Consider the following 288,358-nt stretch of genomic DNA (forward strand, 5'->3'; position numbering starts at 1 on the left):
AACGGAAAATACTCCGGTCATAAAGGGGTTAAATGTAAAATATGAATTAAGTGTCACTTCTAATTTTTATCAGGTGGAAAAATCTGTCAGCTGGTAAGTCTGTATATACAGTTAGGTCCATATATATTTGGACAGAGATAACATTTTTCTAATTTTGGTTCTAGACATTACCACAATGAATTCTAAACAAAACAATTCAGATGCAGTTGAAGTTCAGACTTTCAGCTTTCATTTGAGGGTATCTACATTTAAATTGGATGAAGGGTTTAGGAGTTTCAGCTCCTTAACATGTGCCACCCTGTTTTTAAAGGGACCAAAAGTAATTGGACAATTGACTCCAAGGCTATTTCATGGACAGGTGTGGGCAATCCCTTTGTTATGTCATTCTCAATTAAGCAGATAAAAGGCCTGGAGTTGATTTGAGGTGTGGTGCTTGCATTTGGAAGGTTCTGATGTGAAGTAAACATGCGGTCAAAGGAGCTCTCCATGCAGGTGAAACAAGCCATCCTTAAGCTGCAAAAACAGAAAAAACCCATCCGAGAAATTGTTACAATATTAGGAGTGGCAAAATCTACAGTTTGGTATATCCTGAAAAAGAAAGAAAGCACTGGTGAACTCATCAATGCAAAAAGACCTGGGCGCCCACGGAAGACAACAGTGGTGGATGATCACAAAATAATCTCCATGGTGAAGAGAAACCCCTTCACAACAGCCAACCAAGTGAACAACACTCTCCAGGAGGTAGGCGTATCAATATCCAAATCTACCATAAAGAGAAGACTGCATGAAAGTAAATACAGAGGGTTCACTGCACGGTGCAAGCCACTCATAAACATCAAGAATAAAAAGGCTAGACTGGACTTTGCTTAAAAACATCTAAAAAAGCCAGCACAGTTCTGGAAGAACATTCTTTGGACAGACGAAACCAAGATCAACCTCTACCAGAATGATGGAAAGAGAAAAGTATGGCGAAGGCGTGGTACAGCTCATGATCCAAAGCATACCACATCATCTGTAAAACACAGCGGAGGCAGTGTGATGGCTTGGGCATGCATGGCTGCCAGTGGCACTGTCACTAGTGTTTATTGATGATGTGACACAGGACAGAAGCAGCCGAATGAATTCTGATGTAGTCAGAGCCATACTGTGTGCTCAGATCCAGCCAAATGCAGCCAAACTGATTGGTCGTCATTTCATACTACAGATGGACAATGACCCAAAACATAAAGCCAAAGTAACCCAGGAGTTTATTAAAGCAAAGAAGTGGAATATTCTTGAATGGCCAAGTCCGTCACCTGATCTCAACGCAATTGAGCATGCATTTCACTTGTTAAAGACTAAACTTCAGACAGAAAGGCCCACAAACAAACAGCAACTGAAAACCACCACAGTGAAGGCCTGGCAGAGCATCAAAAAGGAGGAAACGCAGCGTCTGGTGATGTCCATGAGTTCAAGACTTCAGGCAGTCATTGCCAACAAAGGGTTTTCAACCAAGTACTAGAAATGAACATTTTATTTACAATTATTTAATCTGTCCAATTACTTTTGGTCCCTTTAAAAACAGGGTGGCACATGTAAAGGAGCTGAAACTCCTAAACCCTTTATCCAGTTTTAATGTGGATACCCTCAAATGAAAGCTGAAAGTCTGAACTTCAACTAAATCTGAATTGTTTTGTTTAAAATTCATTGTGGTAATGTCTAGAACCAAAATTAGAAAAATGTTGTCTCTGTCCAAAAATATATGGACCTAACTGTATGGTTTTAATTTATCGGGATCTTGGCAAGTGACTGCATTTTTAATGTCTTTATTGTGTTCTTGGACACGTATTTTGAAAGGTCTTGTAGTCATGCCTACATAAATGAGGCCACAAAGACAACTGGCGTGACATACAACTGCTTCAGTGTTACATGTAATGTGGTAGACATTCTTGAAAGTTTTATCCTTTTTGCAGTTGAGAAATTCTGTGGTTCTGGAAATGTATTTACAGGCAGAACATCGCGGCGCTTTGACCTTGAGAGTGAGACATCCCATGAAAAGACCCCAAAAAGAAGAATGTGTTTGCCAACTGCAAGGAGGCTGAAGTTTTCTCCTATTAATTATTATAAGAGATGGTCTGGTAAGTTTGTTTAAGGTCCCTATCGGTTAAAACGGTTCGTTTTAATTGCTGACCTCTGTGCGTTGTAAAGATTTGTCAGTCCTTAAAGTGGAGTAATAGTGTGACACCATTGTTCTCAGCAGCGATCTGGGAGTCAGATTCTTACAGGGGTCTTCCTCATGCTGTTCTCCTTTTATTCAGCACTTTTTACATCCATTTCAACATATTCACTGCACCGCAGAACTCCTTGTAGTGTCTCCCGGAAAAATGCTACGATTTTCCGATTGACTCCATTATACTCGTTACTCTAAACAAGCATCCAAGTATTAGGAATTTCTGGGTTCGATAATGAGCAAATGAGCATGCAAGCATTTTAGTACTTACAGATTTCTGACACTGGGCACTAGGGATGAGTGTTTGCGTCCTTGGTCATGGGTCTAACAGCAGGACGATGACCTCAAATGTACCGTATTTTTTGGATTATAAAATGTGCCTTTTTACACCCAAGTTTTGGGGAGTGCGCCTTATAATCCGAATGTAGCTTAACGGGAGGAAGGCACGTGTCTATGGTGAAGCTGCATCCTAGGAGGCAGGGCCGCTGCTGCAGGAGTAGGGCAATGCTGCGGGCCCCAAGCTGGGAGGAGCGGGTGTTTGGTGGTGCGAGGATGAGGCGGGCCCCGGGTGCGGATTGAGATCTCGGGAGACAAGATCTTTGTGCTGAGATTTCAATTTGCACATGCGCCGCTTCCGGGCTGCAATTTTCCCTGAAATTCACCGATTGGAAAACCATGGGAAGTGCAGGGGCATTGGTGACATTTTATGAAAGCCTAGGGCCTGTTGCATTCTCGTACCACCGAACACCCCCTCATCCCTGCCTGGGGCACGCAGCATCGCCCAATCCTGCTGCCGCAAGCTTCCCGCAGTAACGACCTTGCCTCCTGGGACCACACTCCACTGCAGCTGCCTCCCCCCGGTAAGCTACTGTAAAATTAACTATAAAACGCACCACCATTTTATTAAAAAAATAATTTCTTCCTCAAAATGTGGGGTGTGTTTTTTTTTTTTTTTTGGGGTGCATACAAAGCCATCCACAACCTGTCTCCTCCATACATCTGTGATCTAGTCTCCCGGTACTTACCTGCACGCAACTTTCAACCCTCACGTGATCATGTTCTCTACGCTCCTATTATCTCCTCTTCCCACAATCGCATACAAGATTTCTCCCGTGCATCCCCCTACTCTGGAACTCTCTTCCTCAACATATCAGACTCTCGCCTACTGTGGAAATCTTCAAAAGGAACCTGAAGGACCCACCTCTTCCAACAAGCCTACAATCTGCAGTAACCCTTGCTCCACCATACCATTGCATGACCAGCTCTACCCTCACCTACTATATACTCACCCATCCTTTGTAGCTTGTGAGCCTTCGCGGGCTGGGTCCTCTCTCCTCTTGTATCGGTCGCTGACGTGTATTGTTCAAGATTATTGTAATCTGTGTTTGCTACGTATACTACCTTTTTAACATGTAAAGCACCATAGAATAAATAGCACTATAATAAATAATACTTATTTCACCCACTGTATGTATGTATGTATATACACAGTGGGGAAAATAAATATTTGATACAGTGCCAATTTTGCAAGTTTTCCATTTTACAAAGAATGGAGAGGTCTGTAATTTTTATCATAGTTACACTTCAACTGTGAGAGAGAGTTTTAAAAAAAAAAAAAAAAAATCCAGAAAATCACAGCCTTAATCTTTGGTAAAGAAACCTTTGTTTGCAATTACAGAGGTCGGACGTTTCTTCTCCAGATCTTTCAGGTTCCGGGGCTGTCGTTGGGCAACATTGAGTTTCAGCTCACTCCAAAGATTTTCTATTGTGTTCTGGTCTGGAGACTGGCTAAGCCACTCCAGGACCTTGAAATGCTTCTTGGTCATGTGGTCAGACAGCCAGGGCAACTGTCTCCCATGCCTTCTCTGCATCATCCAGTTGGTCGGTCAGTGGCGAACTTCAAATGGTCCTGGTCATGTGCTGGCGTGAGCAGGGGGACCTTGTGTGCCCTGCAGGATTTTAATCATTGACGACGTAGTGTGTTATTAAGAATAATGTTTGAGACTGTGGTCCCAGCTCTCTTCAGGTCATTGACCAGGTCCTCCCATTTAGTTCTTGGCTGATTCCTGACATTTCTCATCCTTTCTCCACGAGGCGAGATGTTGCATGGAGTCCCAGATGGAGGAAGATGGACAGTCCTCTTGTGTTTCTTCTGTAGCACCCTGAGGACTCGGCTGCTACAGGGGTATTACACCTCAAGCCAGAGGTGTGGTATTCCACTCCCGGGTAAGGATGGAGTGTGGAACTGAGCTCAGTAAGCTGCATACACTACATACATCCCATTTCCGGGGGACAGAACTACGGTACTCCCACCAGATATATGTGCAGGTATGACAGCGTCTGTCCCTGGCTGGAGTGGGAGGGGGGGTGGAACATCCCAGTAGTGTAGGGGCAGATAGGGGGAGCAGTCTGGGTAAAGCTAGGAGCTCATTGGGTGCTGGTCACCTGAGCTCACACATAGAGGGAGTATATAAGGTGGGCACCATCTTAGAACAGGGTCTTTGTAGAGTCAGAGGAGCAGAGCAGAGAAGCTCAGCCAGGAGGGCTGACAGGGAGCTGTGGCTCCGGCTGGGCCCAGCTCCAGAGCAGAGCCTGCAGAAGGAGAGAGAGAGGAGTGAGAAGGACCCAGAGGGGAAAGAAGAAGGAACCCCAAGATCCCAGAATAAGGACAGAAGGGTGAAGGGTTGGCGGACCAGGGTACCGGAACCCAAGCTGGCAGAGGCCAAAGCACACCTTAGCCAGGAACCGGAGGTCGTGGTCAAGATTTGCCACGACCCTCACCAAATCCACTAGAAAGGCACACCAAGTATAGGGTCAGGGAATCCAGAAGAGGTGCAACCAACAAGAGACCCGAGGGAGCCGGACATAAGTGGATCCCTGGTGGGAACGGCCAGTAGAAAGGGAAAGTCAGAAAGGAGCTCAGGACCACGCTCCAGAATTGCTTGGGGGTTGGCCGAGTCTAGGACCTGGTGGACGCAGCACGGCTCGGGTGGTCACTCAAGGCCAGAGTGACCAAAAGAACATCAGTAAGTAAAAACCCTGAACTTCATCTCCCGACTCTGAGTCTTCTTACTGCACCGTCACAACCCCCATCATCTACACCTGCTGCCCTGAGGCCATACCCCTCCCGTTGGGGGTTATACCATCATTGCTGCACACACACCACCGGCCTCAGCGGACTGCTCTGCAGCGGCAGCTTCAAAGCCGCACTCAACGGGTGGCGTAGTCTACAATCAAAGTAACATCTACTGCTTTAGACGGCCACTTAGTTTGACACCCTGGGCACGGACCGGGTCACTGCCACAAGGACTACTACCCCCATCCAGATCCGGCTCCGGGTATCCCCTGAAACATGGCCCAGGGGGCGCGTCACTTCCATACTTTAATAATTGTGCCAACAGTTGTTGCCTGCTCGCCAAGCTACTTGCCTATTGTCCTGTAGCCCATCTCAGCCTTGTGCTGGTCTACAGTTTTGTCCCTGGTGTCCTTAGATTGCTCTTTAGTCTTGGCCATGGTGAAGAGGTTGGAGTGTGATTGAGTGTGGACAGGTGTTTATATACAGGTAATGAGTTTAAACAGGTGCAATGAATATAGGTAGTGAGTGCAGAATAGGAGGGCTTCTTAAAGACAAACTTACAGGTCTGTGAGAGCCAGAATTCTGGTTGGTAGGTGATCACATACTTATTTCATGCCATAAAATCCAATTTAATTATTTTAGAATCATAAGTTTGATTTTTTTTTTAATATTTTTTTATTTTTAGATTCTGTCACTCAGTTGAAGTGTACCTAAGATAAAAATTACAGACCTCTCCATTCTTTGTAGGTGGGCAAAGTTGAAAAATCGGTAGTGAATCAAATACATATTTTTCCCCACTCTATATAGACATCGCTCTCTCGTGTGTGTATAGATGGATGCATACATGCTTGCATTCATACATACAGCGGGTGTAATAAGTAATGAACACATCACCAATTTTCTAAGTAACATCCAGCACAAAAGATTCTGGTATGAGACTTAACACAGGAAGACTTCTCATCTCCACTCTGACACTGAATAAGACAACTGATCTCCTTTTTACCTGCTGTACCACTCCCTAGGGTGGGGATACGTGAGCAGCCAGTCTCGCCCATCTCTCACTTTTCGTAAACTTGGCACTTACACTCCCTATTAACTTTCTCTGCATTTTATGTGCGGGAGCCTGCTTTTTTTGTTAACATCACCGAGGCTACCAACCTTGATAAAACATATCTCTCCTCGAGGATATGTCCATCGCAGAGGGCGACTGCACCCCCAACTAACTTGTGGGTGCAGCAATGGCTTTGCTTTAGTGGCTGGCTCTGGTTTGTGTTCTGTCTAGTCATCGTGGGCCACTTCCAAGACCTGGACTAAAGGGAGAGATCCGTCCTACTAACTTCCTACAGATCTCTCCAAAAATAAAATCCCATGTCAGGTTTTCCTAAATCTGACTTGGTCAAATAGCTTGACCCAGCTCACACTCACTCTTATTTTGAGCTGTAACCGCAGCTTTAACTATAATTACTCTGCTCTCCAGCAGGTTCAATATGTTTCTATGCACATTCTGGGGGGCACATAATGATCCGATAACCCTCGTATAGGATTCCCCTCACTATATATTTAATAATATTGTGAGGGGAATCCTATATATAAGCGTTTACATAGACACACACACACACACTCTTTGTACATGTACACTCTAGCCTTTTTATTTTTCCGATGGTGAAGCTAAATGGGGATTGTATTTTGCGGGATGAGATGACTTTTTCAAGTGTAGAGCTGATGATGGCGCATCAAAGAGCAATTTTTTTTATTTTGCCAAATACAAAAAAAGCTACATGTGAAACTATTACAGGTCTTTAACATCATATAATATACAAAAAAGTTGTAGTGGGTCAAAACGTAGTTCTTTTGTAATAGAATAAAAAAAAAAGCTTTTAGCTATGCTATCACCGCGTTTGGACACTGTCTAGCATTTCTATACTTGTATTGCTACTAAGTGGGTTTCTTTGCTTTCTGAGTTTGCATCCCTCTGATGGAGTGCTGCAGGCCATACCTTCCATTATATAAAACTATAAAGTAGTCTCCAACAAAAGTAATAAATAAGGTCTCTGCAAAAATATGAAACCAAGGAGAGTTTCTTCAAGATCACCTAACTTATGTTTAAATGGCCAGGATAATGAGGCTAACTATAGGGGTTAGTGGAAAAACAGAAAAAGGGACTGAATGATTCTAAAAATACAAAGTTTATACATAAAATTGCATAATATACAATATTGCACAACATGGGGGAAGAACGGCTAGAAATTGATAGGGCGTGCTCCCCTCAATTGAGGAAAGTCAACATCTCCCTAAAACCGAGGCAAAACAACTTCTAACTGTGCTCCAATAATATAAAATTGATTTACACTTTGATGATATGAGGATATTAGGTTCATGCATAAATTGCTGCAAATTAAAAGAATTCAAAAGCACTAAAATCAAAGCAACAAACTGCATGTGTAGCGCCCCGGGGGTTCGGTCACTACAGGGGTATTGCACCTCTGCCAGAGGTGTGGTATTCCACTCCCAGGTAAGGATGGAGTATGGACCAGGGCTCAGTTAGCTGCATACAGCACACTCACCCCATTTCCGAGGGACAGTTCAACGGTGCTCCCATTAGACATAAATGCAGGCACGACAGACCATGTCCCTGGCTGGAGGGGGGAGGAATACCCAGTGATGTAGGAGCAGATAGGGGTTGGGTCCTGAGTGTAGATAGGAGCCCATTGGTTGCTGGTCACCTGGGCTCATGTTCTAGGGGAAGGTATATAAGGTGGGCACCATCTTAGTTCTGGGTCAGTTCAGAGAAGAAGGAGAGAAGTTGAGTTCAGCCAGAGAGGGCTGACGGGAAGCTGTGGCTCGGTCTGGGCCCAGCTCCATGAGGCAGGCCTAGGGTGAAGGCCGGGAATGGAAAAGAACAAGAACAGCAAGGAACAAGAACAGAAAGGAACAGACACAGCAAGGAACAGCAGGGAAAGAGAGAGAGAAGAACAGAAGGGCTCAGGAACAAGAAGGCAGAAGGGACCCCAAGAACCCACGAGAATACAGGGTGAAGGGTCAGGCAGATTAAGGGTACCGGATCCCAAGTTGGTGGAGGAGAAACAACCCTCAGCCAAAGACCGGAGGTCGTGATCATTTATTGGTACGACACCTCATTAAACCTGCTAGGAAGGCGCCATATAGAACAGCGGGGAACGGGATCCACGTTTACCCACACAAGTTCGCGGCAGCTGGACAAAAGTGGGTCACTGGTGAGGCAGGCCAGAGAAAGGATAGAAGGGGGGGGTCCTGGGCCATGCTCCTGAACTGCCTGGGGGTTGACCGAGCCCCTCACCTGGTGGACACCGCACGGCTTGGGTGGTCACTACCTGTACAGAAGTGACCCGGAGAATCTGAACTGTGAGTAAAAGGCATTGGACTGTAGTACGTTGTCTGTGTACTGTTTCGCTCCTCCAGCACTAACTGCACTGGGACTCCCTGCACCATCACCCCCACCATCCACTACACTGCCCTGGGGCTGCACTCTTCCCGTGGGTAGTTGCACTACCTCAGCTGCATACACAATCAGCCTCAGCGATCTGTCTTTCAGCGGCGGTTCATAATAGCTGCAATCCACGGGTGGCGTAGTCGGACTTTACCTAAAGGACATAGTAGACTACCACTGGTCTGACCACCCTGAGCCATGGGACCGGGCCGCCACTACTACTCCCAGCGTTACACTGAAGCCCGGTTCCGAGTGCCCCAAGGCCCAGGGGCGAGTCACATGAGCAACAATGAATGAACTTTCAGTATTACAACATCAATAGGCACAATAATTAATATGCACATATAACACCATGTAACGGGTTCGGGAGGCGGAACCTCTGAGCTACTATACAAGGGGGCGGCCCTTGTAAGGGAGCGGGTGGCAGTCTCTGGGTGAACGGACAGGGAGTTACGGCAAGTGATCAGGGCAGTCTCTGGGTAAGGGGTAGGTACGACCTGTGATGGCAGAGCCTCCGGATAGGCTAGCAGGCAGATGGTGGATGTGTGCTCCCAGGTGAGCAAGCGAGAGTCTCTGGAATAGCAGGTGGTCACGGCACGTGACGGCGGAGCCTCCGGGCTGGCAGGCAGGTAGGTAACGGAGAAGCGCTCGCAGGTGAGCGGGCGAGAGTCTCTGGAATAGCTGGTGGTCACCGCACGTGACAACGGGACCTCTGGGCTGGCAAGCAGGCAGGTAACGGAGATGCGCTCCCAGGTGAGCGGGCAAGAGTCTCTGAGATAGCTGGTGGTCACAGCACGTGACAACGGAGCCTCCGGGCTGGCAAGCAGGCAGGTAACGGAGAAGCGCTCCCAGGTGAGCGGGCAAGCTGGTCCATAGACAGACTGACCGGAGTAGTAAGGCAGACCGTCGGACCTCAGGCAAGCAGGCAGGTAGCTGGTATGCGCTCCCAGGTGAGCGGGCAGGCTGGTCCTTAGACAGACTGACAGGAGTAGTAAGGCAGACCGTCGGACCTCAGACTGGCAGGCAGGTAACGAGTATTCAGACAGGAATCAGGTAGGTAACTGGCAGGTAACTGGCAGGTAACTGGCAACGGGACCTGAGGGCTGAAGCACAGGTGAGACACAGGTGCAAACAACATTGCTCGGGCACCTCCATTTTGGAGGAGGTGCCTTATATATGATGAAGTCCTCCGGCCATTGGCCGGGGACTCTTTAGGGCGGCGCGCGCGGCCCCTTTAAGAGGAGGGGAGCGCGCGCGCGCGCGCCCTAAGCACAGGGGCCGGGAAGGAGCGCGCGCTGAGAGCAGAGCAGGAGGAGGACGCCGGGACGGAGCGCGCGCTGACAGCAGAGCGGGGAGAGGACGCCGGGCACGGAGCAGAGCGGTGAGGGGAGCAGCGTCCCTGCCTAGCAGAGGGCAGGGACGCCAGCGCTACAGTACCCCCCCCTTTAGGCCCCCCCTTTTTTAGGCCAGACAGAAATTTAGCTAGGATGAGAGGGGCATGGATGTTCTCCCGGGGCTCCCACGTTCTCTCCTCAGGACCAAACCCCTTCCAATCTACCAGGAAAAAGGTCTTTCCTCTTACCCTTTTGGTGGCAAGAATGTTCTCTACCTCAAACTCGTCCTCAGCAGAAACCGGAGCAGGAGGCGTACCTGTAGACTTGGAAAAAGAGTTAAGCACCACAGGTTTGAGGAGAGATACATGGAAGGAGTTAGGGATCCGTAAGTTGGCCGGGAGTTTCAATTTATAGGCCACCGGGTTGATCTGACTGATGACCTCCAGTGGGCCGATGAACCGAGGCCCTAACTTATAGGAAGGGATCTTGAGCCGGACATATTTGGACGAGAGCCAGACTTTATCCCCAGGGCGGAATTGAGGAGGGTCCAGACGTTTTTTGTCAGCGTGTCTTTTCATACGCTCGGATGACAGAAGGAGTGCGGACCGGGTACTCTCCCATATGGAGGAAAATTTGTTAACAAGAGATTCCGCAGCCGGATTGTCCACCGAGGTGGAGACGGGAAACGGGATCCGAGGATGCTGACCGTAGACTACAAAAAACGGGGATTTGGAGGAAGACTCGCTCTCGTGATTGTTGTACGAGAATTCGGCCCATGGCAGGAGATCCACCCAGTCAGAATGGTGGGCATTAACGAAGTGCCGGAGGTAACTGGTCAGGTTCTGATTGATCCGCTCCACTTGACCATTAGACTGTGGGTGGTAAGCGGAGGAGAAGTCCAGAGTGACGTCCAGCAATTTACAAGTGGCTCTCCAGAAACGGGAAGTGAACTGTACTCCTCGATCCGACACGATGTGACGGGGCAGGCCATGAAGACGGAAGATGTGGCGGATAAAGTCTTTAGCCAGCTCGGGTGCAGACGGAAGACCTGGCAGTGGAATGAAGTGAGCCATCTTGGAAAAGCGGTCAGCGACCACCCAAATGACCGTACAACCGGCAGAGACGGGCAGATCAGTTATGAAGTCCATCGCTATATGCTGCCAAGGGGCAGCAGGTACTGGCAGAGGTAGGAGGCGGCCGGCCGGCAGGTGTCTCGGAACTTTGTTGCGGGCGCAGGACACACAGGCAGAAACCAAGTCTATTACATCCTTGTGCAGGTTAGGCCACCAGTAGTGCCGGGTAATAAGCTGGAGGGTCTTTTTCTGACCGGCGTGGCCAGCTAGTTTAGACGAATGACCCCAGTGTAGGATCTTCTCCCGATCAGGTACTGGTACGAACGTCTTACCAGGAGGAAGACTATTTAGACTCACGGGAGCCACCTGCATTACTCTGACGGGATCGATGATGTGTTTCGGATCCTCCTCGAGATCAGACACCAGAAAGGATCGAGACAAGGCGTCCGCCTTGACGTTTTTGTCAGCCGGGCGAAAATGAAGGACAAAATCAAAACGAGCAAAAAACAAGGACCACCGGGCTTGGCGCGGGTTAAGTCTCTGGGCATGCTGGAGGTAAGCCAAGTTCTTGTGGTCAGTGTAAATTATTACCGGGTGAAGAGCCCCCTCGAGCAGGTAACGCCACTCCTCCAATGCCAGTTTGATGGCCAATAACTCTCGGTCTCCTATGGAATAGTTGCGCTCCGAGGAGGAGAAGAGTTTTGAGAAGAAGCCACAAGTTACCATCCTCCCGGAAGATGATTTTTGAGTAAGTACTGCTCCGGCTCCAGAGGAGGAGGCGTCAACTTCCAGGAAGAACTGCTTGTTGCCATCTGGGCGATGCAGCACCGGGGCGGAAGAGAAGGCCTGTTTAAGGGAAAGAAAGGCCTCCTCTGCTTCGGGTGGCCACTCTTTGGGATTAGTACCTTTTACGGGTGAGCGCAGAAATTGGGGCCGTCCGGGAAGAGAAGTGTGGTATGAAGAGGCGGTAGTAGTTGGCGAAGCCCAGGAATCGCTGAATGGCCTTCAACCCCTCCGGTCGGGGCCATTTCTCGATGGCAGACAGTTTCTCAGCATCCATTTGTAGGCCGGTCTGAGAGATAATGTAGCCCAGAAACGGAAGCGAGGTCTGCTCAAAGAGGCACTTCTCAAATTTAGCGTAGAGATGGTTCTGCCTTAGCCTGAGCAGGACCTGACGAACGTCCCTCCGGTGAGTCTGGAGATCCGGAGAGAAGACCAAGATGTCGTCCAGGTACACCACTACGCAGGAGTAGAGAAGGTCCCGGAAGATGTCATTGACCAACTCTTGAAAGACGGCAGGAGCATTACAGAGACCAAAGGGCATTACCAGGTATTCATAGTGGCCGTCCCGGGTGTTGAATGCCGTCTTCCATTCATCCCCCTGACGAATACGAACCAGGTTGTACGCCCCACGAAGGTCCAGTTTGGTGAAGATCCTAGCCCCCCTCAGACGATCAAATAATTCTGGAATGAGCGGAAGGGGGTACTTATTCTTCACCGTGATCAGGTTTAGGCCTCTATAGTCTATACAGGGACGGAGAGAGCCGTCCTTCTTTTTGACGAAAAAGAAGCCTGCTCCCGCCGGGGAGGTAGATTTCCGGATGAATCCTCTGGCCAGATTCTCCTCAATATATTCGGACATAGACCGGGTCTCAGCAGCGGATAAAGGATAGATACGCCCACGGGGAGGAGTAGTACCGGGTAGCAGATCGATGGGACAGTCGTATGGTCTATGGGGTGGTAATGTCTCTGCCTCCTTTTTATTAAAGACATCTGCATAAGACCAATAAGGAATCGGAAGTCCAGGTAGATTAGCTGGGGTAGGAGAGGGACGGACGGGATGGACGGGAACCAGGCAGGTTTTATGACAGTCTTGTCCCCAGCGAAGGACCTCTCCGGTTTGCCAGTCTAGCACGGGTGCATGTCTCTGGAGCCAGGGCAGACCTAGCAAGAGGGCGTGAGAGAGTCCAGGCAGAACATGAAAGGAGATACTTTCAGAATGCAGCATTCCCACATGCACCCTGCAGGATTCGGTGATGAGTTGAATGGGGCGAGGTAAGAGGCCCCCATCCACGGCAGCGACAGACAAGGGTACAGCCAGAGGTTTGGTGGGGATGCGGTATTTCTCAACCAGGGACTGTGAAATAAGGTTCCCGGCTGCTCCAGAGTCAAGTTGGGCTAGTTCGAAATAACGGTTCTCCCCGTAGATGATCGAAACTGACAACAGCAGGGATGGAGAGGATTTGTTCTTGTCTAGGTGGACCTCTCTGAGCGAACCTAGACACAGGCGTTTCCCGACCTCTCCGGGCAGGCACGGATCCGGTGCTCCTTACTGCCACAGTAGAAGCAGCTCCCCTCTGCACGGCGTGAGTCCTGACGGGTTTTGACCATCTTGGTCTGGTCGACCTGCATAGGCTCAGGAGAATGTACCTGGGGAGAGACGGAGGGAATGACGGGTTTCTGGAAAGTAGGAGCTAAACGTGAAATCCTTCTCTCACGGGTGACCTCTTTGGCACGCTCCTGGAACCGTAGGTCAATCCGGGTGGCCAGGGTTATTAGATCATCGAGAGAGGTAGGAATGTCCCGACCAGCAAGTTCATCTTTAATACGACCGGACAGACCCTCCCAGAAGACGGATACCAGAGCGTCGTTATCCCAGGCCAGCTCCGAGGCAAGGGTGCGGAACCGTATGGCATATTGGCCCACGGTGAGACCCTCCTGACGGAGGCGTAGCAGAGAGGATGCGGATGAGGTCTTCCGTCCGGGTTCGTCGAAGACTTTCCGGAAAGCCGAGAGAAAAGCAGGCAAGTTGGACACCAGGGGGTCTCCTCTCTCCCATAGAGGATTTAGCCAGGCCAGGGCCTCCCCGGTGAGATGGGACATGATAAAGGCAATTTTGGCCCGGTCGGAATTAAACTGATGGGACAAAAGTTCAAAGTGCAGGGTGCACTGATTTATGAAGCCCCGAGCCTGGGCGGAGTCGCCTCCGAAGCGAGGAGGTGCAGACAGCCGGGGGCCGGGATAGGTTACCATGGTATTAGTGGGTAGCGGAGCTGCCAGGTTGCGAGTCATGGTACTGGCAGTGGTTGCAGGTGGTGCAGTCAGAGTGTCCAAGCGAGTATTGACATTCCGCAGGTGACCCAGGATGGACTCCTGTTGGGACCTTTGACGGGACAGTTCATGACACAGGTCCGTGAGCGAGGGAGCTTGGGTGCCACCGGGTTCCATGGCCCGAGCAAACTGTAACGGGTTCGGGAGGCGGAACCTCTGAGCTACTATACAAGGGGGCGGCCCTTGTAAGGGAGCGGGTGGCAGTCTCTGGGTGAACGGACAGGGAGTTACGGCAAGTGATCAGGGCAGTCTCTGGGTAAGGGGTAGGTACGACCTGTGATGGCAGAGCCTCCGGATAGGCTAGCAGGCAGATGGTGGATGTGTGCTCCCAGGTGAGCAAGCGAGAGTCTCTGGAATAGCAGGTGGTCACGGCACGTGACGGCGGAGCCTCCGGGCTGGCAGGCAGGTAGGTAACGGAGAAGCGCTCGCAGGTGAGCGGGCGAGAGTCTCTGGAATAGCTGGTGGTCACCGCACGTGACAACGGGACCTCTGGGCTGGCAAGCAGGCAGGTAACGGAGATGCGCTCCCAGGTGAGCGGGCAAGAGTCTCTGAGATAGCTGGTGGTCACAGCACGTGACAACGGAGCCTCCGGGCTGGCAAGCAGGCAGGTAACGGAGAAGCGCTCCCAGGTGAGCGGGCAAGCTGGTCCATAGACAGACTGACCGGAGTAGTAAGGCAGACCGTCGGACCTCAGGCAAGCAGGCAGGTAGCTGGTATGCGCTCCCAGGTGAGCGGGCAGGCTGGTCCTTAGACAGACTGACAGGAGTAGTAAGGCAGACCGTCGGACCTCAGACTGGCAGGCAGGTAACGAGTATTCAGACAGGAATCAGGTAGGTAACTGGCAGGTAACTGGCAGGTAACTGGCAACGGGACCTGAGGGCTGAAGCACAGGTGAGACACAGGTGCAAACAACATTGCTCGGGCACCTCCATTTTGGAGGAGGTGCCTTATATATGATGAAGTCCTCCGGCCATTGGCCGGGGACTCTTTAGGGCGGCGCGCGCGGCCCCTTTAAGAGGAGGGGAGCGCGCGCGCGCGCGCCCTAAGCACAGGGGCCGGGAAGGAGCGCGCGCTGAGAGCAGAGCAGGAGGAGGACGCCGGGACGGAGCGCGCGCTGACAGCAGAGCGGGGAGAGGACGCCGGGCACGGAGCAGAGCGGTGAGGGGAGCAGCGTCCCTGCCTAGCAGAGGGCAGGGACGCCAGCGCTACACACCATAGTAGAAAATATAATAAAATAGCCTGAAGCATGAATTTTGTCATGGATATCACAGCCTGGGAAAGTCACACATCTTTGGCGTGAACAGCTCTCTGCTATCCCCTTTTGTCCTGACAATTACACAATTGGCTAACGATTAACGGAATAGCCTGCAGGCTTTCTCCACTAATGGGTCGCTTATTTGCAAACAGTGTGCGTATGGTGTATATACACCCCCCGATTCCTGCACATGAAGTATGTATATACCCCCGTACGGTCACTGTGAACTCCACGATAACCCAAGAAAGTATTAGCTGCCACCACCAGTCGTGTTTTATACAGGTTCACTAGAGGCCTGGTAGATAGCGTATGGCTTAGAGGCGTGATTTACAGAGCAAAAGGAACAGAACTATTACATTTTATAATAATTCCAAAACAAGTGTTTATAAAAAAATATACAAGATTTTACAAAGGGGACAAAATATTACAGCATATACCATTACGGAAAATAAGTGATTAACAAAAGAACTTACTAAGTCACTCACAGAGATGAGTCAACTTGGTGGATGGAAGCAATCCGCTGAAAACGTCTGGTTAAAGGTATCAAGCCTATACCGAAATGTACCTTCCTTAGCATTGAATACACATCATAATTTGCCTTGATCTTTTATGAGCACCTGAGTTAAACCCACACACTTCCCCTGGGCTGGGTTGTGGGCTGTCCTCAGCCCTTCAGGATTTTATGACAATCCCAACTTATGCAATAACTCCTCTTCAGAGATCGCCGCCATATTTTTTATTTGGATTTTACCGTTGCGCAGAGGCCAAACATGACATGGCTGGTTTCGGTTACCTGTCAATTATCGATTTTGTGGCTTATAGGCAGGTGTTAGTTTTGAGAAAACATGCATATTCTTCCCTTATTCGCCCTGAAGATGGAAATGTCTGTCCCATTACGATCGGATTTATGCCAACTCCAATATTCCATATTTTCTTTCTGAGCCATATGTCTGGGCCCAATGTATAGCATTTCCCTTGCAGGAAACCACAGGGTCAAGATGCATTTCCTTGGGTCAATACCCCTTCCACTTTGCTTAGTCTGTGTAAACACATAAACCCTTTTGTTGTCCAACTCTGAAAAGACTTCTCCGGTCTCAATTACTTATATATTTTATAGATCCAAGACTTTCACAAAAGACATCCTCATTTGTACTGCAGGGGTCCTTTCCTTCAAAAGGAGATGTTTGTGTAATGAAGATTGCTACTAGCCAGCTCTTGTCCTGCAAATCTGTGTGACAGAGGAGCGGGGAGGGATGGGGGAGGTTAATGTGGCTGCAGAGATATTACAGTTATATTAAAAAGTTTGGGCACCCCTATTAATCTTAAGCTTAATGCTTTATAAAAATTGGTGTTTTTGCAACAGATATTTCAGTTTGATATATGTAATAACTGTTGGACACAGTGATGTTTCTGCCTTGAAATGAGGTTTATTGTACTAACAGAAAATGTGCAATCTGCATTCAAACAAAATTTGACAGGTGCATAAGTATGGGCACCCTTATCATTTTCTTGTTTAAAATACTCCTACCTACTTTTTACTGACTTAGTAAAGCACTTTTTTTGGTTTTGTAACCTCATTGAGCTTTGAACTTCTTAGCCAGGTGTATGCAATCATGAGAAAAGCTACTTAAAGTGGCCACTTGCAAGTTGTTCTCCTGTTTGAATCTCCTCTGAAGAGTGGCATCATGGGCTCCTCAAAACAACTGTCAAATGATCTGAAAACAAAGATTATTCAACATAGTTGTTCAGGGGAAGGATACAAAAAGCGGTCTCAGAGATTTAACCTGTCAGTTTGCACTGTGAGGAACATAGTAAGGAAATGGAAGAACACAGGGACAGTTCTTGTTAAGGCAAGAAGTGGCAGGCCGAGAAAAACATCAGCAAGGCAGAGAAGAAGAATGGTGAGATCAGTCAAGGACAATCCTCAGACCACCTCCAGAGAGCTGCAGCATCAACTTGCTGCAGATGGTGTCACTGTGCATCGGTCAACTATACAACGCACTTTGCACAAGGAGAAGCTGTATGGAAGAGTCATGCGAAAGAAGCCGTTTCTGCAAGCACGCCACAGAGTCGGCTGAGGTATGCAAAAGCACATTTGGAGAAGCCAATTTCTTTTTGGAAGAAGGTCCTGTGGACTGATGAAACCAAGATTGAGTTGTTTGGTCATACAAAAAGGCGTTATGCATGGCGGCAAAAAAACACAGCATTCCAAGAAAAACACTTGCTACCCACAGTAAAATTTGGTGGAGGTTCCATCATGCTTTGGGGCTGTGTGGCCAATGCCGGCACCGGGAATCTTGTTAAAGTTGAGGGACGCATGGATTCCACTCAGTATCAGCAGATTCTTGACAATAATGTTCAAGAATCAGTGACAAAGTTGAAGTTACACAGGGGATGGATCTTTCAGCAAGACAGTGATCCAAAACACCGCTCCAAATCTACTCAGGCACTCATGCAGAGGAACAATTACAATATTCTGGAATGGCCATCCCAGTCCCCAGACCTGAATATCATTGAACATCTGCGGGATCATTTGAAGAGGGCTGTCCATGCTCGGTGACCATCAAACTTAACTGAACTGGAATTGTTTTGTAAAGATGAATGGTCAAAAATACCTTCATCCAGGAAATCATTAAAAGCTACAGGAAGCGACTAGAGGTTGTTATTTTTGCAAAAGGAGGATCTACTAAATATTAATGTCACTTTTCTGGTGAGGTGCCCATACTTATGCACCTGTCAAATTTTGTTTGAATGCAGATTGCACATTTTCTGTTAGTACAATAAACCTCATTTCAAGGCAGAAACATTACTGTGTCCAACAGTTATTACATATATCAAACTGAAATAGCTGTTGCAAAAACACCAATTTTTATAAAACATTAAGCTTAAGATTAATAGGGGTGCCCGAACTTTTTCATATGACTGTATTTTCTATGATACCTCCTCCTTTTTGAGGTAGCGTTGGGGGCTGATTTACAGATCGTCCCTCAAGCCTACCTTAAGGCCCACCCTTCCTACCCTCTCCTTTTGGTATTTGTATATGGGCATCTCCAGGGGGGTTACGGAGCACCATCAGACATGTCTGAGACTCCTGTCTAAAGGTAGCCAGAAGTAACGGTGAGGCCTCCACCTCACAGTAATCCTCCAGGGACTGTTCTGGGCCAGTCACTGACCTAGTTATCCTGCTGGATGATGAGGGTCCAGAAGGCAGTGTGTTACCTGCATTCTGGGCTCTCGGGCCACGGGTGACAGCCCTAGGTAGGCGGTCTTTCCCGGTGCACCCAACTTTCCCACCACCCTGACTGACTGTGAATACTAGGTTCCTGCTTCTGTGACAGGCTGTGGGACACACCTTCCCACCACCCTGACAGACTATGGGTACAATTTTCCCATCATTCTGACAGGCTATGGGTACCTCTTTCCCATCATCCTAATAGACGGTAGGACACATTTCCCTCACTCTGCTCAGTTGTGTGACCTACCTTGCCACCCCATGGACAGGCTGGGAATAAAACTAGAAGACCTTCCCTACCCTCCTTTTACCAAAAGAGCCATGCTAATCATGGGGTAGCTACCACCGGACATGTCATCGTGACAATGGTCAGCTGCACGGGACCACTTGCTTCATGGTTTCTGTGCCTGCTTCCATCGCCCTAAGCATTTTATGTTGGCGCTTTTTAAGGGATCCTTGGCAACATCACCCCACAGCGTGACACAACTGAGTCCCCTTTGACCACAGAACACATTTTCATTATGCATCATACTCACATTCACATTATCAACTTTTGAACTGCATGACATATCAGATCTGTCAGGAAGGTATTGGGCAACCAACTGTCCCAGATCAGTTCCCAATAACACATTTGTGGGGAGATTCCTGGACACCCCCACTTCCCTTATCCCCATGTTAACACTCTCAAACCAGCTATGTGCCCATGATGCAGAAATGCTGCAGATTTTTTCCTGAGCGTTTCTGCATTTCCCTGGCAGAAAAAAAACGCATGCGGATTTTACATGCGTTTTTTCTGCCAAGTAGAAGCGTAAGTGAAGCATTTTGAACATGCGATTTCGCATACGGGTTGTCAAGCTCTTTTCCAAACGATTTTAGCATCACTTGGAAAAGTGCTTGACAACTTGGTCACACTATATATAAATCCATGCAACCGGCATGGATTTATATAGTGTGACCAAGTTACGATGCTGCAAGTGTAGCATCAATAGTAAAAATAAATAAATAAAAAAACAAACAAAAAAAAAAACCCATTATACTCGCCTACAGATGGCCCCCGGTCTACTCAGCGATGCGTCCGGTATCTTTGGCGGCTCCTGGTGCTCTAAAAAGGACCCTCCATGGCGTCATTTAGTCATGTGATGGTCACGCTACCATCACCTGACTGCTGATGTCAGCGGTCGCGTGACCGTCACATGACTAAATGACGTCACCGAAGGTCATTGCAGACCACCACCTGAAGCCAAGGATACAGCAGCGCCGATGATCAGAGGAGTCCGGGGGGGGCGTCAGAAAGGTGAGTATAAGGTTATTTTTTTTATTTTAATTCTTTAACTACAGGTACTAAGATACCAGAGTCTGGAAGAGAGTCTCCTCTTCTACAGACCCGGGTACAATCCGCGCATTGAACCGCATAATATCCACATGTGCACATGTAGTCATGCTGATGGTATGCGGTCCAATGCAAATCAATGGCGGCTAAAACGCCGCGATTCTGTAAAATTAGTGGCAGTGCTGGGTATTTTTCCGCAATGATAATCCGCAGCGGAAATTTCCCCAGCATGTGCACAGCAGATTATCATTGGGGAACATTGCAGACCTTCTACCAAGCATTTTTTAATCATTTCCAGGGCGGAATTGCCGCTGCAGAAACGCTTAAATGCATAGTGGGCACACAGCCGAAGGGTCTTTCCAGGCATAAGCGTTTCTGGTATCACAAGCTCAGGGTGGATGAGGGTACGTTCTGTGCCGGTATCCTTAAGCCCAACAGTAACGGTGTCGCCCACAGTAACCAGTTGCAAATTCTTATGAGCCCTCCAAACCGCACCACCTACGAAAAAGAATAGCTACTCTAGGCCCCTGGGCCACAGGTGTGGGGTTCATCTTCTGCCTCTCCAGGCAGTATCCTTATACTGCTGGTTATACCAGGGCTCTCCAAACGTAGCCATCATTGATCAAACACAAGATAGGACAGAAAAACAAGAGCAGGGGAGAGGTGTAACTGCTACACGTACAGTATGGTCACAGATAAAACATATTAAAGGGATAAATGTCATAAATGAACCTTGCCTAGTGACCTAATCAGGCCAGGCAAAGGAGAGCACAGAAAGTGGCGCACAGGCACCTCGACGTTCATTTCACCGCAGATGGGAACTATTTATTTGCTGAAAGTAAATTCTGCGGTAAATGTAGAAGGGTGGGAGGACACCATATGCCAATCATTACATGTAACACTAGTAAGCGGGTGCTAAATCCTGTACTGACGTAAATTCTGCAGCAAATTGGCACGCTCATCATGATGCCCCGCACTTCATGATGGCGCGTGCCATGCATAATGAGAGAGCAGACAGTCATCTCACCCATCTCCACGGCAATGCAACAGTAACCAGCGCCACCACGAGGACAGGACCGCGCATGTGTGGCGTGTCTGTGCTTATGCTGAAATTGAATGTGGCAGCAAAACGACGTGCCCACGTCATGATGGGAGGGACACTCCACGGCACACGCCACGCATGATGGGAGGCAGGAGCACGTCGTCATGCCCATCACCATGGCAACGCAACAACAACCTGCGCCACCAGGGGGACAGGACAGTGCATGTCCGCAGCGCGTCTATGCCGAACCTACAATGCTCGGAAGGTTGCAGCTGAGTGAATGTTATACTGCAGCTAATTAAAGTGCAAGTGACCAAGGTAATATGAAGATACCAAAATTAATAAGAGGAAGAGTATATGCTGTAATATACAATAGCATGGTACATGAAAAAATGAGACGTTAATGTCATATGAAAAAAAGGTGATGAGGTGACAGGAAGGAAGAACAAAAAATTAGAAAACTGCATAGACCAAAGAATATTATAAAAAATATTCAATATACAATAAAATTAAAGTCCAAGGTCTAAACACAAAAAAATCAGTGCAGCAGTATCCAAGATTTAGTAAGATGCAGAGTGTCGATGTCTATAGTTCCACAGAGCATCGATATGCAGAGCAGAACCATGAGAGAGAAAAAATCTGTAACAATACAGTAAAATAACAAATCACATTATAGAGAATAATCACCTTGATGAAAGATTAATATATACGAAAAATTAAAAATAAGACCCATACATTAAAAATTGGCACAATTCACAAGAAAGATTTGAAACTCACTGCTTCATTTAAGCCTTCAGGTGCTACGGGATTAAGGATGGTGATCCAGCGTGTCTCTATTTGATGAAGTTTACATCACCGCCCCTAATTCCCAAGGAAACATGGTCATTGCCACGTGCTGAAAACCCTCTAGGATTACCATTATGGGCTTCTATCCTAGGGATGTTTTTAATTTATCAGGATCCGGGCAAGTGACTGCATTTTTAATTTCCTTAATGTGTTCTTGGACACACATTTTGTAAGGTTTTGTAGTCATACCTACATAAATGAGGCCACAAGGACAGCTGGTGTGACATACAACTGCTTTAGTGTTACATGTAATGTGGTAGACAATCTTAAAAATGTTATCCCTTTTCGAGATTAAATATTCTGTGGTTCTGGAAATGTATTTACAGAAAGGAGATCGAAACAGAGTAGTGCGGAAACCCTCTGGGATAATGTCATCGGCAAGCGGTTTCCACCCCGATACAAGAGGTTGTTTGGTAAGTTGTTTTTGAATGTCCCTGTCAGTTAAAACAATGGACAAATGTGTAGACAAAATATTTTTAATTGCTGACCACTGTGCATTGAATGTAGTGATGAACCCAGGATTTGTGTCAGATAATGTGTTTTTGTTCTTTTTAGAATTAACAAGAAGAGTTTGGCAGTGCTTTTTTTGCTCTAAAAAGGCCTTTTCTAATATCGCAATTCTTAGTTATTATGTTGAATGTACGCATCAGGTCCTCAGATTGCTCAATATAAGTTTGATCATTAGAGCAAATCCGATGAGCTCTCAAAAGGCGTAGGTGGTGTTTTATGAAAAATATTCACGGGGATGGTACCATCAGATGATTTAGTGGTAAGAAAGTCAACCTGTAGTTGACTGTACATCCAAGTAAGTTTAATATTTAGGTCATTTGTGTTAAGGTGAACCAAAAACTAGTCCAACTGCGATGTGGAGTCCTGTCAAAGCATAACTGGACCATAAGACCACAGCATCATGTCCAGGTGTGTTAAGTGCAGTTTAACTCCCCCCACAGCCGCAGGAAAAATTAGCATATGAGGATGCACAAGACTCCCCCATAGCTGTACCCTGGAGCTGTAGGAAGTGATGGTCCTTAAAGGGTTATTATCTCCAAGATCCTATACCAGTATGTAGTAGGTATAACAATATTGGCAAATATCTCTAATTAGAAATGTAGTATACTTTTTTTGATTCGCTATGTCTTTCCTGATGTTCAAGGCATTGCAGGACCTTGAATATCAATGGTTGCATCCACCGATGAAGTGACAGCTAGTTGCTAGCGGTCATAACCATGGATACCTAAGGTCCTGCACATGAGGAAAGACATAAAAAAACTACTACATTTCTAATTGGAGGTATTTGCCAATATGTATTATTATTAATAAAAAAAAAATCATATTAAACCTGCTACACATTGAGATAAAATCTTGGAAACAGAAATACCCCTTATTAAGCACAAAATAATGTTGGGTGAAAATAAAATGTAGCAATGATGGAATGAAATCCAAATCCAAGTGAGTCATACCCAAAATATATGTGACTGCTTTTAATCCAAGATCAAGCCACATGTCATTTTCCAGGATAATACCATCAAGTCTCCCAAGAACATCTGTGGTGTCCTAATGAATGAAGGGAGTGTCTCGACACATTTCTGCAAATAAAAATCAACAAATTTACAGATTGGTTCACACAGACCCTGTGACGAATGGCACCAGAGAAATCCTGCAGAATCCCACTGCTGCCACCACTTGTGAAGGATCCACACCTCGCCACCCGCCTGACGTCAGTTATGTCAGACGGAGCACATGATACGGATCTGCCCTTTGCACCAACGTGACGTTCCGCACCCCTTCGGGGACGCGTTAGGTCAGATTGATAAAGTTCTATACAGACATCCCCTGTCCACACAGGTACAGTAAAGCACCAGGAGTGAGTAGAGGTGGCACACTCAGTCACTGACGTGGCACCAGACTCGCTCACACCCCTGAAAGGCTGAGAGGCCCCTTGACTAGCCCATGTGAAGCAGAACCTTGTCGACCTGTTAGAGCTGCCACCAGTTCCTATTAAATATAATTTCCGCTTGGACTGGGGGATTAGATCGGTCCAGGAACCAGACCCAGTAGAGTGTTGGGTTGACCGAACAACGAATGTAATGATTCGTGGATCGAGCTAAAAGAGCAGCCCTAGGTTAAATTTTATTTTTAATCGCCTTAAGGGCACACTAGACAATTCAACATATACATAAGGGTTATACATAATGGTCCGGGATGCAAACACAATAGTAGTGATAGAAAAGACATAAGCAAATAGTCAGTTACTGGTCAGATGAAAGGCCTGGCTTGCGGGGGAGGGGCGGCCACATGGGAGGCTTGAGGTTTTTTTGATCACTACAGTGTTAGTTTTTTTTCAATTCATTAATTCCCTTTTTATGCATGGATAAAAGATTATCCTTATACCGCTTTGAGGTGGGAAAGATCTTCCTTCACCACTTTAACAAATATCTCCACCTGTCGGCAGGCAGACAAGGGCGGGAAGGTTTGTGAGCAACAGTACAAATGCATGGCAGGGAGGTGACAACTGACTGGTCATGTTAAGTAGGCAGAGATTCAAGGTCTCTGAGGGAATGAATTTCTGTTTCAATAATAAAGGGGGCTAAATTGGGACTAAAGTACTTCTTAAGAATTTGAAGGCGAACAGTTCCAGATCCTTAAACGCCATAAAGAAAATGTCGTAACACTCCACTGGTGAAAAAGAAAGGCCTCTCTAGAGAGCACTAATATTTGTGATTTAGATAAGACTTGTTGAGACAAGTTGATTACCTTTTAGGTTTTCTTTACTTTCTTGTCTCTGAAATTGTGTGTATGACTTTTTCTCTTTGTGACTGTTGGACTCATGAAACAAATTTACTTGATCTGCCTGCTCTGCTGGCTTGAACCGCTTGCCTAAAAAATGACAACCACATTCCTCCTCAGATGTACTAGACACTGATTGAGAACGAGATCTAAATTGAGTATTTTTCTGACACCCAACGGTCTATATTCTTGGACGGATAATCTCCAAGATCTCATAGGTATTTTTAGTTTGTGTTTCATATCTGATTCCCACTTGGAAAAATCTTCCTCCAAGGATTGATCAAAAGTCTTACGCTTATCAATTGAAAGAGTTTGTTGAATTGATCTCTTATAATCTCTCAGTTTCCTTTTGTCTGTGCCAATAAGCAATTCTAGAACGGTCCATGAACGCTATTACATGTGGGAGGAAGCACTTCTAAAAATGTGGAATCATCCAAACCTAGGGTAGGATAAAGTTGACTGCGTAATCCTCTGGGTATGATCTTTTTGCAAATAATTTTCAAGGCGTCCTTGTTGCACCACACCTTGGCCCTTTTCTTAAGAAGTTCTCTAATTTTCAGTTTCAAGTCTTTAATATCTCTGCCTATTGATCAGTAGTCGACTTCTCACCAAGTAAAACCCCGAGTTGAGTGACCCAGGTTTTGTCACGTTTCTTAGTCCATGTATCCTGTGGAAGAATCTGCAGATACTGATGTAATTGAACCACATAAACCTATAAAGTAGTCTCCCACCGAAAGTAATAAGGTCCCTGCAAAACAATATGAAATCAAGGAGAGGTTCTACAAGACTACCTAGCACATGTTTAAATGGCTAGGATAATGAGGCTAATGAAAGGGGTTAGTGGAAAAACAGCAAGAGGGACCGAATATGATCAAAAATACAAAGTTTATTACATAGAATTTCAAAATACACAATATTGCCGAACATGAGGTAAGGGAGAAGCACGGATAAAATAGGTAGGTAAATTTTCCATTAAAAATGAGGTTTTTATGTAAAAACTAAAGAAACCTACAGATAATTAGTATTGTCACATCCAGAACAACCTGAGCAATAGAACTGTCAAATAATTTATCCCATACTGTGAACACCTTAAAAAATAGAAACTCTCAAAGTGTTGTTTTTAGTCATACAGCTAGACAAGAAAGGCAGGAAAATCGATCGATAAGTTGTATGCACACTAAAATAATAAAATTAAATGGCAATTTGGTCCATAGAGATCAGGCCCTCACTGAGCTGTCAGCACAAAATTAAAGTATATGGCGATAACAAAACGAAAACATGTTTTTCAAAACCGGTTTATATTCTATTGCGCAACAAAAGAAAAAGTCCATAAATCTGTTAACCGATTAAATGCTGCTGTTAAACTTCACTACGGCAGGAATAAAAGTAAAAGAAAATGTAGTTTGTGATGCCAGAATGCACTGTGCTAACTTCTGTTTCCTGGTGTGATGTTGTTGTGCACCCGATTGTCCAGAAAAGCAGAGAGGCCGATAGGCTATTGATAAGCTTTACTTGTCGCATACAAGCACAGGTAAATCCAGACAGATGATGATTCAGCAGTGTTTCAATGCAGCAAGCACAGTTACTTTCCAGTATAGTAATGCAGATACATGAATGGTACAGTGATTCCTGAGTACCAGCTTCTGCTTATATACACAGTCTATCACACAGCTAATTGCAGCTGAGGCTGTGGTCTCTGATATACGCAGGAGCTCTGAGCTTCCAACCTGCTCCTTCAGCTTTCAGGCAAGGACAACACTCACAAATCTCTGTCTCTCTGGGTGCTAAGCCCAGGACCTGGTCATGTGGAGTAACCAGGTGACCTTATTGCCATATATGGAAAGCAGGGCTGATTTGTTAACTCTTAATCTCCTGATGGCAGAACATAATAATTACATCACTTTATGCATATATAAACCACTTCTATGTACTGGATCCTCATGTACATTATCAGCAAAGGGGAAAATGAACATTGTGCAAACATAATGATGGAGCTGCTAGCTCTGCTACATGTTAAAGTCACATACACAACCGCTTTGGGGCATTACATATTCACCCACTTGAAATACATCTGGAACTTCTTACTGTGTTTTAGAACAACCTATAGGAGAAACACACATGACATGGCAGCAGTGAAATGAGTCCATGAGTCTCTGTATAAATGCTGTAACCTGAAACAAATATAACATCATTCAAAAGTCTTTGAAGGCACGTAGCTTGAACGTTGCATAAAACTGAAGAAAATTAAGAACATGGGGGCTGTTGTATCTCAGTCTCTTGTAGCCCCAAATAAATTACATAGAGCAAAACATTAACTCAGTCATTTAAGGTATCTTGCTGGCACACGGCCTTTGGTCTCTCTCTGATGTTCTCAATGAGTCACTTTTGATACCTGATAAGGGCTCATCCTCAAGGGATTCGGAGTCAATATATTAAGTGGGGGGTAACTGAGAGTCATCAAGTTCAGACTGTGGGTAGACAGGTTGTGGGATGGACCACTGCAAGCAGGGACCAAATGGCCATACAACAGAAAATACTTTACCTTTTGGAGCGGTTGCTGACCTTTTGTCTGGGAATACCTGATCTGGAACTGCATTCTCCACAGGATTCTTCCTGGAATCAGCTCTGAAGTCATCCAGGGAATGGTTGGCAATGTCATCTCCGCTGTAATCTCTGGAGGGATCTTGGACGTCATCTGTCAGGCAAAGCTTCTGCTTTGTGCGGTGCACTAACTTGGTTATCTCTTAATTCTCTCGAGATATTGTAGATTTCTACTCCAGGCAGAGGTATTCCTCGAACAAAGTATGGGCAAGTTTCCCTCTTCTCATCTAGTTTGCTGGTGTGATGATTCTTTTAAGCTAAACTAGATCTCCCTTTCAAGGGTTTTTCTTTTGCATTTATGTTGTAGTTCTCTTTTTATTTCTGACTAATGACTTTCATTTTCTCTTCAACAATGACATTAGCTGCTTCTAGTCATCGGTGATGCTCTGTGACCCAATCAGTTTGTGGTAGAGGGTTGACTGTCTTTGGAACTTGCACTTCCAAGGCAACATCTACTTGATGTCTTCCTTGTCTACCAAACATCAGGTAATAATGTGTGTACCCAGTGGAACAATGGACATTGTTATTGTTTAAAAGGGTTGTTGACTACTTTTACATTGATGCCCTATCTGTAGGATCGGGCATCAATGTATGATCGGCCGTGGGCCCCGCACCCAGCACGCCCGCTGATCAGCTGTTATCGGTGCAGGTGGCGGTGGTCGCCGTCCGGAAGTCCTTAACTTCCGGTGCCTGGCTGTCTAACACTGGTGACTGCCACGGGGTACTGCACATTCACCTCCCATTCAGTTGAAGGTCCGGTTGTGACAATTCCACTTTTCAGGCACCATGTACTGTTGTGGTGGCCCTTCTTTCTTAGGGAGAACTTTTAAATGGACAGTAAATGGTCTTCACATTGCCAGTGAGATTCAAATTAAAATACTTCATCGATAAAGGGAGAGAGACAAAATACATACGACATGCATTGTCAGCAGGTAGAATCTTGTGTGGCAGCTAAGACTCACCACATTTATTAGCTAGACAAAACGGAACTACAATTGTTACATACAACTGAATAGGAAACCGAAATAGACTATCAGTGATAACACCCTTCCCTTGGCCCAACGTAAAACCTTTTTGTCAGGGAATTCACAGGAAACCAGTATCTTGGTCAGACATTCCATGATGCAAGTTTTAAGCGGAGACTACAGCCATAGAATAGATATATAATTGTTTTTCTAAATAAAAATGAAGCCAGATATAAAATATTAACCATAACAGAGGGATGGGCCGGTGTCTTTGCCGAATAGGTGGGTGTGAACCAGTGGGAATGGTGTGTCCTCTATGACTTCCACTTTCCCAAAGTCCATAGATTTTTTACTGAAGGCTTGATGGTGTTATTTCACAGCCTTCATAACTCCACTCCTCCACTCATCTCGTATGTTTTTATCTCCCACATGGACCTCTTTCCACCATGGGATTTCAGGAGTTTTCATGGGACTAACCTCTGTCTGGGCACCTGGTTGACAGTTCAGCGCCTCTTGACTCAGGTATACTGGACCGACACTCTTGACAGCTTGGCAACAGTGTGGTACTTTCCCAATTTCACCCGTTGATCACTAAGATTCAGCAGATGAATAGGGACTCTTCCCCCCCCCCCCCCCCCCCCCCCGGTTACTGTAGCTAGACTTCGGGCTGTCAGAACGGCCACTTCACCATTCGGCGGGATTGGTTCTACTAGGACATCATAGCATCATAGTCTTGACCTCGTGGACCTATTTGTGTTTTACACCAAGCCATCACTTAGCTTAACTGTTGGCACTCTCGTTCGATGTGGCCACTTCTCCGGCACTTCCTGCAGCTAGGTTTTCCTCAAATGTCAAACTGAGCCGTAGGCCATCTTCCTGGGTTGTCATAGCCACTTTCTCTGGAGCCATAGCACCATCTGTCTCTGTGGAACCAGGAGTCTTCAGGTTGCCGATAACTGCTGCTTTAAATCTTTTAGCGCCTCACACACCACTGTCAGTCTCTTGGTGAGTTCTAACACTTGCTCACACAGGTCATCTGCAGCATCAAGGGTTTGTACTTGAACACAATTGGTAACCGTTTCTTTGAGGCCAGTTGGTGGTGCTAATTCAGGTTTAAGGAAAGCACTCATTTGGTTCTTAGGCTGGTTATATGTGCCACTGTAAGCAGGAACTTGGCTGGAATCTGCTTCTATTCCCACAACTCTAATGGCCATCTCCTTGAAATCTAAGAATGAGCTGTCTAGGGTTCTGCAGGAACAGTATTCTCAGTTGAGTTTTGATACTCTGTCCTTGCCCCCTCTACAAACTGGTTCCTTAAAGTGTGATCTGCATTCATCACATCATGAGGTTCCACCTGATGTATAGCATACAGTGCTTCTTGCAAGCAAAGAGCAAAATCTCTGAGTGACTCAACAAGCTGCTGTTTTCTGCCAAAGAACTGCATTTTTAATTCTGGGACAGTTCTGATATCAAAAGTGGCACTCAGTCTCTCAAATATTTGTTCAACAGTTCTTTTATCCATATGGGGCCAGGACTTCACCTCCCTTAGAGCTGATCCACTCAATTGCCCAATTAATATCCCCACTGTCTGCTCTGTGGACACTAGATAAAGTCTAAACATAGACTGCATATTTTCTCTAAAGTCTCTTAGTTCATGGGCGTCCCCTTTATGGTTTGGGAGCCACGGTGCTCCAAAATAATACGGCATAGTTAAAAGCATTGTGTGGGCCATGCTGTAAGCTCCTGTATTGCTGGACAGATCACACTCTCTTATCCTCAGACATTTTGTACAGTCTATTCTAGTCAGGTGCTGGTACAGTTTGCATACCCTCTTCCAGGGGTGCTGTGCCATTAATTTTGGCTATGATCTGGTTTTATATTGCTGCACTGTAATCCTGTATATGAGGCAGGACTTCCTCTTCCTTGGCGCCCTGTGCTGCAATTGGCTGAGGCACGATGAAGAAGACAGGACTTTCTTCTGATGCTGTGCTTGTCCTCACGGGGGCCATTAACACGGGTACAGTTCTATAAGCTGTAACGGGTCTGGGAGGCGGAACCTCTGAGCAACTATACAAGGGGGCGGCCCTTGTAAGGAAGCGGGTGGTGACCAGGGGAGACGGGCAGGTAGTCACAACAGGTGACCGGGACAGTCTCTGGGTGAACGGGCAGGTGGTCACAGCAAGTGACCGGGGCAGTCTCTGGGTGAACGGGCAGGAGGTCACAGCAAGTGACCGGGACAGTCTCTGGGTATAGGGTAAGTACGACCTGTGACGGCTGAGCCTCCAGGTAGGCTAGCAGGCGGATGGCAGATGAGTGCTCCCAGGTGAGCAGGCGAGAGTCTCTGGGTAAGCGGGTGGTCACAGCATGTGACGACGGAGCCTCCAGGTAGGCTAACAGGCGGATGCAGATGAGTGCTCCCAGGTGAGCAGGCGACATTCTCTGGATAAGCAGGTGGTCACAGCATGTGACGGCGGAGCCTCCAGGTAGGCTAACTGGCAGGTAGCAGATGAGCGCTCCCAGGTGAGCGGGCAACCTGGTCCACAGACAGACTGACAGGTGTTGGAAGGCAGACCGTCGGACCTCAGGCTAGCAAGCAGGTAAGCCGATAACAGGCAGGAATCAGGCAGCAACACTGGCAGGTAACTGGCAACGGGACCTGAGGGCTGAAGCAGAGTAGTGAACAGTGCAACAACATTGCTCGGGCACCTCCATTTTGGAGGAAGTGCCTTATATATGGTGAAGTCCTCCGGCCATTGGCCGGGGACTCCTTAGGACGGCGCGCGCGGCCCCTTTAAGAGGGAGGAAGCGCGCGCGCCCTAAGCACCGTGGCCGGGAAGGAGCGCGCGCTGCCAGCAGAGCGGGAGGAGGACGCCGGACCCGGAGCGGAGAGGTGAGGGGAACAGCGTCCCTGCCTAGCAGGGGGCAGGGACGCCGACGCTACATAAGCTCTACAGTCACAATGGCTAGAGTTTCCTGCGCACCTTTAATTTAGTAGGCTCATGTTCGTGACGCCAGAAGATTGTAGTGCCAGTGATGCACTGCTCTGCCATAGATCACGCACCATGTGGTGTGCGGACGTTACCACTTCACTACGGCAGAAATAAAAGTAAAAGAAAATGTAGTTTGCGATGCCAGGGTGCACTGTATTAACTTCTGTTTCCTGGTGTAATGTTATGTCGTGCGCCCGATTGTCCAGAAAAGCAGAGGCCAATAGTCTATTGATAAGCTTTACTTGTCGCATACAAGCACAGGTAAATCCAGACAGCCGATGATTCAGCAGAGTTTCAATTCCAATGCAGCAAGCAGTTCCTTCCAGTCCAGTAATGCAGATACATACATGGTGCAGTGATTCCTGAGGACCAGCTTCTGCTTCTGTGCGCAGTCTATCACACAGCTGATTGCAGCTGCGGCTGTGGTCTCTGATATACACAGGAGCTCTTAGCTTCCTACCTGCTCCTTTAGCTTTCACAGGCAAAGACAACACACAAAATGTCTTAAGATAGTAACATAGTTTGTAAAGCCGAATAAAGACTTGCGTCCATCAAGTTCGACCTGTTAGTTCTGTAATTGCTAAAGTTGATCCAGAGGAGGGCAAAAACCCCAAATGATTTAGCCAATCTTCATCTGAGGAAAAATTCCCTCCCGACTCTGAAACCAGCAGTCAGAATAATTCCCTGTATCAACTTACTATTTTATTCTATTTTTAAGTATATGCTGAAATCTGCCTGGTATCTAGAAATGCATCCAGTCCCCGCTTGAACTGGTTTAGTGAATCCGACATTACCGTCTCCTCACTCAGTGAATTCCATATTCTCACTGCTCTTACCGTAAAGAACCCCTTCCTATGCTGGTGCTGGAACCTTTTCTCTTCCAGTCTTAGTGAATGCCCTCTTGTTACCGTAATATCCCTCCTTTTGAACAAATCCCTGGCAATGTCTCTATACTGTCCCCTAACATATTTGCACACATTTATTATATCCCCCCTCAACCTTCTCTTTTCTAGGCTGAATAGTCCTAGTTTTGCCAACCTCTCTGGGTATTGCAGTCCCTCCATTCCCTTTATTAATTTTGTTGCCCTCCTTTGAACCTTTTCAAGCTCGTTTATATCCTTTCTATATATTGGGGCCCATAACTGAGCACAGTATTCCAAGTGTGGTCTGACCAGTGCTTTGTACAGTGGAAGAACAATGTTCTCATCCTTTGCAGCTATACCTCTTCTGATACATCCCATTACCCTGTTTGCCCTTACAGCAGCTGCCTGACTTTGGGCACTCCAATTTAGATTGCTATCCATTAAGATGCCCAAGTCCTTCTCCATCTCTGAATGCCCCAATGATTTCCCATTCAGTGAGTACTGGTGACTTCCATTTTTCCTTCCCATATGTATGACCTTACATTTCTCCTCATTAAACCTCATTTGCCATTTAATGCTCCACCTACCCAGTTTATCCAAATCCCTCTGTAGGTCTGCACTATCCTCTTTTGTATTAATTGTTTTACATAACTTTGTGTCATCTGCAAATATAGATATTTTACTATTTAACCCGTTGACTGTCGTTAATAAAGATATTAAATAACATTGGGCCTAGTACAGACCCCTGTGGTACCCCACTAGTGACGCTTACCCAATCTGAGTATATTCCATTTATAACCACCCTCTGCCTTCTATCCTTTAGCCAGTTAGCTACCCACTTGCAAACATTTTCCCCCAGCCCCATCATTCTCATTTTGTATACCAACCTATTATGTGGCACGCTATCGAACGCTTTTGAGAAGTCGAGATACACGACATCCACTGGTTCCCCCTGATCTAATCGAGAGCTAACCTCCTCGTAGAAGTCAATCAGGTTTGTTTGGCAGGAGCGATTCCTCATGAATCCATGTTGGTTCGGAGTTAATAGATTATTAGCATCAAGATGCTCCATAATTGCCTCATTAATAAAGCCTTCAAAAATTTTGCCCACAACGGACGTCAGACTCACCGGACGATAGTTTCCGGCGTCATTTTTTGCTCCCTTTTTGAATATTGGCACTACATTCGCCTGTCGCCAATCAAGTGGTACAGACCCAGTCTCAACAGAGTCCTTAAATATAAGATATAACGGTCTGTCTATCACATTACTTAGTTCCCTTAGTACCCGTGGGTGTATGCCATCAGGTCCTGGTGATTTGTTTATTTTAATGTTACTGAGGCGTTTCTGTACCCCAACTTGGGTTAGATTTGTCATACTTAGTGGAGGATTAAGCTTGTCACTTCTCATTTCACCTGTTAGTTCTTTTTCCTTTGTGAAAGTTATGAAAAAAATGTATTTAATAGATTAGCTTTATCCTCATCTTTCTCTATGATTTTGCCTTCATCACTTTTTATCGGTCCAATATTATTCGATTTAATCCTTTTACTATTTATATGCATAAAGAACAGTTTGGGATTTGATCTACTTTCCTTAGCAATACGTCTGTTTCCTCCTTTGCTATTTTTATTTGTTTTTTGCAGGTTCTCGTTTTTTCCTTGTAACACATTAGTGCCTCCTTACTGTTTTCCTGTTTTAATCTCTTGAATGCCTCTTTTTTGCTACTTAACGCCCCTTTTACATTCTTGTTCAACCATATTGGTTTCCTCTTATTTCTGGCCCTTTTATTCCCATACGGTATATACCTCTCACACTGAGTATTCAGAATTCTTTTGAAGGTTTCCCATTTACTATTAGTATTCCTTTGATTAAGAACTTTGTCCCAGTCTATAAGTTGAAGGTTTTCTATCAGCTGATCAAACTTCGCCCTCCTAAAGTTTAATGTTTTAGTTGTTCCCTTATTGATAACCCTACTGAAGGGCATTTTGAAATTGATAATATTATGATCGCTATTACCTAGGTGCCCCCCTATCTGTACCTCAGTTATTCTATCAGGCCTATTAGTCAATATTAAGTCCAACACGGCCTTCCCTCTCGTTGGTTCCTGCACTAGTTTTGGAGAGATAATTATCTTTTATATTTGTCAAGAACCTTTTTCCTTTCTGAGATCTACAGGTTTCTGTTTCCCAGTCAATATCCGGGTAGTTGAAATCCCCCATTATAATCACTTCATTATGTTTTGCTACTTTGTCTATTTGTCCTAATAGCAGATTCTCATTAATAATAATAATAATAATAATAATAATAATAGTTTATTTTTATAGCGCCAACATATTCCGCCGCACTTTACAAATTTTAGGGGGGACTTATACAGACAATACAGAATAAGCATATCTCATATCGAAAGGAGTGAGATATTCTCATTCTCCTCTGTTATATTGGGTGGCTTATAGCAGATCCCCAGTACTATTTTATTATTATTTTTGGTTCCCTCTATCTCTACCCACATGGACTCTACCCCCTCATATCCCTCTCCTATATCTTCCCTTAGTCTGGGCTTTAGACATGACTTTACATATAAGCAGACTCCTCCGCCTTTCCCCTGTTTCCGGTCCTTTCTAAATAAACTATAATCTAATAAATTTACCGCCCAGTCATAGCTATCGTCTAGCCAAGTCTCTGTTATACCTACGATGTCATACCTCTCCTCCGATATAAGCGCCCGCAGCTCATCCGCCTTATTGGTCAGGCTTCTTGCGTTGGTCATCATGCAAGATAAAATTTTGGGGTTATTTAGCATCCTACTCTTCTCTAACGATCTAACTGTGCTATACCCACCCTCCTCTCCACCCTCATTATATTCACTTCTCCCCTTCCCCCTTGCTTGCCTCACATCCCACCTATTTCCTTGGTCCCCCCCCCCTTCTCTAGTTTAAATACGCCTTCAACCAATTAGCCATCTTCTTCCCCAGCACGGCTGCACCCTCCCCATTGAGGTGCAGCCCGTCCCTACGGTAGAGCCTGTAGCCGACCGCGAAGTCGGCCCAGTTCTCCATGAACCCAAACCCTTCTGCCTTACACCAACTCTTTAGCCACTTATTCACCTCCCTAACCTCCCGTTGGCGCTCCTGTGTGGCTCGCGGGATTGGTAGTATTTCTGAGAAAACTACCTTGTAGGTCCTTGCCCTAAGCTTCCTACCTAGATCCCTGAAATCATTTTTAAGGACCCTCCATCTACCACTCACTTTGTCATTGGTGCCAATGTGGACCATGACCGCTGGGTCTTTGCCAGCCCCTCCCAGTAACCTGTCAACCCGATCCGCGATGTGCCGGACTCTAGCGCCAGGGAGGCAGCACACCGTTCGGCGATCCCGGTCTTTGTGACAGATTGCCCTGTCTGTCCCCCTAATAATAGTCACCCACTACCAGGACCTGTCTAGCCTGCCCTACACTCCCCCCCTCTCCCCCTCATTACTGGAGCATGCACTCCCCTGGCGGTCAGAGGACCCGTCGTGCTCCAATAATGCCAGTTCTGAACCAGCCTTCCTATACTTCTTCCCTCTATCCCTTCTAACTGTTACCCAGCTCCCTGCCTGTTCAGCCTGCACTTCCCCACTATGCTCCACCCCCAGTGTTGACCCATTGAGTGTCTGCTCGGTGAGCAGCAAACTCCGTTCCATGTTGTCGATGCTCCTCAGTACTGCTATCTGAGCACTTAGATCCAGGATTTGGGCTTCCAAGTGCACGATATGCTCACAGCTCTCGCAGCAGTATGGATCCTTGAGCGGTAGCTCACGGAATGCATACATTTCGCAAGATGTACACTGCACGGCTCCGGCCAACATGGACGCCATTCTAAATATGGGGATACAGTCAGTACATATGTACAAGTTCAAAACACAATTATTTATATATAGGTGTATGGACGGGGATCAATTAGGGATGTGCAAGTGTATCGATTAGATATCGGCGCGGGATCAGTTAAGTATGGACGGGGGATCAATTAAGTATCAATTAAGTATGGACGGGGGAATCAGCTGAGTGGGTCAGGTGGATTAATTAAGTATGGACGGTGTGTCAATTAACTATGGACTGGGATCAATAAATATGGACTGGGGAAATAATTAATTGGACTAGGGAATCAATCAATTAATTATGGACAGGAGGTTCATTAAATATGGATGGGGGATAAAGCAAATAGATAGGTATGGATGTTGTGTCAATTAACTAAGGACTGGGGATCAATAAGTATCAATAATATCAATAAATATGGACTGGGGAAATAATTAATTGTGGACTGGGGAATCAATTAATTATGGACAGGGGGTTAATTAAATATGGTGGGGGATAAGGCAGATGGATAGGGACTGGGGATCAGTAAAAGTCTCTCTGGGTGTGAAGCCCAGGACCTGGTCATGTGGTCTAACCATGTGACCTTATTACTGATTCGGGTACTCTTAATCCCCTGATAGCAGGACATAAGTACATCACTATATGCATTTATAAATCTACATCTATGTACTGGATCCTCATGTACATTATCTGTAGGGGAAAATGAACATTGTGCAAACATGAGCTAGCTGCTAGCACTGCTAGATCTTAAAGGCACATACACAAGAGCTTTGGGGCATTACACACTGGCTTGGGGACATGTCATTCTTTGTGCCCATCAGTGACACGATCGGATAGCACTCGCTCCAATGTTAAACCATGGCTGTGTTTATCGAATGGTGCGCACTAAAACTAGTCTATGGGTGCATGCAAAACCTCCGACTGCACTTGGGTGTCATCCGAGTGAAGTCCGATATACACCGACTCACAGAATGGAGAAAGTACTCCATCTTCTCCGCACCTGTGACCCGATTCTCGCATACGAGAGTATCTGGTCACAGTAAAATGACACTCTGCTCACTCTCATAGCAGAGTTTGAGCCGAGCATCATTGGCACATAGCTTCTGATTGAGAGAATCATCGGATGATGTACTCTAGTATGAACATACCCTTCAAGATATTGTAGAATAGATATGGAGTACTTGAATATCTCAATCATATCTTTGACGGTTCGGCCTTCCAACGGAAAATCATACAGAATAAGCTAAGTTACACAATAGTCATCGTTGCTTGCCTATTTCTATTTAGTGAGATGGGTTAATAAAAGGCTAGGTTTAAAAACCATATAGAAGATGCAGCCCCAGAATCCCTTCTCCTTGAGTAAAATCCATGCAGCAGACCAGATCATGAGGGCTTGCCTGAGGATCATGCTCGGGCGGAGAGTTGTGGAGGTCCTTGTAGAGGAGCAAACCAGCACATGTAGTGGATGAGAGATCTTTGGGCTGTAGGGACTGACTATTTCCACGGAGGCTCTCAACGAAACCCCAACAACATAGACGATGAAGTTTGTCCATCCAGTAGTATAGTTTAGGAGATGGCAGTGCAGCCTCTCCTCGCTGCCATATAAGCGGTGACTAAGGGGTTTGGTCTATCAAACATATTACTGTTGTTTAGATATAGATATCACATCATCCAGAAAGATCTGACCTGTTAAATTGTCAGTGTTTAATTACTACAATGAACACTGTAAAAAAACACGGTAAAATCAGTGTTTTTTCATAAAGTGGAATAAAACGCAATGCAAAACTAAATGATTTTTTATTATGGTTTTAGCGTGCAATCCGTAAAACATAAAAAACCTTTGGAAACCTGGTATTTCTGTAATTGTACTGATGTAAAAAATTAAGATGTCTCATCACTTTTACTGCATTGTGAACCACATGAAAAATAAAGTAATTATTGAACAGCTGTTTTTATTCATTCTGGCGCACATTCATGAATCAAAATCAAAGAACAAAAAAATTATGTATCCCAAAATAGTACCAATATAAACGTCAACTCATCCCACAAAATCAAGTCTTCATTGAGCTCTCATGTTTGATTTAATAGTACAGATATACCGAAGCTCTCAAACCATGGCGATGCAAAAAAATTACTACTTGTAAAAAATGTAGTGTATAGGCCTCATAACACAATAAAAACTATTTTATATCTGGTATCTCTGTAATAGTATAAACCAGCATAAAATTATTGTCCTGAACTGCTGTGCATTTTTTTATGTTGCATCCCAATAATCTGTATAAAGCTCAGTTAATTTTTCTTGTTCTCTACGCTGAGCATTTAGATTGGGATTTATGTATGAATTTAAAAAAAAAAACCCTGAATCAGACAACCTCAAAAGTATTCACTGTAATGAATTAGATCGTGTCATCATGGACTCCATCTTTCCAGGCAATGTTCCATCTTTAAGATTATTCACAAAAGTTCAGTCAACCATAGTTGTGTGGCAGAGACCACAGTTTTGTGAAATTGAGGCCATCGTTATGGCAATTTTAAAAACAATATATGCTAAAAATGACCAGACAATATACAGTGATGGAAATAAGTATCTGATCCCTTGCTGTTTTTGTAAGTTTGCCCACTGGCAAAGACATGAACAGTCTATAATTTTAAGGGTAGGTTTAATTTTAGCATTGAGAGATAGAATATCCCCAAAAAATCAAGAAAATCACTTTGTATAAATTGGATACATTTATTTGCATTTTGTAGTGAGCAATAAGTGTTTGATTCCTCTGGCAAACAGCACTTAATACTTGTTGGCAAGCACAGCAGTCAGATGTTTTTTGTAGTTGATGATGAGGGTTGCGCACATGTCAGGAGGAATTTTGGTCCACTCCTTTGCAGATCATCTCTAAATCATTTAGATTTTGAGGCTATCGCTTGGCAACTCGGAGGTTCAACTCCTTACATAAGTTTTCTATGGGATTAAGGTCTGGAGACTTGGCTAGGCCGCTCCATCACCTTTAATGTGATTTTCTTGATTTTTTTTGAATATTCTATCTCTCAATGTTAAAATGAACCTACCCTTAGAATTATAGACTGTTCATGTCTTTGTCAGTGGGCAAACTTACAAAAACAGAGAGGGATCAAATAATTCTTTCCTTCACTGTAATTCATGAGTCAGCACAATTACAGCAATACCATCAATGAAATGTAGCTTGCCGACACCAGGAACACTCATACAGCCCCAGATAAGGATACTGTAGGCACCATGCCTTTTTCTAAATAAGGCTGGACTTTCTATCACAAGCTCCCACGATGTTCTTCAGGTCCTGCTGTTCTCCTCCTGTCGCCACGCTGCATGAACCAAGAAGGTACTAGCAGTGAAGATTCCTCACTCTGATAATCTGTCCTGATTTGGTCTAACCTTCTCTCTGGGTGTACTGTGTATTTTCCACCTCCGTGTTTCCTGCTTTGATTGGACAGCATCGCTGAGGTTAAAGTACAAGCCCCCTGTGAAGAAAAAGTGTCTGAATGGAAAATTTTGATAAAAACATAATAAATCCAATTCTGGGTAGCGAGAAGGGAAATTATAAAATGGAAAAAGACATGTTGTTCAGCTTTTCAGCCCCTATCTCAGAATGTTGCTAAGTTAACCCCTGAGCCTGTTTTCACCTTCCTGTCAAACTCTGATAACTGCATTTAACATGCACGCGTCATGAGACCCACACATCGGCGCCCGTGTAACATGACCGCAGGTCATCGATGGGTTGGCAAAACGATCGGGAGTCTGAAGGGGACACCTGTGGTTGTCAAAGCCGATCTGCTATGAGCGCCGCCCACCAGTCAGCGTGCATAGCAGATGAGCACTTTTGTTACGTAGCAGGGCTGAAAACCTGCTATATGTAACACAGGCGATCAGAAGATCGCAGCTTCTAGTCTGCCATGGAGACTATTGAAGCCCATGTACAGTAAAAAAAAAAGTTTTTAAAAATATTAAAGAAATATCTAAAAGTTCAAATCACCCCCTCCCCTTTCGCCCATTCAAAATAAAACAATTAAGTAATCAAAAATACACACATTTGTTATAGCCATGTTCAGAATCGCCCAATCTATTAATGTAAAAAAATAATTAATCTGATTGGTAAATGGCATAACGAGAAAAAAATCCAAATTACAGAATTACGTTTTTTTTGGGTTGTTGCAACATTGCATTAAAATACAATAACGGGTGATCAAAACATTGTATCTACCCCAAAATGGTATCAATAAAAACGTCAGCTCGGCATGCAAAAAATAAGCCCTCACGCAGCCGCAGATCATGAAAAATGGAGACACTACAGGTCTCGGAAAATGGCACACTTTTTTTTTTTTATACAATTTGAGGCTTTTTTTCCACCACTTAAATAAAATAGACCCTATACATGTTTGGTATCTATGAACTTGAAATGATCTGGGGAATCAAAATAATAGGTCAGTTTTAGCATTTAGTGAACATGGTAAAAAAAAAATTGTGGAATTGCACTCTTTTTGCAATTTCACCACCCTTGTTTTCCAGTACACAATATGGTAAAACCAATGGTGTCGTTCAAAATTACAACTCGTCAAACAAAAACAGCCTTCATATGGCCATATTGACGGAAAAATAAAAGTTATGGCTCTGGGAAGAAGAGGAGCAAAAAAACAAAAACGAAAAAACTGAAAAACCAAAGATGGTAAAGGGGTTAAGAGGCCTTTGTGACAGGTTATTCCCAAAAGTGACACAATTTTAAAAACTACACACCTCAAAATGCTAAAACCCACATTCAAGAAGTTTTTTAACCTTTCAGGTGCTTCACGGGAGTTAAAGAAATGTGGAAGAAAAAATGAAAATGTAACTTTTTCCCACAAAAATGATGCTTTAACCCCAAATTTTGGTCACGGGCGCAAATCAACAGAAGAATTTGTTGTGCAATTTCTCCTCAGTACGCCTATGCCCCATATATGGTGGACAATTACTGTTTGGGCACAGGGCTTGCAAGGGAAGGAGAGCGATTTGACTTTTTCAATGCAAAATTGGCTGGAATGGATAGCGGAAGCCATGTCACATTTGCAGAGCCTCTGATGTGCCTAAACAGTGGAAACCCCCCACAAAAGGAGCCATGACCAAGTATTGAGTGCATTTACTGAACATACATTTCAGTAGGCCAACATTTCGGATTTTAAAAACATTTTTCAAGCTGTTAATTAGAATACTTTATAACTGAGATAATGATTTTGTGTTTTCATTGGCTGTAAGCCATAATCATCAACAATAACAAAAAATATACACTTGAAATAGATCACCCTGTCTGTAATGATAATAGGAGTTTCATATTTTGTATTGAAGAACTGAAATAATTTAAATTTTTGATTATATTCTAGTTTTGTGAGAAGCACCTGTAGATCTATTTGTACACAGTTCACCCTGACTAATAAGTATTATCTTTCATTTTTCCAGATTCCTCGGATTCTGAGGAGGAAACTTACTTCAGGTATCCATTGTATATCATCTTTTCATGTTCCTTGTCCCTGCTTTGTGGCAGTCAGTTTTGACCTTTCTGGCAGCCCCATTTTTCAAGTGTTGAGCTGACAGTGTCCAAGCCGGGGGATGGCGCATCAAAAAGCATTTTTTTTTATTCTGTCAAATGCAAAAAAGCTATGTTTCATCCTATTACAGGTCTTTAAGAGCATATAATATATGAAAAGTTGTAATAGGTCGAAACATGGCTTTTTTGTTGTTGTTTTTAATAGAAAAAAATTGCTTTTTGATACGCTATCACCGGGTTTGGACACTGTCTAGCATTTCTATACTTGTATTGCTACTAAGTGGGGTTCCTTGGTTTTGGACTTTGCATCCCTCTGATGGAGTGCTGCAGGCCGTACCTTCCATTATATAAACCTATAAAGTAGTCTCCAACAAAAGTAATAAATAAGGTCACTGCAAAAACAATATGAAACCAAGGAGACTTTCTTCAAGATCACCTAACTTATGTTTAAATGGCCAGGATAATGAGGCTATTTAAAGTGGTTAGTGGAAAAACAGCAAGAGGGGCTGAATATGATAAAAAAAAATAAAAGTTTATTACATAATTCATAATATACAATATTGCACAACATAAGGTAAGTGAGAATAACGGATAAAAATAGAGGGAGTGGCCCCCTCAATTGAGAAAAGTCAACATCTCCCTAAAACAGAGGCAAAACAACCTCTCTAACTGTGCTCCAATAAAATGAATTGATTAACACCTTGATGATATGAGGATATTAGGTTCACATAGCTACAAATTAGAACCATTCAAAAGCACTAAAGTCAAAGCAACAAACTGCATGAGCAATAATGAATGAACATTTAGTGTTAAAACATCCATAGGCAAAATTAATAGGCACGTAAGACACCATAGCCAAAAATATAGTAAATGGGACAGCACAGTGGCTCAATGGTTAGCACTTGCAGCCTTGCAAGGACAACATCTGCAAGGAATTTGTATGTTCTCCCTGTGTTTTGGTGAGGTTCCTCCCACACGCTAAAGACAAATTGATAGGGAATTTAGATTGTGAGCCCCAATGAGGATCATGTCTGTAAATTGTCTGAATTGTAAAGCGCTGCGAAATATGTTGGCGCTATATAAATACATTTTTTATTATCATTAGCCCAAAGCATGAATTTTGTCAAGGATATCACAGCCCGGAAAAGTTACACAGATCCGCCCTCTGTTATCTTTGGAGCAAACAGCTCTTGCAGCCCCCTATCGTCTGGACAATTGCACAATTTGCAGACGATTGAAGAGACCGCAGGCTGTCTTTACTAATAGGCCAGTTATTGGGAAACAGTGAGTGTATGGTATATACACCTCCGATTCCAGCGCATGACATGTACAGTGAAGCAAATAAATAATCCTTTGATCCTTTGCTGTTTTTGTACGTTTGCCCACTGACAAAGACATGAACAGTCTATAATTTTAAGGGTAGTTTAATTTTAACATTTAACTTAATACTTGGTGGCAAAACCCTTGTTGTCAAGCACAGCAGTCAGACATTTTTTTGTAGTTGATTATGAGGGTTGCGCACATGTCAGGAGGAATTTTGGTGCACTCCTCTTTGCAGATCATCTCTAAATCATTAAGATTTTGAGGCTGTCGCTTTGCAACTCGGAGCTGCAACTCCCTCCATACGTTTTCTATGGGATTAAGGTCTGGAGACTGGCTAGGCCACTCCTCGACCTTAATGTGCTTCTTTTTGAGCCACTCCTTTTTTCCTTGGCTGTATGTTTTGGGTCATTGTCTTGCTGGAAGACCCGGCCATGACCCATTTTTAATGTCCTGGCGGAGGGAAGGAGGTTGTCACTCAGGATTTTACTGTACATGGCTCCATCCATTCTCCCATTTATGCAGTGAAGTAGTCCTGTGCCCTTAGCAGAGAACCACCCCCAAAACAATGTTTCCACCTCCATGCTTGACAATGGGGACAGTGTTTTTTAGGTCATAGGCAGCATTCCTCTTCCTTCAAACACAGTGAGTTGAGTTAATGCCAAAGAGCTCAATTTTTGTCTCGTCTGACCACAGCACCTTCTCCCAATAGCTCACAGAATCACCCAGGTGTTCATTGGCAAACTTCAGACAGGCCTGCACATGTGCCTTCTTGAGCAGGGGGACCTTGCGGACACTGCAGAATTTTAAACCTTTAAGGCTAAATGTGTTACCAATGGTTTTCTTGGTGACTGTGGTCCCAGCTGCCTTGAGTTCATTAACAAGTTCCCCCCGTGTAGTTTTAGGCTGATCTGTCACCTTCCTCATGATCAAGGTGAGATTTTGCATGGTGCCCCGTCAATCGATGTCGATTGACAGTCATTTTGTATTTCTTCCATTTTCTTACTATTGCACCAACAGTTGTCTCCTTCTCACCCAGCATCTTACTTATGGTTTTGTAGCCCATTCCAGCTTTGTGCAGGTCTATGATCTTGTCCCTGACATCCTTAGACAGCTCTTTGGTCTTGCCCATGTTGCAGAGGTTAGAATCTGACTGATTAATTGAGTCTGTGGACAGGAGTCTTTTATACAGGTGACTATTTAAGACAGCTGTCTTTAATGTAGGTAACGAGTTGATTAGGAGCATCTAACAGGTCTGTAGGAGCCAGAACTCATAATGATTTGTAGGGGATCAAATACTTATTTCTCACTGCAAAATGTAAATAAATTTATCTAATTTATACAATGTGATTCTCTTGACTTTTTTTTTGTTGAAAATCTATCTCTATCTCTCAATGCTAAAATTAACCTACCCTTAAAATTATAGACTGTTCATGTCTGTCAGTGGGCAAACTTACAAAAAAAAAGGGCTCAAATAATTATTTCCTTCATTGTATATACCCCCCTGTACGGTCATTGCGAACTCCACGATAACCCGAGAAAGATTATTAGCTGCCACCACCAGTTGTGTTTTATACAGGCGTGACATTGCCGAGTCCTCCATGACCACAGAACACATTTTCATTATGCATCTTGCTCACATCCACATTATCAACTTTTGAAATGCATGACATATCTGATGTGGGAGGGTTGTCTTGAAGGTATTGGGCAACCAGCCGTCCCAGATCAGATCCCAATAACACATTTGTTGGGAGATTCCTGGACACCCCTACTTCCCTTCTCCTCCTCCCCGCACTACAGTCCCGGAAAACATGGGTCATCGGTAAGGGACGGCAAACACCCCCAATCCCTGTGACAGTCAGGGTCTTCCCAGGGATGAATTCTTCTGGTAGCACAAACTCGGGTGGATGAGGGTAGTTTTTGCGCCGGTGTCCTTAAGCTCAACAGTAACAGTGTTTCCCACACGGTAACCGGTTGCAAATTCTCACAGGCCCTCTCAACCACCCCACCCACAAAAACAATAGTAAAACCCCACACATGAGGCCCCATGGCCTAGTGCATTTTCTGCCTTTCCGGGCTGACGAGGCTGATGTGACCAGATCGGTCACATGTATACCACCGCCAGGAGTCAGATGCAATCTGGATTGTGGAAGATGGGGCAGAATCCTGTGAGGGCAGTCTGGCAGGGTCACTGGGGATGGTAGTTGGCTTACCCCTTTTCCAGCTGGCGACTGCTCACTTCCACACTTCAAGCGTATGGTTGGCCTCATAGGCATCTGCAATTTCTGCTGCTTTAGCAGCCTGCTGTCACTCTGGGTATGGTGGGAACCCAGCGTATAAGAGGAATAAGGGAGGGTTCCCTACAAGGGAAAGTGGGTGTGCAGACCCCTAAACAGCTCAAACAAACCCTTACTCCCCTATGGACCCTATATAGGTTCTTCACCTATCGCCAAGCAGGAAACCTGGCCCTAGCTGAGCCTAAAGCTAGGTCCTAGGGAGGGGGAGTGGTAAGCACTAATCAACCCCACTGCAAACTAAAGTACACACAAAGGAAGCAAACAAGGGAATCCACTTAGCTTCAAGACTACACAAGAGGAAAGACTGCAAATATCCACAAAGGAACGCCAAAAAGATTCTAGCAGACTACTAGAATTTCAGGAGTATTGTCCCAGATAAAACATATTAAAGGGATAACGGTGATAAATGAACCTTACTTGGTGCCATGTTCAGGCAATGATGCCAGGTAAAGGGAGCACAAAAGGTGGCACTCGGGCAGCTCGACGCACATTTCACCGCACTGGGCGTGGCTAGACTTAAAATATGTGAACCATTTATGTGCTGGAAGTACATTCTACAGCTGAGGCGCAACGACGTGGGCCGATGCACTCCGCACAATGGGGGAGAGGACACTGTTATCTCACCCATCACCACAGCAATGCAACAGCAACCCGTGCCACCACGAGGACAGGACACCAATGTGCACAGCATGTCTGTGCTGAAATGGGTTGTGACAGCAAAAAGGCTTTCACAGGTCATGATGGCCAACCCGCTCACTGCGCATGATGGGAGGGAAGACAGCGTCATCACCACGGCAATACAACATTTGACAGACCACTGAGGAAGCTTAAGCGAAATGGGTGTCGGGGCTGCAGGCACAGCTGGTCACACAGGTGAAAGTATGGGTAAGTGGGTCCTATGCATGTGCTCATACTGATCATTGTTTTTCCCCAAGTGGATTGAAGTACCTTGTGTGTGTGTGTACTCCCTCGAGTCATGGGCTGTACAGTGGGGAAAAAAAGTATTTAGACAGCCACCAATTGTGCAAGTTCTCCCACTTAAAAAGATGAGAGGCCTGTAATTGACATCATGGGTAGACCTCAACTATGAGCGACAAAATGAGAAATCCTGAAAATCATATTGTCTGATTTGGAAAGAAATTTTTTTCCAATTTTGGTGGAAAATAATATTGGGTCAATTACAAAAGTTCATCTCAGTACTTTGTTATATATCCTTTGTTGGCAATGACACAGGTCAAACGTTTTCTGTAAGTCTTCACAAGGTTGGCACACACTGTTGCTGGTATGTTGGTCCATTCATCCATGCAGATCTCCTCTATAGCAGTGATGTTTTGGGGCTATCGCTGGGCAACAGACTTCCAACTCCCTCCAAAAGTTTTCTATAGGGTTTATATCTGGAGACTGGCTAGGCCAATCCAGGACCTTGAAATGCTTCTTACGAAGCCACTCCTTTGTTGCCCTGGCGGTGTGCTTGGAACATTGTTATGCAGAAAGACCCAACCACGTTTCATCTTCAATGCCCTTGCTGATGGAAGGAGGTTTGCACTCAAAATTTCACGATACATTGCCCCATTCATTCTTTCATTTACATGGAACAGTCGTCCTGGTCCCTTGGCAAAGAAACAGCCCCAAAGCATGATGTTGCCACCCCCATGCTTCACAGTAGGTATGGTGTTCTTTGGATGCAACTCGGCATTCTTTCTCCTCCAAACACGCTGAGTTGTGTTTCTACCAAACAGTTCTACTTTGGTTTCATCTGACCATGTGACATTCTCCCAGTGCTCTTCTGGATCATCCAAAAGCTCTCAAGCAAACTTCAGACGGACCCGGACGTGTAATGGCTTAAGCAGGGGGACACGTCTGGCACTGCATTATCTGTGTCCCTGTCAGCGTAGTGTGTTACTGATGGTAGCCTGTATAACGTTGGTCACAGCTCTCAGCAGGTCATTCACTAGGTCCCCCAATGTGATTCTGGGATTTTCGCTCACCGTTCTTGAGATCATTTTAACCCCACGTGGGTGAGATCTTGTGTGGAGCCCCAGATCGAGGGAGATTATCAGTGGTTTTGTATGTCTTCTTTTTTCTAATTATTGCTCCCACAGTTGATTTCTTCACACCAAGCTGCTTTCCTATTGCAGACTCAGTCTTCTCAGCCTGGTGCAGGGCTACAATTTTGTTTCTGGTGTCCTTCGACAGCTCTTTGGTCTCCACCATGGTGGAGTTTGGAGTGTGACTGTTTGAGGTTGCGGACAGGTGTCTTTTATACTGATAACAAGTTCAAACAGGTGCCAGTACTACAGGTAATGAGTGGAGGACAGAGGAGCCTCTTAAAGAAGTTGTTACAGGTCTATGAGAGCCAGAAATCTTGCTTGTTTGTAATTGTATAACAAAATGTGTGTAATTGCAAAAATTTTCTGGGAGAAATACCAAATTTTCTGGAAGAATTTCAAGGGGGCCAATGCGCTGTATATAACAGTGGGTGAAATAAGTTTTAAACATCTCTCAATTTTCTAAGTATATATATTTCTAAAGCTGCTATTGACATGAAATTCTCACCAGCCCATCTAATCCACAGTGTCAAAGAAATCAAACCATGGATGTCTATAAAATGGGTTGTGAAATGATGCAGTCAAAAAAAGAAAAAGGTCTAAAAAGCCATGGAAAGTCATGACACCAGCTGAAATCAATCAGTAATTAGAAAGCAATCCTGCCACTTAGTGGAAAATGTCAGCTGGTTCAACTGATGGCCTATGAAAATGTTTCTCATTACCAAGGTGCCACACAAACATTTCATGATGGGTAAAACCAGTGAGCTGCCTCCAAAACATTTGCAACCTTAACGTTGCAAAACATACTGATGACATTGGTTACAGAAGAATTTCCAAGTGAGCAGTGTTGGGGCCATAATCCGGAAGTGGAAAGACCATCATTTCACAATAAACTGTCCACTACCAAGTTCTGTCAACAAGATTTCAGACAAAAAAGTGAAAAGAATCAGAAGTTGTCCAAGACCTAAGGACAACCTGTGGAGCGCTATAGAAAGACCTAGAATCAGCAGGTACAATTGTTTAAAAACAAAAAACAAACCTATGAAATGCACTCAACCACCATGGCCTGTATGCATGCTCACCACACAACACTCCATTGCTGAACAAAAAAAAAATGTTTAAAGTTTCCTTAACATTTAGACAAGCCTGTGAAATACTGGGAAAATAGTCTGGTCAGATGAGACCAAAATTGAAACTTTTGAATGACAAAATGCACTGCATATCACCCCCAAAACACCATACCAACAGTGAAGTTTGCAGATGGGAACATCCTGGTGTGGATTTTTTTTCAGCATGGTACTGGCAAACTTCATGTAACTGAAGGAAGGATGAATGGACAAATGTACCGGGACATTCTTGAAAAAAAATCTGCTGCCATCTACTAGGATGATTAAGCTGAAATGAGGGTGCGCATTTCAGCAAGACAAAGATCCCAAACACACAGCCAAGGCACTCCATTGGTTTCAGAGAAGAAAATAAAGTTGCCAGAATGGCCCAGCCTATGACCTGACCTAAATATTATAGAAAATGTATGGAAAATTTATGGAAAGAACCAATGCTCAGAGTTCAAACCCTGAAGGGTTCCTTGGGCTCCTTCTATGAACAGTTGTTGTGTGGATGAATGCACTAAAATCATACCTGAGCAGTGCATGTGATTTAGTTTCTCCATTCATGATGCATCTTGAAGCAGTCATCACCAACAAAGGCTTTTATACAAAGTATTAATTAAATGTCTGTAAGCCTGTGTAATTTCTCATTATTGCACACGGCCTAATTTATGGACGTCTATGGCTTGATTTCTTTGCCTGTGTTGTCTGGATGGCCAGTTACTGCCATCTGATGAAAATTTTAGGTTAGTAGCCGCTTTAGAAATTCTTGACATGTTCAATACTTCACCCACTGTATGTACTGTATGTATATACACAGTGGGGAATTAAGTATTTGATACTATGCCAATTTTGCAAATTTTCCCACCTACAAAGAATGGAGATGTCTGTAATTTTTATTGTAGTTACACTTGAACTGTAAGACAATATATATATATTTTTTTTTAAGAATCCAGAAAATATTAATCTTTAGCACAGAAAACTTTGTTTGCAATTACAGAGGTGAGACGTTTCTTGTAGTTGACCAAGTTTGCACACAATGCAGCAGGGATTTTGGCCCACTCCTCCATACACATCTTCTGCAGATCTTAGGTTTCGGGGCTATCTCTGTTTATCCCAGCCCCACCCTCTGTCCCGGAAAACTGCCAAGCAGGGAGAAGCTGGACTGAGATGCCTCTCCTTGTCGCTTTCCCTGGGATCTCCTGAGTGTCCCACTTCTCTGGGAACTTCGGGCAGAATAGAGAGCCTTCTCAAACCCGTTCGGGCCTAGAGAGGGAGAGAATTTCATCCCCAGCCCTTGGCTAAGACCTGGCACAAGCCAGGAGAAGAAAGAGTCGACCATCGTCAGGGGCAACAGCGCTGCAACCGAAACTCTAGGGCCACCGCAGTCTCCGGTGAATCCTAGGCTCCCCGATGTTCAGGAAACCCTGGGTATGGAGATGAGCGGTACCTAACCATCTGGCTCTAATCTGGGGAACGGTCTTGCTCCACTACAGCCCTTAAAATCAGGGCATAATATAAATAAAGTAATGCAGGACTGTAATGGCATCGGAAACTGCAGATGGTGACACTGACAAGAAGTCATCCTCTGCAGTGGATACATTAAACAAGGCAGATTCATCAGCAAACATTTAAAGGAGACACACTCCTATTGCCAAAAGACCTAAGGAAGAAAATCCATTCACAAGACCCTAACTTTAATATACCATATCCTGCAAGTTCTAAATTACGATCCTTGTCTTCTAAAAAGTCCCCTGGATTTATTGTAACCTGTTCATTGAAGGATGGTTCAAGCAATGAAATCTAATGTTCTAATGTTGGACATTGCCTTTATTCAAAAACGACAAATTTAAAGACCGTAACACCACATGCCTCAGACCATGAATGGGAAGGACCTATACATTTATCAACGTCATCTAGCAGTCCATCAAGTAGTCCCAACAAGCAAAGATTTAGATGTAACCTTGATCGCTCTCCTGTGACAAAACCACTAGATCCCTATACTCATCCCTTGCTCAAACTGGGAGGATCCATGGGCTAAACTTAATCCAATTAAAGGTGTAGCTGTCACTCAAGACTATTTGGCAAACGCACTTAAAGCAAGGAGAAACAATGCAGTTAAACCTGGAGAGACCATTTGATTGGATGCAAATCTCTGTTGAGAACATAAGTACACAATGGAGGATTTTGGAGCTAGAATTGACCATTTGAAGCATCCAGTGCTGATGTACTTGATTAACAAAAGGATTTAAGAAGAGAACTGTTATTTCGAAGAACAAAAATTGCAGACTTGGAAAACCGGATCAGAAGAAATAACAACATTAAATTGATGGGCATCTCCGAAAATGTCAAACTCTGATCTCCCTCCTTTTGTCCAAGGTCTTCTAAAAGCAACACTTCTGGATCTTCCCCCTGAAAAATCTGCCATAGACAGAATACACAGAATCCCAAGACCCAATAATATGTTCACAGATACGCCGAGAAATGTCATCTTGAGATTTCATCACATCCGGACCAAAGAAAAGCTGACTGACTACACTCGAGAGAGAGGCATAAATTACCAGCGCCAATCCAGGATATAAAAGTATTCTCAGACTTTTAAAAAAGATACTGTTAACATATTCAAGTCCTTTGGAGAGATCACAGCATTCTTTTAGGAGAGAGGGAATATCATCCCAATTCATTCTCCACAGGAGGCGAGAGACTTTCTAAGTCACATTGGCAAGGAAGCTCCACCATTATTTCACAGAAGAAATTCTACACCCAAACATTAAGGCCTTTGGCCAGCCCTACAGAAATGTGGATGCCCTATTCATTTTTCTTTAACATCTTCATTTTCTTTTTACATTTTTGATCATGTTCTTATAACATATTTGACTTCTCACATTACCAGCCCCATCTATTCCCAACCTGCACAAACTCCTCATCCTGCTGATACCTCAATACTGTGCCTCTGCTACCGTATGTGTCCCTATTACTGCTCCTGCTGCGTGGTATAAAAGCAGGGATCCAAAGGGAAGTATAATAAAGGATTTTTTTTTTATAAATAAATAGTAAAAAATCCTTTATTGTACTTCCATTTGGATATGCATTGCCTACCAGCAACACGGATAAACCACATTTGGCTCCTTTTTTTTTTTTCTCACACTCTAAATTTGACAGAACAGCACAGCAAATCCTCTCATTTGCACACCCAATTACTAGATCTCTGGATTGAACAAAGGCTAGTTTCACACGTCCGCATATCCCCGGTACCGGAAGAACCATTATCGGAGATATCCATGTCAGAGTGTATCGCACGTGTGGCAACCGTGTGCCGCATCAGGGTCACATGTACTGGTGCCTGGGAATCGGCGCTACAGTTAGTGCTGTCCCCAAACACCAGTGCTGAACACTGCCCTCATCATCGTTCCCTGCCGGCGCTGTTATCAGCACCAGCAGGGACAGTGATGAGGGCAGTGGTAGTCTGCTCCCCATGTCCCCACCTGTAAAAACAAGAATAAAATAATAAAATCCATGTACTCTCTTGTCCTAGGTGTCCCCCACTTTATCCATGCAACTGCTTCCGAGGAGAATGAGCAGCTCCGGAGCTGCAGCTCAGAAGCTGTGTCCTGTCACTCGCTGTCACAGCACAGCTCCGGAACCACTTATTCTCCCCAGCTCCTCGGCAGCAGTGGTCGCATGGATACGCCGGGGGAGACACCTAGGACAGGTGAGTACATGGATTTTATTATTTAATTCTTATTTTTACAGGTCTGGACACTGTGGGAGCAGACTATCCCTACCCTAATCACTGTCCCTGTTGGTGTGGATCGCAGCTCCAGCAGGGAACCATGATGAATGCAGTGTTCAGCACCGGTGCTTGGGAACAGCGCTAACATGTCATCCTTGTGGTATTTTTTGCGGACCGTGTATACGCAAAAAAACTGATTTGTCTCCATGTGGAGCACACGGACACACGATCCGTGAAAACACAATGAGATGTGTACAGACCCATTCATTTGAATGGGTCTGCTTGTGTCAGTGTCTCCGGTATGTGTGGAAACTGTCACCACTCATACCGGAGATACTGACATGTGAAAGAACCCTAAAAGTCATCCTAGCAATAAACTTGGACAAAACTATGGAAAATATAAAATCCAACTACTACATGTCTAATAAGAAGCCTATTACACTTATGTTGAGTAGAATTAAAGCCCGACAGACTAAAACTAGAATCCTACTAATCAAAAGGAAAGACTGTCATAACTGTATCCATCCAAAAGAAATGGCTAATACATTCATGGATTTCTACAATGCGTTATACAACCTTTAAAAATGACAAATCCACTTCACAACCCACGGCCGATAGAATAGATACATGTTTTTCAACAAATTCAGCTCCCTAAACTCTCATCAGAACAAATCTTATTTAAATTAAACCCTCCTCCATAGAAGCAATTAGCAACACTATAAAAAAAAACTGAAGAAAGGTAAATCCCCTGAACCAGATGGGTTTAACAATGCATATTATACGACTCTCTCTAACCTTCATACTTCACCGCTATCAAACCTTTTCAACAGCTTCTTGGTCTTGGGCTTTATTCCGGAGGATGATTATCAACATAATCAAGTTTTTAAAAAAAGGCCTTCTCTACTTCTTTCCCTAGACATGGAGAAACCTTTTCACAGAATTCACTGGGAATTTCTACAGAAGACCCTAGAACAGTTTAACTTTAATGGCCCAATTCTAAAAGCAATATTAGCATTATACACTAATCCGTCTGCTAGAGTGGTCTCCAATAATCATACATCTGATGTTTTCAAAATCTCTAATGGGACCAGACACTTTTCCCTCTTCTTTTCCTTCGTTATGCGACCATTCGCTGAAAACATTAGGAACAACCGTTTAACTCCTTTACAACCCAAGGTGGTTTGCACGTTAATGACCAGGCCAATTTTTACAATTCTGACCACGGTCATTTTATGAGGGAATTACTCTGGAACGCTTCAACGGATCCCCCTGATTCTGAGATTGTTTTTTTGTGACATATTGTACTTCATGATTGTGGTAAAATTTCTTCGATATCACTTGCGTTTTATTTGTGAAAAAAACGGAAATTTGGCGAAAATTTTGCAATTTTCAAAATTTGAATTTTCATGCCCTTAAATCAGAGAGATATGTACCACAAAATAGTTAATAAATAACATTTCCCACATGTCTACTTTACATCAGCACAATTTTGGAGCCAAATTTTTTTTTTATTGGGGAGCTATAAGGGTTGAAAATTGACCAGCGATTTCTCATTTTTCCAACAAAATTTAAAAAACCATTTTTTTAGGGACCACATCATATTTGAAGTCACTTTGAGGGGTCTTTATGACACAAAATACCCAAAAGTGACACCATTCTAGAAACTACACCCCTCAAGGTGCTCAAAACCACATTCAAGAACTTTATTTAACCCTTCAGGTGCTTCACAGGAAGTTTTGGAATGTGGAAGAAAAAAATGAACATTTAACTTTTTTCACAAAAATGTTACTTTAGACCCAATTTTTTTTTATTTTCGCAGGGTTATCAGGAAAAAATGGACCCCAGTGGGGAACAACCACTGTTTGAGCGCAAGGAAGGGTTCGGAAGGGAAGGAACACCATTTGACTTTTTGAATGTAAAATTTGAATAATTAGCGGACGCCATGTCGTGTTTGGGGAGCTCCCGCTGTGCCTAAACAGTGGAAATTCCCCACAAGTGACACCATTTTGGAAACTAGACCCCTCCGTGAACTTATTTAGATGTGTGGTGAGCACCTTAAACCCCCAGGTGCTTCACAGAAGTTTATAACAATGAGCCGTGAAAATAAAAAAAATCTAACTTTTTCCACAAAAATTATGTTTTAGCCCCAATTTTTTTATTTTCACAAGAGTAAGAGGAGAACATGGACCGCAAAAACTTTGTGCAATTTCTCCTGAGTATGCCAATACCCCATATGTGGGGAAAATACAGTGTTTGGGCGCACGGCAGAGTTCAGAAGGGAAGGAGCACTGTGTGACTTTTTGAACGCAAAATCATCTGGAATCGAGAGCGGACGCCATGTTGTGTTTGGAGAGCCCCTGATGTGCCTAAATAGTGGAAACCCCCCACAAGTGACCCCATTTTGGAAACTACACGCCTCAAGGATTTTATCAAGGGGTATAGTGAACATTTTAAACCCAGAGGTACGACACAGAATTTGATAACATTAGGTCATCATATTGAATAAGTTGTCATTAGTCTTGAGCGCAAGTGCTTGCTACTTGAGTTTGCATCGAGTACTCAGGTATGCACCATGTATCAAGGGTGCTCGAGTGACATGCTCAAGTCCCCGACCGCATGTTTCACGGTCATTAGGCACCCCAAAAAAACATGCGGGGATTGCTCGTGCATGACAGTCAATCCCCGCGAGGTTTTTTGGCCGCGAAGCGTATGGGGTAGAGGCTCGAGCATGTCACTCGAGCACCCACGATACTTAATGCATACCAAAGCACCCGATGCATACTCAAATAATGAGCACTTGTGTAGCACCCTGAGGATTCGGCTGCTACAGGAGTATTGCACCTCAATCCAGAGGTGTGATATTCCACTCCCGGGTAAGGATGGAGTGTGGGACTGAGCTCAGATAGACTGCATGCACTACATACATCCCATTTCCGAGGGGCAGGCCGACGGTACTCCCACTTAGAAATGTGCAGGTACGACCGTGTCTGTCCCTGGCTGGAGTGGGAGGGGGTTGGTACATCCCTGTAGTGTAGGGGCAGATAGGGGGGCGCAGTCTGGGTAGTGTTAGGAGCTCATTGGGTGCTGGTCACCTGAGCTCACACATAGAGGGATATATAAGGTGGGAACCAACTAGGATCAGGGTCAGTTGTAGAGGAGCCTGTCAGATGCAGAGAACAAGTCGGCAGAGAGGAGGAGCTGAAGGAAAGAGCAGCCCTGGAGAGAGAGAGAGTGGAGCAGAGAAGGATCCAGAGGGGGAAAATAGAAGGGACCCAAGAACCCAAATCAGAGCACCGGGTGAGGAGTCAGCACAAGGGTACCGGAACCCAAGCTGGTGGGGGCAAAAACATCCCCAGCCAGAGACCGGAGGCTGTGGGCAGCATCTGCCACAGCCACCCACCATATCCACCCCGAAGGCATACCACATGAAGGGTCAGGGAACCTAAGGCCAAGGGTCGCCCAACAGAAGGCCCGAGGGAGCTGGACCTAGGTGGATCACTGGTGGGGACGGCGGAGGAAAGGACAGAGAGAGAGCTCAGGGCCACGCTCCGGACTTGTTTGGGGGTTGGCCGGATCCAGGACCTGGTGGACGCAGCACGGCTCGGGTGGTCACTCGGAGCTGGAGTGACCAGGAACATCAGCAGTGAGTAAAATACCCTAAACTGCACAACCCGACTCTGTCATTAATTTGCCGTCTGCATTGCACCACCACAACCCCCATCCTCTACACCTGTCCCCTCTGAGGCTATACCCCTCCCGTTGGGGGTTATCCTACCAAGCTGCACCACACCATCAGCCTCAGTGGACCCTGCTGCAGCGGCGGCCACCGTGACCGCAACACAACGGGTGGCGTAGTCGACATGAAGAACTTTACAACATCTGTAGGACTGCCACATAACACTGAGTTTGACACCCTGGGCACGGGCCGGGTCACAGCCGCTCGGAGACTACAACCCCCATCTGATCCGGTGCCGGGTATTCCCCTCAAAAGGAATATGTCCCAGGGGGCGCGTCACTTGCGCTCAACACTAGTTTCCATATCGTCGTCTTTTTTATTTTTTATTTTATTTTGGGAAAAAAAAAAAAAAAACCTAACCCTAGCACAACCCCAACCCCAGCCCTAGCGTTTATTTTTTACGCCGGTCCTAGTGCGGTATAAGTGATTAGATGACTATTCTTCGGGTCGGTGCGACTACAGAGATACCAGAATCATATCGGGTTTTTATGATTGACAGCTGTCACACACTAAAAGACGCATTTTTTTGTAAAATCTAGTTTTTGCATCGCCATATTTTGAGAGCTATAATTTTTCCATATTTTGTCCGACAGTCATGTGACGGCTTGTTTTTTGCGAGATGAGTTGACTTTTTTATTGGTGCAATTTTCAGGCACGTGACATTTTTTGATCTTTCTATTCCGATTTTTGGGAGGCAGAATAAACAAAAACCAACAATTCAGGAATTGTGTTTTTACATTTTTTTATTCTGCTCTGCGTGTGGTAAAATTGATAAGGTAGCTTTATTCTTCGGGTCGGTACATTTACAGCGGTACCACATTTATATTGTTTTTCTATGTTTTGGCGCTTTTACACAATGAAAGCTATTTTATAGAAAAAATTATTTTTTTGCATCGCTTTATTCTGAGAGCTATAACTTTTTGATTTTTCGGATGATGGAGCTGTATGGTGGCTTGATTTTTGCGGGACAAGATGGTACCATTTTTATTTAGATTTGTCTTTTTGATCGCGTGTTATTCCATTTTTTGTTTGGTAGTATGATGATAAAGCTTTGCATTTAGTGTTTTTTTTTTTTTTTTTTACAGTGTTCACTGAAGGGGTTAACTAGCGGGACAATTTTATAGGTCAGGTCATTCCGGACGTGGCAATACTAAATATGTGTACTTTTTATTGTTTTGTTTTTTTTTCCATAATATTTTTTGATGGATACATTATATTTTTATTTTTGGTGGGGATTTTTTGTTTAACTTTCTGACAGTTTTTTTATTTTTATACTTTGCCCCACTATGGGACTTTCACTTTTTTTATTTTGATCGCCTGCATAGCACAGGAATGGAGCACCATCCCTGTGCTATACAGGCTGTCAGCCCTGCACAGTGAGAAGATAGTTTGGTCATACACTGCGCATGACCAAAAAATCTTCCTGCTGTCTGGTGACCCGGATGTTGTCATGACGACATCGGGTCATCATGGCAACATCCGGGAAGCCGTGGCAGACAGCGCTGGAGGCCGGAAGAGGAGGTGAGTATTGCGATCACCTCCCCTTAGCCACCGCAATGCTGCGATCGACTTTGATCGCAGCATTGCGGGGGTTAATGTGCAGGACGGCTCCCTACACATAGTACCGGGTGTCAGCTGTGACAATCAGCTGACACCCGGTGGCGATCGCACCCGCACAGCCTGTGTGCGCGTGCGATCGCCAAGACGTATTAATACGGGTCAGGCTCTTAAAGCCCAGGGCACAGACGCGTATTAATACGTCATGGGCTTTAAAGGGGTTAATTAAAGATATAGCTACGCATATTAGGAGTTGGCTTATTTGCAGATGATGTAATTCTATCTGTGACTGACCCCTAAGGGAAATATCCAAGATAATAGAATAGACCAGAATATCCCATATTGGAATACAAGTTACCAGAGATCCAGACAGATTGCTAGAATTAAACTTGAAAAATACTCTGACACTTTTACAAATAGACCTGTCCAACATATCCAAGCATGAACTTTCATGGTTAGGAAGAATAGTAACATACAAGATGTTGTACTTCCCAACCTCTTGTATGTATTTGGAACAATTCCTTTTTTACCTAGCAACGTATAGATCTCTAGATTTCAAGCACAACTTTCTAGGTTCGTGTGGAAAAATAAAAACCCCACAGTTGCCAACAAAACACTCCAAAGAAAGAAACTAAACTAGGAGTACCAAATATATCTAGTTATCATCTGGCATCCTTGATAATAACAAAGTTTTCATTGGATTACCCCAAACTCAACATCCAGTTGGTCACTATTGGAAAAATCAATAAACATGAATATTTCTTTAAAAAGTCTCATTCTAGCCCATTTACTAGACAATAATCTTCCCCTTCCAAAATCCCAGACTATGGTCGCTTCAATACACGCTTGGAAATCACTATTTAAATCACTAAATCTGTCCCCATCCGGATTCTTAAAAAGCATACCAATTGAAGTCTTGGAAATAATCATCTCCCATCTCAAACTAAAACCCTGGAAAGAGAAGGGTATTAAATATACAGTGGGTACGGAAAGTATTCAGACCCCTTTAAATTTTTCACTCTGTTTCATTGAAGCCATTTAGTAAATTCTAAAATGTTGTTTTTTTTTTTCTCATTAAATTACACTCTGCACCCCATCTTGACTGAAAAAAAAACAGAAATGTAGAAATTTTTGAAAATTTATTAAAAGAGAAAAACTGAAATATCACATGGTCATAAGTATTCAGACCCTTTGCTCAGTATTGAGTAGAAGCATCCTTTTGAGCTAGCAAAGCCATGAGTCGTCTTGGGAATGATGCAATAAGTTTTTCACACCTGGATTTGGGGGTCCTCTGCCATTCTTCCTTGCAGATCCTCTTCAGTTCCATCAGGTTGGATGATGAACCTTGGTGGACAGCCATTTTCAGGTCTCTCCAGAGATGCTCAATTGGGTTTAGGTCGGAGCTCTGGCTGGGTCTGTCAAGAATGGTGACAGTTGTCCTGAAGCCACTCCTTTTGTTATTTTAGCTGTATGCTTGGGGTCATTGTGGTGTTGGAAGGTGAGCCTTCAGCCAAGTCGTCTGAGGTCCAGAGCACTCTTTTATAAAAAGTAATTTTTGGGTATGCACTAATTCGGGAAAAGCTCTCTGTGAAGGGAGTGGAAGGTGGTGATCTGTGGCCATCCTCTGTTGTGAATGGTGGTTGCATATAAAGGTGTTATAATTCTGAATGTAATGATAATCAGACTGCTGGAAAGTCATCTGTACAGAACAGGAAATCCAGTATTATGCTTGGTGAAGTGTGAAAATTGCAATATTTCATTTTTTTTTAAATAAATATGGTAATATGGAAAATAAAAATAAAATAATTTGTCTTCAATATCAATGATTTATTGAATCCTTATCATAATAATGATCTAGACGTTGACTTTTGTAATTAAGTCCTAGTGGAAATCTCTTGATTAATTGGAAAATTCATATTCCTTCTCTTTAATTAAAATATCTCAAGTCTTCTCCTTTTATTAGACATTTTAAAAGGGTTGTTAGGATGATTTCATAAAAATACTAAGCAATACTTCACTGATCCTCTACCACCCCCACCCCACTGTGTTGGCATACATCAGGCTTATGTCTGAGTTTGGAATATCAATGCTGATAATAGACAGGTAGAGCATCATTTCATAAACAAATGGGCTTGTGTAAAGTGCTGAATCCTTTTTTTTTTTACCATGTTGCTTTGAGTTTACCTGTGGCTTGATGTTCACCAAGCTGTCCATGTAACCTCATTTTTAGGAGTGTGGTGAAAAAAGCTTTTTGGTCTAACTTAATTCTCTTCAAAAAACATTATAGTATCTTTGTTACACAATTAGACTTGTAAAGACTTGGTTATAAGAGCCAAGAGTATTTATTTATTGAAACATCTTTATTTTTCTGTCAACAGTTTCTCAAAAAAACGCCGCAGCGTCTTGGACCAAGAGCAATCTGCAAATAAGCTATAAGCATTTATCCCATCATACAGACTGCAAGCACTCACCTCTCCTTTGGAGTGTCAGAAGACTTCCCCGGACTGTTGCTGCATTAAATCACCAAGGTCAGAGACTCTTCTCGTACCTATATCTGCTTCATCCTGCAGCAGAAGCACTAGCTTAAACACATCGGACAGCCGCGATCCCAACAACAAGATAACTCTTCAGCAGGACAGTGACGGGGCTCAGTATCATTACTGACAGCACAGACGACAATGCACAAGTATGCATCTTTCATATAAGTAGTATGTTTTACCTACCAAGATGACCAGTGTGGAACTAATGTGATCCTTTCCTTTATGAAATTTTACAATATAATGGCAGATAGCAGTACTCCAGATAAAAAAAGGAATTGTGGTCTTCACAGATTAATTAAATCAGAGGTAGTTTACAGCGCCTGACCAGTGTTGCTATATCACAGCATGAAAGGTAAAGAATTACCATATTTTTTGGACTATAAGATGCACTTTTTTCTTCCAAAATTTTGGAGGAAAGTGGGGAGTGCATCTTATAGTCCGAATATATGTATACTATTGCTGTGGATGGTGGAGAGTGTGGGGGGAGTGGCAGCGGGGGATGAGCAGGGCACAGGAGGCAGAAGCCGCCTGCTGCAGCCTACATTGTGCCCACTAATAAAGAAAATGAATATTCACTGTATACCAGGATGAGGGGTGCTTTTCATACCAGGATGGGGGATTGGGGTGCCATGCATACCAGGATGGGGATGAGAGCCACGTATAACCTGATGAGGGGGCCATATATACCAGGATGGGGGATTGGGGTGCCATGCATACCAGGATGGGGATGAGAGCCACGTATAACCTGATGAGGGGGATATTAACAAAATTGGGGGACATTACCCCTATAAGAGTGTCAGCAACAGGCCCAATCCCCCTTAACAGTCCATCATGACCACATTTTTTGCTTAAATTTTTTTTCTATTTTCCTACTCTAAAACATAGGTGCGTCTTATGGTCGGTGCGTCTTATAGAACGAAAAATACAGTAGTTCTCAAGAATGTGTTTCTTCCTTCAAAACTGATCAGGCTAACCCTACTGTAAGGAGGAAAAAAAATATGTATGTGTGTATATAGATAGATGGATGGATGGATAGAGAGAGAGATATATGGATAGATAGATAGAGAGAGAGATATATGGATAGATAGATATATGTATAGATAGTATGTAGTAAATTATAACATATAATTATAATATATAATATATGTTCACTGATCCTCTCATAAAGATAATCTTGATTGGCTCTGATTTGCACGTGTCCTGCAATCTACTTGATTGACAGGTCTCTTCTGAGTGTACATAGAGTCCTTTCATGGAGCATGACTGGGAAAAGCCAGCCGGGAGAGGCATCGGCGTTGCATAGAAAATACACATGGTTTTATTTGTGCCGGCAGTCTGATTCGTTCTGCCCATGATTAAGGCAGCATAAATTGGTTAACAGGTTCCCTTTAATGATTCCCTTGCAGTCTACATACATTACTGTATACAGCAACTATGTTTGTCCATTCTTATTTAATGAGGTTCTTAAACTGCATTATTTAGACAGCATGAAAATAAGCAAGTTTGTAATTGACTTGCTTTTTCTATCTTTTATAGTGTAAAGTATAGTGTACCATTAAAATCTACTTATGTCAAGAATTTTATCTCTGAAACTTTATCTTACGACTAGTTGCCACGGTCAGGTGGTATATAAATAGTGACTTGCCTATACACCACATGTCTGTGGGATCTGGGTAAAGATTAAGCAGGATCACATTACAGTGAAAAATGTAAGAATGTGATTCTTAACATGTATAACATTCCTTCCTACTCCACACAGGGCCTTGCATGTTCTAAAGGAAATAAAGGAGAGCTTAGTTGAGAAAGATATTTGCAATTGCCACATGGGAGTAGAGAGAGACTTTGAAAGTTGCAAAACAAAGTGGTGTATTATTTATTAATGTAGTGCCAATAATTCCATGGTGCTTTACATGTGATAAGGAATATACATGGCAAACAACAAGCACAATAATTTGTACAAAAACGAGTCACTGACTGGTACAGGAGGAGAGAGGACCCTGCCCGCGAGGGCTCACAATCTATAAGGGATGGGTGAGGATACAGTAGGTGAGGGTAGAGCTGGTTGTGCAGTGGGTATGGTATTACAGTAGAATCTCATGTCCAGCCAATGAAACAAAATTATACTAGTAACTTGCATTACTAGGGAGGGCTGGGAGACATAGATTTCACTGGGGAGCATAGACATCAATTGAGAGTGCTGGGGTGTATAGACATCACTAGGAATGGCTGAATTCATAGAAATCACTGGAGAAGGCTAGGAGCATAGACATCGCTAGGAAGGGCAGGGGGGCATAGACATCACTGTTGTGAGCTGGGGGCATAGATATCACTGGGGAGACTGGATGCACATACATTACTGGGGGAGGGCAGGGGGCATATAAATTACTGAATGAGGGCTGGTGGGCATACACATCACTGGGGTGAGATAGGGGGCATAGACATCATTGTGTAGGGCTGGGAGGCATAGACATCACTGAGGTGAGCTTGGGGTCATAGACATCAGTGTGTAGGGCTGGGAGGCATATACAGTGGCTTGGAAAAGTATTCTCCCCCACCCTTAGCTTTTCAACAGTTTTGTTGCATAGCAACCTGTGCTTAAAATATTTTTGTAATCCAATTTGTCAGCACTAAATAGTCTAAGTTGGTAAAGTGAGAAAAATAAAGGCATAAATAAAATTTATGGAACCAAATAACTCAATATTGGCATGTGCATTTGTAAGCACTACGGATGAGCAAGCGTGCTCGACACTGCACTGTGCTCGCCCCAGCATCTCATTGCTCAGTGCTCGCCCGAGCATCTCACTGCTTGAGGTGCTCAGCAAGTATTTCTGGGATGCTTGGGTGGGAGCTTAGGTCACCTCCCTGCATGTTTGATGCTCTTTAGAGAGCCAATGAACATGCAGGAATTGTCTGCCACTCACTGTAATGTTGCAGCCATCTTGCGGGGGCATTACAGTGATTGGCTGGCCATATAGCGTCATCTGGTCTATATAAGACCTGGTGATCCTAGGCTCGTCACAGTCTACCCTTCAGACAGGCACAGTAGGGAGAGGTACTACTGTGTGAGGGACAGAATTGGCAGTGTAATGGTTAGATACATATTCATTTGAGCTATCAGTCCTTCTGAGGACTATTCCATCTGCATATATAAATCATGGTGATGGAAGTTAAACAGGCAGAAATTGTGTACACTATACATCACTATAGGGTCCATTGCACGTTCTGGCTGCTGCTGCTGCTGCCTGGGCTGTTTTTGCTCTTAATCCTGATTATTTTCTTAAAAAGTAATAGTCTATCATTGTGCTGCTCCAGATCTTTTCCAAAATCAGACATGATCCCATATTACTGCTGTACAAATCCAGCAATTTGTAGGCACCGTGCAAAATATTATCCTCCTTTTACAGTTTAGCAGTGTGGCGGTGAAGCTATTCACATGTGGTCGTTGCCAATAATGGTAAACTACAAGTTCGGTATTTAAAACCGTAGGTGTCCGTCAGACGTGTTACATTTTACTGTGGTACAAATCCAGCAATTTGTAGGGACCGTGCAAAATTATTGTCCTCCATTTAAAATGGGCAAGGGACTGGGAAGTGGACGTGATGGTGCTTGCAGAGGCCGAGGCCATGAGCAAGCTGAAATTATGCCACAACAAGCACCCACATCTTATCGCCCGACCTTCCTGTCCCAATTACTAGGGGACTGCAGCACACCACTATTGAACCCAGAGCAATGTCAGAAGGTTGTTGGTTGGATAGCAGATAATGGTTGCAGTCACTGTGCCACCACCACCCTTTCTCCACACTGTCAAGTCTCAGTAGCCGTGAGTCTGGACTGCATTTTCCTCACCCTGATCCCACACTTGTACACCCCGATACATTTATAGATTCGGACCTCTTGACCGGCTAGCTTCAAGCGGGGTAAGTGGAGAACGCATGTTGCGATGCCCAAATATTTGAGCAGCCAACAGTCACACGAAGGCAACTGTGGAAAAGTGCAATTACTGTCGCAAGAGGTGGATGATGATGAGACACAATTGCCAGAAAGTCATGAAGGTGGACCAGGGTGTGGAAGTGGAAGACTAGGTGGTGGACAATGAAGTCACTTACCCAACCTGGCAAGGTAACATGCAGAGCGAGGACAGCAGCAGCCAGGGGGAGGGAGGCGTAGCACCACAACAGGTAGGAAGAAGCAGTGTGGTGGCCACAGATGCAAGGCGGGCAACTGTTCCCCGGAACACCAACATGATGGAAGTTGCCAGTACAACCGTTAGGTCTTCCCAAGTCTAGTTGTTTTTTAAAGACTGTGCAGATAACCCCAAAAAGACAATTTGCAACATCTACAAGGCCAGAATCAGCAGGGTTAGCAAAACTAGCAGTCTGACCACCACCAGCCTTCTCAGGCATATGACAGCAAAGTACTCCACTCGGTGGGCCGAACGCCATGGTCCAGAAACAGTGTCTGTGGGTGACACCACTGCTTGTTCCGCTGTTGTGCGTGCACGCCAATCCCCGGTCAATGGCACATGCGAAGATGCCTTCCGCCCTGCACCTGTCATTGCCCACTCGCAATTACCACCATCAGCAACCACGTCCTTGTCCCAGCACAGAGTTAAGTTGTCCCTACTCCAGTTCTTGGAACGCAGGCGCAAATATGCAGCCAACGCCCCACAGGCCACACTACTAAACTCATACATTTCTTGAATGCTTGTGCTCAAAATGTTGCCTTTTAGGCTTGTGGAGACGGAACCTTTCTGCAGCCAGCTGCCACTATTCCCTCTGGTGTGCCGTCCTCGCATTACACATGCATGTGTCCCAGAACATTAGCCTTGCCCTCAACAGCACAGTTACTGGGAAGGTCCACCTAACCACGGACATATGGACAAGTTCTTGTGGGCAGGGACGGTACATCTCACTGACGGCACACTGGGTTAATCTAGTGGAAGCCGGGTCCCAGTCTGACCTTGGGATGGAACACATCCTCCCGACGCCGAGGATTGCTGGCCGTGGGTCAATTAAGGATACCCCCACATTCTACAGCTCCTGCACCACCTCCTCCTTTTCAGCCTCCATCTCTGAAATGACCACATCAGTCAGAAGCTGGAAGTACTGCCTCAGTCAAGCTGCAACAGGCTGTGCTGAAGCTAATATGCTTAGGTGACAACCCGCACACCACTGAAGAGTTGTTGACAGCTTTAAAAGAGCAGGCAGATCTGTGTCTGTCACCGCTGAACCTACAGCCAGGCATGGTTGTGTGTGACAATGGCCAGAACCTGGTGGCGGCTCTGAAGCGAGGCAAGCTCACACATGCACCATGCCTGGCCCATGTGCTCAACCTAGTGGTTCAGCGCTTTCTCAAAACCTACCCTGATCGGCTTGTCAAATCGCGTGTGTGCTCATCTTAGAAAGTCGGCTACAGCTTCCGCTGCACTTTCCGTGCTTCAGCTGCATTTTCAGCTTCCAGCTCACCGACTGGTGTGCGATGTCACCATGTTTTGGAACTCAGCGTTGCATACGTTGAGAAGGATTCAGGTCAGCCTCTGCACATACGAGCTCAGGAGTGAGCATGGATGTCTGACATATGTGCCGTCCTCCAAAACTTTGAGCTCTCCACCAAGATGGCGAGTGGCGATGACGCCGTAATTAGCGTCTTCCCTGTCTTCTGAAATGATCGCTGCTCACAATTAAAGGGGAGGCATTGCAGGCGGAGTACGATGAGATGGAGCAAGGAACCATACAGGTTGATTCCACACTGTCCAGCCTCCTCTCATTCCAGCTTGGATTAGGTGAGAATGAGAAGGAGGAAGAACAGGAGCTAGTTTCCTGTGCTATAGATGGTACTATCCACACAACTGTCATACAGTCTGTTCAGTGTAAATGGCCTGAGGAGGAGAGCATGGTCAGTTGTCCTCTTGGTGAGGACGCGGAAGTATTGCCTGTTAGCAGTTTGGCACACATGGCTGATTTTGTTACGCTGCCTTTCCCGTGACCGTCGCGTTCTCAAAATTTTGGGTGACAGTCTTTACTGGTTGTTGACACTTCTAGACCCATGCTTCAAGGAGAACTTTCTGACTCTTATTCCCGCGCAGGACAGGCCTAATAAAATGGGGCAGTACGAGTAGGCCCTTGTTGCTGAATTATTGAAAAAATTCACATCTGAAAACGCTGGCGGAAGAGGTCATAGTTCATTGGACAACCAAGGAGTATAGGCAAGAGAGACACAAATGCAATCCAGCACAAGCAGGGGAACACTGTCAAAGGTCTGGGAGAATTTTCTCAGACCCTCCCATCGCACAGGCCCTGATGCGTGGGGTTCTCTCACAAGGAGGGATAATTTTACAAAGATGCTGAAGGAGTACCTTGCCGACCGTCCCAACGTCTTCCGTGATTCCTCTGTGCCTTAGAATTATTGCGTATCCAAGCTGGTCATGTGGCATGAGCTGGTTCTCTACGCCTTGGAGGTCATGGCCTGCCCTGCCGCTAGAGTTTTGTCAGAGGAGGTTTTTAGTGCCGCTGGGGGCTTCATAACTGCATTCCACCTGTAGACTGAAAATGCTGACGCTTATACAAATGAACAAGTGCTGGATTGGGCCAGACTTTTCAACACCGCCAAATGATAGCAGCGGAACATAAACTGAAATCGAGTGTCTTTTTTTTTTAGTTTTGTTCCCATGCACCTCTTCACACCCAAACATGAGTATATGCTTCCTGATTTTGTCTATTTTCTGTTCTCCTAGTCCTCCTTCTCATTGTCCACCATCATATTATCAGGGTGACCGTGATGCAACACCCACATAATTTTTTAAAGTTGTTTATGCCCGTGGGGAATTTTTTTCAGAGGCCTACCGCTAACATTCAGTATGATATACAGTATGTTAATGTATACCCTCCAGGAGTAAATTTTTACAATGCACTTAGTGAATGGGCATTAACAGTAAAGGAGAGCCACTCCTTAACAATGGTAACAATTTTTTGAAGGAGGACCTCCTCTACATCTCTTCAAAGGGGTATTGGAGTGCGTTCTAATTTTGAACAGCCCTTGAACTTGCTGCATATACAGTAACGGCATAAGAGACCCACTCCTACATTATGTGTTGCAGTACCAGTTGGCTCTTGTTACAGAATTCTTTTAAAAATCCCATCTGACAACGCAGGCGGCAGAGGTCTGTGTCCTAGACAACCAAGGAGTACAGGAAAGGGAGAAACAAAGCAGATGCAGCACAGGCAGGGGAATGCTGTCAATGGTCTGGTAGTTTTCTCAGACCCTCCCAGCGCCCAGGCCCTGATGCGCGGGTTACGCTGACATGGAGGGAAAAGTTTTGGAAGATGCTGAACAGGGCTGTAGAGTCGGTAAGCCAAACCTCCAATTCCTCAGTTTCCATGACAACGACTCAGACTCCACTACTCCGACTCCACAGCCCTGATGCTGAAGGACTACCTTGGCGACCGTGCCCAGGATTCCTCTGTGCCTTTACAACTATTGGGTATCCAAGCTGAACACGTGGCATTAACTGTTTCTTTACATCTTGAAGGTCCTGGCCGATAGCATTTTTTCAGAGATGGTTTTTAGGGTCACCGGGGGTATTATAACATATACACAATAACAGTATAGGAGACCCACTCCTTAATAATCAAGAGACCAATTTAAATTGATTCTATATTCTACAATTACCTCTCATCTGAAATTCGTTTATGGGTGACCTATCGCAGTATGAATAGCGTATTACACCAATCCAGCCAGGTATTATTGCCTTATACTGCATACTACAGCAAAAAAAAAAATCTTTTCTATTCCCTGTTGATACTACTCTTACCTTGCACCTATCTCTATTGTAAACACAGCTATCGCCTGCTGGAGATGTGTTTTTTCATGTTAGTCGAATACATCTCTTCCACAGTTCATTACTTGATATTCTCCATGCACTGTTGATCTCTAATTAGAAGATGATGATGAAAGCAGACAGGGTTGCTTGTGTTCCTTCAGTTTGGTGGTACAACGTACCAAAAAAAAAAAAACCTCTTTGGAGCTGGCTAAATTCTATTTTCTATTGTACTATATTACCTCTCTTATCTGAGATTCGTGTATGTGTGACCTATAGCAGTTGGGATAGTATCTTACAGGCATCTAGTCAGGGATTATTGTATTATACTCCATGCTGAAAAAAAAAATATTTTCCCTATTGACACCTTTGTTGGCTGCTTTTGAAATAGGGATAGGTGCTAGATTGTATTATCAGCTGAAAATGAGTGTTCGTTCTGTATGTGTCTGATCATGTCTCACAGACAACATGGGCAGATAAGGTAGTAAAATGTTAAAATTACATTTACCGGTGAATGTATTTTTCACCGTTGAAAGCCATGCAAAAGTGCAAAAAGTCATCAAGCGCTACATGTGAACATAGCCCAAGGTGTGGAGGATAATTTTTGTTTTTTGTTATTTATTTTGCCTTGTATACAAGTCATTAGCCTGGAAACTATGTTCCTTTAAAATTTTTCCCAGGCAAATCCATTTTGGTTTCATTTTTGTATGTTTAATTGTGAGCCTGTAAAAGTGGCGTAATACTCTGACAACATTGTTCACAGCAGTGACCTGGGAGTCAGATGGTTCCAGGGGTCTTCCCCATGCTGTTCCTATGTCATTTCAGCACTGTTCCCATCAATTTTGGTAATTATTACGCCCCCTGCAGACCTCCCCTTGCCGGAAAAATGCTCGATTCCATTAACTTACATTGGGCTCGTTGCTGGAGTCGAGCACCCGAGCATTCCAATTTGCTTGACCCGAACAACGAGCACCCGAGTATTTTAGTGCTTTTAGTGCTCGCTCATCACTAGTAATCACTCCTTTTGCTATAAATCCCTTACAAATTTCTGATGCAAGCAATTGCCTTTTATAAGTCACATGCTTAGTGAAAGGAAGCCCATTGGTGTGCAATCTAAGTGTCATATGCTGTGTCGTGAAATGCACACCTTTTATAAAAGGCAACAGAGGTCACAACAACATTAAGCAAGAGGAACCACTAACCAAACACCATGAAGACCAAGGAGATCTCCAAACAATAAAGGGACAAAGTTGTTGAGAAGTACAAGTCATGGTTGGGTTGTAAAAAAAAAATAAATAAATAAATAAAAATCCAAATCTCTAGTGACCCCCGGATCACAATCAAATCCATGATCATCAAATAGAAAAAAACATATTCAAACAAACCTGCCAAGAGAGGGCCACCCTAAAAAACTTATAGCCCGGGCAATGAGGACATTAATCAGAGAGGCAGCACTGAGACCAAAGGTAACCCGAAAGGAGCAGCAGAGTTCCCTATCAGAGACTGCAGTATCTGTCCATACGACCACAATAAGCCGTACACTCCATAGAGGTGGGCTTTATGGCAGAAAATGGCCTTTTCTATGTTTTTTCCACTTGATGATAATGGATTTGTTTGTACTCCGAAGGTCATCAAAGACTGTACACAGGTGCACTTCCTTTCACTTGACATGTTACTTACCAAGGTAAGTGTTTGCATCACAAATTTTTAGGGGCTTAATCGCGAAAGGGGTTAATACAAATGGAAAGAACATGATATCACAACAAACCTGCCAAGAGAGGGCCACCCCCAAAAACTCTTAACCCGGGCAACGAGGGCATTAATCAAAGAGGCAGCACAGAGACCAAATTTAACCCTGAAGGAGCTGCAGAGTTCCCTATCAGAGACTGGAGTGTCTGTCCATACGACCACAATAAGCCGTACACTCCATAAAGGTGGTCTTTATGGCAGAAGTGACAGAAAATGGCCTTTACTTACACACACAAATTGTATGGCTCATTTTGAGTTTTCCAAATGTATAGAGGAAGGTGCTGTAGTCAGATGAGACCAAACTTGAACTTTTTGGCCAACAAGATAAACACTATGTCGGCAAGACAAACCAGCACAGATCATTATCCCAAGAACACCATCCCCACAGTGAAATATGGTGTTGGCAGCATCATGCTGTGGGGATGTATTTCGGAAGCAGGGACCTGGAAAATATTCCAAGTCAAGGGGAAGATGGATGGCGTGAAATACAGGGATATTCTTGAGCAAAGCCTGTTTGTCAGTGATTTGAGACTGGGAGGGAGATCCACCTTCAAAAAGGCAATGAGCAAAACCATACCGCTAAAGCAACACTCGAGTAGATTAAGGGAAAATGTGTAAATGTTTTAAAGCAGCTTAGTCAAAGCCCAGACCTTAAACCAATTGAAAATCTGTAGTCTGACTTGAAACATGCTGTTCACCAGAGGAAACCATCTAACTTGAAAGAGGTGGACAGTTTTGCCTTGAAGAATGGGCAAAAATCTCAGTGGCCAGATGTGGAAAGCTCATAATCTTATCTAAAGCGATTTGCAGCTGTAATTGCCACAAAAGGAGGCACTACAAAGTACTGACTTTAGGGAGGTGAATAAGCACACTGAAGTTTACAATGATTTTGTCCTGTTTGTTTGCTTCACAATAGAAAAGAAATATTCACAGTTGTAGGCATGTTTTTTATATGAACTGATGAAAACCCTCAAACGAACCAGAGAAATTCCATGCTAAGAGTTAGCAAAAGATGAAAAATTCCAAGGAGGGGGAATACTTTTTCAAGCCACTGTACATCACTGGAGAAGTCTGGGGTGGGGCATTTAAATCAATGGGGTGAGCTTGGGGGCATAGGCATCATTGGGGTGAGCTTGGGAGCATAGGCATCACTGGGTTCAGCTTGGGGGCAATAACATCACTGGGGTGAGCTTGGGGGCATAGACATCTCTGGAGAGGGATGGGGGGGCATTTACATCACTGGGGTGAGCTTGGGGACATTAACATCACTCTGGAAGGCTGGGGGCCATATAGTGGCTTGTAAAAGTATTCACGCCCAATGGCATTTTCCGCGTGTTGCTACCTAATTTTTTGCTTTTTTTAGCGTTTGCATCAGTTCATGTCAAGAATATGCCTACAACTGTGAACATTGGGATTTCTTTTTGTCAAGCTAAAAACATATTAAACAAAACTGAAAACTTTGGTGTGCATAACTATTCACCCTCCCTAAAGTGAGTACTTTGTAGAGACTCCTTTAGCAGTAATTACAGCTGCAAATCGCTTTGGATAAGACTGAGCTTTCCACATTTGGCCATAGGGATGTTTGCCTATTCCTCTAGGGAAAACAGATCCAGCTCCTTCAAGTTAAATGGTTTCCTCTGGTGAACAGCATTTTTCAAGTCAGACTATAAATTCTCAATTGGTTTAAGGTCTGGGCATTGAATAGGCTGCTTAAAAACATTTACACATTTCCCCTTAATCCACTAGTGTTGCTTTAGCAGTATGCTTTGGCTCATAGTCTTGTCAATTTTTGTGAACCTCCATCCCAGTCTCAAATCACCAAGAGCCTGAAACAGGTTTTGCTCAAGTATATCCCTTTATTTCGCACAATCCATTTTCCCCTTGACTCAGATAATTTTTCCTGTCCCTGCTGCCAAAAAACATCCCCACAGCATGATGCTGCCACTACCATGTTTCACTTTGGAGAATGGTGTTTTTGGGGTGATCAGCGGTGTTATTTTTGTGCCAGACATAGTGTTTACCTTGGTGGCCAAAAAGTTATATTTTGGTCTTCTCTTTCCATAGCATCTTCCTCTATACATTTGAGTATTCTCTCATGTCTTTTGACAAACTCAAAATGAGCCTTACAATTTTTGTGTGTAAGTAACTGTTTTTTTCTGGCCACTCTTCCTTTAAAGATCACCTCATATGGCTTATTGTCGTTGTATGGACAGATACTCTAGTCTCTGCTTGCGAACTCTGCAGCTCCTTCAGGGTTACCTTTTGGTCTCTGTGCTGCCTCTCTGATTAATGCCCCCCTCACCCGGGCTGAGAGTTTTGGTGGGCAGCCCTCTTAGCAGGTTAATTTTGGCACCATGTTCTTTCCATTTGATGATAATGGATTTGTTTGTGCTCCGGCGGTCATTTCAAAGATTGGGATATTTTTTTTTTGTTTTCATATTGTTTTATTTGAAAAGGAACAATAAATTCGGTGACAATTGCCCCACGCAGGGGGAGTATAATACTATTCATGTCCATTTGTCCCTTCACTTTTTACATTTTTACAGTAACGCATCAACAAATACAAATAAGACTCCAGACTCAACAAGGGAAAGGGAGGGAATGGATATCCAGAGGCAACCATGTCAATCACATTTCCTAAATCTCATTGTCCACCTTTAATTTGTTACAGATGGATAGGCAAACTCAAAGTGACCCTAATGACACATAATATGATGTCCATTAATTAAGCCCACCAAGCTGATATGATCCAATTATGCCCATCTTTATATACAAACTCCATATCAAGGGGAAATGCGCAGGGCTGCAGCTAGCTGTGTGTCCGTGTGAAAATCTATCCAGGGGGTCCAGGTGTCGAAGTATGTTATCAGGCTGTCAGTTCTTGTGGCTTCTATTCTTTCATGTAACATTATTGTATTAATTCTGTTTTTTACTTCCAAAAGGGATAATGTTGTTGTTTTCCATTTGGATGCTATATGGATCCTCGTCGCCATGGTGATATAATTAAGGAGTTTAAAAGAAGTGTTAGAGATTCCAGAAGGTTTATCTCCTAGTAGCAAAACTGTCGAAGATATCTGGACAGATGTCCCAAGCAGTCTCGTGATCAAATCTCCAATATCTTTCCACAAGGCTTGCACTTTGGAACACGTCCACCAGATATGTTTCATGTCTCCCTGGGCATGACATCCTCTGAAACATTTTTCCGAGACCCCCGGGTAGATTGTGTACAGTCTAGTTGGCACATAGTATGTTCTGTGTAGTAGTTTTATTGAAGTTTCTGTCAATGAAGTTTGATTGCTACCCTTTGAAATTGTGTCACAACAGCATTGCCATCTTTGGGGGGTCATTGTTACATTGAGGTCTGTTTCCCAGTTTAGCATGAATTTTTGTTTTCTATTATGTGTTGGGGTGTTAAATATAGAATATAAGTGTGAGATGATTCCCCTACCGAACGGGTCGTAAATACATTTTTGTTCAAAACTCGTTGGATGTGAGAGAATTTTCTTTGGGACTTGTCTTCCTACAAAATGTAGTACCTGGTTGGTGTGCATTGCTTCTCTATATGGAGGGGTGTGTGTGTCTATGAATTCCTGTCTAGTGATCAGTTTATAGGATGGGCAAAATTCCTTCAAACTTATAAGCCTCTTTAGCTTCCACCATTGGAACGCTTGTGGCTCTAATCCAGGGGGGAACATCGGATTATTAAGTATCCTCAGCAACGGGGAGGGTTGAGATTGTAGATGGAACTTAAATCTTACTTTCCTCCAGATGCTCAGAGAGTGGAATGAAAATGGGGAAAATATAGTCACATTTTTAGGTAAGTTGCCCACTGACCACAGGAGCCCTGGGAGTGAGTATGGCTCCAAAAGTGAAGACTCAATTCCTACCCATCTGGGCACATCAGATTGAGCAGACACATCTGACAGCTGTGCCACTTGAGCTGCTTTGTAGTATAAGGAAAAGTTTGGCAGCGACAATCCTCCCAGGCTCCTGTGTAAAAACCTAGTTTTCTGAGCGATTCTGGACCGCTTGTTGTTCCATATGAATTTATCGATCAGCGAATGTATCATGGAAAAGGTCCTATGAGGTATATTTATAGGGATGGTTCTAAAGAGGTAAAGAAATTTCGGGCGTGTGACCATTTTGATTGCGTGTACTCTACCTAACCAAGAAAGTGACGGGGTGGACCATTTATTTAGGTCCGCTTTAAAACTTTGTATAAGAGTGGCGTAGTTCCATTTATAAAGTGTACCCTTTTCTTTTGTGAGGTTAATTCCCAAATATGTAATGTAGTGTTCTTTTTTAGTAAAGCCAAAGTTTGAGGTAATTTGTTCTTTCTGTGTTTGGGTCATATTGATGAATAGTGCTTTGGATTTCTCTATATTGATTTTGAGTCCTGAGATTTTTTCAAACGATTTGAGGAGGGAAAATAAATTGGGCAGGGATATTAAAGGCTGGGTAATGGATAGGAGAAGGTCATCTGCAAATAGACTCACCTTGTATTCATCGTTGGAGAGCTTAAAACCACTTATGTCAGGGTGGCCTCGGATTGCTTCAGCCAGGGGTTCCATCGCCAGTGCAAATAGCGCAGGAGAAAGTGGACAGCCTTGGCGTGTACCTCTGCATATATTTATAGGGGTCGGTTTGGTTGTTGGGAGTTTAAGATAAGCGAAGGGTTTATCATAAAGCAATGCTATGGAGTCGATGAACGAGCGGGGGAATGCATACTTACTCAAAATGTTGAAAAGATAGGGCCAGGATATCGAATCAAACGCTTTTTCAATATCTAAAGCGCGCATCATTAGTGGTGTCTTTTTCGTTGTTGCAGCATGTATAATATTTAGGTTACGCCTAATATTGTCTGGTGCTTGCCTAGTGGGGATAAAACCTACCTGATCTCTATGGATTAGAGATGGCAAAAGTTTGTTTAATCGTCTGGTGATGATAGATATATAAATCTTAAGGTCAATGTTAAGTAGGGATATTGGTCTATAATTTTTGATCATGAGGGGGTCTCGTTTGGGTATTACCGTAACTTGAGCAGTATAAAATTCTGTCGGCATTTGTTCACCTAAAAGTAAGGCATTAGAGTATTTTTTGATGTGTGGGAGAAGGGTGTCAATATATTTTATATAGTACATGGCTGTCAGCCCATCGGGTCCTGGAGCCTTCCCTTTCTTAAGCTGTTTTATCACCATAGTGATTTCCTCATCCGTTATCTCAGATTGCAAAACTTTACTTGTATTATTGTCAATTTTGGGGAGGTGTATTGTTTGTAGGAAGGACTCTATCTGGTTTTGAGGCAAGGGTTGGGGCTTTGAATATAGTTGTTGATCGAAAGAATGAAATATGGCATAAATTTTGTCATGGTGTGATGTTACGCTACCTGAGGTATCTTTTATTGAGAATACTGTGTTTAGTACTTCTTTTTTTACGGAGTTGTCTAGCTATTAGCTTACTGGGTTTGTTCGCTTGTTTATAGAAGTATGGTTTTGTCCATTTCATAGCCTTCTCCGTTTTTGTAGTTAAAAGGGCATTTAATTGTAGTTTCGTGTCTAGGATACGTTTTATTAGATATTTCGATGTTTGCGATTGGTTCGCTATTTCATATCTAGCTAGTTGGGTTTCTAAATTCCTTTGTATTTGGGATCTTTCTTTTTTTCTATGAGCCGCCAATTTAATTAGTGTTCCTGTTATGTATTTTTTGTGAGCCAGCCAAATGGTTCCAGGGCTAATGTCTTCCGTACAATTTGTAGAAAAAGAAGTATCCAGGTCTTCCTTAATTTGAGCTGCTATTATTGGGTCTGTAAGGATAGCCTCATTTAGTCTCCAAGAGAAATGCCGTGTTGTTGGAGTATTAAGTTTGAAAACCATTAAAACCGCATCATGATCTGACCAGGAGGAAGGGATATGTCTAGAGTATAACATTGTTGGTAACGTACATGAGTTTGTTAGGATCAGGTCAATCCTAGAGTAGGTTTCATGCACTGGGGAGAAGAACGTATACCCTCTGTTAGAGCTATTGGATTCTCTCCAGGTATCAGTTAGTTGGTTGGATTTAATAAGGTAATTGATCCTTTTAAGTTCTATTTTGGATAAATCCGCTCTGCCAATGGCGGAGCTGTCCAGGCTAGGGTTTAAGGTCAGATTAAAATCCCTGCACCATATTAAATGTTTGAAGGTGAAGTTATTGAGCTTAGTAAGAATCATTTGGAATAATGAAAGCTGTTGACCAGCTGGGGTGTAGCTATTAATTAGACATGGGTCTAAGCCCTGCAATGTTCCCATTAGGATAATAAAACGGCCCTCTGGGTCAACTAGGGTATCGCTCAGTTGGAAAGGTAAGCTATTTTTAAGGAATATTGCCACTCCTCTATTTTTTTTGTCATTAGTTGCCAAATAAACCCTATTGTATGCAGAATTAAAATATGAAGGAAATGACGTCTTTGAAAAATGGGTTTCTTGGAGGCAGATAATATCAGGATTATGCATAGCATAGTCAATGAATGCCTTTCTTCGTTTTGACGGGGAATTAAATCCCCGGACATTATGCGATAAGACCCTACACATGGTTATGGTGTTGGGGGTGTAGAGTGGGTTACCTATTACATATCGCCTTATATTCAATGTTTGTGTCGGTGGTTCCAAATTGGCATGGTATATCAGGAAAGGATCTGTGGACATGGTCGGAGAATCTGGATCATAGGAAAAAAAATACATATAAAGGGTGAATAAGACAAAAAATAACATAAATACAAGTTGGGAGATTAACCCAAACAGGTTGGTAACATAGAGGTTCCTAACACATTTGGAATTCCTCCTCATTACCATGGTGGGCAACATACAGTATCCCGGGTCGCCTAACACAGCTAAATATATGGAAATTCACCGTAAACAGGTGAAAAAAAATAAATAAATCTAATATGCGCCTTTATGATGTATCCGTCCTCCCAAATCATATACATGTGTTTTCACATGTATATACCACATATGAACCTTCTTTCTTTTTTTTTTTTTCTAACAATTTTTATTAATAAAGGCCTATGTGGTGTAATTACTAGGGTCAGAGGTATATCATAAGAGTAAAACTGTCCCATTTCTGGGTTGTAGGTACACGTTACCTGTTAAATCTCAATAAACAAAAAGAGCATAGTCCAACACCTTTAAAAGGAGACCTATGTAACTTCTCAAGTTCCAAAACCCATCTCAGACTCGAGGGCATAAGAAACCATAGAAGGTCTCTGTAATTTAAGTTCAGGTCGTTGATACTCTGGTCTGTTGTCTCCTTCTTATGTTGGCTTCGGTCCATTCTTTCACTGGACGGGATAAACGTTGGTTTGGAACGGAGTCATCTGGGAGCTGGATACCTGCTTTTCTGAGAGCGGCTCTCCCCTCTTCCAGGGACCATATAACATAAGATGCACCTTTATAAAGAAATGATAGCGCAAATGGAAAGCCCCATCTGTATCTTATATTTGCATCCTGTAGGGCCAAGGTGATGGGTCGGACAGACCTTCTCCTGAAAAGTGTGGCTGGGGAGATATCAGCAAAAAGGTGGACGCTATCTGGGACTCCTGGGAGATCTGGGTGTTCTCGTGCTGCAGTCAAGATGAGATCTCTTATATCCTCGTGATGTAATTTGAGAACTACGTCTCTTGGGATATCTTCTGACCTTGGTTTCCCTAGGGCTTTGTGTATCCTTGTTATACGTAGCAGAGCTGGGTCTGTGTCAGGCAGGAGTGCAGTAAATAGGTCCATAACAGTTTCTTTCAAGGAAGTAAATCTTTCTGGCAATCCTTTTATTCTTATGTTTCCTCTCCTGGACCTATTCTCCAGATCCTCATATTTAAGATCTAATAAAGCAAGTTGATCTGCATGGCTTTTAATGTGAGCCTGATCTTCCTCTAGAGCCCCAGCTGCATCCTCCATTTTTTTTTTCCCCAAGTCCCAGGTCCTCTGCTCTATCTCTTGTAATTGAGCAGAAAAGTTATCTACAGCAGTTTTTAATTCAGTTCTGAAGGTCTCTTGCAGCTGCTTCAGTAAATACTCAGTTGATATCACTGAGCCTGCTGGGACGTGCTGGGGGGAAGAGTGTCAGAGTCCTGCTGTAAGGCTGAGGACACCGCGGCCATTGTTGGTTTCCCGCCCGCCTGCTGTGCTGATTAGAGATCAGTGATAGAACGGGACCTTGCTGGTGTGCTGCCTCCTTTCTTAGGCATTCTGCCTCCTTTCTTAGGCATTCTGCCTTCCCCGCACTTAGCTGTTATCTTTCAGGGCTTTGGTAACTTAAATACCTGCTGAGACGCTGTAAAGTGCTGTGTTCAGCGATGCCAGGACAGGAGCTCAGGCAGACATGTCCTCTTACTCCGAGGTCCACGCATGCGCCCCGCTGGGATATTTTTTTTTATAACCCAACCTGGATTTGTACGCCTTAACAACTTTGTCCCTGAATTGTTTGGAGATCTCCTTGGTCTTAATGGTGTTTGGTTAGTGGTGCCTCTTGCCTAATTTTTCAGCTTCTGTGGCCTTACTGAAAAGGTGTGCATATACTGACAGACCATGTGGCCGTAAGACTGTACACAGGTGCACTTCCTTTCACTTGACATGTTACTTACCAAGGTAAGTGTTTGCATCACAAATTTTTAGGGGCTTAATCGTGAAAGGGGTTAATAAAAATGGAAAGAACATGATATCACAACAAACCTGCCAAGAGAGGGCCACCCCCAAAAACTCTTAACCTGGGCAATGAGGGCATTAATCAAAGAGGCAGCACAGAGACCAAAAGTAACCCTGAAGGAGCTGCAGAGTTCCCTATCAGAGACTGGAGTATCTGTCCATACGACCACAATAAGCCGTACACTCCATAGAGGTGGTCTTTATGGCAGAATGGGGAGAGAATATCCTTTACTTACACACACAAATTGTATGGCATGTTTTGAGTTTTCCAAAAGACATGGGAGACTCCCCAAATATGTGGAGGAAGGTGATGTAGTCAGATGAGATCAAAATTGAACTTTTTTGCCATCAAGGTAAATACTATGTCGGGAAGACAAATCATCACAGCTCATCACCCCAAGAACACCATCCCCACAGTGAAACATGGTGGTGACAGCATCATGCTGTGGGGATGTTTTTCAGCAGCAAGGACAGGGAAAATGGTCCAAGTCGAGGGGAAGATGTATGGTGCGAAATACAGGGATGTTCTTGAGCAAAACCTTTTTCAGGCTGTTGGTGATTTGAGACTGGGATTGAGGTTCACAGACAATGACAAGACAATGAGCAAAAGCATACTGCTAAAGCAACAGTCGAGTGGATTAAGGGGAAACGTGTAAATGTTTTAAGGCAATCTAGTCAGAGCCCAGACCTTAAACCAATTGAGAATGTGTAGTCTGACTTGAAACATGCTGTTCACCATAGGAAACAATCTAACTTGAAGCAGGTGGAGCAGTTTTGCCTTGAGGAATGGGCAAAAATCTCAGTGGCCAGATGTGGAAAGCTCAGAGATTCTTATCCAAAGCAATTTGCAGCTATAATTGCTGCAAAAGGAGGCTCTACAAAGTACTGACTTTAGGGAGGTAAATAAGGACAAAATTATTGAAAACATCAGTGTGCTATTTGTTGTTTGCTTCACAATAAAAAGAAATGTTCACATTCGTAGGCATGTTCCTTACATTAACTGATGAAAACGATCAAAAGAACCAGAGAAATTCCATGCTGTGAGGTAGCAAAATATGAAAAATTCCAAGGAAGGGGAATATTTTTGCAAGCCACTTTACATCACTGGGGTGTGGTGGGAGGCATAGACATCACTGGGGGCATAGACCTCACTGAGGAGGGCTGGGGGGCATATAAATCATTGCGGTGAGCTTGGGTGCATTGACCTTGCTGGGGGGCATACAGTGGCTTGCAAAATTATTCATGCCCATGGTATTTTTCATGTTTTGCTACCTTAAAACCTGGAATTTCAAGTTTTGGGGTTTTTTGAGTTTGCATCAGTTCTTGTCAAGAATATGCCTACAACTGTGAACACTTGGATTTCTTTTTATTGTTAAGCATAATACAATTGAAATAAAATAACTGAAAACTTCAGTGTTTAGAACTATTCAACCCCTTAAAGTGAGTACTTTGTACAGCCGTCTTTTGCAGTAATTACAGCTGCAAATCACTTTAGTTAAGACTCTATGAGCTTTCCACATTTCACCATTGGGATTTTTTCCCATTCCTCAAGGCAAAATTGCTTCAGCTCCTTCAAGTTAAATGGTTTCCTCTGGTGAACAGCATTTTTCAAGTCAGACTACAGATTCTCAATTGGTTTAAGGTCTGGGCTTTGATTATGCTGCTTCAAAACATTTACACGTTTCTCCTTAATCCACTCGACTGTTGCTTTAGCAGTATGCTTTAGCTCATTGTCTTGTCATTGTCTGTGAACCTCCATCCCAGTCTCAAATCACCAACAACCTGAAACAGGCTGTTAGGATCATTCAGCCATGGAGGGTCCTTGCTGGAGTCGGGGTATCCCCGTAACAAGAAATACACAGACACGTAGTGTATAATCAAGTACTGGGAAGCCCCTGAGCGCGCCTGCCTCTATTGGAGCTGTCCCTTTTATTTATACTAATAATCTTAGTTTGTTGTCATACATGCGCAGTAAAATGCCTTTGTTCTACAAGCAGCGAAATAATGATACATTACAGTGGAATGTTGATAAGAAAGTTTCATAAAAAGTGTTAATTCATAGCAGTAGAAGGTCGCTGAGACAGCTAAAAACAAGTTACAATCTAGTTTCTGGGCGTCAGTCCAAATGTCCAGATAAGGGTAGAATTACTTCATCTGTGTCATCGTAGTCTTGCGTGAAGCATCACTCCCATCATCCTCTCAGTCCCCCCTTTGATTCTTCCTTATGGACTTTTGGTAGAAAACCTGGTCCGGGAGTTCTTTTCTTTCATATTCTTGAGTCCGTGTTACAAAGCTTATTTATGCATATTAAAATAATTTTTAATCCTATTTTAAACACTACATATATGACTACTATAATTAGCACAATCTGTAATATACCTTGCAGAATTCCAGCCACCCAACCTCCAATACCCTTAAACCAGTTCTTTGGGTTGAGAAAGGAGAAGGTGTCTGACCACCAGCTATCTTTATTTTGGTCATTGTGTCTGTCATATTCATCCCGTAATCGTTGTATATCTGCCAGCTTGAACCTCATACTCATTGTACTGTTTGGATCTATGTAATGACAACAGGTTGGACCAATAATTTGACACATTCCTCCCTGGGCCGCAGTTAGATAGTCTAACACTACAGTATGTTGATTAGTAACAATTATAAGTTGATTTTGTACAGCTATACTAGTATTAAGTATATCCATAATATCCCATATCTGATCATCTAGATAGTCGGTGGCCTGAACTAATTTATCCCACATCTGCATCAACATTGGATACACAAAGAAAGTGCTGAATATTTTATTAGGAATTCCCATTTGGACCACATGTGGCCTACCTGAAGGTCTAGGCGAGTTGTCGGCTGCTCTTTTGTATAGTGTGTGTTTAGGTACTGCTTGCATATCTACCTGCTGATTCTGAACTATAAATGTGGCCGGTGTTAAGCGTCCTAGAGTACATGTACCTTTTATTCCTACTGGGAGCCATTTGTATGCTCCATTTCCACAAATCCAGAAGGTTCCTTCAGGCAGATCCCATATTGCAGAGTGTTGGAGCACCAACCTATGTACCAAATCTAAAAATTTAGATACATTCTGAAGTATACACCAAGGGGGTTTTTGACCTAATGGACTACAGTATCCTGCATCTGGATTTTCACAAGTCGGTGTACCTGGGTCATATGCACTTGACTCATTACATAATATATTACCTGGTATTTTTGAACATGTATCATTGTTTCCATCGGGGAATAATTGTGAATATTTCCAACCATTATTGTGTATGTATTTTTCTACTATATCAGGTTTAAAAGGTTGAGAAGAAGATATTGTGCTACTAAAACTGAGTTGTATATTTTTTGTAGGAATTAACCCTAAGTCTGTTAGTCCCGTCTTATTTCTAGGAACCCATACACCTCCTTTAAACGCTAAATATTGTAAGTTGTTTATTTTTCCGGTCATATTACCTTGCCACCAGGGAAATCCCACCCACCCCACAACTGGGATGGCAACAGTGGTGTTCCATAATCTAGAATTAACGGTTTGGTTATTTGCTAATTTGTCTGAGCAATTAGTCCATGTAAACACTTCCTCAGGGGTCATGGGTATGGCCAGGAAGGGTATGCTCGTGGCTGATATCGGAGAATGCGTACAAATCCAACAGTCTGCTATTTTCTGTCCGCCATTGAGCAGCCCATTTACCAATGTCTCATGATGTTTTATAAATTTATTACCTGCAGGTTTTGGGGAACTTAGTTTATCCCACAGGTCTCCCTGATCTATCGTTATAGCTAACACAAGTACAATCACCACTATTTCTTTTTGCAATGGCTTGCATGTACCCATGCTGATTTTCCTTCCAATTTTACTGCAGTTGGAGTTGTCAATAACACCTGATATGGACCCTCAAATCTGGGTTCTAGCGTTCTTCTGTTATGTCTTTTTACGTAGACTTCGTCTCCTGGTTGCAGCTTGTGCGTTCCCTCAATGGAATCTGGATCTGGAATGGAAGAGAACACTAAAGAGTGTATTTTAGACACATGCTTACATAAATTTTGCACATAAGCAGTTAAGCTTTCAGTTTCTAACATTAAAGTCTGTGGGAAATACAATCCTGTATTGGCAACTCTACCAAACAATATTTCATGGGGGGTGAGTTTGCTCTTTCCCTGGGGGGTGTTTCTGACTGAATACAATGCTATTGGGAGACACTCAGTCCATGGTTTCTGTGTTTCTGCCATGGCTTTCTGTATTTTTAACTTAAGTGTTCCATTCATTCTCTCAACCTTACCAGAACTCTGTGGGTGGTAAGGGGTGTGTAGTTCACTTTTTATACACAACATTTTCATTACATTCTGAAAGATCTCTCCAGTAAAATGTGTACCTCTATCTGACTCGATCACTTCTGGGATACCATAACGGGGTACCAGTTCATGTGCTATTTTTACTGCAGTGACTTTAGCCGTGGCTGTATGAACTGGATAAGCCTCTGGCCACCCCGAAAACATGTCCACACATACCAGTACATACTCATAGTGTCCATGCTTAGGCATCTGGATGTAATCGATCTGAAGTCTCTGGAACGGATATAGTGGTCTTACATGGTGCTTCTGGGGGGTCTTAACAGTCTGTCCTGGATTGTGGGCTAAACAGATTTCACAAGAACCACATTTTGCTCGAGCTACCTGGCCGAACCCTGGGGCTAACCACTTCTGTCTGACCCTCTGTATCATACCGTTTGCAGACACATGTGTAGGTCCGTGGGCTTCACTGACCACAACAGGGTACCATGCTCGGGGGAGACAAAGCTCATCTCCTTTTTTCCATAGTCCTTCTTTTTCTTCTGCCCCCTGTTTCTGCCACTCTTCTTTTTCTTCTCTACTCACCTGTTGGTGGGCTTCTTTGAGCCGTGTAATTAAGTCAAATTCTGATACTGCACTAATAGTGTGGTCAGTTGTCAGAGGTTTTACTGCAGCTCGCTTAGCAGCCTTGTCGGCTCGGTCATTACCCCTAGCTATCTCGGTGTCAAGTCTTACATGTGCAGGTACTTTTATTACTGCTACTTGTTTGGTTGAGGCAGCTGATTCTAGGATTTGTCTAATCATTTGTCCATATTTTACTGGTTGACCTGAAGCTGTCATGTAACCTCTAGCTCTCCATATACATCCAAAATCATGTACAATACCATATGCATATCAGTAAAAAATATTAGCGTTTTTTTTTTCTTTTGCTAACTGTAATGCTCGTATTAGAGCTAATAGTTCAGCTTCCTGGGCTGAACAGCTGGCCTGCATTGGCTCAGCTTCAATAACATCATGATCTGATACAATGGCATAACCTGTATGAAAGTTACCAGTTTCATCTGCATACCTACTACCATCTATATACATATGTAGGTCTGGATTGTCAAGAGGGGTGTCCTGTACATTAGGTAGCCCTTGTGTTTCTTGTTCTATACACTGTAAACAATCATGTATTATATTGTCTTGTTCGTGGTATTGTAAAAAATTTTCATCTTCGTCTTCCTGACCTCCTTCCACTCCCCCCTTTGTCTCTAGTGGTAACAGAGTGGCTAAATTTAGAGACAATATGCGGCGAAAAGTGAGGTTTGGTGGCATTAGTAAGGAGCATTGTAATCTAAGATGTCTAGCCATTGAAATGTGTTTTGGCAATACCTGATTCAGTATGCCATGTACATCATGTGTAGTTTGTACTATTAAGGCATGGTCTAGTACTATTTCTGAGGCTTTTTCTACCAAAAGAGAGACGGCTGCTACTACTCTGACACATGATGGTGCAGCTTTGGTAACATTATCTAATTGAGCAGAATAGTATGCGACAGGTCTTTGTTTATTTTCATGTTTCTGTGTTAGTACTCCTGTAGCATGATTAGACATTTCCGCAGCCATTGGAATGGTTTGGCGTAGTCTGGGATTCCCAAGGCCGGGGCTGACATGAGACCTTTCTTGAGGTCTTGAAAGGCTATGAGCGCTGATTCAGTTAACTGGAAAGGCTCGATTTTTAAACAATCATATAGAGGTTGCATAAGCTGACTAGCATGTATAACCCATTGTCTGCAGTGTGATACTATTCCCAAAAATGCTCTTAATGTTTTGTAGTTCTTGGGAGGAACAAGATCTCTAATGATTTTTAGTCTGTCGGCGGTGAGGTGCCGAATACCTTGTGAAATGCAGTGTCCTAGAAATACTACCGTAGTCATACAAAGTTGTACTTTTTTCTTGTTAACTTTACAGCCCATGTCTGCTAGAAATTTTAACAACCTTATTGTGTTGCTGTTTGCGGACTCTTGAGCAGGGGCACATAACAATAGGTCATCAACATATTGAAGAATTACAACCTCATCCGTAGGTTTGAAATTTTGAAGAACTGATCTCATAGCTTCTGAGTACAAGGTAGGTGAATGTATCATACCCTGTGGTAATCTTGTCCATGCTAATTGTCTATTCTTAAATGTAAATGCAAACAGTTTGTAACAGTCTGGGTGTAATGGTACTGAAAAAAATGCATTTGATAAGTCTATGACAGAAAATACTCGTGCTGTTGCTGGGATCTGTGATAGCAACGTGTGTGGATTTGGCACAACAGGAGTAATAGGTTCCAAAATTTTATTTATCTCTCTTAAATCATGTACCATCCGGTACCTAGCAGCTGACCCCTCAGTAGATTTCTTTTTTTACAGGGTACAACGGTGTATTGGCTGGTGACTTTACTTCTATCAGTACTCCAGTTTTTAGATAATCTTTTATCTGTTCTCCTATGGCGTGTTCTTGTTGGGCACTAATAGGATACTGTCTCAATTGGGGTAGTGTCACACCTGGAACAGGAGTGACTTTTACAGGAGCTATTGGCATTAGTCCTACATCGGTGTCATGTTGTGCCCATAATTTTTCTGGTACCTCAGAAAGATCTAAAATAATTTGGGTAGGGGCAGGATCTTTCTCATCCTCTAAGGCTTGGACTTTTACAATGTTTTCTAGAGACTCTTGGTCATCAGGCACCAAAATTTGGACTCTACCATCCTTTGTCTCTTATCACTCCTGCTTTTCTAGCCCGAATGTCCTCCCATAGTTTTCTGTTAAACCTGTCATGCCTTGCTACCTGAAAAGTTTTGCAAACTTTCCCTAAATTCTTAGTTGCTTCTACACCACACCTTTCTTTCACGATAGTATAGACATCTTGTTCATCATTTGTGGTCTTAGTCTGTTTGTTGCCCATTTTTCCTGACTATTCTTACCTTAGGAGGCTTTTTGGGTTAGATAAAATATATTCTATATTTTACCTTTCCTCGTTACCTATTCTGTCCTAAGGAGCCAGTATCTGAAACAGTTTGTGGTCTTAGTCTGTTTGTTGCCCATTTTTCCTGACTATTCCTACCTTAGGAGGCTTTTTGGGTTAGATAAAATATATTCTATATTTTACCTTTCCTCGTTACCTATTCTGTCCTAAGGAGCCAGTATCTGAAACGGTTTCTCTGGACCGTTTTGTCTGAAGTGTAGAGTAATTCTAGCACACATATATATGGCAACAAGGGCAAGACCAACAATACATAAAATGAACCATACAGTCTCCATTATATATCGTGTCCCTGGAGTATTATCATTACTTCCATGGGCTCATTCTGTCAATCTCTTATCCGTCAAAAAGGAGGACAAAGGTTCGGGAGTTAAGCGTGAGCGAAGGTTTCCCCGAAAGGACACAACCTTATGACTCAGTTAGGCAATCTCCGTAATACTTATGTCATCTACCTTAGTGCGGCTTATGAGGCTATTCCCGACATCCACATCTCTTTCATACCATCCGTTTCATAACCTTCTCTGACCTCTCCTTCGGCAGATCCTACAGTATATACATGAATGACCCGAGCTATAGGTATCCTTCTCTACTAGTTCCTCAATCCCAACACAAGATATGCATGAAATTTACGGACTATCGCAGAGCAGATGTAAGAGAACTAACAGTGTCTCTTACCTGGCCAGGTTTGTCATCTGCTGTTCCGATGTCCCAATCTCAGCGGTTACTCGTGCCGGTCGATGAACTTGAAGGAATACGCAGACCTCGGGTCCCTGTTTCGGGCGCCAGGAAATGTTAGGATCATTCAGCCATGGAGGGTCCTTGTTGGAGTCGGGGTATCCCCGTAACAAGAAATACACAGACACGTAGTGTATAATCAAGTACTGGGAAGCCCCTGAGCGTGCCTGCCTCTATTGGAGCTGTCCCTTTTATTTATACTAATAATCTTAGTTTGTTGTCATACATGCGCAGTAAAATGCCTTTGTTCTACAAGCAGCGAAATAATGATACATTACAGTGGAATGTTGATAAGAAAGTTTCATAAAAAGTGTTAATTCATAGCAGTAGAAGGTCGCTGAGACAGCTAAAAACAATTTACAATCTAGTTTCTGGGCGTCAGTCCAAATGTCCAGATAAGGGTAGAATTACTTCATCTGTGTCATCGTAGTCTTGCGTGAAGCATCACTCCCATCATCCTCTCAAGGCTTTGCTCAAGAACATCCCTGTATTTTGCACCATTCATCTTCCCGTTGACTCTGACCATTTTTCCTGTCCCTGCTGCCGAAAAACATCCCCACAGCATGATGCTGCCACCTCCATGTTTCACTTTGCGGAATGGTGTTCTTGGAGTGATGAGCTGTGTTGGTTTGGCTACAAACATGTCGTTTACTTTAGTGGCCGAAAAGTTACATTTTGGTTTCATCTGTAAACAGCTCCTTCCCCCATATATTTGAGTATTCTCCCATGTCTTTTGGCAAACTTAAAATGAGCCTTACAATTTTTGTTTGTAAGTAAAGGTTTTTTCTCTGGCCACTCTTCCATAAAGGCTACCTCATTCGGCTTATTGTGGTCGTATGAACAAATATTCCAGTCTCTGCTTGCGAACTCTGCAGCTCCTTCAGGGTTACTTTTGGTCTCTGTGCTGCCTTCCTGATTAATAGCCTCATCGCCCGGGCTGAGCGTTTTGGTGGGCAGCCCTCTTAGCAGGTTTGTTTTAGTACCATGTTTTTTCCATTTGATGATAATGGATTTGATTGTGCTCCAGGGGTCATCAGAGATTGGGATTATTTTTTTTTATAACCCAACCCTGACTTGTACGTATCAACAGCTTTGTCCCTGAATTGTTTAGAGATCTCCTTGGTCTTCATGGTGCTTTTTGGAGAGTGGTGTCTCTTGCTTAATAATGTTGCAGCCTCTCTGCCCTTACAGAAAAGGTGTGCATATACTGACAGACAATGTGACACTTAGATTGCACACAGGTGGACTCCCTTTCACTTAGCATGTGACTTCTGAAAGTAATTGCTTGCACCATAAATTTTTAGGAGCTTAATCGCAAAAGGGGTGAATACAGTGGCGTACCGCCAATGGCGGCAGACCACGCCACTGCTATGGGGCCCGTGGCCGGAGGGGGCCCGTGAGGGCCCCAAGCAGCGTGGGAACGAGGAGGATAGGTGAGTAGGAGGTTGCGGCGGCAGAGGAGCGGGTTGCGCAGTGGAGGAGCGGTGCGCATGCAGTAGCCGGCTGCTGCAGCCACCACGTGTCCCCGCTGCTAAAGGGACATGAATATTCCCTCTTCTCCACTCCCATGGGTGTGGAGAAGACGGAATATTCATTCTCTTTCGTAGCGGGCACGGAGGAGTGCTGAGCCGCATCTCCTGCTGTCAGTGCAGAGGAGTGAATGTGCCGGCAGCAGCTCACCTCAGATTCTGAGAGCGCGCGCTGCTCAGATGCCGACATGAGCTGCAGCAGACAGGACGCAGAGGTGAGGAAGGAAGGTGAGTATAAGTGTTTATTGTTTTGTGTGCAGTAATTGGGGGGTTGAGGAGGCCACACATACCAGGAATGGGGGATTGAGGAGGCCACACATACCAGGATTGGGGGATTGAGGGGGCCACACATACCAGGATTGGGGGATTGAGGAGGCCACACATACCAGGATTGGGGGATTGAGGAGGCCACACATACCAGGATTTGGGGATTGAGGAGGCCACACATACCAGGATTGGGGGATTGAGGGGGCCACACATACCAGGATTGGGGGATTGAGGAGGCCACACATACCAGGATTTGGGGATTGAGGAGGCCACACATACCAGGATTTGGGGATTGAGGAGGCCACACATACCAGGATTTTGGGGATTGAGGAGGCCACACATACCAGGATTTTGGGGATTGAGGAGGCCACACATACCAGGATTTTGGGGATTGAGGAGGCCACACATACCAGGATTTTGGGGATTGAGGAGGCCACACATACCAGGATTTTGGGGATTGAGGAGGCCACACATACCAGGATTTTGGGGATTGAGGAGGCCACACATACCAGGATTTTGGGGATTGAGGAGGCCACACATACCAGGATTTTGGGGATTGAGGAGGCCACACATACCAGGATTTTGGGGATTGAGGAGGCCACACATACCAGGATTTTGGGGATTGAGGAGGCCACACATACCAGGATTTTGGGGATTGAGGAGGCCACACATACCAGGATTTTGGGGATTGAGGAGGCCACACATACCAGGATTTTGGGGATTGAGGAGGCCACACATACCAGGATTTTGGGGATTGAGGAGGCCACACATACCAGGATTTTGGGGATTGAGGAGGCCACACATACCAGGATTTTGGGGATTGAGGAGGCCACACATACCAGGATTGGGAAATTTACCAGTAGCTGCTGCATTTCCCACTCTAGGCTTATACTCAAGTCAATAGGTTTTCCCATTTTTATGTGGTAAAATTAGGGGCCTCGGCTTATATTCTAGTCGGCTTATTTAAAATATATGGTATTTTAAAATCAGTGAGTACATGGTGCCCATAATATTGCAAGACTGTGGCGTGCATTATACTATATGGGGGCTGCATTTTACCCTATGGGGTGTGTTATATACTGTATGGAGGACTATGGGGAGTGCATTATATTCTATGGAGGACCATGGGAAGTTCATTATACTATATGGAGGATTTTGGGGGGCGCATTATACTATATGGAGGTTTATGGGGGGAGCATTATACTATATGGAGGATTATGGGGGCGCATTTTACTATATGGAAGGCTATGTGGGGCCATTATAATATTTTGAGGGCTATGTGGGGGGCCATTATACTGTATGAAAGCAATTATACAGTGTGAATTTTTCTGTGTGGTCATTATACTGTTTGGAGGGCTGTGTGGGGGCCATTATACTGTTTGGAGGGCTGTGTGGGGCAATGAGTGTATGGAGGGCTCTGTGGGGTTCACAGTTGGGGGATTATACTGTGTTAGGGTCACCATACTTTGCCGTGGGAGTTGAAGTGGGGTACACTAGTGTCATTATACTGTGCATGTGGAGGAATGCACCATAGGGGTATCATACGGTTTGGGGGGGGCACTTTTGTTGGCATCATACTTTATGGAGGCAATGAAGGAGGAATCTACGACTTCAGAAGGAGGTAAATTACTATGTTAAGGCTGGAAAGTTATGAGATCTGCTCTTCTGTGACACTGACAAATATTTATTTTTTTGTAGGGGGGGGGGCCCAATTAGAAGTCATAGGGCCCCATAGCAGAAGCTCTATGTACGCCCCTGGGTGAATACAAATGGAAAGAACATGATATCACAATAAACCTGCCATCCGAGGGTCACCCCCAAAAATTCTTAGCCTGGGCAATGAGGGCATTAATCAGAGAGGCAGCACAGAGACCAAAGGTAACCCTGAAGTAGCAGCTGAGTTCCCGAGCAGAGCCTGAAGTATATGTCTGTACAACCAGAATAAGCCATACACTCCAGAGGTGGCCTTTATTGCAGAATGGGTAGAGAATAGCCTTTACTTACACACGCAAAATTGTACAGCTTATTTGAGTTTTCCAAAAGACATGGGAGACTCGCTAAATGTGTGGAGGAAGATGCAGTCAGATGAGACTAAAATAAAACTTTTTGCCCACCAAGGTAAATACTACGTTGACAAGACAAACCAACACCACTCATCACCCCAAGAACACCATCCCCACAGTTAAACATGGTGGTGTCAACATCATGCTGTGGGGATGTTTTTCAGCAGCAAGGACAGGGAAAATGGTCCAAGTCGAGGGGAAGATGGATGGTGTGAAATACAGGGATGTTCTTGAGCAAAACTTTTTTCAGGCTGTTGGTGATTTGAGACTGGGATTGAGGTTCATAGACGATGACAAAACAATGAGCCAAAGCACACTGCTAAAGCAATACTCAACTAGATTAAGGGGAAACGTGTAAATGTCTTAAAGCAGCTTAGTCAAAGCCCAGGCTTTAAACCTATTGAAAATATGTAGTCGGACTTGAAACATGTTGTTCACCAGAGGAAACCTTCTAACTTGAAGGAGGTGTAGCAGTTTGACCTTGAGGAATGGGCAAAAATCTGTGGCAAGATGTGTTAAGCTCATAGTTGTTAGAACCCTCCTGTTAGTTTTTGCTATCTTGTGTTTTGCGGTCACGTGACCATCTGCCTATATATTCCAGCTCCGCCCTTCTGGCTTTGCTCGACTTCAGTGTTTGACTGTCTTTCTAGCCACGTGCTTCTGTGCCCATCTGTCAGTTCGCTTGGTCCTCTGGGACCTCTAGTACTTTTTGTCAGTTTGTCTTTTGTGCTCTGCAACAACTTCTGTTTAGGAGATGTCCCATTTTTGTCCCAGTCCTTAGTTCATTTAGGGACCCCTCCCTTAATTCTATAGGTCTTCTTTCAGACTAGCCGAGGACTAAGGCGGGTCTGTTCACAAGGAACAGGCAGCCCGCTACATCGTAGGGATTTAGCTTAGTCTTACTGTAGGGACAGCTTTCCCCCATCTTTCCTTAGTACATGTTGCAGATCATAACAATAGTCTTATTCAAAGCGATTTGCAGCTGTAATTGCCGCAAAAGGAGGCTCGACAAAGTACTGACTTTAGGGAGGTGAATAAGCACACTGACGTTTTCAATTATTTTGTCCGATTTGTTGTTTGTTTCACAGTAAAAAGAAAAGAAATATTCACAGTTCTAGTCATGTTTTTTTTTACATGAACTGATGAAAACCCTCAAAAGAACCAGAGAAATTCTATGCTATGAGGTAGCAAAAGATGAAAAATTCCAAGGAGGGGGAATACTTCTGCAAGCCACTTTACATCCCTGGGGAGCGCTGGGGGGCATTGCCATCACTGGGGGGAGCTTGGGGGCATATCCACCATGGAGGGGGGGGGCATAGCCACCATGGAGGGGGGGGGGCATAGCCATCACTGGGGGGGGCATAGCCATCACTGGGGGGGGGCATAGCCATCACTGGGGGGGGGGCATAGCCATCACTGGGGGGGGGCATAGCCATCACTGGGGGGGGGCATAGCCATCACTGGGGGGGGGGCATAGCCATCACTGGGGGGGGGGGCATAGCCATCACTGGGGGGGGGGCATAGCCATCACTGGGGGGGGGGGCATAGCCATCACTGGGGGGGGGGGCATAGCCATCACTGGGGGGGGGGGGCATAGCCATCACTGGGGGGGGGGGCATAGCCATCACTGGGGGGGGGGGCATAGCCATCACTGGGGGGGGGGGCATAGCCATCACTGGGGGGGGGCATAGCCATCACTGGGGGGGGCTGGGGGGCATTAACCTCACTGGGGAGCATACGGTGGCTTGCAAAAGTATTCACGCCCCTTAGCATTTTTCTTGTCTTGCTACCTTAAAACCTGGAATTTCAAGTTTTGAGAGTCTGCATCAGTTCTTGTCAAAAATATGCCTACAACTGTGAAAATTTGGATATCTTTTTGTCAAGCAAAAAACAAATGAAATAAAATAACTGAAAACTTCAGTGTTTACAACTATTCACCCCCCTAAAGTGAGTACTTTGTAGAGCCGCCTCTTGCAGTAATTACAGCTGCAAATCACTTTAGTTAAGACTCGATGAGCTTTCCACATTTGGCCATTGGGATTTTTGCCCATTCCTCGAGGCAAAACTGCTCCAGCTCCTTCAAGTTAAATGATTTCCTCTGGTGAACAGCATTTTTCAAGTTAGTCTACAGATTCTCAATTGGTTTTAGGTCTTGGCTCTGACTAGGCTGCTTCAAAACATTTACATGTTTCCCCTTAATCCACTCGACTGTGCCTTTAGCAGTATTCTTTGGCTCATTGTCTTGTCATTGCCTGTGAACCTCCATCTCGGTCTCAAATCACCAACTACCGGAAACAGGCTTTGCTCAAGAACATCCCTGTATTTTGCACCATCCATATACCCCTCGACTTGGACCATTTTTCCTGTCCCTGTTGCTGAGAATCATCCCCACAGGATGATGCTGCTACCACCATGTTTCACTTTGGGAAATGGTGTTTTTGTAGTGATCAGCTGTGTTGGTTTGGCGCCAGACATAGCGTTTACCTTGGTGGCCAAAAAGTTACATTTGGGTCTTATCTTTCCATAGCATCTAACGCTCTACATTTTGGGTATTCTCCCATGTCTTTTGACAAACTCAAAATTTGCTTGACCATTTTTGTGTGTAAGTAAAGGCTATTCTCTACCATAAAGGCCACCACTATGGAGTGTACGGCTTATTATGGTTGTATTAATAGATATCCCTGTCTCTGCTTGCAAACTCTGCAGCTCCTTCAGGGTTACTTTTGGTCTCTGTGCTGCCTCTGATTAATGCCCTCTTTGAGTGGGCTGACAGTTTTGGTGGGCAGCCCTCTTAGCAGGTTTGTTTTGGTACCATGTTCTTTCCATTTGATGATGATTGATTGATTGGGTCATGAGAGATTTGGATATTTTTTTATAATCCAACTCTTACTTGTACTTCTCAACAGAGTTGTCCCTGACTTGTTTGGAGATCTCCTTGGTCTTTATGGTGTGGTTTGGTTAGTGGTACCTCTGTGGCCTTACTGAAAATGTGTGTGACGCGCCCCCTGGGCCTGTGCTGGGAACTCGGAACCGGGCCTGTTGTAGGATGCTGGGGGTTGTAGTCTCCGTGTGGCGGTGACCCGGTCCGTGGCTCAGGGTGGTCAAACCAGTGGCAGTCTATTTGTATTGTAATTGTCCGACTACGCCACCCGTGGATTGCGGTCAGTGGGGACCGCCGCTGCGCTGCCGACCGCTGAGGCTGATGTTGTTTGCGCAGCCGAGTATGGAATAACTCCCCACGGGAGAAGTATTGCCTCAGGGCAGCTAATGTGAGATGATGGGAGTGATGGTGCGAGCATCCCGGTACTAATGGTGCTGGTGCGGCGATGAAACAGAGACGTGCGGTTGCAGTTTCCAATGCTTTACTCACAGTTGTTATTCGTGTCAATGCTGCAGGCGATGACTGCCCAAGCCGTGCTGCGTCTACCAGGCAAGGGGCTCGACCAACTCCCAGGCAATTCCAGAGCGTGGCACAGGGCTCCCTTCTCTTCTTTTCTCTGGCCGTCCCCACCAGTGACCCACCTTTGTCCAGCTTCCTCGGGCCCTCTGTTGGTGAAACCTATCTCCGGTTTCCCTGACCCTATGCGGTATGCTTTCCTGGTGGATGTAGTGAGGGGTCGCACCAAGATGTGGTCACAACCTCCGGTTTTGGCTGAGGATTAGTCGCCTCCACCAATTTGGGTTCTGGTACCCTGCTCTGCCAACCCTTCACCCTGTATCTCCTGGGCATATGGGGTTCCTTCTTTACTCGCGTCTCTGGGCCTTTCTCTGTGTTCCTTGCTTCCTTTCTCCTCTGTTCCAGTTCCTTTCTTACTTTCCTTTCTGTTCCTTCTCCTTTCTATCTCTCTCAGGCCCCGGCCTCCTGACAAAGCCTGCCTGCGGAGCAGAGCCCATGCAGCAGCTCTGCTCCCTGTCAGCCCTCTCTGGCTGAACTCCTCTCTTCTTCTCCTCCTGACTGAACTGAACTGAACTGAACTCTAAGATGGTGCCCACCTTTTATACCTCCTTCTGACACCCGAGCCCAGGTGACTTGCAACCAATGGGCTCCTACCTATGCCCAAAAACCCACCCCTATCTGCTCCTACACCACTGGGTATTCCACCCCCTGCCCCACTCCAGCCAGGGACAGATGCTGTCGTGCCTGCACTTCTGTCTAGTGGGAGCACCGTTGAGCTGTCCCTCGGAAATGGGGTGTGTGTGGTGCATGCAGACTACCGAGTCCTGGTCCACACTCCATCCTTACCCGGGAGTGGAATACCACACCTCTGGTCTGAGGTGCAATACCCCTGTAGCAGCCGAGCCCTCGAGGTGCTACATTCCCCCCTGGTAAATCACAGCACGTCCTCTGGCTGGAAAAGAGCAAAACAATTTAAAACATACAAATTTTTTTAAAGTGCCGTCGCATATAAGATATTAACCAAAAACTCATCCCTTTATGGGAGGTACTCTTTTCTTAGAACGTTACTGGCATAAAACATTATAAAATACTTTTGCTAATGCCACCGGAACTCTTTTTGCATAAACACCATATAAAACTTTGGCATTACTATTTTAGCAGCATATAAAACTTCTCGCATTAAGGCATTTTCAAATAAAACATTTTCAAAGCATATTCTTGGATACCGGCCGCCGTGCAACTTGCGACCGGTTGCTCCTCCTTAAGGTGCAACAGTCCATTTGATTCCGAGGTAGACGTTGCAGTTTCGTATAAAACCAGTAGGGGGCGCTTTAAGAAGCGCAACTATTTACAGGGGTGGCCGCTCTCAGTCCTCGGCCAGTGGGAAAGGGGGAATGGCTGCTCACAGTCCTCAGCCTGGTTAGGGATTAGGGGCACACAGGTAACAGTTCCACAGCAATAAACAGTTCTCTGTACCCATACGGGTAACTATGTACAGTTTGTGTACCATCACCTTTCAGTGGCGATGTCCTCCTGATGCTCGTTCCTCATAGCCTTCAGATTCGTCCGGATCCTCAGGGTAGTCCATGTCTGGGCAGTACCGCAGCTCCTCCTCTGTTAGACGGTGGAAATGGAGGGCATACAGTCCCTTTGCGCCTGGGGAGTTCAGGCCTTGCGACCGGGCCTGGAGAGGGCCGCCATTGATGACGCCCGGGATCAGAGGGTGCGACTTTGGGCCTAGGCGCGGGCTGGTGGTGGCAGCGACTAGGGCTGGAGGGCTCGGCAACAGGGCTTGTTGCGGGGTCTGGAGCAGGTCGGTGTTTACAGCGCCCGGGATCGGCGGCTCCACCAGGGGGCCCGGGAGCAGGCTGACGCTGGCAGCGTCCGGGACAGGGAGACTCCTCTTACCTGCTCCCGCGACCGCTCCTGCATCACGCGTCTTCTCCTGGCGCTGGTCGGGGCCCGCGACGGCTGGGGCACTGCCGATGCTGGGCAGCTTGGTCTGCTGCCGGTCCGCCATCTTGCTCTCCGTTCCTGGTGTCCTCCTCCCCCCTGGTGGACCGTGGCCTACCCTGCGATGATCTTCCTCCGTAGGCCGCGGCTCCGCAGTCGATCGTCGGGGTTGAGGACCTGGCGTCGCGCTCCGATGACGTCAGCGTCGCTCTTCCTCCCTTCCAGGACCTTGCGCAGCGTCAGAGCGTGGGGCGGAGCGTGGTGCGGAGCTTCGGATCTCGCGCGCTTTCGGCGTCCACGCCCCTCTTCTTCCCGTGCGGCGTCCCGAAGATGGCGTCCGAAGGCGGGAAGCAGCTGCGGATGGCGGGAAGAAGGCAGAAGATGGCGGGAAACGGTCCAAGATGGCGTCTGATGGCGGGAAACGACTCCGGACGGCGGGAAACTTCACCACAGGTAAGTTCAAAAGTCTTTTTCAGGCACGCAGTACCCGGTGGTTGCGGGCACGAAATCCTGCCGACTACGCCAAAAGTTGACTCGCCCCCTGGGCCTGTGCTGGGAACTCGGAACCGGGCCTGTTGTAGGATGCTGGGGGTTGTAGTCTCCGTGTGGCGGTGACCCGGTCCGTGGCTCAGGGTGGTCAAACCAGTGGCAGTCTATTTGTATTGTAATTGTCCGACTACGCCACCCGTGGATTGCGGTCAGTGGGGACCGCCGCTGCGCTGCCGACCGCTGAGGCTGATGTTGTTTGCGCAGCCGAGTACGGAATAACTCCCCACGGGAGAAGTATTGCCTCAGGGCAGCTAATGTGAGATGATGGGAGTGATGGTGCGAGCGTCCCGGTACTAATGGTGCTGGTGCGGCGATGAAACACAGAGACGTGCGGTTGCAGTTTCCAATGCTTTACTCACAGTTGTTATTCGTGTCAATGCTGCAGGCGATGACTGCCCAAGCCGTGCTGCGTCCACCAGGCAAGGGGCTTGACCAACTCCCAGGCAATTCCAGAGCGTGGCACAGGGCTCCCTTCTCTTCCTTTCTCTGGCCGTCCCCACCAGTGACCCACCTTTGTCCAGCTTCCTCGGGCCCTCTGTTGGTGAAACCTATCTCCAGTTTCCCTTACCCTATGCGGTATGCTTTCCTGGTGGATGTAGTGAGGGGTCGCACCAAGATGTGGTCACAACCTCCGGTTTTGGCTGAGGATTAGTCGCCTCCACCAATTTGGGTTCCGGTACCCTGCTCTGCCAACCCTTCACCCTGTATCTCCTGGGCATATGGGGTTCCTTCTTTACTCGCGTCTCTGGGCTTTTCTCTGTGTTCCTTGCTTCCTTTCTCCTCTGTTCCAGTTCCTTTCTTACTTTCCTTTCTGTTCCTTCTCCTTTCTATCTCTCTCAGGCCCCGGCCTCCTGACAAAGCCTGCCTGCGGAGCAGAGCCCATGCAGCAGCTCTGCTCCCTGTCAGCCCTCTCTGGCTGAACTCCTCTCTTCTTCTCCTCCTGACTGAACTGAACTGAACTGAACTCTAAGATGGTGCCCACCTTTTATACCTCCTTCTGACACCCGAGCCCAGGTGACTTGCAACCAATGGGCTCCTACCTATGCCCAGAAACCCACCCCTATCTGCTCCTACACCACTGGGTATTCCACCCCCCGCCCCACTCCAGCCAGGGACAGATGCTGTCGTGCCTGCACTTCTGTCCAGTGGGAGCACCGTTGAGCTGTCCCTCGGAAATGGGGTGTGTGTGGTGCATGCAGCCTACCGAGTCCTGGTCCACACTCCATCCTTACCCGGGAGTGGAATACCAAACCTCTGGTCTGAGGTGCAATACCCCTGTAGCAGCCGAGCCCTCGGGGTGCTACATGTGCATATACGGACAATGTGACACGTAAATTGCGCACAGGTGGACGTCCTTTCACTTAGCATATGACTTATGAAAGTAATTGCTTAAAACAGAAATTTTTAGGGGTTTAATTGCAAAAGGGGTTAATACAAATGGAAAGAACATGATATCACAACAAACCTGCCAAGAGAGGGCCACCCCCAAAAACTCTTAACCCGGGCAATGAGGGCATTAATCAGAGAGGCAGCACAGAGACCAAAGGTAACCCTGAAGGAGCTGCAGAGTTCCCCATCAGAGACTGGAGTGTCTGTCCATACAACCACAATAAGCCGTACACTCCATAGAGGTGGTCTTTTATGGCAGAAGTGACAGAAAATGGCCTTTACTTACACACACAAATTGTATGGCTCATTTTGAGTTTTCCAAATGTATAGAGGAAGGTGCTGTAGTCAGATGAGACCAAACTTGAACTTTTTGGCCAGCAAGATAAACACTATGTCGGCAAGACAAACCAGCACAGCTCATTATCCCAAGAACACCATCCCCACAGTGAAATATGGTGTTGGCAGCATCATGCTGTGGGGATGTATTTCGGAAGAAGGGACCTGGAAAATATTCCAAGTCAAGGGGAAGATGGATGGCGCGAAATACTAGGATATTCTTGAGCAAAGCCTGTTTGTCAGTGATTTGAGACTGGGAGGGAGGTCCACCTTCAAAAAGGCAATGAGCCAAGCCATACCGCTAAAGCAACACTCGAGTAGATTAAGGGAAAATGTGTAAATGTTTTAAAGCAGCTTAGTCAATGCCCAGACCTTAAATCAATTGAAAATCTGTAGTCTGACTTGAAACATGCTGTTCACCAGGGGAAACCATCTAACTTGAAAGAGGTGGAGCAGTTTTGCCTTGAAGAATGGGCAAAAATCTCAGTGGCCAGATGTGGAAAGCTCATAATCTTATCTAAAGCGATTTGCAGCTGTAATTGCCACAAAAGGAGGCACTACAAAGTACTGACTTTAGGGAGGTGAATAAGCACACTGAAGTTTACAATCATTTTGTCCTGTTTGTTTGCTTCACAATAGAAAAGAAATATTCACAGTTGTAGGCATGTTTTTTATATGAACTGATGAAAACCCTCAAACGAACCAGAGAAATTCCATGCTAAGAGTTAGCAAAAGATGAAAAATTCCAAGGAGGGGGAATACTTTTTCAAGCCACTGTACTTCACTGGAGAAGTCTGCGGGGGGCATTTAAATCAATGGGGTGAGCTTGGGGGCATAGGCATCATTGGGGTGAGCTTGGGAGCATAGGCATCACTGGGTTCAGCTTGGGGGCAATAACATCACTGGGGTGAGCTTGGGGGCATAAACATCTCTGGAGAGGGATGGGGGGGCATTTACATCACTGGGGGTGTGCTTGGGGACATTAACATCACTCTGGAAGGCTGGGGGGCATATAGTGGCTTGTAAAAGTATTCACGCCCAATGGCATTTTCCGCGTGTTGCTACCTAATTTTTTGCTTTTTTTAGCGTTTGCATCAGTTCATGTCAAGAATATGCCTACAACTGTGAACATTGGGATTTCTTTTTGTCAAGCTAAAAACATATTAAACAAAACTGAAAACTTTTGGTGTGCATAACTATTCACCCCCCTAAAGTGAGTACTTTGTAGAGACTCCTTTAGCAGCAATTACAGCTGAAAATTGCTTTGGATAAGACTTAGATTTCCACATTTGGCCATAGGGATGTTTGCCTATTCCTCTAGGGAAAACAGATCCAGCTCCTTCAAGTTAAATGGTTTCCTCTGGTGAACAGCATTTTTCAAGTCAGACTATAAATTCTCAATTGGTTTAAGGTCTGGGCATTGAATAGGCTGCTTAAAAACATTTACACATTTCCCCTTAATCCACTAGTGTTGCTTTAGCAGTATGCTTTGGCTCATAGTCTTGTCAATTTTTGTGAACCTCCATCCCAGTCTCAAATCACCAAGAGCCTGAAACAGGTTTTGCTCAAGTATATCCCTTTATTTCGCACAATCCATTTTCCCCTTGACTCAGATAATTTTTCCTGTCCCTGCTGCCAAAAAACATCCCCACAGCATGATGCTGCCACTACCATGTTTCACTTTGGGGAATGGTGATTTGGGGTGATCAGCGGTGTTATTTTTGTGCCAGACATAGTGTTTACCTTGGTGGCCAAAAAGTTATATTTTGGTCTTCTCTTTCAATAGCATCTTCCTCTATACATGTGTGTGTCTATGAATTCCTGTCTAGTGATCAGTTTATAGGATGGGCAAAATTCCTTCAAACTTATAAGCCTCTTTAGCTTCCACCATTGGAACGCTTGTGGTTCTAATCCAGGCGGGAACATCGGATTAAGTATCCTCAGCAACGGGGAGGGTTGAGATTGTAGATGGAACTTAAATCTTACTTTCCTCCAGATGCTCATGAAAATGTGGAAAATATAGTCACATTTTTAGGTAACTTGCCCACTGACCACAGGAGCCCTGGGAGTGAGTATGGCTCCAAAAGTGAAGACTCAATTCCTACCCATCTGGGCACATCAGATTGAGCAGACACATCTGACAGCTGTGCCACTTGAGCTGCTTTGTAGTATAAGGAAAAGTTTGGCAGCGACACTCCTCCCAGGCTCCTGTGTAAAAACCTAGTTTTCTGAGCGATTCTGGACCGCTTGTTGTTCCATATGAATTTATCTATCAGCGAATGTATCATGGAAAAGGTCCTATGAGGTATATTTATAGGGATGGTTCTAAAGAGGTAAAGAAATTTCGGGCATGTGGCCATTTTGATTGCGTGTACTCTACCTAACCAAGAAAGTGACGGGGTGGACCATTTATTTAGGTCAGCTTTAAAACTTTGTATAAGAGTGGCGTAGTTCCATTTATAAAGTGTACTCTTTTCTTTCTTGAGGTTAATTCCCAAATATGTAATGTAGTGTTCTTTTTTAGTAAAGCCAAAGTTTGAGGTAATTTGTTCTTTCTGTGTTTGGGTCATATTGATGAATAGTGCTTTGGATTTCTCTATATTGATTTTGAGTCCTGAGATTTTTTCAAACGATTTGAGGAGGGAAAATAAATTGGGCAGGGATATTAAAGGCTGGGTAATGGATAGGAGAAGGTCATCTGCAAATAGACTCACCTTGTATTCATCGTTGGAGAGCTTAAAACCACTTATGTCAGGGTGGCCTCGGATTGCTTCAGCCAGGGGTTCCATCGCCAGTGCAAATAGCGCAAGAGAAAGTGGACAGCCTTGGCGTGTACCTCTGCATATATTTATAGGGGTCGGTTTGGTTGTTGGGAGTTTAAGATGAGCGAAGGGTTTATCATAAAGCAATGCTATGGAGTCGATGAACGAGCGGGGGAATGCATACTTACTCAAAATGTTGAAAAGATAGGGCCAGGATATCGAATCAAACGCTTTTTCAATATCTAAAGCGCGCATCATTAGTGGTGTCTTTTTCGTTGTTGCAGCATGTATAATATTTAGGTTACGCCTAATATTGTCTGGTGCTTGCCTAGTGGGGATAAAACCTACCTGATCTCTATGGATTAGAGATGGCAAAAGTTTGTTTAATCGTCTGGTGATGATAGATAGATATATAAATCTTAAGGTCAATGTTAAGTAGGGATATTGGTCTATAATTTTTGATCATGAGGGGGTCTCGTTTGGGTATTACCGTAACTTGAGCAGTATAAAATTCTGTCGGCATTTGTTCACCTAAAAGTAAGGCATTAGATTATTTTTTGATGTGTGGGAGAAGGGTGTCAATATATTTTATATAGTACATGGCTGTCAGCCCATCGGGTCCTGGAGCCTTCCCTTTCTTAAGCTGTTTTATCACCATAGTGATTTCCTCATCCGTTATCTCAGATTGCAAAACTTTACCTGTATTATTGTCAATTTTGGGGAGGTGTATTGTTTGTAGGAAGGACTCTATCTGGTTTTGAGGCAAGGGTTGGGGCTTTGAATATACTTGTTGATCGAAAGAATGAAATATGGCATAAATTTTGTCATGGTGTGATGTTACGCTACCTGAGGTATCTTTTATTGAGAATACTGTGTTTAGTACTTCTTTTTTTACGGAGTTGTCTAGCTATTAGCTTACTGGGTTTGTTCGCTTGTTTATAGAAGTATGGTTTTGTCCATTTCATAGCCTTCTCCGTTTTTGTAGTTAAAAGGGCATTTAATTGTAGTTTCGTGTCTAGGATGCGTTTTATTAGATATTTTGATGTTTGCGATTGGTTCACTATTTCATATCTGGCTAGTTGGGTTTCTAAATTCCTTTGTATTTGGGATCTTTCTTTTTTTCTATGAGCCGCCAATTTAATTAGTGTTCCTGTTATGTATATTTTGTGAGCCAGCCAAATGGTTCCAGGGCTAATGTCTTCCGTACAATTTGTAGAAAAATAAGTATCCAGGTCTTCCTTAATTTGAGCTGCTATCATTGGGTCTGTAAGGATAGCCTCATTTAGTCTCCAAGAGAAAAGCCGTGTTGTTGGAGTATTAAGTTTGAAAACCATTAAAACCGCATCATGATCTGACCAGGAGGAAGGGATATGTCTAGAGTATAACATTGTTGGTAACGTACATGAGTTTGTTAGGATCAGGTCAATCCTAGAGTAGGTTTTATGCACTGGGGAGAAGAACGTATACCCTCTGTTAGAGCTATTGGATTCTCTCCAGGTATCAGTTAGTTGGTTGGATTTAATAAGGTAATTGATCCTTTTAAGTTCTATTTTGGATAAATCCGCTCTGCCAATGGCGGAGCTGTCCAGGCTAGGGTTTAAGGTCAGATTAAAATCCCTGCACCATATTAAATGTTTGAAGGTGAAGTTATTGAGCTTAGTAAGAATCATTTGGAATAATGAAAGCTGTTGACCAGCTGGGGTGTAGCTATTAATTAGACATAGGTCTAAGCCCTACAATGTTCCCATTAGGATAATAAAACGGCCCTCTGGGTCAACTAGGGTATCGCTCAGTTGGAAAGGTAAGCTATTTTTAAGGAATATTGCCACTCCTCTATTTTTTTTGTCATTAGTTGCCAAATAAACCCTATTGTATGCAGAATTAAAATATGAAGGAAATGAAGTGTTTGAAAAATGGTTTTCTTGGAGGCAGATAATATCAGGATTATGCTTAGCATAGTCAATGAATGCCTTTCTTCGTTTTGACGGGGAATTAAAAAAAAAAAATCTAATATGCGCCTTTATGATTTATCCGTCCTCCCAAATCATATACATGTGTTTTCTCATGTATATACCACATATGAACCTTCTTTCTTCTTTTTTTTTTTTTTTTCTAACAATTTTTATTAATAAATGCCTATGTGGTATAATTACTAGGGTCAGAGGGATATCATAAGAGTAAAACTGTCCCATTTCTGGGTTGTAGGCACACGTTACCTGTTAAATCTCAATAAACAGAAAGAGCATAGGCCAACACCTTAAAAGGAGACCTATGTAATTTCTCAAGTTCCAAAACCCATCTCAGACTCGAGGGCATAAGAAACCATAGAAGGTCTCTGTAATTTAAGTTCAGGTCGTTGATAAGCTGGTCTGTTGTCTCCTTCTTATGTTGGCTTCGGTCCATTCTTTCACTGGACGGGATAAACGTTGGTTTGGAACGGAGTCATCTGGGAGCTGGATACCTGCTTTTCTGAGAGCGGCTCTCCCCTCTTCCAGGGACCATATAACATAAGATGCACCTTTATAAAGAAATGATAGCGCAAATGGAAAGCCCCATCTGTATCTTATATTTGCATCCTGTAGGGCCAAAGTGATGGGTCGGACAGACCTTCTCCTGAAAAGTGTGACTGGGGAGATGTCAGCAAAAAGGTGGACACTATCTGGGACTCCTGGGAGATCCGGGTGTTCTCGTGCTGCAGTCAAGATGAGATCTCTTATATCCTCGTGATGTAATTTGAGAACTACGTCTCTTGGGATATCTTCTGACCTTGGTTTCCCTAGGGCTCTGTGTATCCTTGTTATACGTAGCAGAGCTGGGTCTGTGTCAGGCAGGAGTGCAGTAAATAGGTCCATAACAGTTTCTTTCAAGGAAGTAAATCTTTCTGGCAATCCTTTTATTCTTATGTTTCCTCTCCTGGACCTATTCTCCAGATCCTCATATTTAAGATCTAATAAAGCAAGTTGATCTGCATGGCTTTTAATGTGAGCCTGATCTTCCTCTAGAGCCCCAGCTGCATCCTCCATTTTTTTTTCCAAGTCCCAGGTCCTCTGCTCTATCTCTTGTAATTGAGCAGAAAAGTTATCTACAGCAGTTTTTAATTCAGTTCTGAAGGTCTCTTGCAGCTGCTTCAGTAAATACTCAGTTGATATCACTGAGCCTGCTGGGACGTGCTGGGGGGAAGAGTGTCAGAGTCCTGCTGTAAGGCTGAGGACACCGCGGCCATTGTTGGTTTCCCGCCCGCCTGCTGTGCTGATTAGAGATCAGTGATAGAACGGGACCTTGCTGGTGTGCTGACTCCTTTCTTAAGCCCCCGTCTCACATAGCGATATCGCTAGCGAGATCGCTGCTGAGTCACGGTTTTGGTGACTCACCAGCGACCTCGCCAGCGATGTCGCTATGTGTGACACTTTGCAACGATCAGGCCCCTGCTGTGAGGTCGCTGATCGCTGCAAAGTGTCCTCGACCATTTTTTGGTCGTTGGCCTCCCGCTGGCCAGCACACATCGCTGTGTGTGACCAGCGGGACCAACGATCTGGCTGGTAACTATGGTAAACATCGGGTTACTAGGGGCACGCGCGCACTTAGTAACCCGCTGTTTACCATGGATACTACTCTGCTACGGTGCGCGGAGGCTCCCGCGCACCGTAGCAGAGTGGTATCCATGGTAAACAGCGGGTTACTAGGGGCACACGCGCACTTAGTAACCCGCTGTTTACCATGGATACTACTCTGCTACGGTGCGCGGAGGCTCCCGCGCACCGTAGCAGAGTGGTATCCATGGTAAACAGCGGGTTACTAGGGGCACACGCGCACTTAGTAACCCGATGTTTACCATAGTTACCAGCCTGCTCCTGCTTAAGCAGCAGGCTGGTAACGGGAGCAGGACATCGTGGAACGATTCTTTCCACGATATCGCTGCTCCCCTGATCGCTGGTGAACCTGCCTGTTTGACAGCTCACCAGCGATGTATTAGCGATGCAGCAACGATCCCTGACAGGTCGTATCGTTGTCAGGATCGCTGCTGCATCGCTTAGTGTGACGGGGCCTTTAGGCATTCTGCCTTCCCCGCACTTAGCTGTTATCTTTCAGGGATTTGGTAACTTAAATACCTGCTGAGACGCTGTAAAGTGCTGTGTTCAGCGATGCCAGGACAGGAGCTCAGGCAGACATGTCCTCTTACTCCAAGGTCCACGCATGCGCCCCGCTGGGATATTTTTTTTTATAACCCAACCTGGATTTGTATGCCTTAACAACTTTGTCCCTGAATTGTTTGGAGATCTCCTTGGTCTTAATGGTGTTTGGTTAGTGGCGCCTCTTGCTTAATTTTTCAGCTTCTGTGGCCTTACTGAAAAGGTGTGCACAGGTGCACTTCCTTTCACTTGACATGTTACTTACCAAGGTAAGTGTTTGCATCACAAATTTTTAGGGGCTTAATCGCGAAAGGGGTTAATAAAAATGGAAAGAACATGATATCACAACAAACCTGCCAAGAGAGGGCCACCCCCAAAAACTCTTAACCTGGGCAATGAGGGCATTAATCAAAGAGGCAGCACAGAGACCAAAGGTAACCCTGAAGGAGCTGCAGAGTTCCCTATCAGAGACTGGAGTATCTGTCCATATGACCACAATAAGCCGTACACTCCAGTGGTGGCCTTTATTGCAGAATGGGCAGAAAATAGCTTTTACTTACACACGCAAAATTGTACAGCTTATTTGAGTTTTCCAAAAGACGTGGGAGACTCCCTAAATGTATGGAGGAAGATGCAGTCAGATGAGACTAAAATAAAACTTTTTGCCCAACAAGGGAAATACTATGTTGACAACACAAACAAACACCACTCATCACCCCAAGAACACCTTCCCCACCGTTAAACATGGTGGTGTCAACATCCTGCTGTGGGGATGTTTTTCAGCAGCAAGGACAGGGAAAATGGTCCAAGTCGAGGGGAAGATGGATGGTGTGAAATACAGGGATATTCTTGAGCAAAACTTTTTTCAGGCTGTTGGTGATTTGAGACTGGGATGGAGGTTCATAGATGATGACAAAACAATGAGCCAAAGCACACTGCTAAAGCAATACTCAACTAGATTAAGGGGAAACATGTAAATGTCTTAAAGCAGCTTAGTCAAAGCCCAGGCTTTAAACCAATTGAAAATCTGTAGTCTGACTTGAAACATTCTGTTCTCTAGAGGAAACCTTCTATCTTGAAGGAGGTGTAGCAGTTTGACCTTGAGGAATGGGCAAAAATCTGTGGCAAGATGTGTTAAGCTCATAGTTGTTAGAACCCTCCTGTTAGTTTTTGCTATCTTGTGTTTTGCGGTCACGTGACCATTTGCCTATATATTCCAGCTCCGCCCTTCTGGCTTTGCTCGACTTCAGTGTTTGACTGTCTTTCTAGCCACGTGCTTCTGTGCCCATCTGTCAGTTCGCTTGGTCCTCTGGGACCTCTAGTACTTTTTGTCAGTTTGTCTTTTGTGCTCTGCAACAACTTCTGTTTAGGAGATGTCCCATTTTTGTCCCAGTCCTTAGTTCATTTAGGGACCCCTCCCTTAATTCTATAGGTCTTCTTTCAGACTAGCCGAGGACTAAGGCGGGTCTGTTCACAAGGAACAGGCAGCCCGCTACATCGTAGGGATTTAGCTTAGTCTTACTGTAGGGACAGCTTTCCCCCATCTTTCCTTAGTACATGTTGCAGATCATAACAATAGTCTTATTCAAAGCGATTTGCAGCTGTAATTGCCGCAAAAGGAGGCTCGACAAAGTACTGACTTTAGGGAGGTGAATAAGCACACTGACGTTTTCAATTATTTTGTCCGATTTGTTGTTTTTCACAGTAAAAAGAAAAGAAATATTCACAGTTCTAGGCATGTTTTTTTTTACATGAACTGATGAAAGCCCTCAAAAGAACCAGAGAAATTCTATGCTATGAGGTAGCAAAAGATGAAAAATGCCAAGGAGGGGGAATACTTCTGCAAGCCACTTTACATCCCTGGGGAGTGCTGGGGGGCATTGCCATCACTGGGGGGAGCTTGGGGGCATAGCCATCACGGGGGGGGGGCATAGCCATCACGGGGGGGGGGCATAGCCATCACGGGGGGGGGCATAGCCATCACGGGGGGGGGGCATAGCCATCACGGGGGGGGCATAGCCATCACGGGGGGGGGGCATAGCCATCACTGGGGGGCATAGACATCACTGGGGAGGGCTGGAGGGCATTAACCTCACTGGGGAGCATACGTTGGCTTGCAAAAGTATTCACGCCCCTTGGCATTTTTCTTGTCTTGCTACCTTAAAACCTGGAATTTCAAGTTTTGAGAGTTTGCATCAGTTCTTGTCAAAAATATGCCTACAACTGTGAAAATTTGGATATCTTTTTGTCAAGCAAAAAACAAATGAAATAAAATAACTGAAAACTTCAGTGTTTACAACTATTCACCCCCCTAAAGTGAGTACTTTGTAGAGCCGCCTCTTGCAGTAATTACAGCTGCAAATCACTTTAGTTAAGACTCGATGAGCTTTCCACATTTGGCCATTGGGATTTTTGCCCATTCCTCGAGGCAAAACTGCTCCAGCTCCTTCAAGTTAAATGGTTTCCTCTAGTGAACAGCATTTTTCAAGTTAGTCTACAGATTCTCAATTGGTTTTAGGTCTTGGCTCTGACTAGGCTGCTTCAAAACATTTACATGTTTCCCCTTAATCCACTCGACTGTGCCTTTAGCAGTATTCTTTGGCTCATTGTCTTGTCATTGCCTGTGAACCTCCATCTCGGTCTCAAATCACCAACAACCGGAAACAAGCTTTGCTCAAGAACATCCCTGTATTTTGCACCATCCATATACCCCTCGACTTGGACCATTTTTCCTGTCCCTGTTGCTGAGAAACATCCCCACAGGATGATGCTGCTACCACCATGTTTCACTTTGGGAAATGGTGTTCTTGTAGTGATCAGCTGTGTTGGTTTGGCGCCAGACATAGCGTTTACCTTGGTGGCCAAAAAGTTACATTTGGGTCTTATCTTTCCATAGCATCTAACTCTCTACATTTTGAGTATTCTCCCATGTCTTTTGACAAACTCAAAATTCACTTGACCATTTTTGTGTGTAAGTAAAGGCTATTCTCTGCCATAAAGGCCACCACTATGGAGTGTACGGCTTATTATGGTTGTATTAATAGATATCCCAGTCTCTGCTTGCGAACTCTGCAGCTCCTTCAGGGTTACTTTTGGTCTCTGTGCTGCCTCTGATTAATGTCCTCTTTGAGTGGGCTGATAGTTTTTGTGGGCAGCCCTCTTAGCAGGTTTGTTTTGGTACCATGTTCTTTCCATTTGATGATGATTTGATTTGATGATTGATTGATTGGGTCATCAGAGATTTGGATATTTTTTTTATAATCCAACTCTTACTTGTACTTCTCAACAGAGTTGTCCCTGACTTGTTTGGAGATCTCCTTGGTCTTTATGGTGTGGTTTGGTTAGTGGTACCTCTGTGACCTTACTGAAAATGTGTGCATATACTTACAGACAATGTGACATGTAAATTGCGCACAGGTGGACTTCCTTTCACTTAGCATGTGACTTATGAAAGTAATTGCTTAAAACAGAAATTTTTAGGGGTTTAATCGCAAAAGGGGTGAATACAAGTGGACAGAACACAATATCACAACAAACTTGCCAAGAGAAAGCCACCCCCAAAAACTCCCAGCCTGTGCAACGAGGGCGTTAATCAGAGGGGCACCAAAGAGAGCAAAGGTAGCCCTGAAGGAGCTGCAGAGTCCCTGAGCAGAGACTGGAGTATCTGTCCGTACGACCACAATAAGCCATACACTCCATAGTGGTGGCCTTTATGGCAAAATGGGCAGAGAATAGCCTTTACTTACACAAATTGTGCGGCTCGTTTTGAGTGTTCCAAAAGACATGGGAGACTTCCCAAATGTATGAAGGAAGGTGCTGTAGTCAGATGAGACCAAAATTGAACTTTTTGGCCAAAAAGGTAAACACTATTTCGGCAAAACAAAGCCACACATTTCTTCACCCCAAGGACACTGTCGCCAGAGTAAAACATGGTGGTGGCAGCATCATGATGTGGGAATGTTTTTTTCGGCAGCAGGGTCGGGTAAAATGGTTCAACTCGAGGGGAAGATTAATCATGCGAAATACAGGGATATTCCTGAGCAAAACCTGTTTTTCAGTCTGTCAGTGATTTGAGACTGGGAGGGAAGTTCACCTTCAAAAAGGCAATGACCTAAAGCAAGACTCGTGTGGATTAAGGGGAAATGTGTAAATGTTTTAAGACTGCATAGTCGAAGCCCAGACCTTAAACCAATTGAGAATCTGTAGTCGGACTTAAAAAATGCTGTTCACCATAGTAAACAATCTAACTTGAAGGAGGTGGAGCAGTTTTGCCTTGAGGAATGGGCAGAACTCTCAGTGGCCAGATGTGGAAAGCTCATAGTCTTAACCAAAGCGATTTGCAGCTGTAATTGCCTCAAAAGGAGGCACTACAAATTGCTGATTTTAGGGGAGTGAATAAGCACACTAAAGTTTTCAATAATTTTGTCCTATTTGTTGTTTGCTTCACAATAAAAAGAAATGTTTACAGTGGGTGCGGAAAGTATTCAGACCCCTTTAAATTTTTCACTCTTTTTCATTGCAGCCATTTGGTATATTCTAAAAAGTTTTTTTTTTCTCACTAATGTACACTCTGTACCCCATCTTGACTGAAAAAAAACAGAAATGTAGACATTTTTGCAAATTAAAAAAGAAAAACTGAAATATCACATAGTCATAAGTATACAGACCCTTTGCTCAGACACTCATATTTAAGTCGTATGCTGTCCATTTCCTTGTGATCCTCCTTGAGATGGTTCTACTCCTTCATTGGGGTCCAGCTGTGTTTAAATAAACTGATAGGAAATTATTTGGAAAGGCACACACCTGGCTATATAAGACCTCACAGCTCACAGTGCATGTCAGACCAAATGAGAATCATGAGCTCAAAGCAACTGACCAAGGAGCTCAGAGACAGAATTGTGGCAAGGCACAGATCTGGCCAAGATTACAAAAGAATTTATGCATTACTCAAGGTTCCTAAGAGCAAAGTAGCCTCCATAATCCTTAAATGGAAGAAGCTTGGGACCACCAGAAGTCTTCCTAGACCTGGCCATCCAGCCAAACTGTGCAATCGTGGGAGAAGGGCCTTGGTGAGAGAGGTAAAGAAGAACCCAAGATCACTGTGGCTGAGCTCCAGAGATGCAGAGATGGGAGAAAGTTCCACAAAGTCCGCTATCACTGCAGCCCTCCACAAATCGGGCCTTTATGGCAAAGTGGCCCAACGGAAGCCTCTTCTCAGTGCAAGACATATGAAAGTCTGCATAGAGTTTGCTCAAAAACACATGAAGGACTCACAGACTATGATAAATAAGATTCTCTGGTCTGATGAGACGAAGATAGAACTTTTTGGTGATAATTCTAAGCGGCATGTGTGGAGAAAATCAGGCACTGCACATCACCTGCCCAATACAATCCCAACAGTGAAACATCATGCTGTGGGGGTGTTTTTCAGCTGCAGGGACAGGACGACTGGTTGCAATTGAAGGAGACATGAATGCGGCCAAGTACAGAGATATCCTGGATGAAAACCTCTTCCAGAGTGCTCTGGGCCTCAGACTTGGCCGAAGGCTCACCTTCCAACAATACAATGACCCTCAGCATACAGCTAAAATAACAAAGGAGTGTCTTCAGAACAAATCTGTAACCATTCTTGACTGGCCCAGCCAGAGCCCTGACCTAAACCCAATTGAGCATCTCTGGAGAGACCTGAAAATGGCTGTCCACCAATGTTCATCATTCAACCTGACGGAACTGGAGAGGATCTCAAGAATGGAAGAGGATCCCCAAATCCAGGTTTGAAAGTCTTGTTGTATCATTCCCAAGAAGACTCGTGTACTAGCTCAAAATAGTGCTTCTACTCAATACTGAGCAAAGGGTCTGAATACTTATGACCATGTAATATTTCAGTTTTTGTTTAATAAATTTGCAAAAATTTCTACATTTGTTTTTTTTTTCAGTCCAGATGGGGTGCAGAGTGTTCATTAATGAGAAAAAAAATAACTTTTTAGAATTTAGGGGTCTGAATACTTTCCGTACCCACTGTACATGAACTGGTGAAAACCTTCAATAAAAACTGAGAAATTCCATACTATAAGGTAGCAAAACATGAAAAATTCCAAGGACATGGAATACTTTTGCAAGCCATTGTAGATCACTGGTGGAGCTTGGGAGACATATACATCACTGGGGGGCATATACATCACTGGGGGAGCTTGGGGCATAAACATTACTGGTGAGGGCTGGGAGGCATAGACATCACTGGGGAGGAATTGGAGGCATTGACATCACTGGAGAGGGTGGGGCGGCATACAGTGGCTTGCAAAAGTATTCACGCCCCTTCACATATTTCTTGTTTTGCCACCTCACAACCTGGAATTTCACGTTTTTTGTTTTTTTTTAGGGTTTGCATCACTTCATGTCAAGAATATGCCTACAACTGTGAACATTTGGAATTCTTTGTATTGTTCAGCAAAAAACAAATGAAACAAAATAACTGAAAACTTCAGTGTGCATAACTGTTAACCCCCCTAAAGTGTGTACTTTGTAGCACCTCCTTTTGCAGCAATTACAACTGCAAATTGCTTTGGATAAGACTGAGCTTTCCACATTTGACCATAGGGATTTTTGTCCATTCCTCAAGGTAAAACTGCTCCAAGTTAACTGACTTGAAAAATGCTGTTCATCAGGGGAAACTATTTAAACTCGAAGGCAGACTACAGATTCTCAATTTAGTTTAAGGTCTGTGCTTTGAATAGGCTGCTTCAAAACATTTACACATTTCCCCTTAATCCACTTGAGTGTTGCTTTAGCAGTATGCTTTTGCTCATTGTCTTGTCATTGTCTGTGAACCTCCATCCCAGTCTCAAATCACCAACAGCCTGAAACAGATTTTCCTCAAGAACATCCCTGTATTTTGCACCATTCATATTCTCCTCGACTCTGACCATTTTTCCCGTTCCTGGTGCCAAAAAACATTCCCACAGCATGATGCTACCACCATCTTGTTTCACTGGGGGAATGGTGTTCTTTGGGTGATGAGCTGTGTTGGTTTGGCATCAGTCAGTGTTCATCTCTGTGTTCAAAAAGTTCAGTTTGGTATAATCTGACCACAGCACCTAACTTCATACATTTCGGTGTTCTCCCACATCATTTGGCAAAATGAGCAGTACAATTTTTGTGTAAGTAAAGGCTATTCTCTGCCCATTCTGCCATAAAGGCCACCTCTATGGAGTTGTTGGCTTATTGTGGTCGTATGGACAGATAATCCAGTCACAGGGTTACCTTTGGTCTCTGTGCTGCCACTCTGACTAATGCCCTTTTTGCCTGGGGTAATAGTTATTGGGGGTGGACCTCTCTTGGCAAGTCTGTTGTGGAACCATGTTCTTTCCATTTGATGACAATGGATTTTATGGTGCTCCGGGGGAGATAATCAGAGATTGGGGTATTTTTTTTTTTTTATTATAACCCAGCCCTGACTTGTACGTATCCACAGCTTTGTCCCTGAATTGTTTGGAGATCCCCTTGGTTTTCATGGTGTTATTTTGTTAATGGTGCCTGTTGCTTAATTGTGTTGCAGCATTTTTGGCTTTCCAGAAAAGTGTGTATATACTGACAGACCATGTGACACTTTTTTATTGCAAAGGGGTAGAATTTCTTTCACTAAGCATGTGACTGCTGTAGGCAATTGCTTCCACCAGAAACTTCTAGGGGCTTCATCGCAAAAGATATGAATACATATGCACATGCCAATTTTTAGTTAATTGATCCCATAAATTTATTTTATACCTATATTTTTTTTCACTTCACCAACTTAGCCTATTTAGTGCTGGTGTATCACACCCAAATCAGATTACAAATGTTTTTAAACACAAGTTGAAATCTAACAACATAGGTAAAAGGCCAAGGGATGTGAATACTTTTGCAAACCACTGTACATCACTGGGGAGGGCTTGGGGGGCATAGACATCACTGTGGTGAGCTGGGGGGCATAGACATCACTGGAAAGGCCTGGAGGGCATAGACATAATTGGGGTGAGCTGGGGGGACATAAGTATAACTAAAGAGTTCTAGGTGGCATAGATATAGCTGGGGAGGGCTGATGTGGCATAGATATCACTGGGGGTATCACTGGTGAAAGCTGAGGGGCATATTGATCACTGGAGTGGGCATGGGGGCATAGAGATGACTGTTGAATGTTGGACGGCCTACACATCACAGGGGTGAGCTGGGTGCATAGACATCACTGTGACAGCTGGATAGCATAGACATCACTGGGGAGGGCTAGGTCATAGACATCACTGGGGAGGGCTAGGTCATAGACATCACTGGGGAGGGCTAGGTCATAGACATCACTGGGGAGGGTTAGGTCATAGACATCACTGGGGAGGGCTGGGGGAAATAGACATAACTGGGGAGGATGGGGGCATATTTATCACTGGGGGACACAGATATCACCGGGATGAGCTGGGTGCATATACATCAGTGGGGAGGTCTGGGGGCCTAGTCATTACTGGGTGAACATAGTCCTAGCTGGGGGGGTGAAGCCATGTCTGATTTGAGATGGGTTGGGCATAGCCATGGCTAGGGAGGGATGTGGAGGTCATAGCCATGGCTGAGGTGGGATGGGCGGGGTCGTAGCCACGACTGGGATAGGTTGGGCATAGCCATGGTAGGGGGTGTGGACACTGCTGAGGAGGATTGGAAGGCATAGACATGGCTGGGGTGGGATAGGGGGGCCGTAGACATGACTGGAGCGGAATGGGTTGGTCATAGTCACGGCTGGGGTGGCATAGGGGAGGAAAGGCTGGGGAAGGGATGGGGGGTGTAGACTCGGCTGGGGTGGACTGGAGAGGCTTAGTGATGGAAAAAAGCTGCTACTCGCCCGAGCACTGTGGTCCCTGGTAATCTGCCTGGGGGTCATATAAAAGATCATCTTGGGCCCAAGGTTCCCCACCCCTGCTCTAATGGAAATGTAGTGCAGAGAAAATAAGCTATTTCAATGAAAATGACTAAAAAAAATCTAATCAAATAAAAGTGCAATAACCTATCTACAGTAGTTATTCTATAGAGTACTGTATGTAGACTGCGTGGGACTTTTTAAACAGCATCATTCCTGATTCCTATACTTTTCTTTACAAATGAATCACTAGGCATCCATTTATGAATGAGCCTTTGAGTCATTCATCATTTTATTTTTGGAGTACTTATTTTATATACACAATTCTAACTAGAATGCCGGTTGCAGGGTACAATGCAAACCAAAGCCATTTAACAGGTTTTATTATGAATTAAAAATTGCTCCCCAGTCCTGGTATATGGTATATGGTCCCCCATCTTGGTATATGGTCCACCATCCTGGTCCATGAGCCCCCATCCTGGAATATGCTGAACAATCCTGGTCCCCCAGCCTGGCATATGCTCCCAAATCCTGGCATATGCTCCCAAATCCTGGTCCCTTATCTTGGTATATGCTCCCCCCATCCTGGTATATCCTCCACCCCCCTATTCTGGTCCCCCAACCTGGAATATGCGCCCTCCATTCTAGTCCCCCATCCAGGTATATGCTCCCTCATCCTGCTATATGCTCCCCAATCCTGATCCCCCATCCTGGTATATGCTCTTCATCCATCCATCCATCCATCCATCCATCCATCCATAAATAAATAAAATAAAAAATAAAAAAAACACTCCAACTCACCTTTCCACCGCTACCCTGTAGCGCGTCGCCTGTGTTTTTTAAAGCAAATGGCATCGGAATCCGCGCATGCGCTTACTGCGCTATCCAGCACCATTTTGTTGAAGACATTGATCTCTGGAGAGGCCGGAAGAGGAGTGTGGCGCCGGAGTTGGCGCCTGCGTATAGAGCAATCTCCAGCGCCATTTTGTTGACAAATTTGCAGCGTCTTCAACAAAATGTTTGGGCTTGTGCTATCTCCGGGACAACCCTCCTGCTCCTCCTCCTCCAGCCTCGTCCTCCTCCCTCCCAGTCGGGGATGTGTCTTTCTGTGTCAGGCCACACTGCGCAGGTGCCTTGCGCTTGCGCAGTCTATAGCGGTTTCGGACAAATGAACTCATCCTTGATCAAATTAGAATTTGGGATAAAAAATATGGGACCTGTCAGCAATAGGCACATTAGTTTACCCTGGTAAATATCTTAGCAAATATGTGTATCTATCTGCTCTATTGATGTAGCTTACATTGTTTAATGTTATGCATTCCTATCTTGATCTATCTATTTGCATTGACATGCTATATTGTATTTGTATACGCTCTGCTCTTGTTAATTACATGGAATACATTCATTTTGAACCAGGGTACTATATATATCACTTTAAAGTCTGCCTATTTGGAGTGGGCCTTCTGGATTACCCTATCTGAGACACTCCTCCTTTCCTTATGTATATACATTTGTAATCATGTTTTATCTATTTTGCTGTTTGTGTTTTTGCTGTTCATTATTTCTAATAAAGATTACATTCTTTTTTATTGGCTGTGCACCTCCTTCTTACCGGTCTCTCTTCTACATTTACTAGTTTAGTTTTACCGGGATCATGTAGCACACCTCATCTGTATTTTGCTGTGTCCATTTTACTTCTTTTCTGCAAAAAAAATAACTTAATGTGCCTGTCTAGTAGGTAACTTTTAACGATTGCTACAACTGTACAAGATTGACTTACATGCACAGGATAAGACAATATATCGGGTTGACAAGTTCATAATACTCTCAGTGGACTTTAGTGTTTGTGGCTAGGATCCCAATCCCAATTACTGTTTATTTGTGTTTGGGATTGTTTGCATTTATCTGCTTATCTATTTGTTAATTTGTTTGTAATAAAAATTGGTTAGGTTTCCAACTTTTTTTTTAAATCAATTACATTTTGTCAGAAACAAATAACCAACATGTAATCTGAACGCACAAAGTACCTTTTAAGTCTTTTTGAAACTCTTCCACACATAGCTCATCAACATATCCCAGAATACGGATCAAAGGATCTTTAGGCACTGTACAATTATGCCAATTCTAGAAGGTTAAGAACCACAATCCAAAATGTATATAATTGTGGGCAAGACATGTGAAATATTCCTGCTTCCTCCCCTGAAGAGCGCAGTCAACTGGAATGGGGTCTAATGCCCATTTTAAGCAGCATTTCTGGTGATCTGTATACTGTATGGATGACCTACAACTGTGAGAGTCTACCTGGTTCACTTAGTGAGAGACTAGGGACATTCTCTAAGATAGAGGACCACTTGTCCTCCGAAATGACTCCCAACTCCAACTGTCACTTTTGTTTAGCCAGCAAAGGGAATCTTTTCAGAAAGACGACAAACAGCAGGTGGTCATACAGTGGGGGAAATACCGTATTTTTCGGACTATAAGACTCACTTTTTTTCCTTCAAAATTTTGGAGGAAAGTGGGGGGTGTGTCTTATAGTCCGAATACTATATTATTGTATGGCCGCATGGTGGTGGGGGAGCGGCAGCGGGGCACAGGAGGCAGCAGCCGCCTGCTGCAGCCTACGCTGTGCCCGCTAATAAAGAAAATGAATATTCCCTGCTCCCCACGCCCATGGGCATGGAGAGCAATGAATATTCATTTCTCTTAATAGCCGGCACACTGGAGCCACAGCACGGCTCCTGCTGCCGCTATGTGGTCAGTGTGCCCGCTATTAAAGCTCATACATATTCTCTACAATCCACTCCCATGGGTTGTAGTGAATATCCATGGTCTTTAATAGCAAGGACACTGACCACAGAGCGGCAGCAGGAGCCACGCTGCGGTACCGTGTGCCGGCTATTGAACAGAGTGAATGGTCACTGCTGCCCACACAGAGTCCCGGCTGTGGGGAGCAGTGACTATTCAAGCACAGCGTCTCACACTGTGTGAGGGCGCATGGCAGAGCCTCAATGCGCGCCCTGCCATGCACGGCTCACACAGTCGGCAGCAGAGCGCGACAGCGCTGGAGGAGAGAGGTGAGTATGAGTGTTTTTTTTTTTTGTTTGTTTGTTTTTTTTGTAGGCAGTGTGATGGGGGCTCAGAGGGTGCCATACATACCAGGATGGGGGCTCAGAAGGTGCCATGCATACCAGGATGGGGGCTCAGAGGGTACCATGCATATATCAGGATGGGGAATAAAGGGGTGCCATGCATACCAGGATGGGATGGGGGCCACTTATACCAGGAAGGAGGGGCCATACATACCAGGATGAAGGATAATTTGGGAACATTACCCCAATACCGGTGTCAGCAGAAGACCCCCTCCCCCATAACAGGGCATCATGACCACATTTTTTGCTTAATTTTTTTTCCTATTTTCCTCCTTTAAAACCTAGGTGCGTCTTATGCTCCGGTGTGTCTTATAGTCCGAAAAATATGGTAAGTATTTGATCCCTTGCTGTTTTTGTAAGTTTGCCCACTGGCAAAGACATGAACAGTCTATAATTTTAAGGGTAGATTAATTTTAACATTGAGAGATAGAATATCAAAAAAAAAAATCACATTGTATAAATTAGATACATTTTTTACATTTTACAGTGAGAAATAAGTATTTGATCCTTCTGGCAAAAACTTTGTTGGCAAGCACAGCAGTCAGACGTTTTTTGTAGTTGATTATGAGGGTTGCGCACATGTCAGGAGCAATTTTGGTCCACTCCTCTTTGCAGATCATCTCTAAATCATTAAGATTTTGAGGCTGTCGCTTGGCAACTCGGAGCTGCAACTCCCTCCATAAGTTTTCTATGGGATTAAGGTCTGGAGACTGGCTAGGCCACTCCATGACCTTACTGTGCTTCTTTTTGAGCCACTCCTTCGTTGCCTTGGCTGTAGGTTTTGGGTCATTGTCTTGCTGGAAGACCCAGCCACGACCCATCTTCAATGCTCTTACTGAGGGAAGGAGGTTGTTGGCCAAAATCTTGCTATACATGACCCCATCCATCTTCCTTTCAGTGCGGTGCAGTCATCATGTCCCCTTTGCAGAAAAGCACCCCTTTATAATGTATAAAGTATAATGTTTCCCCCACCAAGCTTCACAGACCCTTGTGGGCCAGATACATATTAGTACGCCCTGGCGATTAAACCCGCAGAGAGGCTGTGTGGGCGCGATCGCCACCAGGTGTCAGCTGATTGTCACAGCCGACAACCAGTACTATGCGCAAAGAATGGTGCCGCACTGCTCCCACCACATTAACCCCCGAAATGCTTCAATCAAAATCTATTGCAGCATTCCGGGAGCAAGGGGAGGCGAGCACTGCTTACTTACCTCCTCTCCGGGGTACTGCACTGTCTGTCGGGTCCCAGTGGTTGTCATGATTACATCCGGGTCACCAGGAGGCAGGAAGTTACTTTGGTCATGCGCAGTGCGAGACCAAAGTAAACTTCTGCATGCAGTGCTGACAGGCTGTATATAGCATAGATATTCTGCTGCATCTGTATGCTATATAAGCGATCAGGTTGAAAAATGTGAAGTGACAAAAAGTGTACAAGCAAAAAAAAAAAAAAAAAAAAAAAAATGCCAGAAAGTGGGGAAAAAAAAAAACAAATTGTAAAAAAACATTAAAAAAAAACAATAGAAATGTGGTACCGCTGTAAATGTACTGACCCCAAGAATAAAGCTGCCTTATCAATTTTACAAAACGCAGAACGACCTAAAAAAAAAAAAAATAAATTCCTGAATTGTTGGTTTTTGTTTATTCTGCCTCCCAAAAATCGGAATAGAAAGCGATCAAAAAATGTCACGTGCACAAAAATGGTACCAGTAAAAAACGTCAACTTGTCCCGCAAAAAACAAGCCGTCACATGACTGTCGGCCAACATATGGAAAAATATGGTGATGGAATAAACTAGTCGTTGCAAAAAAAAAGGGTTTTTTAGTGTGTGACAGCTATCGGTCACAAAAATCCGATATGAATCTGGCATCGCTGAAATCGCACCTTCCCGAAGAAAAAAGTAATCTAATCACTTATACCGCATGAGGAAAGACGTGAAAAATAAACTCTAGGGTTGGGCAAGGGTTAGGGTTGGGCTAGGGTCAGTGTTAGGGTTGGGCTAGGGTTAGGGTTGGGATGTTTTCAGAAGTAAAGAAAATGTCGATATGGCGACTAGTCTTATTCAATATGATGACCTAATGTTATCAAATTCTGTGTCGTACATCTGGGTTCAAAATATTCACTGTACCCCTTGATAAAATCCTTAAGGGGTGTAGTGTACAAAATGCGGTCACTTGTGGGGGGTTTCCACTGTTTAGGCACATCAGGGGCTCTCCAAATACGACATGGCGTCCGCTCTCGATTCCTGCCAATTTTGCGTTCAATAAGACACACACTGCTCCTTCCCTTCTGAACCCTGTCGAGTGCCCAAACAGTGTATTTTCCCCACAGATGGGGTGTCAGCGTACTCAGGAGAAATTGCACAACAGTTTTTGGTGTTCATTTTTTCCTGTTACCATTGCGAAAATAAATAAATTTGAGCCTAAAGTAACATTTTTGTGAAAAAAATTAAATGTTCATTTTTTCTTTCCACATTCCAAAAATTCCTGTGAAGCACCTGAAGATTTAATAAACTTCTTGAATATGGTTTTGTGTACCTTGAGGGGTGCAGTTTTTAGAATGGTTTCACTTTTGAGTATTTTCTGTCACAAAGGCCCCTCAAAGTCACTTCTAATGTGATGTGGTCCCTAAAAAAAAAAAATGATTTTGTAAATTTTGTTGGAAAAATGAGAAATCGCTGGTCAACTTTTAACCCTTATAACTTCCTAACAAAAAAAAAATTTGGTTCCAAAATTGTGTTGATGCAAAGTAGCCATGTGGGAAATGTACTTTTAGCCCCAAATTTTTTTTCACCATGAGACAATGGACCCAACAATTTGTTGTGCAATTAATCCTGAGTACACAGATACCCCATGTGTGGGGTAAAACTACGGTTTGGGCACACGGCAGGTTTAGGAAGGGAAGGAGCACAGTTTTTGAATGCAAAAATGTCTGGAATCGAGACAGGATGCCATGTCACATTTGGAGAGCCCCTGACGTGCCTAAACAGTGGAAACTCCCCCTACAAATTACCCCACGTTGGAAACTACACCCCTCAAGGATTTTTTCCAGGAGTATAGTGACCCTTTTGAACCCACAGGTACTACACAGAACTTGGCCGCATTAGGTCATAATATTGAAAATTTTCAGTTTTTTTCCCAAATATGCAGCTTTTGCCCCAAATTTATAATTTTCACAATGAATAATAGGAGAAAACAGACCTCATTATTTATGCCATTTCTCCCGAACATGATGATATCCCATATGTGGTCAAAAACTTCTGCTTGGGCACATGGCAGGACTAGGAAAGGAAAGGGCTCTATTTGTCTGCAATAGATTGTGAATGCCATGCTGCATTTGGAGAGCCCCTGACATGCAGAAACCCCCCACAAGTGACCCCATTTTGGAAACTAGTCCCCTCAAGAAATTCACCTGGTGATTAATTTAATTTGCTTCCGGAATAAGGCTGAGATCACATTCTTGTGTTCTACACCGAGCACTTACTAAGGGGTTAAATTTGAAGATACCTTATCTGCTTTTAGTGATACACAAAGCAGGCATTGTCTGATATGACCCTTCTGCTTTGCTGATATCATGCTTTCCCTTGTCCCGGTGCCCATCAGTAATAATATTGACATCTATAATATAACGCGTCCCTCTGTCTGAAGCCTTTATAGACTGCGCAAGCGCAACATGCCTGTGCAGTCTGGCTTCAGACAGAAGAAAACATGGAGCCGTTACAGGTAAGAGGAGTGTGTATGCGCCGGAGATCGCGGTATGCGTAGACACTGAACGCATACCTCGATCTCTGGCGCCATACTTGCATACTTACCTGACCGGGAGGAGCGTTGCCGTGGCGCCTCTCTTCTCACCGGAGACCGGGGAAGGAGTGAAGGCGTCAAACTCGGCGCATGCACATAGCGCCATCCGGCGCTATTTTGCTGGAGACTCATTTGCAGTGTGTCTTCAGCAAAATGGCACCGGACAGCGCAGTATGGGCACGTGCATACTCCGATGCCGCACTCCTCCGGTAGAACAAGACACAGCAGCGCTGGAGCACAGGGAAGAAAGGTGAGTATAAGTATTTTTTTTGGTATGTGTAGCATGAAAGGGATGAGAGGTGCCACGCGTACCAGGATTGGGGGGGAGGTATGGGGGGGGGTGCCACGCGTACCAGGATTGGGGGGGGGGGGAGGTATGGGGGGTGCCACGCGTACCAGGATGGGAGGTGCCACGCGTACCAGGATGGGGGGGGGAGGTATGGGGGGTGCCACGCGTACCAGGATGGGGGGGGGGAGGGGTATGGGGGGGGGTGCCACGCGTACCAGGATGGGGGGGGAGCCACGCGTACCAGGATGGGGGGGGTGCCACGCGTACCAGGATGGGGGGGGGGGGTGCCACGCGTACCAGGATTGGGGGGGGTATGGGGGGGGTGCCACGCGTACCAGGATTGGGGGGGGTATGGGGGGTGCCACGCGTACCAGGATGGGGGGGGGGAGGGGTATGGGGGGTGCCACGCGTACCAGGATGGGGGGGGGGGAGGGGTATGGGGGGTGCCACGCGTACCAGGATGGGGGGGGGGAGGGGTATGGGGGGTGCCACGCGTACCAGGATGGGGGGGTGCCACGCGTACCAGGATGGGGGGGGGGGAGGAGCCACGCGTACCAGGATGGGGGGGGGGGGTATGGGGGGGTGCCACGCGTACCAGGATTGGGGGGGGGTAGGGGGGTGCCACGCGTACCAGGATGGGGGGGGAGGGGTATGGGGGGGGTGCCACGCGTACCAGGATGGGGGGGAGGGGTATCGGGGGGTGCCACGCGTACCAGGATGGGGGGTGCCACGCATACTAGTATTGGGAGGGGTATGGGGGGTGCCACGCGTACCAGGATGGGGGGGTGCCATGCGTACCAGGATTGGGGGGGGGGGTGCCACGCGTACCATGATTGGGGGGTGGAGGAGGGGTGCCACGCGTACCATGATTGGGGGGGGTGGAGGAGGTATGGGAGGGGGGGAGGAGGGGTGCCACGCGTACTAGGATTGGGGGGAGGGGAGGTATGGGGGGTGCCACGCGTACCAGGATTGGGGGGGGAGGTATGGGGTGTGCCACGCATACCAGGATTGGGATGGGGTATGGGGGGTGCCACGCATACTAGTATTGGGGGGGTATGGGGGGTGCCACGCATACCAGGATTGGGGGGTATGGGGGGTGCCACGCATACCAGGATTGGGGGGGAGGTATGGGGGCTGCCACGCATACCAGGATTGGGGGGGTATGGTGGGTGCCACGCATACCAGGATTGGGGGGGAGGTATGGGGGGTGCCACGCATACCAGGATTGGGGGGGAGGTATGGGGGGTGCCACGCATACCAGGATTGGGAGGGGGGATGGGGGGGTATGGGGGGTGCCACGCATACCAGGATTGGGGGGGTATGGGGGGTGCCACGCATACCAGGATTGGGATGGGGTATGGGGGGTGCCACGCATACTAGTATTGGGGGGGTATGGGGGGTGCCACGCATACCAGGATTGGGGGGGTATGGGGGGTGCCACGCATACCAGGATTGGGGGGGAGGTATGGGGGCTGCCACGCACACCAGGATTGGGGGGGTATGGTGGGTGCCACGCATACCAGGATTGGGGGGAGGTATGGGGGGTGCCACGCATACCAGGATTGGGGGGGAGGTATGGGGGGTGCCACGCATACCAGGATTGGGAGGGGGGATGGGGGGGTATGGGGGGTGCCACACATACCAGGATTGGGGGGGTATGGGGGGTGCCACGCATACCAGGATTGGGGGGGGTATGGGGGTGCCACGCATACCAGGATTGGGGGGGGTATGCGGGGTGCCACGCATACCAGGATTGGGAGGGGGTATGGCGGTGCCACGCATACCAGGATTGGGAGGGGGTATGGCGGTGCCACGCATACCAGGATTGGGGGGGTATGGGGGGTGCCACGCATACCAGGATTGGGGGGGTATGGGGGGTGCCACGCATACCAGGATTGGAGGGGGGGTGCCAAGCATACCAGGATTGGGGGGGTATGGGGGGGTGCCACGCATACCAGGATGAGGGATGAGGAGGCCACACACGTTATACATACAGCGCTCAGCCTAGGTGAGTACAGCCCCCTGTATTCTCAGCACGTTATACATACAGCGCTCAGCGTAGGTGAGTACAGCCCCCTGTATTCTCAGCACGTTATACATACTGCGCTCAGCCTAGGTGAGTACACCCCCTGTATTCTCAGCACGTTATACATACTGCGCTCAGCCTAGGTGAGTACAGCCCCCTGTATTCTCAGCACGTTATACATACTGCGCTCAGCCTAGGTGAGTACAGCCCCCTGTATTCTCAGCACGTTATACATACTGCGCTCAGCGTAGGTGAGTACAGCCCCCTGTATTCTCAGCACGTTATACATACTGCGCTCAGCCTAGGTGAGTACAGCCCCCTGTATTCTCAACACGTTATACTGTACATACTGCGCTCAGCCTAGGTGAGTACAGCTCCCTGTATTCTCAGCACGTTATACATACTGCGCTCAGCCTAGGTGAGTACAGCCCCCTGTATTCTCAGCACGTTATACATACTGCGCTCAGCGTAGGTGAGTACAGCCCCCTGTATTCTCAGCACGTTATACATACAGCGCTCAGCCTAGGTGAGTACAGCCCCCTGTATTCTCAGTACATCCTAAATATGCTTGATGCGTCCTTCTGTCCGAAGCCTGGATGGGTGGCGCGTGCACAGTAAAATGCCGGAGTCAGCATGTGTGCGTACCGTACTATGGCGCCATGTTATTAAAGACACTGTATATGCGAATTCGCAGTCATTGTCTTTAAAAAATGGCTTGGGTTAGCGTGGTATGCGCACGTGCTGACTCCGGCGCTGTTAATACAATTAAAAATGTACCACTAAAAAATGGTGGCCGCCAGGGCATAGAATGGGTTCAATAGTGAATCGCCCATAATCATCAGGGGTATACCTTGATGCTGTGCTGATAAGACTATTATTTTCTGCAATACCTTACCACTGTATGGAGTCGGGATGTAAACCGAAGCTATAGATAACACCGTATCAAATATCCTACATGTTAATACAGAAATTGACAAATTCTAACGGAAGAAGGTTCACCCAGGAGCTTACTCTCTATTAGACCAATAAGTACTGTCTCCGGATTAAGACTATATCTAAATATGACAATAAAGGGCGGGACAAAACAAAGTCCCCATAACTCACCCCTTACCCAACATAACACTGTAAAAAGCACAGTCTCCCCCTCCTGCTGAGAGCAGGTGAATCTACTCCCAGTGCAGGTGCAAAAACCTATATCAAAATGATGCACAGAGGCTTTCCATTTTTACCTTCCCCCTCTGCTATTATCTTAGCAAGGGGTATTACATTAAACTTAGAACAAATGAACATTATACTTCAGACAAAATGATAAATCATTCTATGATATTAAATAAATCCAGAAGCTAAATGATTGCTCAAATGGATCCGTAATCCAGCTTTATATTATGTTCACAAGTGAAGAAAACGTCCCACTGAAAGAGGAAAAGAAAGGGAAAAACTCCCCATAGGATCATTATATCCTCTACATAGTAACGTAGGCTGAATAAAGACCTAGTTCCATCAAGTTCAACCTTCCTACCCCAATTGTACTCCCTATACTAACACTACACTAACTTACTAACTAACTGGGACTAGGCCTCACAAATGTATTATTACCATTTTTATTATTGCTGCACTCTAAAAAAAAAAAATAATAAATAAATTATCAACTGGTACATTTTTAATTGTCAATTAGTTTTATATTTTGAATTACTCTTGTGATTCCAATAATGGCATTACTAAAATCCCTATGCCTAAATCTGTTGATCCAGAAGAAGGCAAAAAAAACCAGGACACATTAAGCCAGTTTGCGTCACAGGGAAAAATTCCTTCTTGACCATGAGAAAAGGTGATCATTCCTAGAACCCTGGATCAAACCTAATTATGATACTAGTTATGTAATTACTATTACCGTACTAAATGTACTACTATAGGTGAAACATTTTGACTAATTTAACTGTAACCTACAATGTTATGTGTATCGAGGAAGTAATCCAGACATTTTTTGAAAGCTGTTAATCAGCCATTACTACCTTTTACGGTAGGGCATTCCACAGTCCGACTGCTCTGACTGTTAAGAACTCTTTCGTGTTTAGGTGCCGGAATTCTCTTTCTTCCACCTATAATGAGTGCCCCCCTGGTCCCTAGTATGCTCTTCGGAAGGAATAAGTCATGTGCTAGTCCTTTGTACTGACCACACATATATTTATACATGTAAATGAGATTCCCCTGTGAGGCGTCATTTTTCTAAGCTAAACAAGCTCAACTTTTTCAACCTCTCATCCTATGAGAGGCCTTCCATCCCTTGTAATAATCTGATTCTAACTTCTGAATATCCTTTTTAGGCTATGTGCACACAAAGCGTTTTTGATGTGTTTTTGCGGCATTTTTTCCATTCTGAAGAACGTTCCCATGGTGGTAATTTCACTGGGGCTCATCAGATGATCTTCAGCTGATGAACCCCAATGACCTCCTGCAGCAGCATGTATACTGATACTGATTTTACACCCCTGTCAATATACAGTGCTGTCTTTTACAGCAGTGACATCAGTGATTGCTGATGTCACTGCTGTAGAAGTGACCCGGATCGCTGTGGGACAATCAATGGCGGTACGTGGACTGCGTCGTTGACGGTAAACAGGTAAGGGATATGGTTTGTTATTTTACGCTTTTTTCAGAAGATCGAAGGCTTTGGGGACAGAGGGTAATATATTTTTTTTAGAACAGTGTGTTTTTTTTCATTCAAATACTTTATTCTGGCCGTGTATTTATTGCAAAAGCGGTGACCATTTTACTATGCGGTTACTAATGGGGGCGTGTTATAGACTCCCTCCATTACTAACCTGGGCTTCACATCAGCCGCCAATACAAGGCTGACGTGAACCCTACACCCATTACCCCACTCGCCACCGCTCCAGGGCAGTGGGAAGAGCTGAGGCTAAGCGCCAGATTTGGAGCATCTTATGGATGCGCCATCTCTGGGACTGCTGAGGGGTGATATTAATAGCCGCAAAGGGGGCCAGTATTCATGGCCTCTTCCCTGGCTATTAATATCAGCCTGAAGCTGGCTGTTTAACCTTTGCTGGTTAGATTTTATATGGGGACCCCACGTCAATTTTTTTTCTGGGGTCCTCCTGTAATCTAGCCAGTAAAGGCTAAACAAACAGCTGTGGGCTGATATTAATAGCCAGGGAACATTGTTGGCTAATGGCCCCTTCCCTGGCTACTAATATCAGCCCCCAGCGGTCGGCTTTCCCTCGGCTGGTTATAAAAATGATGAGGGAGCCCACACCATTTTTTTTGTTTTCATTTTAGGCTCTGTGCCTACAATCCGGATGTAGCAGCGCTTTGTTGCGTCCAAAACGTTGCATTCTATTGAACGCAGATAAATCCACATGTGTTCACTGAACCATGCATATTTACCGCATTCTATACTTTCTAGTGGTTACATTTCTGTTTAGTGACTCCGCAAGACAATTTGACATGCTCGGTCCTGACGTGTGGCATGTCAGTGTCCACACGTGATCCGTAGCCTCAGATACACACAGTGGACATGGGATTTCTAGAGATCCCATCCACTATGCTGTAACTTCTGGACGCTGCGGGTTTGATGCTGTTAACCACATAACGTCAAACCTGCAGCGGCTCCTGACCATGGCCACGTACCCAAATGCACCCGTAGCATGTCAATTTCTGTAGCATACACGCTAGTCTCTGCTGCAGATTTTGACTGATTGAAGTGTCATTATATCCGGTGGATTCACATTTATCGACAACAAAAGTGCCGCATTAAAACACCGTGTTTTGGACGCAACAAAAATATGCTGCGTCCAAAGCGCTGCTTGTTGCTGTTCGTGGGGACATAGCGGCTAACAGCAGTGAGCTGTTAATTATAGCCAGGGACCATGTTTGCAAATGGCACCTTCCCAGACTAAAAATAGCAGCTCACAGCAGCTGCATAAATTACATGAATAGAAATGCTAATGAAGCTTGGGTGTATGGGATCAGCTGACACCTAGCTCTTTTGTTTGGTGATGTCAAGGTGTCTATCAGACCTTTTCATGACTAAACTTAAAGTAAAGAGTTACATAAACACACAGACACAGAGCAAACATTTTATTTGAAATACAACAGACGCATTATTTAATCATTTAAATTAATCAATATACTCACCCCAGTTCTGAAGGTAAGCCAAGGGTTTAAGCAATATCCCACCAAATAACTTTATTTAGCTCTAAAAAGCATTCATTGATGTACAAAAGCACTTAAAGAAATGCACCGAATTTCCAGTGTTTTTCCTACCAAGGAGATGCAGAAACGCTCAGGAAATTTCTGCTTCAAATCCTGATCGTACGCTTTATAATGTGGAGCCCAAAACTGGATCCCATATTCCAGATGAGGCCTCACCAGTGATTTATAAAGGGGCAACAGTATGTTGGGATCACGGGATTTTATTTCTTTTTTTATACAGCCTAAAATCTTGTTTGCTTTTTCCACTGCCGCTTGACATTGATTACTGCTACTCAGCTTACTTGTAATCATAATACCCAACTCCTTCTCCTGTTCTATAGTCGCGAGTATTCTCCCATTTAATGTATATGCAGCAATAGGATTACACCGTCCTAAGTGCATTACTATACATTAAACCTCATCTGTCAAGTGTTTGCCCATTCAGTCATCTTATCCAGATCATTTTGCAATATCGTAATGTCAAGATCAGATTTTAATATCCTACTTAGTTTGGTGTTGTCAGCAAAAACGGACACTTTACTCTAAATCCCATCCCCAAGGTCATTAATAAAAAGGTTTAAAACAATAGGTCCTAACACCGATCCCTGCGACACCCCACTGCTGACTATATCCCATTTAGAGAATGTACCATTTATGATGACTTTGTTTCCTATCATTTAGCCAATTCCTTACCCATCTGCATATAGTTCATCTAAGTCCTTACTTCTGTAGCTTCAGTATAAGGCTGTTATGTGGTAGAGTATCAAATGCCTTTGCAAAGTCCAGATAAATCACATCTGCTGCATTACCAACATCCAGATTTGCATTTACCTCCTCATAGAACCCCAACATGTTGGTTAGACACAACCTATTTTTCATGAATCCACGTGGATTACCATTTATTATATTATTCTCTGCGATATAACTCTGCAGGTCATCTCTTATGGTGCCCTCAAAAACTTTGCACACTACTGATGTCAGACTTACTGGATGGTAGTTACCTGGATCCACCTTCTTACCTTTCTTAGATATTGGTACCACATCGGCTATTCTCCAATCCTGTGGCACTACCCCTGTTACAAGAGAGTCTAAGAAAATGGGATTCAGCGGTTTGTCAATTACTATGCTTAATTCCCTCAGTATCCATGGATGAATACCATCTGGGTCAGGGGATTTGTCATTTAATTTGCTCAGACGCAGGCTTACTTCTTTTTGTGTTAAACTAGTTATATCAGGTGGTAAACTTTGATTTTTGCCCTGTTGAAAGATCCCTGGAACAGACAGTTTCTTGGTAAACATGGATGAAAAGTGCCAGTTTAATATCTCAGCCTTTTCTTTGTCCTCTATAATTATCTTGTTATTGTCGTCTTTTAACAGGCAGACACCATCTGTTTTTTTTTTTTTTTGGCATTGATGTATGCATAAAAAATTTTGGGATTTATTTTAACCCCTTCGCAACCCTGGGATTTACCGTTTTTGCATATTCGTTTTTTGCTCCCCTTGTTTCCAAAGCCATAGCGTTTTTATTTTTTGGTCAATATGGCCGTGTGAGGGCTTATTTTTTGCGGGATGAGTTGTACTTTTGAACGACGTTACTGGTTTTACCATATTGTGTACGCGAAAACAGGAAAAAAATTCCAAGTGCGGTGGAATTGCAAAAAAAAGCGCAATACCACAGATGGTTTTTTTTTACCACGTTCACTGAATGCTAAAACTTACCTGCCATTCTTATTCTCCAGGTCATTACGAGTTCGTAGACACCAAACATGTATAGGTTCTTCTTTATTTAAGTGGTGAAAAAAATTCCAAAGTTTGGTTAAAAAAAAAAAAAAAGGCGCCATTCTCCAAGACCGGAAGCGTCTCCATTTTTCGTGATCTGTGGCCCGGTGAGGGCTTATTCTTTGCGCACTGAGCTGACGTTTTTATTGATACCATTTTGGGGTAGATCCGATGTTTTGATCGCCCGTTATTGCATTTTATTGCAATGTTGTGGCGACCAAAAAACGTAATTCTGGCGTTTCAAATTTTTTTCTCATTACGCCGTTTACCGATCGGATTAATTATTTTTTTATATTGATTGGGTGATTCCGAACGTGGCAATACCAAATATGTGTATGTGGGGTTTTTTTGTTTATTTTATTTTGAAAGGGGGGTGATTTAAACTTTTATATTTTTTTAAATTTTTAATATTTTTTAAAAACATTTTTTTACACTTTTTGCTTGCTTCAGTAATCTCCATAGGAGACTAGAAGCAGCAATTACCTGATCGCCTCTGCTACATAGAGGTGATGAACAGATCACCTCTATGTAGCAAAAATGCTCCTGTGCTATGAGCGCCGACCATTAGGTGGCGCTCATAGCAATCTTTTCATGACAACCACTGGAGTCTGCTGAAGACCCAGGATTGTCATGCCCACGCATCGGTGACCCGCGATCACGTGACGGGGTCACCGATGGGCGGGGTAAGTGACGCGCTTCCGGCATGGTGATCGCGATTCCACCCGCGGCTGTTGCGGGCACATGTCAGCTGTAAGAATCAGCTGACATGTGCCTGGTTCAGTGCGGGCTCAGCGCCGGAGCCCCCGCTGAACAGGGGGTGACAGCCTGGTGCGTACTATTATGTACTAGGCTGTAAAGGAGATAATGTTGCTTGCGATTTGTTACTCTGTAGATAGTTTTGCTAGCTTGATTTCTTTTTTGTATTTCTTATTTAGGTCTTTATATTCCTGAAATGCTGTTTCTGTATTCTCAGCCTTCAAGATTTTGAATGTCCTTTGTTTTTGTCTTTTTAAACTTTGTACTGTCTTATTTATCCATAATGGTTTCTTTTTATTCCTGGACATTTTGTTACCAGAGGGTATAAATTTTCTACAGGATTCTAGTAGTATTTCCTTAAACATGCCCCATTTACATTCAATAACCCCAATTACCATGACATGGTCCCAGTCTACATGACTAAGCTTTTTCCTTAATTTGTTGAAATCGGCTTTCCTAAAGTTCCAGATTTTTGCATTTCCTTTTTGAAATGTTTTATTGAATATTACATTGAAACTTACCACATTATGGTCGCTGTTTCCCAAATGCTCCTGGACCTGTAGATCTGAAATTGTATTTGGTCTATTTGACAGCACCAGAGCCAGAAGATTACCTTCCCTGGTTGGTTCATCTGCCAGCTGAGAGGTAATTGTCCTGAACTGTGGATAAGAACTTGCAGCTTTTAGCACAACTAGAAGATTCTATGTCCCATTGAATATCTGGATAGTTAAAATCACCATAATATGGACCCTATTATTATTTACTGCATTTTAAATTTGTTGCAGCATTTTGTTCTCTACCAGTTCAGCTATATTAGGAGGCTTGTAACAAACTCCAGTTAAAAGCTTTCCATTAAGGCCATCCCCATGTACATTAACCCAGACTGATTCTACATTGTGGCATCTTCCCCCAATGTCGTCATTGAGCACTGGTTTTAAGTTGTCTCTTAAGAAAATACACACGCCACCTTTTTTTATCTTTCCTGTCCTTTCTAAATGTAGTATATCTTTCCATGGTTGTCACCCAGTCATGGCTTTTACCCAGCCAGGTTTCTGTAATACCCACATCATATTCTGTGACTTCCATAAGAGTCTCCAGTTCATTTATTTTGTTTGCGAGACTTGTTGCATTTGCCAGCAGACATTTAATAGTATTAGCACATTTGTTACTCCTACTCAGCTTCCTACTTTCCTTGCGTATCCCAGCCCCCATAAATCCTCATTAAACCCTGCTGTCCCACTCTTATCTATCCCCTTATTAGCATGAATACCCCCCCCCCAAATCTTAGTTTAAAAGCTCCTTCATCCATCTGACCATTTTTCCCCCAGCATAGCTGCACCCTCCTCATTGAGATGCAGCTTGTCTCTACCATAGAGCTTGTAGCCAACAGCAAAGTCGGCCCAGTTCTCCATGAACCCAAACCCTTCCTTCCTGCACCAATTTAAAAGACACTTATTTATCTCCCTAATCTCTCGCTGTCTTTCTAGTGATGCACGTGGCATCGGCAGTATTTCTGAAAACACTACCTTGAAGGTCCTTGCCTTCTGCTTCTCTCCTAGTTCCCTGTACTCATTTTTAAGGACCTTCCACCTCCCTCTAACTTAGTTGTTGGTACCAATGTGTACCATGACTGCTAGATTTTCCCCAGTCCCACCCAGCAATCTGTCTATTTGATCCACAATATGTCGAACCAGAGCACCCGGCAGACAACACACTGTTCTATATTCACTGTTTCCGCGGCAGATGACCCTGTCTGTCCTCCTAATTCTAGAATCCCTACCACCAACATCTGTCTGGCCTTTGTTGCACTCCTATTTCCTTCCTTCCTACAGTAGTCTTCTAGTTGCTAGGAGCCACGTCCTGCAGCAGTTATCCCAGTTCTGGGCTAGCATTCCTAATTTAAGCCAAACAGGCATATTAACTAGGTTGTTCCAGATCAGAACTGGGCTTACTGGCACTTTTCCCCTTACCCCTTCTTCTACCTGTTACCCAGGTACCTATGTAGCACCCTGAGGATTCGGCTGCTACAGGAGTATTGCACCTCAGCCAAAGGTGTGATATTCCACTCCCGGGTAAGGATGGAGTGTGGGGCTGAGCTCAGATAGCTGCATGCACTACATACATCCCATTTCCGAGGGACAGACCTATGGTACTCCCACTAGGAAAAAGTGCAGGTACGACCGTGTCTGTCCCTGGCTGGAGTGGGAGGGGGGTGGAACATCCCTGTAGTGTAGGGGCAGATAGGGGGAGCAGTCTGGGTAGTGCTAGGAGCTCATTGGGTGCTGGTCACCTGAGCTCACACATAGAGGGAGTATATAAGGTGGGAACCATCTTAGATCAGGGTCTTTGCAGAGGAGTCTTTTGTAGAAGGCTGGTCAGTCTGTCAGTCTTTTGCAGAGCAGTGGAAGAGAGCAGAGGAGCAGAGCAGCCCCAAGGCCCAGAGTGAGAGAGGAGAAAGAAGGACCCAGAGGGGGAGAAAGAAGGAACTCCAAGAACCCAAATACAACCAGAGGGTGAAGAGTTGGCACAAGGGTACCGGATCCCAAACTGGTGGAGGGCACTTATTCTCAGCCAGAGACCGGAGGCCGTGGGCAGAATCTGCCACGGCCACCCACCATATCCACCCGGAAGGCAGACCACGCATAGGGTCAGGGAACCCAGAGACAAGGGTTTACCAACAAGAGGCCCGAGGGAGCCGGACATAGGTGGATCCCTGGTGGGGAAGGCCAGAGACGAGGACAGGACAGAAAGGGAGCTCAGAACCACGCTCCAGAACTACTTGGGGGTTGGCCGAGTCCAGGACCTGGTGGACGCAGCACGGCTCGGGTGGTCACTCAAGGCCGGAGTGACCGGTACAAGAACAGCAGTAAGTAAACAACCTGAACTGCAGAACCCGACTCTGACTCTCATTACCATCCTCACTGCACCTCCACAACCACCATCCTCTGCACCTGACCCCCTGAGGCTATACCCCTCCCGTTGGGGGTTATACTACCTAGGCTGCACAAACACCATCAGCCTCAGCGGACCCTGCTGCAGCGGCGGCCGTAGTGACCGCAATTCAACGGGTGGCGTAGTCGACATAAAGAACTTTAGTAACATCAGTAAGGACTGCCACACACTGAGTTTGACACCCTGGGCACGGACCGGGTCACAGCCGCTCGGAGACTACAACCCCCATCTGATCCGGCTCCGGGTATTCCCCTAAAGAATATGGCCCAGGGGGCGCGTCACCTACTTCCTGATCTTCCCCACCTCCACATCACTGATCCCAGCCGTTGCAAGGTCAGTGAGCTCTAAACTCTTCTCCAGGTTTGTAACGCTCCTGAGTGTTGCTAGCTGCACATCTAGAGCCAGCATCTGGGCTTCCAAACAGGTAATTTACGGACATCGAGCGCAGACATCTTCACCCTCAAACGGCAGTTCAAGGCATGCATACATCACTCAAGATGCACACCTGGTAGCATTGCCCATGGAGCACATATTTAATGGGGATAAACAATACAGGTAACGGCAGCAGCCTTGCTAGATAAGTCTGTGACGCGCCCCTGGGCCTGTGTCGCGCTGCGTTGCGCACGCGGGAGCTTACCCGGAGCCAGATCTGTTGAGGGTTGTAGTCTCGTGGCGGTGACCCGGTCCGTACCCAGGGAGTCAAACTGGACGGCAGTCTATTAGCAGTAAATGGTTGATGACTACGCCACCCGTTGAGTGCAGCCAGGGAGCTGCTGCTGCAGGGCAGACCGCTGAGGCCGGTGGTAGGATTGTGCAGCGTGATAGTATAACCCCCAACGGGAGGGGTATGGCCTCAGGGCAGCCGACGTGGATGATGGGGGTAGCAGGAACCACTCAGAGACGGTACGGTGTAGTTCAGGGTCTTTACTGGGAACAACGATAGACCCTCCCGGAGTACTTGCTAGCGAACGGGGCCTGGTCAGTCCTTGAGCAGATGGGATCTCCCCTGGCCAGGCGTAGTTGTAGGCCTCCCAAACTGACTGTACTCTTCTGGCTACCTTGCTAGAAGCTGATGTAAGTAGCCCACGTCCCTGAGTGTACCGTGTGGTGCTCACCCGTATGGCCGGTGACTCGGGGCCTTCTAATGGCTTCCGCTCCACGATGGCGGTGCTGGTCCCACGCGTGTGACCGTGCCTTCGGGCTTCTTGGCCAGAGGACCTGAAATCCCCTGCCTGACGGATTCTGCTGCTGGGTAGGAGTTAGTCCCCACAGCCTCGGACTCCGGGTCCGGTAAGAAATCTTCTCAGTCAGGGCGAGCTTTGCAGCTGCCAGCCCCTGACTCCTTGTAACTCTGCTGTTCTTCCTATGCTGCTTCTTGTCTCTATTCTCCTTGACTGACTAACCCTGCCTCAGCCCCGGGTTTATACAGGGGAAGTTCTTCCCCTCCCAAGGCTGGGCAGGAGGTGTGGCATGCACAGGATCCCTGACCAAAGGACCTCCCACCTGCTCTCAGACATAACATTACATTACTGTGGAAACCAGACCCCTGGGGTGCCACATTCCCCCCTAGTAAAATTTAGTACTCCGGGACTAAACACGTTTTAGAAAAACATAACAAGGTAAAAACAATAGTAATACAATAAGAAAACATATAAAGATGGTTACGGCATGTCCGTAACCGGGTGCAGTCTTTGAGGAGAAGCAAGGTGTCCATTTCACCAAAACAGGGAGACGTAACCAGGTAGGGGTCTGTCCTACCCCGAGTCCTTATCAGTCTCTAGTCCATCCTGGGTTACGCTCCAACTTTGTACAAGGATTCCTGGTAAATCCACCAAGGACTCCTAAAAATAACTGGAAACACAAAATTATACACAAGTAACAAGACACAGATAAACATAACTAAAACAATTTATACACTTCAAATTCTCCAGCGTGCGGGTAACTGGCCTCTAGTGGCCCTAGTGGACCTACGGAGCTGACTGTCTGGCCCTGAACTACAGGGTGTAGGAGCTGTCAAGGGTAAACTGGGCAGCTGTCTACCGGCTCTTTGTCTCACTAGGGGTACGGCAGGCTCACTATAAGCAGAGGGTTGATCCTCCTGTTCTGCTTGTGTGAAGTCTTCTGCCTCCTGGACCGGCTGTTCTTCCAGCTCTACCTGTTGCTCCGTAGGTGCTTGGGATGCTGGTTGGAGGAAGGTGAGTACGGGTACCACAACTGCACCATTGACTTGAGTCCAAGACCGAGGGAAGTCCCCGAGCACAGTACTAACCATATCTTCCCTTTCCTCTATGGGTCGATGGTCTTCTTGTTCCTCTTCAGGGTTCCTCAGTTGTTCGGGACACTTCTTCAGGTGGTCCCGGGATACAATGGCTGTGGTTTCCCCTCCGTCTTTACTGATGGTACAAACCTTCGGGTTCTCGTGGCTTGAGGGCAGTACGGTGTACGGGTCCTTCTCCCACTGGTCGTCCAACTTGTGGAGCCGTCTCTTCCTCTTCAAGACCTGCTCTCCGGGTACCAGGGGAACAGCGGGAGCATACTGGTTGTAAGTTTTCTCTTGTCTTTCCCTAGCCTGACAGAGACTTCGCTCCACGCTCTCCTGTACTCTCCGGTACTGCTGCTGCCTCTCTGTGTCCCAGTCTGTTTCTGGTGAAGTGTCCTCGGGTGTCAGGACTCCCATTTCCAGGTCAACAGGTAACTTACCAGGTCTTGCCCTCATTAGGTAAGCCGGGGTACAGTTGGTGGAACCTACCGGGATGTGGTTGTATAGGTCCACCAGATCGGGCAACTTCTCAGGCCACAGACTGCGTTCTTCCAGGGGCAACGTTTTTAGAAGATCCATTACCACCTGGTTCATTTTCTCACAAAGTCCATTAGTTTGCGGATGGTAGGGTGTCGTCCTTATCTTCCGGCAGCCATACAGATTGCAGAATTCCTGGAAGACCTCCGCTTCAAAGGCAGGTCCCTGGTCCGTCAGCACTTGGTCCGGGTACCCGTGTGGACGGCAAAAGTGCTGCTGGAAGGCTCTAGCTGCTGTTTGAGCCGTTAAGTCCTTGACGGGGACGACAACCAGAAACCGGGAGTAATGATCCACGATGGTTAACGCGTAGACGTAGCCACTTCTGCTCGGGGTCAGTTTTACATGATCCAAGGCTACCAGTTCCAACGGTTGTCGGGTGACGATGGACTGCAGGGGAGTCTTCTGGCTGGCGCGGTCTTTCCTTCTCAGGTTGCACGGGCCACAGTCTCTGCACCACTTCTCAATGGTTCCCCTCATGCCTACCCAGTGGAATCGCTCGCGCAGCAGGAACTCCAGCTTCTTCCACCCGAAGTGTCCAGCTCCGTCGTGGTATGCCTCCATCACCATGGCTGCGTCTCTTCGTGGCACCACTACTTGCCAGAGTAGTTCATGCGTCCTGGAGTTAACCATTCTGCGGCACAACTTCCCCTTGTAAAGGAACAGTCGACTCTTCTCTGCCCATAGTTGTTTGGCTTCCTCCGGAGCATCTGGTTCAAGGCTAGCCTCCGGGCGAGTCAGCATCTCCTTCACCAGTCGGACGGCAGGGTCGCTGTCTTGCGTTTCCGCCCAGTTGTAGTGAGGTAAGGGGTTCAACGTAACAGCCTGCTTACTCCCTACCCGGTGGGAATACTGGATAGTCCCATGACGGTGGAATGCAGGGAGTTCAACTTCTTCCAGTCCCTCCGGATCTTCTCCTCCGTCCGGCAGGTTGGGCATCCTGGACAGGGCGTCCGCGTTGGTATTGGAGCGCCCTGCCCGGTATTTGATTGTGAACTCGAAGTTGGACAGTCGGGCCATCCACCTCTGCTCCAGGGCACCGAGTCTTGCCGTGTCCAGGTGTGTCAACGGGTTGTTATCCGTGTACACGGTGAACCGGGAAGAAGCGAGGTAATGCTTAAAGCGCTCGGTGACTGCCCATACTACGGCCAGGAACTCTAGCTTAAATGAGCTGTAATTCTCGGGGTTCCTTTCGGTGGGTCGCAGTTTTCGGCTGGCGTAGGCGATTACTCGTTCCTTCCCCTGCTGGATCTGGGACAGTACAGCTCCTAGCCCGATGTTACTGGCGTCAGTGTAGAGGATAAAGGGCTGACTATAATCCGGGTACGCCAGGATTTCGTCCCCCGTGAGGGCCATCTTCAGCTGGCGGAAGGACTCTTCTTCCAGCTCCTCCCATTTGAAGGGCGGCTTCTGGTTCTTGGCCTTCCGGGACTGGCCTATCAGGAGGTCCTGCATAGGTGCTGCCTTTTTGGTGAAACCGGGAATAAACCTTCGGTAGTAGCCTACCAACCCGAGGAACTGCCGCACTTCTTTTACGCTGGAGGGGCTTGGCCATTCCTTAATTGCGGTGATCTTATCAGGGTCGGGAGCCACTCCGTCAGCGCTCACCACGTGTCCCAGGTACTGCACCTTTGGTTTCAGGAGGTGACACTTGGAGGGTTTCACCTTTAGGCCGTAACTCGCCAGAGCCTCGAACACTTCCGCCAGGTGTTTCAGGTGGTCCTCATACGTCTTGGAATATACGATGACATCGTCCAGGTACAACAGGACCGTCTCGAAGTTTCTGTGGCCCAGACAGCACTCCATTAATCGTTGGAAGGTTCCTGGGGCGTTGCAGAGTCCGAACGGCATGCAGGTGAACTCGCTAAGTCCCATCGGGGTGGTGAATGCGGTCTTCTCCCGGTCCGCCTCTGCTACAGGAACCTGCCAGTACCCACTAGTGAGATCCAAGGTAGAGAAGAAGTTAGCAGATCTTAAAGCAGCCAATGACTCCTCTATCCTTGGTAAGGGGTACGCATCCTTGTGTGTGATACGGTTGATTTTCCGGTAATCTACACACATCCTCATGGTGTTGTCTTTCTTTTTGACTAAAACTAGTGGGGCTGCCCAGGGGCTACAGCTATCTCGGATTACCCCAGCCTCCTTCATGTCTCTAAGCATCCCCTTGGCGTGTTGGTAATGTGCAGGGGGTACGGGTCGATACCTCTCTTTTATGGGAGGATGATCTCCCGTGGGGATGCGGTGTTCTACCCCCTTGACTCGCCCGAAGTCTAACGGGTGTTTACTAAACACTCTCTCATACTCTTGAACCACCCGATAGACTCCTTGTTTCTGGTGTGAGGGAGTGGAGTCAGTACCCAGATGTAGTTGCTGACACCAGTCCTCCATGTCTTTCTTAGAGCCGTTACCTTCCTCCGGGTGAGATGGAGGCAAGGGTTCCACAGATTGTATAGAATTTTGATTAATGGTATATAATTTGGCTAGCGTGGCATACCGGGGCAGGTACACTTCCCTCTCCCCGATATTTATTATGCGAACGGGCACCCTCCCATGGCGTACATTGACCACCCCCCGTGCTGTCAAAATGGTGGGCCTACTGTCTGAGTAAACTGGTTCTACCATTGCCTGGTAATCTCTACCTCTCAGACCAATAGCTGCCCGGCACCAAATCATCATTTCACTTTTTGGGGGCATGGCAATAGGAAAAGGGTCACACATTCTTACGCTACCAATCTCACCGCCGGAGAGTTCCACTTGTTGCCGTTGCATCAGTGCCCGGATCTCTTTCTGGAGCACCCGCTGCTCGCCAGAGCTGGCGTTCTTGGCAACCTGTTGTAAAAGGAAAATCACCTCTGCAAGACAATTTTCAATTACATTAGTTCCTAGAGTTATTTTTGGGTGACTCTCATGTTTGTCAATATCTACAATGATCAGTCCCTGTGCGGCCAGTTCGACTCTACCGATTTTGATGGTCACCTCTTTAAATCCGATCTGTGGCACGGGCTGACCATTGCTGGCGATGATACTCAAGTCGTCGTCAGGGTAGCGAGTAATATCCGAGTCATTCCAGTACTGCTTGAAGAGCACGTACGGGATGGTGGTGACCTGTGACCCGGTGTCCAGTAGGGCACTCATGGGAATGCCATCCAGTACCACAGGCAAGACTGGACGTCCTCCCACATATCTGTCGCGCCAGTTCGATGGGCCTGGTGATCTTTTTCCTGGGGGTTGGCCCTCTACCCCAGGTTGTGCCCGTTTAAAGAACAGTACCTTGCCATATGTCCAGGTTGATTGCAGCGGCGGCAGATGGGTCGTCCGTCCTCACTGTATCGGTCACTAGGTCTTCCTCTGGCCGGTGGGGTCCTCCTTGGTCGACGCCACGGGATGTCCTCCGGTCCGGATGCCAGCTGGATCTTCCCTGGGGTGGAAGCCTGTAAAGACTGCACAGTTCGGGTTAGCGCAGCAACGCTCTTAGCTAGCTCTTGGACCTGATGGTGTAGGTCTGGAGCCGGGTCATTGTCCAAAGCCTGCGCATCAGCTCCCACAGGCCCTGCCGACAAGGGCGCCGCCTCCTGGTAGTAAGTGGTAGTGGGGCGTCTGTGGGTCACAACGCCACCTGGTGCCGGTTCTCGGAGCACCCGGATGGCTCTGTCCTTGAACTGTGCAAAGTCCAGATGGGGATCCTGTAAGGCCATTGCCCGCAACTGGGTTCGGTGGGTATTATAATATAGTCCCTCTATAAATTGTTCGGTCAACAGCCTGTCCTCGTTTCCCACCCCATCAGGGTCGGTCTGCTTTATGGCCCTCAGGGCCTCTTGTAGGTTTAGTGCATAGTCCCTTATACTCTCATGCGCTCGCTGCTTGCACCCGTAGAATCTAAGCTTAATCTCGGCTGAGGTGCGGGTATCAAAGGTGTCCTTCAGCCGGGTTAATATCCCTGCGACAGTCTCCCTCCCAGGTGGCCAGGATTTTACTTCCCTTTTGGCTGCCCCGGTTAGTTGGGCCACCAGGATGCTCACTTTTTGCTCTTCTGTGAGGGGGTACACCTGGAAGAGGCTATCCAGCTTTTCTCTAAAGTCATGCAGGGTATGTGACTCCCCTGAGTACTGGGGTAGCCAAGCTGCTCCCGGGATATAGGGCATGGTGAAGGGCATAACTGCAGCAGCGGTGGCGCTAGCGGGGGTTGAGGCAGTGAAGCTCTCCTCCGTATCCGACATCTTCCTCCCCCCTAGTGGACCGTGGCCTACCTTGCGATGATCCTGTTCCGTAGGCCGCGGCTCCGCAGTGGATCGTCAGGGTTGAGGACCTTCCGTCGCGCTCCGGTGACGTCGGCGTCTGCTGGGCTCCTTCCAGGACCTTACGCAACGTCCGGACGTGAGGCGGGGCTTCAGTTCTCGCGCGCTTTCGGAGTCCACGCCCCTCTTCTTCCCGCGCGGCGTCCTCAAGATGGCGTCCAATGGCGGGAAAACTCCACGGATGGCGGGAAGAAGGCAGAAGATGGCGCCGGATGGCGGGAAACTTCACCGATGGCGGGAAGAAGGCTGAAGATGGCGCCGGATGGCGGGAATCTTCACCGATGGCGGGAATCTTCACCACTGGTAAGTTTGAACAGTCTTTGCTTTTCAGGCACGCAGTACCCGGTGGTTGCGGGCACGAGATCCTGCCGACTACGCCAAAGTGACGCGCCCCTGGGCCTGTGTCGCGCTGCGTTGCGCACGCGGGAGCTTACCCGGAGCCAGATCTGTTGAGGGTTGTAGTCTCGTGGCGGTGACCCGGTCCGTGCCCAGGGAGTCAAACTGGACGGCAGTCTATTAGCAGTAAATGGTTGATGACTACGCCACCCGTTGAGTGCAGCCAGGGAGCTGCTGCTGCAGGGCAGACCGCTGAGGCCGGTGGTAGGATTGTGCAGCGTGATAGTATAACCCCCAACGGGAGGGGTATGGCCTCAGGGCAGCCGACGTGGATGATGGGGGTAGCAGGAACCACTCAGAGACGGTACGGTGTAGTTCAGGGTCTTTACTGGGAACAACGATAGACCCTCCCGGAGTACTTGCTAGCGAACGGGGCCTGGTCAGTCCTTGAGCAGATGGGATCTCCCCTGGCCAGGCGTAGTTGTAGGCCTCCCAAACTGACTGTACTCTTCTGGCTACCTTGCTAGAAGCTGATGTAAGTAGCCCACGTCCCTGAGTGTACCGTGTGGTGCTCACCCGTATGGCCGGTGACTCGGGGCCTTCTAATGGCTTCCGCTCCACGATGGCGGTGCTGGTCCCACGCGTGTGACCGTGCCTTCGGGCTTCTTGGCCAGAGGACCTGAAATCCCCTGCCTGACGGATTCTGCTGCTGGGTAGGAGTTAGTCCCCACAGCCTCGGACTCCGGGTCCGGTAAGAAATCTTCTCAGTCAGGGCGAGCTTTGCAGCTGCCAGCCCCTGACTCCTTGTAACTCTGCTATTCTTCCTATGCTGCTTCTTGTCTCTATTCTCCTTGACTGACTAACCCTGCCTCAGCCCTGGGTTTATACAGGGGAAGTTCTTCCCCTCCCAAGGCTGGGCAGGAGGTGTGGCATGCACAGGATCCCTGACCAAAGGACCTCCCACCTGCTCTCAGACATAACATTACATTACTGTGGAAACCAGACCCCTGGGGTGCCACATCTGCACTTGTAGTTCTCCAGTCAGCAAACTTCTTTTCCGTATCTACTGAATTTACATGGCTGCCATGCATAATTGTCTTTCATGCTGATCCAGCCATTTCTTGGCCTCCTCTACTCCCAAAAAGAAGTGTGATTTATTCAAAACAGCTGTCAATCGTGTCAGATACAGTATAGAACACAACAAATTCAGGTTTCTCAATCGCTTCTTAACTACCGTGAATTTTATCCTCAGTTTTTGAACTTCTGTGGAAAAATCCAGGAAGATGGATACTTTGCTCCTGTTTATAGACAGGTTTTGTGTGTCGCACTTAAGATGGGATTCTGCACTACAGAGATTGTGACACTAATTAACATGGGACAAGGTGGGTGTCCAGGGGGCAAGGGTCTTGAAGGAACCTGACAAGCTCTTTCAATCGCAAATAAATGTGTAAGAACATCAGTCCCAAACTTATTTCTATCTTTATGCCTCCTACGTGTCCTTCTGCCAGCTGGAACACTCCAGAAATAAAGTCTGCAGCCATCGGAGATGTTCACTCCCCTTCTCCCAGGGTTCTATAAGTGTAGCAGAGCAGGTATCAGGATAATATCTCATCCTAGATCTTGAATCTATTAATCCGACATATAAATCAATAATTAGCAATATCTTTTTGATAGCCAAGAATGCTATTGCAGAACATTGGAAAGAAAAATCAATACCTGTTGTCAATGATATTATTGATAAGATTACTTTGCATAATTGATATGAAAGAAGTCATGCAATTGCAAATAATTATTAGAATGCATATTATAAGAGATGGAAACCTTGGATTTGTTTTACATCTTGATTCTCATTGTTTTTCTCCGATTCTGATGATTCTGATTAAGCATTTAAAATGATAAAAATGTTCAACCATTGTAAAAAAAAAAATGTTATAAAAATTCCTGTTAAGATTGTTTTTTTTCCTATACCCTTTTCCTCCTTCCTTGCCTTTCCCAATTTAGGTAGTTCCCCATTAAACCAAAGAAGGAAGTCTGCTTGAGCTTTTTCCCTTTTCTTTTCATTTCTTCCTTCCCTATCCAGTTATCCAGTTTGCATATGTTAAAGTTTGAAAATATTAATAAAGTTTGTTGGAAAAAGGATAATATCTTAAGTACAGAGCGGGAGCCTTTGGCTCTGCATCCTACTCCATGCTGCGCTAGGCCATGCCCCATTAACTTTTTTTTTAAGAAATGTTTTACTAAATTGATAAAAGCGGAATGTATAAGATACAATGTATTGCAGAAAGATACATTAAAGATTACATATCTTGTAGCAAACCAATAAAGATTGACTGTACTTTATGTATAATTAGTAAGACAATTGACTAAATCTAGAAGAGGGAAATAATAGGAGTTGTGCCTCCATAGGGTATCACTCTATGTAAGCATGAAGAAAACCAACTGCAGCTGCTCGTGGCTGGTGGATAAATCCTCCAAGAGATATTGAATCCAGTTGAATGAACACGTAAGGTGGACTGCGCTTCTGGTGTAAATAGTTTCTTCAGAAAGAATGATGAGAATGAGGTTATTCATTCACAACGCATTTCAATGACGTATTGGTATCTTTATCAAGTGAAAGAAAACAAATGTCTACAGGGGGAAAACTTAGTACTGAAGTACAATAATAAACCATTGGGACTAAAGAGGGGGATTGCACAGTGCGATCAACTCTAAACAATACTTCATAGATAAATAGGCCCTATCACAAACACCAGGACAGATCTTGTCACCTAAGAGCCACTTATTCCTGAAATAATAGCAGGAACATGTCAGTTCACACAAACTGAGCACATTATTTACCTATCCAATACATGACCCTCTACAAAACTTTTTAGAGTGATTCTAATAACCTTTTTGGCATAAAATAAAACTTTATAAAAGGAGTGTAGTGAGACATCTCTGAGTATGTCATTCACAAGGTCCGATTAGTAAGGTCTTTGGGTGCATTATACTTAGCACCAACATGGGACTCCATGCATTTCAAAACTTCTTACCAGTAGTCTTTAATTATTCTACATTCCTGGAATATGTAGCACTGTTCCAGTTGCTAATAGGGTCGACAGGATGTCTGAGCAGTCTAACCTACCCATTATATACAGGTTTGAAGGGGTATAATGAATTCGCTGTAAAAAAAAATATACAAACAGTGGTGTGAAAAAGTGTTTTCGAACTTCCTGATTTCTTATTCTTTGGCATGTTTTTCACACTTTAAATGTTTCAGATCACAAAACAAATTTAAATATTAGCAACAATAACGCAAGTAAACACAAAAAGCCGTTTTTAAATGAAGGTCTCTATTATTAAGGGAAAAAATCCAAAACCTACAGGGACCTGTGTGAAAAAGTGATTGCCCCTCACTCCTTAAAACAAATTAACTGGGGTTTATCACAACTTTGGGAAGCTGAGTTCGATTTCCCTAGCCACACACAGGCCTAATTACTGCCACACCTGTTCTCAATCAAGAAATCACTTAAATAGGACCTGCCTGACAAAGTGAAGTAGACCAAAATAACCTCAAAAGCTAGACATCATGCTGCGATCCAAAGAAATTCTTGAACAAATGATAAACAAAGTAATTGAGATCTATCAGTCTGGAAAAGGTTATAAAGCCTGGGACTACAGCGAACCACAGTGAGAGCCATTATCTACAACTGGCGAAAACATGGAACAGTGGTTAACCTTCCCAGGAGTGGTCAGTTGACCAAAATTGCCAAGATGTCACAAATGACCCCACAGCAACATCCAAAGAACTGCAGGTCTCAGTTACGGCCACTGTTCATTACTCCACCATAAGAAAGATACTGGGCAAAAATGGCGTGCATGGCAGAGGTCCAAGACAAAATTCACTGCTGAGCAAAAAAAACATAAATGCTTGTCTCAGTTTTGCCAGAAAATATCTTGATAATCGCAAAGATTTTTGGGAGAATACACTTTGGATTGACGAGAGAAAAGTTGAACTTTTTGGAAGGTGTATGTCCCATTACATCTGGCATAGAAGTAACACAGCATTTCAGAAAAGAAACATCATACCAACAGTAAAATATGGTGGTGGTAGTGTGATGGTCTGGGTCTGTAAGACTTGCTGTGGGAAATGGAATCATAAATTCTGCTGTCTTCCAAAAAATCTTGAAGGAGAATGTCCAGTGATCTGTTCTTGATCTCAAGCTGAAGCGCACTTGAGTTATGCAGCAGGAAAATAATCCAAAACACACCAGCAAGTCCACCTCTGAATGGCTTAATAAAAACAAAATTAAGACTTTGGAGTGGCCTAGTCAAAGTCCTGGCCTTAATCCAATTGAGATGCTGTGGCATAAATTTAAAAAGGTAATTCATGCTCGGAAACCCTCCAATATGGCTGAATTACAACAGTTTTGCAAAGATGAGTGGGCCAAAATTCCTCCAGAGCATTGTAAAAGACTCATTGGCTGTTATTGCAAATGCTTGATTGCAGTTGTTGCTGGTAAGGGTGGCCCAACCAGTAATTGGGGCTAGGGGGCAATAATTTTTTCACACAGGACCCTGTAGATTTGGATTTATTTTTCCCTTGATAATAAAGACCTTCTGTGAAGACACAGGGTCTTCCGTGGGCGTAGCACTACTCAGACAACACAGGGTGCGGGTAAAACAGTGTGGCAAAACTTTATTGAACCACAAAGCGGACAATAAACACACAGGACAGTCCCAGCGAGTACCCAAGATGGTGCAACATTACAGAGTCCTTACCCTTCCGCTGGCCCACATAGAATTGAGTAGCTGCGATGTCGGGGTTTCCAGGGCCTACTACCCCCACCAGTGGCACCCCACTTTTGGCGGGCCCCCAAAGAGAGAAGGTAACAACAAGCTTAGGAAACTGGCCAAGAGCAGTGAAGTCTGGGGCCAGGTGACAAGATTGTCCCAACCTGGATTCTTCAAGACGTATCGGAGGGTTCAGCAATGGTCAATGGAGCCAATCTGTAGTCCTCCAACTGGGGCCGAAGTCCCATAAGCTGACATGCTGTCGAATGACCCAGAATAAAGGCAGAGACCCCTTTTTTAAATATCACAGTTGTCCTTGCAGCCATAATTCACAGGTCAATGGTCAGAGATAAAGGTGCAGGGCTCAGCTATCATTGTTTTAGCTAATCTGTTTTACATAGTTGGTATCAACTATGGGGGCTGTTGTAGATAAAAATTTAGGTGTCTTTTAGTACAATTTGTCATTAGCATAGTAAACATGATTGGATAACCCTGAATGTTGAATTATATTCCTTTGGAAACAAATACTGATCTGTTCTTTTTTTTTTTTTTTTATAAATGTATCTTTATTAAGTTTTGAAAAGGAAATACAAACACCAGGTACTAGTTGTACAACAAGTAGTAGGACAAATGTGGCACCCCAGGAGTCCGGTTACCACAGTGGCATTGCCTCCCTCACAATCCAGGGGGAGGATTCAGCCGCAGGTACGGCCACTGTAATGCCGTTATCAATGCCGTACATACCAGGGGCGGCGTGGTTGCCCCAGTACTCAGGGGAGTCCCACACCCTGAACGACTTTGAGGAGAGACTGTGCAGTTTGTTTAAAGTGTACCCCCTGTCTGAGGAGCAAAAAGTCAGCATCCTCATAGGACAGCTAATCGGTGCAGCCCAGAGAGAGGTGAAGTCCTGGCCGGGCAGAGACAAAGGCTCTGTAAAAGAAATACTGGCCTGATTGAAGGATACCTTTGACACCCACACAGCAGCAGAAATTTAAGATGAAGTTCTACGGGTGCAAACAAAGGATGCAGGACAGTGTACGGGACTATGCTCTAAACCTGCAGGAGGCGCTGCGAGCCATCAAACAGGTAGACCCTGACAGTGTGCATGATGAGGACAGATTGCTAACTGAGCAGTTTATTGAGGGGCTCCTGTCCAGCGCTCAGCTGCGCATTATGGCTCTGCAAAACCCTGATCTGGACTTTGCGCAATTTAAAGACAGAGCCATCCGGGTGCTGCAAGAATCAACCCCAGGCGGCACTGCATCCCTCCGGTGCCCCGCTATCACATACCACCAGGAGGTGGCGTCCTTTTCCCCAGCACCTGTGGAGGCTGACGCGCAGGCGCTACATAATGATCCATCTGCAGACCTGCGCCTTCAGGTCCAGGAGCTGACCAAAAGTGTGGCTACACTAACCAAAACTGTGCAGGCCATACAAGTGTCTCCCAAGGAAAAGATCCAGCTGGCTTCCAGTCCAGATGACGTCCCGGGGCGACGACAGAGAGAATTCCACCGACCAGAGGGAGAAACAGCGATCGCTACGACCAGGACGGACAATCCATCTGCCGCCGCTGTCAAAAGGCGGGGCACTACGCAAAATTCTGTAATTTAAACGAGCAACCCCTGGGACAGAGGGCCAACCCCAAGGAGTAAGATGACCAGGCCCACAAAACTGGCGAGACAAGTACGTGGGAGGACGACCGGTCCTACCTGTCGTGCTTGATGGCATCCCGATGAAAGCACTGCTGAATACTGGGTCCCAGGTGACAACGATGCCATATATCCTTTATAAACAATACTGGACTGATTCAGACATTACCCGCCGTCCAGATGAGCATCTTAGTATCTATGCCAGCAATGGTCAGCCCTTGCCTCAGGTGGGGTGTAAAGAGGTGACCATAAAAGTTGGCCGAGTAGAACTGCCATCACAAGGAATGATTATTGTTGATATTGATCGCCGAGAAATTCATCCTATGAAAACTATAGGCACCAATGTGATAGAGAATTGTCTTGGGGAAATTATTCTTTTGTTGCAACAGGTCGCAGAGACTGCCAGTTTCAGTCAGCAGCGAGTTCTGCAGAAGGAGATCAGAGCCCTGATGAAAAGACAACAGGTAGAGCTGTCTGGTGGAGAAGTTGGCAGTGTGAAGATGAGTGATCCATTCCCCATTGCAATGCCCCCTAGGAGTGAAATGTTAATATGGTGTCGGGCAGCAATAGGTCTCAGGGGTCAAGATTATCAGGCCCTGGTAGAACCCGTATACTCTGATAGTAGACCCACCATCTTGACAGCCAGGGGGGTAGTTGATGTCCGCAAGGGGAGAGTACCGATACGCATCCTGAATTGTGGGGAGAAAGAGGTCCATTTACCCCGGTATGCTTCCCTTGCTAAGCTGTTCACTGTCAGTAACAATGCAATAAAGGCAGTGGAACCCTTGCCTCCATCCAAACCGGCGGAGGATAACTGCTCCAAGGGGCAGATGGAGGATTGGTGTCAGAAGCTACAAGTAGGCATTGACTCCACCCCTTTGCACCAAAAGCATGGAGTATACTGGGTGGTCCAAGAATATGAGCGAGTCTTCAGCAAACATTCACTAGACTTTGGGCAGGTAAAAGGGGTCCAACATCATATCCCCACCGTAGATCATCCGCCAATTAAAGACAGGTACCGGCCTGTACCCCCAGCTCACTATCAATGTGCCAAAGGAATGTAACGAGAGATGAAGGAGGCTGGGGTGATCAGAGATAGTTGTAGCCCCTGGGCAGCTCCATTAGTTCTCGTCAGAAAGAAAGATGGTACAATGAGGATGTGTGTTGATTACAGGCAGATTAACCTGATTACAGGCAGATTAACCGCATTACACATAAGGACGCCTACCCATTACCCAGAATTGAGGAATCATTAGCAGCATTGAGATCGGCTAACTATTTCTCCACTTTGGATCTCACCAGCGGGTACTGGCAGGTTCCTGTGGCAGAGGCGGACAGAGAAAACACTGCGTTTACAACACTAATGGGCCTCAGCGAGTTCAACTGCATGCCATTCGGACTCTGCAACGCCCCAGGAACCTTCCAGTGGTTAATGGAGTGTTGCCTAGGACACAAAAACTTTGAAACCGTCCTGCTGTACCTAGACGATGTAATTGTCTACTCAAAGACATATGAAGACCACCTGGAGCATCTGGTCGAGGTGTTCGAAGCTCTATCTGGTTATGGCCTGAAGGTAAAGCCATCCAAGTGCCACCTGTTGAAGCTCAAGGTGCAGTACTTAGGTCATGTGGTAAGCGCCGAAGAAGTAGCACCAGACCCTGAAAAAGTCACCGTGATCAAGGACTGGCCAAGACCCTCCACTATTAAGGAAGTGCGGCAGTTCCTCTGGCTTTTGGGCTACTACAGGAGATTCATCAAGGGGTTACACCAAGATAGCGGCACCCATGCAGGACGAACTTTTTAACTCCTATTTTGCATCTGTTTTCTCTCAGAAAGAAAATGTGACATCAACTGATCTTCACTGTCCTTTTAAAGGAATAGAGGAATCCAAGTTATCTGTAAACAGAAAGATTGTGAGGGAATATTTAGCTAACATAAATGAGTTCAAGTCTCCAGGTCCAGATGAATTACACCCCAGAGTACTGAAGGAGATCGTAGAAGAAATTTTAGAACCACTCTCCATAATCTTTGAAAATTCTTGGAGAACAGGAGAAGTCCCAGAAGACTGGAGAAGAGCAAATGTTGTTCCTATCTTCAAAAAGGGGAAGAAGGTGGACCCAGGGAACTATAGGCCGGTGAGTCTGACTTCTATACAAGGAAAGATCTTTGAACAAATTATTAAACAACATATATGTAAGTACATGGATAAGAATGAAGTGATTAACCAGAGTCAGCATGGGTTTGTAACTAACAAGTCATGTCAGACTAACTTAATTTCCTTCTATGACAGAATCACTGACTGGGTGGATCAGGGAAATGCTGTAGATATAGTATATCTTGACTTCAGCAAAGCATTTGACAAAGTATCTCACACCATCCTTATTGAAAAAATGACCAAGTATGCAATGGACCAGGCAACTGTTAGGTGGATTCATAACTGGCTTAGTGATCGGACTCAAAGGGTGGTTGTAAATGGCTTCACATCCAGCTGGATGAATGTCTCAAGTGGGGTACCACAGGGCTCTGTCCTGGGACCTGTATTGTTCAACATCTTTATCAATGATTTAGATGAAGGAATTGAGGGTAAACTGATTAAATTTGCTGATGACACAAAGCTAGGAGGGATAGCTAATACTAGAGAAGAGAGAGAGAGGATTCAAAAAGACCTAAATAAACTGGAGCAGTGGGCAGCAACCAACAGAATGGTTTTTAACAGGGAAAAATGCAAAGTACTACATCTGGGCAATAAAAATGAAAAAAGCATATACAGAATGGGAGGAATAGAGCTAAGCAACAGTACATGTGAAAAAGACTTAGGTATACTAATAGATCATAGACTGAACATGAGTCAACAGTGTGATGCAGCAGCAAAAAAGGCAAATACAATTCTGGGATGTATTAACAGAAGCATACAGTCTAGATCACGTGAAGTCATTATCGGTTTTTACTCCTCTTTGGTCAGACCTCATCTGGAATACTGTGTACAGTTTTGGGCACCACATTTTAAAAAAGACATAGACAAACTGGAGCAAGTTCAGAGAAGAGCGACCAGAATGATGACTGGTCTGCAAACCATGTCCTATGAGGAACGGTTGCAGGATTTGGGAATGTTTAGCTTGCAAAAAAGAAGACTGAGAGGAGACTTAATAGCTGTCTACAAATATGTCAAGGGCTGTCACATTGTAGAAGGATCATCTTTATTCTCATTTGCACAAGGAAAGACTAGAAGCAATGGGATGAAACTAAATGGGAGGAGACACAGATTAGATATTAGAAAAAACTTTTTGACAGTTAGGGTGATCAATGAGTGGAACAGGCTGCCACGAGAGGTGGTGAGTTCCCCTTCAATGGACGTCTTCAAACAGAGGCTGGACAGACATCTGTCTGAGATGATTTAGTGAATCCTGCTTTGAGCAGGGGGTTGGACCAGATGACCCAGGAGGTCCCTTCCAACTCTACCATTCTATGATTCTATGATTCTATTCTTAGTGGGCCAGTCCTAGAAGGCCAAGAACCCGAAACCTCCGTTCAAATGGGGTAAACCAGAAGACGAATCTTTCATTCGACTGAAAATGGCTCTTACTGGAAACGAAGTCCTGACCTACCCCGACTATGGCCAACCATTTGTACTCCATTGGGATGCCAGAAACGTGGGAGTGGGAGCGGTGCTGTCCCAGGTACAGTAGAGCAGAGAGGGAGTGATTGCCTACGCCATCAGGAAGCTCTGGCTCACGGAAAGGAACTCCGACAACTATAGTTCCTTTAAGTTGGAGTTTTTAGCCATAGTCTGGGCTGTAACAGAGCGCTTCAAACATTACCTCGCCTCCTCCAGATTTACAGTCTTCACAGATAACAACCCGCTGACGCACCTGGAGACTGCAAAGCTTGGTGCCCTAAAGCAACTATGGATGGCCCGACTGTCTAACTATGAGTTTACCATCAAGTATCGGGCGGGGCTTAAGAACACAAATGCTGATGCGCTATCCAGGATGCCCTACTTGCCAGATGGGGGAGAAGACCCGGAAGAGCTGGAGGAGATAGAGCTATCCGCTTTTCATTGTCACGGGTGACCCAGTGCTCCCACTGTGTGAGGGACAAGCGCTCCGCCAACAGAGAGGCCACGTTCAACCCATTGCCCCACCATGGATGGGCAGAAATGCAAGATAGTGACCAGGCTGTCCGCCTGGTAAAGGAGTTGCTAACACCAGCTGACTCTCACCCTGATCCAGATGCTCCACAGGAGACCCAACAGTTGTGGAAGGAGAAGGGCAAGCTGTTGATCTACGAGGGAAAGCTGTGTTGAAGAGGTATCACCTCCCAGACACACGAACTGGTCTGGCAGGTGGTAGTCCCGAAGTGGGATGCGCCAATGGTCTTAGAAGCGTACCACAATGGAGCAGGACACTTCGGGTGGAAGAAGTTGGAAGTCCTGCTACGTGAGCAATTCTACTGGATTGGCATGAGGAAAGCAATCGAGAGATGGTGTCGAGAATGTGGTCCATGCAACCTGAGACAAAAAGACAGTGATAGCCAGAGGTCTCCCCTGCAACCCATAATCACCAAACAACCACTTGAACTGGTAGCCTTGGACCACGTGAAGCTAGCCCCAAGCCGGTCAGGCTATGTCTACGCTCTCACCATAGTAGACCAATACTCCCGGTTCTTGGTAGTAGTGCCAGTGAAAGACCAGACAGCTCAGACGGCAGCCAAAGCGTTCCAACAGCACTTTTGTCGCCTGCACAGTTACCCTGAACGGGTGCTTACCGACCAAGGTCCAGCCTTTGAAGCAGAGGTGTTCCAGGAATTCTGTAACTTGTACGGCTGCAAGAAAATCAGAATGACACCGTATTATCCCCAGACCAACGGGTTGTGTGAGAAGATGAACCAGGTGGTAATAGACCTGTTGAAGACGTTGCCCCTTGAAGAACGTAGCCTGTGGTCAGAGAAGTTACCAGATTTGGTGGACCTATATAACCACATGCCGGTGAACTCCACCAACTGTACACCCGCTTACCTGATGAGAGCAAGACCTGGTAAGCTACCCATCGACTTAGACATGGGAGTTCTAACACCGGAGACAACATCAGCAGATGCGGATTGGGATACCGAGCGGCAGCAACAATACCGCAAGGTGCAAGAGTGTGTTGAGAAAAGTTTGTCCCAGGCGAGACAGAAGCAAGAGAAAATTTATAATCCGCACGCACCTGCCGTTCCCTTATCACCTGGAAAACAAGTACTCAAGAGGAAGAGACAAGTCCATAAATTAGATGACCAGTGGGAGGTTGAGCCATACACCGTCCTACCTTCGAACTACGATAACACCAAAGTGTGCCTCATCAGTAACGATGGAGGAGAAACTTCAGCGGCAGTCTCAAGAGATCACTTGAAGATATGTCCTGAACAGTTGAAACACACAGAAGAAGATCAAGGCAGCCCTCGGCCCACAGAAAAAGTGGAGGAGACGATCCAGACAGTCCTCGGACAATTTCCCCGGTCTTATACGCAGGTGAACAAAGCAATTGCGGTACCGGTCCTGACCTTTCTCCAATTGGCCTCACCGGAAGATGCAGAGGCTCCAGAACATCTGGAAGACCAGTCGGCCCCAGAGACAGATGCTTCATTAGCAGCAGATCAGGAGAATCTACCCTCTGCTATCAATGAACCTGTCGTACCCAGGGTGAGTCAAAGAATTTGTAGAAAGTTACCCAGTCTACCGGTGTTACCTCAGACTACCCGTAGTGTAGTTCACACTGAACCCACCACATCGGGGGTAGACACTAGGGACCAGGGTAGGTCAGTGACAACAAATTTACTACGTAGATCGACCCGGAGTACTAAAGGTCAGCTCCCTGCCCGCTGGAGGAACTAAAGTGTAAGAGAACTAAAGAGTATGTTATATATAGTTGTAATCGTTAAGTAGTGCTATATATATATATATATATATATATATATATTTGTAAAATTTATGAACAATTGGACCACAGGACTAGGTGTGGTCAGGACAATATTGAAAATAGTTTGTAAGTGGCCTTGAAAATAAACCACAGGCGTGGCTGAAGACCAGGCCCACCGAAAGAGTGCCCTGAAGCCACGCCCAGGGACGATACAGAAAGTGGGTTGATGCGGTTCCCACCAGCCAAATTTCAGTTACCCGGACTGTGGTGTAAAGACTAAGCGTCGCAATGACTGTTTCCAATTCTAGTTTGGTTTTTGTAATTTTTGACTTTGTACATTGTTTGTAATGTGGATTGCTATTGTTAATTTTAAAAGGTATCCTCAGTCCGTGAGTACTGAAGTTAACTAGGGGGGAATGTGGCACCCCAGGAGTCCGGTTGCCAAAGTGGTATTGCCTCCCTCACAAGAGGTGATGCCATGCCTGGAAGCAAGCAGGGGTTCCCTAGTCAGGTATACTAACATGCAACACGTTCCTGGCTCCAGACCAGCAAGGGGAGCTCCTCCCCTTAGCAACTGGGATCTGGAGGTGGGGTTAGTTAGACTTAGTGAGAGGAGTTGAAGTCAGGATGTCGATGAGGAAAGACCTAGGGAGTGGATCTGTGTGGCAGTTCACCCCTGAGGATAGGAGCACGGAAGAACTGGTCACCGGAGTCCGAGGTTGTGGGGCACCAAAGGCCCAACAGCAGAAACCTGAGGGCAGGAGACTGCAGGTCTCCTGGCCCCACCAGACGCCCGGAGGCTCAGCAGCACGATAGGGCCCAGCACCAGCACGTGGGAGCGACGCATCAGCAAGGCCCGAACTGCCTGCCATACGGGTGAGCACAAGGACGTTGTACTCAGGGACATGTGCCACAGCACAGCTATTAGCAGCAGGGCCAGAGAGATTAGTGCAAAAGTGAAGGCGTTCAACTCCACCTGGAGAGGTGGATTCCTTACTTGCTTCCAGGCTGCCTGGACTTCCGCTTCTAGCCAGCACCCGTGTCCCGGTCTGCCTAATCACCGCAAGTAAACATAAGAGGAAACCGCCATTGAGTTGTGGACTGATTATTAACTGCGCCTTCACCCCTGCACTACACCGCACAGCATCATCTACTTCACTACAACATCCACACTGCCCTGGAGCTAAGCTCTACCTGTGGAGAGCCAAACCAACTCTGCTGCATTAAACACCAGCTTCAGAGGACCTGCGCTGCAGTGGCGACTACCTATAGCCGCATACCACAGGTGGCGTCACGAATTGCATACATAAAAACTATAAAATTCCCCCTTTTTTTTTTACTGACCGCCCTGGGTCACGGACCGGGTCACCGCCACTGTGACATCACCCCTAGCAACGACCGGCCCAGGACCGAGTACCCCACGGCCCAGGGGGCGCATCACAAACATGACTACATGACCATAACAAAAAACAGTATTTCCAAAATATTTGAAATAAGTTAACACAATCCAAAGTAGAGTCGCTGGTAGTACATTTGTAGCGCCCGGAGAGTTCGGTCGCTACAGAGGTATTGCATCTCACTGAGAGGTGTGATATCTCATTCTCAGGTAAGGATGGAGTGTGGCTCAGGACCCTAACACCCACATGCACTACACCACATTTCCAGGGGACAGGGCGACAATGCTCCCAAGAGTGAGCACAACTGTCCCTGATCCCTGGCTGGAGTGGGGAGGGAACACCTAGGAGAGGGGGAACCCTGTAGTGTGTGGTTGGAGAGTGCAGATCCTGGGTGCACTGGAGAGAGAGGTATAAAAGGGGGGAGCTATCTTAGGAACAGTGTTCAGTCAGAGGGAAGAAGTGACAGAGCAGGGCCTCTGTGGAGCTCTGCTCCAGAGGCGGGCCTAGCCTGTGAGGCCCTGCCAGGACTGAAAAGAAGAGAGAGCAGAGAGAGAGAAGGAGGCTGGGAGCAGAGGCTCTGCATGGGCTCTGCTCCACAAGCAGGCCAAGTCCTAAGGCCTGGGCCTGGAGGAGAGGAATGGAAGAAGCTCCAAGAGAAGACTGAAGGGACCCCAGGGGTGCGACCGGCCAGCCGCTACCAGAGTAGGGGGGTCAGGCCAAGAAAAGGGAACCGGATCCCTCATCTAGTGGAGGAGAGCATCTACCCTCAGCTAGTAACCGGAGGCCGTGGCATTGTACATGCATGGCCCCTCACTACACCCGTTAGGAAGGCACCACATAGGACCCAGGGAAACGGAACATACGTTTGCCCGCCAAGGCCCGAGGCAGCCGGACAGAAACGTGGTCACTTGTGGGGTACAACAGGCTAGAGAAAGGACACATGAAGGGGGTCCTGGAAAGCACTCCAAAGGTACCTGGGAGTAGGCCGAGCCCCTCACCTGGTGAGCACAGCACGACGTGGGAAGCCATCATCTGCAGAAGTGGCTTGGAGTGTAAAACTGTGAGTAAAGACCCTGAACTGCATCACTGGACTCTGAGTCATTACTGCTACTCCCGCGCACCATCACCCCCACCATCTGCACTCACTGCCCTGAGGCTATACTCCTCCCGTGGGGAGTTATGCTATCCCCTGCTGCGCCCACAACATCAGCCTCAGCGGTCTGCCCGCAGCGGCGGTTCTCAGTGACCGCAATCCACGGGTGGCGTAGTCGGACATTTAATCGTAAAAACCACATAATTAGACTGCCACTGGTTTGACCACCCTGAGCCATGGGACCGGGTCACCGCCAGGGAGACTACAACCCCCAGTATTATACAGAGATCCGGCTCCGGGTATTTCCCTACACACACGGCCCAGGGGGTGCGTCACATTGGTTTAATGTGTTTTAGGATATACCAGCATGGTGACTCAGACTTAAACATTAAGTCATTACATATTCATGTGGATTAACAAATAAGGTTTATAAAAGAAAAAACGAGAAGTAGTTAAAACCAAAAACACAAATACACACAAAGACAAAGGGAAGTGGGGGAAGGGATATATGGGTAAGAGGGTTAGGGTAACCTCAGAGAGGTTCCTGAAGTATAGACTTAGTTTTCCCCTATGAGGTCAAGGTAATCAGTGGAAGATTAAGGCTATGTGCCCACGATGCAGAAATGAAGCAGAAAATTTCTGCATCTCCCTGGCAGAAAAAACGCATGCAGATTCACACAAGATAGAGTCAGATACATAGCCCAGTAGACAGTATCACATAGAATAGAATTAAATTAGAATCAGATCAGTGTATTCAATCCAAAATAGGACTGAATACTCTGCTCAATGGACTATAGCATACCGAATAAAATTGGACATACAGCTGAGCAGGCAATATAAAAAAAAAAAATTGGTCACAATTAGTGTTGAGCGATACCTTCCGATATCGGGAAATATCGGATCGGATTGGATCGGACCGATACCGAAAAAGTATCGGATATCGCCGATTCCGATACCGGAAACCAATGCAAGTCAATGGGACAGAAATATCGGAATGAAAATAAACCCTTTCTTTCCTTGTAGGTTAATTCTACATGAAGGAAAACAACTAAGAATAATGTAAAATGTATTGGGGGAGGTGGGGGAGACAATAAAGGCATAGAGGTTTAGCCCAATCAAATGGAATAGCAGGAATTAATATTTTTTTTAAGACGTTCTGAGTTACGGAAATATTGACTATGTTAAGTATTTTTATATTTTGTCAGATATTTATGTTTCACTACTTCCATGCTCTTCACCTTCTTTTTTACTTCTCCCACACTTTCTCCTTCATCATCCTCAGCATCTTTTTCATCCTCTTCTTCTTCACCTTCTTCATCTTCTTCTTCTTCACCTTCTTCGTATTATTCTTTTTTTTTACATTCTTCATATTCTACTTCTTCATCTTCTTCATATTCTTCTTCTTCATCATATTCTTATTTGTGACAGGCATTCCTGTAGTTGCTATCTATAAAAGGTTGGACATTACACCTTTCGTTCTGCCCGTCACAAAAGATTTACAACAGGATTTGTCCGCGTTCAGTTTGGCCTGCAGCAGCAGGTCTTTTCCAGGGGCACCACGAGTAGGAACGGACTCACCCCCATACACTGCTTAGTCATCTTCTGCTTATAATTTAGATATTATCTTTTGCTCTGATTTTTAGTCTTATGCTTAATGTTCTTCCGCTTTTTGTTCTGCAGCTTCTTGTATTTCTGCTTCTTGGTTTTCTGTCTCTTGTTCTTCTGTATCTTGGTGCTTGTCTTCTCTTCTTTGTCCTCTTGGTCAACTTCTTCAGGGTCATCTACTTGGTCTTCTTCGGGGTGGTCATCAGGGTCGTCGTCTTCGGGGGTCCTCGTCTTCGGGGTCCTCGTCTTCTTCGGGTTGGTCTTCTGGGTCCTCGTCTTCGGGGTCCTCGTCTTCTTCGGGGTGGTCTTCAGGGTCCTCGTCTTCTTCGGGGTGGTCTTCAGGGTCCTCGTCTTCTTCGGGGTGGTCTTCAGGGTCCTCGTCTTCTTCGGGGTGGTCTTCAGGGACGTTGTCTTCGGGGTCCTCGTCTTCTTAGGGTTGGTCTTCAGGGTCCTCGTCTTCAGGGTCCTCGTCAGGGAGATCCAGAGTGATTACCAAGAACCATTTCAAAAAGCTTGAACTTGGAAATGAAGCAGAAGGTACAAGAAAGCTGAGGAACTACCGAGAACCAGCTGACGGTACTGGAACCCGGATGGGTAGCAGAAGGTACAAGAGCCAATGGAACTGCCGAAGACCAGCTGACGGTACTGGAACTCGGTTACTAAGCAGGAGGTACCTGTGCCAGAAAGCACTACCAAGGACCAGCAGACGTTAGTGGAACTTGGATACCGAGAAGGAGGCACCTAATCCAAAGGCACTGCCGAGAACCAGCTGACGGTGCTGGAACCCGGATGGGTAGCAGAAGGTACCCATGTAAAAAAAAGTTCAAGGCCGCGAGCCGGCCGCAGTTACCAAAACCCACAGTCCTACAGGGGGTGCTTGTCCTATTGGCACTATGGAACCAGCCTTCATTGCCTGATCCCGCAGCCCACATAGGAGTCACCTAAACTGCAGGCACCATAGAGTCGGCTAACCCGACCGCAACACGACAGGACAACGCATTGGAGGCAAAGTGACGTTGACACTACCCGGAAACAGCTGGCGTGCTGGAACCAGGCTGGGCAGGAGGGAGTACCCGTGCCAAAGTCACTGCCGAGAACCAGCTGACGGTACTGGAACCCGGATGGGTAGTAGAAGGTACAAGAGCAAATGGAACTACCGAGGACCAGCTGACGGTACTGGAACCCGGATGGGTAGCAGAAGGTACAAGAGCCAATGGAACTGCCGAAGACTAGTGTTGAGCCACCCCCGTAGTGTTCGAGTTCGGTTCGGTTCGTCGAACACCCGTGTGTTCGCCGAACTGTTCGTCGAACACCTTCGAACACCGTTAAAACCAATGGCAGGCAAACAAAAACACATAGAAACACATAGAAAACACCTTCAAAGGTGTCCAAAAGCTGACAAACTGCTCAGAAGACACAACTAACACATGGAAAAGTGACAAGTACATATAGTCATGAGAAAAGAAAAGAGGTGGAGGAGTAAAAGGAGGGGGAGACACAGATATAGGCATTTCATGCCCTTCTAAAATCCAAAAAGTGAGAAGCCGACACGTTCAGTCCGCTCCTGCCCGTGCCACCTCCGTGTCGCCGGGTTTGTGCCAGAGCCGCGGTGAACCCTGACGGCCAGCCCCCCTCTCCCAATACTGGTGCCTGTCCGCTGGTGGGTCGAGCGAGCCCCCCTGTGGTGGAGGCAGCTCTAAGCTTTTTAATTTAAATTGTCTCTCTAATTTGAATGAATACACTTTAAATCCATTTACAAGGATCTATTGGAGGGCAAGTCTCATGCCAGCAGCCGCGTAATTCCAGCTCCAGTAGCGTCCACTAAAGCTGCTGCAGTTAAAAAGCTTTTATAAGGATCGAGCTCGGCTGTCCACTGCAAGGCATCCTACTGCCAATCCCAGCCCCTATGCCTTGGGGTGCCTCCTGATGCTCTTCACTGAGTATCCCGTGGTCCCAAAGCATTTCCTTTGAAAAAATTAAGTGTCCAAACTACAGGTGGTGTAGCTTGCTTAACAGCCGGGATAATCCGCTGACTAGCAGACACTGCTACTAGGCACAAAGTATTTCCTGGGCTAGATGCAGTTAAAAATTTGTAATTAGATACTCTCGTTGGATGCTGAGAAAGCATTCCATAGAGTCTACTGGCACGCCATATATGATTCTCTTAAAAAGCTTGGGGTAGGGGTCTAGGGGACCCTTTTATAGCCAAAATCACAGCCCTGTATCGCAATACGTCACCTAGGCTGAAGATAAATGGAACTGTAGCACCCAGAGGGCTCTGTTGCTACAGAGGTATTGCACCTCACCCAGAGGTGTGATATCTCACTCTCAGGTAAGGATGGAGTGTGGATCAGGACCCGACACCTGCATGCATTACACCACATTGCCGTGGGGCAGGGCGACCAATATGCCCCTGAGATGGGCACGACAGTCCCTGTCCCTGGCTGGAGTGGGGGGAGGGAACACTGAGGAAGGGGAACCCTGTAGTGCAGGAGCAGGGAGAAAGCAGTTCTTGGGTGCATTGAGAAGGGAGTATAAAAGGTGGGCACCATCTTAGTTCAGTGCAGAGAAGTCTGAGCAGAAGTGGCAGGGAGCAGGGGCTCTGCATGAGCTCTGCTCCGGAGGCGGGCCTAGTAACAGAGGCCCAGGCCTGGAAGAGGGAGAAGGAAGGAAGAGGAGCGGAGAAGGCTCCAGGAATGAGGAACGAAGGGATCCCAGGGGTGCAGACGGGCGAGTCGCCACCGCACGCCCGAATCCACCTGCATGGAGGGGTCAGGCCAAAGGGGGAGACCGGTCCCCGAAACTAGTGGAGGCAGGAAATGACCCTCAGCTAGAAACCGGAGGCTGTGACATTTTATGTGGCGCAGCCCCTCGCTACACCCGCTAGGAGGGCAGCACATAGGGTCAGGGAAACTGGCGCCAAGTTTACCAAGAGGAGGCCCGAGGCAGCCGGACAGAAGGGTTCGTAAGAAAGGCCAGACAAAGGACACACAAAGGGGGTCCTGTGAAGCGCTCCAAAGTTATCTGGGAGTTGTCTGAGCCCCTCACCTGGTGAGCACAGTACGACATGGGCAGCCGTTACCTGCAGATGTGGTCTGGATAATAAGAACAGTGAGTAAAGGCCCTGGACTGCATCACTGACTCCGTGTCGTTACTGCTGCTGCCCTGCACCATCACCCCCATCCTCCGCATACACTGCCCTGAGGCTATACTCCTCCTGTGGGGAGTTATGCTACGCTCTGCTGCACCCACAACACCAGCCTCAGCGGTCTGCCCTGCAGCGGCGGTTCACTCTGACCGCAATCCACGGGTGGCGTAGTCGGACATTTAAACATCAAAACCACATAAATAGTTCCGCCACTGGTTTGACCACCCTGAGCCACGGAACCGGGTCGCCGCCACGAAGACTACAACCACCAGCATCCACCAAAAAGGGTCCGGCTCCGGGTGTCCCAAGGCCCAGGGGGTGCATCAGAACATTTTCATCACCTTTCACAATCACCAATGGGACAAGGCAGGGATGTCCTCTGTCCCCTCTCTTATACATCCTAGTGACGGAGCACCTGCTCTCATCAATTCGCCATAACCCCAATATTAGGTGGATTGAGGTGGGAGGCACCGAGTACAAGTGCTCTCTATTTGCTGATGATGTACTAGTATATATCACTCAATCACATATATCCATCCATGCTGTTATGGCTGAAATAGATCACTTTGTTACATGGTCAAATTTTAAAATCAATGCAGCGAAGTCTGAGGCCCTCGATGTCTCCCTCCCCAAATCCATATAGGATTCCATCCAGTCCAACTTTCCCTTTGCCTGGCCCTCACAGGGTATCAAATACTTAGGAATTCCTATTCATAGAGACCTCTCCCATCTATGTTATCTTAATTTTGGGCCCGTTATTGAACAACTCCATACAGACCACGGTTGGCAAGTTAGAACTGTAAGATTCACTATGTGAACCACTGGTGTTTTGTGGAAAAGCACATGTACACTGTGTTCCAAATTATTATGCAAAAAGTGTTTAGGAGTGATAAGGGAAGAATTTGTTTGTTTGTCAGTTAAACTCATTGATGGTGATGTGTGTCAGGGCTCTTTATATCACTGTAAGCAATTGCAGACACCTGTGCTAATTAGTTTGGCAGGTGTGTCCAATGAAAGGCAAGACTACTTAAGAAGGCTGTCTCACATTATTAAGCAGCCTACATTTTCTGCCAAAATGGGAAAGAAAAAGGATGTGTCGGCTGCTGAGAAGCAACAAATTGTGGAGTGTTTAGGTCAAGGCATGACTACAATCAACATTGTGCGATGATCAGGATGAAGTGTCTTGGCAATCAAGAAGTATGTAGCTGATTCACAGTACACACGTGTGCGTGCTGATAAGGGCAAATTGAGGACTCTTTCCTACAGGCAATTACGTCAGGTTAAAAGAGCAGTGGCAAAAAAGCCTTGTCATAGCAGCAGACAAGTTTTTGAAGCTGCTGGTGCCTCCAACGTCCCCCGAACAACAAGATGCAGGGTCCTTCAGAGGTTTGCAGCTGTGCATATGCCATCCTGTCGACTTCACACAAGCAGAAACGGCTCCAGTGGGCCAAACATTACATGAAGACTGATTTCAAAACTGTTTTGTTCACGGATGAGTGCCGTGCAGCGCTCGATGGTCCAGATGGATGGAGTGGAGGATGGCTGGTTGATGGACACCCCACGCAAACACGGCTACAGCGCCAACAAGGAGGAGGTGGAGCAATGTTTTGGGCTGGAATCATGGGGAGAGAGATTGTCGGCCCCTTTAGGATCCCTGAAGGCGCTAAAGATGAACTCCATAATGTATGTGGATTTTCTCAAACAGCACTTCCTGCCATGGTTCAAGAAGAAGAACCATGTATTTCACAGCAAGATCATTTTTTTGCATGATAATGCACCATCTTATGCTGCACATAAAACATCTGCATCTCTGGCTGATATGGGCATAAAAGGGGACAAACTTATGGTGTGACCCCCATGCTCCCCTGACCTCTACCCCATTCAGAACCTCTGGAGCATCATCAAAAGGAGTGTCTATGATGGCGGGAGGCAGTTCACATCTAAGCAACAGCTCTGGGAGGGTATTCTGTCCTCATGCAAAACAATTGAAGCAGAAACCATCCAAAACCTGACAAATTCAATGGACGAGAGAGTTCAGAAGCTCCTTTCGAACAAGGGGTCCTATGTGAAAATGTAACATCACCTAGAATAAAGTTTTGAGTTGAAAACTGTTTGATTTCAGTTTCTAATAACCTGCTAATGCTTATAATTTCAAAAATGACCATTTTTTTGGTCTTTATTAAAATGAAAAGGTTGATCGAAAAGTTTGGGGGATCTAAGAGTGTGGCAACCCAGTAGTCATGATTACTTCGAATTCTGACAATATGAGGGTCATGTTGCAGGTAGTGCAGCAAGAAGGCACTTATGTGTCTTGCGCATCTCGGAGCCCCAAAATTATTTTCCGGGCTAGATGCAGCTAAAAAGTATTATTAATTTTAAATCTGGTGGAGCTTAGTATAGATGGGCTAATAGGATCAGTGCTGCACACTGCTACAAAGCCCAAATTATTTTCCAGCCAAGATACAGATAAACATGATTAGTAATTTGAAAGCTTAAAACGGTTGGTAGGGTGATTTTAACCAATCATCAAGCTTTTACTCTCCCTAGGATGACACAGGGGTAGAAAAGTCGTTTCGGATCCATGATTTGTTCATCTTTATGAACGTGAGTCTGTCTACATTATCAGTGGAGAGCCGCGTGCGCTTATCTGTCAGCACACCACCAGCAGCGCTGAACACACGTTCAGACAGAACGCTGGCTGCGGGGCATGACAAGATCTCCAAGGCGTAAGTGGCTAGCTCCGGCCATTTATCCAGATTGGAAGCCCAAAAAGAGCAAGGGTCCAGTGACACAGTCGTGGCTTCAATGTTTACTTGGAGATACTCCTGTACCATCGTCTCTAGGCGTTGACTATGTGTCAGACTTCTTGTCTCCTGTGGCCTTGCAAAGGATGGGCTAAAAAAGTGGTGAAATGATTCCGCAAAATTGATGTTACCAGCAGATACTGTGGTTCTGTTACGGTTTGAGTGCTGAACACTTGACGGTCCCATGGTTGGCAAGTTGGAACTGTGAGATTCACTACGTGCACCACTGGTGTTTTGTGGAGAAGCACATGTAAGATTCTGCAACAGTCTCTGCTGATACTCCTGCATGCGTGCATCCCTTTCTATGGCAGGAATAATTTCTGCAAATTTACTTTTGTACTGGGGATCTAACAGTGTGGCAACCCAGTAGTCAGGATTATTTCTAATTCTCACAATTCGAGGGTCATGTTGCAGGTAGTGCAGCAAGAAGGCACTCATGTGTGTTGCGCATCCAGGAGCACCAAGTCCCTGTTGTGTTGGTGGCGAGGTAACAATCATGCTTCCTTCCTCTGTCCTCTCCCCCCAACCTCGCACAACAGAAATGTGATCAAGGTCTCCCTCATCTGATGAGTCTTCCATCAGTTCGTCCTCCACTTCTTCCTGGGCTCCTGCACCTTCCTCACTAGTTTGGCTGCTACCATGCGCCCTGGTAAAACCATCTCCCCCACCCTCACATGCCTGCCGCCTTGGTGCTGCCGACCGTCTGGACCTTGCAGATGTTAGCCCTTCCGCATACAACTCCTCCTTCTCTACTTCCTCCACCTCCTCTTGTGCCACCACCTGACTCCGAATTCTGTTTAACATGTGCTCCAGCATGTAAATCACCGGAATAGTCATGCTGATAATGGCATCGTCAGCACTAAACATCTTCGTCGCCATTTCAAAACTGTGCAGAAGGGTGCATAGGTCCCTGATCTGAGACCACTCCTCCAGCGTGATTTGCCCCACCTCCAGATCTCGTTGGCCCAGGCTATACGTCAGAACGTATTGCACCAGGGCTTGTCGGTGCTGCCACAGTCGCTGCAACATGTGCAGAGTTGAATTCCACCGGGTAGGCACATCGCATTTTAGCCGGTGAAGTGGCAGGCCCAACGACTTCTGTAGAGATGTAAGTCGCTGAGCTGCGGGATGCGAACGGCGGAAGTGAGCACACAGCGACCGTGCCCTCTGCAGAAGGCCATCTAGTCTGGGATAGTGGGCTAAAAATTGCTGGACAACCAGGTTCAACACATGAGCCATACAAGGCACGTGTGTGACATTGCCCCGGCGAAGGGCCGCACCCAGGTTTGCAGCATTGTCGCACACGGCCTTCCCTGGTTTCAGGTCCAGTGGAGACAACCATTCATGAAATTGGTTCTCCAGAGCTGACCACAACTCCTCAGCTGTGTGACTCACATTTCCCAGACATTTCAAAGTAAAAACCGCCTGATGACGTTGAGCCATACTGCCAGCATAGTAAGGAGGTGTGCAGGATCCCTTCTGCGCAGTTAGAAAGCTTGTGGCATGACCAGACAGGCTTTGGGTGCAGGTGGAAGACCGAGAGGAGGTTGAGGAGGCAGAAGCAGTGGAGGAACTTTGACATAAAGAGGATTGACGCACAACTCGTGGGGACGGCAAGACTTGGACAGCAGCCTCTTGTCCTGCTGTCACCATAGTTACCCAGTGCCCAGTCAGCGACATGTAACGCCCCTGTCCATGCCTACTCGTCCAAGTGTCTGTGGTGAAATGCACCCTGTCACACACAGAGTTTCTCAAAGAAGCGGTGATGTTGTGTGCGACATGCTGGTGGAGCGTAGGCACACCTTTCTTTGAGAAGTAGTGCCGACTGGGCATCTGGTACTGGGGCACTGCGACGGACATAAGGTCTCGAAAATCCTCTGTGTCCACCAGGCGGAAAGGCAGCATTTCTGTAGCCAAGAGCTTGCAGATGGTGAAATTCAACCTCTTAGCTTTCTCATGGCTAGGAGGAAATGGTCTTTTACTTGTCCACATCTGAGGGACCGAGGGCTGGCTATTGTGCTTAGACGGGGTTGATAAGGGTGTCCCCGGCAAACTGCCGGTCTGTGAGGAAGATGCAGGCGGACATGTTAGGTTGCCTTGATCCAAAGGTGGTGCTATCGATGTCGGACAGCGCTCAACACCAGCTGGTGTTACCACCTCCAAAGAAAATGATGACCTGCCAATCACGCTGGCTGTTGCGGGTAAAGAGGTGGCAGGTCTGCGCCCCAAAACAGGTGTGACTGCTGTCCCCCCAGTCACAGAGGATGAAGAGGCCGCGGATGCACAAGATATGGCAGACGGTGGTTGGCCCGGCCGGCTAGGCCGCATTGTAGCACACTGAGCTTCCCACTGCAACTTATGCTTCATGTCCATGTGCCGGTTCATGCATGAAGTACTCAAACTATGTATTTTTTGGCCTCTACTTAGCTTTTGCTGACAAATGTTACAGATAACACGAGTTGGGTCATCTTTATCGATCTGAAAAAATGCCCAGGCTATGCAAGGCTTAGCACCCATGCGACCTGAAGAGCCACCACGACTTGTGGTGAGAGGCAGAGTTGTGTTTGAGGATGCAGTTGTTGACGTGCTTCCAGTACTACGTCTCTGTCCAGGAAGGCGCAACCTGACCTCGTCGTCACTAGCATCTTCCTCCACCTCCTCTGCTGACCTCATCTCTTGGCTGACTGTGGGTTGACAGTAAGTGGGATCTCCAACCTCATCATCATCACCCTGTGCGTTATCACACCCGTCGTCCTCAGAGCCAACCTGTTCCTGCTCTGACAAAAAACTAAAGTTGTCGCTCCAATCAGGTATTTGAGTCTCATCATCGTCTTCCTCATTGTCTCCACCAACAGGAGTTACAGTTTGGGAATGAGGGTCTACATTATGGTCAGAACCTTCTGCGTCTGGTCCTGGATCCGACTCACAAAGATTCTGGGCATCAGTGCAGATCATTTCCTCGTCTGGATTCACAGAAGCGCTGGAGTCGACCTCTGATTCCCAGGCTATAGTATGAGTAAACAGCTCTGCAGACTCAACCATCTGTTCTACCTCATACTCAGACGGGCAGCTGGAGATTTGGGAGCTGTGAGGAAGCAAGTGCGATTGGGGTGACACCTTTGAGGACTGGAGTATTTGTGATGTTGAAGTTGATGTGGAGGAGAGCCCACTTAAAGGAGCACTTGATATCCGTTGAAGCACCTGCTGTTTTTGTGACTCATCTGGAATTTGTAGCGATTGGCGTGGCCGTAAGAAAGGGATCTTATCACATTGTCCGCTAAAAGAAGTAGACATTTTAGTTTGGCTGGAAGATGGTCTTTCTTCTGCAGATGTTACTGTTGCTTTAACACCTACCACACGGACACAACCTTTTTTCCCCTTCCCAACACGCCTATTCCCCTTTCCACCAGCAGCAGGCCTTTTTCCACTCATTTTGGTGGTTAACTAATTCACAACTCTGGAGTTGTTTGCACAAAAAAACAATGGATGGGAACCGAGCAGAGCTGAGTGGCCAAACTGTGGTATTAGGCCAAAACTATTGGCTGGGTTAGATGCAGAAAAAAATTATATTCAATTTGCAACCTGATGGAGGTCAGTATAGATGGACTAATAGAGAAAGTCCCACACACAGCTAGAAGCTCAAATATTTTTTCAGAGGTAGATGCAGAAAAAATATATATTCAGTTTGCAACCTGATGGAGGTCAGTATAGATGGACTAATAGAGAAAGTCCCACACACTGCTAGAAGGCCAAATATTTTTTCAGAGCTAGATGCAGACAAAAAAATATTTTTAATTTGCAACCTGATGGAGGTCAGTATAGATGGACTAATAGAGAAAGTCCCACACACTGCTAGAAGGCCAAATATTTTTTCAGAGCTGGATGCAGATAAAAATTATTTGTAATTTGCAACCTGATGGAGGTCAGTATAGATGGACTAATAGAGAAAGTCCCACACACTGCTAGAAGGCCAAATATTTTTTCAGAGCTAGATGCAGAAAAAAATTATATTCAGTTTGCAACCTGATGGAGGTCAGTATAGATGGACTAATAGAACAAGTCCCACACACAGCTAGAAGCCCAAATATTTTTTCAGAGGTAGATGCAGATAAAAATTATTTTTAATTTGCAACCTGATGGAGGTCAGTATAGATGGACTAATAGAGAAAGTCCCACACACTGCTAGAAGGCCAAATATTTTTTCAGAGCTAGATGCAGACAAAAAATTATTTTCAGTTTGCAACCTGATGGAGGTCAGTATGGATGGACTAATAGAACAAGTCCCACACACAGCTAGAAGCCCAAATATTTTTTCAAAGGTAGATGCAGAAAAAAATTATATTCAGTTTGCAACCTGATGGAGGTCTGTATAGATGGATTAATAGAAAAAGTCCCACACACAGCTAGAAGCCCAATATTTTTTCAGAGGTAGATGCAGAAAAAAAATATATTCAGTTTGCAACCTGATGGAGGTCAGTATAGATAGACTAATAGAGAAAGTCCCACACACTGCTAGAAGGCCAAATATTTTTTCAGAGGTAGATGCAGAAAAAAATTATATTCAGTTTGCAACCTGATGGAGGTCTGTATAGATGGATTAATAGAACAAGTCCCACACACAGCTAGAAGCCCAATATTTTTTCAGAGGTAGATGCAGAAAAAAAATATATTCAGTTTGCAACCTGATGGAGGTCAGTATAGATGGACTAATAGAGAAAGTCCCACACACTGCTAGAAGGCCAAATATTTTTTCAGAGCTAGATGCAGAAAAAAATTATATTCAGTTTGCAACCTGATGGAGGTCAGTATAGATGGACTAATAGAACAAGTCCCACACACTGCTAGAAGCCCAAATATTTTTTCAGAGCTAGATGCAGAAAAAAATTATATTCAATTTGCAACCTGGTGGAGGTCAGTATAGATGGACTAATAGAATGATGCTATGCCCAAAAGATTTTACTTCACTAGGTGCAGTAAAAAAATTGGTATTCTATACACAGTTGGTATATCTTGCAACACAGATAGGCTACTCCACTGACTAACACACTCTGCAATAGGCCAAAAAGGATTAGCTTTGCTAGAGTCAGCCAAATGCTGTGAAAAAAAACTTGCACAGCACTGGCACAGACCTGCCTGGCAAAAACTGATAGGAACTGATGTAACCTAGTCCTGAAAAGGACTGCAATTACAATTAGTCTTTACTCCCACAATCTATCTATTTAAGAGCACAGACCTGCCTGATAAAAGTCGTAGGAAATGCTGTAACCTAGTCCTTAAAAGGACTGCAATCACAACTATTCCCTACTCCCAAGCTATCTGTAGATTCGTGCGAAAATTGGCTTGAAATTAACAAGGTATAGCGCACACAGCAACAGCGGTGCCGTCTAACACGCAGCTGCAGCAGTGAGAAAATGGTGGCGACGGGGAAAATGGCTTGGTCTTATAGGGCAAGGACATGTGACATACACTGCCAATGACACATGCCCTTGCTTGTGTGAAAAAAGCACTTCGCTCCGTGTGTGCGCTGCTGATAGGCTGACAGATTGCACCTCCCCACTGTAAATGCGGGAAAGAGAAAAAAAAATGGAGATCTTCATTATTCCTGCAGAGATCCATCCCCTGCCCCTCCCCCCACCCCGCGGTACACTCAAACTGCGTATTAACATTAATTTTCATCATTACTGAGAAAAAATCCAGGTATGATTTTGGTGCACGAACAGTTATCGAACATATCGAACGGCTCGAACACCGCCCAAAACAGCTCGAATTTGAGATTGGCGAACAGTTCTAGTAGAACAACGCTCATCTCTACCGAAGACCAGCTGACGGTACTGGAACTCGGTTACTAAGCAGGAGGTACCTGTGCCAGAAAGCACTACCAAGAACCAGCAGACGTTGGTGGAACTTGGATACCGAGAAGGAGGCACCTAATCCAAAGGCACTGCCAAGAACCAGCTGACGGTACTGGAACCCGGATGGGTAGTAGAAGGTACAAGAGCAAATGGAACTACCGAGAACCAGCTGGCAGTGCTGGAACCCAGGGTAAATACTAAAAACAGAGTGGAGCCAGAGGTGTAATTGGAGCAAGTTTTAAATCAGTAGTACAGTGGATGTGGACAAAGCAGGAGAATTTGCCGGACACACAGCGGGGGAACAGCTGACATTACTGAACCCCAATAACACTGGAGCAAGCGTTGACTGTGCAGACGGCACTTCTGAGCAGCAACTAGCGGTATTGGAGCTCAGGGTAAATACTAAAAACAGAGGAGCCAGAGGTGTAATTGGAGGAGGTTTTAAATCAGTAGTACAGTGGATGTGGACAAAGCAGGAGAAATTGCCGTCCGCACAGCAGGGGAACAGCTGACGTTACCAAACCCCAATTACACGGCAGCAAGTGTTGACTGTGCAGACGGCACTTCCGAGCGCCAACTGGCGGTGTTGGAGCTCAGGGATAATACTGAAAACAGAGGAGCCAGAGGTGTATTTGGAGGAGGTTTTAAATCAGTAGTACAGTGGATGTGGACAGAGCAGGAGAAATTGCCATCCGCACAGCAGGGGAACAGCTGACGTTACCGAACCCCAATAACACGGCAGCAAGTGTTGACTGTGCAGACGGCACTTCCGAGCGCCAACTGGCGGTGTTGGAGCTCAGGGATAATACTGAAAACAGAGGAGCCAGAGGTGTAATTGGAGCAACTTTAAAATCTGTAGTAGTGAGAATGTGGACAGAGCAGGAGAAATTGCCGTCCGCACAGCACGGGAACAGCTGACGTTACTGAACCCCAATAACATGGCAGCAAGTGTTGACTGTGCAGACGGCACTTCCGAGCGCCAACTGGCGATGTTGGAGCTCAGGGATAATACTGAAAACAGAGGAGCCAGAGGTGTATTTGGAGGAGGTTTTAAATCAGTAGTACAGTGGATGTGGACAGAGCAGGAGAAATTGCCATCCGCACAGCAGGGGAACAGCTGACGTTACTGAACCCCAATAACATGGCAGCAAGTGTTGACTGTGCAGACGGCACTTCCGAGCGCCAACTGGCGGTGTTGGAGCTCAGGGATAATACTGAAAACAGAGGAGCCAGAGGTGTAATTGGAGCAACTGTAAAATCTGTAGTAGTGAGAATGTGGACAGAGCAGGAGAAATTGCTGTCCTCACAGCAGGGGAACAGTTGACGTTACTGAACCCCAATAACATGGCAGCAAGTGTTGACTGTGTAGACGACACTTCCGAGCGCCAACTGGCGGTGTTGGAGCTCAGGGATAATACTGAAAACAGAGGAGCCAGAGGTGTATTTGGAGGAGGTTTTAAATCAGTAGTACAGTGGATGTGGACAGAGCAGGAGAAAGTGCCGTCCACACAGCAGGGGAACAGCTGACGTTACTGAACCCCAATAACACGGCAGCAAGTGTTGACTGTGCAGACGGCACTTCCGAGCGCCAACTGGCGGTGTTGGAGCTCAGGGATAATACTGAAAACAGAGGAGCCAGAGGTGTAATTGGAGCAACTTTAAAATCAGTAGTAGTGAGAATGTGGACAGAGCAGGAGAAATTGCCGTCCGCACAGCAGGGGAACAGCTGACGTTACTGAACCCCAATAACACGGCAGCAAGTGTTGACTGTGCAGACGGCAGTTCCGAGCACCAACTGGCGGTGTTGGAGCTCAGGGATAATACTGAAAACAGAGGAGCCAGAGGTGTAATTGGAGCAACTTTAAAATCTGTAGTAGTGAGAATGTGGACAGAGCAGGAGAAATTGCCGTCCGCACAGCAGGGGAACAGCTGACGTTACTGAACCCCAATGACATGGCAGCAAGTGTTGACTGTGCAGACGGCACTTCCGAGCGCCAACTGGTGGTGTTGGAGCTCAGGGATTATACTGAAAACAGAGGAGCCAGAGGTGTAATTGGAGCAACTTTAAAATCTGTAGTAGTGAGAATGTGGACAGAGCAGGAGAAATTGCCGTCCGCACAGCCGGGGAACAGCTGACGTTATTGAACCCCAATGACACGGCAGCAAGTGTTGACTGTGCAGACGGCACTTCCAAGCGCCAACTGGCGGTGTTGGAGCTCAGGGATTACAGTTCAGGTGGTAGAAACATGAACAGAACAGGAGACCTGGATACTTTTGCCAACAATTATTTATTCTGGAAGAGGACTGGCAAATTCATGAGAGATCCAGGCCTTGTTCATTTTGAGAAAAGTAAGCCGGTCAACGTTATCGGAGGATAGTCGCATGCGACGGTCTGTTAGTACACCACCTGCGGCACTAAAGACGCGTTCCGATAATACACTAGCAGCAGGGCAAGCTAGCACCTCCAATGCATACTGACTTAGCTCTGGCCATGTATCTAGCTTACAGACCCAAAACTTGAAGGGAGAAGAGCCGTCTGGGAGTACACTAAGAGGGCAAGACATGTAGTCTGTCACCATCTGACGGAATTGTTGCCTCCTGCTGACTGGAGCCGTCTGTGATGGTGTAGACATTTGTGGCGGCGGGGACACAAAACTTTGCCACATTTCGGCCATACTGGTCTTGCCTTGTGCTGAGGCGCTGCTTCTGCTCCCTCTTTATGCAGAGCTTCCTCCACTGCCTAGACGCACTGAGCTGCTTTGTAAAGCACTAGCAGCACTGCTCTCGGTTGGAATGGAGAACATGATGGAATGCACCAGTGCGTCTTGGTACTCCCGCATTTTACGCTCCCGGTTCAACGGTGTTATGAGGCTTTGTAAGTTGTCCCGGTAGCGAGGATCTAGGAGGGTGGACACCCAATAATCAGCCGTGTTGAGAATGTGGGCGATGCGGCGGTCATTTCTCAGGCACTGCAGCATGAAATCAACCATGTGCTGCAGACTGCCAACTGGCCAAGAAACGCTGTCCCCTGCTTGAGGCGTGATCTCTGCCTGCTCTGCATCACCCCACCCTCGCTCTAGATACTGACTACTAGAGCATTGTGTACCTCCCTCTTCTGGACAGATGTCTTCCTCATCCATTGACTCCTCCTCATCCTCCTCACAAAGTGTCCCCTGCCTAGGCCTTTGTGAGGAACCACGTTGCGCAGACTGTAGAGAAGCAGATGGCATTTGTGACTCCTCATCCTCCACCTCTTCCAAAACCTCGTCCCTTAGTGCTTGCAGTGTTTTTTCAAGCAGGCAGATAAGGGGGATAGTCATGCTGACTAGTGCATCATCTGCACTCGCCATCCACGTGGAATAATCGAAGGCACGCAAAACGTGGCAAATGTCCTTCATAGAGGCCCACTCAGTGGTGGTGAAGTGTGAACGGCGCGCACTGCGACTTGTTTGCGCCTGCTGCAGCTGGTACTCCATTACTGCTGCCTGCTGCTCACACAACCTCTCCAACATATGTAACGTTGAATTCCACCTGGTGGGTAGGTCACATATGATGTGATGATCCGGAAGACGTAATCGGCGCTGCAGAGCTGCAATGCGTGATCTTGCATTGCTGGAACGCCGCAAGTGAGCGCACTCTATGCGGACCTTGTGAAGCAGTGCATCAAGATCCGGATAGTCCCTCAAAAAAGTCTGCACGACCAAGTTGAGCACATGTGCCAGACATAGGATGTGAGTGAGGTTGCCTAGGCCCAGAGCTGCCACCAGATTTCGGCCATTGTCACACACTACCATGCCTGGCTGGAGATTCGCTGGCACAAACCACACGTCGCTCTGCTGCTTGATGGCATTCCAGAGCTCCTGCGCTGTGTGGCTTCGATTCCCCAAAGAAATTAATTTTAATACGGCCTGTTGACGTTTGGCCACGGCTGTGCTCATATTGGTCACCATAACAGGTAACCGTTCACGGATCGATGTGGAGGTAGACCGTGACGACTCCTGCAGCGCTGATTCAGAGGAACTGGAGTATGAGGAGGAGTCAATGTGTACAGACTGGATTCCTGCAATCCTTGGAGTTGGCAGAACACGTACAGCGCCACTCTCAAGATCTGTACCTGGCTCCACAACATTTACCCAATGGGCAGTGAGGGAAAGGTATCGTTCCTGTCCATGCTTACTGGTCCACGCATCGGTGGTCAGGTGGACCTTGCTACTGACGGCGTTTTGTAGCGCAAGTTTAATTTTTCCCTCCACATGATGTTGCAGGGCAGGGACGGCTTGCCTGCTGAAATAAAATCGGCAGGGCACGTTGTATTGTGGGACTGCCAATGCCATAAAGTTACGGAATGTGTCAGTCTCCACCAGCCTGAATGATAGCATTTCAAGGGCCAGTAGTTTAGCAATGCCAGCATTCAGAGCCTGTGCTTGGGGGTGGTTTGCCGAGTATGGGCGCCTTTTCTCCCATGCCTGTGCTAACGATGGCTGTAGACTGGCCTGGGAGTGTGAGGATGACTGGGAAAGTGGTGCTGTGGGTGGAATTACACTGTGTCTCTGTACAACAGTGCCAGAGATTCTTCCATGGCGATCCTGTGAGGAAGTCGAACCAGCTGTGTGTGAGCTGGAGGAAGAGGCTACAACACGAGCTGAAGAGGTGGTAGGTGGCGCTGTAGGTTGGCCTAGGTCTTCAGTGTGTTTTTGTAACTCCACCACGTGCTTGGTCCGCACATGTTTCCACATATTTGTGGTATTGAGGTTGCTGACACTTTTCCCTCTTTTCACCTTCTGATTACACAGCTTGCATTTGACAAAGCAAATGTCATCTGCAACTGTGTCAAAAAAGGACCAGGCACTGCAAGTCTTGGGAGCGCCCGCTTTGGATTTTGGAAGAGCCATGCTCCTAATGGGTGCCGAAGTGGAGGCTACAGGCAACCAAGTCTGCCCCCTCCCTCTCCCTCCTTTTTGGGCTGTTCGGGGAATCTCTTCCTCAGAGCTGCTCCCACCACCTTCCTGTCCCTCACGCCATGATGGGTCAAGGACCTCATCATCTACACCACCCTCTTCAAACAACTGCTTCTCCTGGGTAGTCTCGACAGCACAGTATGCACCAGAAAGTGGCACCTGAGTCTCATCATCAGATGTGTACTGAGGTGTGCTGCTGACCATAGGCACTGGCCCACCCGCCTCTTCAGATTCAGAGAGACAAAACGGTTGCGCATCACTGCATACTACCTCTTCTTCAAATTCTCGAATTCTGCTTGGCTGGCCCCCTCTTTCCAAGCCAAGAGATTCAGAGAACAGAAGTAGAGATGGCTCCTGTCCAGGGCTCTCTGACTGCCTGGGCAATTTGGCAGGTGGTGAAGAGACAGATGGGTGCTCTTCAGTGCTCAGGACCTGAGAGGATCTGGAACTAATTGAAGTCGATGGGTTAGCTGCCATCCATCCGACAACGGCTTCAATTTGGTCCTCCCGCAGCAGTGGGGTACGGCTAGCTCCTACAAAGCTGAGCATAAAGGACTGTTCCCTGGTAAAACTGGGGGATGCTGAGTCACTGGTGCCCGCAGCAGGCACAGAATCCCCACATCCTCTCCCTGCAGGCACAGAATCCTCACGTCCTCTCCCTGCAGAAACTCCACGCCCACGCCCACGACCACATGCCTTACTCCCTACCTTCTTCATCTTGGTAGACTGATAAAGATAGGCAGAAAAGTACTAAGGGCTTAGTGTGCTTATTCCTGAACAGCTGCTAACAGGTATAAGAAACACTAATTTTATAAAGTGTGGACTAGACTTTAATATGAGCTAATGTGGCCTACACAACTGTAAAGTGGAGTGTTTGGTGAACTTTATTTAGGTTTTTTTTGTCACAAAAAGACACTGGATGTGCCTAAAGATGTAATAACGATAGTATCACAAACTTTTTGTAGCTATTACAATGTAGGAAGGTAACCTACAATGCAATAGATGAGGCTGCAAAAAATAGGCTAATACTAATCTGGCTGGGGCTGCAGGGCCCAATGCTGCAGAAAGGCTCCTCTAACTACTCCTATATAGTGTGTTTGGAACAAATTTAGCTGAATACGGATGGAACCACCACACTAATAGGAGAAATCAGGAAAAATTATGAATTGGCAAAAAAGGACAATGTATGAGGCAGTGACACACACTGAGTGCACTACAACCAGACGTGGTGGAAGCACACACTACAGGGTGAGCTGCACTCACACACACAGACCTTGCAGAAAGCGGTGAACAGCACAGAGAACTGTGCACTAGCGCTGCAAGGCACAGCGATTTATAAAGTAGCTTGGGTAAAGCAGAATAGACCAAATAGGTAGCTAAAACTGTCCCTCAGAACAACAGCATCCTATCCCTAACTGAATTCACAGCAGAGTGAGCTCAAAATGGCGGCGGCGGCTTTTATAGTGCATCATGACATCATTTCAGCAGCCAATCACAGCCATGCCATTAGTTAAGATGCCTACATGCTTAACAGGATGTGCCCACACTTCTTAGGATCCTCATTGGCTGAATAAAATGAAAATGGCTCATTGCATTATGGGAACTTCCGATTCCGGTATACGATATTGCAAAAGTATCGGAATTAAGTATCGGAATTCCGATACCGCGAATATCGGCCGATACCCGATATTTCAGTATCGGAATGCTCAACACTAGTCACAATCACTAATAGATGAAAAATAGGTCATTTTTGAAATTCATGCCTCGGGGATATTTAGTGTCCAAGGTCAATATCCAGTAGGCTTCTCTTATAGCTAATTGTTTCTGCCAGCTGCCCCCCCCCCCCCCCAAATGGAATGATCAACTTTTTCAATCCCAAAAAAAGACAAACAGGAACGATCTCCTCTATGTAATGGGCTGAAATGTTTAGCTGCCCCAGAATAACCAGAGTTACCACTGCTGATGTTACCAATGTGCTCAGCTATCCTTTTTTTGAGTGTGGTGTAACCTACATATTGTAAATTGCAGATTTTGCAATGTATGCAGTAGATTGCGTGACTGGTCTCACAATTAATAAATGCTTTGATAGAATGTGACACATCCGCAGAGGAACTGAAAGTGTGTTTCTTATTATCCGCATACTGACATACATTGCATCTGCTTAATGCACATTTGTAGAAACCCGTGGCTGAAAGCCAGGATGAAGGGGATTTTACATTGCGTGTCAGGCTGGGCGATAGCATGTCACCAAGTGATCTGCCTCTTTTAGCTACCACCTGACAGCCACCATCTAGGATTGTACGAAGGCGGTTGTCTTGATTTACCACTGGTAAATATTTCTGGATAATGCCCATAATAGTATGAAACTGCCTGCTAAAGGCAGTAGAAAAAATAGTGGTAGAGGGAGAAACCGATTTGAGTGTTTTCCCTGTACCATATAACAAATTATCACGTGGAATATTGTGCCATTTTTCAAATGCCTGATTAACTCTGGACCTATTGTATCCCCTATCTTTCAGCCTGTTCTTAATGATTTTACTTTCCCTGACAAAAACCTCTTCGCTAGAACAAATCCTTCTAGCTCTAATAAATTCCCCCTTAGGGATAGCATTCGTAACATGCCTCGGGTGTGAACTGGAGGCTAAAAGAATGGTATTTCCAGCAGTGTCTTTCCTATATAAAGATGAATCAACCCTATTAGTGGTAAGGTTGTCATGTAACATAATGTCCAAAAAAGGAATATTAGTAGTTAAATGACTACATGTAAACCGAACATTGCAATTGTTGGAATTCAAATATAGAACAGAATCTGAATATGTGGACGCGCTCCCATTCCAGACCAGGACTACATCATCCACATATCTACCAAACCATACCAAAGATGAAATGAAAGGATTATTGGTAGAAAAAATATATATTTCCTCCCACCAAGCCATGAAGAGAATAGCGAGTGAAGGTGAGAATTTCGAACCCATTGGGGCTCCCAACTTCTGAAGAAAAATTTTTGACTGGAACATAAAAAAAATTATGCTGAAGTAAATAATCAAGTGACAAAAAATGAACTGCTTGGGAGGTAACGAATAAGCCCTATAATTGTCCAAATGATATTTCACGGCTACCATGGCTGTGGTGTGAGGAATAGAAGAATACAGATTTATTACATCACATGTTGCAAAAGGAATAATCTGAATGCCAAGCACAATTGTCAAAAACCTTCAAAACTGTGGAGGTATCCTTCAAATAACCCGGAGTCCTGGCTATAAGGGTCTGGAGATAACTGTCAATCCATTCACTGAGATTTTCATTTAGTGAACCTATGCCCACTATTATGGGTCTTAAAGTGGGTGATAAAAAACCTTTATGGTAAAGACAATAGGGTATTTCTCTTGGATTAACAAATCTAAACATCTGGCTTATTAAGAAGAAAAGCTGTGTCGTCACACCTTCATTAAAAAGCTGCATTTTGTGTTTACTTGTTATCTTTGCCTAATATTTCAATTTGTTTTGTGATGTGAAACATTTAAGTGTGACAAACATGCAAAAGAATAAGCAATCAGGAAGGTGGGAAACACTTTCTCACACCATTGTATATCTGCACCAACTTATATCATGCAACCTACAAGTGGAGAACCCGAACCAGCAAGATTCTACAATCTTCATCATCAATATCAGAAATATCTTCATTGCACTAATGCCAAACCTCCTTCTTAAGTGTCCATAGAAACTAGACAATGGTTTTGTAAGATTTGCATCCTGTGCTAGATCCTCTAGAAGAGTAAGGTCCAGGGAGATAATCAGCCCTCCAAACTGTGTCCCAATGGCATTTGTAAGTTGATAATATTAGAGGAATGAATGGTCGGGAAGGCCAGAATACAATTGTAATTTCTGAAATGTACAGGACATACCATCATTTTTGATGTCAGAAAGAAAAAAAAAACTCCCATGTGTTTTCCTGAACTGAATGCCATTGATGCCTCTAAGAACAGATCATTTTGTATGGAGCGGATTTTAGCTTCCTTACCGGGAGTAAGACAGAGAGCTGTCTGCCATACATTTAAGGTTAACGACATGGGATCAGGGTTATCCTGGATACTAGACATTGAGCCTCTGAATATAAATCCCCTTAGTGTTTGTTCCAGAACTATTATCTCACTTCTAGACAAACCCCTGGGTTATACTCAGATGAAGTCATTCACCAATGGTGATAGACCAGTTGGCTGAACATTCGGTAGTAGTAAAAGAAGGGATGCAGAAACCCTCACCCCACAAGTCTATCAAGAGGTTCAAAGTGTCTGGTCTTATGTTAGGCCAAGTGGGGTAGCAACTTTTTTTGCTAGATCCAACAAGGATTTTAATTTTCTTTAAAGTAAGTAGACTGATCAATTCTTTAGTGTTCCGATATGTAGTCTGTTCAACCGACTGTAGTGGAGCCACAGCTGGTACAGTTGCTGTGATGGTGTCTAAAGGAAAAAGGTGACTCTTCTCCTAATTAACCTTGATTATCTAATATGTCCCATATACAATAGATATAGAGATGAGTTTGTGTAAGGATGTCTCTGAATCTTTCAAAAATAAGAGTATGCAGCACTTAAGTCTCCTCCCAGTGAACACATTTAAAGCAAGTAAGAGAGCGGGAAAAGCGAATCTGGATACTATCAAATACTACAGTACTGATCATTAATAAAAAAAAACCAATACTAATATTACCATAAGTGCCATTATACACAGGAGCGCTGTATATAGTATACAGTGTATAGTGTCAGTGTACAGGTAACACACTGACTCACCAGTGATGTCTCTAGTTGAAGTCCTCTATCTTCCCTTTTCCCCTTCATCCAGTACAGACCGCCATCACTTCTTCCAGCCAGGACTCGTCTCTGCATAAAATAACAGTTATCCTGAGCACATTCCCCAATTTTTCCCCATCTTCTACACTACATCAAATGAAAAAAAAAAGCGACAGTGCTGCCCTGCACATCCCGCCCCCATGTCTATATCCTGCCCCAATGTCTCCATCCCATCCTACCCCCATTGTCTCCATCCTACCCCCATGTCTCAATTTGTCTCCATCCTGCCCCCAATGTCTCTTCATTCTGCCCACCATCTCTCTATTTGTTATGATCTGCAACATGTACTAAGGAAAGATAGGGGGAAGCTGTCCCTAAAGAAAGACTAAGCTGAATCCCTTCGATGTAGCGGGCTGCCTGTTCCTAGTAAACAGACCCGCCTTAGTCCTTGGCTAATCTGAACGAAGACCTATATAATTAAGGGAGGGGTCCCTAAAAGAACTAAGGACTCGGACAAAAATGGGACACCTCCTAAACAGAGAAGTTGTTGCAGAACACCAAAAGACAAACTGACAAAAATGTACTACAGGTCCCAGAAGGACCAAGCGAACTAGACAGAGAAAGGCACCGAAGCACAAAGCTAGAGAAACAGTCAGACACTGAAGTCCAGCACAGCCATAAGGGCAGAGCTGGAATATAAAGGCAGATGGTCACGTGACCGCAAAACACAAGATAGAAAAAAAAACAAACAGGAGGGTTCTAAAACTATTCTGCCCTCACGTCTCTCTATTCTGCCCCCATTGTCTTCCATTTTTATCCCATGTTTCCATTCTGCCCCCATGATTCCATCTTGCTCCCATGTTTCCATCCTGCCCCTAGTCTTTCCATTCTACCTCCATAGTGCAGCTTTACAAAAAAAAAAAAAAAAAAAAAAGATGTTTCTCATCTCCTTGCAGCGCTCCAGCAGCGCCCGGCTGCCCCATCACCCGAAAGGAGAGGAATCATAAAAGGATTAGGGAGATGTTTTTAGGACCAAACACAGCAACCTTCTTCAGCCGGACAATGTATAACTGTCTTTCAACCCTGTCATACCCGAGACAGTAACCCCCCCCCCATCCTTATACAAGTGGTATCTGGACACTCATGACCAGGTTTATCTGGATGAGAGGTATGGAATGAAAGAACCAACCTAGGGGCATTCACCTCCGATGTACATCCTTTGCTCTGGACCGTAACCCCTTCAGTGCACCAAGTAATGACGGGAACGACGCTGAAGACTAGAATCCACAATCTTCGATATTTGGAACTCTAAATTGCATCAACCATGATTGGTGGTGGCAGAAAGGGGTAGGATTCGCAGTACCACATACTTCTTGAGCGGAGACCTGTGAAACACATTGTGGATTCTAAGAGCCTGAGGAAACTCCAGCCGAAACGCTGCTGGGTTAATGACAGCGGTTATTTTATAAGGACCAATAAATCTAGGTCCCAGTTTCCAGGAAGGAACCTTCAACTTGATATTCCTGGTAGACAACCACACAAAGTCATTCACACTTAGGTCCAAACCTGGCGAGTGTTTGTATCTGTCTCCCATGAGTTTCAAATTATTCTGAACCCCCTGCCACACAGAAGAGAGCGACAAAGAAAAACTCTCCTCTTCAGGAACTCCCAAAGGCCACACTACTAAAGGTACCAAACTGCGGATGAAAACCATATGCACCAAAGAAAGGTGACCTGGCGGTAGATTCCTGGCGATGATTATTAATTTTAAACTCGACCAATAATAAGTAAGATGCCCAATCCTCCTGGTTCTCGGAGACAAAACACCTGAGGTAAGTCTCAAATTTTGATTTATGTGCTCAGTCTGTCCATTCGACTAAGGATAAAAGGCAGAAGAACTTCACAATCTCATTAATGAATATGGCTATTAATGAGCCATAGTTTTAGCTTTCGAAAATGCCAGTAACACAATGAAATGTACCATCTTAATGAACCTATCCACAATCACCAAAACCACAATCTTGTCTGCAGATACCGGTATGTCAGTAATAAAATCCATGAACAAGTGTGTCCATGGTCTACTAGGAATAGGCAGCGGCAGAAGAGAACCAGACGGACGAGTATGCAATACTTTAGAATGCAAATGCTGCAAGTAGACACATGGTCAACCACATCCTGACGCAACCCTGGCCACCAAAAACGACACGAAAGGAGGTCCACAGTTGCTTTACTACCTGGATTACCAGAAAACACAGAGTTGTGATGTTCACTAATTACTTTACGGCGCAGATTAGATGGCACAAACAACCTCCCCGAAGGACAGGAGACAATGGGCGTCCCCTTGAACCTCCAACACCTTCCCTTCCATGTCAGGGTACAAGGCCAAAATGAGTAGGAAAGTGGTATAAAATATAAATATAACTTTTAATATAAAAAACATTCAAATATTACACCAATGTCGAGCCCAGGGGATGGGGAGGACTCGGCGCCCGGGCCTCGATGTTAGCTTTGGGGGGATGTCGCGGCGGTCGGCTCCCGGGCCCGTACCCTGGGCCTCTCTTTTAAAAGGGTGGTTAATTATATGGAAGTTTGTGACGCCACCTGTGGTGTCTGGTGAGGATCACCAGCGCTGCGGCAGCCCACTGAGGCCGGTGATAAGGCAGCCTGGTGGTATAGCTCCCCACAGGTGGAGCTAGGCCTCAGGGCAGCGTATGAAGAGGGAATGCAGGGAAGCAGGACAGAGGTGACCCAGCCGGGTCAGAGTAAGAACAGGGACAGACACGATAGTCACTTCAGTACCTTTTACTGGTGGTATTCAAGGCACAATCCGGAGCACTGTAGGGTGAAGGGTGCACATGAGGACTCTCCTCAGTGAGCGGGTGTAGGGCCTCCTGTCTCTTGCCTTTGTGTAGTGAGTTTCTGACCTGCCTGGAGCTAGGCCTAACTTTGTCTCTGTCCTGCGCCGGCTGACTTTGTGGTAGGGCCTTCTCTTGGAGTATGCGCTCCCAGCGTGTGGGGCCTCTGTGACTCCTGGCTCTGGTACGTATCAGCGCTTGGGCGATCCTGGGACCTGAAGTTCACCAGGGATTCCGGTGGTTTCTTACTGGGTCATAGAGATCCCTATAAGCTCGGACCCTGTGTCCGGTATATGCTTCAGGGTGAGCTGGTTAAGCTCCTCTGCCCCCTATGTTACTCACTTTGCACTCGCCTTTGGCCACACTCTGGCTCTCACTAGGCTACACACAGCAGCAGGCACACTGCTTCTTTAGACTGAGCTTGACTCTGTATTCAGACCTGTACTTGCTGAACTCTGCAGAGGAACTCAACTGCCTAGCTCCACCTTCCCTATTTATATCCCTAACGGGCTCCCTCTGGTGGTCTGAGGTGGAAGGTGGAGGTGTGTGAATGCTTATGAGGGCCTCTTGTGGAAGAATCCGTTCATGCACCCTTCTAGGATCTGTGGTACCAAGCGCAGCTGGGCACCACATTCCCCCCAAGCAAAGCTCAGCACTCCCGGGCTGAAATACATTTTATAAAACAATATACATTAAGAAATGTGCCTCCCATAAAGGGAAGATTGTTAAACATTGCATAACAAAAACATTATAAAAATATAAAACATTTTCAGCAGTTCAATAATGGTGCTCCTTCCGGGGAAGCACCTGTCCATGAAAGGCTGGCCCAGCCGGGTCATCAGCTGTAGATGGCGGGGGTTTGCTCTCCTCCCCCACCTTGTGGACATTCAGGGCCATGGGTATGACAGGGTAACAGGTCCTGCTGATGGAGCGGCCGCTTCGGCCTGCTTGGCGCCGAGCTCAGGTTGAACACCAGGGCCGTTAACCGGTATTCCGGCGTGGTGCTGATCCTTGGACATTCTGGCGCCCCCCTAGCGAACCGTGGCCTACCTACTTTTCTTTTCTTCCGATAGGCCGCAGCTCCGCGGGTGACGGTCTTCTTCAGGACCTTGCGTCCTACATCAGAGCGCTCGCTGCCGCTCCTTCCAGGACCTGGCGCTTCCTGGTTTGACGTCGAGGCGTGGGGCGTGTCCGGGGCTTCACGCGCTTTTGTAGGTACGCCCCCCAGTTTCCCGCGGTTATGCCCTTCTTCTCGCTCGGCGGCCCAACAATGGCGGCAATCTTCGCCACAGTTAAATACACAGTTCTTTTGATTAAAGGCGCTCAGTACCCGGTGGCAACGGGCATAACACTCCATCATTGCAGCGGGCACGGGATCCTGTTCGTGATTCCAGGAAAGAGAGATGTCGAGCCCAGGGGATGGGGAGGACTCGGCGCCCAGGCCTCATTGTTAGCTTTGGGGGGGATGTCGCGGCGATCGGCTCCCAGGCCCGTACCCTGGGCCTCTCTTTTAAAAGGGTGGTTAATTATATGGAAGTTCGTGATGCCACCTGTGGTGTCTGGTGAGGATCACCAGCGCTGCAGCAGCCCACTGAGGCCGGTGATAAGGCAGCTTGGTGGTATAGCTCCCCACAGGTGAAGCTACGCCTCAGGGCAGTGTATGAGAGGGGATGCAGGGAGGCAGGACAGAGGTGACCCAGCTGGGTCAGAGGAAGAACAGGGACAGACACGATAGTCACTTCAGTACCTTTTACTGGTGGTATTCAAGGCAAAATCTGGAGCACTGTAGGGTGAAGGGTGCACATCAGAACTCTCCCGAGTGAGCGGGTGTAGGGCCTCTTGTCTCTTGCCTTTGTGGAGTAAGTTTCTGACCTGCCTGGAGCTAGGCCTAACTTTGTCTCTGTCCTGCACCGGCTGACTTTGTGGTAGGGCCTTCTCTTGGAGTACGCGCTCCCAGCGTGTGGGGCCTCTGTGACTCCTGGCTCTGGTAGCGCTTGGGCGATCCTGAAGTTAACCAGGGATTCCGGTGGTTTCTTACTGGGTCATAGAGATCCCTGTAAGCTCGGACCCTGTGTCCGGTATATTCTTCGGGGTGAGCTGGTTAAGCTCCTCTGCCCCCTATGTTACTCACTTTCCACTTGCCTTCGGCCATGCTCGGGCCCTCACTAGGCTACACACAGCAGCAGGCACACTGCTTCTTTAGACTGAGCTTGACTCTGTATTCAGACCTGTACTTGCTGAACTCTGCACAGGAACTCAACGGCCTAGCTCCACCTTCCCTATTTATATCCCTAACGGGCTCCCTCTTGTGGTCTGAGGTGGAAGGTGGAGGTGTGTGAATGCTTATGAGGGCCTCTTGTGGAGGAATCCGTTCATCCACCCTTCTAGGATCTGTGGTACCAAGCGCAGCTGGGCGCCACACCAACATGATAAAGAAAGGACCCAAACCCCAAAAAACAGTCCAATAGGTATATGGTCCATGAAGTCCAAAATAGCACACACATGAGGAAGGTATAGATTGGGGAATAATACCACAGATATGCAGAATAATGCTGCAACCCAAAAGGTATCTATTAGTGTTGAGCGAGCACTAAAATGCTCGGGTGCTCGAAGCTCGGGCTGAGCTCACCGTGATACTCAGGTGCTCGACCCGAGCAACGAGCCCAATGTTAGTCTATGGGAGACCCGAGCATTTTTGCGGCGGCACCCCCGGCAGTCTTTTAAAAGCCTAACAAGTTCCCAAAACGATAGTGACAGTGCTCAAATGACATGGGGACAGCATGGGAATCGCCCCAGGAAGCATTTATGACCCCCAGGTCACTGCTGTCAACAACATGGTCAGAGGTATTAAGCCACTTTTAAGGGCTCACAATAAAACGTTCAAAAACGAAACTGAAACTGCTTTCCTGTGAAATATGTTAAGGAAGTTCCTTTCCAGGGTAAAGACTTGTGTATAAGTTAAAATAAATGACCAAAAACAAAAATACTCCTCCACACCTTCGCCTATGTTCACAAGTAGCATTTTTTATGCGTTTTTGCACTTTTCTATTGCTTTCAACTATGACAAATGCATTCACCGGGAAATGTCATTTTAACATTTTACAACCTTATCTGGCCATGTGCTGTGTGACACATTCATACAGTGCTGAAAAGACATGGGAACAGCATGGGGAAGACCCCTGGAAGCATCTCTGGCACCTAGGTCACTGCCTAAAAGTGTGCCCATCAGAAGTGATCCTTGCCCCATCAGAAGATGCAGACTTGCAACTATCCCCGTGCAAGTCCTTGTCCCAGGGCAGTGTTCAATTGTACCTCCCCCATTCCTTGCAATGCAAGCGCAAATATGCAGCTAACCACCCACCCACCCGCAGGCTGCAATACTATACTGCTAGCTTGCACTTGAAATGGGGTCTTTTAGTTTGGAGGAGGCCGAAGCTGGCCACTGCCTCATGGCTGCTTCGGCAGCGAGGTATCCATTCTCAGTCCCCAGCTGCCCGGTGGCCGAGTGTCCACGCTCGGTCCCCAGCCGCCAGGGGGCGGCCGGGTGTCCATACTCGGTCACCAGCCGCCCCACGGCCGGGTGTCCACACACGGTCCCGAGCCGCCTGGGGGCGGCCGGGTGTCGATAAATGGTCCCCTGCCGCCCCTATTTCTCTTATCACCTTCCCACACACTTTTCTTAGCCTGGCCTGCTTTAGGGCAGCAATGGACGAACCCACCAGAGAACCAGACTCCTCCGGTGGGCCCTGGCTTCTCCATCAGGGGAGTTGAGAGTGCCAAGGTGAGGAGCATGATGATGATGATAGAAGTTAGCATCTGCTTTGTTTTCTTGGAATGCAAGCGTAAGTGTGCAGCCTGCCACCCACCCACCCCCAGGCTGCAATACCATACTGCTAGCTTGCACTTGAAATGGGGCCTTTAATTTGGAGGAGGCCGAAGCTGGCCACTACCTCATGGCTGCTTCGGCAGCGAGGTATCCATACTCAGTCCGCAGCCGCCCTTATTTGTCCCGGTGTGCCTTATACATAAGATTAAGCGCGCATACCAAAACATTACCTGTGCCCTCCCCAGTGCATTTAGTGGGAAGGACAGCCTATTCCGCTGTAGTGTGTGCATGCCAAACCCCTGTTCATGGTACATGCGAAGATGCCTCCACCTGTCGTTGCAGACTTGCAACTGTAGCACCCTGAGGATTCGGCTGCTACAGGGGTATTGCACCTCAACCCAGAGGTGTGGTATTCCACTCCCGGGTATGGATGGAGTGTGGAACTGAGCTTAGTAGGCTGCATGCACTACATACATCCCATTTCCGGGGGACAGAACTACGGTACTCCCACTAGGTAAATGTGCAGGTACGACAGCGTCTGTCCCTGGCTGGAGTGGGAAGGGGGGTGGAACATCCCAGTAGTGTAGGGGCAGATAGGGGGAGTAGTCTGGGTAAGGCTAGGAGCTCATTGGGTGCTGGTCACCTGAGCTCACACATAGAGGGAGTATATAAGGTGGGCACCATCTTAGGACAGGGTCTTTTAGGTCAGTCAGCTCAGAGGAGCAGAGCAGAAGAGCTCAGCCAGGAGGGCTGACAGGGAGCTGTGGCTCCGGCTGGGCCCAGCTCCAAGGCCAAGTCTGCAGTGAGGAGAGAGGAGTAAGAAAGACCCAGAGAGAAAGACAGAGAAAACCCCAAGATCCCAGAATTAAGCCAGAAGGGTGAAGGGTTGGCGGACACGGGTACCGGAACCCGAACTGGTGGAGGCCACTTATCCTCAGCCAGAAACCGGAGGTCGTGGTCAAGATTTGCCACGACCCTCACCAAATCCACCAGAAAGGCACACCGAGCATAGGGTCAGGGAACCCAGAGAAGGTTTGACCACCAAGAGACCCGAGGGAGCCGGCCAAAGGTGGATCCCTGGTGGGAACGGCCAGGAGGAAGAGAGAGAGACAGGGAAGCTCAGGACCACGCTCCGGACTGCCTGGGGGTTAGCCGAGTCCAGGACCTGGTGGACGCAGCACGGCTCGGGTGGTCACTCAAGGCCAGAGTGATCAAAGGAACACCCGTGAGTAAAAACCCTGAAACTGCACCTCAAGTCTCTGACTCTCCTTTCTACAACATAACTACACCCATCATCCACACCTGCTGCCCTGAGGCCATACCCCTCCCGTTGGGGGTTATACCATCACTGCTGCACATATACCACCGGCCTCAGCGGACTGCTCTGCAGCGGCGGCTTCAAAGCCGCACTCAACGGGTGGCGTAGTCGATCAAGTTAACATCTACTGCCATAGACTGCCACTTAGTTTGACACCCTGGGCACGGACCGGGTCACCGCCACAAGGACTACTACCCCTATCCAGATCCGGCTCCGGGTATCCCCTGAACATGGCCCAGGGGGCGCGTCAACTTTGGCGTAGTCGGCAGGATAACGTGCCCGCAACTGCCGGGTACTGCGTGCCTGAAGAAAAGTTCACATTTACCTCTAAAAGAAGTCTCCCGCCAATTCCAGAGGGTCCCCGCCATCGGACGCCATCTCGGATCGTTTCCCGCCGTTTGCCCGCCATCTGCAGCCTTTTCCCGCCATCCACGGAGTTTCCCGCCACTGGGAGACGATTCCCACCATCTGAGAAGATTTCCCGCCCTGGCAGAGCGGACGCCATTATGGGCGTGCCAGAGGGTGGCAAGAGGCCACCTCCCATCGTGGGCCAGGTCGAAGAATGGCGCCAAAAGCGGAAACCGCCCCCACTAGCAGAGACTGTGATGATAGAAGTGTCCATCAGCGTGAGGGAACTGCCCCTGGAACTGACAATCACCAAGTTGCCCCGGGACCACCCTCAATGTGGGTGGATACAGAACAAAAGAGCGAAGATGGGTGCAGCCTGGAGGAGTCTGGAGAAGTCGCACCCGGAGATGGAGAGAGAGTCAGGCAGCACCGACCCTGTGGTCAGGAGCCTGCTGCAAGCAACCACCCCACTAGGCCTGGTGGAGATCCTGGCACAGCTCCCCCGAGACCGGGAGCATGCACAGACCGCGCTGGAGGGCCTCGCACGGAGGATGGCCCAGGTGCAGCGAGAAACGCTGACGGAATGGAGCAGAGAGATGGCCCTGCAGGCTGGAACCCGCCAGCAGAGCACGCCACCCGAGACGAGGAGACAGACCGCCTCTGAGGATGGTGCCGGAGGAATGAAGGCCGGAGACGACGCAGAGGAAGGAGCTGAAGAGACGGAGGCAGGTAAAGGGGACGTTACTACCCCGAGCCGAGAAACCGCGTGCCTGCCCCAGCTCCCCGTCGCAGAGCCCGAAATTCCCCCTGCCGTGCCCGTCGCTGCACCGTCACCGCTCCAGACTAGGCCTCAAGCAGAAGCCGCGGCCGCGACCCCTGTGACGTCACGCGCCTCAACCCTGAGCGCGGCCAAGCAGGAAACACCACCGGCCTGGTCGCAAGGTCGAGTGCCCCCGGGCGCCGCAGTCCCAACAGCGCCCTCTACCTCCACTAAGCCACCGGCCTGGTCGCAAGGTCAAGAACCCCCGGGCGCCGCCGTCTTTACGGTGCCCTTTACCTTCAGGGTGCCCCAAGCCTGGTCGCAAGGCCTGGTGAACCCGGGCGCCGCTGCCACCACCGCGCCCTCAACATCCAAAGTGCCGCACCTGGGTGAAGACTTGTTTGCCCAGCACACTTGCCCGGATGGGCAGCCCTTTGTGTGGCCACCGGAGTACTACCAACTCCAACTCCAGAAGGAAAGACCCCTGTGCGAGCCCCTGATTCCGGCTCCGAAGCCCGTCAAGATGACCCCACTCTCATTAGAGGAGGCGCAGTTTGAGTGGGACCCCACTGGAGAAGACCTCATCGGGTTTACACAAGAGACCCGGGCAGACGCAGCTGAGCGTGCGGAGTGTTGCCGCCAGCAGTTGGAAGTCTTTGAGCGAGAACGGAGAGAGAGGCGGGTACGTGAGCAGCGGCTGCAAATACAGAGTGCAGAACAGAAGAGCCGGACCCGACGGAACCCCCGTGCAGCTCATGGTCCCCGTGCCACCGGGACTGTAATTAAATTCCAACTGCAGCACGGTTGGGGTTTCATCCGGGATCACCACACCCCCGGCGACGTCTTCGTGACCCGAAGAGATGTCGAGTCCCACCTACCGGAGGGACACAGAGGACGTGACCTATACCTGGGTGACGAGGTCACCTTCACCCGGCACCAATGTGCCAAAGGACCCTATGCCCTTCATGTACATCGGTTGACAGAGGAAGAGCTGCGGTGTGAAGAGGAGCAAGAGGACCCGGACGGGTCTGAAGCTTACCCGCGAGAAGGAGCAGGAGGACGCCGTTACTAAAGTACGGTAAAGAGAACTGTAAATAGTTACCCGTAGGGTACAAGAACTGTTACTGCTTAAAATATGTTCCCCGTTGGGACAAGTGTGAACTGTTACCCGTGTGTCCCTATTCCCACTGACCGAGGACTGAGAGCGGTCATTCTTTCCTAATACCTGGCCGAGGACTGAGAGCGGCCACATACCCCTTGTACATAGTTGCGCTTCCTAAAGCGCCCCCTACCGGTTTTATAAGAAACTGTTTTTTGTTTCTAAAAGAGACTGTTGCACTTTACCCGGTCACAAGTTGCACCGTGGCCGGAAGAACAAGAATATTTACATTGAGAAGTTTATATGAAAAAGTTTATGCTGCTGATGATATATATATATAATGTTTTATATGTTTATGATGTTTTGAAAAAAAAAATTGTATGTTTTGGTACATTTTTATTCTTTTACAGCCCGAGGACGTGCTGTGATTTACCAGGGGGGAATGTAGCACCCTGAGGATTCGGCTGCTACAGGGGTATTGCACCTCAACCCAGAGGTGTGGTATTCCACTCCCGGGTAAGGATGGAGTGTGGAACTGAGCTTAGTAGGCTGCATGCACTACATACATCCCATTTCCGGGGGACAGAACTACGGTACTCCCACTAGGTAAATGTGCAGGTACGACAGCGTCTGTCCCTGGCTGGAGTGGGAAGGGGGGTGGAACATCCCAGTAGTGTAGGGGCAGATAGGGGGAGTATTCTGGGTAAGGCTAGGAGCTCATTGGGTGCTGGTCACCTGAGCTCACACATAGAGGGAGTATATAAGGTGGGCACCATCTTAGGACAGGGTCTTTTAGGTCAGTCAGCTCAGAGGAGCAGAGCAGAAGAGCTCAGCCAGGAGGGCTGACAGGGAGCTGTGGCTCTGGCTGGGCCCAGCTCCAAGGCCAAGTCTGCAGTGAGGAGAGAGGAGTAAGAAAGACCCAGAGAGAAAGACAGAGAGAACCCCAAGATCCCAGAATTAAGCCAGAAGGGTGAAGGGTTGGCAGACACGGGTACCGGAACCCGAACTGGTGGAGGCCACTTATCCTCAGCCAGAAACCGGAGGTCGTGGTCAAGATTTGCCACGACCCTCACCAAATCCACCAGAAAAGCACACCGAGCATAGGGTCAGGGAACCCAGAGAAGGTTTGACCACCAAGAGACCCGAGGGAGCCGGCCAAAGGTGGATCCCTGGTGGGAACGGCCAGGAGGAAGAGAGAGAGACAGGAAAGCTCAGGACCACGCTCCGGACTGCCTGGGGGTTAACCGAGTCCAGGACCTGGTGGACGCAGCACGGCTCGGGTGGTCACTCAAGGCCAGAGTGATCAAAGGAACACCCGTGAGTAAAAACCCTGAAACTGCACCTCAAGTCTCTGACTCTCCTTTCTACAACATAACTACACCCATCATCCACACCTGCTGCCCTGAGGCCATACCCCTCCCGTTGGGGGTTATACCATCACTGCTGCACATATACCACCGGCCTCAGCGGACTGCTCTGCAGCGGCGGCTTCAAAGCCGCACTCAACGGGTGGCGTAGTCGATCAAGTTAACATCTACTGCCATAGACTGCCACTTAGTTTGACACCCTGGGCACGGACCGGGTCACCGCCACAAGGACTACTACCCCTATCCAGATCCGGCTCCGGGTATCCCCTGAACATGGCCCAGGGGGCGCGTCACAACTATCCTCATTCAAGTCCTTGTCCCAGGGCAGTGTTCAATTGTACCTCTCCAATTCCATGCAATGCAAGCGCAAGTATGCAGCCTGCCTCCCACCCACTCCCAGGCAGAAACACCATACTGCTTGCTTGCACTTGAAATTGGGCCTTTCAGGCATGTGGAGGTGTAATCTGGCCACCACGTCATGGCTGCGTTGGCGGCGGGGTATCCATACTCAGTCCCCAGCCGCCCGGTGGCTGGGTGTCCACACTCGGTCCCCATCCGCCCCGCAGCCAGGTGTCCACACACGGTCCCCAGCCGCCTGGGGGCAGCCGGGTGTCCATAAACGGTCCCCAGCCGCCCCTATTTCTCCTGTCAACTTCCCCCCACACACTTTTCTTAGCCCGGCCTTCTTTAGGGCAGCATTGGACGAGCCCACCAGAGAACCAGATTCCTCCGGTGGGCCCTGGCTTCTCCATCAGGGGAGTTGAGAGTGCCAAGGTGAGGATCATGATGATGATGATAGAAGTTAGCATCTACTTTGTTTTCTTGGAATGCAAGCGCATGTATGTAGTAGCTGCTAGGCCTGAGGTGGTCAGCGTTTTGCCGCATATCCTACCTCCTCCGAGGATTGCTGGATCTTTTCCTGCTACTATCCCAGTTCTATGACTCCCGTTAAAACAAAGCTTCAGGTGATAAATGATGGATGAGGTGGTGGCAAAGGAGAAAGAGCAGGAGGAACAGGGACCATTCACATCAATATCAGGCCAGTCAACCACATATGTCTTGTAGGATATGTTTCTGTAATAAAAGGAGCGGTTCGGCTACACAGTTATAGGGCATACAGTGAGTGCAATGCCTACCAAAAATTTCAATGCACTTCAATGCCCCTTGGAAATGACATGGAGGTCAGAGGGCCTTAACTAAACCGTTTTTTCCATTTATAGCAACTGGGTCTCCTGTATACTGTTGGCCTAAGCAGTGAATGGAAGGCTTTTCAAAAATTATGAGGAACTGCAATGCCCCTTGAAACAGACGTGGATTACAGCGTACTAAAAACCTTCTACCCATTATTGGAAAGTGGGTCTCCCTTAGTTTTCACCTTTGCATTGAAAAGCAAAAGCTGATTAAAATTAGGAGGAAATGCAATGCCCGTTGGAAGAGTCGTGGAGGTAAGAGGTAATTAAAAACAACATTTCAATGCCCCTTGGAAGAGCTGTGGAGTTCAGAGTGGCTTAAGTAGATGCTTTTAATGCCCCTCAGAAGAGACGTGGAGGTCACAGTAGCTTAACAAGACAGTTTTAATGCCCCTCGGAAGAGACGTGGAGGTCCCAGTAGCTTAACAAGACAGTTTTAATGCCCCTTGGAAAAGTGGTGGAGGTCACCGTAGCTTAACAAGACGGTTTTAATGCCCCTCGGAAAAGTGGTGGAGGTCGCAGTAGCTTAACAAGATGGTTTAAATGCCCCTTGGAAGAGACGTGGAGGTCCCAGTAGCTTAACAAGACGGTTTTAATGCCCCTCGAAAGAGACATGGATGTCCCAGTAGCTTAACAAGACGATTTTAATGCCCCTTGGAAAAGTGGTGGAGGTCGCAGTAGCTTAACAAGATAGTTTTAATGCCCCTTACAAAAGCCATACAGTACAGCATCTTAAAAACATTATTCCCATTATTGGGGAGTGGGTCTCCCATAGTCTTTGCTTATGCCTTCCAAGCAAAAGCTGCCAAAAATTAGGATGGAGGAACTTGCAATGCTCCTTACAAGAGCCATGCAGTACAGCATATTACAAACATTATTCCCATTATTGGGGAGTGGGTCTCCCATAGTCTTTGCTTATGCCTTCCAAGCAAAAGCTGCCAAAAATTAGGACGGAGGGACTTTCAATACCCCTTACAAGAGCCATGCAGTACAGCATATTACAAACATTATTCCCATTATTGGGGAGTGGGTCTCTCATAGTCTTTGCTTATGTCTTCCAAGCAAAAGCTGCCAAAATTAGGACGGAGGAACTTGCAATGCCCCTTACAAGAGCCATGCAGAACAACATATTACAAACATTATTCTCATTATTGGGGAGTGGGTGTCCCATAGTCTTTGCTTATGCCTTCCAAGCAAAAGCTGCCAAAAATTAGGACGGAGAAATTTGCAATGCCCCTTACAAGAGCCATGCAGTACAGCATATTACAAACATGATTCCCATTATTGGGGAGTGGGTCTCCCATAGTCTTTGCTTATGCCTTCCAAGAAAAAGCTGCCAAAAATTAGGAAGAAATACAATGCCCGTTCAAAGAGTCGTGGAGGTTAGAGTTAATTAAAAACAACATTTCAATGCCCTTTGGAAGAGCTGTGGAGTTCAGAGTGGTTTAACAAGATGCTTTTAATGCTCATCAGAAGAGACGTGGAGGTCCCAGTAGCTTAACAAGATGGTTTTAATGCCCCTTGGAAAAGTGGTGGAGGTCCCAGTAGCTTAACAAGACGGTTTTAATGCCCCTTGGAAAAGTGGTGGAGGTCACAGTAGCTTAACAAGATGGTTTTAATGCCCCTTACAAGAGCAATACAGTACAGCATCTTAAAAATATTATTCCCATTATTGGGAGTGGGTCTCCCACAGTCTTTGCTTATGCCTTCCAAGCAAAAGCTGACAAAAATAAGGACTGAGGAACTTTCAATAATGCCAACACAGACCACGGTCACCCTGGTGGTATAGTGGTGGTGGAGGCTGAGGATAAGGAGAAGAACATAAAACAGCAGAAATGAGGAAGCGTATACCCATGTGTGGGTGTGAAGCGGTGCATGTGAATACACCTCCCGAAATAACACAGTGGATTTGACTTTATGTTACTCTGCTGTCATTTGGTGGTGATGAGAAGTCTGGCCCAATCCAGCCCTTGTTCATTTTGATAAGGGTCAGCTTGTCAGCATTGTCAGTTGACAGGCAAGTGCGCTTATCAGTTATAATTCCCCCAGCGGCACTAAAAACACGCTAGCGGCAAGGCAGGCCAGGACCTCCAAGGTGTATTAAGCAAGTTCATTCCAAGTGTCCAGCTTGGATACCCAATAATTAAAAGGCACAGAGGAATCACGGAGGACACTGGTATGGTCGGCAAGGTACTCCCTCACCATCTTTTGAAACTTTCCACTCTTTGTGAGAGTACCCCACGCCTCAGGGTCTGTCCGAAGGGAGGGTCTGAGAAAACTGTCCCAGAACGTTGACAGTGTTCCCCTGCCTCTGCTGGATTGGAGTTGCATCTCTCTCACATGTACACCTTGGTTGGGCAATGAACTGTGACCCCTGCTGCTAGTGTGTTAAGATGGGAATTTTTTTTAACAGTTCTGCAGCAAGGGCCTTCTGGTACTGCCCCATTTTTGTATACCTCTCCACCTCAGGAGTAAGAGAGTGAAAGTTCTCCTTGTAGCAGGGGTCTAAAAGTGTCACCAACCAGTAATGACTGTCACCCAACATTTTGACAACGCGAGGGTCACGGTTAAGGCAGCGTAACATAAAGTCAGCCATGCGTGCCAGACTGGTAACGAGCAAGACTTCCGTGTCCTCACCAAGATGATGACTGACCATGCTCTTCTCCTCCTCCTCCTCCCCCCCCCTGTCCTCAGTCCACCCACGCTGAACCGACGGTATTACAATTGTACAGATACTACCGTCTACAGCGCATTATACAAGCTCCTGTTCTTCCTCCTCCTCCTCTCCCTCATTGTCCCATAATGCTCGTTGGGATGAAATGAGGCTGGGCTGTGTGAGGTCTTATGTGTGGAGTCTGACCTGAATATTGACGGCCTTGTTGCAGCTGGTACTCCACAACTGCTCTCTTCTGCTCGCAAATCCTTTGCAACATGTGGAGGGTAGAGTTCCAACATGTGGGGACATCACACACCAGTCGATGTGACGGAAGCTGCAAACGCTGCTGCAACACAGCAAGGGCGGCGGAAGCTGTAGCCGACTTGCGAAAATGAGCTGACAGGCGGCGTACTTTGACGAGCAGATCCGGCAACTCGAGGTACGATTTAAGAAACCGCTGAACCACGAGGTTTAGCACATGAGCCAGGCATAATACGTGTGTGATCTCGCCTCGCCTCAGAGCCGCCACCAGGTTACGGCCATTGTCACACACGACCATGCCTGGATGTAGGTTCAGCGGTGTCAGCCACAGATCTGCCTGCTCTTTCACAGCTGTCCACAACTTATAAGCTTAGGTGAGAAACCTCACACTGCTTGTGAGTTTCAGCACAGCCTGTTGCCGCTTGGCGGAGGCAGTACTGCTGTGCTTCCAGCTTGTAACTGATGTGGTGATATCTGAGATGGAGGCTGAACATGAGGAGGAGGAGGAGGAGTAGGAGGATGATGCGCAGGAACTGTACACTGTGGGAGCAACTCTGACTGACATAGGGCCCGCAATCCTCGGTGTGGAGAGGATGTGTACCGTCCCAAGGTCCGACTGGGTCCCGGCTTCCACTATGTTTACCCAGTGTGCCATCACGGAGATGTACCGTCCCTGGCCACAAGCACTTGTCCACGTGTCCGTTGTCAGGTGGACTCTCCCAGTAACTGCGTTGTTGAGGGCACGGCAGATGTTTTGGGACACGTGCTTGTGTAGTGCGGGGATGGCACACCGGGCAAAATAGTGTCGGCTGGAGACCGAGTACCGAGGGACGGCCACCGCCATAAGGTTGCGGAAGGATTCCGTCTCCACCAGCCTAAAAGGCAGCATTTCCATCGCAAGCAGTCGTGAAATGTGCGAATTTAGGACTGTAGCCTGTGGGGCGTTAGCTGCGAATTTCCACTTTCGTTCAAAGGTCTGGGATATGGACAATTGAACGCTGCGGTGGGACGTGGACGTTGATGCTGTTTCTTGAGAAACTGCCATAACAAGTGAAGACTGAGAGGAGGTGGCATCTTTGCATGCAGTATGGACAGGGGATTGCCTTGCACACACAACAGGGGGTTCTATTGCATGCACAACAGCGGAAGAAGCAGTGGTGACACCCGCTGACACTGGTCGTGGACCCTGGGTTTCGCCCCACAAAGTCGGGTGCTTTGCTGCCATGTGCCTGATCATGCTGCTGGTGGTCAGGCTGGTAGTTTTGTCACCCCTGCTTATGCTGGCATGGCAGGTGGTACAAATGGCCTTTTTGGGGTTATCAGCAGAGTCTTTAAAAAAATTCCAGACTCTGGAAGACCTACAGGTTGTACTGGCAACGTCCCTCGTGTTGGTGTTACAGGGAACTCTTGCCTGCCTTCTGTGTGCGGCCACCACACTGCTTCTTCCTGCCTGTTGGGGTACTCTGCCTCCCTCACCCTGTGTGCTGCTGGCCTTGCTCTGCATGTCCTCCTGCCACGTTGGGTCAGTTACTAGATCATCCATCACCTCCTCCTCTTCCACTTGCGCACCACAATCCTCCTCCTCACTTCCTGGCAATTGTGTCTCGTCATCGTCCACCTCTTGTGACAAATTGCCAGTGTCGACTTCCTGTGGCCGTGGCTGTTCAAATATTTGGGCATCGCTACATGGGATCTCCTCTTCCACCACTTCAAGCGGAGCAGGCGAGGGGCACAAATCTGGAAATGGACCAGTGAACAGCTCTTCAGAGTGTCCAAGTGTGGGATCAGTTGCTGTCTGACGACACTCGGCATGGTGGGAGGAAGGATATGTTTTCCGGCTGGACAGAAGCATACCTAGTAGCCAACATGACTGCTAGAACTACAGTGAAAAGGCATATGACAGAACTTATCTGCAGATCCGGGATTCCAGAAGTGATTGAAAATGATCAAGGACCCGCCTTCACTGATGAAGTTATCAAATCAATCTGGGAGATGATTGGGGCAGATTTGGGCCTAAAAACTCCTTATCATCCTCAAAGTAGCGGCAAAGTTGAAAGGATGAATGGCACATTGAAAAACAAAATTCTTAAGGCCAGTAAAGAATTGTCACTTCCATGGCCGGAGGTGCAGCCTATTACCCTATACTCAGTCCGAAACACCCTGAGACAACCCACAGGGCTCACACCATATGAGATCTTGTTTGGGGGGCCACCTAAAATGGGTCAATATTACCCACAGCAGCTTAGTTCAGGGAATGATAAGCTTGTAAATTTTGCTGTCGGACTTGCTAAAGAGTTAAAACTAACACATGCTACAGTGTACTCTTCTATTCCAGACTCAGATCTTGAACCAGGTACTCACAGCATCCAGCCTGGAGATTTTGTCTGAATAAAGAATCATGTGCGAGGCACACTGGATGCCAGATTTGATGGGCCCCACCAAGTGTTGCTTACATCACCTATGGCTGTGACAGTCAAAGGGCGAACATCATGGGTCCACACATCCCATTGCAAGAAGGCTGTCTCAGACCCACAACCCTGATGTTCCTTTGTCTGTTGACAGTAGCTGGGGGGGGGGGAGCCTTTGTTACGGTAACACGTGCATTCCAAACAATTATTACTAAAGAGAATGATATTCCAGTTTTCTGGTACAACACTTCCTCGAATGTGATGACATGAAGATTAGGATTAGACTGGAGGGCAAATGGACTGCGGAATGTGCCTTAACTAAAGCAATAATGTCTGTTTACCTTATATCTGAGTCCCAGGAATCCAAAAAGGAAAAAAAAGCTGCGTTTGCAGGTACATACAGGGCCAAGAGAGAAGTTAACCCCAAAGGCAGTTTTGACCCACATTTATACAGTATATTGATGTTCTCAGAGTGCTTAGGGGGGTGCCAGACGTATTCAAGGTCCGAGACCAAGTGAAGGCGGGATTTGAGTCCATAATACCCATAATAACAGTTAACAAGTACATAGATTGGATAAATTACATCCTACTAATATTATAAATGTGAAAGTTTGTGAGTATGTATGTTTGTTACTCTTTCACGAAAAAACTACTGGACGGATTTGCATGAAACTTTACAGTAATATAGATTATACATCGGAATAACATATAGGCTACAATTTGTAATGATTTTATGTAATTTTGGTTGTAATATAACGATACATGTCAATTAAGTTGGAAAAAAATCTGGCCTCTGAGAGCTATCTTGGCGTACGCTGCCTAAACCATTGGAGTTACACAAAGATGATGTACCGTAGAATTGTTTGTCTTGAATAGTTCTAAATAAAAGTCCGCGACAGCATATATCTACCTTTTATGTGGAAGCCACTATGACCAAAATTGTGAACCATAAATTTAATTAAATTAGATACTAAAGCCACTATGACCAAAATTGTGAACCATAAATTTAATTAAATTAGATACTAAAGCCACTATGACCAAAATTGTGAACCATAAATTTAATTAAATTAGATACTATTTTACAATGCACATTTTAGTATATTTATCAAACTTTTTAGTATATTTATCAAACTCTTATATACACACATACACAGGTGATATTTAAATGGCTGATTTACAGCAGTCAGAAGAGATTGATAATACAATAATTTGCCCATAGTGGATCATTGTATAGTGAGGTCACAGTTGCCGCCTGTCCACAGTCAGAATACAGGGGTGATCATATACCGTGGCCAGGTACAAGTGTGGCACAGGCAGTTCACACACGACCCCCAGGGACTGGCATTTCCTAGAAACTTTGGCAGCTGTCAGTCATGAGCTCACCCTGATACATTACACTCTGGAAACAGCTGAAGGGAGAAGGAGAATTTATGACATTTTCTCAGACTTAAAAAAAAAAAAATAAAAAAAAATAAATAGCCCAGAAAACAGCCCATATGTCAGGAACAGGTTACTAGGGAACTAGAAGTCCCAGCACGGCCTGCCCGCGCCCACAGCCCGGGGGGAGTGTGAGGCTTCCTCCTGCAGGTTGCCCGGGGGCACCGGGCCGTCATTGTCCTCACACAGGGGGTCCCCGCCGCCATTGTCCCTCCACATAACACCGTATAATAAGACATGCGCTCACCTGCGCCAGCTGCTGCAGCCGGGAAAGTTCCAAGCGCCTCACCTGGGCGGAGGGGAAGTGACTCACACACGGGGAGGGGCAGTAACCTGAGCGCGGCTCCATGGAGGATGCACACACTGCAGCCTGACAGCACCGGCAGCAGCGCTACACAAATGGCGTCCTCCCCTCCTGTGTGCAGCACAGCCCTGTGTGTGTGCAGCGCAGCATGTCACCCACAGCACCAGCAGGCTGCTCTCAGCTCCCACAGAGCACTGGGAATGGTTGCTATGGGTAACCGCGCCACAGCTGCTCCTCATAGGCCAGTCATATACAACTGATATCGTCTGTACAGCGATCGTAATATAACTAATTAGATTGTTTTAGTATTTTTTTTTAACTTTACTAAGTACCTATTTTGTAATTAGTACTTATAAAAATGCCGCGAAAGCGTAAGTCTAACATTTCGCAAAGCTCTAATAAAGCCCGAGCTATGAAAATAATTAGACGTGATGAGACGTCTCAACAAGCCGAGCAACGAAGGCTTGAGCAGGCGGTGCGTTGTGCGGCACATAGAGCTGCAGAGACTCCAGAACTATCCCAAGTCCGACGTGAACAGAATGCGGAGTTTTTGGCATCTCAACGGATTGCTGAAACTCAAGAACAGTCCCAAGCCCGACGTGAACAGCATGCTGAGTATCTGGCGTCTCAACGGGCTGCTGAAACTCAAGAACAGTCCCAAGCCCGACGTCAGCAGCAAGCTGAGTATCTGGCGTCTCAACGGGCTGCTGAAACTCCAGAACAGTCCCAAGCTCGACGTCAGCAGCAAGCGACTAACATGCCGTCCCAAAGAGCCACTGAAACTTATGAAATGGCCGAATCTCGCAGACGCACTGTTGCTGAAAGGGCAGCACAGCGACGTCAAACATTTACAAGAAATACATGGATATTGTTTAATAAAGCTGCATTTGAGTATCACGAGACTCTTGATTATGAAACTCACAAGCTTATAAAAATAGAAGCAATGACCATAGATTGCAAATATTGCGGAGCTCTTAAGTGGAAAGAGGAAGCAGCAGGTGTGTGTTGTTTGGGCGGGAAAGTAGCTCTTCCTTATATAGACGAGCCAGTTCAACCTTTAAAAGAGCTTTTCTCTAATGAAACTGATGAATCTCGCCTTTTTCTAAATAATATAAGAAAATACAAGATGTGCTTTCATATGACGTCTTTTGGAGCAGATCAAATTGTCTCAATGCCAGGGTTTTGCCCGACCTTTACAATACAAGGACAAGTATACCACCGTATCGGTTCTTTAATTCCTACGTCCATTTCGCAACCACAATTTTTACAAGTTTATTTCATAGGTGACGAAGAAGAACAAATCAACAGGCGCACTGAGTGCGTGCAAAGCGTAGATAGAAACATAGTTAAAAAATTACAACGAGTACTTCACGACCACAACATTTTGGTGCATGAATTTAAAACGGCTAGAGACAGAATGATCAATGACGATCATTTCAAAGTAGTGATTCACCCAGACCGTGTACCACGTGGTCAACATGAGAGACGACATGCGGAATTTCCGCAGCATAAACGCTTGTGAAACGCTAGGTAATCCGCACCCCATGGTCCCCAAGGGGATTCCTCATGTTCTATGCACATGCTGCGGATTTTTCTGCAGCGTTTATGCTGCGTACAAAAATCCGCAGCATGTCATTTAATTTTGCGGAAGCGCAGCGGAACTCCCGCCATTGACTTGCATTGAGAAGCATAGAAACCGCGACTGTACATTTGTACAAGCGGCTTCTATGCGTCTCTATGTGCGGATGGTACCCAGTTCTGGAGGAGAGAAGACTCTCATCCAGACCTGGGTACCATTGTACCTGTAAAAAAAGAATAAAATAACAAATAAAGTTTATACTCACCTTTCCGAAGGCTTCTCTCTGAATGCCAGCAGCGCTGAAGGACCTTCGGTGACGTCACAGTCATGTGACCGCAGGCCCTTCACCGCTCTGTCTCACGAGATGCCGGCAGCCGGGAACCAGCCAGGAAGCAGCGCTGCAGCACACGCCGGGGCCTCGGGGGTGAGTATAGCTTTATTTGTTTTAATTTTTACGGTTCACACTGTATAAATCCATGCTGTTTGCATGGATTTATACAGTGTGACCTAGTTGTCAAGCACTTTCCAAGTGATGCTATCGCCTGGAAAGCGCTTGTCAATCTGCATGCGGAAACGCATGTGAATCCGCATGTATTCTGCAGGAAAAACGCATGCACAATCTGCATGCGTTTTTTTCTGCCAGGGAGATGCAGAAATGCTGCAGAAATTTTCTGCTTCATTTCTGCATCGTGGGTACATAGCCTAAATCGCAAAATCTACATATTTTCGCTGAACGAAAGAAATCAAATAACATAGTTTACAGGAGTATATTGCAGTAAAAACACATAGATAAATTACCTGCAGATGTCCATTATTCCAATTACATACTAATTCTTTACTAACACGAACAATATTAAACGCAAGTAACTTCAGTCCGTCCTGTTTATTAATCAGTGTTTAGTAATCCGTTTGTGATGAAATTTGATATGGATAATTTCAAGCCTGGGGAAGGACATAGGGCTACTTTTTATAAACACACCATACAGGCGAAGATTATATAAAACTGTAAACCTGATTGACTGACACACCTAGCGGTCAACGCACAGCCGAAACCACTGACCTTAGCATCTTGAAATTTGCAGATAGGTTCTATTATAGCTCTCCAAACGCAATGTGGTGTCCGCTAACAATTTGAGCCGATTTTCCATTCAATTTGTTAGCGGATACCATGTTGCATTTAGAGAGTCCCTGTGTGCCCAAACATTGGAACTCCCCCACAAGTGACCCCATTTTGGAAACTAGACCCCCCAAGGCACCTATCTAGATTCATAGTGAGCACTTGGAACCCCTAGGTGCTTCACAAATTGATTCGTAAAAATAAAAAAGTGTTTTTTTTTCACTTTTTCATTGTTACGAATCAATTTGTGAAGCACCTAGGGGTTCCAAGTGCTCACTATGCATCTAGATAGGTGCCTTGGGGGGTCTAGTTTCCAAAATGGGGTCACTTGTGGGGGAGCTCCAATGTTTGGGCACACAGGGAGTCTCTAAACGCAACATGGTATCCGCTAACAAATTGAATGGAAAATCGGCTCAAATTGTTAGCGGACACCACATTGCGTTTGGAGAGCCCCTCTGTGCCCAAACTTTGGAGCTCCCCCACAAGTGACCCCATTTTGAAAACTAGACCCCCCAAGGCACCTTTCTAGATGCATAGTGAGTACTTGGAACCCCCAGGTACTTCACAAATTGATTCGTAATAATGAAAAAGTGAAAAAAAAAACACTTTTTCATTTTACGAATCAATTTGTGAAGCACCTAGGGGTTCCAAGTGCTCACTATGCATCTAGATAGGTGCCTTGGGGGGTCTAGTTTCCAAAATGGGGTCACTTGTGGGGGAGCTCCAATGTTTGGGCACACAGGGACTCTCTAAATGCAACATGGTATCCGCTAACAAATTGAATGGAAAATCGGCTCAAATTGTTAGCGGACACCACATTGCGTTTGGAGAGCCCCTCTGTGTCCAAACTTTGGAGCTCCCCCACAAGTGACCCCATTTTGGAAACTAGACCCCCCAAGGCACCCTTCTAGATGCAAAGTGAGCACTTGGAACCCCCAGGTGCTTCACAAATTGATTCGTAAAAATGAAAAAGTGAAAAAAAAACACTTTTTCATTTTTACGAATCAATTTGTGAAGCACCTAGGGGTTCCAAGTGCTCACTATGAATCTAGATAGGTGCCTTGGGGGGTCTAGTTTCCAAAATGGGGTCACTTGTGGGGGAGTTCCAATGTTTGGGCACACAGGGACTCTCTAAATGCAACATGGTATCCGCTAACAAATTGAATGGAAAATCGGCTCAAATTGTTAGCGGACACCACATTGCGTTTGGAGAGCCCCTCTGTGTCCAAACTTTGGAGCTCCCCCACAAGTGACCCCATTTTGGAAACTAGACCCGCCAAGGCACCTATCTAGATTCATAGTGAGCACTTGGAACCCCAGGTGCTTCACAAATTGATTCATAAAAATGAAAAAGTGTTTTTTTTTTCACTTTTTCATTATTACGAATCAATTTGTGAAGCACCTGGGGGTTCCAAGTGCTCACTATGCATCTAGAAAGGTGCCTTGGGGGGTCTAGTTTCCAAAATGGGGTCACTTGTGGGGGAGCTCCAAAGTTTGGGCACAGAGGGGCTCTCCAAACGCAATGTGCTGTCCGCTAACAATTTGAGCCGATTTTCCATTCAATTTGTTAGCGGATACCATGTTGCATTTAGAGAGTCCCTGCGTGCCCAAACATTGGAGCTCCCCCACAAGTGACCCCATTTTGGAAACTAGACCCCCCAAGGCACCTATCTAGATTCATAGTGAGCACTTGAAACCCCAGGTGCTTCACAAATTGATTCATAAAAATGAAAGTGTTTTTTTTTTTCACTTTTTCATTTTTACGAATCAATTTGTGAAGCACCTGGGGATTCCAAGTGCTCACTATGCATCTAGATAGGTGCCTTGGGGGTCTAGTTTCCAAAATGGGGTCACTTGTGGGGGAGCTCCAATGTTTGGGCACACAGGGGCTCTCCAAAAGCAACATGGCGTCCGCTAACAATTTGAGCCGATTTACCATTCAATTTGTTAGCGGACACCATGTCGCGTTTGGAGAGCCCGTGATGTGCCTAAACAGTGGAGCTCCCCCACAAGTGTCCCCATTTTGGAAACTATACCCCTCAAGGATTTTATTAAGGTGTATAGTGAACATTTTGAACCCAGAGGTACGGCACAGAATTTGTTTACATTAGGTCATCATATTGAATAAGTTGTCATTATTCTTGAGCGCAAGTGCTCGCTACTTGAGTTTGCATCGGGTACTCAGGTATGCACCATGTACAGCGTGTGCTCGAGTGACATGCTCGAGTCCCTGCTCCGCATGTTTCACGGTTATTAGACACCCAAAAAAAAACATGCGGGGATCGCTCGTGCATGGCAGGCAATCCCCGTAAAGTTTTTTGGCTGCGAAGCATATGGGGCAGAGACTCGAGCATGTCACTCAAATACCCACGATACTCAATGCATACTAGAGCACCCGATGCAAACTCAAGTAGCGAGCACTTGCTCTCAACACTAGTCGCCATATCGTCATCTTTTTTTCTTACTTTTGAAAAAAATCCCAACCCCAGCCCTAACCCTAGCACAACCCTAGCCCCAGCACAACCCTAGCCCCAGCACAACCCTAGCCCCAAACCCAGCACTAACCCTAGCCAAATCCTAACCCAAGAGTTTATTTTTGACGCCGTTCCTTGTGCGGTATAAGTGATTAGACGACTTTATTCTTCGGGTCGGTGTGATTACAGCAATGCCAGAATCATATGGGGTTTTTATGACTGACAGCTGTCACACACTAAAAGACGCATTTTTTGTAAAATCTAGTTTTTGCATCGCCATATTTTGAGAGCTATAATTTTCCAGATTTTGGCAGACAGTCATGTGACAGCTCGTTTTTTGCGAGATGACTTGACGTTGTTATTGGTGCCATTTTCAGGCACGTGACATTTTTTGATCGCTTTCTATTCCGATTTTTGGGAGGCAGAATAAACAAAAACCAACAATTCAGGAATTGTTTTGTTTTTTTTTTTTTATTCTGTTCCGCGTGTGGTAAAATTGATGAGGTAGCTTTATTCTTCGGGTCAGTACGTTTACAGCGGTACCACATTTGTATCATTTTTCTATGTTCTGGCGCTTATACACAATAAAAGCTATTTTATAGAAAAAAATATTTTTTTGTATCGCTTTATTCTGAGAGCTATAACTTTTTTATTTTTCGGCTGATGGAGCTGTGTGGCGGCTTGTTTTTTGCGGGACGAGATGACGTTTTCAGCGGTATCATTTTTATTTATATGCGTCTTTTTGATCGCGTGTTATTCCACTTTTTGTTTGGCGGTATGGTGATAAAGCATTGTTTTTTGCTTGGTTTTTTTTTTTTTTTTTTACCGTGTTCACTGAAGGGGTTAACTAGTGGGACAGTTTTATAGGTCAGGTTGTTCTGGACGCGGCGATACCAAATATGTGTACTTTTATTGTTTTTTTTTATTTTTTTTATAATAATATTTATTGATGGGTACATTATATTTTTATTTTTGGTGTATTATTTTTTTTATTTTTTTATAATATTTTTGCACATTTTTTTTTTTTTTTTTCCACTTTCACACAGTTTATACACTTTATTACTTTGTCCCACTCTGGGACTTTCACTTTTTTTTTTCTGATCGCCTGCATGGCACAGGAATGGAGCACCATCCCTATGCCATGAAGGCTGTCAGAAGTGCACAGTGTGAAGATTGCTTGGAGATGCACTGCGCATGTCCAAGCAATCTTCCTGCTCTCTGGTGACCCGGATGTTGTCATGACGACATCGGGTCGTCATGGCAACACCCGGGAAGCCTTTGCAGACTGCGCTGGAAGCCGGAAGAGGAGGTGAGTATCGCCGATCACCTCCCCTTGCCCCCGCAATGCCGCGATCGACTTCGATCGCAGCATCGCGGGGGTTAATGTGCTGGGAACGGTGCAGGACCGCTCCCTGCACATAGTACCGGGTGTCAGCTGTGACAATCAGCTGACACCCGGCGGCGATCGCGCTCGCACAGCCTGTGTGCGCGCGCGATCGCGATGACGTACTAATACGGGTCTGGCTCTTAAGTCCCAGGGCACAGACGCGTATTAGTACGTCAGATGTTATTAAGGGGTTAATATTATAGGGGTTCAAAGATTGTATGGAATCCGTCAGTTTTGAAGTTAGACATCTGAAATTTTGGATGTACGAGTAACTAAATAAGATTATTTTTTTTTACTATTAAGATTTTTTTTTTTTACTATTAAAATGATCTGTCATGAAACTTAATGTGGCAGACCAAATTCCACGTGAGCGAAGCCGCGGGTAAAAGCTAGTATATTATAACCAACAAAGATTTGTCAATTACACCAAAGGGATAGCTGACCAACTAGCACCCACATCTACCATGGCCTTCCAAAACAGAGTAGCTCTGGATACGTTACTGTGGCACCCCAGAAGGTCTGGTTGCCACAGTGGTATTGCTTCCCTCAAAAGAGGTAATGCCATGTCTGGAAGCAAGCAGGTGTTTCCTGGTCAGGAACACAATACATGCAACACTTCCTGGCTTCAGACCAGCAAGGGGAGGCCCCTCCCCTTGGCAACTGGATCTGGTGGCGGGGTTAGTTTTATTCAGTGCAGGAGTTGAGTTTAGGACTTTGAAGAGAGAGGAGCTAGGGACTGGAGCTGGAGATATCCTGCCCTAGCTGGAGCACACAAAGAACCAGACACCGGAGTCCGAGGCTGTGGGATCCTTCAGGCCCAGCAGTAGATACCGTAGGGCAGGAGATTGCAGGTCTCCTGGCCCCCATCAGACACCCGGAGGCTCAGCAGCACCGAGGGACCAGTACCGCTACGGAAGAGCGAGGCATCCACAAGGCCCGAGCTGCCAGCCATACGGGTGAGCACCGCACGTTACACTCAGGGACGTGGGCTACATCACAGCTAAAAGCAGAATAGCCAAAGAGAATAGTGAGAACGGCAGTCCTACAACACCACCTGCCCAGGAGGACTCTATGCTTGCTCCCAGACTGACCAGACTCTTATCTCTAGCCAGTACTCCAGTCCAGGCCTGTCTAATTGCTACCAGTAAAGACCCTGGGACTGCACTGCATGGACTCTGTGGTTATTTCTTCACCGCGACACCCTGCACAACCACCATCATCCACACACACTGCCCTGAAGCGAACTCTTCCTGTGGGGAGTTATACCACCTTTGCTGCTATACCACCGGCTTCAGAAGACTGTTCCGCAGCGGCAGTCTCTATTAACCGCACTCCACAGGTGGCGTAGTCGGACATTATATAACCTATATACATCTACTACCCTTGGATTGACCCCCTGGGTCACGGACCAGGTCACCGCCATGGTGACTACAACCCCCAGCATCTACAGGCCCGGCTCCGGGTACCCCAAGGCCCAAGGGGCGCGTCAACTTTGGCGTAGTACTGCGCGCCTTCACGAACTGTGTCACATACCGTGGTGAAGTTTTCCCGCCAATTACCGCTGTTTCCCGCCATTGGCCGCCATTTCCGGGTCGCCGAGCGGGAAGAAGAGGGGCGTAACTGCTGGAAGTGCGCGAAGCCCAAGCCCCGCCTCACGCACTGATGCAGCGCCAGTTCCTGGAAGGAGCCCCAGTAAGCGCTGATGTCAGAAGCAAGCGACGCCAGGTCCTTAAATGAGACCATCGCCTGCGGAACTGCGGCCTACGGAAGCAAAGTGAAAGAAGGTAGGACACGGTTCACTAGGGGGGAGGAAGACGCCCAATATGGAGGGAACTTCAGCCGCAAGTGCGACTGCTGCCGCGGTACAGCCATTCTCCATGCCATATATACCAGGGGCGGCGTGATTGCCCCAGTACTCAGGAGAGTCACACACCCTGAGTGACTTTAAAGAAAGACTGAGCAGCTTATTTAAAGTGTATCCCCTGTCCGAGGGGCAGAAAGTGAGCATCCTCATAGGCCAGTTGATTGGTGCAGCCCAGAGAGAATTGAAGTCCTGGTCAGCCAGAGACAAAGGGAATGTGAAAGAGATACTGGCCTGCCTAAAGGACACTTTTGACACCCGTACTACAGCAGAGATAAAAATTAAGTTTTATGGGTGCAAATGTGTCACCCCAGGCCTGGATGCCACAAATAATAAAGGCTGTGTCTGAGAGCAGGAGGGAGGTTCCCTGGTTAGGGACAATTAGCATACAGCACCTCCTGTCCTAGGCCAGTTGGGGGAGCTGGCTGCCCCTATAAAAGCTGGAACTATGGGCAGGGTTAGGGAGAACTGGACGACCTAGCTCAGGAGTGAGACTAGTCCCAGAGAAGGAGGGATAGTTCAGCTATAGCTGAGGAGGTCGTGAGGCAGTGGAGGAACTGCTAGCCAGGGACGTACGGCGCCGAGAGCCTGTCCTGGCAGAAAGGGAGAATAATCTACCGGACATTGGGGTCCGAGGCTGTAAAGACTCTAAGTCCAGCAGCAGAGAACCAATCCGCGAGGGATTTCATGTCCTTTGGCCTAAAAAGCCCGGAGGCTCCGCCACAACAGAAGGGACCAGCAAAGCCAAGAGAGGCCAGAGGTAAAAGGAGCCCAAGTTGCAAGCCATACGGGTGAGAGTACACGGCACGCTCAGGGACGTGAGCTATTTTACCACTAAAGGGGGGAAATAGTCAGAAAGAGCTTAGAGAGCACGGTAGGCCTACACCCTCACCCTGACTAGAGGGGCTTCCCGAGTGTTCTCAGCCATCCAGGCCCCCTTCTAGCCGGTACTGTTGTTGGGTCATTACCATCTGTTATAATAAAGACCCTGAACTGTTTAAGCAAACTCAGCATTCTGACTGTCGCGGACGGAACTATCACCGCCAACATCCACCTACACTACCCTGGGGCTACACTCCTCCCGTGGGGAGTTATTCTACCTCTGTGCTGCACACCAACACCAGCCCCAGTGGCCTGCCCTGCAGCGGCGGTTATCCCTGACTGTAATCCACGGGTGGCGTAGTTGGACATTTAAAGCGCTGATTGATAGACCGCCATTTGGTCTGACCACCCTGAGCCACGGGACCGGGCTGCCACCACTACTACCCCCAGCATCATACAGAGGCCTGGTCTCGAGTGCCCCGCGGCCCAGGGGGCGAGTTACAAACAACAGGCGCAGGACAGTGTACGGGACTATGCTTTAAACCTGCAGGAGGCGCTGAGGGCCATCAAACAGGTAGACCCCGACAGTGTGCATGATGAGAACAGACTGTTAACTGAGCAGTTTATTGAGGGTCTACTGTCCAGCGCTCACCGGACACAGCTGCGCATAATGGCTCTGCAAAACCCTAATTTGGACTTTGCACAATTTAAAGACAGAGCCATCTGGGTGCTGTGAGAACAAACACCAGGCGGCGTTACATCTCACCGGTGCCCAGCTATCACCTACCACCATGAGGTGGCAACCTTTTCCCCAGAGCCTGTGGGAGCTGATGCACAGACTCTGGACAATGATCCGTCTACAGACCTGCACCTTCAGGTCCAAGAGCTGACTAAAAGTGTAGCTGCGCTAACCAAAATTGTGCAGTTCTTGCAGGTGTCCCCCAAAGGGAAGATCCAGCTGGCTGCCAGTCCGGAGGATGTCCCGTGGCGACAACAGAGGAGGATTCCACCAACCAGAGGGAGGAACAGTGACCGCTACGACCAGGACGGACAACCCATCTGCCACCGCTGTCACAAGTCAGGACATTATGCAAGGTACTGTAATTTAAACGAGCAAAACCTGGGGCAGAGGGCCAACCCCCAGGCGTAAGACCACCAGGCCCACGCAACTGGCGAGACAAGTATGTGAGGGGGCGACCGGTCCTACCTGTAGGGCTTGACGGCATTCCAATGAGCGCGTTGCTGGACACTGGATCCCAGGTGACCACTATCCCCTACATTCTTTACAAGCGATACTGGACTGACTCGGACATTACTCGCCGTCCAGATGAACATTTAAGCATCTATGCCAGCAATGGTCAGCCCGTACCTCAAGTGGGGTTTAAAGAAGTGACCATAAAGGTTGGAAAAGTGGAATTGCCGGCGCAAGGAATGATAATTGTTGACATTGATCGCCGAGAAAGTCATCCCATGATAACATTACGCACTAATGTCATAGAAAATTGTCATGCAGAAATTATTGTCTTGTTACAGCAGGTTGCGGAGACCGCCAGTTCCAGTCAGCAGCGGGTTCTGCAGAGAGAAATCAGAGCCCTGATGAGAAGACAACAGGTAGAACTGTCTGGTGGTGAAATTGGCAGTGTCAGGATGAGTGACCCGTTCCCCATTGCCATGCCCCCAAGAAGTGAAATGTTGATATGATGCCGGGCAGCAATTTGTCTCAGGGGTAGAGATTGCCAGGCCCTGGTAGAGCCCATATACTCTGACAGTAGGCCCACCATCTTGACAGCCAGGGGGGTGGTTGATGTCCGCCATGGGAAAGTGCCAGTCCGCATCCTAAATATTGGGGAGAAAGAAGTCCATTTGCCCCGGTATGCTACCCTTGCCAAATTATTCACCGTCAGCAACAAGTCTATAAAAACAGTGGAACCCTTACCTCCATCCAAACCGGCGGAGGATAATGGCTCCAAGGGACAGATGGAGGACTGGTGTCAAAAGCTACACGTGGGCACTGACTCCACCCCTAAGCACCAAAAACATGGAGTATACCAGGTGGTCCAAGAGTATGAAAGGGTCTTCAGCAAACACAAACTCGACTTCGGGCAGGTGAAAAGGGTTCAACATCATATCCCCACGGGAGACCATCCACCCATTAAAGAGCGGTACCGTCCTGTACCCCCTGCACACTACCAAAATGCCAAAGGGATGTTACGAGAGATGAAGGAGGCTGGGGTGATGAGAGATAGTTGCAGCCCCTGGGCAGCTCCATTAGTTCTCGTAAGGAAAAAAGATGGCACGATGAGAATGTGTGTAGACTACAGGCAAATTAACCGCATTACACATAAAGATGCATACCCATTACCCAGGATTGAGGAGTCACTAGCTGCATTAAGATCTCTACTTTGGATCTCACTAGTGGGTATTGGCAGGTTCCTGTAGCAGAGGCAGATAAAGAAAAGACCGCATTCACAACGCCGATGGGCCTCAGCGAGTTCAACTGCATGCCATTCGGGCTCTGCAATGCCCCAGGAACCTTCCAGTGGTTGATGGAGTGCTGTCTAGAACATAAGAACTTTGAGACAGTACTGCTGTACATGGATGACGTCATAGTATACTCCAAGTCCTATGAAGATCACCTGAAGCACCTGGCAGAGGTGTTTGAAGCCCTAGCTAGTTTTGGCCTGAAGGTGAAGCCGTCAAAATGCCACCTGTTGAAGCCCAAGGTACAGTACCTAGGTCATGTGGTAAGCGCTGAAGGTGTAGCACCAGACCCTGACAAGGTCACAGTAATCAAGGACTGGCCAAGACCCTCCACTATCAAGGAAGTGTGGCAGTTCCTCGGGTTGGTAGGCTACTACCGAAGATTTATCCAAGGCTTCACCAAGATGTTGGCACCCATGCAGGACCTCCTAGTAGGCCAGTCCAAGAAGGCCAAAAACCCAAAGCCTCCATTCAAATGGGATAAGCCGGAAGACAAATCCTTCAGTAGGCTGAAGATGGCTCTCATAGGAGACGAAATCCTGGCCTACCCTGACTATGGCCAACCCTTCATACTCCATACAGATGCAAGCAACGTGGGGCTAGGAGCGGTGCTGTCCCAGATACAGCAAGGCAGAGAAAGAGTGATTGCCTATGCCAGCAGGAAGCTCCGGCCCACAGAAAGGAATCCCGAAAACTACAGATCCTTCAAGTTGAAGTACCTCGCCGTAGTCTGGGCTGTGACAGAGCGCTTCAAGCATTATCTCGCCTCCTCCAAATTCACCGTCTTCATGGATAAAAACCCGCTGACGCACCTGGACACTGCAAAACTTGGTGCCCTGGAACAAAGATGGATGGCCCGACTGTCTAATTATGAGTTCACCATCAAGTTCCGGGCTGGGCGCAAGAATGCAAACGCCGATGCGCTGTCCAGGATGCCCAACTTGCCAGATGGGGGAGAAGACCCGGAAGAGCTGGAGGAGATAGAGATCCCCGCTTTCCACTGTCTTGGAGTAACCCAGTGCTCCCATTGTGTGAAGAACAGGTGCTACGCCAACAGAGAGGCCACGTTCAATCCATTGCCCCACCATGGATGGGCAGAGACACAAGATAGTGACCCGGCTGTCCGCCTAGTCAAGGAGTTACTGACACGAGCTGACTCGTTTCCTGATCCAGATGCTCCAGAGGAGACCAAACAGCTGTTGAAGGAGAAGGGCAAGCTATTCATCTGTGAAGGGAAGCTGTGTCGAAGAGCCATCAACTCCCGGACACATGAATTGGTCTGGCAGGTGGTAGTCCCGAGGCGGGATGCGTCAATGGTCTTGGAAGCGTAACACGATGGAGCGGGACACTTTGGCTGGAAGAAGTTGGAAGTCCTGCTTTGTGAAAGGTTCTACTGGGCTGGCATGAGGAAAGCAATCGAGAGGTGGTGTTGAGAATGCGGACCATGCAACCTAAGGTGAAAAGACCGTGACAGCCAGAGGGCTCCCCTGCAGCCAATCATCACCAAACAGCCACTTGAACTGGTAGCCTTGGACCACGTGAAGCTAGCCCCAAGCAGGTCAGGCTATGTCTACGCTCTCACCATCGTAGACCACTACTCCAAGTTCCTGGTAGTAGTGCCAGTAAAGGACCAGATGGCTCAGACAGCAGCCAAAGCATTCCATCAGCACTTCTGTCACCCGCACGGTTACCCAGAACGTGTGCTTACTGACCAAGGTCCAGCCTTCGAAGCGGAGGTGTTCCAAGAATTCTGCAACCTGTATGGCTGCAAGAAAATCAGGACAACGCCGTATCACCCCCAAACCAATGGGTTGTGTGAGAAGATGAACCACATGGTGATAGACCTGCTGAAGACGTTGCCCCTTGAGGAATGCAGCATGTGGCCAGAAAAGCTACCAGATCTGGTGGACCTCTATAACCATATCCCAGTAAACTCTACCAACTGCACACCTGCTTACCTGATGAGAGCAAGACCTGGTAAGCTGCCCATCGACCTGGATATGGGAGTCCTAACACCAGAGACGGCCTCACCAGATGCAGATTGGGACACTGAGCGGCAGCAACAATACCGCAAAGTGCAAGAGAGTGTTGAAAGAAGTCTGTCCCAAGCAAGACAAAGACAAGAGAAGACTTACAATCAACGTGCACCTGCTGTTCCCTTGTCACCTGGAGAACAGGTCCTTAAGAGAAAGAGGCAACTCCACAAATTGGATGACCAGTGGGAGGTAGAGCCGTACACTATCCTACCCTCGAGTCATGATAACACCAAAGTGTGCCTCATTAGTAAGAATGGAGGAGAAACATCAGCAACAGTTTCAAGAGACCACTTGAAGAAATGTCCCGAGCAACTGCAATACCCTAAAGAAGACCAGGATAGCCCTCAACCCACAGTGGAAGTGGAAGAAATGGTCAAAACAGTACTCGGAGAATTTCCCCGGTCATGGACACAAGTGAACAATGCAATTGTTGTGCCAGTCCTTACCTTTCTCCAACCAGCCCCTCAGGAAGCTGTAGAAGTCCCAGAAGAGTTGGAAGAACACTTGGCCACAGAGGCAGAAGTTTCAACAACAACAGACCAGGAGAATCTACCCTCTGCTAATAGTGAACCTGTCGTACCCACGGTAAGCCAAAGAATCCGTAGGAAGTTGCCCAACCTACCAGTGTCACCTCAAAATACTAGTGATGCAGTTCACACTGAACCCACCACACCAGGGGTAGACACAAGGGACCAGGGTAGAGCACTGACAGATAGTGTACTCCGTAGATCTACCAGAAGTACAAGAGGTCAGCCCCCTGCCCGTTGGAAAATTTAAAATGCAGAAATTTAAAGTATAAACGTATTTAAATGTTTTATATGTGTGCATTTAACATGTTTATCCAGTTACCCGAAAGGGATCCAGAGACTTTTAGGTTATGGACAGTGAATAACCAAGAACTCTCCATTATAAATAGTTGCACTTGTAAAAGTGCCCCCTTGTGACAGACCACTGAACAAAAACCCGTTGGAGGTGGCCGAAGATGTGGTCCAACACCTGGATCATCAATGCCCTGCAGCCACCCCAGGGCCTCCGTGGAGGGTTTTGGACGGGTCCCTCAAATTACATCTTGCTCCGTGGAATGGACACCTGGTTGCAGATCATACTGTAACCTGATAAAGACAGTAATACTTGTAAATATTCCTAATGCATCTTTATTGAAATTGTTATTGTTAACTATTATTTTGCAAAAATATGTTCAGTCCCGGAGTACTGAAATTAACTAGGGGGGAATGTGGCACCCCAGAGGGTCTGGTTGCCACAATGGTATTGCTTCCCTCAAAAGAGGTAATGCCATGTCTGGAAGCAAGCAGGGGTTTCCTGGTCAGGAACACAATACATGCAACACTTCTTGGCTTCAGAAAAGCAAGGGGAGGCCCCTCCCCTTGGCAACTGGATCTGGGGGCGGGGTTAGTTTTAGTCAGTGCAGGAGTTGAGTTTAGGACTTTGAAGAGAGAGGAGCTAGGGACTGGAGCTGGAGATAGCTCGTCCTAGCTGGAGCACACAAAGAACCAGACACCGGAGTCCGAGGCTGTGGGATCCTTCAGGCCCAGCAGCAAATACCATAGGGCAGGAGATTGAAGGTCTCCTGGCCCCCATCAGACGCCCGGAGGCTCAGCAGCACCGAGGGACCAGTACCGCTACGGAGGAGCGAGGCATCCACAAGGCCCGAGCTGCCAGCCATACGGGTGAGCACCGCACATTACACTCAGGGACGTGGGCTACATCACAGCTACAAGCAGAATAGCCAAAGAGGTTATTTCTGCACCGCGACACCCTGCTCAACCACCATCATCCACACACACTGCCCTGAAGCTAACTCTTCCTGTGGAGAGTTATACCACCTTTGCTGCTATACCACCGGCTTCAGAGGACTGTTCCGCAGCGGCGGTCTCTATTAACCGCACTCCACAGGTGGCGTAGTCGACATTATATAACCAATATACATCTACTACCCTTGGATTGACCACCTGGGTCACGGACCGGGTCACCGCCACGGTGACTACAACCCCCAGCATCTACAGGCCCGGCTCCGGTGTACCCCACGGCCCAGGGGGCACATCGTTACTTGTAGAAAAACGAAGGGTATGGAAAATGATAGGTGAGCATTGTTGTACTTATATCCCAGACAATACCGGCCCCGCAGGGAAAGTTACTAAGGCTCTCAAAATCTATGAACAAACAGTTCCCCTTAGAACAAAAGTGTTGTACCAGAGAGATTACCAGAAGTAAATGAGTTTGTAAAGTTAATATCCATATTTCTGTGGGTAATCGAGTGCCACCCCTAACAGTTACTAGATCTTTTAGGGTCTCCATCCCTTTCCTGTAGGTCTTCATATGAGTTAGATTTAGGAACGTCGGTGGGTCCGTCTAAAAGGGACGGGGCGCCCGTCACATCAAGGGGGTTTCAGAATAGCCTTAACATAGGGTCAATTCTTCTCCCCCTCTGATTTTTAGCATATGGATATTAAAAGCAAATAATTGATTTTAGGGGGGTCTGTCAAGGTAAAATATATATGTTATAGAAAATCAATTAGTTTCTTTTAATAGATGACCTAATTAGTGTGAATCAATATAGCGGTGAGGGAATAATCTATGTGTATGTATGTATGCAAATGTGTATATGCACATGGATTATGTTAATAGCTAATAAATATATAACTAACAGCTTCTATTCTTATTGTAGATACGAACAACTAAATGATTTACTGGGAATGACATATGAATGTGCATGGCTGATAACAGAGAGATTCATGTTGAGTTGGCAAAGATGGCGCTGAGAGACAAACTCACCCCCTCCCATCGAAATTCCTAAGGCGTTACTAAGGTCAAAACATACATGGATGAACAAATTACAGTGTGCCGAGTTATCAGAAAAGAGCAATAAATTTTACTAATCCCACCTAGAAGGGGAATACTATTTAACCCCATGTCTACGTAATAAAGTATGCCATTTGCATGGTTCAGTCTCTGAGTGAAGTTTTTCAACCAGATTAGCAGATTTGGCTAATTAGCTTCTCTGCATGCACTGGGACATCTTTAATTTGGAGGAGAGCAGTTACCTAGAGTATCTTAAATTGGTGAAACCTCCACACCAGCTCCAACACACCCATCAGTATTCTGGTCATCCATGCCCACTCTTCAGTTATGTGTGGAGGATGTCTGACATTTGTGTGGTTCTCCAAGACATTGAGGACTCCACAAAGCTGGTGAGCGGCGATGACGCCATAGTCAGCGCAACAATCCCGCTTCTGTGCATACTTTAATTGTGAGCAGCGACTATTTAACATGAAGCTTTGCATGCTGACCAGGTGGAGATGGAGGAAGACTTAAGACAGATTCTACCCAGTCCAGCCTCATCTCATCTGCTCAGCATGGATTGGATAACAATGAGGAGGTAGATGCTGAGGAGGAGGAATACGAGGAACAGGAGCTCGTGGCTAATACAATAGAGGCCAGTACCCACACAAGATTTGTCCCATCTCCCCGACGGGGATGAGCTGAGGAAGTGAATGAAGAGGAAGAGAGGGAGGAGAAGATAGAGACAGGGAAGTGTTGGTTGTAGGGACCTTGGCACATATGGCAGACTTTATGTACCGCTGCCTTTCCAGTGAATTATGCGTTACATTCATCTAGGACAAAAAAAAAGTACTGGTTGTTCACCCTGCTTGACCCACAAGGAAAACTTTGCATCTATTCTTCCTGAGGTCTTTCTAAAATGGTGCTATACCAGAAGACCATTGTAGAAAATATGTTGAAAAAATTCCCATCAGACAATGGTAGCAGCAAGGGGCAAGCTTCCTTACCCAACTAAGGAGGAGAGGCCAGGGCGACACACAGCAGAGGTAGGGGTGCACTGTCAAAGGCATGCGGCAATTTCAGGACACCAGCCTAGGGCCTGATGACCGAGTATTTTTGACAAGGAGGCAAAAATTTTTAAAGATGGTCAAGCAATACCTGGCTCGCCAACCAGAGTACTCCCTAATTCCTCTGAGACCTTCAGCTATTGGGTCTCAAAGCTGGACACCTGGCATGAGCTGTCCCTCTTTGCCTTGGAGGTGTTGTGCTGCCCTGCCGCTAGAGTCTTGTCTCTGTTTGTTATGACTCCACAGTGGGTTTTTACTGTCACCAGTCTTCTCTGTTGATAGGTGAAAGCGCCAGACATTCTCACTCTCATAAAAATGAACAAAGCCTGGATTATCCTACACTTTTCCACACAACCAGATGACAACAGAACATAAAGTGTTTTTAAAATTCAATATTTGAATGAGGGCCACCAGTTGTAGCCTTTCAGAGGTCTATGGATGACCCTTCTTATAACTTTTGTGTTTTCTGAAAAGCCCTTATGACTGAAAGTGTCGTTGATGTACTTGTACAAAGTATTTTACATATTTTTATAGATTCAATCACTCATCCATACAGTTTAACATGGTTATTGGTGCATTACGGTGGCATGTAAAACTCACAAAAACAGTTGAAAAATCTTTCTTTATTAGATTACTCATCTGTAGAGTATTATTTGATTTATGTCACATTTTGATGGTTTAACACTCCATAAAAGCATTTAAAAATTTTGCTGGGTTAAATTTCTCTCCCATATTTTTGTGATATATTACACTCAAAAAAAGCATATAAATTTCTCACCGATATAGTATTACATGCTTTGTAGTCCATTTATGTGGCATTTATGTGGCATAAAACACTCCAAAAAAGTGTTATTTTTTTACTGTATTCAATTAGTCATCCATACAGTGTAATATGCTTAGTGGGCAACAAAGATATCAGGACTAGTGTTGAGCGAGCACTAAAATGCTCGGGTGCTCGAAGCTCGGGCCGAGCTCACTGTGATACTCGGGTGCTCAACCCGAGCAACGAGCCCAATGTTAGTCTATGGGAGACCCGAACATTTTTGCGGCGGCTCCCCCGGCAGTCTGTAGACAGCCTAAAAAGTGCCCAAAACGATAGTGACAGTGCTCAAATTACATGGGGACAGCATGGGGATCGCCCCTGGAAGCATTTCTGACCCCCAGGTCACTGCTGTCAACAACGTGGTCAGAGGTATTAAGCCACTTTTACAGGCTCACAATAAAACGTTCAAAAACGAAAGTGAAAGTGCTTTCCTGTGAAATATGTTAACCCCTTAACGACCATGGGTCTTTCTGTTTTTGTGTTTTCCTTTTTTGCTCCCCTTCCTCCCAGAGCCAGAACTTTTATAATTTTCGTTCAATATGGCCATGTGAGGGCTTATTTTTTGCGGGACGAGTTGTACTTTTAAACAACATCACTGGTTTTACCATATCATGTGCTAGAAAATGGGAAAAAAATTCCAAGTGCAGTGAAACTGCAAAAAAAATGCAATTCCACAGTTGTTTTTTGGGTCCTTTTTTTACCACGTTCACAGATTGCTAAAACTGACCTGCCATCATTACTTTCCAAGTCGTTACGAGTTCATAGACACCAAACATGTATAGGTTCTTTTTTATTTAAGTGGTGAAAAAAAAATCCAAAGCTTGCTAAAAAAACAAAAAAAAATGACGCCATTTTCCGAGACCCTTAGCTTCTCCATTTTTCGGGATCTGGGGCCATGTGAGGGCTTATTTTTTTGCGTGCCGGGCTGACGTTTTTATTGATACCATTTTGGCGTAGATCCGATGTTTTGATCGCCCGTTATTGCATTTTATTGCAAAGTTGTTGCGACCAAAAAAACTTAATTCTGGCGTTTAAAATTTTTTTCTCGTTACGCCGTTTACTGATTGTATTAATTCTTCTTTTATATTGATAGATCGGGCGATTCTGAACGCGGGGATACCAAATATGTGTATGTGTTTTTTTTTTTATATATATATATATATTTTATTTTGAATGGGGCGAAAGGGGGGTGACTTAAACTTTTATATATTTTTTATTTTTTTTATTTTTTTAAAAACTTTTTTTTACACTTTCTGCTTGCTTCTATAGTCTCCAGAGGAGACTAGAAGCAGCAGTTGTCTGATTGCTTCTACTGCATACAAGCGATGAGCAGATCGCTTGTATGCAGGAGAAATGCTCACTTGCTATGAGCGCTGACCACTAGGTGGCGCTCATAGCAATTGAGACATGACAACCACAGGCGTCTGCTGCAGACCCTGAGTAGTCATGCCCACCCATTGGTGACCCGCGATCACGTGACGGGGTCACTGATGGGCGGGGCTTAGGACTCCTGGAAGCGCGAGTTAAATGCCACTGTCAGAGATTTAACATATTACCAGCCGCGGGTGGATTGCGATTCCAATAATCAGCTGACATGTGCTCGCTTCAGTGCGGGCTCACCGCCGGAGCCCCCGCTGAACCGGCCTTCCAGACCTGGTGCGTACTATTACTGACCAGGTCGGAAAGGGGTTAAGGAGCATCCTTTCCAGGGTAAAGACTTGTGTATAAGGTAAAATAAATAACCAAAAACAAAAATACTCCTCCACACCTTGGGCTATGTTCACAAGTAGCATTTTTCATGCGTTTTTGCACGTTTGTATTGCTTTCAACCGTGACAAATGCATTCACCGGGAAATGTCATTTTAACATTTTACAACCTTATCTGGCCATGTGCTGTGTGACACATGCATACAGTGCTGAAAAGACAAGGGATCAGCATGGGGAAGACCCCTGGAAGCATCTCTGACCCCCAGGTCACTGTCTAAAAGTGTGCCCATTAGAAGTGATCCTTGCTGCATCAGAAGATGCAGACTTGCAACTATCCCCGTGCAAGTCCTTGTCCCAGGGCAGTGTTCAATTGTACCTCCCCCATTCCTTGCAATGCAAGCGAAAATATGCAGCCAACCACCCACCCACCCGCAGGCTGCAATACCATACTGCTAGCTTTCACTTGAAATGGGGCCTTTTAGTTTGGAGGAGGCCGAAGCTGGCCACTACCTCATGGCCGCTTCGGCAGCGAGGTATCCATACTCTGTCCCCAGCCGCCCGGCGGCCGGGTGTCCACGCTCGGTCCCCAGCCGCCAGGTGGCGGCCAGGTGTCCATACTCGGTCTCCAGCCGCCCTGATTTCTCCTGTCACCTTCCCCCACACTTTTCTTAGCCTGGACTGCTTTAGGGCAGCATTGGACGAGCCCACCAGAGAACCAGACTCCTTGGGTGGGCCCTGGCTTCTTATTCAGGGGAGTTGAGAGTGCCTAGGTGAGGAGCATGATAATGATGATAGAAGTTAGCATCTGCTTTGTTTTCTTGGAATGCAAGCGCATGTATGTAGTAGCGGCTAGGCCTGAAGTGGTCCGCGTTTTGGCGCATATCCTACCTCCTCCGAGGATTGCTGGATGTTTTCCTGCTACTATCCCAGTTCTATGACTCCCGTTAAAACAAAGCTTCAGGTGATAAATGATGGATGAGCTGGTGGCAAAGGAGAAAGAGCAGGAGGAACAGGGACCATTCACATCAATATCAGGCCAGTCAACCAGATATGTCTTGTAGGATATGTTTCTGTAACAAAAGGAGCGGTTCGGCTACACAGTTATAGGGCATACAGTGAGTGCAATGCCTACCAAAAATTTCGAGCCACTCCAATGCCCCTTGGAAATGACATGGAGGTCAGAGGGCGTTAACTAAACCTTTTTTTCGATTTATAGCAACTGGGTCTCCCGTGCACTGTTGGCCTAAGCAGTGAATGGAAGGCTTTCCAAAAATTATGAGGAACTGCAATGCCCCTTACAAGAGCCATGTGTGGCACCCCAGGGGTCTGGTCACCACAGTAATAGAGATATTACGTCGGAGAACAAGTGGGAGGTTTCCTGGTCAGGATCTCTTAAACATGCAACATCCTCCTGCCCCAGTCCTGGGAGGGGAGAATTCTGTCCTTATAAACTGGATCTGGGGTGGGGTTGAGTGAGTCAGAGAACAGTCAGAGTCAGAGTGAGAGCAAGGGAAAGTAACAGCAAGGAGCTCTGTAGGAGCTAGGAGCTAAAGACCAGGGGCTTGAAGCTGAGCAGAGCTCGACCTGGCAGAAGACAATAGGAACCGGACACAGGAGTCCGAAGCTGTGAGGACTTATATATCCAGCAGCAGAAACCAGCCGGCAGGGGATTTCAGGTCCTCTGGCCATAGAAGCCCGGAGGCTCAGTCACAAGCAAGGGACCAGCACCGCCGTCGTGGAGCGGAGGCTAACATTTGGCCCCAAGTCACCAGCCATACGGGTGAGCACTACACGGTACACTCAGGGACGTGGGCTACTTCTACCCGCTTACAGCAAGGTAGCCAGGAAGAGTGCAGACAGACGGGGAGCCCTACAACTCCACCTGGCCAGGGGAACTCCTGCTTGCTCACAGACTGACCAGGCCTCTTATGCTTGCCAGTACTCCCGGGAGGGTCTACCTTATAATCATCAGTAAAGACCCTGAACTGCACTGCAAAGACTCTGAGTCGTTCCTGCTGCGCTCGTGCACCATCACTCCCATCATCCACACTCACTGCCCTGAGGCTATACTCCTCCCGAGGGGAGTTATCCCATTCTATGCTGCGCACACAACACCAGCCTCAGCGGTCTGCCTCGCAGCGGTGGTACTCCCTGACCGCAAAGCACGGGTGGCGCAGTCGGACAATTAACCTCAAAACCTAAGAAAGACGGCCACTGATTTGACCAGCCTGAGCCACGGGACCGGGTCACCGCCACGGATACTACAGACCCCAGAGACCCGGCACCGGGTATCCCACACACGTGTACACATGGCCCAGGGGGCGCATCACATGCAGTACAGCATATTACAAACATAAGTCCCATTATTGGGGAGTGGGTGTCCCATAGTATTTGCTCATGCCTTGCAAGCAAAAGCTGCCAAAAATTAGGACGGAGCAACTTGCAATGCCCCTTACAAGAGCCATGCAGTACAGCATATTACAAACATAAGTCCCATTATTGGGGAGTGGGTCTCCCATAGTATTTGCTTATGCTTTCCCAGCAAAAGCTGCCAAAAATTAAGACAGAGCAACTTGCAATGCCCCTTACAAGAGCCATGCAGTACAGCATATTACAAACATAAGTCCCATTATTGGGGAGTGGGTGTCCCATAGTATTTGCTTATGCCTTGCAAGCAAAAGCTGCCAAAAATTAGGATGGAGCAACTTGCAATACCCCTTACAAGAGCCATGCAGTACAGCATATTACAAACATAAGTCCCATTATTGGGGAGTGGGTGTCTCATGGTATTTGCTTATGCTTTTCCAGCAAAAGCTGCCAAAAATTAGGACGGAGGAACTTGCAATGCTGGCACCCTGGTGGTATAGTGGTGGTGGAGGCTGAGGATAAGGAGAAGAAGATTAAACAGCCGAAACGAGGAAGCGTATACCCATGTGTGGGTGTGAAGCGGTGCATGTGAATACACCTCCCGAAATAACACAGTGGATTTGACTTTATGTTACTCTGCTGTCATTTGGTGGTGATGAGAAGTCTGGCCCAATCCAGCCCTTGTTCATTTTGATAAGGGTCAGCTTGTCAGCATTGTCAGTTGACAGGCGAGTGCGCTTATCAGTTATAATTCCCCCAGCGGCACTAAAAACACGCTCCGATAGCACGCTAGCGGCAGGGCAGGCCAGGACCTCCAAGGCGTACAGAGCGAGTTCATTCCAAGTGTCCAGCTTGGATACCCAATAATTAAAAGGCACAGAGGAATCACGGAGGACGCTGGTACGATCGGCAAGGTTCTCCCTCACCATCTTTTGAAACTTTCCACTCCTTGTGAGAGTACCCCGCGTCTCAGGGCCTGTAAGCTGGGCGGGTGTCAGAAAACTGTCCCAGAATGTTGACAGTGTTCCCCTGCCTCTGCTGGATTGGAGTTGCATGTCTCTCGCCTGTATGCCTTGGTTGGGCAACGAACTGTGACCTCTGCCGCTAGCGTGTTCAGATGGGAATTTTTTTAAGAGTTCTGCAGCAAGGGCCTTCTGGTATTGCCCCATTTTTGTAGACCTCTCCACCTCAGGAATAAGAGAGTGAAAGTTCTCCTTGTAGCGGGGGTCTACCAGTGTCATCAAACAGTAATGACTGTCACCCAACATTTTGACAACGCGAGGGTCACGGTTAAGGCAGCGAAACATAAAGTCAGCCATGCGTGCCAGACTGGTAACGGGCAAGATTTCCGTGTCCTCACCAAGATGACGTCTGACCATGCTCTCCTCCTCCTCCTCTTCCTCCTCCCCCCTGTCCTCAGGCCACCCACGCTGAACCGACGGTATGACACTTGTACAGGTACTACCATCTACAACGCATGATAGCAGCTCCTGTTCTTCCTCCTCCTCCTCCTGCTCCTCCTCTCCCTCATTGTCCCCCAATGCACGTTGGGATGAGATGAGGCTGGGCTGTGTGTAATCGCCCGCTATGGCTTCTTGATCCATCTCATCATACTCTGGCTGCAATGCCTCCTCTTTAATTCTCTGCAGAGAGCATTGCAAAAGACAGACAAGTGGGATGCTGACACTAATGATGGCGTCATCGCCACTCACCATCTTGGTGGCCTCCTCAAAGTTTGTCAGGATGGTACATATGTCAGACATCCAGGTCCACTCCTGAGGTCTTATGTGTGGAGTCTGACCTGAATATCGACGGCCTTGTTGCAGCTGGTACTCCACAACTGCTCTCTTCTCCTCACAAATCCTTTGCAACATGTGGAGGGTAGAGTTCCAACGTGTGGGGACATCACACACCAGTCGGTGTGCCGGAAGCTGCAAACACTGCTGCAACACAGCACAGACTTGCGAAAATGAGCTGACAGGCGGCGTACTTTCACGAGCAGATCTGGCAACTCAGGATACGATTTAAGAAACCGCTGAACCACGAGGTTAAGCACATGAGCCAGGCATGGTACGTGTGTGATCTCACCTCGTCTCAGAGCCGCCACCAGGTTACGGCCATTGTCACACACGACCATGCCGGGATGTAGGTTCAGCGGTCTCAGCCACAGATCTGCCTGCTCTTTCACAGCTGTCCACAACTCACAAGCAGTGTGAGGTTTATCACCTAAGCTTATGAGTTTCAGCACAGCCTGTTGCCGCTTGGCGGAGGCAGTACTGCAATGCTTCCAGCTTGTAACTGATGTGGTGATATCTGAGATGGAGGCTGAGCATGAGGAGGAGGAGGAGGAGGATGCGCAGGAGCTGTACACTGTGGGGGCAACTCTGACTGACATAGGGCCCGCAATCCTCGGTGTGGGGAGGATGTGTTCCGTCCCAAGGTCCGACTGGGTCCCGGCTTCCACTATGTTTACCCAGTGTGCCGTCAGAGAGATGTACCGTCCCTGGCCACAAGCACTTGTCCACGTGTCCGTTGTCAGGTGGACTCTCCCAGTAACTGCGTTGTTGAGGGCACGGTAGATGCTTTGGGACACGTGCTTGTGTAGTGCGGGGATGGCACACCGGGCAAAATAGTGTCGGCTGGGGACCGAGTACCGAGGGACGGCCACCGCCATAAGATTGTGGAAGGATTCCGTCTCCACCAGCCTAAAAGGCAGCATATCCAATGCAAGCAGTCGTGAAATGTGCGAATTTAGGACTGTGGCCTGTGGGGCGTTAGCTGCGAATTTCCGTTTTTGTTCAAAGGTCTGGGATATGGACAATTGAACGCTGCGGTGGGACGTGGACGTGGACGTTGATGCTGTTTCTTGAGAAACTGCCATAGCAAGTGAAGACTGAGAGGAGGGGGCATCTTTACATGCAGTATGGACAGGGGATTGCCTTGCACACACAACAGGGGGTTCTATTGCACGTACAACAGTGGAAGAAGCAGTGGTGACACCCGCTGACACTGGTCGTGGACCCTGGGTTTCGCCCCACAAAGTCGGGTGCTTTGCTGCCATGTGCCTGATCATGCTGGTGGTGGTCAGGCTGGTAGTTTTGTCACCCCTGCTGATGCTGGCATGGCACGTGGAACATATGGCCTTTTTGGGGTTATCAGCAGAGTCTTTAAAAAAATTCCAGACTCTGGAAGACCTACCGCTTGTACTGGCAACGTCCCTCGTGTTGGTGTTACGGGGAATGGTTGCCTGCCTTCTGTCTGCGGCCACCACACTGCTTCTTCCTGCCTGTTGGAGTACTCTGCCTCCCTCCCCCTGTGTGCTGCTGGCCTCACTCTGCATGTCCTCCTTCCATGTTGGGTCAGTTACTAGATCATCCACCACCACCACCTCCTCCTCTTCCACTTGCGCACCACGATCCTCCTCCTCACTTCCTGGAAATTGTGTCTCGTCATCGTCCACCTCTTGTGACAGATTGCCAACGTCGACTTCCTGTGGCCGTGGCTGTTCAAATATTTGGGCATCGCAACATGGGATCTCCTCTTCCACCACTTCAAGCGCATCAGGCGAGGGGCCCAAATATGGAAATGGACCAGTGAACAGCTCTTCAGAGTGTCCAAGTGTGGGATCAATTTCTGTCTGACGACACTCGGCATGGTGGGAGGAAGGAGCATGAGGGTGAGGAGGAGTATGCGGTCGAGACTCACGGCTACTAAGAGTTGACCGTGTGGAAGACAGACCGGAGGTGGTGGTGCCCAGGTAACTGGAAGTATTGTCTGCTATCCAATTAATAACCTGTTCACACTGATCAGTTCTCAATACTGGTGTTCTTCTGTGCTTCCCTAGTAATTCGGTCAAGAAGTGGGAGCGAGAAGATGTGGCTGTTGGTTGTGGCACATTTTCACCTTGGCCACGGCCCCGTCCTCTGCACGAACCATCACCAGAACGTCCACTTCCACGTCCCTTGCCACGCGCCTTGCCCATTGTAAATGAAGTAAAATAGCTTACACTTGCACTATCAATGGAAAAAGGGTAATAAAGAGTACATTAGAACCGTGGAAGAGGAAAACCACAGTTATTGTTTAATGGGGTATGACACACTTTTTTAAATAGAGATATTTGCGGCTGAACAGTGAGCGACACACTCAAACTGCTTTTTTTTTAGATACCAAAGGCCCAAAACTGGATAGTACAGCGATTTGACCCGTGGAACTGCGAAACCACACTGGGATGTCGGGCCTACACAAGACTATTTTTAACAGATATATTTTTGTGTCACAACAGTCAGGAGACACTACTGTTTTTCTTTACGGAAAAAACTACCAAAACCTGAATAATAGAGATTTTTTACCGTGGAACAGCAAAAGCACACTTCTGTCTCTCTGGCCTACACCAGACTATTTTCAACAGATATATTTGTGTCTGAAAAATCAGGGAGACACTATTTTTTTTTTTATACAGCAAAAAATGCCAAAAATAGGATAATAGAGATGTTTTACCGTGGAACATCAAAACCACAGTAATAATTTACTGGTGTATACCAGGCTTTTTAAAATATATATATATTTGCGGCTGAACAGTGAGCGACACACTCAAACTGTTTTTTTTAGATACAAATGGCCCAAAAGTGGATAAAACAGAGGTTTGTACCGTGGAACTGCAAAACCACACTTGTATTTCACTGGCCTACACCAGACTATTTTCAACAGATATATTTGTGTCTGAAAAATCAGGGAGACACTATTTTTTTTTTTTTTTTACAGCAAAAAATGGCAAAAACAGGATAATAGAGATTTTTTACCGTGGAACAGCAAAAGCACACTTCTGTCTCTCTGGCCTACACCAGACTATTTTCAACAGATATATTTGTGTCTGAAAAATCAGGGAGACACTATTTTTTTTTTTTTACAGCAAAAAATGCAAAAAGCAGGATAATAGAGATTTTTTTACCGTGAAACAGCAAAAGCACACTTCTGTCTCTCTGGCCTACACCAGACTATTTTCAACAGATATATTTGTGTCTGAAAAATCAGGGAGACACTATTATTATTTTTATACAGCAAAAAATGCCAAAAACAGGATAATAGAGATGTTTTACCATGGAACATCAAAACCACAGTAATAATTTACTGGTGTATACCAGGCTTTTTAAAATATATATATATTTGCGGCTGATCAGTGAGCGACACACTCAAACTGTTTTTTTTAGATGCAAATGGCCCAAAAGTGGATAATACAGAGGTTTGTACCGTGGAACAGCAAAACCACACTTGTATTTCTCATGCCTACACCAGACTATTTTCAACAGATATATTTGTGTCTGAAAAATCAGGGAGACACTATTTTTTTTTTTTTTACAGCAAAAAATGCAAAAAGCAGGATAATAGAGATTTTTTACCGTGGAACAGCAAAAGCACACTTCTGTCTCTCTGGCCTACACCAGACTATTTTCAACAGATATATTTGTGTCTGAAAAATCAGGGAGACACTATTATTATTTTTATACAGCAAAAAATGGCAAAAACAGGACAATAGAGATGTTTTACCGTGGAACATCAAAACCCCAGTAATAATTTACTGGTGTATACCAGGCTTTTTAAAATATATAAATATTTGCGGCTGAACAGTGAGCGACACACTCAAACTGTTTTTTTTAGATACAAATGGCCCATAGAATTGCAAAACCACACTTCTATTTCTCTGGCCTACACCAGACTATTTTCAACAGATATATTTGTGTCTGAAAAATCAGAGGCACACTTTTTTTTTTTGGGGGGGGGGGGTGCACCAAAAGGTTAATAAGATGGGTATTTGTACATTTTGAAGGAGGAAAAAAAAAAGAGGATTTAGATAAAAAAAAGGATTTTTCCTGGCCCCCGGGACCTGGAGCTAAGTCCAGCAATTTCAGCAACAGGAGCAGCACACAGGACTGTAATGCAGCGTTTGCTGGTATAACCACTGCGTCTCCTATACAGCCAGGCTGCCTGCCTGATATACCTGGGATGGATATTAGTCCTGAGAAGGACTGTTTGTTTGATCTGGCAGCCTTTACAGGCCCTACACTAACTATTTTGCAGGATATATCTCTCCCTAAATCAGCAGGCTGTCCCTACACTGTCTGATCCGGAGCGACTGAGTCCAAGATGGCGGCGTCGGGTTTTAAATACTCGAGGTGATGCTGTGCGGCCAGCCAATCACTGTAATGCCCACAAACAACATGGCTGCGGCATTACAGTGACTGGCTGGCAATCCCTGCATGTTCATTGGCTCTGTAAAGAGCGCCAAACATGCAGGGCGGAGACCCGAGCTCCCGCCCGAGTAACCCGAAAATGCTCGGTGCTCGCCGAACATCCCGAGTAGCGTGATGCTCGGGCGAGTACCGAGCAGTGTCGAGCATGTTCGCTCAACACTAATCAGGACCACACGAGACTCCCGAGGGAGTGACCGGAGGAGAATTGGAGCTAGATGAAGCTGGCGCAACAGCAGAGACAGCAGGAGCCTGTGGTCCAGATCTGGACGATTTTCCCGCAAATACCAAGGCCCGAACCCAGGCCGCATACTTTACCACTGGGATTCTTGCGGACTGTGGATGGGGTAGCCTTTGAACCTACAACAAGTACAACCAGAAAGACACAATTCTGATAAAGGGACCCCTTCATAAACTGTTGCATATAACAAATAGAGAACATTGAAGCATAATAGGTCTATAGTATAAAAAATAATGATATCTTCATTAACAATTATATGAAAAATAAAACAATTACAAACATTATACGTGACAGAATACAGACAACATATATAGGTGTTGTAGTGAGCCGCCGTCCCACTTTTTCTAAGTTGTATCAACAGGTGACACAACAATTACCAAAATACAGAGGCTACAATAGGCTTAAGGGTATATACATATACATATAGAGATCCTGCATGTATTGTACAGCTTAAGCAAGTATGCCTCCACTTTTGAGACCTATCACACATATCCAAGTGGAGCTATACTATGCTTGTCCCATCCCATCTTGCTAGCATATATCCTTTTATATACAGGTGCATCTCACATATCTTATATAAACTTTTTGATGATATTCTAATATAGAGCTTCACTTTTTGCATTGAAGAACTGAAATAAATTGAGTCATTACAAACAGAAATAAACACTTGAAATAGATCACTCTGTCAATGTTGATGATTATGGCTTACAGCCAATGAAAACACAAGAGTCATTATCCCAGTAAATTAAAATAGACTAAGGGACCTTTTTAAATGCTTAGGAAGTCTTTTCAGGTGTTTTTTGTTAATTGTTTCAGTAGGCTCCACAGTCATGGGGAAGACTGCTGACTTGACCGATGTCCAGAAGGCAGTCATTGACACACTCCACAAGGTCCCAGAGTCTGGAGGAAGAGTAGAGAGGCACAGATCCAAGCTGCTTGAGGTCTAGTGTGAAGTTTCCACAATCAGTGATGGTTTGGGGAGCTATGTCATCTGCTGGTGTAGGTCCACTGTGTTTTATCAAGAACAAAATCAGCGCTGCTGTCTACTAGGAAGTTTTAGTGCACTTCATGCTTCCCTCTGCCGAGAAGCTTTTTGGAGATGGAAATGTCATTCTCCAGCAGGACTTGGCACCTGTCCACACTGCCAAAAGTACCAATACCTAGTTTAAAAACAACAGTATCACTGTAAGCCATAATCATCAACATTAACAGAAATAAACACTTAGAATTTCATCAAAAAAGTGAAACTCATATATTATATAGAGTCATTACAGAGTGATCTATTCCAATTTATTTCAGTTCTTCAATACATTGTGAAAAATATGTTGAAAAAATTCCCATTAGGCTGTGTGCCCACGATGCGTTTTTTAAGAGTTTCTGCAGCGGCAAAAACGCTGCAGAAATGCTTAAAAAACGCATGGTAGAAGGCCTGCCATGGTCCCCAATGATAATCCGCATGTGCTGTGCACATGCTGCGGAAATTTCCGCTGCGGATTATCATTGCGGAAAAAAACACAGCACTACCAATTATGTTGCGGAAGCGCTGCGTTTTCGCCGCCATTGACTTGCATTGGAACGCATGGATTCCGCATCACTGTATATGTAGATGTGCTTTCCATGAGTTTCAATGTGCGGATGGTACCCGGGTGTGAAGGACAGGAGACTCTCCTCCGGACCCGGGTACCATAGAACCTGTGAAAAAAAAGAATAAAATGAAAAATAAATATTACATTTACCTTCCGATGGCCCCCGCAGTCTTGCTGCACTCGTCCTCCCTTGCCGGCAGCTCGCGGTGGACTGAAGGACCTGCGCTGATGTCATAGTCATGTGACAGGTCACGCGATGCTGACGTCGGCAGGTCCTTCAGTGCAGTGGTAAGAGATTCAGGGTAGTAGTTATGGCGAGGGGCTGATGTGTTCCCATACCCTGGTCCCATGACAAAGATAAATGTCCCAAATCTCCTGTGTTGTGTGTCTGGTGCAGAACACTCACGTTTTGATTGCAGCTCTCTGTTGTCTTTGGTTCTTTCACCTCAGGAACCGCCGCACACACATTTAGGGACTTCCATTCCGTTTTATAAAAAAGAACTTTACTAGAACACTTGTAATCATCTTCACACAGATACAGCATTGATCACATACTATTCCAGGGTTACCGTTTGATACACCGCACATATTGATGTTCACTGTCCGTTTGTCCTGAGCTGTCCCTTCCATAGCGGACGTTCCTGGTCTATGAGACCCTCGCAGTTTTAAGAATCCCGTACTGACTATTTCCCATCTGACTTCCCCTTCAATGAAGGCTTTTGGACACACACCTCACTGTGAATCCTGTGGACCGTAGGTCCCGAACGTTCGGAAATGTCTGGCTCAGAGTATCTGAATACGGGTCCTTTTCTGCTGGACAGCTTGTGCCAACGGTGCCCCCTGGACCACCAACTGTATTCACCTTACATCTCTCTCACTTCCTCTAGAACTGCCTGAAACCAGGAAACGTCTCTGTGCTTCACTGAATCTGCTCCTCCCACACTGAGCAGCTCACAAACCCCTTAACTCTTTCCTAACCTGCAACTATATCTGCTTTAAGCTATAGTGCCCCCCTTAACCTTACTCTTCTTCTATTCTAATACCCTATCTGCACTAACCTATACTGACCCTATAGCTAACACATCAGGCAATTGATAATAACACATGTTTATATTTCAAACAGGATATAGCGTTATATACACACATAGGGTGACCAGGATCTGGTCATGCACCTCGTCTCTTACATTTCCTCCCTCCTTAAACATGGTCGTCCCGACCATGAGAGCACCTGTAAAGACACCAATGCATGTTTTAAAATTTCAACCACAGTTTTATATATAAAATACACAATATTTCAACATGTTGTCATCAATCTTCGACCTCGGTCCCACTCGGTTGGGACCCTGGAACATGGAGTTCAAGTTCTTTTAAATATGAGTCCGTCGGACCCCAGTCCCCTTGCTCCTGGGACCCCAAAAAAAAATTTGTCCACCACAGGCCCGCTGGCCAACAAATCTTGCTCCGACAGTCCTGGAGCAGTGACCCGGCTCGATCTTCGGGTCGTCCTGACAGTTTCTCCCCCTCCCTCCTTTTACTGAGTACGGTCCCGTTGAGGACCATGAACCGCTCGACAGTTCTTATACTAGGACACAGTCCATGAAGCAGTTGCGCACAGTCCTCTAATTAACCCTTTTAGGGTTCAGTCCCGTAATGCAGCAGGGGAATGCGCAAACGTGCGCAACAAAACTTGGAGAGGGGGGATAACACACAAACAAAGTCACACTCGGCCGTCCGGCCAGCACCATTGCTCCATGATGCTATAAGGGCTGGTTGCCCTTTAAGAGACGCGGAACAGTCTCTATTGGTGACCACATCCTTGGCCACCTCCGGTCATCACCAGGCTGAACAGGGGCTCCTGCCCCTAGGAAAGCAGAACAGTTCCTTGTCTTCCTCCGTGCAACGAGCACAACCAGATACTTTTAAAGCAGCTGCTCACTCGGGGATTCCCCTGGGACCACCGTAGTGGGCCACTCCCTGACCCTGCATATAGATGATGGTGGTGCCAGAGGACGAATCACTGGAGACCGATCCTCTGCTGTTGCTCCGGCTCCTTGTCTCCGATGCTGACACGCTCGAGGCTTCCGACCGCACGCTTCCCTGTGAACCGGCCGTTGCTCCCAATGAGTCAAGCGCAGGGGATCCTCCTCTGGAGTTTACTCTGTCACTTTGGCCCACAGCCAGCTGTACTGCGGCCACTACCGTCGGCCGCAGAGGCCGATTCATCGCCTGCTCCTCTCTGTCAGACAGAATGGTGACGGCCACTGCATACGGGCCACGGGGCCCACGCTCTTTAATGAACTCAACCCGGTTACCCATAAACAAGAGACCGGGGGTGTCAACAGACCCTTTATTGGCGTAGACCTTCTCACCGGTCCCCACTTCCTGTATGAACCCGTAGCCGCGGGACAAATCGAAATGCCGCACGATGCCGCCAGTCATCCGGCCGGACATTGCTCCTCCCCCCGGCCTCTGCAGCTCTTCGCGGATGCGGCGCTCCTGCCTCTTTTTCTCAGCGATTACCCCGGCAATCCACAGGGCATCCTCTTACCCAGGGGCTCTTACTACTTCCTGGTAAGTAGGGGGTTGGGGGCTGGGGACAGGGCCCACATTGGGACTCACCACTACCACGGTCATCGGGGCCTGCTCGCCGTCACTTGATGGCACCTCCGCGGTCGTTGCTTCTCCGGCTGCTTCGTCCTGGACCGCTTCTGTTTTTCCTCTGGGGATCGTGGTTGCGAGCCCCTTCATGACTTCAGCGAGAGAGTCTATATCCCTCCGCGGGTCGTGGAAGGGGTACCAGCCTGGTATAAATGGTAAGCCGCTCTCCAGAGGGTAGTCATGGAGGTCAAAGACCCCCCAGCGGCCTCCTGGGTGTTCCTCCTTCTCTTCACGCTCCCTGCGCTGGCTCCACTCCATTCTTCCACAGCCACCTCGATGAGACATGTTGCTCTGCTGCTCCAGCTTCACTGTCTCTCCCAGCAATGGCGCCGCACTGCTCAACACACGGGGTTTTCCTTCTAGACTTCTGCCCGTCCATGGGTGGAGCTGCCTTCGGCAATTCTTCCCACTCTGTCTCTGGGATCTTCAATGGTAGGCGTAACTTTTTCCTTCGCCGCGCCCTACGTGGGCGGATACCACTCACAGGGGGCCGTAATCTCCATCTGGGCCGGCGTCCATACCATACTGCTTTCTGCGCCGTTTTGTGCTCAGGACGCCCGCGATGGGCAGGACCTTTGCCAATCTCCGTGCCATCCTCCGCCATCTTTGGACTCACGTTACCGGCCACCATCTTGGCATCGCCATGTTCATCCGCAATCTCATAACGTACACTTTTCTATTCTCTCCGCTGCATTTGTTTATCTTCAGGCGCCTCATCTGCGCCACGGGTCTTCTCCACCCCGCTCTCTTCATGCGAGGTACTCGCATCCTGCCGACTATGCCAATTTTGTAAGAGACTCAGGGTAGTAGTTATGGCGAGGGGCTGATGTGTTCCCATACCCTGGTCCCATGACAAAGATAAATGTCCCAAATCTCCTGTGTTGTGTGTGTGGTGCAGAACACTCACGTTTTGATTGCAGCTCTCTGTTGTCTTCGGTTCTTTCACCTCAGGAACCGCCGCACACACATTTAGGGACTTCCATTCCGTTTTATAAAAAAGAACTTTACTAGAACACTTGTAATCATCTTCACACAGCATACAGCATTGATCACATACTATTCCAGGGTTATCGTTTGATACACCGCACATATTGATGTTCACTGTCCGTTTGTCCTGAGCTGTCCCTTCCATAGCGGACGTTCCTGGTCTATGAGACCCTCGCAGTTTTAAGAATCCCGTACTGACTATTTCCCATCTGACTTCCCCTTCAATGAAGGCTTTTGGACACACACCTCACTGTGAATCCTGTGGACCGTAGGTCCCGAACGTTCGGAAATGTCTGGCTCAGAGTATCTGAATACGGGTCCTTTTCTGCTGGACAGCTTGTGCCAACGGTGCCCCCTGGACCACCAACTGTATTCACCTTACATCTCTCTCACTTCCTCTAGAACTGACTGCAACCAGGAAACGTCTCTGTGCTTCACTGAATCTGCTCCTCCCACACTGAGCAGCTCACAAACCCCTTAACTCTTTCCTAACCTGCAACTATATATGCTTTAAGCTATAGTGCCCCCCCTTAGCCTTACTCTTCTCCTATTCTAATACCCTACCGTTCCGACCATGAGAGTGCCTGTAAAGACATCAATGCACATTTTAAAATTTCAACCACAGTTTTATATATAAAATACACAATATTTCAACATGTTGTCATCAATCTTCGACCTCGGTCCCACTCGGTTGGGATCCTGGAACATGGAGTTCAAGTTCTTTTAAATATGAGTCCGTCGGACCCCAGTCCCCTTGCTCCTGGGACCCAAAAAAAAATGTTGTCCACCACAGGCCCGCTGGCCAACAAATCCTGCTCCGACAGTCCTGGAGCAATGACCCGGCTCGATCTTCGGGCCGTCCTGATAGTTTCTCTCCCTCCCTCCTTTTACTGAGTACGGTCCCGTTGAGGACCATGCCCGCTCAAAAGTTCTTATACTAGGACACAGTCCATGAAGCAGTTGCACACAGTCCTGTAATTAACCCTTATAGGGCTCAGTCCCGTAATCCAGCAGGGGAATGCGCAAACGTGCGCAACAAAACTTGGAGAGGGGGGATAACACACAAACAAAGTCACACTCGACCGTCCGGCCAGCACCATTGCTCCATGGTGCTATTAGGGCTGGTTGCCCTTTAAGAGATGCGGAACAGTCTCTATTGGTGACCACATCCTTGGCCACCTCCGGTCATCACCAGGCTGAACAGAGGCTCCTGCCCCTAGGAACGCAGAACAGTTCCTTGTCTTCCTCCATGCAACGAGCACAACCAGATGCTTTTAAAGCAGCCGCTCACTCGGGGATTCCCCTGCGACCACCGTAGTGGGCCACTCCCTGACCCTGCATATAGATGATGGTGGTCCCAGAGGACGAATCACTGGAGACCGATCCTCTGCTGTTGCTCCGGCTCCTTGTCTCCGATGCTGACACGCTCGAGGCTTCCGACCGCACGCTTCCCTGTGAACAGGCCGTTGCTCCCAATGACTCCAGCGCAGGGGATCCCCCTCTGGAGTTTACTCTGTCACTTTGGCCCACAGCCAGCTGCACTGCGGCCACTACCGTCGGCCGCAGAGGCCGATTCATCGCCTGCTCCTCTCTGTCAGACAGAATGGTGACGGCCACTGCATACGGGCCTCGGGGCCCACGCTCTTTAATGAACTCAACCCGGTTACCCATAAACAAGAGACCGGGGGTGTCAACAGACCCTTGATTGACGTAGACCTTCTCACCGGTCCCCACTTCCTGTATGAACCCGTAGCCGCGGGACAAATCGAAATGCCGCACGATGCCACCAGTCAACAGAACGATCGCTAGTAGATCTGTCCCATACAGTATCATGTTATCGGCAACACATCTGAAGTTTACAACTTGCAATGTGCTGCTGAGCACAACGATTTTTGTTCCACCATAAACAATCCAATCACCCGATGAATGAGCAGCAGTTTGCACATTTATTGGGCGATTGCTTTTATAAATATTGGCAAAGCGGACATGAGTTCAATGTGGATACTACATACATACACCATATGAGCAACCAGAAGCACCAAAAGAGTGAAGGAAACAGCTACCACCAAGCAAGGATGTTAATTAATAAAAAGGATTTTTTTAATAATCAATTAATAACAAGTAATCACCAATACAGGTATATAGACAGGTCTAATAAGGACGAAATAATGAAACATCACAATCCAGGGAAAAACATGTGATTAATAGCAGCAAACACTATATAAGAAAGCATTACGCGAAACGCGCGTCTGGCAGCTGTGGCAGGCTCATCCAATCCTCTCTCATTCATGGGTAAGCACTACATCTGAATAATACATGTCACTTTAGACTTCAGTCACTTTACTATCTGCATGACTTTATATTGTCTTATCCCTCCTTAATGGTATATTTAACTGGGACTTATTGTAACACCAGGTGTGGGAGAGACTAGTGCAACACAGAGGGAAGAGGGAAAGGGAGCCCAGACACTAGGGAAAGGGAGGGAAGTGGAGACCTCCTAGTCTGGTCTTTTGTCACCCTGTCTCAACTAGCATCCCTATATTGCCTCTTCAGCAATCGCCGCACGCGTGCCTCGCCCTGTCTTTCCCTGGCGTATGGCTAAGGCTAGGGATGGGAGGAGATGAGAATTAGTCGATCTCCACTAAATTCTCTAGACAACAAGGGTAGACAAACAGGAGATAGCTAAGCTTTAGACGATTCCAGACAATTGTGCACTTGACCTCAAGCTCCAGAGAGCATGAAGTACTGCTCTTGCTAAGCTCTCACAAGTAGAAATGAATATAGACAGCACCTCCCTCTCAGACACGTCAGGTATTCATACACCCAGGCCAGAGAGCTAAGTAGCCAGAGGGAGGTAGCCGCTGGGTCCTAAAGACAGCCTCTCAGCTAAGAAGATGTCTGTAATGCCAAACGCAGAGATCTCCTTCAACCAACTGCAGGTCTATTTAAAAGCAGCAAACACTGTCACTTCTGGCATACCCGTGCCATTTAATCACGTTTTGCCCTGGATTGTGATGTTTCCTTATATATTTGCTTCTTATTAGACCTGTCTATATAGCTGTATTAGTGATGAATTTTTAACCCCACGTGATAATACGCACCATGGCATAACCGCCGGTTCAGCGGGGGCTCCGGAGATGAGCCCGCACTGAACCGGGCACATGTCAGCTGATTCTTACAGCTGACATGTGCCCGCAACAGCCGCGAGTGGAATCGTGATCCACTCGCGGCTGTTAACCAGCAGAGCCGAGGCGATGGGACTGCTGCTGCTTCTAGTCTCCTATTGAAGCAAGGAAAAAGTGAAAGAAAAATGTTTTTAAAATTTAAAAACATTAAAAAAAATACAAAAGCTTAAATCACCCCCCTTTCGCTCCATTCAAAATAAAATAATAAAAAAAAAGCCCCACATACACGTTTGGTATCGCCACATTCAGAATAGCCCGATCTATCAATATAAAAAAATAATTACTCCGATCGGTAAACGGCATAACGAGAAAAAAATTATAAACGCCAGAATTACGTTTTTTTGGTCGTCGTAACATTGCAATAAAATGCAATAACAGGCGATCAAAACATAGGATCTACCCCAAAATGGTATCAATAAAAACATCAGCACAACGCGCAGAAAAGAAGCCCTCACCGGCCCCAGATCCCGAAAAATGGAGACGCTATGGTTCTCGGAAAATGGCGTCATTTTTTTTTTTTCTTTTTTTTTTGCAAACTTTGGATTTTTTTTCACCACTTAAATAAAAAAGAAACTATATATGTTTGATGTCTACGAACTCGTAGTGACCTGGAGAATAATAATGGCAGGTCAGTTTTAGCATTCAGTGAACGTGGTAAAAAAAAAAAAAAAAAACAGCAACCGTGAAATTGCATTTTGTTTGCAATTTCACCGCACTTGGAATGTTTTTCCCGTTTTCCAGTACATGATAAGGTAAAACCAGTGATGGCGTTTAAAAGTACAACTTGTCCTGCAAGAAATAAGCCCTCACATGGCCATATTGACAAAAAAATAAAAAGACTATGGCTCTGGGAAGAAGTGGAGCAAAAAATTAAAATGCAAAAACGGAAAATGCTCCGATCAAAACGGGGTTAATAATTAATAAAAAGTGATTTTTTTTAGCTAACATCCTTGCTTGGCGGTCCTTGTTTACTTCACTCTTTTGGTGCTTCTGGGTGTTCTTATGATATGGGAGTACTCCACCTTTGACTTAATATAAATCTGGGCTGGGAACAGAAGGTATAAAGTCCCCCTAAATATGTATAGCAAGTGTTTTTAAACGTTTTTGTACTAATACATACACCATATGTGTGTGTATACATACACTGCTGAAAATATTAAAGGGAACCCTCAAATAACACATCCTAGATCTGAATGAATGAAATATTCTCATTGAATACTTTGTTCTGTACAAAGTTGAATGTGCTGACAACAAAATCACTCAAAAATCATCAATGGAAATCAAATCTCTTAACCAATGGAGGCCTGGATTTGGAGTCACCCCAAAATTAAAGTGGAAAAACACACTACAGGCTGTTCCAACTTTGATGTAATATCCATAAAACAAGTCAAAATGAGGCTCAGTATTGTGTGTGGCCTCCACGTGCCAGTATGACCTCCCTACAACGCCTGGGCATGCTGCTCCTGATGAGGTTGTGGATGGTCTCCTGTGGGATCTCCTTCCAGACCTGGATTAAAGCATCTGCCAACTACTGGACAGTCTGTGGTGCAACGTGACGTTGGTAGATGGAGCGAGACAAGATGTCCCAGATGTGCTCTATCGGATTCAGGTCTGGGGAATGGGCGGGCTAGTCCATAGCTTCAATGCCTTCATCTTGCAGGAACTGCTGACACACTCCAACCACATGAGGTCTGGCATTGTCCTGCATTAGGAGGAACCCAGGGCCAACCGCACCAGCATATGGTCTCACAAGGGGTCTGAGGATCTCATCTCGATACCTAATGGCAGTCAGGCTACCTCTGGCGAGCACATGAAGGGCTGTGCGGCCCTCCAAAGAAATGCCACCCCACACCATTGCTGACCCACTGACAAACCGGTCATGCTGAAGGATGTTGCAGGCAGCAGATCACTCTCCACGGCGTCTCCAGACTTTGTCACGTCTATCACGTGTGCTCAGTGTGAACCTGCTTACATCTGTGAAGCGCACAGGGCACCAGTGACGACTTTGACAATCCTGGTGTTCTGTGGCAAATGCCAAGCGTCCTGCACGGTGTTGGGCTGTGAGCACAACTCCCATATGTGGACATCGGGCCCTCATACCACCCTCATGGAGTTGGTTTCTAACCGTTTGTGCAGACACATGCACATTTGTGGCCTGCTGTAAGTCATTTTGCAGGGCTCTGGCAGTGTTCCTCCTGTTCCTCCTTGCACAAGGTGGAGGTAGGGGTCCTGCTGCTGGGTTGTTGTTCTCCTACGGCCCCCTCTAAGTCTTCTGGTTTACTGGCCTATCTCCTGGTAGCGCCTCCAGCCACTGGACACTATGCTGATAGACACAGTAAACCTTCTTGCCACAGCTCGCATTGATGTGCCATCATGGATGAGCTGCACTACCTGAGCAACTTCTGTGTGTTGTAGAGTCCGTCTCATGCTACCACGAGTGTGAAAGCAAAACCAACATTCAAAAGTGACCAAAACATCAGCCAGACAGCATTGGTACTGAGATGTGGTCTGCGGTCCTCACCTGCAAAACCACTCCTTTATTGAGGGTGTCTTGATAATTGCCAATAATTTCCATCTATTTTCTATTCCATTTGCACAACAGCATGTGAAATTGATTGTCAATCAAGTGTTGCTTCCTAAGTGGACAGTTTGATTTCACAGAAGTTTCATTTACTTGGAGTTATATTCTGTTGTTTAAGTATTCCCTTTATTTTTTTGAGCAGTGTATATATACACACACATAAGTATATACTCATAGAGCACACATGTATATACAGAGCAGATAGACAGATTTTATATATATATATATATATATATATATATATAAATAGAGAGAGAAATAATAGATAGATAGATAGATAGATAGATAGATAGATAGATAGCCAGACACACTGTAGAATACTCAGCAGTCTTTCTCCTCTTCTTGAAGGGTTGAGCCTAGAATGCATTGGCTCCTTCTGGGTCCTAACTACAACCCATACATTCTAGTGAAGACTCTAGAATGTATGGGCTCCTTCTAGACTGGAGTACAGTATCCATTTTAGCGCATGATCAGATATCAAAAGCAAACAACAGAATGATGTCAATTTGACAAGTCTGACAAGTGACTTTGATAAGTGACTTTTACAACTGTAATAATAATAAAAAAAAAGGCACTGTTCGCTGATGGGACATGAACCCAAAATTCTACATCCAGAAACCAGTGCACTAACCACTGAGAAATTAACTCAGTTGAAGAAACCTAGGAGTTCTATTTGGTTATATGATTTAGCACAGACTGCAAGCAAGCCAAATTCAAATAATGTTTGAAGAAAGTCACACATCAGACTCACATCAAAATCAAACATCAGAATCAGAATCACAATGACTTTTTTCCACCCTGAGTATTTTCATAGTTGATCTCATAAGACAAAAAAAGCTGCCAGTTACTATCACTTGACTGGGTAGCTCAATGGTAAGACATCAGCCTTTGAAACTACAGTAGCATGGTTCAAATCCCATTAGGCTTATTATTCTTACCCACTCAAACCAAAATGATGTGACACAGATTCCTTACCGTTAAAACTGTAGGTTCATTATTTGATTATTTAGGCAGTGATATATAATAATAATTACACAGCAAAATTAAATTGGGAGTTTGCAGCCAGTTCTTGGGTGGATGGAAAGAAAAATTGACAATAAAGAAACTTTATCATTAGACTCCTTTAAGAAATTATACAAATGTACAGTCACTTGGAAATAGATATGTAGTAAATTAGTGCCTCCCAATTTACTTTGGCTATGTAATTTGCCATGCAAGTAGACAGCGTGTCAGAAACTTACTTTTAATACGTCAGGACGACAATCAGAATGTCAGATATTAAAACACCCCTGTAGTTTGTGTGATAAACAGCCATAATTAAAAAAAAATAATAATAATAATATCCTAATTGGATTTGAACGGTGACACTGTAGTTTCAGAGACTGATGCCTTACCATTGAGCTACCCAGTCAAGCGATAGCAATTAGCAGCTTTTCTTGTCTTATGAGATCAACCATAAAAATACTCAGGGTGACAAAAAGACATTGTGATTCTGATTCGGATGTTTGAAGAAAGTCACACATCAGACTCACACATCAAAATCAAACATCATTTGAATTTGGCTTGCTTGCAGTCTGTGCATAAGTCCCAATGAGCTTCAATCAGGTTTGTACTGAAAATCATAACCAAATAGAACTCCTGAGTTTCTTCAACTGAGTTAACATCTCAGTGCTTAGTTCCCTGGTTTCTGGACACAAAATTTTAGGTTCAAGTCCCATCAGCAAACAGTGACTTTTTTGTATTATTATTACAGTTGTAAAAGTCACTTATAAAAGTCACTTATCAGACAGGGTATTTAGCCTCAAACTGACATCATTCTGATGCTTGATTTTGATATCTGATCATGTCCTAAAACGGACACTGTACTGCAGGACCTGGAAGGAGCCAACACATTCTAATGTCTTTACTAGTGAGCCAGCTAGAATGTATGGGCTGCAGTCAGGACCTGGAAGTAACCCATACATTCTGGAAGATAGCAGAATCTATGGGCTGCTGTCAGGTATGTATTATTGGAGGCAGGAGAATGTATGGGCTCCTGTCAGGTATCTATTATTGGAGGGAGGAGAATGTATGGGCTTCTGTCAGGTATACACTATTGGAGGGAGGAGAATGTATGTGCTCCTGTCAGGTATATATTATTGGAGGCTGGAGAATCTATAGGCTCCTACCAGGTATTATTGGCAGCAGGAGAATCTTTGGGCTCATGTCAGGTATATATTTTTGAGCCGGCAGAATCTATGGGCTTTTTCCAGGTCCGAACTTCAGCCCATACGTGCTAGCCTGCTCACTAGTGAAGACGCTAGAATGTATGGGCTGAAGTCAGGACCTGGAAGGAGCCCATACATTCTGGAAGGTTGCATAATCTATGGGCTCCTTACAGGTATATATTATTGGAGCCAGCAGAATCTATCGGCTCCTACCAGGTATATATTATTGGAGGCAGGAGAATGTATGGGCTCCTACCAGGTATATATTATTGGAGGCAGGAGAATGTATGGGCTCCTACCAGGTATATATTATTGGAGCCAGCAGAATCTATGGGCTTTTTCCAGGTCCGAACTTCAGCCCATACGTGCTAGCCTGCTCACTAGTGAAGACGCTAGAATGTATGGGCTGAAGTCAGGACCTGGAAGGAGCCCATACATTCTGGAAGGTTGCATAATCTATGGGCTCCTTACAGGTATATATTATTGGAGCCAGCAGAATCTATCGGCTCCTACCAGGTATATATTATTGGAGGCAGGAGAATGTATGGGCTCCTACCAGGTATATATTATTGGAGGCAGGAGAATGTATGGGCTCCTACCAGGTATATATTATTGGAGCCAGCAGAATCTATGGGCTCCTTAGAGGTCCTGACTGCAGCCCATACATTGTAGCTGACCCACTAGTGAAGAAACTAGAATGTATGGGATCCTTCCAGGTCCTGACAGCAGTACCTGGAAGTAGCCAGGTAATCCCTCCCCCTACCATATAATGCCCCATGCATGATGTTATCACCCCCTCCCCATATAATGTCCCATGCAGAATGTCACCCCCCTCCCCCATATAATGCCCAATGCAGGATGTCATCACCCCCCCCCCCCCCAAATATAATTCCCCATGCCTCCATACTTATAAAAGAAAATCAAATACTCACCTCACTTCTCACCTGCTGCCACTGCTCTGAGCTCCAGCGTCGCCGGCGCCTTCCCGCTCTGTGCTGCCTGTGACGGCTCAGGAGAGAGCGCGGTGTAAAGACGTCACCGCGTCCTCTGACCTGAGACGTCACAGTCAGAGGACACGGAGGAGACCGATGCTGCTGCGGAGGCACTGGGAGGGGTAAGTATTGTGCCGGCTGCCGGGGCCTGGGCAAGCGGGGAGGGGAGGGAGCTGGGCGCAAGTGCTGGCACCGGCACCGCACCGCTCACGGGTCCCATAGCACGCCGGGGTGCCTGACGGTGAGTGGGCCCCCCCCCGCCTGCTCAGGGTCCCGTCACTTGCCTGGGTGCTGACGCCGGCCCTGCCGCAGAATGTATGGGCTCCTGCTAGGTATATATTATTGGAGCCAGCAGAATCTATGATCTCTTCCCAGGTATATATTAGTGAAGCTGGCAGAATGTAGCCTACAATGTATGTTCTACTTCCAGGTCATGACAGCAACCCATACATTCTAGCCGTTTCACTGTTAAAGACACTAGAATGTAAGGGCTCCTGGTGGTATATAACAGTGAAGGCATCAGAATATATTGGCTCCTGCCAGGTATATAATAGAACATCAGAATCAGGGGAGCAACGTACCCGGCGGATAAGAGGCCCGCCGGCGCCAGCCCCTATTTCAGCTGAATGTGCATCTTCGGACACACATTCAAGCTGAAGTGTATTGCAGCGCAAAAACTTGCCGGATCCGTGCTCCGCAATGCATGCTGCTGGCCGACCGTGGGCGCATAGCAGTGATGTTATGCGCTCCTGTCAAAATCAACCAAAATCAGCTGCCAGCTTCAGATGTGGACGCCGCACAGCATGGTGAGTTCTAGGAAGCAGAGTAGGAGCGTTTATTGCTTTTTTCTGTGTATTGACCAACAGCGGGGCCATATATCAGGATGGGGGCCTAGGTTGAGGGCCATATACCAGGATGGGGGACATATACCAGGATGAGGCCCAGGATGAGGGCCATATTCTAGGATGGGGCCATATACCAGGATGAGGGCCATACACCAGGATGGGGAATATATACCAGGATGGGGAATATATGCCAGGATGAGGGCCATATACCAGGATGGGGCATATTTCAGAATGGGCTGTGCATTATACTATATAGAGGAGTATAGGCTGTGCATTATACTACATGCATGACTATAGGGTGTGCATTATACTGTATGGTGGATTATTGAGGGTGCATTATACTATATGGGGGAGTATGGGGAGTGCATTATACAATAGGGTGGACTGGGCTGTGCATTATGCTGTATGGAGTACTATGGGGTTCATTATAGTGTATGGAGGAGTATGGGAAGTGCATTATACTATAAGTAGCGCCCCATAGTCTCTCCTACAGTATTATGCTTCTATGACTTCTGTGTTCACCCCTGGGGAGTGTAATGCTTTACTTTTTTTTCTATACGGTAAAGAATAGCACCAGAATGGGGGATATATACAGTACAGACCAAAAGTTTGGACACACCTTCTCATTTAAAGATTTTTCTGTATTTTCATGACTTTAAAAATTGTATATTCACACTGAAGGCATCAAAACTATGAATTAACACATATGGAATTATATACTTAACAAAAAAGTGTGAAACAACTAAAAATATGTCTTGTATTCTAGGTTCTTCAAAGTAGCTACCTTTTGCTTTGATGACTGCTTTACACACTCTTGGCATTCTGTTGATGAGCTTCAAGAGGTAGTCACCGGAAATGGTTTTCACTTCACAGGTGTGCCCTGTCAGGTTTAATAAGTGGGATTTCTTTCCTTATAAATGGGGTTGGGACCATCAGTTGTGTTGTGCAGAAGTCAGGTGGATACACAGCTGTTAGAATTTGTATTATGGCAAGAAAAAAGCAGCTAACAGTCTATTCAGTAGGACTAAGTAAAGAAAATCACGTGGCCATCATTACTTTAAGAAATGAAAGTCAGTCAGTCCGAAAAATTGGGCAAACTTTGAAAGTGTCCCCAAGTGCAGTTGCAAAATCCATCAAGCGCTACAAAGAGACTGGCTCACATGAGGACCGCCCCAGGAAAGGAAGACCAAGAGTCACCTCTGCTTCTGAGGATAAGTTTATCCGAGTCACCAGCCTCAGAAATCGCAGGTTAACAGCAGCTCAAATTAGAGACCAGGTCAATGCCACACAGAGTTCTAGCAGCAGACCAATCTCTACAACAACTGTTAAGAGGAGACTTTGTGCAGCAGGCCTTCATGGTAAAATAGCTCCTAGGAAACCACGGCTAAGGACAGACAACAAGCAGAAGAGACTTGTTTGGGCTAAAGAACACAAGGAATGGACATGAGACCAGTGGAAATCTGTGTTTTGGTCTGATGAGTCCAAATTTGAGATATTTGCTTCCAACCACCGTGTCTTTGTGCGACGCAGAAAAGGTGAACGGATGGACTCTACATGCCTGGTTCCCACTGTGAAGCATGGAGGAGGAGGTGTGATGGTGTGGGGGTGCTTTGCTGGTGACACTATTGGGGATTTATTCAAAATTGAAGGCATACTGAACCAGCATGGCTACCACAGCATCTTGCAGCGACATGCTATTCCATCTGGTTTGCGTTTAGTTGGACCATCATTTATTTTGGAACAGGACAATGACCCCAAACACACCTCCAGGCTGTGTAAGGGCTATTTGACCAAGCAGGAGAGTGATGGGGTGCTACGCCAGATGACCTGGCCTCCATAGTCACCAGACCTGAACCCAATCGAGATGGTTTGGGGTGAGCTGGACCGCAGAGTGAAGGCAAAAGGGCCAACAAGTGCTAAGCATCTCTGGGAACTCCTTCAAGATTGTTGGAAGACTATTTCCAGTGACTACCTCGTGAAGCTCATCAAGAGAATGCCAAGAGTGTGCAAAGCAGTCATCAAAGCAAAAGGTGGCTACTTTGAAGAATATAAGACATATTTTCAGTTGGTTCACACTTTTTTGTTAAGTATATAATTCCACATGTGTTAATTCATAGTTTTGATGCCTTCAGTGTGAATGTACAACTTTCATAGTCATGAAAATACAGAAAAATCTTTAAATGAGAAGGTGTGTCCAAACTTTTGGTCTGTACTGTATATACCAGTATGGGGCTCTAAGATAAGGGACCATAATGAGGGACATATATATACTGTATATATACACACGCTGCTCAAAAAAATAAAGGGAACACTTAAACAACAGAATATAACTCCAAGAAAATCAAACTTCTGTGAAATCAAACTGTCCACTTAGGAAGCAACACTGATTGACAATCAATTTCACATGCTGTTGTGCAAATGGAAATTATTGGCAATTATCGTCTATTTCATCTATTAAGACACCCTCAATAAAGGAGTGGTTCTGCAGGTGGGAACCACAGACCACATCTCAATACCAATGCTTTCTGGCTGATATTTTGGTCACTTTTGAATGTTGGTTGTGCTTTCACACTCATGGTAGCGTGAGACGGACTCTACAACCCACAGAAGTTGCCAAGGTAGTGCAGCTCATCCAGGATAGCACATCAATGCGAGCTGTGGCAAGAAGGTTTCCTGTGTCTGTCAGCGTAGAATCCAGAAGCTGGAGGTGCTACCAGGAGACAGGCCAGTACACCAGGAGACGTGGAGGGGGCCGTAGGAGGGCAACAACCCAGCAGCAGGACCACTAACTCCACCTTTGTGCAAGGAGGAATAGGAGGAACACTGCCAGAGCCCTGCAAAATGACCTCCAGCAGGCCACAAATGTTTATGTGTCTGCACAAACGGTTAGAAACCAACTCCATGAGGGTGGTATGAGGGCCCGACGTCCACAGATGGGGGTTGTGCTCACAGCCCAACACCGTGCAGGATGCTTGGCTTTTGCCACAGAACACCAGGATTGTCAAAGTCGCCATTGACGCCCTGTGCTCTTCACAGATGAACGCAGGGTCACACTGAGCACATGTGACAGACGTGACAGAGTCTGGAGACGCCGTGGAGATCAATCTGCTGCCTGCAACATCCTTCAGCATGACCGGTTTGACAGTGGGTCAGTAATTGTGTGGTCCAAATCTTGCACCAGGCCCATCAGACTTTACTTACGCCTCTGATCAGAATGTATGGGCTCCTGTCTAGGATATGTTAGTGAGCAGAGATGAGTGAATGTTTCAATGTTCAGATTACGATCGTCGAATTTGCAAAATTCGCTGGACATTGACAAACGTCATAGGATTCAATGGGTGACAACAACAAACGCATACACAACACCTTCAAACTGGTCCAAAAGCTGCCAAAACACATCAAATTAGGGGCAGACTCCAGGAAAGTGCAATCAATTGACCCAGAGTACAAGTACTATAATTATTATTATTACAGCGACATTTATTCCGTGGCGCTTTACATGTGAAAAGGAGTCACTGACTGGTACAAGAGGAGAAAGGACCCTGCCCGTGAGGGCGCACAAACAATCTACAAGAGATGGGTGAGGATACAGTAGGTCAGGGCACAGCTAGTCGTGCAGCGGTATGCTACCACAGATTGTACGCTTTTCAGAAGAAGTGGGTCTTCAGCTTCTTTTTCAAGGTTTCCACAGTAGGCGAGAGTCTGATGTGTTGCGGTACAGAGTTACACAGTAGGGGAGATGCACATGGGTCAAATCTTGTATGCGATTGTGACAAGAAGAGATAAGAGGGAAGTAGAGAAGATCTTGGAAGGATGGGAGGTTGCATGTAGGTAAGTGCAGGGAGACTAGGTCACACATGTATGGAGGAGACAGGTTTTCAATAGCTTGGTATCCAAACTTAGGCTTTTCAACTGGAGTCTCTGGGCAACAGGGAGCCAGCGCAGGGATTGACAGAGAGAGGGGAGAAGCCAGGGAAGAGCGGGATGACAGGTGGATTAGCCGGCCAGCACAGTTTAGGATAGATTGGAGGGGTGCAGGGTGCAAGAGTGGTAGAAGGGAGGCCACAGAGTAGGAGTTTGCAGTAATCGAGGCGGGAGAGGATGAGGACATGCACTGGTGTTTTTGTAGATTCATGGTTGAGGAATGTGTGGATACCGGAGATATTTTGGAGTTGTAGTCGGCAGCAAGTGGAAAGGACTTGGATCTGACGTTTGAAGGACAGATCAGATTGGGCAGCCATTAACTTTGATTGATAGGTCAGTTGAGGGGGTGAATGAGATCTTGGAAAGATGATGAATTTGGTTTTATCCATGTAAAGTTTTATAAATCTAGCAGCGAAGAAAGCTGAAATAGTGGACTCACATTGTGGGATTCTGGTTAGTACGGAGGTGATATCAGGTCCAGAGAGGTAGATCTGTGTGTCATCAACATAGAGGTGATACTGAAAGCCTTGAGACTGTAGGAGCTGTCCCAGGCCGAAGGCGTAGATGCAGAAGAGCAGGGGTCCTAGAACTGAGTCTTGGGGGACACCGACACATAGGGGGCGTGATGAGGAGGTGTTGTGTTAGTGGGAGACACTGAATGTCCAGTCGGTTAGGTATGAAGAGATCCAAGCTAGGACCAAGTCGGTGTTGCAGAGACAGCGGTACCCTTTGTAGATGAGGGCCAGAAAGAACATGTGCTCCAGTGGATGACAAGCGTGGCATCAAGTGGCCTCTGCTCCGCTTCCTCCACCTTAACTACACACACAGTGCAGTTCTCAGCGGTGGTACCCCAATTACTCTTGTTTTCCCCCGCGTCACAACTCTCCAACTGCCCAACTGACTTTGGGAACCTACAAATGGGCGAGTCTGCAGAGCTGTTCACACATTCTATTCCGGGAATCAGAGGTGTGATACAAAGCTTCACAGACTCAAGAGAGGGGGAAAGCATGTGTAACAATGGCCAAAATTTTTTTCAGTTGATCCGGGCCCCGACGAAGTAGGGTCCGAAAAGAATCCAAACCCTCGTCATCAGAAGTTAACCCCTGGGGTGGGCATGGATGGGTTGGAGAACGAAAAAAATACACACCAGAACATGGAGAACTAAACTAATATACAACAGGGGTTGGAAAACTAAACTGCTAAACAGCTAGGGTTGGAGAACTAAACTACTAAACACCAGGGGATGGAGAACTAAACCACTAGACACCAGAAGATGGAGACCCAAGCTAATAGACAACAGGGGTTGGAGAACTAAACTACGAAACAGCTAAAGTTGGAGAATGAAGCAAATGCACACCAGAACATGGAGAACTAAACTAATAGACAACAGGGATTGTAAAACTAAACTACTAAAGAGCTAGGTTTGGAGAACTAAACTACTACACACCAGGGGATGGAGAACTGGACCAGTAGACATCAAGGTGTCACTAGACAGCAAGTGTCTGAATCCTCAAGGCTTGTGGGACAAACGTCTATATCTAACACTGAACCTGAAACAAGGGAAGGACGTGTGTAATAACGGTGCAAACCTGGTGGCGGCGCTACGCCGGTTCAACCTCACACACCGGGGCAACCTCACACATGTGCCTTGCATGTCTTGCATCCTCTACCTGATGGTACAGCAATTCCTCCGCCATTATCCCGGCCTGGATGCGCTGCTACAGAAACCTGTGTGTGCTCATTTAAAGCTCTAAAAATAGTAGGATCTTTAGTATAAAAACCAGACTTCCCAATGTAACCTCTTAATCCTCGCAAGCTTCAATGCAATGTACACAAGGCAGACAGCAGCAGTGATCGGTCCCCTAGACAACAAGCAAACTCCTTCATGATGACAGAGGCCACTATCTCCTTAGCTTGCTGCTGGTACTTTTCTGTGAGAATGAGCTTGTCTCCAAACAGTCAGGAATATCCAGTGAATGGCACGCAACGGTTTGGTATTTAGTAAAAGATATGATGGTGTGAGTACAGTCCGCGCTCCTCCGTGTGCAGATGATGATACCAATTTTTTCTGTGTGGTTTGGTATTAGCACCCAGTGCCAGAAATGAAGCCATCCACAATTTCCATATCTAAGGAATTTTATTTGGTAGAATGGCTACTCAAACATTAGTTTCTCACAAAGGAGCTGAAGACACTGAGTGCCAGTAGATGCAAGTTTCTCCAGCATGTTAGACCAAGGATTACGAAAGGGAATATAGCGGGAGATTAATTCAGAGATGTACGGAAGAGAAAAGTTATGGATGGCTTTTTAGGTCAGTGTTAGTAGTTTGAACTGGATACGCTGGGCAATTGGGAGCCAGTGAATGGATCTTATAGATTGCAATCTTATGAATTGCTGGAGCCAGTCCACAGTAAAAAAGTAGCCATAGAGTGTCCGGGAACCTTGACCAGGGAAGCTTCTCAGCAGGTTTGCGTGGGCCCACCAGAAAACCGGAGACTCCCCCGGTGGGCCCTGGCTTCTCCTTCAGGAGAGTTCATAATGCAAGCCTTGCAGCTACTATGGGGCTCTTGAGCACGGGAGAAAGGTGGGCCCTCAGAATCAAATTCTCTGGTGGGCCCAATGTTCTTCAGTCTGACACTGCTTCTTGGTGACAGTCGTATTTCACCATCTTTAGCTCGGTGAAAGGACTGGCATAGAGGGAAACCATATCTACGCCGGCTGTCATTTTTCCCAGGAAAGTCTTTTAATGCAGGTTCTTCGATAAGCAAGGATGGCCTGTCCAACATCAGCTCACACTTCTTGGTGGTGCTTCAACACACAAAGATGTTTCTTTGCGCCTTGCATTTCATGACTACAGAGTTGGGCAATGGCCTGATCTACAATGCATTTTCAGAAATAACATGCATAAGCAAAGCCACTGAAGGTCATCATTAAGGGAAACTCAATACCCCTCTTTCAGTCTGTGGGAAAGCTGTATAAGACTTCCAAGACAGTCAAGACTTCCCTGTCCTCACTAAGATGAAGACTGTCCATGTTCTCCTCCTCCTCATTATCACCCAATCCGCATTGAGATAAGAAGAGGCTAGGCTGTGTAGCATCACTCTGTATAGTTCCGTGCTCCACCTGCAAGGCCTGGTCTTTGTGAGCTGCGAGCGTTTCAGTAGACAGAGAAGCGGGATGGTGACGCTAATTATGGCATCATTGCCACTCACCATCTTGGTGGAGTCCTCAAAGTTTTTGGAGCGAACACAGATGTCAAACATCCATGCCCACTCATCAGCTGTTATGTGTGGAGGCTGACATGAGTACCAGCTTCAACATGCTCGTTGGAATTCAACAACTGCCCTTTGCAGCTTCCAGCTCACCGACTGGTGTGCAATGTGACCATACGTTGGAAATCAACATTGCAGATGTTGGGAAGGAATTAGTGAGCAGCAAACGCTGCTGAAGCACTGCCAGGGTGGAGAAAGCTGTAGCTGACTTGGGCACACACACGGCATTTTCATGAGCAGCTCTGGCAGATCTGGGTAATTTTTGAGAAATTGCTGAATCACTAAGTTGAGCACATTTAGTGCTCGCTCATCACTAATGGGTACCCCTGTCTGTACAACAATATCATCACCAAAGAATTAAAAGATGAAATGTAGCCTGCTTTATATACCACAGTACTAAGAAAACCAATTTCGATTATATCATGTGTACCCCTGTGAAAACAATATCTGTACCAAAGAATTAATTTCACTAGATATAGAGCTAGTATAATGGGGACCGACAACTCTTCCACTACAGCCAATCCAGCAGATGAAGACCCAACCAGGAGTGTGCACATTTCAAAAAATTAGGGCTTGACACCACAATTTCCGTGGCCAACAGATTGGAGATGGTGGAGTTCAATCTCTTAGCTTTGCTTCCTCCTACACATAACAATCTTTTGCTGGCTGCAGTGCTGAGAGAGGGCAGAGTACGGTGGACCGGACAAACATCTGGACCGTGAGTGAGATGCAGACGGAGATGTTACGATGGATAAGGTTGTGGTGTGCTCTTTCTCTGAGATCGGTCAAAAACAGCAGGCATGTCCGTTTCCGTTACACGTGATGGTCTCTCACTCAGCCTGACTGGAGTGGGTAATGAACCGGAGGTTCTGCAGTCGGAGACCTGCTTGACAATACTTGGCACAGTAACAAAAGAGGAGGAAGAAGCAGCAAATGTGCTTGATTTTCAATAAACAACCATCAGCCACCCCATCAATTTTGAGTTTAACATGTTTGGGTACCTCTGTGTGGAGATCAATATCTGCACCAAAAAATTAATTTCACTAAAGTATAACTATTATAAAAGAGACCAAAACCTCTTCCACTACAGGCAAACCAGCAGATGGAGACCCAACCAGGAGTGTTCACATTAAAAAAAAATAGGGCCTGACTCCACCAAAGTGGCATCAATTTCAGTAGATTAGAAGTAGTATAATGGGGACAGATACCTCTTCCACTACAGCCAACCCAGCAGATGGAGACTCAATCAGGAGTGCACCATCCTCTCCAGTCGGTCATGTGTCAGACTTGTACTCTGTTGTGCTGGTGCACGAGCTGGTCTAAAAAATGTGTGAAAGGACTCACAGAAATTGCTTCTGCCACTTACACTACTGCTGTTACTAATAATTTTGCGTTGATAATTGACGTGCTGGAGGTTGGAAGTGTAGAGCTGCAATGCACTCTGTGTGTCTCATTGCTGTCTTGGGGAAAACCTCTCTTAAGGTTGTGTAAAAACGTTTTGATACTCCAGCATTCGTGGGTCCCTTTCCAGGGTGGGAAGCATGTGGCAAAATTTACTCTTATAACACGGATCTAACAGAATTGCAAGCCAGTAGTCAGCACTATTTAGAATTATAACTATACAGGGATCATGTTGGAGATAGTGCAGCAAGAAGGCACTCATATGTTGGGCTCTTCCATGAGGTTCAAGCCCATGCTTTATTGGTGGCTGGGTAATTCTGAAGTTTCTTCGTGTTTGGCGAGAGGGGACAGAGGAAACAGAACATGAAGAGGATAATCATCCCCTCTCTGACTGTTGCTCGCCCCCATCACCTCTTCCTCCTCCATTTGTTCCTCGCCTCTTGCACCTTCACTAACAATTTGCCTGGTATCCCCAACCCCCCTCGATCGCAGTGAACCACCCTACCTTGGCACCCTGAGAAGTCCCCTAGTGTATGACGTTAGTAAAAGAAGAAAGTATTTTAGTGTGGATGAGGCCTCTATAACATAGCAGATATCTTCTGCTGTATAACGTTAGGAACACAAGAATCTCAGTTTGAAATAGTTTAGAGCATAAGTATTTTTTACTGTGGATGAGGCCTATGTAACATGGAATATATGTTCCAAGATAATTGAAACACAGATCTAGCCTGCTGTATCACATTAGTCACAGCAAAAAAATTGATTTTTTTTTTACTCTGCATGCAGCTGAATTATACCACCAGAAAAGGACTAGGTGGACTCTGGCTAGCAACAGAAAAAAATATATATTTTTTTTACTGAGCATACAACTGAATTTCACCCACAAAAACTGATAAGGTGGGCTACTATAGCTTGCGCTATCACATTAGCAAATTAAAAAAATATATTTTTGTGCTCTGCATAACAGCTGAATTTCAACCCCACAAAATGAAAAGGTGTGCTAGTTTCTATTATAGCCACAAAAATTACATTTTATTTAACTTTTTATTTAACACTAAAGCCATGTTCACATAACATAAAGACTGTTATTTTGTTGTATGGTGCGGACACCTGCATAAAAAAACGCAATCTTATTATTGTGTGTTTGCTGAGTTTCTTTTGAGTTTTCCCCCTTAAAATGTGTTTTGGTGTAGCTGTGAATCTAGATTTTTAGATCCAGTTGGATAAACACGTAAGTGGGCTGCGCTGCTGAAGTAAATCAATGCTTCAGAGATGATGACGAAAAGGCTTTTTAGTAAGAACGCGTTTCAACGCAGAATCGGCGTCTTTTTCAAGTAAAAAAAAAAAAAAAAGGTGTACAGCATAAGAATGGATGGGTTTTTAAAGGCCCAAAATGAATGCCAGTTACATAGGGAACACCCACAGAAACACTTAAACCAATGGGGAAATTAGGAAGGGGAGGGACGTTCAACTGGCAATTTCAAATAGATTAAAGTTGGGGGGAAAAAAAAGGACCATCCTTAATACTGATAAAGTGTGAACCGTTGAATGATTGCAACGTGGGATAAGAACCCAGGATGTGGCAGTGAATAGAAGCCAGTGAGTGAATATTTAACAGGTGAGCCACCCAGGAAAATGTGAGAAAGTTGGCAAAGGAAAGAGGGGAAATGCACATATAAATGGTACAACATAAATAAAAGACAAATGGTTGAGGAGAAGCAATCGGAGTGTAGGAGAAATGTGATTAGAACCTGGAATTTAGCAGCGTATGGACATCAGAAGGGCAACATTTAACAGAGGAGCCATCAAGATGGACAAGGGGAAGGTGATACAGAAAAGGGAACTATACTTATAAATGAATAAAAAGGACAAAAAGTGTTGTAAAGACTGCAGTTTGGGGTGCAGGAGAAACCGGATATGAACTCAATATGAGCCATAGAACAGGGGCCAGAAAGTGCCGCGGAAGGTGTAGGGGGACTAATGGGTGGAAACTATCGAAAAAAAAGAGAGTTAAAAAGGGGGACGAAAAATGAAATGGGGAAAATAATTTTCAGAAATACAAAATAATGGACAAGAATAATAAAACTATAAGCAGGGAATAATTTAAAAAAAAAAAAGAAGAATTTTCCAGAATGGATAAATTGGATCCAAGATCATGTGTATATTGATTATTTAGGATAAGACACATTGTGATAGAATTAAAAATGGGGATAATAATAGAAATATTAAAATAACAATCAGAAGGGTATTAAAATACATAAGAACAAGTACCTAAGAAAATACATAAGAAAAAGAATCTGCGACCCTATGCAATGACTGTGCAGAGATAAAATAGAATAAAATAATTAAATAAAAATCTCAGTAATATCATTGAGTCCATAGGGTTTAAGGGTGCTGATCCTGCATATCCAATATATTTCTTTTCTCTTCAAGGTTTCCATAGGGTTTGGGAGATCAAGGGAAATGGATTTAATTGGTGTGATAGAGATGCCTGTGGCATTCTTACCGTGTACCAATGCACAATGCCGGGATAAACCGTGCTTCATGAAACCTTTTACAATATTGGACCGATGAGAGATAAGCCTTCAGTGTAGTGTCTGGGTGGTCCTGCCCACGTACTGCAGGCCATATTGGCATTCTATGAGGTATATAATGAAGCGAGATTGACAGCTCATATTTGACTTAATAGTAAAAACTTCACCTGTATGGTTATATTTAAAAGTTTGGGTATAATGTTTATTGCTGTTGCAACAAAGGCATTTTCTTGAAAAGCATTTAAAACTCCCATTTTTGTGTAACCGTTTATTGGTGCGTGTAGCACTGGGGGTAGTGTGTTTCAGGCGGCTGGGGGCTAGGATGTTTCTCAGTGTAGGGGCTCGCCTGAAGGTAACCTTAGGCTGTTTAGGAATGAGAGAACACAGAATCGGATCTTTTAGAAGAATGTGCCAATGTTTGTTCAGTGAGTTTCGAATGGACTCATGCGCTGAATTAAAAGTTGTGATAAAATTACAATTAATATCATCACCTGCACTAGCCTGTGGGACAGTTTTGGGCTGGATGCACTGTTTTTGTGATAAGTTCCTAGTTTTCTGATAAGCACGCTTGATAAACCCTTTGGGGTAACTTTGCAGCAATGAGGTTGATTTTGAATCACAAGCCAATATCCTGCATCAGTGTTTTCATAGGCAGTTACGTTTTATCCATTGAAACTGGTTAAAAGGGACATTTTCAAGCCGCTGGAAAAAAAACTATTGGCATCCACACCTTTAAAAAATGTTTTAGTAATTACATGGTGTCCCTGATGAGAGATGGTGACATCTAAAAAGTTAATAAAATCTTTCCCTATTGTAGGAGTAAAAGTAATCCCCCAATCATTAGAAGTAAGATAAAATAAAAAGCATGAAACTGTTGGTGGATCCCCTTTCCAAATAATAAAAAGATCATCTATAAACCTCTTGTACAGAACAATGTTGGCATTGTATCTGGAATTACATATACATTTTTCTTCAAAAACGCCCATAAATAAGTTTGCATAGCTTGGGGCTACCCTTGTCCCCATAGCTGTGCCACATTTTTGATGATACAAAATAATTTTTTTAAGTTACAAACTAATGTTTAAAATAAGATACAAACCTTCCAGAATAAAAGCTTTGTGTGGTTTACTTAGCCTTGCATCTTTCAACAAAAATAGATTAATGCAATGTAAACCAATGTTGTGTCTGATATTAGTGTATAATGAGGCGACATCAAGTGTGTAACGGGTCCGGGAGGCGGAACCTCTGAGCTACTATACAAGGGGGCGGCCCTTGTAAGGGAGCGGGTGGCAGTCTCTGGGTGAACGGACAGGGAGTTACGGCAAGTGATCAGGGCAGTCTCTGGGTAAGGGGTAGGTACGACCTGTGATGGCAGAGCCTCCGGGTAGGCTAGCAGGCAGATGGTAGATGTGTGCTCCCAGGTGAGCAAGCGAGAGTCTCTGGAATAGCAGGTGGTCACGGCACGTGACGGCGGAGCCTCCGGGCTGGCAGGCAGGCAGGTAACGGAGAAGCGCTCCCAGGTGAGCGGGCAAGAGTCTCTGGAATAGCTGGTGGTCACCGCACGTGACAACGGGACCTCCGGGCTGGCAAGCAGGCAGGTAACGGAGATGCGCTCCCAGGTGAGCGGGCAAGAGTCTCTGAGATAGCTGGTGGTCGCAGCACGTGACAACGGAGCCTCCGGGCTGGCAAGCAGGCAGGTAACGGAGAAGCGCTCCCAGGTGAGCGGGCAAGCTGGTCCATAGACAGACTGACCGGAGTAGTAAGGCAGACCGTCGGACCTCAGGCAAGCAGGCAGGTAGCTGATATGCGCTCCCAGGTGAGCGGGCAGGCTGGTCCTTTAGACAGACTGACAGGAGTAGTAAGGCAGACCGTCGGACCTCAGACTGGCAGACAGGTAACAAGTATTCAGGCAGGAATCAGGCTGGTAACTGGCAGGTAACTGGCAGGTAACTGGCAACGGGACCTGAGGGCTGAAGCACAGGTGAGACACAGGTGCAAACAACATTGCTCGGGCACCTCCATTTTGGAGGAGGTGCCTTATATATGATGAAGTCCTCCGGCCATTGGCCGGGGACACTTTAGTGCGGCGCGCGCGGCCCCTTTAAGAGGAGGGGAGCGCGCGCGCGCGCGCCCTAAGCACAGGGGCCGGGAAGGAGCGCGCGCTGAGAGCAGAGCAGGAGGAGGACGCCGGGACGGAGCGCGCGCTGACAGCAGAGCGGGGGGAGGATGCCGGGCACGGAGCAGAGCGGTGAGGGGAGCAGCGTCCCTGCCTAGCAGAGGGCAGGGACGCCGGCACTACAGTACCCCCCCCTTTAGGCCCCCCCTTTTTTAGGCCAGACAGAAATTTAGCTAGGATGAGAGGGGCATGGATGTTCTCCCGGGGCTCCCACGTTCTCTCCTCAGGACCAAACCCCTTCCAATCTACCAGGAAAAAGGTCTTTCCTCTTACCCTTTTGGTGGCAAGAATGTTCTCTACCTCAAACTCGTCCTCAGCAGAAACCGGAGCAGGAGGCGTACCTGTAGACTTGGAAAAAGAGTTAAGCACCACAGGTTTGAGGAGAGATACATGGAAGGAGTTAGGGATCCGTAAGTTGGCCGGGAGTTTCAATTTATAGGCCACCGGGTTGATCTGACTGATGACCTCCAGTGGGCCGATGAACCGAGGCCCTAACTTATAGGAAGGGATCTTGAGCCGGACATATTTGGACGAGAGCCAGACTTTATCCCCAGGGCGGAATTGAGGAGGGTCCAGACGTTTTTTGTCAGCGTGTCTTTTCATACGCTCGGATGACAGAAGCAGTGCGGACCGGGTACTCTCCCATATGGAGGAAAATTTGTTAACAAGAGATTCCGCAGCCGGATTGTCCACCGAGGTGGAGACGGGAAACGGGATCCGAGGATGCTGACCGTAGACTACAAAAAACGGGGATTTGGAGGAAGACTCGCTCTCGTGATTGTTGTACGAGAATTCGGCCCATGGCAGGAGATCCACCCAGTCAGAATGGTGGGCATTAACGAAGTGCCGGAGGTAACTGGTCAGGTTCTGATTGATCCGCTCCACTTGACCATTAGACTGTGGGTGGTAAGCGGAGGAGAAGTCCAGGGTGACGTCCAGCAATTTACAAGTGGCTCTCCAGAAACGGGAAGTGAACTGTACTCCTCGATCCGACACGATGTGACGGGGCAGGCCATGAAGACGGAAGATGTGGCGGATAAAGTCTTTAGCCAGCTCGGGTGCAGACGGAAGACCTGGCAGTGGAATGAAGTGAGCCATCTTGGAAAAGCGGTCAGCGACCACCCAAATGACCGTACAACCGGCAGAGACGGGCAGATCAGTTATGAAGTCCATCGCTATATGCTGCCAGGGGGCAGCAGGTACTGGCAGAGGTAGGAGGCGGCCGGCCGGCAGGTGTCTCGGAACTTTGTTGCGGGCGCAGGACACACAGGCAGAAACAAAGTCTATTACATCCTTGTGCAGGTTAGGCCACCAGTAGTGCCGGGTAATAAGCTGGAGGGTCTTTTTCTGACCGGCGTGGCCAGCTAGTTTAGACGAATGACCCCAGTGTAGGATCTTCTCCCGATCAGGTACTGGTACGAACGTCTTACCAGGAGGAAGACGATTTAGACTCACGGGAGCCACCTGCATTACTCTGGCGGGATCGATGATGTGTTTCGGATCCTCCTCGAGATCAGACACCAGAAAGGATCGAGACAAGGCGTCCGCCTTGACGTTTTTGTCAGCCGGGCGAAAATGAAGGACAAAATCAAAACGAGCAAAAAACAAGGACCACCGGGCTTGGCGCGGGTTAAGTCTCTGGGCATGCTGGAGGTAAGCCAAGTTCTTGTGGTCAGTGTAAATTATTACCGGGTGAAGAGCCCCCTCGAGCAGGTAACGCCACTCCTCCAATGCCAGTTTGATGGCCAATAACTCTCGGTCTCCTATGGAATAGTTGCGCTCAGAGGAGGAGAAGAGTTTTGAGAAGAAGCCACAAGTTACCATCCTCCCGGAAGATGATTTTTGAGTAAGTACCGCTCCGGCTCCAGAGGAGGAGGCGTCAACTTCCAGGAAGAACTGCTTGTTGCCATCTGGGCGATGCAGCACCGGGGCGGAAGAGAAGGCCTGTTTAAGGGAAAGAAAGGCCTCCTCTGCTTCGGGTGGCCACTCTTTGGGATTAGTACCTTTACGGGTGAGCGCAGAAATTGGGGCCGTCCGGGAAGAGAAGTGTGGTATGAAGAGGCGGTAGTAGTTGGCGAAGCCCAGGAATCGCTGAATGGCCTTCAACCCCTCCGGTCGGGGCCATTTCTCGATGGCAGACAGTTTCTCAGGATCCATTTGTAGGCCGGTCTGAGAGATAATGTAGCCCAGAAACGGAAGCGAGGTCTGCTCAAAGAGGCACTTCTCAAATTTAGCGTAGAGATGGTTCTGCCTGAGCCTGAGCAGGACCTGACGAACGTCCCTCCGGTGAGTCTGGAGATCCGGAGAGAAGACCAAGATGTCGTCCAGGTACACCACTACGCAGGAGTAGAGAAGGTCCCGGAAGATGTCATTGACCAACTCTTGAAAGACGGCAGGAGCGTTACAGAGACCAAAGGGCATTACCAGGTATTCATAGTGGCCGTCCCGGGTGTTGAATGCCGTCTTCCATTCATCCCCCTGACGAATACGAACCAGGTTGTACGCCCCACGAAGGTCCAGTTTGGTGAAGATCCTAGCCCCCCTCAGACGATCAAATAATTCTGGAATGAGCGGAAGGGGGTACTTATTCTTCACCGTGATCAGGTTTAGGCCTCTATAGTCTATACAGGGACGGAGAGAGCCGTCCTTCTTTTTGACGAAAAAGAAGCCTGCTCCCGCCGGGGAGGTAGATTTCCGGATGAATCCTCTGGCCAGATTCTCCTCAATATATTCGGACATAGACCGGGTCTCAGCAGCGGATAAAGGATAGATACGCCCACGGGGAGGAGTAGTACCGGGTAGCAGATCGATGGGACAGTCGTATGGTCTATGTGGTGGTAATGTCTCTGCCTCCTTTTTATTAAAGACATCTGCATAAGACCAATACGGAATCGGAAGTCCAGGTAGATTAGCTGGGGTAGGAGAGGGACGGACGGGATGGACGGGAACCAGGCAGGTTTTATGACAGTCTTGTCCCCAGCGAAGGACCTCTCCGGTTTGCCAGTCTAGCACGGGTGCATGTCTCTGGAGCCAGGGCAGACCTAGCAAGAGGGCGTGAGAGAGTCCAGGCAGAACATGAAAGGAGATACTTTCAGAATGCAGCATTCCCACCTGCAGGGTAATGGATTCGGTGATGAGTTGAATGGGGCGAGGTAAGAGGCCCCCATCCACGGCAGCGACAGACAAGGGTACAGCCAGAGGTTTGGTGGGGATGCGGTATTTCTCAACCAGGGACTGTGAAATAAGGTTCCCGGCTGCTCCAGAGTCAAGTTGGGCTAGTTCGAAATAACGGTTCTCCCCGTAGATGATCGAAACTGACAACAGCAGGGATGGAGAGGATTTATTCTTGTCTAGGTGGACCTCTCTGAGCGAACCTAGACACAGGCGTTTCCCGACCTCTCCGGGCAGGCACGGATCCGGTGCTCCTTACTGCCACAGTAGAAGCAGCTCCCCTCGGCACGGCGTGAGTCCTGACGGGTTTTGACCATCTTGGTCTGGTCGACCTGCATAGGCTCAGGAGAGTGTACCTGGGGAGAGACGGAGGGAATGACGGGTCTCTGGAAAGTAGGAGCTAAACGTGGAATCCTCCTCTCATGGGTGACCTCTTTGGCACGCTCCTGGAACCGTAGGTCAATCCGGGTGGCAAGGGTTATTAGATCATCGAGAGAGGTAGGAATGTCCCGACCAGCAAGTTCATCTTTAATACGACCGGACAGACCCTCCCAGAAGACGGATACCAGAGCGTCGTTATCCCAGGCCAGCTCCGAGGCAAGGGTGCGGAACCGTATGGCATATTGGCCCACGGTGAGACCCTCCTGACGGAGGCGTAGCAGAGAGGATGCGGATGAGGTCTTCCGTCCGGGTTCGTCGAAGACTTTCCGGAAAGCCGAGAGAAAAGCAGGCAAGTTGGACACCAGGGGGTCTCCTCTCTCCCACAGAGGATTTAGCCAGGCCAGGGCCTCCCCGGTGAGATGGGACATGATAAAGGCAATTTTGGCCCGGTCGGAGTTAAACTGATGGGACAAAAGTTCAAAGTGCAGGGTGCACTGATTTATGAAGCCCCGAGCCTGGGCGGAGTCGCCTCCGAAGCGAGGAGGTGCAGACAGCCGGGGGCCGGGATAGGTTACCATGGTATTAGTGGGTAGCGGAGCTGCCGGGTTGCGAGTCATGGTACTGGCAGTGGTTGCAGGTGGTGCAGTCAGAGTGTCCAGGCGAGTATTGACATTCCGCAGGTGACCCAGGATGGACTCCTGTTGGGACCTTTGACGGGACAGTTCATGACACAGGTCCGTGAGCGAGGGAGCTTGGGTGCCACCGGGTTCCATGGCCCGAGCAAACTGTAACGGGTCCGGGAGGCGGAACCTCTGAGCTACTATACAAGGGGGTGGCCCTTGTAAGGGAGCGGGTGGCAGTCTCTGGGTGAACGAACAGGGAGTTACGGCAAGTGATCAGGGCAGTCTCTGGGTAAGGGGTAGGTACGACCTGTGATGGCAGAGCCTCCGGGTAGGCTAGCAGGCAGATGGTAGATGTGTGCTCCCAGGTGAGCAAGCGAGAGTCTCTGGAATAGCAGGTGGTCACGGCACGTGACGGCGGAGCCTCCGGGCTGGCAGGCAGGCAGGTAACGGAGAAGCGCTCCCAGGTGAGCGGGCAAGAGTCTCTGGAATAGCTGGTGGTCACCGCACGTGACAACGGGACCTCCGGGCTGGCAAGCAGGCAGGTAACGGAGATGCGCTCCCAGGTGAGCGGGCAAGAGTCTCTGAGATAGCTGGTGGTCACAGCACGTGACAACGGAGCCTCCGGGCTGGCAAGCAGGCAGGTAACGGAGAAGCGCTCCCAGGTGAGCGGGCAAGCTGGTCCATAGACAGACTGACCGGAGTAGTAAGGCAGACCGTCGGACCTCAGGCAAGCAGGCAGGTAGCTGATATGCGCTCCCAGGTGAGCGGGCAGGCTGGTCCTTTAGACAGACTGACAGGAGTAGTAAGGCAGACCGTCGGACCTCAGACTGGCAGACAGGTAACAAGTATTCAGGCAGGAATCAGGCTGGTAACTGGCAGGTAACTGGCAACGGGACCTGAGGGCTGAAGCACAGGTGAGACACAGGTGCAAACAACATTGCTCGGGCACCTCCATTTTGGAGGAGGTGCCTTATATATGATGAAGTCCTCCGGCCATTGGCCGGGGACACTTTAGGGCGGCGCGCGCGGCCCCTTTAAGAGGAGGGGAGCGCGCGCGCGCGCGCCCTAAGCACAGGGGCCGGGAAGGAGCGCGCGCTGAGAGCAGAGCAGGAGGAGGACGCCGGGACGGAGCGCGCGCTGACAGCAGAGCGGGGGGAGGATGCCGGGCACGGAGCAGAGCGGTGAGGGGAGCAGCGTCCCTGCCTAGCAGAGGGCAGGGACGCCGGCACTACAAAGTGTAATAAATAAATATGCATCTTCCCAAGATATGAACTGTAAAATCCTAATCAGATGACCAGAGTCATCCAAATGACTGGATGGGCTTTTGACATGAGTTTGGAGAATAGTGTCAAGATAATAGGATCAATTACTTGTAAGTGATCCTATCCCAGATATGATTGGTCGCCCTGGAGGATTCTCAAGCGATTTATGTATCTTTAGGAGGTGATACATGAATGGTATGTTTGGATCATTAATAGTCAAGAACTTTTTTTCTTTATTATTTAAAACACCCTGTTCAAAAGCTTTACTCATGAGTTGGGAATATTTGGCATATATGGGTGGAAATGGATCATTATGTATGATTTCATAGTGCTCTGGGCTAGATAAAATATTAAAAGCTTCTTTAATATAGTCATCTTGATCCTGTACAACTACACCAACCCCCTTGTCGGCAGACAGTATGACAATGTTGGGGTTATTCTTAAGGGATTGCATAGCCATTTTTTCTTGCTTTGTGAGATTGGTTTGGAATACCCATGTGTGTTACTTTTGATGTTTGTAAAATCATCAAGTACCAACACCAAAAATGTTTTTACAAAATGGCCTTGACTTTCAAGTGGATAAAAATTAGACTTGGGATGGACATCAACGTGAAAATCTGTTTATGGAAAAGTGTCTTTTCAGAGTTAATTTTTTGATAAATGTATGAAGGTGAAGGAATATGTTGAAATCATCAACCGTGTTGGTGGGACAGAAAGAGAGCCCTTTAGATAGTACCGCTATTTCAGCGGTGCTCAAAGAATAATGAGATAAATTAAATATATTGTTTGTTGGAGGGCTATTTTTTACATTTGAGTTTGATTGGGAGAGATTTTTCCTTTTTTTTATTGTTTTTCCCTCCTCTTGTACCCCTCCTAGATTTTTCCTTTTTGTGGCTTTTGGTAGAAAAAAGTTTTTTATTGATGAGGGGTTTTGGGGACTAGCAGGTGCTGAAGCCGAGTGAATAGGAGGTAGAAATGGCACTGAACCCCTGCTTCCTGCTTTGGTGTTATCCAAAACAATGGTGCTGCTGGTCGCTTGAAGATTAAGTTGAAAAATCCCCCACAGTCACAAACAAAGTTCTAAAGAAGTGGAGAGAAAATCAGTGGAAGTGTCGTGAACTGAGAAATCAAGATCAATAACATGGTTGCTTGGTAGAAGTGAAGTGTGTGAGAGTGGGGCAGGGTGTGGGTTCAGAGGAATTGGTGTGAGTGGTATGAGTGATATTTCCCTGGTATGTGAGTGGACATTAGATCGGACAGGATTTGAAAGGAGGGAATGTTGGAGGCCGGAATGGGTATGTTATCTTCAGTGCGCAAACCATGGATTTTGTCTTTGATCACTTGCAAATATTTCTCTGTATTGGATACAGAGTTGGTGGGGGATAGAGCAGAGGAAGATGTGATGGGATTGGCACATTTTGTTGGTGGAATTGAATTGCCAGGAGGAGTTATAGAGGGACTTGATATCAGAGACCGATTTTTTGCATTGTTTTTGAAATTGTATTTACTGTTTAAAAATGTTCGTGAGTTGTTATTGGTACGTGGTGCAATACTATCATCAGGTTGGATGGGTATAGTCGAGCTGGAAGTTCTCCTTTTGGTAATATTACTAGAGATGGGTTTAAAGGCTTTGGCAGTAGCATTCCCACCACGATAGTCTAACCTGTCTCTAGTGAGTTTTTTCGATTTTTTTATGTAAATTGCCTCTTCGGAGAAAAAGAGGACTTGTACTCTATAGCACCACCTATTGGAAGTAGCGATCCTACAAGTCACAATCAACCCTTTAATGAGTCGTGCAATATGACTTAGGATAAAAGCCAAATCAGAATCTCAATTTGCAGACACAGTTTTTCGGGTTGTTGGCCCTCGACAGTGCAAAGTATGAGAACTGATTTGGCTAGGTGAGAGGCTCTGGACTGAGGTCTAAGGAGTAGCGTTTCTCCTTATGGAGAGTGACACACCAGCTCTGGCATGTCAAGGTAAGGAGGCTTATTTGCCATGCAATGCTCCTCTGGGAAATTTAATATGCAAATTGCCTCTTCGGAGAAAAAGAGGACTTGTACTCTATAGCGCCACCTATTGGAAGTAGCGATCCTACAAGTCACAATCAACCCTTTAACGAGTCGTGCAATATGACTTAGGATAAAAGCCAAATCAGAATCTCAATTTGCAGACGCGGTGTTGGATTTTTTTGTAATCATTTCATGTTCCAAAGGGAGTACCCTAGACGTAATGTTGGAATTTATTGTTTGAAAATCTTTATGTAAAGAAAACTCAGTTAATTCTCTAGTGAGGTCGTTAATGCGTGTAGACACTTGTGATGCAATATTTCATCTTTTTGCAAATAAACACTCTAAAAGACCTTTCATGCATGTACTTAAAATGGTGTCCCATGTAGAAGTAAAGGAAAGGTCCTCAGGAAAAGGGGAGACAAGTGGGTTTCTGAGCCCCATGGGACAAATATTTTCTCTCAGAGAAGAGATGCACTTTAACATTGATGCACGCTTCCTAGCGATTTATATAAGAGCATTTTCAAAATCCATAAAAAGGTTCTTCATCCTTATGCCATCCTCTTCAGTATAAGGTACATGGTCAAGAGGGTCCTCTTCATTAGAAAGTTCAAAAGTACCTACATATTGTTGAATGAGCCTTTCTCTTTGGAGAGAGCGGTTCCTGAAGTAATCCATTCTGGAAATGGAACGTGATCCTCTCCCTGCTGCTGCGATCCCTCAGGCTCCTGCTGCAACTGCCGCTTGTGTCCAAAAGAGCAGGTGGGTGATTCTATGTAGATCTAAATGTGGGGAACAGAGCGCACAATAGGGTGATACCCTATGGAGGGAGAGGAGGAGTGCTGGTTACACTCACCTGATGGTGTTGTGACTGGCACAACTATGCAGGCATGAAGAGAAACAGCTGCTGCTGCCACGTGGCTGGAAGGTAAATCCTCCAGGAGATATTGGATCCAGTTGGATAAACACGTAGGTGGGCTGCGCTGCTGAAGTAAATCAATTCTTCAGTGATGATGATGATGATGATGATGATGATGATGAAGAAAAGGCTTTTTATTAAGAATGCGTTTCAACGCCGAACCGGCGTCTTTTTCAAGTAAAAAAAAACAAACATGTACAGCATGAGAATGGATGGGTTTTTAAAGGCCCAAAATGAATGCCAGTTACATAGGGAACACCCACAGAAACACTTAAACCAATGGGGAAATTAGGAAGGAGAGGGACGTTCAACTGGCAATTTCAAATAGATTAAAGTTGGGGGGAAAAAAAGGACCATCCTTAATACTGATAAAGTGTGAACAGTTGAATGATTGCAATGTGGGATAAGAACCCAGGATTGGGCAGCGAATAGAAGCCAGTGAGTGAATATTTAACAGGTGAGCCACCCAGGAAAATGTGAGAAAGGGGACAAAGGAAAGAGGGGAAATGCACATATGAATGGTACCACATGAATAAAAGACAAATGGTTGAGGAGAAGCAATTAGAGTGTAGGAGAAATGTGAACAGAACCTGGGATTTGGCAGCGTATGGACAACATCAGAAGGGCAACATTTAACAGAGGAGCCATCAAGATGGACAAGGGCAAGGTGATACAGAAAAGGGAACTATACTTATAAATGAATAAAAAGGACAAAAAGTGTTGTAAAGACTGCAGTTTGGGGTGCAGGAGAAACCGGATATGAACTCAATATGAGCCATTGAACAGGGGCCAGAAAGTGCCGCTGAAGGTGTAGGGGGACTAATGGGTGGAAACTATCGAAAAAAAAGAGAGTTAAAAAGGGGGACGAAAAATGAAATGGGGAAAATAATTTTCAGAAATACAAAATAATGGACAAGAATAATAAAACTATAAGCAGGGAATAATTTTAAAAAAAAAAAAGAAGAATTTTCCAGAATGGATAAATTGGATCCAAGATCATGTGTATATTGATTATTTAGGATAAGACATATTGTGATATAGAATTAAAAATGGGGATATTTTTTCATCAAAAATGTGGCACAGCTGTAACCAGCACTCTCTTAATCTCCCTTCATAGGGTATCACCCTATTGTGCGCTCTGTTCCCCACATTTAGATCAACAGAGAATCTAGATTTGTAATACCACAGAAAAGCTTTGATTTTTGAGCTTAAAAATGTGTTTTTTTTTTACAGGCTCCACATAGGCTTATATATACACTGTAATAAAGGGAATACTTAAACAACAGAATATAACTCCTCCAAGTAAATCAAGCTTCTGTGAAATCAAACTATCCACTTAGGAAGCAACACTGATTGATAATCAATTTCACATGCTGTTGTGCAAATGGAATTGTCAATAATTTCCATTTATTGTCTATTATCAAGACACCCTCAATAAAGAAGTGGTTCTGCAGGTGCAAACCACAGACCACATCTCAGTGCCAATGCTTTTTGGCTGATGTTTTGGTCACTTTTGAATGTTGGTTGTGATTTCACACTTGTGGTAGCATGAGACGGACTTTACAACCCACAGAAATTGCTCAGATAGTGCAGCTCATCCAGGATGGCACATCAATGCGAGCTGTGGCAAGAAGGTTTGCTGTGTCTGTCAGCGTAGTGTCCAGAGGCTGGACACAGGCCAGTACACCAGGAGACGTGGAGGGAGCTGTAGGAGGGCAACAACCCAGCTGCAGGACCGCTACCTCCGCCTTTGTGCAAGGAGGAATAGGAGGAGCACTGCCAGAGCCCTGCAAAAATGACCTCCAGCAGGCCACAAATGTGCATGTGCCTGCCCAAACGGTTGGAAACCGACTCCATGAGGGTGGTATGAGGGCCCGACGTCCACAGATGGGGGTTGTGCTCACAGCTCAACACCGTGCAGGACGCTTTTTATTTGCCACAGAACACCAGCATTGGCAAAGTCGCCACTGGCGCCCTGTGCTCTTCACAGATGAAAGCAGCTTCACACTGAGCACATGTGACAGACGTGACAGAGTCTGGAGACGCCATGGAGAGCGATCTGCTGCCTGCAACATCCTTCAGTATGACCGGTTTGGCAGTGGGTCAGTAATGATGTGGGGTGGCATTTCTTTGGAGGGCCGCACAACCCTCCATGTGCTTGCCAGAGGTAGCCTGACTGCCATTAGGTACCGAGATGAGACCCTCAGACCCTTGTGAGACCATATCCTGGTGCAGTTGGCCCTGGGTTCCTCCTAATGCAGGACAATGCCAGACCTCATGTGGCTGGAGTGTGTCAGCAGTTCCTGCAAGATGAAGGTATTGAAGCTATGGACTGGCCCGCCCATTCCCCAGACCAGAATCCGATTGAGCACATCTGGGACATCATGTCTCGCTCCATCCACCACTGACTGTCCAGGAGTTGGTGGATGCTTTAGTCCAAGTCTGGGAGGAGATCCCACAGGAGACCATCCGCAACCTCATCAGGAGCATGCCCAGGCGTTGTAGGGAGGTCATATAGGCACATGGAGGCCACACACAATGCTGTGCCTCATTTTGACTTTTTTTAAGGACATTACATGAAAGTTGGATCAGCCTGTAGTGTTTTTCCACTTTAATTTTGGGGGGGACTCCAAATCCAGGTCTTCATTGGTTAATAAATATTATTTCCATTGATGATTTTTGTGTGTTTTTGTTGTCAGCACATACAGTTTTGTACAGAACAAAGTATTCAATGAGAATATTTCATTCATTCAGATCTAGGATGTGTTATTTGGGTGTTCCCTTTATTTTTTGAGCAGTGTATATAAAAAAAATGCATGAAATCCGCACAGTTCAGCAGCGTCTTTAGACGCATTGCAGGCGTAGATTTCATGAAATCACATCCACTTTACTTGGACATTTAGGCCGTGTTCAGATGTAGCATAAATGCTGTGTTTTTTCAGCTGCTTTTTTGGAACAGTCATTTTGCAGTATTTAAATGGCCAAGAAAAGTGGATGTGATTTCATGAAAACTGCTCTGTGGTCTTAAGATGCTGCTGATCTGTACGGTTATGGTTTTTTTTTTACGTCTAGAGGCTTCTATGTGGAGCCTAAAAAGAGAGAAAACGCATGTTAAAAGACTGTAGTTACTTTAAGTGCAGAATCAAAGCTATTCTGTATTTTAAAAAAATTAACAATGCAGCTTCACATCTGCATCAAAAAACATCAAATAAGGGGGAAAAGGCATAAAAAAATGCAGCAAATATCCAATAATCAGAGAAGATTGTTATTGTGTAGTGTGGTGTGGACATCTGCAGAAAACAACACAAATACAGTCTTTATTCAACATGTGAATACGGCCTTGCAGACACAAAAAAGACATGCCAAATAGTGAAGCTACATAAAGATGAGAAAGCTGAATGGACAGAAAATAAATCCATAGATCCCAACTGAAATAAGCACGACGCACAGATGACATCATGCCAGCCCTTGCTAATCAAAAGTCACACCAGATGAGGTAAGGTTAGTAGCGTTGCATGAGCATGCTCGGTTAACCCTTTTACACAGCACGCTCGGGTGCTGCCTGAGTATTTTCGGCATCGATGCTCAAGACACCGCGGCTGCGTGTGTCGCTGCTTTTAGACAGCTGTGACACATGCAGGGATTGCATGTTTGTTAGTCAATCCCTGCATGTGTCACAGCTGTCGAACAGCCGCGGCGGCTCGAGCCTAGATACCATGCATGCCAAAAATACTCGGGCAGCACCCGAGCGTGCTTGGTGAAAGGGTAAACCAAGCACGCTCGTGCAACACTATATGTAAGAGATTCATGGCCTCCTGTCCAGCGTCCCATGAATTGATCCGCTCAGCTCTAGTTCCAACTGTCCCGGATACAGTGAAAAGCCCCGTATAAATAAATAACTGCCTTTCTGCTCTGCTATCTGCAGCATGTGGTCTGAGGCACGGCAGGCACAATCTAGTACCATCCTCACATGTGGTCTGAGGAACAGCAGGCACAATCTAGTACCGTCCTCACGTGTGGTCTAGGGCACAGCAGGCACTATCTAGTACCGCCCTCACGTGTGGTCCAGGGCATGGCAGGCACTATCTAGTACCGTCCTCACGTGTGGTCTGGGGCACGGCAGGCACAATCTAGTACCGTCCTCACATGTGGTCTGAGGCACAGCAGGCACAATCTAGTACCGTCCTCATGTGTGGTCTAGGGCACATCAGGCACTATCTAGTTCCGCCCTCACGTGTGGTCTAGGGCATGGCAGGCACTATCTAGTACCATCCTCACGTGTGGTCTGGGGCATGGCAGGCACAATCTAGTAATGTCCTCACATGTGGTTTGGGGCACGGCCGATGCAATCTAGTACCATCCTCCCGAGTGGTCTGAGGCACGGCAGGCACTATCTAGTACTGTCCTCACGTGTGGTCCGGGGCACGGCAGGCACAATCTAGTACCATCCTCCTGTGTAGTCTGAGGCACGGCAGGCACAATCTAGTACCATCCTCCCGAGTGGTCTGAGGCACGGCAGGCACTATCTAGTACCGTCCTCACGTGTGGTCCGGGGCACGGCAGGCACAATCTAGTACCATCCTCCTGTGTAGTCTGAGGCACGGCAGGCACAATCTAGTACAATCTAGTAACATCCTTCTGTGTGGTCTGGTGCACGACATGCACAATCTAGTACCGTCGTCCTGTGTGGTCTGGGGAACGGTAGGCACAATCTAGTACCGTCCTCCTGTGTGGTCTGGGGAACGGTAGGCACAATCTAGTACCTTCCTCCTGTGTGGTCTGGGGCACGGCAGGCACTATCTAGTACCGTCCTCCCTTGTGGTCTGAGGTACGGCAGGCACTATCTAGTACCGTCCTCCCGTGTGGTCTGAGACGTAGAAGGCACAATCTAGTAACCAGTAACTAGTAAATCTAGGTCTTCATCCATCACTGTCCTTCTTCTCTGCTTCATGTGGATTACACGTCCAATGTCAGCCACACAGCCTCTGCCATCACGCTCCTGCGCAGGCACACTTCTCTGCTCTGTGCAGGGAACGGACAGAGAGAAGTGTGCCTGCGCAGGAGTGCGATGGAAGACACTGTCTGGATGATGTAGGACACGTCATCGACTTGAAGAAAGAAGGACGGCAATCTCAGGAAGAGGAAGTGCCGGATTAACACTAGAGAAACCCATTGGACAGGACCACCCTGTAGGTGATTCTAATATAAGTTTTTTTTTTACATTATGCAAGTGGGCTTGGGGACATATATACAGCATTCTAGGGCATACAGGTGGTGGTCGTACTTTATATGGGGAAAACCAGGTGACAACCTGCTTAAAGGGAACCTTTCATCTATGCAGCTTGTACAAGTGTACTTCATAGTTTCAAAAGTGGTTTACCTGTCTAAGCCATGTTATTATAGTACTTTTTAAATGGTTTACACGGATGCATCATTGGCTTTTCCTGCCCTATGAGTGAAATTAAAGGCTAAAATACAATGTGGAAACTTAATCAGAGAAATGTTATATTTACATTCAGAACAGGTTTAAAAGAAATAAATAACCATTACCACAGAAATCACAAACTTTTACTTGTAGAAATATTGTATAAATAATATTTTAACATTATGTATGAAAATAATTCTAATTTTATAAAAGTGCATTCATGGGAGGTCTTTGGTTTTGCCCCGATCCCTCAACCTGCCTCCGGTGTCTAATGTTTCGGCGTCCTGGAACTGAGATCATGATGCCTCCTTTGGATATCAAATCAATAGCCTTGAAAAACCCGGGAATAAGGGAAAGGGGTCTTTGGGGAAATTGGTCTCGAAAACAAGGCAGCGTGGAAAATTCTATTTTGTGGCTGTAGACGACAACGTCTCAGACCCAAGCGTTGTTGACTACTGAGAGCCACTCATCCCGGAACAAAAGGAGACGGCCGCCCACCCTGGGAACACAGCGTCATACCAAAGAGAATCTGCTAGATTCGGGTCTGGCAGACCGGTGCTGGTGGGTTCATTGACGCCAGGAGGGGCTAGCCTAAAGGAAGGTCTTTTCTTTTCCTGGCTGGCCGGTCAGTTGTCCTTTGGGTTGCTGTTCAACACTGAAAATTTCCGAAAGGACCAAAACTGGACTGTGCGTCTCTTGGGAGGAGGGCATTTGGCCCTCTGTTGCGGAAGCAAAATACTCTTACCCACCATGGGATTAGAGATCATCTTATCTAGCTCTTCGAAAAGGCGGGAGCCCTGGAAGGTGAGGCTGGTGGACTTTTTGGAAGCTGAATCCACGTTCCATGATTTCAGCTATGAGGTCATGTGGATGGTGATGTTGCTGGCTGCCAAGGCTGAATAGGCGGCTGCAAGCGGGGCACACTCTCGTTATAGACAGTGAGGAGCTCCTGGGGAGGTGACTGCAGTCCTGGCAGAGGGACCAGGTCTGACCAGAGGGAAACCTTTTGTTACCGGAGAAACATGCAAAATGCAGGACAATGAGAGTGAGATAAAGAGCTGCCCTCGGTGGCAGAGCTTACTCAGACCCTGCATCCTGAGGACCTGGAGAGGCTGAAGGCAGCGGTGATCCGGCAGAACCAGGCGCTGAGGCAGTGTTATAAACTGGCGACAGAAAGATGGCGCCGAGCAGAAGAAGGAGGCGAAAGAGGCAGCATCAGGAAAAACACGTGCAGGGTTCTTGTGTACCAGAATGCAAAGTGTGCCCTGATAGGTGGAGGGCGGAAAGCGCTGGAGAGCCTGCGTGTGTGATTGTTTAGGCTGCTAGGGATGTGGCTCGGCCACTAGAGAAAGTCTAGACCGAAGCCTGGATTTTTTAAGAGAGGGGCTGCCTGGTAGGATATACTTGTACTGAAGAACCTGAATCCTTCTTCGCAGACCGATGATGAAGATGGGCATGAGATACACAGACCTTCGGGTGGCTGGCAGGTAACGGATCAGTCTTCCCTCCCTGCACCTGCTGGATCTTGGGAGTGAGCGGGCAGGGAATTAGTGCCAAGGCCCGTCTGCCGGGAATCCTAAACACTCTTGTTGTGTTAGGGTCCTGCCTCGTACACCACAGAGGATACAGTAGTGAAACAATTCCACTGTCGCCCTCACAAACCGTATCTGAAAGAAAAAGGGGAATCATTAATAAAAAAACAAATCTAAGGCTACATACACATTGCGTTCTGTGTCCCAGTCGGGGTATACGTCCAAAATCCCTAGCAAAATTGGGTCTGACATATGCGCTGACGGGTGCCATAGACTGCAATGGTGACGGCAGAGTGAACGTGCACTTTTTTCGGGAGTGTACGCCTACAGGAGGCGGACTCGCAGACACAGTAGCCTATGTCTGAGTGTCCGCCTCCTCTGGGCGTACATCCCGAAAGCATGCATTCGCTTTGCCGTCACCATTGCAGTCTATGGTCACCATAAGCGCATACGTCCAAACCCCCGTCTTGCCGGTGATTTCAGAAGTATGCCCTGACGGGGACACAGAACGCAATGTGAAAGCACCCTAAGGTAGAGACGGCCTGTGTCCAGACCCGTGTCTGCCTCCTACTGACACTAAGCTAAAACGGATTAGCTTCGTGCCAGTTGATGATGCACCCTTCTGGGGAAGAGCTAACTTTTTTTGCATAGTGCCAGCAGCATACATCCATGTTTTTTTGTGTCCTCCACTGAAGCATTAACGCCTCCCCCCCACATCAACAAGAGGGCCCCAAAGCATAAACCCCCCCAAATCCCACCAGCCTCCCCCCCAAGCATAAACCCACACCTGCCGCCTCCCCAAGCATAAATTCCCACCCCAAATCCCAGCAGATGCCCCCCTAGAAACATTATCCCCCCCAGAGCCCCCAAAAGCGTTCATCATCCCCCACAGGTGTGCATCATCCCCCCCACCCAGAGCCCGCACAGGCGTGCATCATCCCCCCTCCCCCAGAGCCCCCACAAACCCGCAGCATCCCCCCAGAGCCCTCACAAACCCGCAGCATCCCCCCAGAGCCCCCACAAACCCGCAGCATCCCCACAGAGCCCCCATAAACCCACAGCATCCCCACAAAGCCGCCAGCATGCCCGCACAGAGCCCTCACAAGCCTGCAACATGCCCCCCCAGAGCCCCCACAAACCCGCAGCATCCTCCCAGAGCCCCCACAAACCCGCAGCATCCCCACAGAGCCCCCATAAACCCGCAGCATCCCACAGAGCCCCCAGCATGCCCCCACAGAGCCCCCACAAGCCCGCAGCATGCCCCCACAGAGTCCCCACAAGCCTGCAGCATCCCCCCAGAGCCGAAACCAGCCCGCAGCATCCCTCCAGAGCCACCACCAGCCCGCAGCATGCCTCCAGAGCCACCACAGAGTCCGCAGCATGCCCCCAGAGCCCCCACAAACCTGCGGCATGCCCCCAGAGCCCCCACAAACTCATAGTATGCCTCCAGAGACCCCACAAACCCACAGCATGCCCCCACAGAGCCGCAGCATCCTGCCAGAGCCCCCACAACCTGCATCATCCCCTCAGAGCCAACACAAGCCTGCAGCATCCCTCCAGAGCCACCAACAGCCGCAGCATCCTCCCAGAGCCCCCACAAACCTGCAACATGCCCCTAGACCCACCACCAGCCTGCACCATGCCCCCAAAGCCCCCACATGCCCGAAACATCCCCACAGAGCCCCCACCAGCCCCACAGAGCACCCAGAGCCTGCAGAATGCCCCCAGCATCACTACAGAGCCACCACAAGCCTGTAGCATCCCCCTAGAGCCACCACAAGCCTGCAGCATCCCTTCAGAGCCACCACCAGCCCGCAGCATCCCCCCAGAGCCCCCCCAAACCCACAGCATCCCTCCTTAGCCACCACCAGCCCGCAGCATCCCCCCAGAACCCGCAGCATGCTAACAGAGCCCCCACAAACCTTGCAGCATGCCCCCAGAGCCCCCACAAACTCGCAGCATCCCCATAGAGACCCCACCAGCCTGAAGTATGCCCCACCTTCCCCAGAGCCACCACAAGCCTGCAGCATCCCTCCAGAGCCACCACGGGCCTGCAGCATCCCCCCAGAGCCCCACAAACCTGCAGCATCCCTCCAGAGTCGCCACCAGCCCGCATCATCCCCGCAGAACCCGCAGCATGCCTCCAGAGCCCCCACAAACATCGCAGCATGCCCCCAGAGCCCCCACAAACTCGCAGCATCCCCACAGAGCCCCCACCAGTCTGAAGCATGCCCCACCATCCCAAGAGCCCCCACAAGCCCGCAGCATATGCCCAGAGCCAGCAGCACTGACCTCCTCCTGCAGCTTCACCGTCAGCTCTGTCAATCTCTGCATGAGACTCTGTGCATTACAGGCGTGTTCTAGTTTAGCACCAGACGCCAGTCAGAACATGCCCCTAGAAATGGCGTCATACCTGGAAGGAGCCCATACATTCTAGCGTTTACCCTGGGGTAAGGTCCTGACGCTGAACAGCAAGCATCAGGATACAGTATAGATTAAAAACCCATCAAAGTGAAGATGGATGGCCAGATCCCAGAACAAGAGAAGATGCAGAGTACAGTTGAGCAGTACACCCTAACTGCTTCTGTCTCTGCACATGGAGCTATAAATAACATTGGACAAGAGCATAGCAGGAGAACAGAAGGAAAGCTGCGCTTCCTCTGCCTCTTCTGCCCTGTGTTATTTGAATTGTAAACTCCATCGCGGAGGCAGAAGTCAGGCGTGTACTACGGCTGGCCCTGCTCTCTGCATTTTCTGCTCTCTGGTCACTGGCTGCCAGAAGTGAAACCGCATGCAGCAGGGGGCCCCCTCTGTGCTTTGATGCCCCAGGCAGCTGCCTAGTTTGCCTGCCCGAAATGCCTCAGACCCTCTAAGAGACATAGTATGTGGTCTTCTGAGCTACGTGGACACCTCAGCCATTGAAACCAAAATGTGAGAAATTTCCCCAAGATCTTATGACAGCAATCTGATACAAATTTTCCAAGACATAGTGCCCTGTTCTCTGGTGAAAAGAAGGAAAATCAAGCCGCTTCTGGACACCCTGCGTGCAAACAAGCTGATGTATAGATGACTATCTGTTTGGCCTTGCAGTTATGAAAGGAGATAAGCAAATCTTCATACGCATCCCAGAGGACCTCCAAGAGTCATGGGATTTACTGGGAATTCAACAAATTGATGTTCCTTCCTGGATGCTTTTAGATGACATCCTCACCTTTCCTCAACTACAGAGGCCTGAAAAATGGTCAATGCAAGGAAAGACAAATTCACCCAAGGCAAGAACACAACTGCCAAGAAACCTCCCTCTGTGAGAATCAGAGGTTCCAAACCATTCTTTTCCTTAGGTCCTTAGCTAGCGACTGGTCCTGTTTTCCACTTAAGAAATCTGTTTTTCCGTTTGATAATTGTTCTCCCAAAGTTTCCCCTGACAGTAATCTCTTATATATAAAGGTTAATGTAACCTCCTAAGAAAGTTTTTCTGATATATTTGTTTTGCTGTCTCTCACTTTTTCATTTATTGAAGGTATCACCACCTGGACTGACTTATCTGCAGCAGGTTGGGAGGAATCGTCCCAAATAGTAGCAGGCAAGTTGTATATTGTTAATATTGATATGTTTGATATGTTTTACATGTTGGTTTTGTATCTAGATTGTTGGACATTTATTCTTAGAACTTTCTCTTTCAAAAAATAATATGGCTGGAAAAGCCACTTCTGACACCATTGTGGTAGCATCATTCAAATTGAAAGGCATCAATTCTCCCACCACACGTAGTCAGGTTCTCCATCTATTGAATAAAGGCTATAGAGGTGCACTTTAAGTCAGGTCGCACTCCGAACCTTTCTAGATCAAAATTTACACTCTGGTTTAGTAGTTGTAGCTCGTCTGTGTCTAAAGGGGACAGCAATGCCCTACACGAAAAATTGCCCTTCACATTGAATGACTGCCTGACTGATGCAGCAGGCAGATATGTATTTCTCAAGGGGTTTATTGCCAATACCTCTGTTACACTCTGTAACCTTTATGTCCCAAACCAGGGACAATCAGGTTGGCTTACTCAAACATTGGAGACTCTGGAGTGCTACAAAGAAGGTCTTCTCATAATAGGTGAGGACCTTAACATCCCTTTCAATCCATTTTTGGATGTGTCAACTGGAATATCCACTTTATCTCAGAGAGCCCTTAGGAAAATTCTCTACGTCTTATAGATACATGGAGACTTTCCAATCCCTCAGTAAAGGATTTTACCTTTTTCTCTCATCTGCACTCTACATATCATAGATTAGACTACTTCTTTCTTCAAAGTTCCTGCTTACACCTGATCAAATCCACGTCAATAAGACCCATAACGATATCAGTTCCTATATTCTTGGAACTCAGCATATCCTCGCTCCCGCAGCGTGAATAAATGTGGAGGTTAAATGCAACCTTGTTAAATAGCGATGAAAATATTACAAAATGACCAAGATCTTGGATTTATGCTTCCTGGAAAACAAAGGATCTGTCCCCCCCTGCCCCAGTAATATGGGAGGCTCATAAAACAGTTGTTCGAGGTGAGTTGATCGTGTTAACCTCACACATTAAAAAGTCTAGAGAAAAGGACACATAAAAAATCCTTAGTTTCAGCGGCACAAAAGGATCTCCTAAATTTGAGAAATAAATATTAATACGGCCAAGCTTTAAGTTTAAGGCTATGTGCCCACGATGCAGAAATGAAGCAGAAAATTTCTGCAGCATTTCTGCATCTCCCTGGCAGAAAAAAATGGATGCGGATTGTACATGCATTTTTCATGCCAGGGACATGCGGAAATGAAGCGTTCTTCACTTGCATTTCCGCATGCGGGTGTCAAGCGCTTTCCAAGCGATTTTAGCATCATTTGGAAAGTGCTTGACAACTAGGCCATGCAAACGGCATGGATTTATATAGTGTGACCCGAGAGAATGGTTAAAAATAAGCCCCCGAGACTTGCTGCGCTCGTTCCTGGTTGACGGCAGCAGTACACTGAAGGACCTGCCGACGTCAGCGTCGCGTGACCCGTCACATGACTGTGATGACAGCGCAGGTCCTTCAGTCCTGCGCGATGTGCCCGCAAGCACAGGGAAGGAATCCGAGGGCAGTCGGAAGGTGAATATAATCTTTATTTTTTATTTTATTTTTTTACATCTTTTAATGGTACCTGGATGTGGAGGAGGGTCTCCTGTCCTCCACACCCGGGTAGCATCCGTACATTAGAATGCGCCAATTACGCAAGTACAGATGCAGTCTTGCGGAATTGGCGCGTTCTAAAGCAAGTCAATGGCGGCGAAAACGCAGCGCTTCCGCAAAATTAATGGACATGCTGCAGATTTTTGAGCGCAGCATAAACGCTGCGGAAAAATCCGCATCGTGGGCACACAGCCTTAGACATCTTTATCAGAGGTGTAAGCAAAAAATGTATCTTTATGGCAATAGAGGTAGCAAAATTATCTCCTCTGTACTTAAGAAAAATACTGTACACTCGTTTATTAAAAAGATTTGCCCGAAAGATGGAGAATTGGTTGATAATACAAAAGACATAGCAAATCCTTTTAAAACTTTTTAGCAAAACCTATACCATGTAGAAACCCAACTCTCTATGCGCGACCCGCAGGTAGCTACATGTAAAATTAAAGAATTTCTCAACTCCTTGTCATACCTCCAAATTAGAGACCAGGGAGTAACAAAATTAGCTTAATAATGGACACGTTAAAAAACATTTCCAATGGGAAATTCCCTGATCCAGATGGCGTACCAATTATCTGCTTCAAAAAACGGATTTAATCTTTTACCTCAGCTAGTAAATGTATTTAATTCTTTCTTGAGTGGGAGTGTCCCCACCAAACAAACGCTAGAAGCACATATATCAATTATCCACAAGGAGGGGGAAGATCCTATTCAATGTGGTAGCTATCGTCCAATCTCGCTTCTGAACACTGACATAAAATTATGGGCCAAACTTCTAGCCATTAGAATTAGTGCTGCTCTCCCTCACATAATTAATGGAGATCAGCTAAGTTTCATTAAGGGCAGGGAGGGGAAAGATAATTCAACCAGAATTATGCATATCATTTCCTATGCAAGCAGAGAGGGGATCCACCTGACCTTACTATCCATGGATGCGGAAAAGGCATTCGACAGGATAAGTTGGCGTTTTCTTGCGTATACTCTGGAAAAGTTTGCCTTCCGGTTAAAGTTTATTGAAGCCATCCTTTCTCTTTATTTCTCCCCTTCTGCATTAATAAGGATAAATGGTACTCTTTCACAGAGCTTCGATACTCAGAATGGGACGCGGCAGGGGTGTCCTCTCTCTCCTTCCCTCTTCATCCTGGTTGTGGAGACACTGGTGCATGGGATCCAGCAGGATCCTGATATGGAAGGTATAAAAATGAAACATTCTGAACATCTAGCAGCAGTTTTGGCTGATGACTTAGTACTTATGATAATCAACCCTAATAAAACAACTAAACTTTGAGATTGGATAGTATACCAAAATGGTCAAAAATATCTAAAAGTTAATTTTGAAAAATCTGAAGCGCTCAACATATCTATGCCTACTCCAGATATACAATGTTTGTGTGGCACCCCAGGGGTCTGGTTGCCACAGTGGCATTGCCTCCCTCACAAGGGGTGATGCCATGCCTGGAAGCAAAGAGGGGTCCCCTAATCAGGTATACCAGCATTCATCACTTTCCTGGCTCCAGACCAGAAAGGGGAGCTCCTCCCCTCCCTTAGCAACTGGAATCTGAAGGCGCGGTTAGTAAGAGTAGTTGAAAGGAGTTGAATACAGGACAGCGACGAGGAAGGACCTGGGGAGCGGAGCTGTGAATAAGCTCACCCCAGAGGGAAGCACAGCAGAACCGGACACCGGAGTCCGAGGTTGTGGGGCACTGAAGGCCCAGCAGCAGAAACCGGAGGGCAGGAGATTGCCCAGAGGCTCAGCAGCACATAGGGCCCAGCATCGCCACGTGGGAGCGACACTCCAAGAAGTCCCATGCTGCCTGCCATACGGGTGAGGAAAAAGACGTTTTACTCAGGGACGAGGGACGCAGCATAGCTCCAAGCCGCAGGGCCAAAGAGATTAGCGCAGAGGGAAGGCCTACAACTTCACCTAGCGAGGTGGATTCCCAACTTGCTTCCAGGCTGTCCGGACCTCCACTACCAGCTATTACCTGTGCCCCAGTCTGCCTAACAACCGCAAGTAAAGATGAGAGGAAACCACCATTAAATTGTGGACTGGTCATTGTCTGCGCCATCACCTGCACTGCATCGCACCAACAACATCTAGCCTATAGTATCACTATATCCTGCCCTGGAGCTAAGCTCTGCCTGTGGAGAGCTGAACCAACTCTGCTGCGTCACCATCAGCTCCAGAGGTTCTGCACCGCAGCGGCGGCCCCACATAGCCGCATACCACAGGTGGCGTCATGAACATTATCTATAAAAACTTTATTCCCTTTTCTTTATTACCCTTTTATTGACCGCCCTGGGTCATGGATCGGGTCACTGCCACTGTGACATCCCCCAGCATCGACCGGCCCGGCTAACGAGTACCCCATGGCCCAGGGGGCGCGTCAACTTGGCGTCACGAACAGGATTCATGAAGCCCGGTATAACCGGGTGCTGTATGCCATAGACTTTACTGAACTGTGTCATCACGTCATTTACCATCAGCCATGGGGAAGCAGGAGGCGCCGTTCCGGAACCGCCGGGTAAGTGATCCTTTTCACCGGCAGAGCAGCATACTGGTACGTGAGCAGAAAAACAGGACCTGGCTGAGGTTCACTAGGGGGGGAGGAAGATGCCCAACCTGGGAGAGGATTCAGCCGCAGGCGCGGCTGCTGCCACTGTAATGCCGTTATCAATGCCATATATACCAGGGGCAGCGTGGTTGCCCCAGTACTCAGGGGAGTCGCACACCCTGACCGACTTTGAGGAGAGACTGCCCAGTTCGTTTAAAGTGTATCCCCTGTCTGAGGAGCAAAAAGTCAGCATCCTCATAGGCCAGCTAATCGGTGCAGCCCAGAGAGAGGTGAAGTCCTGGCCGGGCAGGGACAAAGGCACTGTTAAGGAAATACTGGCCCAGTTGAAGGATACCTTTGACACCCGCACCGCAGCAGAAATTAAGATGAAGTTCTACGGGTGTATGGGACTATGCTCTAAACCTGCAGGAGGCACTGCGGGCCATTAAACAGCTAAACCCCGACAGTGTGCGAGACGAGGACAGATTGCTAACTGAGCAGCTTATTGAGGGGCTCCTGTCTAACGCTCACCGGACACAACTGCGTATTATGGCTCTGCAAAACCCTGATCTGGACTTTGCGCAATTTAAAGACAGAGCCATCCGGGTGCTGCGAGAACTAACCCCAGGCGGCACTGCACCCCTCCGGCGCCTAGCTATCACATACCACCAGGAGGTGGCGTCCTTTTCCCCAGCACATGTGGAGGCTGATGCGCAGACCCTAGATAATGACCCCTCTGCAGACCTACGCCTTCAGGTCCAGAAGCTGACCAAAATTGTGGCTACACTAACCAAAACCATGCAGGCCATGCAAGTGTCTCCAAAGGAAAAGATCCAGCTGGCTTATAGTCCAGATGACGTCCCGTGGCGACGGCAGAGAAGAATTCCACCGATCAGAGGGAGGAACAGCGATCGCTACGACCAGGACGGACAACCCATCTGCCGCCTCTGTCAAAAGGTGGGGCACTTCGCAAGATTCTGCGAAACGAGCAACCCCTGGGGCAGGGGGCCAACCCCAGGAGTAAGATGACTAGACCCACAAAGCTGGTGAGACAAGTACGTGGGAAGATGACCGGTCCTACCTGTCATGCTAGATGGCACCCCGATGAATGCATTGCTGGACACTGGTTCCCAGGTGACAACAATGCCATATATCCTTTTCAAACGATACTGGACTGATTCAGACATTACCAACAGGCCAGATGAACATTTTAACATTGGCCCTTGCCTCAGGTGGGGTATAAAGAGGTGACAATAAAAGTTGGCCGAGTAGAATTGCCATCACAAGGAATGATTATTGTTGATATTGATCGCCAAGAAAGCCATCCTATGATAACTATAGGCACCAATGTGATAGAGAATTGTCTTGGCGAAATTATTGTTTTGTTGCAACAGGTCACAGAGACTGCCAGTTCCAGCCAGCAGCGAGTTCTGCAGAAGGAGATCAGAGCCCTGATGCAAAGACAACAGGTGGAGCTGTCTGGTGGAGAAGTCGGCAGTGTCAGAATGAGTGATCCATTCCCCACTGCAATGCCCCCTGGGAGTGAAATGATATTATGGTGTCAGGCAGCAATAGGTCTCAGGGGTCAAGATTATCAGGCCCTGGTAGAAACCGTGTCCTCAGATAGTAGGCCCACCATCTTCATAGCCAGGGGTGTAGTCAATGTCCGCAAGGGGAGAGTACCGATATGCATCCTGAATTGTAGGGAGAAAGAGGTCCATTGACCCCGGTATGCCACTCTTGCTGAGCTGTTCACTGTCAGTAACAATGCAATAAAGGCAGTGGAACCTTGCCCCCCGTACAAACCGGCGGAGGATAATGGCAGGTGGAGGATTGGTGTCAGAAGCTACAAGTAGGCACTGACTCCACCCCTTTGCACCAAAAGCATGGGGTGTACTGGGTGGTTCAAGAAAATGAGTGAGTCTTTAGCAAACACCAGTTAGACTTTGGGCAGGTAAAAGGGGTCGAACATCATATCCCCACAGGACATCATCCACCAATTAAAGAGAGGTACCGGCCTGTACCCCTGGCTCACTATCAATGTGCCAAAGGAATGTTACGGGAGATGAAGGAGGCTGGGGTGATCAGAGATGGTTGTAGCCCCTGGGCAGCTCCATTAGTTCTCGTTACAATGAGGTACAATGGTACAATGAGGATGTGTGTTGATTACAGGCATATTAACCGCATTACACATAAGGACGCCTACCCATTAGCCGGAATTGAGGAATCATTGGCTGCACTAAGATCTGCTAATTATTTCTCCACTTTGGATCTCACCAGTGGGTATTGGCAGGTTCCCATGCCAGAGGCAGACAGAGAGAAAACCATGTTTACGACACCAATGGGCCTCAGTGAGTTCAACTGCATGCCATTCAGGCTCTGCAACGCCCCGGGAACTTTCCAGCGGTTAATGGAGTGTTGCCTAGGACACAAAAACTTCGAAACTGTTCTGCTGTACCTAGATAACGTAATTGTCTACTCCAAGACGTACGAAGACCACCTGGAGCACCTGGCCGAGGTGTACGAAGCCCTATCTGGTTATGGCCTGAAGGTAAAGCGGTCCAAGTGCCACCTGTTGAAGCCCAACGTGCAGTACCTAGGTCATGGGGTAAGCGCCGAAGGTGTAGCACCAGACCCTGAAAAATTCACCGTTATCAAGGACTGGCCACGACCCTCCACTATCAAGGAAGTGCGGCAGTTCTTCGGTTTGGTAGGCTACTACAGGAGATTCATCAAGGGGTTTCACCAAGATAGCGGCACCCATGCAGGACCCCTTAGTGGGTCAGTCCAAGAAGGCCAAGAACCCGAATCCTCCGTTCAAGTGGAGTAAAACAGAAGAAGAATCCTTCACTCGACTGAAAGTGGCTCTTACTGGAGACGAAGTTCTGGCCTACCCCGACTATGGCCAACCCTTTATACTCTATACGGATGCCTGCAATGTGGGATTGGGAGCAGTGCTGTCCCAGGTACAGCAGGGCAGAGAGAGTGATTGTCTACACCAGCAGGAAGCTCCGTCCTATGGAAAGGAACCCCGACAACTATAGTTCCTTCAAGTTGGAGTTTTTAGTCATAGTCTGGGCTGTAACAGAGCACTTCAAACATTATCTCGCCTCCTCCAGATTTACAGTCTTCACGGATATCAACCCTCTGATGCACCTGAAGACTGCGAAGCTTGGTGCCCTAGAATAATGATGGATGGCTCGACTCTCCAACTACGAGTTTACCATCAAGTATCGGGCAGGGCATAAAAACACTAATGCTGATGCTCTGTCCAGGATGCCCAACTTGCCAGATAGGGAAGAAGACCCGGAAGAGCTGGAGGAGATAGAGATACCCGCTTTCCATCATCACGGGGTGACACAGTTCTCCCACTATGTGAGGAACAAGCACTCCGCCAACAGAGAGGCCACGTTTAACCCATTGCCCCACCATGGATGGGCAGAGACTAGTGTTGAGCGAGCATGCTTGACACTGCTTGGTACTCGCCCGAGCATCTCACTACTCGGGATGTTCGGCGAGCACCGAGTATTTCCGGGTTATTCGGGCGGGAGCTCGGGTCTCCACCCTGCACGTTTGGCACTCTTTACAGAGCTAATGAACATGCAGGGATTGCCAGCCAGTCACTGTAATGCTGCAGCCATGTTGTTTGTGGGCATTACAGTGATTGGCTGGCCGCACAGCGTCACCTCGAGTATTTAAAACTGGGCGCCGCCATCTTGGACACAGTCGCCCGGGATCAGACAGTGTAGAGTCAGTGCTGCTGAGTTAGGGAGAGATATATAGTGCGAAATAGGTAGTGTAGGGTCTATAGAGCCTGCCAAATCAAACAAACAGTCCTTCTCAGGACTAATATCCATCCCAGATATCAGACAGGCAGGCAGGCAGGCTGTATAGGAGACGCAGTGGTTATACCAACAAACAGTGCATTACAGTCCTGTGTGCTCCTGCTGGTCAAATTGCTAGACTTATCCCCCGGTCTCAGGGGCCAGGAAAAATCCTTTTTTTTCATCTAAATCCTGTATTTTTTTTTCCCTCAGTCAGACTGTACAAATACACGTCTTATTAATCTTTTGGTATCCCCCCCCCCCCCCCCTCAAAAAAAATTGAGTGTGTCTGTGACTTTTAAACAGATATATTTGTGTCTGAATAGATTCTGGTGTAGGCCAGAATAACTAGAACTGTAGTTTTGCATTTCCATGGTTCAAATCTCTGTATTATTCAGCTTTAGGCCTTTTTTCTGTAAAAAAAAACAGTAATAGTGTCTCGCTGACTGTTCAGACACAAATATATGTGTTTAAAAGATTCTGGTGTAGGCCAGATAACTAGAACTGTGGTTTTGCAGTTCCACGGTTCAAATCCCTGTATTATCCAGCTGTTGGCCTTTTTTTTCCTCAAAAAAAAACAGTAATAGTGTCTCCCTGACTGTTCAGACACAAATATATCTGTTTAAAAGATTCTGGTGTAGGCCACATAACTATAACTGTGCTTTTGCAGTTCCACTGTTCAAATCTCTGTATTATCCAGCTTTTGGCCTTTTTTCCTTAAAAAAAAGCAGTAATAGTGTCTCCCTGACTGTTCAGACACAAATATATCTGTTTAAAAGATTCTGGTGTAGGCCACATAACTATAACTGTGTTTTTGCAGTTCCCCGGTTCAAATCTTTGTACTATCCACCTTTTTGCCTTTTTTACATAAAAAAAAACAGTTTGAGTGTCTCGCTCAGTGTTCAGACACAAATATATCTGTTTAAAAGATTTTGGTGTAGGCCAGAGAAATAGAACTGTGGTTTTCCTCTTCCACGTTTCTAATCTCCTTTTTATTACCCTTTTTCCATTGATAGTGCGAGTGTAAGATATTTAACTTCATTTACAATGGGCAAGGCGCGTGGCAAGGGACGTGGAACTGGACGTTCTGGTGATAGTGCGTGTAGAGGATGGGGCCGTGGCCAAGGTGAAAATGTGCCACAACCAACAGCCACATATTCTCGCTCCCACTTCTTGACCGAATTACTAGGGAAGCACACTACAACACCAGTATTGCGAACTGATCAGTGTGAACAGGTTATTAATTGGATAGCAGATAATACTTGCAGTTACCTGGGCACCACCACCTCTGGTCTGTCTTCCACACGGTCAAGTTTTAGTAGCCGTGATTCTCGACCGCATACTCCTCCTCACCCTTATACTCCTTCCTCCCACCATGCTGAGTGTCGTCAGACAGCAACTGATCCCACAGTTGGACACTCTGAAGAGTTGTTCACTGGTCCATTTCCATATTTGTGCCCCTCGCCTGCTCTGCTTGAAGTGGTGGAAGAGGAGATCCCATGTAGCGATGCCCAAATATTTGAACAGCCACAGCCACAGGAAGCCGATGCTGGAAATTTGTCACAAGAGGTGAACGATGACGAAACACAATTGCCACGAAGTGAGGAGGAGGATCGTGGTGCGCAAGTGGAAGAGGAGGAGGTGGTGGATGATCTAGTAACTGACCCAACGTGGCAGGAGGACACGCAGAGCGAGGCCAGCAGCACACAGGGGGAGGTAGGCAGAGTACCCCAACAGGCAGGAAGAAGCAGTGTGGTGGCCGCAGACAGAAGGTGGGCAACCGTTTTCCGTAACACCAACACGAGGGACGTTGACATGTTGACAGTACAACCATTAGGTCTTCCAGAGTCTGGAATTTTTTTTAAGACTCTGCTGATAACCCCAAAAAGGCCATTTGTACCACCTGCCAAGCCAGCATCAGCAGGGGTGACAAAACTACCAGCCTGACCACCACCAGCATGATCAGGCACATGTCAGCAAAGCAAAAAAAAAAAAAAAACCTGAAGGTCTGAACTGAAACGTAAGTTGATATGCATGCAAAATGTAAATGCATGTACACACAAGGCCATTAAACAGAGAGAAACCAAAGACAAGAAAAATACCCAAATAACTGAAAGTAAATGTATAAATCGCACAGTGCAAAAATAATAATAAATAATAAAGGCGGGATGGCTTTCACATTATTTTGATCAAAATTATGTTAACTAAATACCCTTTATTATTTATTATTATTTTTGCACTGTGCGATTTATACATTTACTTTCAGTTATTTACATTTTGCATGCACATCAACTTACGTTTCAGTTCAGACCTTCAGGTTTTTTCTTTGCAGTCAGTATGCTTTAGTGCATATAAAAGGGTGTGGCCGCCCTTTGTCTGGGCAGAGACGCTCATTTTGCCTCGGCTTTATGCTTACACTAGGGATCCAGTCTCTCTGCCCTTGTCCATATGTATGTCACTTGACAAATGGTAAGGTTTTTAATATTAGAGTTAGGACTGTCCCATAAGGGTTGCCATGAAGTTGCGGGATGGCTTTCACATTATTTTGATCAAAATTATGTTAACTAAATACCCTTTATTATTTATTATTATTTTTGCACTGTGCGATTTATACATTTACTTTCAGTTATTTGGGTATTTTTCTTGTCACATGTCAGCAAAGCACCCGACTTTGTGGGGCGAACCCCAGGGTCCACGACCAGTGTCAGCGGTGTCACCACTGCTTCTTCCGCTGTTGTTAGTGTAAGAGAACCTCCTTTTGTGCGTGCAAGGCAATCCCCTGTCCATACTGCATGCAAAGATGCCCCCTTCTCTCAGTCTACCCTTGTTATGGCAGTTTCTCAAGAAACAGCATCAACGTCCACGTCCCACCGCAGCGTTCAATTATCCATATCCCAGAGCTTTGAACGAAAGCGCAAATTCACAGTCAACGCCCCACAGTCCTAAATTCGCACATTTCATGACTACTTGCGTTGGAAATGCTGCCTTTTAGGCTGGTGGAGACGGAATCCTTCCGCAACCTTATGGCGGTGGCCGTCCCTCGGTACTTGGTCCCCAGCCGATACTATTTTGCCCAGTGTGCCATCCCCGCACTACACAAACACGTGTCCCAAAACATCTGCCGTGCCCTCAACAAAGCAGTTACTGGGTGAGTCCACCTGACAACGGACACGTGAACAAGTGCTTGTGGCCAGGGACTGTACATCTCCCTGATGGCACACTGGGTAAACATAATGGAAGCTGGGACCCAGTCGGACCTTGGGACGGAACACATCCTCCCCACACCGAGGATTGTGGGCCCTATGTCAGTCAGAGTTGCCCCCACAGTGTACAGCTCCTGCGCATCATCCTCCTCCTCATGTTCAGCCTCCATCTCAGATATCACCACATCAGTTACAAGCTGGAAGCACTGCAGTACTGCTTCAGCCAAGAGGCAACAGGCTGTGCTGAAACTCATAAGCTTAGGTGATAAACCTCACACTGCTTGTGAGTTGTGGACAGCTGTGAAAGAGCAAGCAGATCTGTGGCTGAGACCGCTGAACCTACATCCAGGCATGGTCGTGTGTGACAATGGCCGTAACCTGGTGGCGGCTCTGAGGCGAGGCGAGATCACACACGTACTATGCCTGGCTCATGTGCTTAACCTCGTGGTTCAGCGTTTTCTTAAATTGTACCCCGAATTGCCAGATCTGCTCGTCAAAGTACGCTGCCTATCAGCTCATGTTCAGAAGTCGGCTACAGCTTCCGCCGCTCTTGCTGTGTTGCAGCAGCATTTGCAGCTTCCGGCACACCGATTGGTGTGTGATGTCCCCACACATTGGAACTCTACCCTCCACATGTTGCAAAGGATTTGTGAGGAGAAGAGAGCAGTTGTGGAGTTCCAGCTGCAACAAGGCTGTCGATATTCAGGTCAGACTCCACACATAAGACTTCAGGAGTGGACCTGGATGTCTGACATATGTACCATCCTGACAAACTTTGAGGAGTCCACCAAGATGGTGATTGGCGATGACGCCATCATTAACGTCAGCATTAGAGATGAGTGGTGTTCGACTAGAACTGTTCGCCAATCTCAAATTCAAGCTGTTTTGGGCAGTGTTCGAGTCGTTCCAGGAACGCGAACGATTTGCAAAAAATTCGGCTGTTCGAGGTTATGTTCGATAACTGTTCGTGCACCAAAAGCGTGTCCTGCATGTCTGGCGCTATTTAGAGCACCAATCATGCAGGGATTGCCTGCCACTCACTGTAATGCCACAGCCATGGTGGTTGTGGCATTACAGTGGTTGCCCAAATCGATGGGAACAGTGCTCACAGTGAAATATGAAAAGCCGGCAATTCAGCAACGGCATACACCGGTACCCGACAATTTAGAACAGAAAGAATAGAGTATCACACATAGAGTAGATAGATAGAAACATATCAGTCACATATATAAGAAGTACAGTGACAGTGTTGGTTACTGTACTTGTTATTTAGTGTTAAAGGATTTATTAAAAAAAATATTAGTGTTTTCATGCACCGTCTCTTTAAAAAAGCCAGCCGGCAATTCAGCATCGGTACCCGACAATTTATAAAAGAAAGAATAGAGCATCACACAGAGATTAGATAGATAGAAACATGTCAGTCACATATATAAGAAGTACAGTGATAGTGTTGATTACTGTACTTGTCATTTAGTGTTAAAATAATGGATTTATTAAAAAGAAATTGACCTGGGGTTCCCCGTAATTTTAGTCTCTAGCGGAGGTTAAGCAGATGGCTAGGGCAGATGTTTGAAGCCTGGGAAGGGGGTAATACCCACGGAGCTTCCCAGGCTACTAATATCAGCCCCCAGCTGAATACCTAGCCTTTAATAGCTATTAAAATGGGGAACCCCCCAAAAAGTGACGTGGGGTCCCCCCTATTTTAATAGCTAGCAAAGGCTAGGCAGACAGCTGGGGGCTAATATTAATAGCCCAGGAAGGGTGCCATGAATATTGGCCCCCTCCCAGGCTAGAAACCCCAGCCGTCAGCCGCCCCAGAAATGGCGTGAGGGGTTAATAAAGATGCAGACCCTAAATTATTAATTTTTAATTAATTTTTCCCAAAAATACGTGGGGCTTCGCCCTATTTTTGTGTCCAGCCAGGTACAGCAGGCAGGAACGGGCTGCCCCCAACCACCAGCTGCCTATTTGTACCTGGCCGGATACAACAATATAGGGAAGCCCTTTTTTTTTTAATTATTTCATGAATTTCAAGAAATAATTAAAAAAAAAATATGTGGGGCTTCGCCCTATTTTTGTGTCCAGCCAGGTACAACTAGGCAGCTGGGGGCTGGAATCCGCAGCGCAGGGAGGCCCAAGCTTTCTGGGCCCCCCCCCCACTGCAAATTGCAGTCCGCAGCCACCCCAGCAAATGGCGCGTTCATAGAAGCGCCATCTTCTGGCGCTGTACCCAACTCATCCAGGGCCCTGGTGCTGTGGCTCACTGGGTAATAAAGGGGTTAGGGCCAGCTTGGCATTATCAGCTGGTCCTAAGCCCGAAATTCAGGGGGTCACGCCAATATTAGACATGACCGCCATGAATTTCTAGTAAAGTATTTAAAAAAACACAACACCCAGAATAAAGTCCTTTAATTGAAATAAACACACAATTTTTTAATGTTCTAAATTAAACCATACTTACCATCACGCCCGTTCCAGCTGAAGCCAACGATCTCCTGTAATAAAAGTAAAATAATAAAGCAACCTCTTCCTTACCTTTCCATGGTTCCCACGACAGCTTCAGCTCTGCTACATTGACATGAGAGGCTGGATCGCAGCCGAAAGCTACCATCCAGCTTGCCACACCACAGACACTGAGAAGCGCAGGCATGCTTGCGCTCCTCAGTGTCTCGCTGTGACGGCATCCAGATGAGCCGAGGTCATGTCCAATGAACTCAGCTCACCTCATGCAAGTCACTGACAGCGTGGGAAAATTCTCCTGCGCTCAGCGCTTCAGCAGGAGAATTCTCCCATGCTGGGATGGCATTGAGATGACAGGTTGGATGGCAGCTGAGCGCTTGACTAACTCAGGGGATGGGGATGACTCGGTACCCGGGCCTTTGCCTGGCCTTGGGGATGTCGCGGTGGTCGGCTCCCGGGCCCGTACACTGGGGTCACTCTTTAAAAGGGTGAATATTTGTTTGTTTTACGAAAGTTCGTGATGCCACCTGTGGTTTCTGGTGAGAATCATCAGCGCTGCGGCAGTCCACTGAGGCCGGTGATAAGGCAGCTGGGTGGTATAGCTCCCCACAGGTGTAGCTAGGCCTCAGGGCAGCGTATGCAAAGGGGATGCAGGACAGGCAAGACCCAGCCGGGTCAGAGCAAGAACGGGGACAGACACGGTAGTCACTTCAGTACCTTTTACTGGTGGAAATTCAGGCACATCCCGGAGCACTGTAGGGTGAAGGGTGCATATCAGGATCCTCCCCAATGAGCGGGTGTAAGGCCTCCTGTTTCTTGCCTCTG

The sequence above is a fragment of the Phyllobates terribilis genome, unplaced genomic scaffold (assembly GCF_046119375.1).
Source record: "Phyllobates terribilis strain yellow unplaced genomic scaffold, ASM4611937v1 Scaffold_26__1_contigs__length_17865784, whole genome shotgun sequence".
In the NCBI taxonomy this organism is placed as follows: Eukaryota; Metazoa; Chordata; class Amphibia; order Anura; family Dendrobatidae; genus Phyllobates; species Phyllobates terribilis.